The sequence below is a fragment of the Myotis myotis genome, unplaced genomic scaffold, assembly GCF_014108235.1.
Source record: "Myotis myotis isolate mMyoMyo1 unplaced genomic scaffold, mMyoMyo1.p scaffold_m19_p_6, whole genome shotgun sequence".
NCBI classification, from domain to species: Eukaryota; Metazoa; Chordata; class Mammalia; order Chiroptera; family Vespertilionidae; genus Myotis; species Myotis myotis.
In genome coordinates, this window is record NW_023416368.1 from 81,671,886 (window position 1) to 81,926,320 (window position 254,435).

Below are 254,435 nucleotides of genomic sequence, written 5' to 3' on the forward strand. Positions count from 1 at the left end.
GCTGTGGGCAGCTGTCCCAGCTCCCACTCACAGGTTCCTGCCCCCCGACACCCGCTCCCTGCTTTAAAGCCAGTTGGTGCCTCTGGCTCAGTGGGGAACAAATCCAGGTGCCTCATCTCCTGCTCCCATCCTGCTTCCTCCCAAATCCACCCCGAGGCTCCCTAGCTGGCGCTGGCCTGTCACTCTCACCCCGGAGAGCAGGGGAGGAGAAAAGGAAGACACACACACAAATATACATCAAATTTAATTTTAGGGGCATTTCCACCTGCTCAAGGTTGAGGGAGGTGGTGGGACTCACACCTTGGGCTCTGCGAACACCTCCCAGCCCTCCAGTTGGCCCATCTTGACCAGGGCGGCCGCTATGCCCATGTACACGCAGGATGCAGCGCCGATCCCATAGCTGTGAGCTGCGAGGGGGAGAGGGTGGTGTCAGGGACTGTGGGGCTTGCCCATGCCCACCCTGGCAGGCACTCCTCCCTCGAGGGATTAAGTCACTTAACCCTCTGACTTTGAAGGTGTGTGTGAAAACTGAGGCAGAGAGAGAGGCAGGAATACAAGCTGTCTAGATAGGAGAGGGGGAAGGATAGGGGTTGCTGGGCAGATGTCGCACTGGGGACATCTTGAATACCGGTACCAGGCTCCCTGTCTACCCTGTGGTTTGTGAACCAAGGAGCAGATTGCAACCAATGGCCTGAAAGCTGCCGCCAAGGATGGGGTTCTGCTTGCTCTGTGTGGGGCTCACACCCCTTCACAGGCTTGGGGGTGCATGCCAAACCCAGACCTCATCCAAGGTCTCAAAGCAAAGGCAGGCTCAGCCCAGGTGGTTCAGTGCTTGAGAGTCAACCTATGAACCAGGAAGTCATAGTTTGATTCCTGGTCAGGGCACATGTCTGGGTTGTGGGCTCCATCCCCAGTAGGGGGTGTGCAGGAGGCAGCCCACCAATGATTCTCTCTTATCATTGATGTTTCTCTCTCTCCCTCTCCCTTCCTTCTGAAATTAATACAAATATACTTTTAAAAAATGCCCTAACTGGTTTGGCTTAGTGGATAGAGTGTCGGCCTGCGGACGGAAGGGTCTCAGGTTCGATTCCGGTCAAGGGCATGTACCTGGGTTGCAGGCACATCCCCAGTTGGGAGTGTGAAGGAGGCAGCTGATCGATGTTTCTCTCTCATTGATGTTTCTAATTCTCTATCTCTCTCCCTTCCTCTCTGTAAAAAAAATATTTTTTTTTTTATAAAAATAAAGGCAAAGGCAGGATAGTGTGGGCTTCCCCCTCTGTAGTGCCCTCCCTCTCTGCTGGCTGGCACCTTCCACTGACACTCCCAGCCTGCTGGGCCAGGGCAGTTGATCTTCGTGTGGCCTCTGGGGCTGTGGGGGCCGAGGCGGCCAGTGTTGTGGGGCTGCCTAAATCACTGTGCCTGACAGGTGGCGGCCGGTGAGGCTCTCAAGTCTCCTCTTGTTGCTGCCAGGGGCCCTGCCCTGCAGGCTCTCAGTGGCCTGCCACCCACCTGTCAGATGGGGACAGGCTCTGGGGCTCTCTGCTCCAATGCCCAGGAATTTGGAGTCCGGCCATGCGTGGGCCGTGCTCCGTTCAGGGGGCTCCACCATGCCAGGCTGGCCTGCGCCAGACCCCTTCTACCAGCGAGGCCTGCTCTGCTGGATCCCAGGTGACCTCAGGCCACCTCAGCCCCCTCCCTGAGCCTTAGTCCTTACATCTGTAAAGCGGGGATGTAGTACAAGAACCGGCACCACATTCTTTGTGCTTATAGGCTGGTGGCGGAAACAGGCAGTGACCTCAAATTCTCTGACAAAGCGCAACCAAGGAGTGAAAAATGGAGTGAGGGTAGTAGGGGTCTGAGATCATACACAGAGAAGCTGGTGAGAGAGAGAGCTATGCTGACCTCTGGAGGAAGGACATTCAAGGAGAGAATAGCCTGTGCAAAGGCCCTGGGGCAGGACGGTGCCTGGCGTGTTGGAGGAACACGGAGGAGGCTGTATGGCTGCAGCAGAATGAGCAAGGGGCAGAAAGGGAGGAGGGAAGCACTTGGTGAGGTGGGATACAGTAGGTGCTTAAGCAGCAGCAGGCGTTACTATTATTGAACTGGCGGGTGACTAGAGCACTGGGAGCTTTCATGGCGACTGCCCCCTCCTCTACACAGCCAGCCCTGCCTGGTCCCTGGTCAGGGATGGAACACAGAGGGAGGAGGCTCAGTGGAGGGCAGGGTTGGGGAGCTCACTCACTGCGTGCTCCCAGGGTCAGGCCTCCAGCGCAGCCACCAATGAAGTAGTTCAGGGGGTCGTCGGGCTTCTGTCGGACCTGGGCACTGACGCAGGAGGCAATGCCAAATACGGCACCAATGGCAGCTGTGGGGCAGATAGGAAAGGGCGGGCACTGAGTCATGGGCCCGGAGGGGCAGGATTGCCAGGCCAGAGGGTACACTGAGAAGTAAAATGCCCCTTCCGCCCCCCCACACCATTCGCTCACCTGCAGTAAATGTGTACCGTCCTGTCCTGGCCACTCCCTCCAGGAAGGAGTCAGGGGGCTTGAGTGCGATGCTGTAGGCGGAGGTGATCAGGCCTGCAGGATGAGAGGGGTAAGGTGGCTCAGACTTGGGCCTCTGCACTGAGGAGTGGCCCTGGCTGGGGAGCAGGCCCCTCTATCACCTGATAAACCTTCTCTCCCGTGGTCCCCACTGTGCCCCCCAAGGTATCTCAGCTGGGATGGGAATCCAGGTCTGCTGCTGCAAAGCCTGGGCTCTCACCCCGCCTTCAGCCCCCAGGCCTCCCCACTAAGGCCTAATCAAGCCTGCAGAAGGCCTAACCGGGTCCCCGTCACCCTCATGGGCCCACCGCAGGGCACCAGCCCAGTACACAGAGGACAGGACCTTAACAGCCAGGCTACTCCCTAGCCTTGAGTGCAGGCATAGCCGTCACAGCAGCACTCCCAGAGCCTCTGGCACCTGGGTTCCTCTCCCATCAAGGGCTTTATTCTCCTTTGGGACCTGGGGCTCCATGGCCTAATCCTCCTTGGCAGAGGCTTGGCTCCTGGGGCTGCCAATGCCTCCTTTTTGCCACCCAGGCCCCCCTCCCAACTGGCAGCTCCGGTCTGGGCCTGCCCCTCACACTTGGCTGGTTGGGTGGATGCCCATATCCACCCAACTTGGCCTCGCCACTGCCATCAGCTTTTCCATCTCTGCCTTTCCATCTCTGCTGTCGGCCTGACCACCCTGCCCCTGACCTTGGCCTTTGATGCATGAGGGACCCGAGTGGGGGCTGGGTCTGCTGCTGAGTGCCAGGCGGGTGGCAAGGACCAAGGTGAAGCATCCTGAGTGACCACTGATCTGGGCTGGTATGTGGGTTTGGGGTATGGCTGGGGCAGACGAGGGCCCACCTGGCTGGCTGCTTGTCACCAGAACAGCCCATCACGGGTTCCCTATCCTCCAGCTGACCCTGCTCAGGGCAACAACACACCCCTGCTCTCCCTACAGACCCCCAGTGTTGCCTAGTTCAGGTATGTCTTGAGGCAAGCCCATTTCATTCCAGACAAAAGAGAACTGTCACCTGCTGGGTGGCAAGCACAGCCACGGCTGCACCTACCCTCCTCGGGACCCCAGGGGCTCAATACCCTTCTATCTGCTGCTTCATGGGAGGGGAGGGGCGGCAGAGAGGCAGAGTGACTTGCCTGAGGTCATTAAGCAGAAGAGACTGCAAGTGGAATGATTCTGACCCTGGGGCCACGGTCAGTAGGCTTCACCTGCTTCTCAGGACTTACCCATGGGACCTCTAGGCTGAGCAGTACCCCACCCTAGCCTGGGCTGGGCTGCAGCTCACTGGAGCTGCTGTGGTCCCTTTTAAAGACTTATTTGGTGGGGCCTCCCAGTCCTGTCTGGGACCTGTGAGTCTTGGTCTCAGGAGCTGGGCGGGGAACAAGAATCTTAGGCTGCCCTGAAGGGGAACCCCTTACAAGATTCAGTGATGTCCCCAAACCCAGTCATGCAGTGAGCCCTGGGGGGCACCTTATGAACCCCATCCCATATGCCTTGGTCCTGGCCATGATGGACACACAGTGTGCCCCTACCATCCTGCATGCCCTTAGAAGTCCTTGAACTGGGAGCAAGTGACCTGAGAGCCCCCTGATGGTCCCAGGGTCAAGACTGCTCCACCCTAACTGTCCCGAAGCAATCATCCAGCATGGTGGCCTGACACAGACCACCTCTCCAGGAGCTTCCTCAACTCCTCAGATGCTGCGACCCCCAGCACACAAGGATCTCTGACTCACACCTTTCCAATCCTTCAGCCTGCTCTGGGCTTCTTCTCAGTCTCCCAGTGGCCTCCAGACACAGTGCACATTTGTTCATTCATTAATTTACAGTCACTGTGTGCCATCAATCATTCATTCACTCAGTTACTACCACCCACATCCATCCATTCATTCAATTACTCAGGACCCTGGTTCATTTATTCACTCACAAATAGTTACTACCCACAACCATCATTCAAAAATTCATTCACTCACATAGTCGCTATGTGCCCTGATTCATTCATTCATTCATTCATTCATTCATTCATTCACAGTTACTGTCTTCCTTCTTTCCTTCAAAAAGTTATGGCGTGCTACAAGGTGCTGGGCTCTGCTGACCATAGGGCTCCCTCCAGGGGCTCACCAGCCCAGGGAAGCGAAACATGAAACCAGTCCTCTTGTGAGGGCTGAGGGGAGGTAGGGAATGAGGGAGCAGGTAGGTGAGGGAGGATCCAGAAGTCAAGTTGAATGGTGTTGGCCAGTGAGAGCACACACGTACACTCCCACTCACACACACCAGCATTAATGTCTTTCTCGGTATCAAAATCCCCTAAAGCAGCGATTTTCAACCGGTGCGCCGTGGCACACTCGTGTGCTGAAAGAATTTCTAAAATATGCAATACCTGACAACTTAATCAGGGCACTGAGCTCTTTTCCCTTAGATTGTCAAAGAAATAAAATGACAACAGCCAACACAGCAATAGCCATCTGGTGTCAATGAATCAAAATTGCACCTGGGTTTTTTTTTTTTTTTTTTTTTTTTTGTCAGATAGGCAAAAAATATATATTTTCTGTTATGCTGCAGAATTTTAGTAATTAGTTTATGTGTGCCATGAGATGAAAAAGGTTGAAATCACTGCCCTAAAGCATCACTTCTCCCTGAAAGTCCCACCCTCCTGGGCTTTAATTTCCTGACACAATCAGGACCTTCTAGGCATTCACCAGTGTCAGCATCTCCCCGTAAGAATGCAGTGAGCCAATCCCACTGTGCAGCCCTCCAGGCTCCCACAGAGATCCCACCACACGCCCTAAACTGTCCCAATAACTTGCCATTCAAGCAGACTCCATATAACCCACCCCTGGGAGCCACCCTCCGTAAGGACCCAGCGCACACACTCCTTGCCCCAGGCACTCCCAGAAGATCAGCAGACCTGGATATGCAGCCTGGCTTCAAAAGACCCTGGGGCAGTTAATACACCTCTTCAACCTTCAGTTTCCACCTCTGAGAAATGGAGATAATGGTTTCACTAAATATGCAGATAATGATGGGGATTATTAGGTTTATCCTAATGCAAATGCCTCCCAGTGTTCTCAACTTCTGCCTGCCCTGTTTCAGGAGCTGGAGGTACAAAGGTGGCCGAAACCACATCTACTTCTCAGGGAGATTAGAATAAAAGGGGTGAGACTCGGGGGTCTCGCCTGCAGGGGAACGCCAGTGCTGTGGGTCCCCTCACACCCCAAGGCTTTCCTCTTAGTGGCCCCTGACTCACTTCACCTATGATCTCCTCCGCACTCCTAGGACCCCTCTGGCGGCCCCAATAAAACTTCAGATGTCCCTGACCACACAACTGTCCTGAACCCTAAAAAGACCTCATCCCAGTCCAGAACTTTCTCAAATCTTCTGTACCCCACTCGGACATCCCAATAGTAACCCATTACCCCCCCTCCCCCATAATCTCAACACTACCCCGTTAGAAAGTCTCCTGATCCTCCGGCTCCTCTGACCTCGATAATGGCCCTCACTCCACGTCTTCCAACGAGCCTGTGTCACTTCAACAATAACCCCCAAACCCCGGAACCCAGGGATCACTCTGACAATCCCGGTAACCAGCCTGTGACACGTACCACAACCTCCTGGTGCCCTCCAATCTGCTAGACCCCACCCCGCAAACGTCTCTCTCACGCGTTCCCCATGACCGCCCCGGACACCCCGTCGAGGAGGACGTACTACCCCGCGACATTCCCAGCCCGGATGTGACCCCCTGGACAGCTCCCACTGACCCCACGGCCTCCCCGCGCCTCGGAATTAGTTCGACACCCCACAAAGTCTATCTCGTACAGGGTATCCCCAGACACCCTGAGGAAAACCATATGCCACCCCGCGAGACGCACAGTCCCCCAGGCCACCCTCGGACAGCCCCCAGTGACCCTATGACCTCCGTGCACCCTCCGCCCCCGGGCCCGGCCAGTCGGTGCTCACCAACGGCGCCAGTGATACTAGTGCTGGCGTAGGCCTTGCGGTGACACTCGGTGCCGTCAGGGATGTCCCAGTACCGCTGAATAAGACGCGCCATGGCTGCGACCCCGAGCGCCGCACTACACAGCCGGCAGTACCCAGGGCCAAGGGCAGCCGCCGTTCGCTATCGCGAGACTTCCGGGGAGGCGCGCGCAGCACCCCAGGCGGACAGGCCCGCAACAAGCATGAAACTTTATTGAGTGCCGCGGCCACTGACACGGGCTGCGCGCACGCGCCGAGTTCGGGACTGGCGTAAAGAAAGAGCTTGTGCTCCCCCAGCAGATTTCTGGAGGGGAAAGGTGAGGCCAACCAGGATCAGTGAGGTCAGATCTCGCTATTTCTAGCTCAGAAGGCCCTAGGTTAGGAATGGTCTGACTCCCGGAGGTGGGACCTAACATAGGGGCTGGACTATAATAGGTGCTAGGCATATCGCCATGCTCAGATTAGGGCGCGGGCGGAACGGGACTGAGTTTGACAAGAGCCAGAGGTAATTATGGGGCGGGACATAGCGAAAACGTGGCCACTTGCTGCGTCAGAATCTGCCTAGGGGCGTGGTCACGCACTGAGGCCCGTCCCCAAATAGGAATCTGAACCGCGTGCGACTTATTTTGGGGCGTGGCCAGGATCAAGGGCGGGGCTTGGCGGGAAAGTGACCAACCCTAGTACTGAGATCCTAACAGCCGAGGGCAAACTACGGCCCTCGGGCCGGATCCGGCCCGTTTGAAATAAAACTAAAAAAAAAAAAAAAAAAAAAAAAAAAAAAAGACCGTACCCTTTTATGTAATGATGTTTACTTTGAATTTATATTAGTTCACACAAACACTCCATCCATGCTTTTGTTCCGGCCCTCCGGTCCAGTTTAAGAACCCATTGTGGCCCTCGAGTCAAAAAGTTTGCCCACCCCTGGAAGGACATGGCCTGTGCACAGCTTGCAGCTGGTCCAAGACCTGTGCCAGATGAAGTACGCATTACTCTTGGGGACGTGGCAAGGACCAGAGACAGAACCTGTAGGGGACTTGACCAATCCGGAGCTGTACAATTGCCTAAGGGGCGTGGACGTGCCAATCAAGTGTATCTGAAAGAAGAGCAACCGATTCCCGGAACGTGGTCACACTTGCTCGGTCGCGGAATCCGGACCAATCCTGGTGTTACCTCCTGAGCAGAGGAACCAATCCCGTTGCCAGAGCCTGAATGGGGTGTGCCTCCGGAGAACAGGCCCGGGCCAGGGGCGGGGTTCCGAGGTTCCGGAACCAATCAGGGTGTTGGGGCTTGAGGAGGCAGTCGGCTGCGGCCAATCGCCCCGTGGTCCTGCGTGGGCCTTGGGGCGTGGTCCATCCGGGGGCGGGCACGGGTTCCAGGCGGCCCAGGGGCGTGGCCGGGCCTGGACCGCCGCTGGGGCCATGTCCGCGCCGCCGCCCCTACAGATCCGCGAGGCGAACGCGCACCTGGCGGCCGTACACCGGCGCGCCGCGGAGCTGGAGGCGCGGCTGAACGCGGCGGAGCGCACGGTGCGCTCCCAGGCCGAGCGCCTGGCCCACCACGACGAGCAGCTGCGCGCTGCCCTGGACGAACTGGGCCGCGCCAAGGACCGGTGAGGCCCGGGGCCGCCAGGTGAACTTCTAGGAGGTGGGCGGAGGCGGAGTCGAGATGGAAGGGAGCGCTGGCAGGGGAACCGAATTCATTCCCTGGAGGCTGTACTACCGGAGGGGTTGAAAAAACAAATACCAAAACATTTGACTTAGCCATCAGCATGTAAAGAAATGTCACACAAGTGTGTGGAGTTTGTAACTTAAAAGTTTCCCACAAAGTAAAAGCAGCTGGTACTGAATGGTGCGGAGTCCACCGACTTCTTTGAGCAGATTTTGGAAGCCATGGCAGGTTCTTGAACAGAAGAGGATGTGATCTATCAGAAATTTGTGTTTTGTTTTTTGCTAATCCTCACCCGAGGATATTTTCCCATTTATTTTTAGAGAGAATGGAAGGGGGAGAGACAGAGAGGAACATCAATGTGAGAGACGTATCGACTGGTTTCTTCCCACAGGTGCCCCAATGGGGCTCCAGTCTGCAACCAAGATATGTGCCCTTGACCTTGGCTGGAATCGAACCCAGGACCTGTTAGTCCAAGGGCCAATCCTCTATCCACTGAGCCAAATCAGCTATAGCTACCAGAAGGATTTTTTTTTAAATATATTTTTATTGATTTCAGAGAGGAAGGGAGAGGGAGGAATAGAAACATTGATTGGCTGCCTCCTGCACGCCCCCTACTGGGGATCAAGCCCACAACCCGGGCATGTGCCCTTAACCAGAATTGAACCCGGGACCCTTCAGTCTGCAGGCCCATGCTCTATCCACTGAGCCAAACCAGCTAGGACTGTCAGAAGTTTTTGAAGAGTCCCTCTAGCACCTGAGAATTGAAAGGGATGAGACAATGCACAGGGGAGATCCTGGGGCCCAGGTGAGAAACAATTCAGGGCTGGATGGATTAATTCATCTTTACTAAGCCACCTACTATGTGCCAGACACCGTGCTGGGTACTAGGGCACATCTACACAGCTCTGCCCTTAGGCAGACACATCACTAGGTAGTTACAGCATGGGATGATCAGAGGTTGTGATGGAGGTGCACACATGGTTCTGAGGGGATGCAGAGGGAATGCTTCCTAGAGGAGGAGCCAACTAAGCTGAACAACAAATAGGAAAAGATGGAGGGAAAGAGGTAACTGCAGGAAGAGCTAGGACAGCGATGGAGAACCTTTTGAGCTCAGCGTGTCAGCATTTTGAAAAACCCTAACTTAACTCTGGTGCCATGTCACATATAGAAATGTTCTGATATTTGCAACCATAGTAAAACAAAGACTTATATTTTTGATATTTATTTTATATAAATGCCATTTAACAAAGAAAAATCAACCAAAAAAATGAGTTCGCGTGTCACCTCTGACACGCGTGTCATAGGTTCACCATCACTGAGCTAGGAGGAGACATGAGTCTATTCAGGCTGGGTGGCTTAAACAATAGACATTTATCACTGTTCTAGAGGCTGCAAAGTCCAAGATCAAAGTACTGGCAAATTCAGTTCCTGGTGAGGACTTCTTGGTCATCTCGTTGTGTCCTCACAGAGGAGAGGGAGAGAGCTGTCTGGTGTCTCTCCTTATAAGAGCACTAATCCCATCACGAGGATCCTACCCTCATGACCTCATCTAACCTTAGCTTCCAAAGGCCCCCACCTTCAAATATCACACTGGGATGTAGGGATTCAACTTAAGAACTTGGGAAGGGCATAACCTTTCAGTCCTTTCAGTTCTTAAGGGGAGGCCGTGAGGCAGTGGTGAGGAATATGGCCTTTATCCTGATGGTGGGGAGCCTGAGATCAGAAGGGAGAGGAGCATCTGCTTTCTGGTCCTTCAGTGCTGTTACTACTGAGTTCTATCTTCCTGCCAGTGAGATCGCCGCACTGCAGGAGCAGCTGCTGACCTCCGAGGCCACTGTCCACAGCCTGCAGGCGGCCGTGCACCAGAGGGACAAGCTCATCAGGCAGCTGCAGCCCCGGGCCGAGCTGCTGCAGGACATATGCCGCCAGCGACCACCCCTGGTTGGGCTGCTGGCAGCCCTTGCTGAGGCCGAGCGCCTGGGTCCCCTGCCAGCCAGTGACCTTGGTGCGCCCAGTTTGCTCCTTGCCAACAACACTGAGGAGGAAGGGGACAGGGACCACCTCCAGCCAGCAGTGTTTGGGACCACTGTGTGAGCCCCAGAGCACAGATTCCAGAATGGAGACAGAGGGTGCCTGTGGAGACTTTTCCACTGCTGTGGGGGTACTCAAGGGTGGGGGTGTCACCAGTGTCCCGGGGGGAACCCCATGGCAGAGCCATAGTATTTTCCAAGCATCAGACCTGCTAAAAAGTCAAATGGTCAGCCTGCAGGCAAATGAAAATGTTTAGCCCCAATTTTTTTAAAAACAAAACCTTGAATCAGTTATCCTTATTGAAAAATTGGCAACATTTACACACAAAAACCTGGATTTCTGGTTTTAGACTTGCCCATGCCTGCCTGGAACTGAACCCAGAATACCCTCGTTAGCCACAGTGTGAGTTTTTTAATTGGCCCCTTCACCTCTCTTGGGCCAGATGTCCAGGCCCCGAAGCATGAGTTTGAGACCTCTGGTGGAGGCAGATGGCATCAAGTTCCACATTATTAGATTGTTTCTTCTCCTCTTTTCCCTGTCCAGATTTTCTTTCATTCTGAAGCATCCTTCATCCCAGGATAGAGCTTTTTCTTACTCCATCTCAAACCAGAATTATTTTTATTATTTTCCAACTCAAGGACATACCTACTGATGTTCTAGAGAGAGGAGAAGGGAGACAGCAAAATACCAATGTGAGAGAAAAACATCAATCGGTTTTCCCGTACGCACCCTACTGGGGATCGAACCCACAACCTAGGTATGTGCTGAGGGGAATTAAACCCGCAACTTTTTGGTGCATGGGACAACGCTCTAGTCGAGCCACATGGCCCCCAGACTAGAATTAAGAACTTCACGCTTCATGCTGTTTTGTATTATTTTGAAGACAAATCCTAGACATCCCTCCTCCCCCCCAACTCTGTCCTTCCCTCAACCGTTAACTCAGAAGGCAGTGCGTGTGGGGCACGTGCGATGCTGGCAGCCAGGCTGTGCTGTCCTAGAAAACTCAGGCCTCCCTTAACCTTTTCTTGATAACGTGCTGCCTCGAGGCCTTTACACTGGCCGCTCCCTCTGCCTAGAGTGCTCTTCCCCCAGTGTCCCATGACAGGTTCCTTGTCACTTAGGTCTTTGCTCAGATTTCACCTCAGAAAGGCCTTCCCTGACTACCTGAAGTAATTCCTCCCCTCCCCCTGCCATTACTATTGCATTTCTTTTTTCTTTAAAAATATATTTTTATTGATTTCAGAGAGGAAGGAAGAGGGAGAGGAGAGAAACATCAATGATGAGAGAATCACTGATCGGGTGCCTCATGCACACCCCCTATTAGGGATTAAGCCCGAAACCTAGACATGTGCCCTTGACTGGAATCAAACCCGGACCCTTTAGTTCACAGGCCGAGCCTCTATCCTCTGAGCCAAGCCTGCCAGGGCTATTTTTTCTTTATAGAAGCTCTTACCATCAGAGTGTAAGCTGCATGAAGGCAGGGCTTTTGTTCTACACTAATACCCCTGTAGGAACAGGATGGGTCTGTGGGCCCTGAAGGGAGTTGGGAGTCCCCGGCACTTCAGGTAAAACCCCTCGTCTAGCTTCTGTAGTAAGCAGCTGGTTCCTTTTTTATAGTCCCTAGAGAATCTATTTTTTAACTCCTTTTTTCTACACTGCCCTCTTGGCCAGAGCCATTCAGGGAGTTTTGCTTATCAAACCAGGGAACCTTGTGCTCTTCAGCCCAGCCTGCGCCGTTTCCCACCTCCTTACTCAGGAAACTGTCATACTGGGAACTGCTGTGGGGCAGGGCCTATTCCAGTTAGAAAGGTTGGCACCCATCCCGTCCTCAGGATGGTGCCTGCTGTCTGCCTGGCATCTAACACTGACCCCTCGGTATATAACAATATCCCCATTTTCTCCTCTGGATGAATAAGAAAGGGGACTGTTTGTATGAGGGAAGGCAGGCTAGGGCCTGTGTGAGCTCAAGAATAAACAGGTGATTTGTCAGCCTGGTCCTTCCTCATTTTTTCCAGGTGTGGGGGGCTGGAGAGGTGGCCACTGTGTGGTTCCTGGTCTAGGGTGGGGCCCTGCTGGGTGAGGGCTTGTTGCAGTCACAGGAGCTTGTACCACAGGCACTTTTACACACACAACAGTGTCTAATCTTTGTTTGCAGCCACCCCTACCCATTTTTGAAAGTTACTGTTGAAATCTGATTCTCTTACAGATGTCAAACAGAACTATACTAACTGTGATTAGACTCTGCGTTTTCCATAGGGAAAAGACCGATGCAACACTCATTAAAAAACACAATGCAGTATTTCTTTGACTGCCCAAAGAATGCCGGACTGCAGCAAGCCACTGAGCTGTGACATCAGCTGTGGCTTGAATTGCAGCGCTGGGTCAGGAATTCCTGACCACATACCATTGTGCCGAGAGCAAAGCCTGGAGGTCCCCAAAGGGGGACTCATTATTTTTTATTAATCCTACCTTTGAGAATATTTTTTCCATTGAGTTTTTTTTCTTAGGAGAAGGGAGGGAGGGGGAGAGAAATATCGATGTGAGAGACACATCGATTGGTTGCCCCCTGTACATGCCCCAACTGGGGCCAGGATGGAACCTGCAACCCAGGCATGTGCCCTTGACAGGTAATCGAACCCGCGACCCTTCGTTTCGTGGGCTGACTCTAACCACAGAGAAACACCAGCCAGGGCGAGGGCCCACATTTTAAGTCCTTGGGAATCCCAATGTTCTTTTGGATCCTCCTGGTTGGTGTAATGCTCTGTTGGCAACGATGTCCAAAATCTGGATCGAAGGTCTTCTGTGATGGTGGCCTTGGTTCCCCTTGGATTATGTCAGGGGTCAGGACCACTTCTCTATTTGGTACCGCAGCCTCCTGGCTCACCAGCTTGTCACGAGCAAACCCACCAAGTGATGTCTGAGAACTGAAAACCAACCACCAAAAGACCCATAAAACAAAAACACCATGACTGGCCTCTCAATAACTACCAGGAACTTTGTACAACTTAATTCTGCTGTGCCCTGCCTCCGCTAGCACTGGTCTCAGGACCTCCCATTGGACATGGGTTGGGCTGCCACCAGCCCTTTTAAACTCAAACCCCTCAGCAGCTTTGGCTGCTGCCCTGTGAAAAGGGATAGGGGTCAGTAAAGTCCAGAGAGGAGAGGGGCTCTGCCTCAGGTCACATAGGAATTGGGCAAGGGCCGCAATTGGAGAGTGATCCCTGGGACCAAGGGATCACTCCATCCACAACAAGGGGTCCTTGCAGACCTGTGGCCTGCCCCTCATTGTGGTCAGAAAGACACCCACCTCCCACCCTGGTCTGGGCCTGGCTCTATCCCAGGCCTGAGCATTGTAGGGGGTCGGGAGCAGCACAATGGGTAGATGGGGCTGCCAATGACAGCACTGCTCTGTCCCTCCTGGCCCTGCCATTCGGCACAGTCAGGGTTACAGCTGGGGCCCCTCCCAGTCTCCAGAGCCACTGTCCCTTAGCAACAATCCTACCGGGCAGAACGCACTGCCAACACAGGACAAACCAGGCAGGAGCCAGTGAAGTGGCCATCTGAGGACTCCAGGGCAGACAAGGCCAGGTGAGTGAGCAGGGGGCACCCAGCTTGTAGCCTGGCCAGCCGAGCAGGAAACCCACTTAACCTCTATCTCATCCAGCTGCCCAGAGAGCCTGAACCTAACATGGATACAGTGGACGCCACTGTGGAGAGGCTCCGGGAACAGTGCCTGTCCCGAGGGGCCTCTGGCATCCAGGGCCTAGCCAGGTGAGCTGTCCCCTCACCCGTTCCTGACCACTTGGTCCCAGGGATCACTCTCCAATTGCAGCCCTTGCCCCTAGGTTTTTCCGCCGCCTGGACCAGGACAGGAGCCGATCCCTGGATGCGAGGGAGCTTCAGCAGGGCTTGGCTAAGCTGGGGCTGGCGCTGGACATGGCTGAGGCAGAGGGTGTGTGCAGGCGATGGGACCGTGACGGCAGTGGGACGCTGGACCTGGAGGAGTTCCTGAGGGCACTCCGGGTAAGGCTGGGCTGACTGGGGGCAGGCCCCTTCACCCAGCTGTCTGGCGGGGGGAAGGAGTGTGCTGAGCTCTCAGTGGATTGATTACCTGTGTCAGCAAACACCAGACACCCAGGAATTCATCACTAAGAGACTCAGGGATCCCCTGCACTCTGCCTGGAGGGGTTGGAGTCTCTTAGTCATCACTTGCCCTCCTTCAGCCCCCCATGTCCCAGGCCCGGGAGGCGGTCATTGCAGCTGCATTCTCCAAGCTGGACCGCAGTGGGGATGGTGTGGTGACCGTGGATGACCTTCGGGGGGTGTATAGCTGCCACGCCCACCCCAAGGTGCAGAGTGGGGAGTGGACTGAGGAGGAGGTGCTCCGCCGCTTCCTGGACAACTTTGATTCCTCTGAGAAGGACGGGCAGGTAGGTGCCTATGGGGTCTCCCTAGCTCCTCCTGCCCTAGATTTCCATTCCTACTTAGAACCTGTCTGCCCCCAGGTCACCCTGGCTGAATTCCAGGACTATTACAGTGGTGTGAGCGCTTCCATGGACACGGATGAGGAGTTTGTGGCCATGATGACCAGCGCCTGGCGACTGTGAGCAGCATGCACTCAGCTGGCACCACTGTAGCATAGGACTCCACCATGGCACCCCCCTACCCCCGAGTTTCCAGCTGGGTAGCCCCAGGGCTGGGGGCTGAAGGGAAGCAGGATTGAGGCTGCAGAACTGGTTGGACCAGGTCTGAGCCCCCCCCCCCCCCCCCCCCCGCATTAGGCCACTGTAGATGCCCACCCCCACCTGTCACCCTGTTCTGCTCAGTTAATCCTTGACTCTGTTAGAATTCCCATCCTGTCCCTCCTTCATGGTTCCTGGGAAGCCAGGAGGCCCCTGGATGTGATATGGGTGTGGGGAGGGAAGCAAATGGCTCTTCTATGAAGCTAGGCTCTGCACTGAAGTGGCAGGTGTTGGAAGGCGTGGAGTGTGGGGTAGGGGCCCAGGGCAGCAGGCAGGCCAGGCTGCTGGAGGAGCCTTACCTTGGGAGGCAGAGGTCACTCCTGGCCAGGCCCTCGGGCTTCCTGAGGCCCCTGGGGCACACTGGAGGCCAGGGGTTTAGTTAAAAGTTTTAATGTAGTTCCCAAATACATTTCATATGACAATCTTACATAAATGTTCCAAAACACATGGGCATTATCTGGTTTTACTTGTCACTAGTTGGCTAAGGCTTAAAGCAGAGAAATGTAGCCAGATCTGCTGGGGGTGGGAGGAGGGGTGGTAAGGGAAGGGCTTTGGTGTCTTCCCATGGCTCAGGCTGCAAATAGTCAACCCAAGGTGTGGGTGGCACAGCTATGGAGACCAGGCCTTCTTCCTATGAGTGGGCTGGATAATTTCTTCTAAAATCCCCCGGGGCCCTGTGAACAGGGACCTTCTTTGCAAGGGGGGTTGGCGCCCACCTGGGGTCTTGGCCTTCCCTGGGGTGGGCACAGCATCGGCTCCCGTGTGTGCTGTGAGTGTTGGGACAGCAGTCTGTAGTCTGGAACCAGTCCCCTGCCACTCCTCAGAGGCCCTGCTTAGGGACCCCATCTGCCTGTTATGGAGGCCCCTGGCCCTGGATGGTCTTGGGGATGGTGACATCCAGGGCTGGGCAAGGAATGGCCAACAGTAGAAAGCAGGTGTGTGCCTGGGTATCTGATGGTGGGTGACCCACGTGATGGGGACAAGCAAGAGGGGAGGGGTGCTATGCACATCCCCTTCTTTGTCAGCTCCTGTGGGAAGCAGTGGCCTCACTGTCAGGTCCCCACTCTGGAAGGCACCCCATCCAATAGGGCCAGGTCTCCACACCAAGACATCACCCTCTGGGCAACGGGAATGGATGAGAGGGGATCTAAGAAACCAGCCCCCTCATACCCTCCTAGATCCAGTGACCCTTTTCTAGATAAGCTCTCTCTAGGTATGAGGCCTACCCCTCAACACCCCTTCATAGCTTGGAGGAGCCCCAGGTGGGGAACAAGTGGGAGCCTTCAGAGCACCCCAAGCTCCCCAGTAAGGCCCCAGCACACAAGCCATGACCATAGGGAGAACGAGGACACTGGAGCTGTGCCTGCTCAATACGCAGGAACATCTTAATCTAAGAAACCAAAAAAAAAAAAAAAAAAAAAAAAGCGCCTTGGGGGAAAAGAAACCTAAAAACATATACCCCAAATCAGAAGGTGGGGAAGGGGAGATAAAGATAGTAGTTAGCAGAATATCCAGCAGGGCCAGTGTTTACACTTGTGGGAGCAGACCTGGTAGCCTGGGCAGGTGGCAGAAACCCACAGGTATGGCGGCGGCATGAGAGGGGTGAAGAAACCAGGCATCCCAGTCCCAGTGAGAAGCCGTGACAAGTCTTAATGTGCCATTTCAATTCAAAGGAGGGAGGGAAGAAATGTTCTTTTTGTTTTGCTCATCAATATGATGAGGTCTCGTGTCCCAAACCACATTCAGGCAGCTCCCAAGTCTGCTTCTGAACGGGCCTTGCGGATCCGGACTGTGGCCAACCCAGCGGGGAGTGTGGTTCCCGGGGCCCGCACCTCGACGCAGCCGGAGAGGGGCGGGCGGGTGGGTGGACAGACGGACAAAGCAGCAGGCTCCTGGGTGGCCAGCTCCCGGCGCTATGTGCTCCCAGCTGTCTGCCCGTCCCCTTCGTTGTCAGCGCCTGTGGGAAGCAGTGGCCTCGCCATCAGGTCCCCACTCTGGAAGGCACCCCAGCCCCCGGGGTCAGGCTTCCACACCAAGATGTCACCCTCGGGCCAACGGCAATGGATGAGAGGGGATCTAGGAAACCAGCCCCCTTGTGCCCTCCAGGGCAGGGACTGCTGGCTCACCGCCTCCTGTGGCCCCTGACGGAGCTAGGACGTCGTCATCGTCACTGTCATCTTCATTGGATGGGGCCACACCAGGCTCGGGGGCAGGTGTTCTGGTCTCCTGTTCCTGCTCCACGCGGCTGCGCAGGGCCAGGATGCGGTGGTGCAGGGCGGCATATAGCTGGCCCGTGTCCTTGGAGCTGGCCTGGGGGAGGCAGAGGAAGTCCTGATTATGAGGTTTCATGGGGAAAGTGCTCCCTGGCTCAGAGCCCAAAGCTCCCATAGCCCAGGGCCCATCCCTCCAAGTGCTCCCAGAGCCTGTGGTTGGGTCAGCCCTCAAGTGACAGTGGCATTCCTGCGTCTCATTTTGGGGATGGGGCCCACATAGAGGCCTCCCTGCTCTCTAGGGCCATGCTCTCAGAGCAGTGCTGAGTGCTCCCGCAGAGGGGCCCTCTCGATCCGGCCCTGTGGTGACTGCCAGCATGTGCCAAGAAGCTTCCCTCCTGTGGCAGCTCGGGGTTGCTGCCCTGGACTGAGGGAGGCGGGCTGTTTGGGTTTGGGCAGCCCAACCTGTCAGGGGGCCTGCTCACCGAGATCAGGAAGACCTTCACGCCCTGGTCCTCGGTATCCATGGCTGTGATGCGAATGCTCTTCTCACTGGCCTTGTCAATCTGCATCTGAGCCCACAGCTTGGTGTTGAGGATCAGCCGCAGGCTACCCTGGGTCCGCATCACTGCAACCAACAAGGCCACTCAGCCCTGGTTCCCACCCCACCGCCCAACAACCAGCTAGAACAGACACAACCTGGGAGGAAAGCAAACCCCAACAGTGAAATCCCATGACTCTCCCAAGGTCCGGGAAAGTCACCCACTTGTCCACTGAGCAACAGCCACACATGCTGGGGCTGGCCTGGCACCACCACCTGGCTTCCTGGGCCCAGAACCACCAATGCCACTGGCGGGGTCAGAGGCCAGCATGTACCAGGATGGGGGCTTCCTTGGGGAAGGGGGTGATTAGGCAGAAGCAGGAGGAGAACTGTAGGGAGGTGGGGCCAGATAGGGACATTTGTGGGCTGCACACAGGGGACACTCACACTTCTTTATTTTTTAGTGTCAATTAATTGTTTTAATCTCACCAACAATAACCTTTGAAAACAAAAGCACTTTTACATCCTTAATTAGGAAAACTGTGGTCTCCAAGTTTCTGCTTCTTGATTTAACTTTGTCCTCCGCCCCCGCCACACACCCCTCCCTACTCTGCAAGGCTCTTCAGGTTCCGAGGCCACCTCTGCCCAGTGGCACTGTGGGCCTGGGCCCAGCGCTCCCTGAAGTTCACACCAGCAGTGGGCTTCCCGGAGGGGCTTGTGTGCACCAGGTGGCTTGTGGGTCTCGCTCCCGGCCCACCCCCTGGACAATCCTGCCCCAGGCTGGCGCCAAGGGTGCAGAGCTGAAGAGAACTAGGGAGGCGCTTTCTGTTTAACTTTATTGCTAAAATAACAGCAAAGAAGTGACTTCATGAAGAAGCTTAGTGAAATCGTTGACACTCACACTTTATGTGACACATGTCACATAAAAGTCAAGACCTCTTCACTGTCCCCCACTCACAGGCCAAGTCCCTGAGGTTTCCTTAGAAAAAGGACTGAGGCTAACCTGTGCTCAGAGCTTCCAACAGGAAGGAGATAAAGACAGAGTGAAGGAAGCATATGGCAAAGAAAAACTGGGCACAGACCTTTCCTCTCTGGACGTACATGTGACACCCCCAGGTCTACCTGCAGCAGACCCAATGCCATAGTCAGCCTGCCCAATTTGTCAGAGCCCAGCCAGCCAGCCAGCCCAGCTCTCCCCATTAGAACAGGCCTGGTGAGGACTAAAAGGTGTCATCCCATCCAGATGGCCACACAGGACAGGGAGCAGCTTGGGCCAACTTGGGGAGGTCTGTGGGGTCCTGGGCCTCAACTGACCAAATCTCCTTGTGTCCTCTAAGCCTGGCCTCGCAAGCCCAAAGTGCCCATCTTTGAGGCAGTGGAGCAGTTCAGATGGGCTCAGAGGGAAGGTCTGTGACAAGGTAAAAGGCTGTGTGGGGTGAAAGTAAAGGGATCTCAGTGAGGGAGGGGAGGGCGTAATGCAACCATGCTGCCGCCTGAGGCGGTGGGTGATGAGCTGCGGGGCTGCAAACACTGTGCTCTCTCTGTCCACATACATGTGAACATTTTCCTAAGAAAAAATGAAAAAGGAATGGAGGGACGTCCATGGGGGAAAAAGAACGGTGCCCAAACCGAAGGACCCTTTTCATCCCTGTTCCAATCTTGGAGACAATTCTGAAAGGATGCAACGTAAGCTCCTACTGGGTCATGAACAGCTGTTTCTGTAAAGGCTGGAGGGCAATTTTTGTGTGGGAAGACAACAAAAAAAGTGAACATACATATTTCACAACATAGATAAATGAACATGCTGATTCTCTTCAAACATGCATATATGTATGTGTATACACCCCCCCAATCCATTTTTGTAATCAACATACTTCTGGGAATACGAGTCATGTGTAGACAGCCCAGGAACACCATTTATGATACTCAGAAAAATTAGGGACAAACTACATGTCCATCAATAGGGAAATGGTGACATACATTCATTTTTCAACAGAATATATTAGTTTTCCCAAAGTCATGTTTTTAAGGAAAATTTAATGACACAGGAACATGTTCACAAAATAGTGAGTGAAAAGAACAGAACATAAAATTGCCCCATTTCCTTAAGGAAAAACCCACAGAACAGGAGTGGACCAACATGTTATTAGCAGAGATTTCTCTTTATCAAGAGACTGCAGTTGATTTTTTTCTTCTTCCATCCTACCATAAAACAATTGACACTTTCATGATCAGAAAACAAGTTTAAAAATTGCTAAATGCTTTTATCTCACTTTCACTCAGAAAGAGGGAAGTCATGGAAGGGATGGCAGCTGGATCCTCTGGGTCAGGCCTCAGGGTGTGGGTACCTGGGCTCTCCCGTGAGGATCTGCTCCCCTGCTCCTTGGGGCCAAGCTGGGACCTTGCCCTTTACTGCCTTGGGAACTCTGCACCAATCCAGGCCCTCCCACAGCTCACCTAGTCGGGACTGTAATGTCCCATCGTCAGCCGATGCCATGTCGTTGAGTCTCAGCAGTCCCCGGCCTCTCTCCACCCAAGACTGCGAGGTCTTGTCAAAGACAAACAGCTTACACTGGATCTGGAACACAGGGCAGCCCTCTGGGTGAGCAAGGGACCCTAGCTGGGTAGATGCCACTATGGGGGGGGAGGGGGGGGGGAGAGAATACCTGGGAGCCTCCATTTATTTCTCATGTACTACCAGGGTCAACAAGCTACGGGCCCACATCTGACCTATGGCCAGTTTTCTATTCTGCCTTCAAACTAAAGTGGATTTTATACTTTTAGAGGGATATTTAAAAAATTAAGGAAATGAAAATCAAAACCACGAGATATCACTTCATACCCACTAGGATGGCTACAACCAAAAAGACAGATAATAACAGGCACTGGAGAGGATGTGGAGAAACCAGAAGTCTCATACAGTTCCCTAAATATGGCCCTGGGGCAGTGTGGCTCAGTTGGCTGGAACATCATTTCATACACTGAAAGGTCACGGGTTCGATTCCTGGTCAGGGCACATGACTAGGTTGCGGGCTTGATCCCCAGTTGGGGTGTGTGCAGGAGGCAACCTTCTTTCTCACATTGATATTTCTCTCTCCTTCTTCCTTTCCTTCTCTCTAAAAAAAAAAAAAAAATCAATGAAAAATTTCCTTGGATGAGGATTAAAAAAAAAAGGTTGCCCTGGCTAGTGTGGCTCAGTTGGTTGAGAATTGTCCCATGCACTGAGAAGTCGCTGGTTCTATTCCCCATCAGGGCACATGCCCAGGTTGTGGGCTTGATCCCCAGTAGGGGGCATGTTGGAGGCAGCCAATAGATGGTTCTCTCTCATCGATGTTTTTCTCATATTTAAAAACACAGAAAAAAAGTTAAACATGAAGTGACTACATGGCCCAGCAATGCCACTTCTAAATATCCACCCAAGAGGAATGAAATAGGTTTCACACAAGAACTTTCACACAAATGTTCATAGCAGCAGAATTCTATAATAGTTAAAAAGTGGAAACTACCTAAATGTCCTTCAACACAATGGAATATTATTGAGCTATGAAAAGGAGTGAAGCACTGACACACACTATAACAATGGATGGACCTTGAATACATGATGCTCAGTGAGAGCAGCCAGACACAAAAGGCCACAAAGTATGTGATTTCATTTATGTGAAATGCCCAGTATAGGCAACTCCAGAGACAGGAAGTGGATTCGTGATTGCCTGGGGGTGAGGGAGAGGAATGGGGGGTGATGCTAATGGGCACAAAGTTTCTTTTTGGAGGACAAAAAGGTTCTAAATTAGGTAATAGTGACAGTTGCACATCTGTGTCAATATACTAAACACCACCAAACTATGCTTTAAAAGGGTAAATTTCTTTGTGTGTGCACTACATCTCAATAAAGCTGTTATATTAAAAAAGGCTGGCCGAAACCGGTTTGGCTCAGTGGATAGAGCGTTGGCCTGCGGACTGAAGGGTCCCAGGTTCGATTCCGGTCAAGGGCATGTACCTGGGTTGCAGGCACATCCCTAGTAGGAGATGTGCAGGAGGCAGCTGATCGATGTTTCTCTCTCACCGATGTTTCTAACTCTCTATCTCTCTCCCTTCCTCTCTGTAAAAAAATCAATAAAATATATTAAAAAAATAAAATAAAATATATTTAAAAAAAAAAAAAAGGCTATCAACAGGGACCATAAGTGATTCTTTACAGAAAAAGTTTGCAGATCATCATGTCAATATCTCTTAACATGGATAGATTAAAAAAACAAAGTTGAGTGGGAAAGAAGTACCACTAAAACCTGCATTAAAACCCTCTCCATACTATATATGTATAGTTTATAGACACATACATATGTGTGAAAAGCAGATAAACAGGCACAGAGACCTGGACATGTTGCCCCAGACTAGGAAGGAAAATGCTGACAGGGAAAGAGTAGGGTGAAGTTTGGGCTGCATCTGTGATTTTTTTCCCTCTAATAAGACAAGAAAAGGTGCCAGTGTGACAAAATAACCACAGCTATAACTCTGGATAGTAAGAGAAGTTATAACAGTCGTGTAATTCCCTAAACCAGTGGTCGGCAAACTGCGACTCGCGAGCCACATGCGGCTCTTTGGCCCCTTGAGTGTGGTTCTTCCACAAAATACCATGTGCGGGCACGCACGTACATTGCGATTAAAACTTTGTGGCCCATGCGCAGAAGTCGGTATTTTGTGGAAGAGCCACACTCAAGGGGCCAAAGAGCCGCATGTGGCTCGCGAGCCGCAGTTTGCCGACCACTGCCCTAAACTATGAGAATGTTTCAAAACAGAATTCTTTCGTTGTAAAACAAAGCAATATAAGAAGACCCTTAGAGTTGGTTAAACTTTCAACAAAAGCCCCACCAACAAGATCCTAAAGGTGGTACTCAGGCCTCTCTGTCACTTCCAGGTAAAGTCTCTCCCCGATGTGCTTGGAGAATGTGGGTTGACCCCTTGGGGGCTGGACCCTCAAATGCACAAAGAAGCTTCAGGCCATCACATTCCACCTAAGGGCCAAGAGGCCCACCTTACCTGTAACACGTTGCTCTCTGCCTCCTCCCCGGTGATAACTTCCACTTTTTCCAACAAACACTTCCGCGCTGTTGCCTTGGTGTAGGCGGCTGCCGATTCGGCCAGGGACTCTGCAATGTTATTAGCTAAATGACACTGACTACTATTTACTTGGTTGGGGGAGAGTGTACTGCACAGGAGGCAAAGGGTTGGCTTGGTCTCAAGGGTACCAGCTACCCATGGGACATGGAGTGAACCTCAAAATATGCCAAGTAGTTCAGCCTCGGGATCTGTAAGGGAGGCCAGCTGGGAGCTGCTGGCATGGCTATGGGTTTCCCATTTCCCATTCAGTAGGGGGCAGACCTCAAAGAGGGCACGGAAGAAAACTGCCTCTGCTGCTTCAGGGTGTGAAGGGAGAGGGCTACAACCATCTCAACCACCCTACCCCCCAAGTCACCATATAGCACCACGGGCCTGGGCCTAACTGTTTATAGATGAACATGTCCCCTTTTTTGTTCACTGAAAACCAGTGCCCGTGGCTTTCTGGCTCTGTCCCAGTGGCTGGTTCATGAGGTTATTACTGCTATGTTGAGTTGATCCCCACATCCCTCCCTGGCTGGTGCGTGGATGGACAGTGTCCTCTCACTTGGTACCCCCTCCTATGAGGCAGTAGTGTTGCGATGTACCTTTCTCAGGGGTGGCCTCCTGGGATGAAGACTCGGACCCAGACTCGACAGCTGAGTTCTCCCTGTTGGCATCTGAAGTGACCTCATTTAATTTGGGTGGACTCTGCAGGGAAACAAAGGCACATGGGAAAGGCATTTGGGCGATCCTGGTGGGCCGGGTCAACCACTATGGAACAGTAAGTCCCTTGGCCCGGCAGCAGCTCTCAGAACTTCCCTGCTGGGTAGAGGGCTGCTTTCTGCCCACAGCTCCTCCTCTGCAGCTTTGGGGACCCTCCCAGACCTGGCAGACAGACTACATAGCCCTTCCCCATGGGCTATGTCCCAGCCATACTCACCACACCCCCATCCCCAAAACCACACAACAATCTTCAAGCATCATTTGGTGTTAAAACCTAACACAAAAGGGGCATCATGCATGAACTGCCCTTGGAGCCCCCCAATGGGGCCTCTCATGGCACTGCCGGGAGGCGTGTGCCGCCAGCTGACATTACTTTGGGCTGCAGAGTTCACCTCTGTGTGAGGTAGTTCTTTGACCATTTCATTTTAGCAGGAAATGGACAGTACTGATGCTTGAGAAAAAAGCAGAGGGCTTTTTAATGTAATGTATTCTGAGACAAACATGGACAGAATTGGTTGGACCCAAAACAGCTCTGTAGCCACACTGACAATGGACACAGAGCGGCTGTGCCCATTTGATCAGGGGAAAAAAGGGATGAAGAAAGGAAGCATGTAAACAATTCCAGAACCCAACCCTGGCTGTGATGTGTCGGGAGTACATGGGACACAGGGTCCCTCTGAGGCCACCACAACTGCCCCCCCTCCCCCCTTTGTGCCGCAGTCTCATTGGCAGGTGGGAGGACCATCGTTGGCTCCAGAAGTGGCTCTGGGGGGCCCCAGCAGCATGCAGCTAAGGACTGGTCTGATGGCTGTACCTGTAGCCAGACTTCACCAGGAAAGCATGGCCTATGCCTCAGGAAACCTGTCTTAGAATGAGGAAAGACTGGAAATGGAACACTGGCTCCTGGAGAGCAAATAACCCTGCCTCTGACTTTAAGCTGAGTCTTCTTTCTTACTTGCAACTGAAATCATCCTAATTTTCCAAGAGACAACGCGGCAGCCACACTCACATCCCTTTGACCTGGGCTGGGGAGTTCTAAAAACCTTCTGGGCCCCAGGAAGAACAGTCCCCATAGGGGCCACTCACCAATACGCGCTCACTCATGTTCTGGCCAAATACAAATTTGTTGCTGGTGGCATCGGCACTATTGGTCGAGTTCTCTAAACTGAAGAGAAGATGGACTGTGAATTCAGGGGCAGAACCTGATGGGTAATAAGAGGCAGCTGAGCTGCCACCGGCCCACTGGGTTCTGTTCTGGGCACAAGGTCCTGGTGATAGAAGTCACTCTGAGAGCTGGGCTGGACAACCCCACAGAACTCAGGTCCTGCCTCAAAGTTGTCCATCAAAGTCCACTGTCCTGGCCCTTCCACAGCTGTGCCAAGTGGGAAAGAAGGAAGGGACTAGGGAGCAACTGGAATTCTGGAGGATTCTGCTCCCTCCCCTCCATCCTGCCCCCCAGGGAAGGACCAGGCTGGCTCCTGGTCTGGGTTCTGCCTCCTCTCTGGGCCACAGACAAGGTGGATGAATGACCTGAGTGCCTCTGAGGCTGGACACAGGGCCTCACACACATACCTGGAGCTGATATATTGAAGAAAATAGTTGGTCGCGGTTGGTGTTTCTGAACTGAGGTGTCCGGCATTTTCCATGTCAGCTGCTTCAGTGTTTTCATTTATTAACTGGGAAACAGAAACACTATACTCAGAGCACACACATTCTGGACCTCTACAGCTTGGCCTGGCTGCACAATCCCTCTGCCGTGTGGCACAGCTCAACATGCAAATCCTACCAGTGTGCACGCAGGGGTTTGTGTGTGAGCACTGAGTGCTGGCGCTGTAATCAATTCCAGAACTTTTTGCTTTTAACAGTTAAGGTACAAAAACAATTCATAAAATGTTAGTGGACTTTTTCTACCTTGTTTAAAAAAAATAAAATAAAAAATGCACTCAGGTTGGCATCTTGTTAGCATTTTCATCACTTCTGTTCCGAGATCATAGAACACTTATAAATCTGGTGTTTTAAGGGGTTTATTAAGAGCATAAAGCACTGTTGTTTGAGGGCTTCATTGATGCCAGCTGTCCTGTCTGCTCCATCATATATGTGACCTAACGCACTACTCCTGGGTACCCTGAGGGGTGGAAGGATGGACTTGGTCCTGTGAGCGAGGAAGCTTGAGCTCAGTCAGAGGAGCTAGGAGACCATGGACTGGAGTCACCCTCTGTGGAGAAGGTGGGATGTGACCAAGACCTCAGAGACCACATGAGCCCTGGGTCTCTAGGAGACACTGCCCCTGCCCCCATGTCAAGGTAGCATTGCCCTGAACTTGAGGAGCAGACTCAACTAGATGGATGGCCAGATACCGCCCCCAGGGCTGGTAGATTTCAAGGCTGTTCCTTCACTTTCCTCTTCCTGGAGGGAGCAGTCCCCAAGGAACGCATTATTTGGCTAAAGTCATGCGACATCAACACTTATTTTTGTCTCCTGGGGCATCTGTGCTTCTCTTGGACAGTGACATCACAGGAGAACACAGGTGGCATGTTTTCTATGTGGTGACTTTTGTTTCCTTATTTCTGAGTCTCTCATCCTCAGCATCACTGACATTGGGGCTGGATCGTCCTGGGCACTGTGGGGTATTGAGCAGCATCCCCGGCCCCTACCCACTCGATGCCAGGAGTACCTACCCCCTAGTGTGACAACCACAGATGTCCCCAGACATGGCACTGACACTGCCTCTCAGTCCTCTAAAGGAGATTCCTGCCAGGTGAGCTGCTGGAAATGGCACAGAAGAACATTCCGTATCTGTGGCTGCAAAACGTAGTGCTGCTCACTCTAGTCTTTCTGGAGTGCTCGCACAGAGCGTGCAGAGCTGAGGCCCCTGCCACTGCCAGATGCCCCCACCCCAACTCAGTCCCCAGACTGGACCCACCTGCCTGGGGGCAGGACCCACCCGAGGTGGCAGATGGTGTTGCTCCTGTGGGAGAGAGAACAATCTTTCCACCTGCCCTACTTTTGAAAATAAGATGATGGTTCTGTCGGGAGCAATCTGATCCCGTGGGGAACATTCAGCACTACTTGGGGGCATGTGTGGTTGTCACAACTGAGAGGGTATACGCCTGGTATCTAGAGGGTGGGGACCAGGGATGCTACTCAACAACCCACAGTGGTGAGTAGGTCATGCTTCCAATAACTAAGCACAATCTGGTCTGAACGCTGCTAGTGTTGAGATAAAAAACCCTGAAGAAAACAAAAACCTTGCACTGGTTGTCCCTTTGTCCCCTATAGCCAAGAGCCACCGCTGAGTCCCACTGAGGATGGAGGGATGGCAGGCAGCCTGGGTGGCTGAGCAGCAGAGTATGGGAAACATGCACAACAAGCAGCTGCCGGCCGTGCTGAGAGTCACAGGACCACTTCACAACACAGCCTCTGTGTCTGCCCCACCCTTCAGAAACAATTCCTGTTCTCGAACCTGGCGAGAGGCATACAGAGATCAATCCCTGAGTTCAACAGCTCCCCCAGCCCTCTGAGTACATACCTTAACTCTGTCCCTCAAGTTCTGCCCAAATACAAACGCTTGCTGTGCAACTTGCTCTTTTTTCTCACAGCTGTCCTCCTCAGAAGTACTGCTAGACTCATTTTTCTGGGGCTCTTTCTCCTAGTTAAACAGAACAACGACAACTGAAAAGAAGGGACACATTAGCCCTGATGAGCAAGCTGAATCATCTTATAGCAAAACTGCATGTCCATTGACGAGGGTCCCTGGGCTGAGGAACATCTGAGGAGGGGCTACAACCAATCGGAAGAGTGAGGCAGCCAGGAACATGGGGAGGACAGGACAGTGGGTCACTTTTGGTCTCCCTCTGGTGCAGAGATGTGCAGCTGCCTGCCCTGAGACCCAGCTACCAAAGTTCCATGAAGCATATGTTACAAAAACAATTTCTATTTCCAATTCCATGAACTGGGTTGAAGGTGGGGGGACCTCATAGATGTTTCAAAATAGAATTGTAGATGATCATTTTCACCATTTGAGCCTGAACACCTATGGGGGGTGAGGGTGAGGGAGGCAGAGGATAGAGAACCTCTGGCAGCAACTTATCTGCTGAAGTGGCCGAGGGCAAAGGCACACAGACGCAGTCTGGCTTGTGTCTGAGGCAGGGTGCAGTATTGCAATTTGGATTCCAAATCTGTCTCTGTCAACCCCAAGAGCAGGTGCTTCATGAAATGCCCGTTTCCCAGCTGCTCTGCAGCACTACTGGAAAACAGATGCTACTGGCCTATATAATTCCAGAACCATAAAGGATGTCTTTTAAAAACAAACAATTTCTGAGCTGACTCCCCAGGCATTTAAAAGAGCACACGTGTACGAATCCCCAGAGTTGCTGGGGTATGGAAACAGGGAGGGAAGACATTTGTCCCCACAAAATGGTGCAAGGATCTCATTAATGAAAGCCATCCCTCCGGTCCCAGTGGCTCCCCAAGGCTCAAAGGTTAGTGTGCCAACTAGCAGAAACGCTGCCCCAGGACATGTGGAAATGACATGCTGGATTCGGGCAACACAGGACTCCATAGCAGAGCTTTGCTCACAGCATCTTTCTCTCAGAACCATGAAGACACCCCTCCTCTCTCTTGGCATTCGTCAGCACTGATACTGCTGAGCAAACCCAGAAAGCTTGAACACAGAACAAACTGGCATTGCTCAGAGCAGGTAACAGTCTGTGTGCTCGGCAAAGCCTGAGAAGTCTCCTGTGAGGTGTGCTCCCTGCCCTGGCACAGACGGACCTCAGGTGCTGGCGCCTCATCAGGTGGACTTCTCTGTGTGGGGTTGTCAGGCGATGTCAATGTCGATGTTGCTGTTCCTGTGCAGTCTGCTGGGATGCTGAGCCCATTGGTGCCGCTGCTTGGAACTGTGGGGACAAACCAACAGAGTGAGAATCGTGGAGTTAGTGCTAGACCACCTCTAATGCTTTCTTCTGCCACCATTTGGACCAACAGTATATAATTTCTCCTTTTATAAGAAAGGGTCTAGTAGCTCCACTAAAAGCAACAAACTCTTAGATTAAAAGAACAAATATTGGGGGAACAATTATGAGTTTTACAAAACAAGTTTTACAAATGATATCTTCATTCTATGCATTTTTCCTTTAAATAGCTGAGATTACATGACACGCACAACTTCAAATCTAGCTTTGACTGTTGAGTATTACATAAAAAAACTTCCCAAGTAATTAAAAACTCTTCAGAAATGTTACTATTTCCCTCATGTGGGATGTTGCGTGGCTTCTGATGAAGAATTCTCGAATTATAGGGAAAGATCAAGAGGAAGACAAGAGCTCATTCACATGAAGAAAATTAAAGATTAACTGAAAACCACTGCCTATGTGGATGTAATGAAAATATGGTTTAAGAGTCATGTCTCAAGGTTTGCAAGTAAAATGAAAACATGTGAAAGTTACCCTTTGAGTTTCTGAGACTGCAGGGCTGAGTTCTGCCTGCAAACGTGTAGGGACGAATCTGAACCGCTCAGGAAGTGGAGGCAGCATTTACAAGGCCAGGGCGTGCACAAGGCACATTTGCACCAGCAGTCAGGCTTGGCCTCATGTCTTTACTAGGCTCACCAGGAATATAAAGGGCTGCTTTCCCAGCACTTTATTTCTTTGTGTATTTGGCAGATATGACATGGCTGTCCCAGAAGCGACTTCTGTAATAATCTACTCTGCCATGCCAGCCTGTACCAGGGCTGCGTTTCTTACCGGCCTGTGAGAGTGCCTTTGGCTGTGGGGCTTGTAACACTGCCGGGCGAAGCACGCTCCGCTGCTGCTCCTTGGGCTTCTGGCTTGGCAGACCTGGGAACAGAGGTCGGTTTGCCCAGCGCCCTTGGACCTCGTGGGCAGAAATGCAACAGCTCAGGCTCTCAGGCACTTTACAGACAAATTAAATCCAGCAATCCATTTCATGTTCCTCACAGACTAGACTCTGTAGGGAAGCACATCTGTGTTTTGGTTTTTTTTTTTAGAAAATGTTTTTATTGATTTTAGAGAGAGGAGGGAGAGGGAGAGAGAGATATAAACATCAATGATGAGAGAGAATCATTGATTAGCTGCCTTCTGCATGCCCCCTACTGGGGATTGATCCCACAACCCGGGCATGTGCCATGACCAGAATCAAACTGCAACTTCTTGGTTCATGGGTCCATGCTCAACCACTGAGCACAGCGGCCAGGAGGGAAGCACATTAAAAAAACAAACCCAAGACACTTTCTTTACAGCTAAACATACAGAGTTTGGCTATTGCTATTTTTAGATGTGATTAAATGACATTTCCATGTAACTGATCATGTCTGTGAATTAACCCAGTGAGTACTCTAATGCTTCGGGTTCTCAAGTGCTGGGCTCAAGGGTCAAGCACAGACTTGAGGGGAAAGCAGCAAAGCCACAGGCAATCCCCCAGAATTTAGGCTGCTGCTTGGGATCACAGAAAGGCACCCTCTGCACCTGCTTTTTATTTTTTAAAATATATTTTTATTGATTTCAGAGAGGAAAGGAGAGCAAGAGAGGGATAGAAACATCAATGATGAATCATTGATTGCCTGCCTCCTGCACGCCCCCTATTTGGGGATTGAGCCTGTAACTTGGGCCTGTGCCCTTGACCGGAATCAAACCTGGGACCTTTCAGTCCCCAGGCTGACACTCTATCCACTGAGCCAAACCAGTTAGGGCAGCACCTGCTTTTTAAAAATGCCACATTGAGAAAACACCTCTGGCCAAATACAACTAGGGCAAGGACCATGAGAAAACATTTTTGGCCCTGCTTGGGCTCCCTTTGGACCTGACAGGTCTCCAGAGCGCCATCACTTGGCCTTGCTCACGAACAGTGTGCTATTGAATTGAGGCCACTCTGCAAATTAGGGTTAACGATATGGCGTGCTGGGGCTAGAATGCTCTGGAAAGACAGCTGGAACCAACTGAGCTATTACTGGGCACAGAGCCCAAACTCCCATACCAACCCAAGCTTGTTCCCTTGTCACCTCCACTTCAGGGTAGAGAAGCTCCCTGGTCTGACAGGCTCTTTATAGTGTTTTTCCATAGCTCAGGTGTCAGGTACCAGCCCAGAGTGCACTGGTGGGTTGCCTTAGGCAGCTGTGCAGAAGCCTGGAAGGGTATGAGAAAGCCACTCTCCTCTCCTCCTCCAACGTGGGCACCTACCTGCACTGGGTGCCTGGCCATGGATCAGTGTTGGTGGCTTCAACCGGAACCCACTGCTCTTTTCCTCTACAAGCACAAGACAAAAGATAAAAAACAAACAAACAAAAAAAAAACAACAAAAACAAAACAAAACAAAACAAAACAAAAAAAACCAAAAAAGCCTTCCTAGAGTGGGGTGGTGAGGCTGGGAGGGAGCAGGGGCAGGAGAGGGTTGTTGACTGGGCCTCAGTAGCCAGGGGCCTAGAGAACAAGGGGAATGATGTCAAACTGAAACAGAAATGCAGAAGTCCTATCCAACCACCAAGGCTGTACGGCAGCCTGGGTGAGGAGGCAGGGGATTGCAGGAAGTGCGGCTCGGGGCAAAGTACAGCGAATGGAAGACCAGAGGGTGTCAAAGATGCAAGACAGAAGTGAGGGTGACCACTCCACCAAGGAGCCCTTCCATCCAGAAGGTGAGTGCCAGGCTGGACTTTGCCAGGACCTTGGAAGCCATGCTGTACTTGCAGGCCCTGGAGAATGTCACAGGGCCACCGAATAAAGGTTTCCAGAGATGCATTTCTCTTTCCTAGAGCACTTGTCAGGAGAGCTCTTTGTACTACCAACAGATGTGTGGGAAATGAGACATGTTTTCTTTGGCAAGAGATCAAGAGTGGCACATAGTGGACTTGCTCTCTTTCTAGACATGCCTGGAGAGCTTTGTCTCATTGCTTAATGAGAGCACCGGAAGGCCTGGAAGAAGGAAGCAGGGTTTTTTGTCCTGGCCACATGTGAGGAGGCGGGGCCTCCCCCAGGACTTGAGTTCAGGTTGACAAATACAGGGGCTCTTGGGATATTCAAAACCTGGTTTCTGCTTAGCCACACGTCCACAGATCCCTTAATCAATGCATCTTGGTGACTTTGCCCATCTCATACGGGGTTGGGGTGGAAGAGACAGTTTAATGCAATCCTTGGCGGTAAGGATCAGCATAAAAAGCTTTGTGACTCCAACAGGCCAGGTCTGTATCTGGAGAAGCAGAGGGACAGCAGCATTTTAGGCCACCAGAGGCAGCCTTGCTTTTGTGCTAAGGTCCAACATATCGGGAAAAACCCTTGCCAGATTTCAGGGCACAAGATAATCATACAGAAATCAGTGTGTTTCTATACACTGGCAACAAACAACCCAAAATGAAGTCAAGAAAACAATTCCATATTGTTGGAAGAAAGTAAAGACTTAAAAGATACCTCAAAAGGTCACACAAATCCAGAGACAGAAAGTGGATTCATGGTTGCCAGGGGCTGGGAAAGACAGAATGAGGAATGACTGCTAAAGGATATGGGACTTCTTTTGGGGGGTGATTAAAATGTTCTAAAATTACAGTGACAGTTGCACAACTCTATGGATACACTAAAAACCAACCAATTATACACTAAAATGACATCACAAATGCTTTGTCAGACCACTTTCAGGTAGGAAACAAAATCAAATCAGAATTCTGAGTAAAACAGAAGGGCCCTCTTCCTGTTGTCGACATGTTGGTGAGCCAAACTGCTCTCCTTGGGCAAAAATAGGATTACAGAAACTCTCACTGCTAGTTAGTAAAAAGGACTGGAGCCTGCCAGGCTTCTAAAGCCTGTGTTAGTGGGGTGGTGTCTCTCCCATAAGAGAGCTGTGGGTCATAAAAACCACACTCGGGAAATCAGACAAAACAGGATGCAGGGGAAGACATGCTGCCAGATGTTCCTTTTTAGAAGGAAAATACTGAATTACATTTCCAAAGCTTAGGGTTATTCAGAAGACGATTGGCAATATAAAACTAAAAAATTGAGATGAAATTCACAATTTAAAAAATTCTAAAGCTCTTAGAGCTGGCTCTGCAATGCTCATACTGTGGCTACACATTGATGGCGACCACTAAGCCCTGTGCAGAGCCAATGCTAACAGCCACTGACCCGTGGGGCTGACCTATGCCAATCAGTGTGGGCAGTGGGCCCAGAAATTACTGCCAGTGAACATTCACTAACTTTGTATCTGGTGCCAGGCTAACCCTGAAGATGCACAGGAAATCTATGCTGAATGCTGCAGTAAACTGATGGACAGATAGACAAGGTGTACCACACTTCTGAAGGGGCCAAAGCAGGAGGGTGGTGTGCTTACAGGGCAGTCAAACCCTGGAGGCCCTGCTGCAGCCCCATCTTCACTAAAACAAATATGATCTCTTCTCATGGCCTCCTGCAAGATGGTCAGGGTACAATGAAGAGGCATTGCTTGGAGGCCAGAGCGCCACTACACACAGGTGGCTACACTGGTGTCTTCTTAAGGGCACATGCATCCCCTTCTGTGAACTCCCTGGCAGAAGAGGACTTCCCTCTGGGGCAGCCTCTTTCCTCTTCCAAATCATGTCTGAAGCAAGCAGGCTCCTTTGAGGGTACATTGTGCCCTGCCTCAGGAAGATCTTGAGTGACTTCTGAGGAAGTAATGTTCTCCATCCAGGGAGGCCCAGATTTAACAGGAAAATATATCAGAATTCAACCTGATATACACCAGGGGTTGGAAAGAATCCAAGAGAAAGCAGCCTGATGAGGGCTGGGGTGTATAAGGGCAGTGTTGGTGCAGGGGGGGAAGAGTGCTTGATCACATATGGGGGAATGGAGCAATGAGTAAATAAATGTATTAAGGACAGAGGGAGTCAGGTTTCTTAGAAAAGAGAGGTAGATATACAGAGGGGGAGGTTAAGATGAATCCTGTTGGCAATGAATTGGAAGTATCCAGATAGAGATGTAGAAATATATGTAAATGTAAGCATATATATGCATATAGGTATATGTGTATATGTTCCTAGTTGTGTGTGTGTGTGTGTTCCCAGCTCTGGGCACTGAGAGGTCCTGAGAGCAGTGACAGCCCAAATGGTGGTGAACACATGGAGCACCCAGATCTTGGTTTCTTGAGACCATGCTCCATTAAGAACTAGGACTCCTTCGAGAAAAGGGGAAAGATGATGAGTCTTGTTAATGATGATAACCTCTTGTTATGACAGAAAGTAAAGAAAGTGCTTAAAAGAATGACAGGGACCTGGGAAAAGGACACAGGAACCTGGCTTGATGGGGCTCATTGGCCAAATCGGGAACAATTAAAATAACTGATGATCAAAATAAAATCTGAATATTAAAATAAAAACTAATAACAAATTGCAACCCACTGACTAAAACAGGAATTCATAAATCCATATCAACACAAATGACTAAGTAAAGTGGGGAAAAGAAAGCTGCTCCTTATAGTAGAATGCCAACTAATAAATGTTGGGGCAAAAATGGGGCAGAAAATCTCCATGTGGTCATCATCAGAGTAATAATTAATTCAAGCAAGAAAACATTAATGGATGCTAACAAAGGAGGGCAATATGAGAGATTTCCTCATGTCTCTTAAGTATCTCTCCACTGAGGCAAACTGGCTAGATCAACCAAAGGACTTGTATACATGCATATAAGCATAACCAATGGACACAGACACCAGGACGTGAGGGCATGAATGGAATGGGGTGGGGGGGCAATGAGGGGATAAGGACACATATGTAATACCTTAATCAATAAGGAAAAAAAAAAAAGTATCTCTCCAGAAAATAGTAATGACAAAGGAAGAAGAAATAATTTTATAGTGGAGAAACCGGGCAGATTCCACCCTAATCAAGTGATCAAAGTCAACCCGCCTGCACCAGGTAGAGTACACATCGTGTGCCACCACTGGGGTGCACTGGGAGAGCACGGCTGCACTTCTATGGCATTCCAGTCCCAAATACACAACCTGGGTGGAAGCCCCAGGACACACCAGACACCCTCTAATTGAAGGACTTCTCCAAAATAACTGGCTTGTAATCTTCAAGGTCACAAAAGTCAAGGAAAGAATGAGCAACTGTTTCAGATGGAGAGAGACATGCGATTAGAATCTGATGTCTTTGCTCTGAAGAACGCATGGAGCCTTCTATGTAAAGGGATAGAGAAATGCTTTATAAAAATTTTCCATAAGTTTTAGGTCCCCCCTCCCCCAATTAAGCTAAAAAATAAGACAGGCGAGCATATAAGAGGCTCACTTTGCAGAGCTGATGTGCAAATCTAATATGACTGGCATGCTGCATCAGGTACCAGGGACCAGGGCTGTATCAGAGCCTCTGCTAAAGCAGACTAAGCTGTCCCCTTTCGCAGAGCTACCCCACTCTCAATGCTGCTGGATAAAGGTTTTGGGGGCAGAGAGAGGGAGTGAGGCCATCACTCACAGACCTCAGAGGTGATCTTGAGATTCATAATAGAACTCCATGGCATAAAGGGATCAAGATGTGTGTCTTCAGCTATTGATCCCTAGACCAAAATAGACTTGCAAAGACTAACACTACCCCCACACCTCAGAACACAACTTGCTAAACCAGTGCCTCAGGTACGACCAAAGACCTTTAAAAACCAAGTTCCTCTTCAGAAGTGGGAAGGGGGGTCAACTCCAAACAGTGTGTTTTCAGAGTCAGAACAAATTCAACTGTTTGAAATGGTGCCATCAAATCAATCCTCAAAGTTATAAAAACTAGCCTCTTCCCTTGACATCACTCTCATGCCAGAGTATGAGTTATCTTGCAATGCTTTTGAAGTCGGCAATGAATTTATATAAGGCAGGTTTGGTTACAGAATTCGGGTGGTTAAACTTGCTCATTAAATCTTTTATGAGGAGAAACTTTCAGGAATTATTGGAGTTGGTTCTCCTGCAAAAGACCAAAAAAGGCAGGCTCTATGTTCTTCAGAGGGGAGCAAGCTGTTTTCCTTAAAGTTTTAAGGCCGTGATTAAATATATGCATTTATCTGAACACATCTAAGCCATACTAATTAATGTGGGAATTTAATAACCGAAAAGGGGTCTGGGAAATTACATTTCACATTAGTTACCTTTGGGATGGTAGTCAGTGGGAAAGGGGCAGGCTAATTCTTTTTAAAGTCTATTTATTTCTAATCTGCCTTTTTAAAAATTACATAAATGTATTACTTGTGTAAAATTTTGAAAAACAAGTAATACATCTCTTTCTTTTTTTCAAGAAGGATGTAAAAATCCTTGTAAACAGGCTTCCTTACAGAAACAGAAATAAGGGCTTATGAAGCCTCTCTTACACTGGATTCCAAATGTACAAGCTAAAGAGTTGGGAAAAGATTTAGAAACTGAACTCTGCTTTCAAACTGTCCATTGCTGTTAAGGTGCTATTTTACAGTATTAACTGCTTTTCACCCCAGGAAAACCCCCAGTGACTGGCTGTGAAAGGCAAAGGGATGTGAGGGCTCACCTGGTTCTGAGTCAGAATTGCCTGCAGATGGCTCGCAGAAGGTTGATGGCATAAAAACATTGTTTTTTGATACTGTCAGCAAGGAGGTGCAGGCAGGGGGGGAACAAGAGGAAAAACAGAGTGAGTAGGTGGGGCAGACATGAGGGGTTGATCTCCAAGTCCCACTGTGGTGTAAGAGGTGGGGGTCAGCATAATGAATAAGGCCTTTAGATACTCCACACTCTCTACAGCAAGAAGAGGGGAGTCTCCAGCCTAATGGCCTCTGTCTGATGTCTACCAGTTCACTCTGGTCCACTGTGGTTATTTCTCCTGTCCTCATGCCCCTGGCTTTTCCTTGGCACCCTAGGCCCGTGGGGGCAGCCAGGAGGAAATCGGAGCACGCCAGATGTATCAAGTCTTACCTGGGGCTGAGCCTCAGCCCCTGCTCCTTGTCACCAGTCCGGGCTCAAAAGTTGGCTGCACTCCCCACCCCCAGTACCTGTTTTGGATCTCACTGGTACTGCTCATCTTTCCATTTCCTCTGAGGATTGGGAGCTGATTATCTCCCAGTGGTTGGCAAACTTCGGCTTGCGAGCCACATGCGGCTCTTTGGCCCCTTGAGTGTGGCTCTTCCACAAAATACCAACTTCTGTGCATGGGCCACGAAGTTTCAATCGCAATGTACGTGCGCGCCCGCACTTGGTATTTTGTGGAAGAGCCACACTCAAGGGGCCAAAGAGCCGCATGTGGCTCGTGAGCCGCAGTTTGCCGACCACTGTCCTAGACCAATGCACTAGAGCAGCGGTTCTAAACCTGCGGGTCACGACCCCTTTGGGGGTCGAACGACCCTTTCACAGGGGTCGCCTAAATACATCCTGCATATCAGATATTTACATTACGATTAATAATAGTAGCAAAATTACAGTTATGAAGTAGCAACGAAAATCATTTTATGGTTGGGGGTCACCACATGAGAAACTGTATTAAAGGGTCGCGGCATTAGGAAGGTTGAGAACCACTGCACTAGAGAGAGAAAATGTTTGGTAGTCCTTTGCCCCTTCAGCCTAGTGCACAATACAAATCACCTCATCTCTTCTCTGCTACACCTTCCTAATGAGAAAGTGTGGTTCAGCAGTAGACAGTGAACGGAAGGAACACAATCACAGCCAGGAAGTGGATGCTTCCTCATTCCATAGAAACACCTATGCAACAAGTGGGCAGAGGCCCTTAAAAAAGGATGTCCACTGCAAACCATCTGGACAGTTCCTTAATGCCTAGTGGGCAATTGACAGTGCATCCATTCAGGGGAGGGTCTTATGCAGTCATGAAAAAGGACATGGCAACGTAAAAAAAAAAAAAAAAAGCGTTAAGGGAAATAGGTAGGAAATTAAGTGTGTTACAGAGACAACCTTGAGAGGACGCTCACTTTCTGCACCAACTATTCCTATAAAGTCTGCATTACTTTTTTAAGCAGAAACAAACTTTCCAAGAGTGTCTTTTTTCACAGTTGTAAATGTTTTATATGAACTTTGCAAGAATGAACTTCAATTTGGGTAACTAGAGATCCTCTCCCAATACACGTGCATCTCTAAGTCATGGTTACAGAGACCAAGATGGGACAATGCCAGAGTGGACCAAGTCCAGATGAGGTGGGGAGGAGAGGGAGCAGCCCTTTGACAGCACTGACTCTCCAAACTACAGGGGAGTCCCCAGGCTCGAGGAGCCCCTACTAAGTAGCCCCAGTGTCTCTCTCTACCCTTGAACCTACCTCTTTTCTGCACCAGGCTTTGCATATGCTGTAGCTGGTCTTCTGGCTTCTGTGCATGTGCTGAGATCATGCCCAGTCCAGATACCTCTACAGGGGTCCAGTCTGGCCCACCTTTCAAGCCTCCACCAAGCCCTTTCCTCAGGGAGCTCAAGGCAATCCACCACCACAGTGTCTATTGGGACCACTCAGCTCACTATGAACCATGTGTGTGTCCTTCTCAATTGGACCACCAAGGTCTAGGCAGAAGGGTCAGGAGAATCCCCCACTTCCAAGCAGCTTTTGGAAGGTGGACATGTGATTAGTGGTCAGAGGCCCCAATAGGGCTCAGATAGTCCCTTTATTTCAGAGGGATGATTTTTCTTGGTGCATCTTTCTTATCAGTCCACTAGGTCACACCCCTCCATAAGTGTCACTGATCCCAGACTGGGGTACCTGGTGCCACCTCTGACAAGCTCTAACCTTATCATGACAGAGACCAAGTCTCAGATTGATTCTAACTGGGTCTGGGCAGGTGTGTGTGAGATGTTACAGTGGGCTTGTAAACATGAATGCTTTTGTCACTCAATAAAGGTCCGTAGCTGTTACCTGACTGTGAAGGTGGGAACTGGGTTAAAGAGGACGTCCTTTCTCGCTTGACAGGAGGGCAGTAATTTCCATCTTCTCTGTCAGAATCTACAGAAAACAATGAGAAGGAGGAGAAAATCAGGTTCCTTCCATTTTTACAATGAAAGACAGTGAAACGTTTTAGAGGTTTCCTCACCTTCACCACCTTCAGGGCTGGAGCCTCCAGCTGACCTCTGAAACGAGAGCACATGTCAGGGTGGAAGAGAGGGCCAAGCTGCCCTCTCACCTAACAGCTCAGAAGGTCCGTAATGAATGGATCCTGAGAGACAGTACTGAGGACCAACTCCCTTAGCTCAGCCACCAAGTCACAGAGGAACTTTCAATCTCACGCTCAGAACTCCCCCATGAACGTTTTGCAGACCAGGCCACGAGCTAAGGAATCCTCTTAATGACTGACAGCACATTTACAGCACAAGGATCGGCTTCTTTGTTTCTCCACAGGTTACAGCTAACTGGTGTGTCACTCCCAAATTCAAGCATAGTGAAACTTTACCTGGCCAAAACTCATTTTGCCAAGAGCTGAAAAGCGACCTGTTCTCCACTCTGAAGGGCAGCTGGACTGTTTAATTAAAAAAAAAATGGTTGCCTAGCCCTAGCCAGTTTGCCTAAGTGGATAGAGCATCAGCCTGCTGACTGAAGGGTTCTGGGTTCGAGTCTGGTCCAGGGCACGAACTTAGGTTGTAGGCTTGATCCCTGGCCCTAGACAGAGCGTGCTTGGGAGCAACCAATCGATGTCTCTGTCTCTCTCCCCCTCCCTTCTACTCTCTTTAAAAATCAATGAAAAAATAACCTTTGATTTAGATTAACAATAAAAATAAAAACTAAAAACGGTCGCCTAACACCGGATTGCTGTGGTTTCCATTCCTTGCCCTGGCATATTCCACGGTAAGGAACCTTGTTTCAAGGTAGGCCATTGTTTCCAGAGCAACCTAGAACTTTGATGCCTCGGACCAAAGTCTGCTACAACGTGCTCAGAACAGAACAATTCATAGACTACAAACCCACTGAACGATCTCTCTCTCTCTCTCTCTCTCTCTCACACACACACACCCGGAAAGGTGGCTGAAGAATCTTTCCTTAACAACCTTTACTTCTAGAATGTGAACAACTAACAATTAAGAGGCCTGAAATGAGTCCCCTCCCAACCCAGGATAACATATAATCCCTCCTGTATGTCCCTTCTCAGGGACGTATGCTTCTTGAGAACTAAGCAGCAGAAAGCAAATGTGGAAGATTGAACATCACTCCTCCTGGGGTGTTTAAGAAACAGCAGAGGAGCCAGTTTTCTTAGGTTCAGAAAAGCCCCTAAGACTCATGGTTAGCCAGATGATGACCACCTGCCTGGAGGAGCGGAGGGATGAAATGAGGTGGTGCGTGTGAAAGAGCTTTTCACACGGCAGAGCACGTGTGGAGGCAGTAACTGCACTAAACTGTAGGCGAGGGAGGAGCTGGAGGGACCCTCCTAAAGCTGGGGCAGCTAATTCTTGCTGGTGACCTGACACCCTCCCTGCTTTCCTCCTGAAGCTGGAACTTGACTCTGCACTAGTGAGGACCTCCTAAAGCCTGGGCAACACACTTTTCTCATAAAGGGTCAGAAAGTATTTCCAGCTCTGAGGACCACATGCTGTATATTGTTTTTACAATTTTTTAAAAATGTAAACGCCACCTTAGCTTGTGGGTAAGAGTGTGTAGACTGGCCCATCTTGAAGGATGGCGAGAGCTTGGACAGTAAGAAAAGGATCCCAACCTGGACCTTCTCTCCTGTGTGAATCAACGACTAGGGTTTAGAGTAAAAAAAACCAACTTGGGCTTCTTGCTCCAAGTCTGTGTCCTAAGAGCCTCCCTGAAGTATTTGTGAAGGGAGAGGATGACACTGTCCCCAGGTATGTCTCAGGGGATTAGAAGCTCATAGGGGACCATCCATCCAAGTGCTAGGAAACCCTTCTCACAACGGGGCTATTCAATAGTCCTTGGGGCAGCTGTGAACAAACCACTGGGCCCAAATGGGGCATGAGTGGAGCGTTGAGAGTGCTCAACCCCCCCCCCCCCCCCTTCTTCAAGGCTTCTAGATCTAGAGTGTTTCTTCTGGCTATGCCATTACTTAAATGGGAAACCTTGGGCAAATTATCTCATTTGGAAAATAGGGTGCTGGTGCCACAGGGAAGTGGCACGGGGTCAACTGGATAAATAGGTGGCATTTGCTCAGCCCAACGTGCCAGTCTTGCTATAGCTCACACCTGGCAGTGGCTTTGCTCTCCCAGCAAGCTCACTTTCACTGGATGTTACACCCTTGGACAGGGCTTGAAAGCTCAGGGACAGGCATGAACAGGTGAGTTGGGATTTGGAATAATGTCCTGGGGGCAGCCAGGAGTTGAGGGGCCAGGTTTGAAGACCCTTGAATGGGGGTTCCTGAGCCCACAGCACTATGATTCAGCAGTGACCGGGGCTGACCTCTGATAATAAAGAGCTGTGTTACCACCCCGTGGCTCTGTAGGAACTGGGATCTGCCACTTCCTGGATTGACTTTTGGGATCTGGAAATGATCACCCTCTCTGGGCTCTGTAGACACTGACTCCTTATCCACTGATGTCCTCCTTTCCCTCAGGTCTCTAAGTTCCCATGTGAGAACAAACCCCTTGGTCCTTTGGCCTCATTGCTCCGTGTCAGGGTCCCCTGCTAGACTCAAAGTTCCAGGAGGGACTGGCCCTCGGCACCACCAAGCAGGCGCTTCCTCAGCATTTGCTCAGTGAAAGACTGTGTTCCTAAGTTATGCACAGGGCAACAGCCAGCACCAGCCGGTGCTCCTGAAAGTCGTTAGGCCCGAGCTGCCTCAGTTGTTGCAGAGGAGATTCCTCTAGCGTCTCAATCTCAACAGGCCTCCATACATAACTTTCCTGTTGCCCGCTGGCCATCTATGTTAGTTTCCACCTTGTGAATCTTCCAGGGCTCATTCTGCTATGGATTTCTAATTTCATTCCACTGTGTTTGGAGAAGACTGTATGGTTTAAATCCTTTCAGATTTACTGAGACTGGTTTTGTGGCCTAGCAAGGGGTCTACCCTGGAGAAGGTTCCTTGTGACTGAGGGGACAGTGCAATCTGCTGGGTCCATCTGTCTGGATATTCTACTGATAACTGAGAGTGCAGTACTGAGGTTTCCAATTGTTATGACTGAATTGTCAATTTCTTCCTTCAGTTCTGCCAATTTTTGCTGCATGTATTTTGGGGCTCTTTTAATGACACCTAAATTTCTTACCTCTTCCAACGACACAGCAAAGCCTCAGGCATCTGGGTCTCCTTAAGAATTTGAATGTTGCTAGGAGCCCTTCCTCAAACCAGGAGCCTCTGGAGATTTAGCCTCACCTCTCAGGGTCCAGGACTGCTTACCAGGACTCTTGGTTCATCCCATACCACTCCTCCTTGCCGTCATACTCCAACCTATCTCTCTGCTGTTTTCTGAGTATGTCAGCACTGTCCCGCTTCAATGTTCTTTTGCCATGTGCTACTCCCAAGGCCTGGGTGCTTTTCCTGCAGGTCCACTCACTGTGGCCTTTCCTGATCACTTCCAGAATGAACCTATGCTCATGCCTATCTCACTGCCCAGAAAGTGGAGGCAGCTCCCCTTAACCCCACCCTTCAGCCTCTCTTGGGCCTCTACCGTTTTGTGTACCACAATCAGAAATGATCTAATGTGTCTGTCTCTAGCCATGATGAGGCCCTACCCTGTCTGTTATCCTCATAGCTCATATGTGCAACACCCAGGACACAGTACACAAAAAACTCTCAAGTATTTATTGCACAAATGGAGTCCATATCCTCCACTATGGCCCCTTGGGAAACCTGAGAAGAAAAGTTGCCTGGCCAAACAAGATTCAGACACTCCTAGACCCCTGACTCCAGGAAACCCTCAAATTTTTGCCCCAAGTCTTTTGAAGAACCACCCACAGACAGGCAATGGGTCTCTTGGTCCAGAAAAACCTGGAGGCCAAGGCCTGGGAAGGAAAACACAGGAAGAATCCCCAACAAGGAGAACCTTCCAAAAACTGCTGGAACCTCCTGTGGAGTATGAAACACCTGAGAAGCAATGAGGAAACTGACATTGGCAACTCTTCTTAAAAAAAAAAAAAAAAAATTAGTGCAAGGACGCAGGAAGACAGAATGTAAGGTGAAGTCATTTCTGCATGCCTTTGGAAATGCTGACTCTTTTAGAAATCCTTCATAGATGTCCATGTGAAGAGCAACCTGCCCTACACCCTGCTGGAGAAGGGCTGAGCTTGCTGTCTGGCAGGAAAAGGTCTGAGGTGCAGCAACTCCCTCTGCCGCGCTCCCCTTCCCCTCAAGGCCAACGCCAGTTCCACCATTTCCCTTGGATGGTAGTCTGGTGGTCTGGACCTCTTCTGTGTCAGAGCAGCGTGGGGGAAACCCTTCATCCCAATCAAGGGAGTGGCTACTCAGGGGTCAGTAGAAAGCAATGCCTGGGACTCCCAACTCCTTGGACCTCAGAAATCTGCAGCCCAAGTTCAAGGATTACCATTACAGAGACTCATATGAGGAGGATTCTAGAGCAGATTTTCAGGATCTGTGCTTCTTAGGGAGAACAGAAGCAGGGTGTAGAAGCCCCATTTTCTGCTCCGCCTCTCTCCACAGTAGAATCCAGTGGAAGAGTCAGTACCCATTTGGGACATCATGATGAAAATATACCCAACTAACACTGACATAAGGAGGCTGAAGAGAAAGTAGAACAAAGATAACCTTTCAACTGATTTCTCTGGCTTCAGGACGGTGTGAACGAATGAAGCAGGTTCACAAAAATGGAAAAGCCCTCTTAGATGGCGGAGGGGCTGTGAGCTGGTAAACACCAGCCTGCAGAAGAATCAAAGGAGCTGCTCACCGTGTGCTTCTGGGCGGCACCGGCAGCCCTCTCCCCTCAGAAGCCACTGGGTCCTCCAGGGAAGCAGTTCATTCTGGGAGGCGTGTAAGACCCTGTCACCAAGTACAAAATCGGGATAATGTCTAACCCAGGATGGGAACATATGCACGGGAAGCTTCTGATTTTTGTATAAAGGATTAAATTGTAAAAATTATGATTATTAGATTTATTATTACCCTCCTCCAAAAAAAAAAACATGGCTCTCATGAGGCTGCCTGGTGTGGCCTCGAGGGAAAAAAAGGTGCCAGGCCAGGGAAGGGGATGGAGCTGGAGACTGTGTTTCAGAACATGAAAGACATAGGCACACAGGAAGTATGCAGAAATGAAAAGCACTGCCTTCCTGACCTCCCAGAAAAGACCAGAAAGCAAGATGAAGTCAAACAAGTTCTTTCCAGAAAACACTGGATGCCACTTGGCCTGCCTGGGCCTCAGTGACTCCAGCCTGGACTGACCAGTTAGAAAGTCCACCTGGCTGTGGGATGAAAAATCAAATAACAGCAGGGCCTACTGCACTGGTCCAGTAGCTCAGTGAAGCGTCGTCCCATACACCAAAAGGTTGCAGGGTTGCTTCCCAGTTAGGGCACATACCTAGATTGTGGGTCAGATCCCTAGCCAGACCATGTATGGGAGGCAACAGATTGATGTTTCTCTCTCACACACGCATCCTTCTTTCTCTCTCTCTCTCTCTCTCTCAAAAAAAAAAAAAAAAAAAAAAAAAAATCAATAAAAACATATCCTTGGGTGAGGATTTTTTTTTTAAAAAAAGCAAAGCCTGATCATGTCCTTGTCTTCATATCAACTATGGGCCAATTTTGTGACTGAGGCAACCAGCTCAGAAATTCTTACTAAAAAAGCTCACTGAAACAAGAAAAACAGAAGTGGCCTCCGAAGACATGAAGTAGGGTGGGGATGGAACAAAAGTCAAATCCTGTGCAGGAGCTGGAAGATGAGGGAAGCTGTCCAGCCAGGGGGCTCGTTCCAGACACTTTCTAAGCTTCTTGGTGGGTCTCATAAACATAGTTTAAGCTCATCAGTGCCTTGGCTTGGAGCTTCAGTCCAGCAGACTTCAGCCAGGACCGGGGCAAGCACGAAGCTGCTCGCTTCTCCTGGATAAGAGAACTGAATCTGAAATGTGGTTTGGGTTTCTTCAAACTGCCTGCTGAGAGCCAGGAAGTCTGATATATAGACTTTTTTCTGGTACTGAGTCTTCCATGGCTAGAGTGCTGATGAGACTGAAAGATGATCAAGGCCCTTTATAACAATTCAGCGAGCCACTATTTGCCATAAAGAGCTCATGCTTTATAGACCCCCAGGGATTGAGGCACAGAGAAGAGACTGAGCATGATGGATGAGACCTGCTGAGTAACCTGTGGGCGGTTTCCTGAACTCTGGTGTGGTACAGAGCAAGATCCAAATTTGTTCTGATGCCAACGCAATGAGTAACCAAGGGAAAAAATCTCAGCCCGAGAAGCCTGGATCAGGTTTCTCTGCCTTGACTTATGCCTTAATTGACCTAAAAACCAAAGTGAACTTTGCTTGAACATGCCCACTCAGTGGGGAAAGTCAACTGACAGGAGCCATTAGCAACCTGCCATGGTTTCCTCTGCAGACAGCCCCACAGAGCGAGCCCTTGGTGAGCCCTCAGAGCTGTCCCCAACTGATATGATGGTGGTGCTGCTGGGACTTGTGACGGAACGGAGGATTTCTGTAGTCACAAATGCTGAAACAGTGAGTGTGTGTGTGTGTGAGATGCAGGCCTTTACGGTTGTGCTCTCCATTCATAAACCACTCCCCCGAGACCTGGCTCCCTCCAATGATGACTTCACAATCCATCCTGAGGTTACCTACTAGAACACTTGACCTTGTATTGGCCAGCCTGGAGAACAACTGAATTTCTTGGGATAAGAGCAGGGGTCCTCAAACTATGGCCCGAGGGCCACATGCAAATACAAATATTGTATTTGTTCCCGTTTTGTTTTTTTACTTCAAAATAAGATATGTGTAGTGTGCATAGGAATTTGTTCATAGTTTTTTTTTAAACTATAGTCCGGCCCTCCAACGGTCTGAGGGACAGTGAACTGGCCCCCTGTTTAAAAAGTTTGAGGACCCCTGGATTAGAGTCTCCAACCCAATGTCCACAAGGACAGTGAAGCCACGTTCCTCAGAGATCAACATTTGGACTGGCCACAGGTGGAAGGTGAAGACCCACCAGTTTTACCAAGTGGGCACTAGAAGTGAGAGGGGCCTGAAATAGCCCACATGAATCTGGTAGAGTAGCTGCCATGACACAATTTCTGCAATCTAGCCGTCTGCTCTTCGCAGTTGGAAACCCTCAACCATCCCAGTTAGAGATGCCTCTAAGTTGTGTTTTTCAAACTAGGCAGCAGAAGGCTTCAGAGTCTCTCAGGCAGGTCCACTTCAAGGTCATCTGTTCTTAGTGCCTGAGAACAGATGACCTGTTCGCAAAGGCTGCAGATAAAATAACTAACAATACCTGACTCAGGAAGAGGTCCCAGGAGCTGCTCTGCCCCCAACCAAAAAAGTGACCACCTCTTAATTATTGCCCTGCCCAGCTCTCTGTCAGGGCTGTGATGCCAGAACACCCTGGCAGTAAGTGCCTCCTGGCTGGAGTCATTACTGAGCTTCTGAGTACACTTCATTATCCCAAACCCACTTCTAGGCCACGAAGGACTGCCTCCCTGTTGTTCCCCACCCATGATAAAAACTACTCCTTTAGCCACCACACACTGATTCCTCTAAATTGTCAAAATATGACTCCAATCTCACCTTGGCCGAACACGGCTTCTTCTTGCGCCTATGGTTTGGTGCCTGTAACTGAATTTTAATGGTTTCCTTAAGAACACAGGGTACTGGTGACGTGACATAGAAGTTGCTAAATGTCTAGGGTTGTGATGCCCTGGAAGGCTGCCTTGCAGTCTGTATGGCAGAGTGGGGTCCTCTGTTTTCTTGTTAAGAGTCATTTTTCAATGTCACGACATTGGGGGTACCTAGAGGATGGAGTTTACAATCCTGAATATATGATGATGTTTACCTTTCCCAACTTATCAAACTCCAAACACTCAAGACATTTCTTGTTCTTGAGAGTTCATAATCTTCTCCACCTATTATCTTCAAAAGCCTTCTTAATACAAAGATAAAGAGCTCAGGGGTTCCCTCTGGATTCAAAGAAGAGTCTTCTCTTCTTCCTGCTTTGATTGAAGACAAGCAGCTCACAGCCTCACCACAGTCCAGACACAATCAGTCTTGCAAAGCAATTTGTGTTAGACATCTCCTCTTCCTACAGATTAAGGAAGCCAGAGCTCCTTGTGTTTCTAAGACACTGATTTGGAAGGCCCGGATTCAGAGAGAGAAAGAAAAAATGGAAGGAAGGAGAAGGGGTCCAATTTGATTTGGAAAGTTCTACCCACTACTCAATTCCTCTTTTGACCCCTCGTGTCTATTTCAGGAAACAGGACTAGCTTTTTGCTATGGGCATATATTTATCCAACTAGACAAGTCTCCATGTAAAGGGGACCTAATTTTCTCTGATTTTTCAGCAGCAGGAATTAAAGAGAGCTGGAGAGATCTTGGACACCTTTTCAGTTATCAGCTGCTTATATTCTAAAGTCTGGATCTGAGGGACTCAGAGGGAAAAGGGCCGGTTTGGGTTGGGACCCCTGGGCCATGGAATGGAGGTGGACTTACCCCTGCCAGTTCTCGTGGAAAAGGAGGAAGCTGGGCTTCAGGAGCGCTGGCTGAAGCGCTAGCGGGGGCAGGAGACTCTAGAGCATGCTCACCAGTTGACTCAGGGTGACCTGGGCCATGGTGGGGAGCCTCAGCCTCCCCCTGAGGCTCCACTCCCGAATCCGACAAGTCTTTTTGCTCTGCAGAGGACTGGGAGCAAAAAAGACAATTTTCCTTCAATGTAAATAAAGGCTGCAACATGGGGCAGGGGATGGGGGCAGGGATCGGAGGCCTAGAGATGGCTCCACCTTCAGCAATTCCTGCCCAGGAGGATGGGCCAAGAAAGAAGGCACAAAGTAAAATGAATGTGGACTTCCTGCTGTTTGACTTTACAAGGAGCTTTAAGGTGTGCAGGAAGTCTGAACCTTTGTTTTCAAAAGTGCAAGGCTTGGCATGGAGCTACTCTGCTTATGGGCCATGAGTGAAGAAAAACACTCCTAGTGACAAAAATGGGGACAGTGCCTCTATCAGAGGGGAATAGGGATGATTACAGATTAATAACACATCTCCTCAAAGATATGATCAGGGAAGCTGCCCTCAGCACCACTTCCATCTGCTAGGAAAGGTGGGGAAGTAGGCCAGGGACACTACACAATCAAGCATAGGCTTTCAGGGCCAAAAGCTTCTGCATCTCACCCTAGTTCTTCCATCAACTTTCAACTTGTTCTGCTTAAACCGGAGATGAAGGAAGAGCTTTTCTCATTTCAGTGAGTGCAGGTGTGGGGTGACTAAAGGACCTGGCAGAGACACAAAAAGCCAGTTTTGTATTGGGGGGAGGGTGGGAGTTTAGCTGGAAGAGGGAGCCCTTTGGCTTGGGATTTCCCCAGGCTCATTCCAAACACCTTGGGCAGGGGCTTATTTGGAAAACAGCCAGGATAAGAGAAAGCTGGCTCCAGGGGTCTTTGTCCTTGAAAGTACAAGGACATTCTTTGAGCTGGTTCTTGGGCTTCTGGGGATTGCTTTAGTGGGCTGAGAGCTCTGTGGCCAAGACTCTTATCTTGAGAAGTGGGTATTAAGTTGGTGTCCTGCAACAAATAGGCTCCAATTCCCAAACCTCCTGCATGGCATCACCCACAAGAAGCCCTTTCTCTTACTTTGTGAACTAAATGACCACAGGCTACCCTATCCAGCCACCCTGCTGACGCTGCTGTGTTTCTTCTGGGTGTGAAGTATCTGAGATCTCTTTAGATAGGTGTTGGGGCTATTTTTTTAACATGTGAGCCTTTTGGATGAAAGGTGCTATATAAAAAAGATTTAAGAGAACTTTCCAACATTCTTAGGAAAGCAATAGCAACGCAATGTTAACTCATGCACACATCTAAAAAGCCACCAAAAGCAACCCTTCCTATCTAGGGAAGATCCAGACTGAAAGACCTTCCCAAACTGTTCCTCTAACCTTTCTGGGGCACCAAGGTCAGTTTGCCCACTAGTCGGCTGCTGCTTTATGGTTAGAAATTTAACACCCACCAAAAGAAAATTAAACCCAGAGCTTTGTGGGAAACTGCCTATCTCTCTAATTAGAACCAGTTGGGTTTTTTTTCCTTTAAATCCCTGCTTTTAAATGTCAGTGCTTCCTTTCAAATGGGAAGTTGAGGTGAACTTAGTATCAATTAATTCATGACATCTGGGCAAAACAATTTACTGAGGATTATGAGCAGGTTCTAGAATCTAGCTTGTAAAAGTAGAAACCGCCCTGACCGGTTTGGCTCAGTGGATGGAGCGTCCGCCTGCGGACTCAAGGGTCCCGGTCAAGGGCATGTACCTTGGTTGCGTGCACCCCCAGTGGGGGGTGTTCAGGAGGCGGCTGATCAATGTTTCTCTCTCATCGATGTTTCTAACTCTCTATCCCTCTCTCTTCCTCTCTGTAAAAAATCAATAAAATATATTTAAAAAAAAAAAGTAGAAACCAAATGTATACAGTATCTACTGAGCTGATTGTTGATGCTTCTACTTAGTTGCTTTCTTATTTATTCACAATTCGTCTACTCTCATATATATTTTTTAAAAATCTCTGCTTTTAAAACATAAATGTTCAAATGTCCTCATAGCATGGTGGACTCAAGATGACCAAAAAGAAATACAAAAGTTGTTCCAGCATTTTTCTCCTTGGGTCCGAGTGTTTCTGTTGGACAAGAAAGTCTAAAGAACCAAGATAGGACCTGTAGTTTTTTTAACATGTTTATTAAAATCAGACATCAGATCCAGACCCTAGATCATATATCCTAAACTATATGTGGCTGACAAAAATAACAAACAAAATAAAAACATGCACATAGGGTATACTTGTTACACCAACAATAAGCTTCAAAACTAGGTCTAAACATACTATACCGCATTTTCAGCAACCCCGGAGTTCCTGCTTATAAGCATTTTCAGCAATAGCGGACTTTCTGCTCATAAGCATTTCTGTTCCTGCTTTCTGTCTTGTTACCAAATGGGCATCATCTTGCCAGTGCAACCGCAATACCACCCCCCTTCGGATTAACAAATGTTTGGAAGATAAACTAACTGAAAGAAACATTAAAACAAAGTTTTATTGATTTTAGAGAGGGAGAAAGAGGGAGGGAGAGAAACATTGATATGAGAGAGAAATATCAATTGGTTGCCTCAAGTATGCATGGAACCCGCACCCTGGGCATGTGCCCTAACCGAGAATTGAACAAAAGACCTTTCGGTGCATGGTACAGGGGACAACGCTCAACCAACTGAGCCACACTGGCCAGGGCTGAAAGAAACATTTAATTATCACATACAATAAGACAACCTACTGAATGAGATTCAAATTCTCTATACATTAAAAAGAAAAAAAAAAATTGCGTCTATTCAAGGCAGTTAATAAAAGGTTTTGTTTTTGCTTTAAAAACACAAATGCATGTAGCCCTGGCCAGTGTGGCTCAGTTGGTAATCCTGTACACTGAAAGAATGCAGTTAGATTTTAGGTCAGGGCACCTATTTAGACTATAGGTTCAGTCCCAGGTTGGGGTCCCAGGTTGGGGCAAGTATAAGAGGCAACCAATCAATGTTTTTTTTCCCCTCTCTCAAATCAATAAACATATCCTTGGGTGAGGCTTAAAATTTAAAAAACAAACAACTCATTAAGAAAACCACACAAATGCATGTAAACACAAGCATTCTGTGAAGAGCACCACCTTGAGGAAGCCTGGAGACATGGATGGCAGTAAAGACAATGCTTGTGCATTAGGACTGGAGTTCAGACTGTGGAAGGCTTTCTCTAACTGGGACAACAGGAGGATTTGACAACTTGACCTGTTTGCCACCAGCAGGCCACTAATAACAATTTGTAGTTTGCTATGAACACACGGACCATCAATGGAACTGATATAAAATGTTGTGTGGCTTTACTACCAAACAAAAACACCTAGCTGGCAGCTTATTTGTTTTTAAAATTTCAAATCTTTTATCCCAACAATAGCTGGGCCTGTGGTGTGCTCTCCTTTGAATGGGGTTGAGGGACAGGGGCTCTTTGAAACACACCCATTGGATGGTTTAGAGACTGTTTACTGACAAGGAAGTTAGTGGCCTCACAGTGACAATGGGAATACTTGATCTATGTGGATCAAGAAGTGGCTCAAAAAATAGCTATAAGGGACATTTTGGTGACAATTAGGACAAATTATATATTGGAGGAGACTTCTGAATGGTCATTTTCTTATGGGTGACAATGACACTGGGGCCATGGAGAGGAATGACACACTATTCCTAGGCAACACCTGCAGAAGTATTTAGAGGGGAACATCAGATGGGAGCAAATTACAGTTGAGTGCTTTCAGCATTTATGACAAAGATGTTAACAGTGAAGCCAGGTGAAGAATACCTGTGTCTTCGGTACTGTTTTTCCATCTTATCTGATAATTTGAAAATTTCAAAATAAAACGTCGAAGAGAAAGAGGATAAGAGTGTGCTCAGAAAAAAGCAGCCCCAACAGTCTTTTCCCAGTTCTGCTTTTGCAGTATGAGAAGGGACTGGGGCAGAAAGAAAGAATGAAACTGGAAGACTCTCAAACTCTTACTTTGGCAAGAAGTCTTGTGGATGATCCTTGAAGACCTGCCCTTCCGTCTTTCTTGAAATGGGAAGTTAAAGGGAAACAAAGCTACCTGATTACTGTTTACTTTCCACCTTACTCTTGTGCTGTCATAAACAATAGAGAAAGAAAAGATTCTGAGTCCATTTAGCCACTATCTATCTACCTGACAGCTCAGAAAGCACCCCTAAAGGACAGTCACAAAGGCTTTTCCAGCTTCTGCTGTTAAACAGAGAGGCTTCCCACACCCTTTCGATGATCTTGGGACAGAAATGGAGAGCTGAATTCTGAAAAGCTGCAGATCAGTTATTTTTAGAAGCCCATTAGTGTTGGCTCTGAGTCAGTATTGTGATAAGAACTACATTTGTATATTTTAAGTTGATGATGACCATCTTCCTAGCTACTCTTCTGGTTCAGTCATCCATTTACATAATTTACCTTAACTTTATGAAGGCAATACATGTAAGTTATCCTTTGGATTACAAAGCAACAGAACCAGAAGGAAAGGGGAGTGGGAGGAGATAGCAGAGGATAAATGGTGATAAAAGGAGACTTGCCTTGGCGTGGTGAACATATACAATACAATACAATACAATATACAGATGATGTATTATAGAATTGTACAACTGAAACCTATATAATTTTATTAACCAATGTCACCCCATAAATTCAATAAAAAAGTAAAAAAACCTAACTAAACCAAAAAACCAAAGCAGAAACCACCTCAACTGTGAAAACAGTAATAAAACAGGAATTAATTTTAAAAGCATTTTAAATTCAGCCAAACATTTATTGCATTTTAGTTTTTCATCCTGCCAGCTGTCCAAAAGTCCTCAGGTTTAAAGAACTATTAATTCCTAGTGCTCATTTTAAATTCAGGGTCGGCAAATTTTTCTGTAAAGGGCCAGAAACTAAATATTTTTGACTTTGCAGGCCATGGGTCTGGGTCCAAATTACTTCACTCTGTTGTTACAGTGTGAAATCTGCCTCAGTAACTATGAAGGGGATAGGCATGGCTGTGTACCAATAAAACTTTATTTACAAAAATAAGCAGCGGTGCCAGGCCTTAGTTTGCTGACCCCCATTTTAAGCTAAAATGATTCAAATGATGGTCGCAATAAAACTCAAAATGCTAGAAAACCCCGACTTAATGAAAAACCTCAGAAGCGACTACATTTAAAAGAGAAACCAAATACATCCATTTCTAAAAAGCTACAGGAAACACATCAGCCTTTCAGTGACTGACCCTTTTCCAAAGGAGGGATGATTAAAAACACAGGTAACTAAGCTGTATGTATGTGTCAGGGCCCAGGGGAGAGGAGACAGCAGAGGTTGAGGTATCTTGAAAATACCACCTGGAAAGCCAAAACAAAATGGGAAGAACATTTCCTCAGGTTAGGCTATTCTTTCTTCAGCAAAGAATTAACAATGGGGATGTTTAATGTGAGAACAAGCCTAGAAGATAAAATCCTGCCAAAACAGAAGGCTCCAGTGCAAGAGGGTGTGGGTTTAGGGCCCCTCTCCCTCCTGTCCCCTCAGTACATAAGCTTTCTTCCTGGCATAGCACCTAAATGTTTTCCAGGAAACTGGGCTGCACAGAAAGAAAAGTCTGTCCTTCTCAGACCAAAGGACAAAGTCTACAAAGCAGTAGCTGGACTGCTGGGAGTGTCAAATCACCAGACTAGCTGTCCCAACCTCTGAGCCGGCCACCTTGCCGAGGAACTGGGGATCCGCCAGAGCACCCGGCCTGTGGATCCCCAGCCCTGAGCCAATTCTCAAATTCTCTTCTTATCAACAAGATTACAAATGGATTTCAGGACACACTTGGTCTCTGAAATCTTGCCATGGGCATTAAATTATCTGTTGTCCTGGGCCCTGGGTGGGGCGGGATCATCCACGTTTTTGACAACTAGAGGGAGTCCTCACATCAGCTTGGGAAGCATCGCCACAAAACATCAACTAACTTTGGACACAATCCCAACCTTCCATACTGATTTATCAGGTAAGGATATAAAACCTGTGGCTTCAAGACAAACAACATGCAAAGGTAGATATGCAACTGATGTACCAATCAGGCCTTTGACAGGCTGCCAGCTCATCACTATGAATTAGACAAGGTATTTCCAACAACAATGTGACCAAGACATTTAAAATCTAAGAAGAGGAAGCAACCCAAGAAAGATGGGTGGTAAATATACACTCCAAGTCAACTAATAATTATTCTAAATGCATTTATGCCTTGTTGGTTGGGGCCAAAAGATGTCTCTAAAATCTTTAAAGGTCCTGTTTTCCTCTGTAACCACCATTGCTCTCTCTCCTTCTCGCTTCCCTTCCCCCCACTTTCTCTCCCACCTTGTCCCTCCTCCTCTCCCTCCTCTCCGTCCTTCAACCTTTTTTCTCCTACTAATTTTCCTAATGTACAGTATTTCTAAATCAAATCATTAGGAATGAGGAGAAAGTTTTCTACCACCGTTTTTTAAAGCAGGGTCTCTGAACCCTTTCCACACACACCTATCTCAACCATTCGCCATGGTAACCTAAAGCCACTGGACCTTTTTCCTCCAAGCTCAATGTGAAGGCTTAAAGGGCAGAAGTCTCCTTTGCTATGTGACCTGGGGAGAGAGAGCTCTAGGAGAAAACAAATGTGAAGAGAGAACATACCAGCCCCTTACCTTTTGTCCTTTATCCTTCTGAAACACAAAGACGGGCGGAGCAATGGCAGGTTTTTCTGCAAAAAGAAAAATTGGTGTTTTTCCCCCCAACACTATTTCATACAGTAAACAAAGCTATAATTATAAGTTAAAAATAAAAAACAAACCCATATAAAATTAGTAACCCCAAAGGACATCAAATCACCTAGAAAATACTTTCATTACGAGGAGGTGTGGGGTTTCAGTTTGTGACAATTCAACACTTAATGGTAGGATACGTATGCATATTATACACCAATAAAAAGGCTTTAAGACTCACTTAGGCCTGATCAAGGGAGAGCGGTGGGGAGTGTGGGGAGTGTGATGAGCTGCAATACATTGGAGGTGGCAGCTATTCAATGCCACCAACTGTGGTTCTGAAGGAATTCAGCTCAGGTAAGTCAAATCTTTATATGGCATCTCCTGAATTTCAAATGCTGGAGACTAGTTTAGGGTTGGTTATTTTTTTTTAATCTGCAGGTCAGCTGAGGCCAGGGGGCAACCAGTTTGCAATCTCTGTCCACACCGGGGGCCCTCAAACTTTTTAAACAGGAGGCCAGTTCACTGTCACTCAGACCGTTGGAGGGCCGGACTATAATTTAAAAAAAAACTATGAACAAATTCCTATGCATACTGCACATATCTTATTTTGAAGTAAAAAAACAAAACAGGAACAAATACAGTATTTGTATTTGCATGTGGCCCGCGGGCCGTAGTTTGAGGACCCCTGGTCCACACAGCTCATGCTTGTTGGAGAACCCCGGCCCACATTCCACCTGGTTCTCTAAGTGAGCAGCCATTAACAAAAAAAGAATTTATGGACTTGCAAAAGTCTGAGAGTCCATCTTGCATGTCTGCTGAAGGAAAAGACCCTTTGGGATGCCCTGTCAGGGCTATGCCGCCTATTTTCTCAGGCAATACCATGTATCTCCTATCCAGGGGCAGCCCAGGAAGCCTCTGCGGCCAGCTAGGGGATTGTAACCGAGGACCACCTTAACCCATGGGGGAGGCCCCTCATCGTTTTGGACCTGAGCATGTGGCTCTGGGTGTGCTCATGAACCCTGTGGGGTGTGTTTAGGGTCTCCTTCAGCATCCAAGGGCCGAGAGAGGAGGGAGGCCAGGGGAGTCATGAATTTGGGGAGCATCTGCACAGTCCTGCTGTCAGAGCCTCCAGTCATAGGAGACTTAGATTAACCAGGAACCTACATTCACACAGCTTTGCCCCAGCAGGACTGCTAGGTAGGAGGAGGACACGGTTCGCAGTTCATAAGAGTGCTCATATAGGGAGCTGGTAGAGTGTCTGGTCTAGAGTGTTAGGGAAATATCCCTGAGATGAGGTTGCTGTGCTGAAGTCTCAAGGAGAAAAGCCTGGCAGGGAGAGTGGCAGGTGTGAAGGCACGGAGCCCAGGGGCAGATGGTGGCCATGCCAAGGATTTGGGAAGTGGTGCAAAAGGAGTGGGGGAGGCATGGTGGTTGGTTTAGGTTTAAAATGAGAAGTGTGGGGAAGAGGCCATGTGAAGAGACCAGTTAGGAGGTGACAGCGATTACCCACAATAGAAACGAGGTGAAGAGGAAGTTTGAGGAGGAAAAAGGACAAGACCGAGACAAAAACCAAAAGGATCCTGTTCCACTCCCCATCTCTTCAAACTCCCCCTTCTTGGAGAAGCAGGACAGGCTCCAGTCTTCACTTTGAGGCAATGGCCCACTGATGGTGACCATTCCTACTGCCACGCTCATTGAAGCGGCACCATAACCGAGTTAGATTCACAACAGTCCTCACTGTGCACAGCCCACAGTGGACACGGGTGAATGACATGTATGAGACCAAAGTGCTAAAGGGAGGAGAATAAGGGTCACCATCAAGTTTTCCATGCTACCCTAAGCAGTCATCTCCTGGCACAGTGCATAGTTGCTGTCTGACAAACCAGGATGGGTGGATGAATGAATGAATGGACAGGCCTATGCTAGACAATAAATGACAGCAAAGAAATGCTGGAGGGACTCTGGGGATGGCAGCAGCTTATTTACACTTGTCTACTACAGGAAATCCCAGAGACGTTCTGGTGCTGCCCTATAAACCACAAACCCAGCACGAAGGGCTGGAGGTCCAGGCTCCCGCCTCGCTTCTGTCTTCAACTCCTGGCCAGCAACAAGGCACTGAGGTGCACAGGGAGAAGCCAGGGTTTTGGCCAGCCCAGCACCCCAACCCCTCATTTTCTTCAGGGAAGCATTCCTCCCCCACCTCTGTGTTTCAGATGGAGCCTCGTCCTGGCTCCAGGCCTAAGAAGTACTGCAGGCCCTTACCCCAGGGAACACTGTGACCCTTGAATAAGGCCAGGCTGCTGATGGTGAATGAGATTCAAGTCCAGGAATTTTGTTGGAGCTACTGGGGAAGGGGAGCTCTCTCTCTGCTGAGCTGGTGGGAGGTAACCCTGTCATCAAAAGAGACCTTAGACTAGAGCCAATCCAACAGGAAGCAGGGGAGGAAACTGAATCCCATCGCTGGAGGCCCAGGGTCCAGCTAGCCCACAGCTAACCCCACCCCCAAGACTTTTCAGCTAAGTCAACAGAAGCTGATTTTTGTGTAAGGTACTCTGAGCTTGATTTCTGCCCCTTGTCTCCAACAGCCTCCAGCCCGAGAGGTTGCAGACTTCACTAAACTCATGCTATACTTCCTAGGAGAAACCTTGGACTGGCCTCACAGCAGAAATCAACAGCTGATACACTATGTATTTATGGGTTTATGGTCTCTTTCCCCTACTAAGATGCCAACTCTAGGAGACTGGAGACTGCCGGTTCCCCCTCCCTGTCCTGTGGTGTGACAACATTACTTGGCAACCAGAAGGGAGTCAACAAATATCTGATGAAGGGATGAGCAAGGGGAGAGGGCACTACAGAAAACGACAGCCAGGCTAGATGAAGAGAGACTAGATGAAGAGAGAACCATTTGGACAGCAGAGGAAGAACTTTCTGATCTGCAGGCACAAAGGAGGGTAACTGCGGGCAGCCTGGGACAGGACAGGACAGGACCATGTGGCAAGGTCCAGGCATTAGCTGGGAGAGGTCCCATCTGAAGAACAATTCTGTACCACAACTGGCATGTTGCTAAGCTGGGGCAGTGAGAGGTTATGGAGGGGACCATGGGGTCTGAGCTCTGAAATCAGCCACCCAAAGAACAGGATCACCAGCTGAGATTCAAACAGATCCACCCTTGCCACCACCATCTCAGTTCAGACCTTTTTTGTCTCTATTTTTACCTCCTTAAGTCCGGCTTTTGCAGAGCAGCCAGAACCATGGTGTGAAACACATGCTTAAAACTCTGCAGTGCCCTCCCAGACTAGGGTTGGAGCTCCTTCACACAGGCCATCCCCACCTGACATTACTGTGGCACTGTCCCTTGTACACCCCATGCTTCTGTCACACTTCTGGACTTCTGCCTGATTTAGTCCCTCCACCTAGAACACTATTCTCACTTTCTCTTCCCTTAGTCAACACTCATTCATGTATAGATACCATCTCCTTCAGGAAGCCCCTAGTTTGAACTGTGCTCCCAAAGCATGCTCTGGTTTATATCCTGCATTGATCCTACCTAGGCTACTTGTCAAGGAGACTGGGAGACTACTGACACAGCATCCAAAACAGCTCTGCATCCCCAGCCTGCCACCCAATGTACATCATATAAGATCATTCAATAAATGTTCGAACTAAACTCCCTCTGTACTTCTTCATGTGCATAACACTAGCTGCTATGTAATCACAAATACCTATTAAACCCTTATTCCATGCAAGGCATCACGGGAAAAATGGGAACAAGCTGGGGGCAGAAAACTTTAGGGTAAAACACCCAATTTAAAGGGAGGAGTGTGTTTGTATACAAGGCCCGGAGCTTGCAGTGGGTTATTTATCTGCTCACTGGCAGCATCTACCCCAGGAATATAAACTCCACATAAGTGAGGTCTTTGTTGTGTTCACAACAATATCTTAAGAACCACACATGAAATATATGCTCACTAAGCAGTTACAGAGTAAATGAAATGTCCTTCATTGTCCCCATGACTAGGACTGGGGAAGCGGCAAGTGCTTTGACAGCCCACCTGGGGTACCACTGGGACCCCCCACTGAGGGTAGGTTTGGCAGTCATGACAAACACAACCACTGTACTAAAACGTAACAATGAACTTTAGCCAGTCAGCTCTCCACCAAACAAAGCATCAGAGTTACACATATTTCATTTCCACTCAGCTCCAATAAGACCAGAAGTCCATAAATTGCAAATTAGTACTGATAGTACAAAATAACGATATGCACCCCTTCCAAGTAGGATGGTTCTGCACTTATCAGAGTAGTCACAGATGGTTTTTAAAAACTGTCCCCATCACCAAACAGTTTCTGGTTGTCAAGCAATGAGGCTTCTATGATCTGCTTGAACTCCTAGCCCAGACAGCAGAAATTTCTAGAGACCCAGGCCACCACAAAGACCTAAGATATTACAATGTTAATCACATGCAGACGATTCAATTCAGATTCTGCCAATCAGGTGTTTTTGTTCTGTGAGATGCTCCCTGATGAAATTAGTTTGTAAAAAAGCAGCTCAGCCGGAGCATTAGCTTGACACATCAGCACAGGAAGGGTTAAGAAAATAAAGGGTGGCCCTAGCCCCGTGGTTGGCAAACTGCGGCTCGAGAGTCACATGCGAGCCACATGCGGCTCTTTGGCCCCTTGAGTGTGGCTCTTCCACAAAATACCGACTTCTGAGCATGGGCCACGAAGTTTCAATCGCACTGTACATGCGTGGCCACATATGGTATTTTGTGGAAGAGCCACACCCAAGGGGCCAAAGAGCCACATGTGGCTCGTGAGCCGCAGTATGCCGAGCCGCAGTTTGCCGACCACTACCCTAGCCGGTTTGGCTCAGGGAATAGAGCATCAGCCTTCGGACTGAAGGGTCCAGGGCTCTATTCCAGTCAAGGGCACCTATCTCGTATCTTGGTTGTAGGGTCCTCCCAGGCCTGGGCCCTCATGCAGGAGGCAACCAATCGATGTGTTTCTCTCACATTGATATTTCTCTCTATCTTTCCTTCTCTTTTCCACTCTCACTAAAAATCAATGGAGAAATATCTTTGGGTGAGGAAAAGAAAAAAATCCCTAGCTGGTTTGGCTCAGTGGCTAGAGCGTCGGCCTGTGAACTGAAGGGTACCAGGTTAGATTCTGGTCAAGGGTACATGACTTGGTTGTAGGCTCAATCCTCTTGGAAATGAATAAAAATAAAAAATTAATAAAAAAAAGAAAACCAACAATGCCCTGGCTAGTGTGCACAATGGTTAGAGCTTTGGCCCGGGCACAGGTTCGATTCCTGGTCAAGGGCATGCATTTGGGTTGCAGGTTTGATCCCCAGCTAGGCGCCATGTAGGAGGCAACCAATCAATGTGTCTCTCTCACACTGATGTCTCTCTTCCTCCCTCTCTCCCTTCCACTTTCTTTAAAAAAGAAATCAATGGAAAAAATATCCTCGGGTGAGGAGTAACAAAAAAGAGAAAGAAAACAGTAAAGAAATCTGTTTAACCAAATATTGCCCAAAGTTGTTTGACCAGGGAAGCCTCCCTTCCTAGAACACCTTCAGACAAGGCTTGAGAACTGTGTTCCATGGGTGACTATGGCACATGCTAGTGTGTGCAGTGGGATGGGATTCAGAGCCCCCAAGTCACCTCAAACAATAGCCCCACCTCTGGGTGGCAAAGGCTCTACTGTCTGGGATGTGTCTGGTACTTCGGCCTCACAGCAGCTTTCTAAGTGCTACATGACAAGTCCAAGATGGCTACTGCTCAATTCAAATGCCTCCTGCATCCTTTTCCAAGTGACCTTCCTCAGCTGTCCACCAGCTCAAGCCCAACTGTGATCCCAGATAACGATCACAACCCAGTGGAGCAAAGTTCAGGCCTAGGCAAACTGTGTGGAGGGAGCGGGTCTCATTGGCCAGAAGCTGTAAGGAGCGAGCCCCTGATGACATCCTGGCACACAGCACCAGCTTTCCCTCTGTACTCTGTCATCCTCCATCTAACTGTGAAGTTCAGATGCAAAATGGTTCAGCCCAGTTCTGATCTCCAAGGGCAGGGTCTGTGTATTGAATCTAGTCTTTGCAGTCCCTGTGATGGGCACGGATAGTTTAAGTCCAGGCACAGAAAGATGCCAATTTCGGCTCTCAGGGCCCTGCTTCCAGAGGCATTGCTGACATGACTATGACTGTCAGGGTGCTTCGCCCAGTCATTCCAGCCTGGGACCCACTTCCCCAGCTACACCACTTGCTATGTTCACAGATTCAATCATAACATTCATTGGCAACTACAACCTTCAACAATTCCACACACCCAAGTACCCACTTGTGTGCCAGGCATCATACTGGCTTCCAAAGTGTGATGGTGACACAGAGACATGTCCCCTGCCTCCCAGAACATGATGTCAGACTTAGTTGAATGTTATGACACAGGGTGCACAGAAGGGACTTACAGCACAGAGCTTGTGGTGAGCACTCAAGGTGGTGAGCCTGCAAAAAAGGGAGTGAATTGGGGAGAGCTTCTTGGAGAAAGTGCCATTTAAGTGGAAGGACGAACAGCATTTAACCAGGTAACCTGGAGCAGGGAGAAATGAGGCAGCAGAGAGCAAGGAGCACTGGATATACCTGAAGGTTAAGGTGGCACCAGTAGACAGACTTCAGACCCTTAAGGACAGTTGGGAAAGCAGACCACTGAAGCCCAGGGCGATAGAAGTAAAAGGCACACTCTTCCTTCGCTAGATCTGAGGTCTGCACGTTCACATGACACGTTTGAGCATAGTTCCTGGAAGGTAAGCACCAATCACACTCAGGCAGTTCCTTTTTTTTTAAAACACACCTTTATTGTTGAGAATATTACAGGTCTTGCCCTCCCTCCCCCCGCCCCTTTCTACCCAGTTCCTGCCCACCCTAGGCCTTCACTACCCTATTGTCTGTGTCCATAACGTAATGCATATATAGGTTCTTTGGTTAATCTCTTCTGGTTCCCCATCCCTTCCCTCTGAGATTTTTCAGTCTGTTTTGTTCCACATTTCTATGACTCCGGTTCTATTTTATTTATCAGTTTATTTTGTTCATTAGATTCCCTGCTCATTTAATTTTGATTTTTAGATTCAATTGTTGATAGATATGCGTATCTTTTATTTGTTCTTCTTCTTAAAGAAGACCCTTTGACATTTCATCTAATACTGGTTTGGTGGTGGTGAACTCCTTTAGCTTTTCCTTGTCTGGGAAGCTCTTTATCTGACCTTTAATTCTAAATGATAGCTTTTCTGGGTAATCTTGGTTGTAGATCCTTGCATTTAATCACTTTGAATATTTCTTGTCACTGCCTTCTGGCCTGCTAAGTTTCTATTGAAAAATCAGCTGATAGTCTTATGGGAGCTCCCTTGTAACTAACTGCTTTTCTCTTGCTGCTTTTAAGAGTCTCTGCCTTTAACCTTTGGCATTTTTAAAATGATGTATCTTGGTGTGGGCCTCTTTGGGTTCATCTTGCTTGGAACTCTGTGCTTCCTGGACTTGTATGGCTATTTCTTTCACCAGGTAAGGGAAGTTTTTTTTTGTCACTTTTTTTCAAATAGGTTTTTGATTTCCTTCTCAAATGCCCATGATGCAAATGTTGGTTTGCTTAACGTTGTCCCAGAGGCTCCTTATACTATCTTCATATTTTTGTTTTCTTTTTCTGTTCTGATTGGGTGTTTTTTGCTTCCTGATATTCCAAATTCTTGATTTGGTTCTTGGCATCCTCTACTGTTGATCCCTGTAAATTATTCTTTATTTCAGTTATTGTATATTTCATTTCCGACTGACCCTTTTTTCTGTTGATGTTCTCACAAAGTTCTTTAAATTCTCACTACGTTTCTTGAAGTTCTTATTAAGTTTCTTGAGTATCCTTATAACCATTGGTAGTTTCCTTGCTTCCATTTAATTTAGTTATTTTTCTAAACATTTCTCCTGTCCTTTCATTTGTGACATGTTTGTCTCTGCATTCTGGCTGCTTCCCTGTGTTTGTTTCTATGTATTAGGTAGATCTGCTATGACTCTGGGACTTGGTAGAGTCACCTTGTGTAAAGTAGGTGTCCTGGAGAGCCCAGTGGCTCAGCTAGATTTCAGGTGGTTCTGAATGATGGTTGTTCTGTATTTTAGTTGTAAATTTTGATGTGAGGCAGTTCCTTTCTTCAGGAAATGAGCCAAAGGTGGCTTGAAAGATGGTGGGGATCCCTGAGATGCAGACTCCCTCCTCACTCAAGGAGCCTACAGGGAAGTAGGTTTCTGGGCGGGAAGGTTTCCAAGGATGTTGTCCTTCTCCTAAAGCAGAAACTACTGGGGCCCCGGAACCTAGAGAAAGTCCTCAGATGGCTTAGGTGCAAGAGTGGAAAGCACTAAAAGTCCCACCCCAAAAGTCAGGTCCATAATTTTAGTTTACAATGTCTTTGACAGGGAGAGGGCTCATAAACTACCTCCTCTAATAGTGGGTAAGGAGGGTCAACAGGAGGAGAATTTTTTTTTTTATAAATATATTTTGCCCTAACCGGTTTGGCTCAGTGGATAGAGCGTCATCCTGCGGACTCAAGGGTCCCAGGTTCAATTCCAGTCAAGGGCATGTACCTTGGTTGCAGGCACATGTCCAGTAGGGAGTGTGCAGGAGGCAGCTGATTGATGTTTCTCTCTCATCGATGTTTCTAACTCTCCCTTCCTCTCTGTAAAAAAATCAATAAAATACATTAAAAAAATAAAAAAAATATATTTTTATTGATTTGAGAGAGGAAGGGAGAGGGAGAGAGAGATAGAAACATCAATGATGAGAATCACTGATTGGCTGCCTCCTGCACACCCCCTACTGGGGATTGAGCCCGTATCCCAGCCATGTGCCCTTGACCGGAACTGACCCTGGGACCCTTCAGTCCACAGGCTGACGCTATCCACTGAGCCAAACCAGCTAGGGAGGAGGAGAAAAGTTTTAAACAGCCTCACACTGGAGAGAATTAAAATAGTGGGCTTCCTAATACCACCCCTAATAGTAGGCCAGGGACTGGATTCAAGGGTTTTATCTGTGCCTTCATTGCTCAGAGATTGACTGCTGGAAAACCCTTAAGATTAAAGGAGTTATGTGTATATTTCAGAGGCAGCAAGGAAGGTGGATGAAGAGGGGCACTGCCCCAAAGCCAGTCTAAGAAGGAAGAACCCCAAAGGAAAGGGTGGCTGAGGAAAGGAGGCAGAGTCCTTGCTACAAGCAAGGAATGGAGAGCCAGGATTTCACTTGGACCCCAAAGGTGGCTCTGGGTGGAATAGTGTTTTCCAACCTCCAAGGTAACAGAGGTCTTGGGAATCCCATCTTTAGACTTTCCTCAGCCTTTGCCAAGTTATTCAGAGCAAGGACATTCCCAAATGGGGTTTCCTAAAACCCCAGGATGATTTCATACATGTCACAGTTATTTAGCTCCCAGTATTTATGGGCTAGGCAGGGTGCTTTATCTGAAGCAGTATCCTGAATCTTCACAACCACCTTAGGAAGTAGGTCATTCCAATGTCCTTATTTTATAGAACAGGAAATGGAGACTCAGAGGGGCTCAGTGACTCCTTCAAGGTGGGAACGGGTCTCCAACCCAGGTGGACCTGACTCTGAAGCCCACACAGCTGAGCTATACTGCTACCTATGCACAAGTGCAAAAGGGAGAAGTCACGACCCCAGTTTGCTTTCTCCCATCTTTTCTGCTTAGGCGGGCCTTCAAGTGAAGAAATAGACACACTTTTCTTTTGGGAAATAACATTAGGAATAAAGCAGCTGTCAGTTAACATTCTGTATAAACATTTATAGAGGAGTACAAAAGAAACTAGAAGGAGCCTGGCTGGCATGGTTCAGTGGTTGAGTGTCAACCTATGAACCAGGAGGTCATGGTTCCATTCCCAGTCACGGTAAATGCCCGGGTTGTGGGCTCGATCCCCAGTGGGGGCTTGTAGGAGGCAGCTGATCAATGATTCTCTCTCATCACTGATGCTTCTATCTCTCTCTCCCTTTCCTTTCCTTTCCTTTCCTTTCCTTTCCTTTCCTTTCTGAAATCAAATAAAAGAAACTAGAGAGCAAGTGATGAGTTTTGGGGTGGGCCCAATGCTTTCAACAAATAATGTGACAAGTGTGCACTTAGACAACAGCTAATCCACTGAATCTTCAAGGAAAGAATGAATACACATCCCAAGATGCACACTTAGTGGTGAAACAAATTGCATGGTCTTCATTGGTCAAATGTTTAACTATGAAATGCTTTGCATAACACATTCAGATTCCAAGCTGAAAACACACATTCTCTTCACTCCTCCCTTCCACATAAATTTTCCTTCTTCACGCTGTGTTAGCATACACAAATTACCAAAGGCAGACTGTCCTGTGACAAGCTTTGGCACCCCCCAGTGGCTGCCTCCAACCTTTGTCTTTGAGGATCTCTGTTAAACTAAATAGAAGAAAATATGCAGATCTAGGAAAACACACAGAGAAGGGAATCTGGATTATCTTTCCTGTTCTGTTTATTCCCCTCCTAAATGATGGCTTGAACACCTGCCAGGAAACAGCCCCCTTCTGGAAAGCCACTTGGAATTCCTGTCTAAAATGTCAGCAAGGTACTTGTTTAAAATGAGCTTTAATCCTGGGCTGATATGTCTTAATCTTATCTGTGCAAAAAATTTGGAAAGCATCTTGCCAACACAAATAATTATTAATACGTGGCAACTACTTTAATCCTGTGACACCATCACAGCCCTTCAAGTCATTTCTTTTCTCAGGAATTATTATAAACAGTTCTGTGCAGCAACATAAAGGAGAACTCGTCACTTGTGTCCGCTCTGTTCACAAACTAATTCTTTGGTGAAGAATGACACTGATCTCAATCATGTTGTTGCTGGGTGATGCCTCTCTCTAGTGTGCCACATGCTCAGTGACCGCTCAGCCCTGCTACTGGATGGTAGTGGGCCCCTGAATTCTTTTTTGGGTACTCAAATATATTTCTCCTCAGGCCACTCTCAACTGATCTAATGGAGGTCATAGGGGCACAGTTTTAGGGAGATAATGCTGGCTTTTATTTTATGCATCCCCCCTGCCACCCCCGAAATGTTCTTTGGAGCATTACCCTCAACTATTGAAATCAAAAACATTTTTTATTGCTCTCATCTTACTGCCAGACTCCTATATTTCTAACAGTGGTAAGGAGGAACAAGCAACTAATAATTGTTGAATGGCCTTTACTAGACCCAGTGGCAAGTACTTTATACACTCAGTTTCATTGAATGTCATCACAACCCCGTGGCGTATGTATTATCATCTCTGATTTTCAAATCATGAAACAAAACTGAGAAGCCTTGGGCATACAAATGCCTTGCCTGAAGTCTCAAAGCTGGTAAGTGGCAAAGGTGGGATCAGAACCCTAAGCCTGACTCTCCGAGGGAGCTAGATACCTCACATGTCCCGAACCACACCTTGGGCTAAGCAGCAGTCTGCCTTCTTCTACTTATCAGCGCTGTAGCCAAACCCTCTACTTCTGCCCCACCCACCCAGACTAAGATGCTGAGGGAAGACCTTGTTACTTTAGGCACCTCTGTGGCTTGACTTCAAGAAAAACCCCACAAACCTATTAAATAAGTCATACAAAGTCAGGAACTTCACCTAAAACTGCTGATAAATTCAGGGATCCAGCGTTGACAGCACCTCTCTATTCTGTCACTAGATAGGGTGACATCCAGTGCAGCTGAGGTGAAGTAAAAGTGGCTAAAGACTGGAGAAAAGTTCCAGTAAAGACAACAGAAATCCCCTCACAGGAAGGAAATCTAAGGACTAACAGAACTTCTGCTGAGGTTGCAGACCCAAACGGCTAACATTCGGGAATGAGGGCTCTGGTTTTTGTGTGCATTCCAACTGGCCTCAACCATTTGTGGCTGGGCAAGTTAACTCACTTTCTTTGTATACTGTCCTTTGTCCAACAGGGATGGTACCTACACCCCAGGCAGTTTTGGGAAAGATTAAATGAAATGCGTATAAAGTGACTGGAAAGTGGCTGGCACAGAATATGAATTCCACGTTGGCATTATTACCGTCATAATTATACATAGACGACTGCAAATACTTTGATGCCACCCTAAAGCATGGGCTCTCAGGCCCTCAACAATGATACCCTCACGTTTGAAGGAGGGTTTAGTCCAATGATGGCTAACCTATGACAAACGTGTCAGAAGTGACACGCGAACTCATTTTTTTGGTTGATTTTTCTTTGTTAAATGCATTTAAATATATAAAATAAGTATCAAAAATATAAGTCTTTGTTTTACTATGGTTGCAAATATCAAAAAATTTCTATATGTGATACGGCACCAGAGTTAAGTTAGGGTTTTTCAAAATGCTAACACGCCGAGCTCAAAAGGTTCGCCATCACTGGCTTAGTCCCTTCTGAGAGCTGCATGGATGCCAGGCACCTCAACACAAATGCTTAGTAGTTCAAACCCCTCAAGTCCTTCTGAGGCTGAGATCTCATTGATCTGGCCTGATGGAGGGCCAATTAGCCAAGTCTTGTTCCCAGATGCATGATTTATGAGCACCTGTTACATGCCAGGCACCATGCTGAGCATGGTCACAGCTCTCTAATGGCAACAGAAAACAAGTACCCAAAGGTGTGAGAGATAATGAAATAATTCTGGAGACAGGTGCTATAAGAAAGATAAAGCAGGGGGTTGGAAAGAATGACTGGGTAGAAGGGTATAGGGTGAGTGGGTGGGAAAGGACTCTCTGAGGTATCATCCGAATCTCAGACAATAAAGAGGTGAAGGCCAAATATACTGAGCAGAGGGAACCCCAAGTATGAAAGTCCTAAGGACAGAAAGAACCTGGAGGTCAACATGACTGAGAGTTTCCACAGGGAAAGGTGGGAGGTGAGGTTTTGAGGGGGTACTGTGATGAGGAGTCTGGATCTCTCTAGTCTAAAGGGAGGCTGATGGACTCCAAGCAGGAGAGTGACAGAATATGGTGTGTGAGTGTGTGTATCCTATATAATAAAAAAGCCTAATATGCTAAGTGTCCAGTTTTCCGGTCGGTCATTCAACCAATCAACGTGTAATATGCTAATGATATGCTAAGGCTGCTCAACTGCTCACTACGATGTGCACTGACCACCAGGGGGCAGACGCTCCAACCGGTAGACTAGCTTGCTGCTGGGGTCTGGCCGATTGGGACTGAGCGAGAAGGGCCAGACACGCCCTGGAGCCCTCCCACAGTTCCTCCCTGGCTAGCCAAACTCCCACATCCCTCCCCGGCCCCGATTGTATCCCTCGGCCCGACTTGTGTCCTCTCACAATCTGGGCTGAGGGGACCCACCCCCTGACAGTGAACAAATTTCATGCACTGGGCCTCTAGAGTGTGTGTGTGTGTGTGTGTGTGTGTGTATGTATCCTATATAATAAAGAGCTAATATACTCACGCCGTATCGACTGATAAACACACACACGACCTGGCACACAAAATTGCGCAGCCCCGCCCATCCGCCTGCCACCCCACCTTGACACCCTAACCTCTCCACACAGAGCTTGGGAGTCCTGGCTCCACCCTCGGTCCTGCGAGTCACCTTGGGCTGGTCCCGACTCCTCTGGGCGCCTCCCCGCTTCCACCCCATCTCTGGAGCAACGCGGAGGCTCTGCCTCGCATGGTGATGGAGGAGAGCATAGAAGCCTCCCGCCTGCTGCCGAGTTTCGAGCGCTGCTTCCTGGCTGCACGTGCGCTGCGCTCCTTCCCCTGGCAGATGGGCAGTGAGCACGCTGAGTGTGAGTGGTGGGTGGCGAAAGACTGGTGAGGGGGGCGCCATGGGCTCTCACCCCCGCCCACCCTGCCATGGGATGGTTCTGCCTCCTCCGGGCACCTCCCTGCTTCTGCTCCATCTCTGGAGCAACGCGGCGGCTCCGCCCTGTCGTGCACGCAGCCTCCTGATGAACCCTTGTTACAGCGTGAGGGCATCACAACCATTAGCATATTAGCTCTTTATTATATAGAATATATATATACTAGGGGCCCGGTGCACGAAATTCGTGCACTGGGTGTGTGTGTGTGTGTGTGTGTGTGTGTGTGTGTGTGTGTGGCGGGGGGGGGGGGGAGAGTGTTCCTCAGCCCAGCCTGCCCGCTCTCACATACTGGGAGCCCTCAGGCGTTGACCCCCATCACCCTCCGATCGCCTGATCGGCCCCTTGCCCAGGCCTGATGCCTCCGCCAGAGGTGTCAGGCTTGGACAGGGGACCCCCATCTCCCCCCGATCACTGGCTCTGGCCCCCGCCCAGGCCTGAGGCCTCTGGCCCAGGAATCATGCCTGGGAAGGGGACCCCCATCTCCCTCGATCGCTTGCTCCACCCCCCGCCCAAGCCTGACACCTCTGACCCAGGCTTCAGGCCTGGGCAAGGGGACCATCATATCCCCCCAATCCCCGGCTCCGCCCCCCCACCCAGGCCTGATGCCTCGGCCAGAGGAGTTGACCCTCATCACCCTCCGATCACCAATCACCGGATCGGCCCCTTGACCAGGCCTGAGGCCTCCGGCAGAGGTGTCAGGCCTGGGCAGGGGACCCCCAGCTCCCCACGGTTGCAGGCTCTGCCCCTGCCCAGGCCTAACGCCTCTGGCCTAGGCGTCCGGCCCAGGCAGCGGGGACCTGCAGTGGCAGCGGGGGGCGCCGCGATCATGGGCTTCGCTTTAGGCCCAGGCAAGGAACCCCTAGCTCCTGGGACTGCCAGCTTCGACCGTGCCCAGCTCCCATCGCTGGCTCCACCCCTACTTCCTGCTATCACTGGCCAGGGCGGCAAAGGCGCCTGATTCTCCGATCATGGCTGGGGGGCAGGGCAAAGGCGGCCCCAGGGCCACCTTTGCCCTGCCCCCCAGCTCTTAGCTCCCCCCTGGGTTTCAGATCACTGTCAGTGGCAGGGGGCTTCTTCCTGCTTTCCCTTTCACCTCCCTGCATTGTGCCTACATATGCAAATTAGCCGCCATCTTGTTGGCAGTTAATCTGCATATAGCCCTGATTAGCCAATGAAAACGGTATCGCCGTACGCCAATTACCATTTTTCTCTTTTATTAGTGTAGATATGTATAGTATACACACATATATATGTATATGAATGATCTTCACCCGAGGATACGTTTATTGAGTTTAGAGAGAAACACTGATGTGAGAAACACATTGAAACACTAAAAACTGTTTTCTCCTCTCCTACCCTGTTGTTACAGATGCAGTGCAGGCATTGATTCTGGGTCAACAAATTCTGGAGACTCTGTGTGGCACACCTAGGAGAGTTTAGTTTAGCCACGGTATTTTAAATCAATCAGTTGCCTCCATATGCACCCCGACCAGGGATGGAACCCATAACCCAGGTCTGTGCCCTGACTAGGAATTGAACCTGCAACCTTTTGGTGCACGGAATGATGCTTCAACTGAACCTCCTGGCCAGGGGCTGGTTTATATTTTTAAAAGATCCACCCTGGCAGTAGTCCTTACGTGATTCTACCTCTCATGTGTGTAAGAAAAGTTTTGTACGTAAAATGTAGGGGAAGATCATCTTGGGAGGTGAGATCTCAGGGAGGCAGGAGTAGATGCAAAGGGACCAGTGAGGTGCCTCCAGGAGTCATCCAGGTGAGAAATGGCAGTGACAACGGTGGCTCAGGCTAGTCTTGTGGCCTTGGAGACAGGGCAAAGTGGGTGGAGTTGAATATTTTGAAGACAGAGTCTGTTGGTCTCTTAGGTGTGGGGATGCAGATGACTGTAAATGAGGCTATGAAGGCATGTCTTGCTGGCAGCTGTAATAACTCTTGCTCCGCTGACAAGAAGACTCCACAAGCAGGGTGTTCCCAAATCTCCCAAATGGTAATGATGAATAACCCAGACCCTGGAACCTTAGATCCTCTGAGCTCTTGCTCAGTGGAGAAAGCCAAACACTCAAGAACTGTTTTCCCCTCTCCTACCCTGTTGTTACAGATGCAGGGCAGGCATTGATTCTGGGTCAACAAATTCTGGAGACTCTGTGTGGCAAACCTAGGCGAGTTTAGTTTAGCCAAGGTATTTTAAACTTACTGCAGAAACAAGGCCTACCTTCTAAACATGTGCATGAAGTAACTACTATCTCTGCAATTTCAAATTTTCTTTGGGAGAGTGAGAGCGAATATAGTGCCCCACGCGTCAGTTTTTGGGAGAAGAACAAATTCCCATTAAGTTGATGGTACTGATCCACTAGAAAGGATGACCAATCGACTCAATGGCTGGCAGTAGGCATATTGTTACCAGCCAACTCTCCCCGCTTTAGCTCTCATGAAATGAATGGCTTGGACCTGGAGCATCTCTGAAGGTCCTTTCCAGCTCTGACATTCTGTCAGGTCCTCACCTTGGACCTGAAAGGTTCATGGAAAGCACTGTTCCTCCTCATTAACAGGGATATGAAGTCCATGATGCCAAAAGACCACAATGAAAAAGGAAGGTCCGGAGGGTGAGCCTAAACTCTAGTTGGCAAATAATTTATTCCTGGATAGTTTTATTTAATCTTATAACCCAGTAGTTCTCACCAGGGGTGATTTTGTTCCCCCTAGGAACAATAGACAATGTCTGAAGACAGTTTTGGTTATCACAATGGGGAGAAGCTGCTAATGACATCTACTAAATGGAGACCAGGGATATTGATCAACATCCTAGGGTGCATAGGACGGTCCCCCAATCACAAAGATTGATTCAAACCCAAATATCAACTGTTCTGAGGTTGAACCAGATATCCTGGTTCTAAATTAATTATTTGGAAAAAGACTGCTTTAGCTCGCTAACTCACATTATATACCAGAGTAAGTTCCCGGTGTGTCAGACAATACAAACAGGGTGACCCCCAGCTTCTTTAAGTTACCTCCTTTTTTCCTCCGCACTCAGTTTGTGTATTTATTTCAGAGAGGAAGGGAGAGGGAGAGAGATAGAAACATCAATAATGAGAATCATCCTATTGGCTGCCTCCTGCACGGCCCCCATTGGGGATCAAGTCCACCATGTGCCCTGATCTGGAATTGAACCGTGATCTCCTGGTTCATAGGATGACGCTCAAACACTGAGACACACCAGCTGGGCAGTTTGTATATTTAAATGTGTGCAGGATTAGGAATTTAGTAAACCAGATGATTATAGAACATAGTTTCGGGTATGGGGGTGTCAATGGAATTCCCTAAACCAGGGGGTCTCACATGGGGGTGATTCTGTCCTTGAGGGGACATCTGAGACATTTTTCCTTGTCTGGAGATATTTCTCCTTGTAATGACTGGGGTAGGTGGGTACCAATGGCATCATGTGGGTAAAATGTAGGGAGGGATACTGCTAAACATGCTACAATGCACAGGATGGCCCCTACTAACCCTAATGTCAGTAATGATGAGGACACAGCTATAACCCCAAAGGAACTTTTTCTCTATCCAGGCACCCAATCAGAAGAGTAGCAGCCAGTCGTAACTGATAATACCTGCAAAAGCCAGTGAGTCAATGACCTGATGTATGTTCTCTTTCACACAACTATCCTCAGACTTAATTTGCATTGTTCCCACTGCAAAGATGCAGGAACTGAAGTCAAACAACTTGCCCAAGGTACTTGAAAGGTCTTGGGCACTTCCAGGGGCTTCTGGACCGTCTTGGAGAACCATTGCCATATACTGCTCTCTGAATATTAGCATTGGAGGACATTGAATCCCAAATTAATTGCAGACAGTCAGAGCTTTCTGCTGAGATTAAAGAGTACCCTGAGTAGAAAGAACACTGTGTCTAAGAGGGGTACAAAAGGGTTGAAACAAAAAGCCAACCCAGGTTGGGCAGGCACCAGAAAAGGAGGAAGTGGGCCAGGCCCCAAACAACTCAGTGAGGATTGTGGTGTCTGGGACAGTGTATCTCAAGGGCAGCAGCTGCTCCTCAGACCAGGCAAATCATATTATGCAGGTATGCAGGCGGAGCCTGGTTCTTGTTTTTCATAAGAAATCAGAAACTTGGGTTATTTTCCCCCCTAGAAACCTCAGAATTCTTAAGTTTTGGCTCCTAATTAAAACAAAGAAAAACCTAAATGTGCCAAATTAAACATGTCTGCTTACCCTTGAAGCAATCTTGTAACTTCTGTCTGTGGTTTTCAACCCTGGCTTCATGTCATAAGACATCTGTGGAGCCTTTTAAAACTACGATGCCCTGGACCAATGCAGCAATGACAGTACAGCACAGGCATCAGTTTTTATTTTCCTCAAAACCTCCTTAAACAATAAACAAGTGGGATGGACAATCAGGGTTAAGATTCAAGCAAGTACTATGCAACAGCACAGCATGCCAACAACCAAGCAAGCTGTGGACATGCAGGGCTTTATTCTGAGGCCCTGTGCTATATAGTTTGCTACCTAGTAGCAATGTACAATCACTTCACACAGGATTCCATGAGACCACAGGAAGGGTACTGCACACAGGTGGGAAAAAGAAATCCTGTTCAAATAAAATGAAGAAACTTGCTGCCTACACTACCACTAGGTCCTGAGTAGATAATGATGTAATTGCAAACCCATCTGCCTCTTGACTGCTTAAAGTACCATGGAGAGCTACCAAGACTTGGTCAAGTCAATATTAGCCACCTTGGCCATCTGCCTTTCTAATGTACTGGAGATCCTCCAAATGCACCCCACTGTTCCCTGAGTGGCCCTCATCTCCCACTCAACTCCAGCCTACCCTCTGCCTGAACTCACTTACTAGACCCAGAATTCAACTGGCACCTAAAATGCCCCCATCGGCAACCCCAAAGAGTGTCCCTTCTGCAAACTCCATTCTAATCTTACCAAATTCATATTGCCTCCATTCACTCCAACTCCCTTGGACTATAAGCACAAACCACATCCCAACCAGCTCTAATACCCAATGATTTTGCAGCCTTTGAGGTAGCATGACAACTCTTACTAACACCAGGCCCCACATGCTACAGACATGAGGGGCATCCGGGAGTCAAACGTGCATGCTCTGACCTGAGGGCAAATCCCAGAGTTAAAGTTCATCACAACTTAATGAAAAATTTTTAAATGTTTATCACTTAGCCTAGAAATTTAGGGCAGGGGAAAGGGATGGTGAGAATTAAGTGAATTGATGAGTCCAAATGAGTTCTGGCTCATTAATAAAAATTCAGTTGCAACTCATCCTCTCAGGGTTTAGGTTTTAAGTCAACAAGTAAGATAAAAACAACTGAGAAAAGCCAAACCAACCTTGAAAATCTCTAGACTGATAGCTGATCAGGCTAGATCACTGGTTCTCAAATGGAAGTAATTGTGCCATCCCGTCAGGGGACATTGGCCAATGTCTGGAAACATTTTTGGTTATCACAACTGGGGAAGGGTCCTACTGGCATATAGTGGATCAAGGCCTGGGAAGCCAATCGATACCCTACAATGCACAGGGTAGCCCCACAACAAAGAATGATCTGGTTCCGCATGTCCACAGTGCTGAGGCTGAGAACCCAATGCTAGAAGATCAAGCAGTGAAAGGCAAGGCAGAAAACAGGAGGACCAGCTCCCGCTGGCTTCCACCATGGGCTGACCCCAGGGCCATATCATTCAGTGGGGTAGATTCATCTGCACTACTCAGATTCATCTCTCTCATTTTTTTCCCTCTCTCTTAGCTGAGCACTTAAGCTAAATATGTCTACAACATGAGCCCACTGCAGTAAAAATAGCTACCATTTACTGACTGTTTATTACTGTGTGCTGAGAAAGGTGCTAAATAATTTATATGCATTAATTTAACGAATACTACCAGCAACCATGAGATAGTTATGACCATTCCCATTTTACTGGTGAGGAAACTGAGGCTCAAAAGGGTTAAGAATTTGCCTAAAGGCACTCAGAGAATACAAAGGCAGAGTCAAAACATAAAATCCAATATATAGGGCACAGCCTGTGCCTCACCAGCACTTATTCTAGGCAGCGGTTCTCAACCTGTGGGTTGCGAACAATGAAAATACATCCTGCATATCAGATATTTACATTACGATTCATAACAGCAGCAAAATTACAGTTATGAAGTAGCAACGAAAATAATTTTTTGGTTGGGGAGTCACCACAACATGAGGAACTGTATTAAAGGGTCGCAGCATTAGGAAGGTTGAGAACCACTGTGGGTCTCAACTGCTGATGGTTCACTCACCGCCCACCCTGGGACATTTTGCAGTGTCTGAAGACATTTTTGGTTGTCACGACCCCTGAGGCAGGGATTCAGGGGAGAGGGTGTGCTACTGATATCTGTGGGTAGAATCAGGGATGCCACTATGATGCTAAACATTCTACAAGGTATAGGGCAGCCTCTACCACAAAAAATCATCCAACCCAAAATGTCAATGGGGCCAAAGTTGAGAACCCTGCTTTATACCACATCTCAGTTTTCTATCATGCATGTCCACAAGTCAGTAAGAATTCAAATGTATGTAGTAATGTATATGGTCATGCAGGATCTAGAACCCAAGATTTCCTATAACTCAAATACACTCTGCTCCCCTCTCCCTATTCTTCGTTAACTTTACCAAGATCAACATGCTGCTATCAAAGCCTGATGTTAGTCTACAATGCAGAATAACTTCAGAGTTAGGATGATTAGAGTTTGGGATGTATCAATAGCAAAATGCCAGGAAGAAGAGAATATCCCAAAACACAACTGGACAAGTCACAGACTACAGGAATGCCAAGAAAGGGCTCTGGGAGCTGTTGTCAAGCATCCCTGAAGAGATCACTATGGCAACAAGGGCCATAGTGATGGGTAAAGCACTGGAAACATTTCTTTGTAGATAAGCAGTACTCCTATCATGTCCCACTCAAGCCCGTGGTTTCTCAACCCTGGCTGCTTTCTAACTGTATAGATGCCCAGGGCCCGCCCAACACCTCACAGAATCAGAATAGGTGTGGTGTGGGGGACTGAGCATTTCTGGTTTTAAAAAAGCTCCTTAAGTACCTTGACTGGTTTGGCTCAGTGGATAGAGCATCGGCCTGTGGACTGAAGGGTCCCGGGTTCGATTCCAGTCAAGGGCATGTACCTTGGTTGCGGACACATACCCAGTAGGGGGTGTGCAGGAGGCAGCTGATCGATGTTTCTCTCTCATCGATGTTTCTAACTATCCCCCTCCCTTCTTCTCTGTAAAAAATCAATAAAATATATTTTTTTTAAAAACCCCAAAACAAAAACTCCCTAGGCAATCCTGATGCCCAGACCGGGTGTCTAGCCAATGCTTAGACTCACAGAGGTGGCAATGGCCCACAGAAGAGAGACAGAGGGTGTGAGGATGGATCAGCTTAGGATCCCTGTCTAGAAAGACAGAATCCAAGAGAGCATTTGGAGCTTAAATACGAAGAGGAAAAGCACATGGATGGGGGCAGTCCTTAAGGCTTCAAAATGCATAGGCAAGGGAGTCTTAGTTTACAGCGATAAGTTTAACATCCAAGCCAAATCCAGAAATGGAGTCAAGAAACACATAATGACTAATTAAAGGATGGAAGGAATATGTGAGGCATAAAAAGCCCTGAAAGTTGATTTCCTGAGGACATCTATGCCAGAACTAGTGCCAGAGGCAAAGTACTAGGTGAGTGCGGCATTCATTACACAAAAACATTCCATTTCTCTATTTTACACTTATCCATTCAACTATGTAGTAATTTATAATGGACAACTGATGTGTCAGGTATATGCTACAAATGGTATCCCTGGGAAACAGGAATCCATAATTTCCTCTTTATGCTAAAAGATATCTCCCAATGAAGGTCCTCACTGAATTCATTCATTCATTCATCAGACAGACATTTCTTGGATACCTACTCTGCCAGGCACTGTTCTAGATGTTGTGACTCCATCAGTAATAATGACAGACAGAAAGCCTTGCCCTCGTGGAGCTTATATTCCAGTAGAAGAGAGTTGAACAAACAAGTAAACCTAGCATGCCAGATGGTGATTAAGTGCTGTGGGTAAAATTAAGCAGGGTAAAGGGGACAGGGAATGTGGATACAATTTAACACAGGTGGCCAGAGAAAGTCTCAATAAAGTAATCCTTGAGTAAAAATCTGACAGATGAGGGAGTGGGCCATGGGAATATATGGGGAAGAGTGATTCAGGAAGAGGAAGCAGCAGGTCCAAAGGCATAATGGAGGGAGCTAATGGATTATTCAAGGGACACTGAGAAAGCCAGAATCAGGGAGAGAGTGGTGGGAGAGGACAGGGAGGTATCAGGGGGCCACTATGGCTTCTGGGTTAAGCAGTAAGGGTAGAAGGAAAACCCAAGGGGCAACAGTGTTGGTGTTAAGTGGTCATCCTCTAAAATACTTTCAAGGTAGAACAGACAGGATTTACTGTGGCAAGTAAGAGAAAGAGAGGAATCAAGGTGACTTCAAGGTTTGCGGCCTGATTCAAAGAATGGACTTGCCATTTACTACAATGGGGGAAAGACGATGGCATGGACAGGTTTTTGGAGAAAAGACAGGGATTTTGTTTGATATGCCTATTAGACACCCAAATAGAAATGGCGAATATGATACTGGGTAGATGAGTCTTGAGGTCAAGAAACTGAATGAGGCGAAGATGTAAATATATAAAGTAAGTCATATTGATTCCAATTTGTCCAGTCCCTCTACTAACTTTAAATCTTATGAATGCTCTATAGGCTCCTTTATCTTATAAAAGGGATGTGCCATAAAATGACCACGGTAGGGAGTGGTTCTGAAGCCAGACCTCATTGACTCACATCCCTGCTCCTTCCTGGCTGTGTGACCTGCTTCGTACAAAAAAACTACTCTGCTTCTTTACCAGGAGCACAGGGCTACAGTACCTACCTCATAGAGCTTTTGTATTACCGGAGAAAACACAGGGTGATCAAGACACTGAACATTACCTGGCACCATCACAAATGCTCCACCAGGGTGAGCACTTATTATCAATTCATGCATTCATGCAGTTCACTATGGAAACCTCAGGACACGCTCCAATAGCTGGGAGCATGGTATTGGGGATCAGGGCCAGGCAGGGAGATAGGTCGCTTGTAGCTGTGCACCTAGAAGAGGGGGGAGCTAAAAATAGGCCTAGGAAGTGCCGAAGCTACAGCGGTATCAACACCACTGTTGATGTGAGCAGACATCGGCTTATGGAGTGTTTTCTCTAGGGATTCGGCCCTGTAACCTTGTCATAAACCTTCAGGTGGGATGTCAGCGCTCAACAGGGGAGAGGATCACAGAATCTCTCTCTCTGGAACTGCCGCAAAAAAGGGCCAAAGAGGAGCCAGGACTTTCAGGGCCCACATCCTGCGGCCCGGCCTAAAGGCTGGCAGACTAGGTGCGACTCTCAGGTCGCCACGAAGGATCTGGGGAACTGGCGGGAACTGGGGGCCGAGTTCGCGGCGGGAGGTGCAAACAGGCCGGGCGTCCTCCGTCCTCTGAATGGGGAAGGCCCGCGGAGGATGAGAACCCCACGGGATTAGTGGGTGGGCCGGTCAGACAGCGAGGCCCGGGATAGGGGTGGCCGGGTGCCGGAGAATGAGGGGGCGGGGAGGGAGTGTGGCGCGCTGGAACCACCAGGCCCAGAGATCTATTTACAACCGAGGCCAAGGCGATGAGGCCGCGCCTCCCATGCCTATCAGCCCTCGGCCGGGTCCGCGAGGCGGAAGGGCGTCAGGGCCGCGGCCCCAGCGGCCTTCCCGACCCACTAGCTGGAGGACGGCAGAGTCGGGGCTGCCGGGAGTGATGGGCCGAGCCGGTGAGCCCGGCCTGAGGGGACGCGATGGGGGACGGCTACGGGACCCACTGCGCCACTATCTGGAAGCAGACAGGCCCCCCGCACTCCGGGGTGCTCACCCCTCGGGCCTGTGGCTTTTGGACCTTCCCCCGCCCGTTCGCTGGCCGCCAGCTGGACCTCGACGGCGCCTCCCCTACCTTCGTTCGCCAGGTCCGCCATTTTACTTCCTCAAGCCCTCCCACAAGGCTCCGCGCTGGCCGCTGCTCGCCTGCTTTCTGCCAGAAACTCTCGCGCGTGCGCACTTCCCAAGCCGACTCCGAGCGAGGAGGGCAGCTCGCGCCTGCGCGCCGACCTCGGCGCGCAGTCGAGCTCTGTACTGCTGTCACCGGCAGGCCCCGTTTGGAGCACTCGCCTGCGCACTAACCGCCCCCGCCTCCTTTTCCCGCCGATCGAGGGGGCGTGGCCAGGGCAGGGCGCATGCGCAGTGCCCCACACGAGCATCCCGGGCAAGGGGGAAATACACATGTTCAGTAAGGGAGCGCGGCTGGTGCTGGGTCTAGTCGCCTCAGTTTACTGCTTGTTTTCCGGGAATCCCAGTGGTGGGAGAGTGAGCCTTCCAGAGCGCCGCGATGGAAACCTTCTAGGTAAATCCTGGGGAGTCTGCGGACCGTGGCAGGGGGTCTTTCCACACGCACAGGTCAAAAGCCAGAGGGGGTGGCCTGCTAGGGGTTTTTGGCTCCCTGTCACTTCAGGCTTCAGTTTCCCCTTCTAAGGGGCAAGTACATTGGGCAAATGCTTTCTTGGGGACGTGGGGAGTGGTTGGGGCGAGCAAGCAGAAATCAGAGGTTAAAAATAACTGGCCAAAGGTGGGGGTGTCTATGGGGGACACAAGTGTTGGCTGGGGGACCCCGCGCAAGGGACTTGATCTCTAGTCTAGGCCAATAGAATGGGAGCTCCAGGATGGCCATACCTGATGTCATGAATGAAACAGCGCCCTGGCACAGACCAGGCCTGGAGTTTCATCTGTAAATGGGCTGATCAACCCCACAGGCTGATGTAAGAATCTAGAATGGGATTCATTCTAGATTCACCTGCTATGAATTTCTCAGAACACCCTGTGGTTCTACCTCACCAAAGCCTAGCCCAGACCCACCTGTTGTCATCAGCTTGGCTGTCAGCACCCCAGGCCAGACCATCCTCCTCTTTCTCCTGGAAGACTAGACAGTGTCCTCTCTCTTTGCTCTCCTTCCTTTCATTCTTCTGGAGCTCCAGCTTTGTTCTGCACACAGCAACATGCGCAGGAATCTTTTAAAAATATAAGTTGGATCAAGGGCACATCTTTCCTTAATGTTTCCAAAGGGCTTTTGCTGAACTTGGAATCGACTCTAAACCTCTTATTCAGACTTACACAGGTCCCTGGGCTTTTCTCCCAGGCTCCCCCTTACTTACTGCAGTTCAGCCACAGGGGTCTTTCCATCCTTGAAGCACACTAGACTCCTTTCAGCCTCAGGATCTTTGCATTTGTTGATCCCTCTTCTTGGGACTTTGTGTCCTATGGCTTATTTAGGTTTGAATCCCAGTTTCGCTCCTTCTCCAGGGGGATCTAAAGGAGGAGGTCTCTAGCTTGTGAGCTAAGAATGGTGTTACATTTTTAATTGTTGGAAAAAGCCAGAAGAGGAGTAATATCTTAGAACATGTGAAAATTGTATGGAATTTAAATTGGAGTGTCCATAAACAGTTTTATTTGAAAATAGCAATATCCTATATAATAAAAGCCTAATATGCAAATTGTCCTCTTGGGCACGAGTTCGACTGGGAGTTTGATTGCTCTCTATGACATGCGCTGACCACCAGGGGGCGGCATGGAACGAAGGAAGGCCCCAGTTGGTAACCAGCATCTGAGGAAGGGAGGCCCTGGCCAGCAGCCGGAAGGCTCCAATCGGCCCTGATTGAGAGCCAGGCCTAGGGACCCTACCCGTGCACGACTGGCCTCTAGTATTCATTATATGTCATTACATATAATCCCTTCTTGGCCTTTGCCATATCTCTGAACCCTGTGACCTTTAATGAATTCTTTCCCTGCCTTTTTATTGGTTTAAAGTTGTTAAATAGATACTGTATATCATTTAAAATAGAAAACTGCCAGCCATGAATAGGAGGTGATTGTAAAAATAAACAGGGCCCTGGCTGGTGTGGCTCGGTGCTGTCCCATGCATGGAAAGGTCACAGGTTGGATTCCCAGTCAGGGCCAATGCCCTGGTTGTGGGCTTGACCCCCAGTAGGGGGCTTGCAGGAGGCGGCAGATGGATGTTTCCCCCTCTCCCTTCCCCTCTCTCTTAAAAAAAAATCAATAAAAACATTTAAAAAATATCAAAAAAATAAACAGGAAAAATGAGGTTTTAAAATTTTGGGTGGCTACTGTTGCCTGCCAAGGTGCTGAGCCTGCCTTTTCTAAAGAGATTAGCAAAGTATTAGAGGGTGATTAAAGGCATATTATCACTTACCTGAACTTTCTCCTTGACATGATGAGAAGGCGTGACAGATAATTGAAAATGGGATAACTATAATCCATGTGATTTGGTGTCATTTAATGCCATGTCTACATGTCTCCTAAAGTCATTTCATACTCTACATTCATCCCACACTTTGGGAAACTCCCAGAAACACGTCATTACTTGGTAAATATAATCCAGTTGTGGTTTTCCAAGGCACATTGAGAGATGCTAAACCTATCAGCCTGATAGGCCAACTGAATTTCCACTGGTTACACAATTTTCATCACAGTGCCCGTGGCTGCCAACACCATGCCCTGCAGGCTTTCTTTTGATATCTTTATTTGGTCTCCTCTAAGAAATTAACTTAGTCAATATTTATTAAACAAATATTTGCTCGTCACCTACTCTGGTGGTTTTAAAATATGGCCCCAAGTTATTTGACCTTCTTCCCATCAAGAGCGAAGTCTCTGTCCCCTTCCCTTTCATGGGGATGAGCTTGTTGCTGGTCCATCAACAGAGTATAGTAGAAATGACACCAGGGAACTTACAAGGCTAGGTCATGACAGAGTGAGGGGAGGTAACTTCCGCCTGCTTTGCTGGCACACTTGCTTTTAAAAGTCTTCAGCCATCATGTAAGCAGCCCAACTGCCCCGAGGCAGCCATGCTGTAAGGAAGCTGAAACACAGAGACCATAAACCCCCTGAGAGAGAACTGCCGCACCTATGCCTTGCTGTTTCTCACCTTCAGAAACCATGGAAGATAAATTAAATGATGGTTGCTGTTATAAGCCACTGAATTTGGGGGATATTTGTTATGCAGCAATATATATCCGCCAGACCTACTATGCATCAGACACTGCTTTACATGTTGGGGTCCAAGATGAACAAGACAGACCTTGCCTTCCCGGAACTTTGCATTCTTCGGTGGGGAGACTGACAATAGGCAGGTAAGCAAAATCATTTGAGATAGTGACTAGTGCTACAAAGAAAATAAAATAGCATATTGTGACACAGTGACAGAAGGGATACTTTAGATTGGTTGGTCAGGGAAGTAGCCTCTGAGGGGTGACATTTTAGTAGATCTGTAGGAGAAGCACTCTAGACAGAACAGTGAGTGCAAAGGTCTGAGGCAGGAACCAGGTTGGTGAGCTGCAGGAGCAGTGAGGAGAGCTGTGTGGGCCAGGACAGAGTGAGGAAATGCGGTTAGGGAGGGGCGCGAGCGAGAAATTTGGTGTTTTTCCTAATACAAGGCTTGGAAGTGGGAAGTGGAGGGATCCAAATTGTTTACCTTAAACTGCTGATCAGCCTCTCTGCTGCCTGCTTCCTCCTTAGCTTACTAGGAGACAAGTCCGAGGTACCCCTGAGCCCGGCTGAGCTCTGAGAACTGTGAACTTCCTTATCCACAGCCAAGATGGAAAATGGCTTGTATAGCTGGGCTCCAGGTAAAAGCCTTCACAACTGTAATTCAGTTCTTGTTTTCCCATCGTGGGCAGGGAGCCAGCCATGTGAAAAAGTATCTGCCTTGTGCCCAGCCTCACACTGAGGTCAAGACCCAGAGATGAATCAGATACAGTTCCCTCCGTCAGGGAGCTTAGAGTCAGGTGGGGACAGAGGGGAGGCATCGGGTTGCCTCTCCGGCTCAGCACCGTTCCCTGTCTTCCGTCTGTGAGTTTCTCACAGTAGGATGTCCAATGTGGCTGACACTGACACAGAGGGCAACCCCTGACCTAAGCTGGGTGCGGCAGTTAAATATGGTATGGAAATACTTACCTTACTCTATTTTATTTGTAATTAAAACATTTTTTAACTTTTGTCTTAGCGGTGTGGCTCAGCTGGTTGGACGTTGTCCTGTGTACCCAAAGGTTGCCTGTCCGATTCCCAGTTAGGGCACATGCCCGGGATGGGAGCTTGAGATCCTGGTAGGGAGCGTGCAGGAGGCAGCTGATGGATGTTCCGCTCTTCCATGGATGTTTCTCTTTCTCTTTCCCTCTCCCTTCTTTCTCTAAAAGTCAATAAAAATATTATTTAAAAGTTTTCACTTTCAAATTAAACTAAATTCACTTACCAAAAATGCAGAAATAGTACCAAGACATTACACATAGCTTCACCCAGATTCCCGAATATTCACATCTTAGGTAAGTGAAATGACCAAAACCAGGAAGTTAACATTGATGCAGTACTGTTCACTAATGTACAAACCTTAGTCATATTTCATCACTAACATTTATTTTCTGTTCCAGGATCCAGTCCAGTATCCCTCCATAAATGACATCCACTTGGATGTTGTTTCTCCATAGTCCTTCGGTAGGGATCAATTCCTCAGCCTTATTTTTCCTTAACCATGACACTGTTACAAGTACTGCCCTATTTTTTGTAGAATGGCCTTAATTTTTGTTTTTTAATGTTTCCTAGTGATTAAATTCTGCTGATGTATTTTGGGCAGGAATAATGTGGGAGTGATGTGTTCTCAGGGTGTCCTATTAGGAGGCACTTGATGTAGGTTTGTGTCCTCACTGATGATAACTTAGATCAATAGGTCTATGGTATCTGCTAGGTTAATACTTTTCCCCTTGTAATTATTTAATATCTAGCCGGGATATAAATAAATAGGGAATATTTGAGGAAAAGGAGAGGCAGAGGGAGGAAAGAGCTTGTCTTTCTAGGCAGTATTGCAATTTAGTAAACAAAGCCCCCATTCTAGGCAAAATCTGAGCTCACAGTGTCTGTGGACCAAAAGGAAAAGGCTGTGTCTCACAGTGACCACTGGGAGGTGGCAGAAGATTGGGATTAATTAAAAATGGCTCCAGGAGAAAAGCAATTCATTCCTTTTTTATTTTATTTTATCGTATTTTTAAAATATATTTTTATTGATTTCAGAGAGGGAGAGGGCGAGAGAGATTGAAACATTAATAATGAGAATCATTGATCAGCTGCCTCCTGCACGCCCCATACCGAGGATCGAGCCTGCAACCCAGGCCTGTGACCTGACCGGGAATCAAATCTTGACCTCTTGGTTCATAGGTCAATGCTCAACCACAGCCATGCCGGCTGGGCTTTTCCTTATTTTTTTAAAAAAATATTTTAAAAATTGATTTTAGTGAGGGTAAGGGAGAGAGCGAGAGCAAGAAAGAGAAACATTGATTTGTTGTTCCACTTATTTATGCATCCATGGGTTTATTCTTGTGTGTGCCGACTGGGAATGAACCTGCAACCTTGGTGCATGGTATTGGGACAATCTAACCAACTGAACTACCCGGCCTTTCTAAGTAAACTTGTGGGGACTCAAAGGCTCTGCACCTGTTGGGGGTCTGGCATCTCTTGGGAACAAGGTCAGTAGGTGCTGGCTGCACCAGCAGAGGTTGAGCATATTTCAGTTGCACTGCGCCTGGCAGCTCTGAGGATCATGCTGTCATCGGTACGCATGTGCCACCTCAGAAACAGGGGCTCCAGATCCTGGGAGGGCTTCCGAGGTCTGAGAATCCCTACTGATCCTGCCTGCAAAACTCCTAGGGGCGCTGGCGGGGTGGCTCAGTTGGTTGGAGACTCCTCCCATACAGCAAAAGGTTGTGGGTTCGATTCCCAGTCAGGGCACATACCTAGGTTGTCGGTTTGGTCGCCGGTGGGAGCATGTATGGGAGGTAACCGATCCATGTTTTTCTCTCTCCCCCTTCCTTTCTCTCTAAAATCAATAAAACAACAACAACAAACATCCTAGAATGAGGATTTAAAAAACACACCAAAAAACTCATGGGAACTAAGGTGTCTTGCTTTGGAGACTGGTTGCAAACCCCAAAAACTACCTTTGGCCAAATGTAAAGAAAGGGGGAATTTGCTTGAAAGTTAAGAGGATGCTAAGATCAAAGAGGAGAAAACACTGGGCAGTCCCAGCAGGTCTTGGCTGGGAATTGTTTAGCATTATCAGAGGGGCACCTCGTGAGAATGCCCCAAATTCAGTTGTTTTCAGTCTTACAGTCATTCAACTCCCTGGTCAGATTCCAAGCAGCAAGTATTGCATGGGCCCAGCACCACAAGGCATTTATCAATCTCTGCCCTGCCTAGGGTCCCACCTCTATCCAGTTCAAGCCTCCATCAGATGTTGATTGAGTGCCTCTAGGTGCCCAGCTGTTGGGGAGATGCCATTTGAGGTATCTTGATGCCAGTGGGGGCATCCAGTGGGCAGTGGTACATATGAGGGCTAAGGGAGGGGACTTTTCAACCCATTTTGTAGTTATTGGCCTCTCACTTATGGGCCACCATCCTGGAATGAAACCCCAAGTTCCTGCCAGGATCTAGGCAGCCTTCCTTATCTCCCCCCATTTGCCCTTCCCGCCCCATCTGTCACGCTGTGCCGGCCATAGTGGCCTCCTTGCTGCTCTCCACACGACAAGTCTGTTCCAAGGATGTGAGAGAACCCACATAGAAATTGGGTTCTATGGGAGAAAGGTCATCCCCAAAGAAGGTGGGACAGAAGCTGGATAGCAAAACCCCACAATTGTCCATCACAGAGGATTCTAGAAGGGACCCATAACCTCAAAATAGGGTGAGAACTACTCTCTGGCATTGTGCCTTTGGATACATATGAATATTCAATACATTACAGTCCAATACCACACACACACACACACACACACACACGATATACACATTTATACTGAAATTAAGATTTTATAAAGCCATGCTTATTTTTATTATGTTGACACTCCTGATCTTTTCTATCTTAGTCCATTAAAAAGAAAACTGAACTGATCCTAAGTCACAAGCATGATTTTATAACCCACTCGGCCTGCCGCTGGACAGTGGCTCTAGCAGGCCTCGGCCCTCGTCCCCCCTTCCCCTACCACACTCAGTTCAGCCCCTAGAGCCTTCCTTGTAGACTTTAACAAGTACCTAGTTGACCTCCTTGCTTCCAGTTTCTTCATGTTTAATCCATCCTTCCAGAATCAGTCCAGCTTTAAAAATTCTGACGGTGGCCTCCCAAGTTTCGCTTTGTCTATTCCTCATCTTTCCTCCACATTTTCTCTCCTTTCCTCTGACTTCCCATGATCCCCAGGCATAGTATCTTCTCCTAGAGGCCTTCTTCATTCATTAATTCACTCACTCATTCACTAAATGTTTGCTAAGCATACAGTGTGCTAGAATTGGGAAATAGTCTTGAGCAAGGCAGACAAGTTAACACCTGCAGTGGGGTGTGTAGGTGCATCTATGGGTCCCCCTGCACTCCCTTTCCGCCCAACTGTGGCTTATTGAATTCTGATGGGGCCATTAAAGCTATAATGATCACCAGGGACCCAGGCTCCTTCTGTCACATTGCTTTGCCGTCCTTATTAGATAACATCCACCTCAAGATCTAAGCTGGCTGTTGGTGCTCCAGCCATCATGTCTGCATTCCAGCCAGCAGCTTCAATTCCCCCATGTGTACAATCGGGGTAGTACCTGCCTTGGAAGATCGTCAAAAAGAGGAAATCAGACCAAAGTGTCTATTGTGGAGCTCCTGTGATTAGGCAGAAGCTCCCAGAGGCTCTTGGTAGGATGAGGTTCCCTCCATTGTGCAATGCCTGCTTCCCAGAGCCCTTACCCAGTGGGCCCTCCAAGGAACTTGGCAGCCTGTGGGACTTCAGCAGGTTCCCTTGCTCATATCTCTGACTCCTGGGGCAGTAATCACGTAGGCACCACCCATGTTCAATCCACCCCCACTCAGACCTCAAGGGCAGGGCCTGATTCTCCTCCAGGGACCCTGCCACCCAACACCCAGCCTGTTTCTCTGAAGGGGAAGGCGGGGGAGGGGGGGTGGCCTACTGTTTGGTGCAGAGCTATTGTTGCTAAGTAGCTGAAATTGTGAATCACCAGAGAGTAGGGGGGAGTCTGGGTTCCGTGAGACTGGCCGGGAATCAGCACAGTGTCAGGGCCTGAAGAAGAGGGAGTTCACCAGGATCAGCCATGGAATTTGTGGGGCCCAGTGAAAAGGAAAATGTAGGCCCTTTGTTCCAAAATTAAGAATTTCAAGATAGTGACAGAAGAGCATCAAGCCAAGCACAGACCCTGGAGTCCCAGCCCAAGGAAGTGATGGACAATTTTAGTGTCACCTGGAGGCCCCATCATAGAGGATTCTAGAAGGGACCCATGGCCCAGGGCCACTTCCTGGGACAGAGAGGCCTGCTCTGGGGCCTAAGGCCGAGCATCCCTAGGGGCGTGTGGGGTACTGGCCGGGCAGTAAAAAGCGGAGGCTGATCAGGAATGGCATCACTCTTCTCTGCAGGGTTTCTTCAAAGTCCTATGATCCCCAGTGTCACACTCCCCTGGGAAGTGGTGGTCACAATATGGATTCCCAGATCCAGCCCAATCCCAAGAGGCAGGCTTTCTTCAGCTGGGGCCCAGGGATTGGCTAGTTTGGAGCAAGCTCTAGCATTGGTTCTTAGGAGATTCTGGATTTGCCAGCCACCCCCCCCGCCCCCCAAATAAACCTTGAGAACTGGTGGGCTGCTTCAGTGGCTGGAGTATGGATTTATTCTGTAATATTTGAATGAATTTACTCGGTTTACAAATGGCCTCGACCATCCTGTGCTAGGAATTGTTTCTTGCCATCTTTGGCCCTGGACTGGCCTTGCTAAGTGAAGCTTGAAGAACATGCTCCTTCTCCAAGCTGCTGTTCCGAGCAAGCTGGGAGGGAGCATCTACCCTCCAGCACCCTGGGGTGGGAGGGGGCTGGAGTGTGGATTGTGACCCCCAAATGGGTATGCTTAATGTGTTTACTGCAATGAAAAACGCGAACAGGCTCGGAAGACTCGTGTCTTTACTGTCATTTGTAGTCCTCCTCGTGGAATCCTGCAAAGGACACGGCAGAGCCTAAGGCAGAACCCAGCTGACACTGGGAAAGAAGAGGCCATCACAGTGCACGCCCCGTGGCTTCAGGGCCTTCCAGCAGAGGAGATGTATATTTAAGAACATTCTCTCTGTCTGATTTTATCTAAGTCTTGAACGCTAAGCCCAGACAGACATTGTGATCATCATGGACTTGGGGTTTCTACAGTCAGCGAGTCTCTTTCTTGCCATTTCCTCCCCCACCACCACCCCGCACACCTGGCGAGGGCCGAGGTGGGCCCAGCGCTCCTGCTTGACGTGAATGAGATAAAATATTGGGGACCAAATATACTGCAATACACATTATTAAGAAATGTTCTAACAACAATTGGAGCACAGAACTATTGGTATAAAGATATTTCCAAAGAGAGAAACATTTGCATTGCATTAGATGGCGCTTCCTAGACTAGAGGTTTGTCTTTCTTTGCAGTTGCTTTTGGGACAGGACTCTCACACGGAGCAACCAAGTGCGTGTTGCTATTGGGACACAGATTGGGAGTTGAAAGTTCAGGGCTGTCCAAGTCCTTGGGATTTGTTTGTCCCCAGAAAAGGTCTCTACTTCAATCAGCTCAAGGTGGGACCTGCCCAGCATCACCGTTCTCCAGGATCACCAATTCCAAGGCAGGCGTTCTGGAAGATTCTGTGGACCACACTGCAGGCACGGCTATTGGCGCAGCTTTGGCGGGATGGCGGGCTTCTGAATGCACCACTGGAACACTGACTGCCTGGGCCCCCTTGGATCAGACGCGTTGCAGACTCAGCGGTTGGCTTCATGTTGGCTGTAGCCTTGGACAGACCCACAGTCCTTCCTGGTGCTGGTAATCCTTCTGGTGTTAATTCTTAGCACAGCGGGCCTATTTCTGTGACTTGTTCTTTGAGCCACATGGGCCCATGGGCTGCCTGCCATCTAGGGACACGCTGTGTGGACCTTTAGAGTCTAGAAGTGGGGCCCTGGGACCTCCCTGCTTCAGCACAGGACAGGAGGCCGAGGACAGTCTGTCTACGAGAGGCCATGGGGTGCAGTGCGGAGACACGCCTTTCCATCACAGGGGCACCAGAGCAGGGTCTCCGTGGATGAGGTCAGCGTGGGACTGACCAACAGCTATGAGACACCCTTCCTTCCTGGGATCTGCCTGAGTTTAAAAATCACGGTGAAAACGGGACTGAGCTGAATGGAGAAGCCCAACGCAGAGGTGCTGACCTACCCAGCTCGGTCTTTCCAGCTCGGCGGGGTGTGTGGAAGTGGCCTGAAGGTCACAGTCCAGCAGACGGGATAACTAAGACAGTCAGGAGGAAAAGATGATCTGGGTGACCCCCAGGGGAGCCACTCAGGTACTCAGAACCAGGTGTGACCTTCAGCCGTGGTGAACAACAGTTTTCTTGGGAAGGAACAGCATGTCGTTTCAGGGTGCACATGCCCTGGGATCCTTTGAGTCAGAGTCAAGGTCACTTCATGTAAGAGGCACGACTGTTGTGGAGCTCGAGGAGGCCAGGCAGGCCTGGGGAAGGGCCTCAGTGCTACATACCCTACAGGGAGTGGTTCGGGTCGCTGCGCTCCCGTTTTACCAGGGGCTCACCCAAGCTGCGGGCATCCGCATCGGCCTCACTGCTCCGGTCTTCACTGATGTCATCTGTGGGGTCAGTGTTGGGGAGGAAGGGGTGGGAGGGGGGGTGACAGGAGGGAGGGAGAGAGAAGCACATCCTCAGGCGCTCAGGCATGAACAGACCTCAGCTCTGGTCTGGTTAACCTGGTCCTTCCCGGCCTTCTTATCCGTGACTTCTCTTGACCAGTGCTCATTTGCCTGGGTCACATTCCTGGCAGGTTTTCCCTTAGTGCTTGGTCCTCCCACCCCCCTGGGGGCAGGGAATGGGCTGGAGCTGGGGGCCTTTCTGCCCTGCTACCCCTTCAAATCCTCCCTCCCACCTCATTCCTGGCTGTGGCCCTGCTCCTTGGAGCCTGGCTTGGGTGCCCATGAAGTGCCACACTCAAGTAGGAGAGGACAGGGCTACTCGGAGGCATCACTGGGACACCTACTGCTGCCTGGGTGTCACCCTCTGGGTGCCAGCTCCTGAGTCTCTCAACCCACCCGAGAAGCTGCCCTGATTTTCCACCAGGCCACTCGCAGGAGTAAGCCTCATGGGAAAGCCACGGACACACCCACCTTTGTCCAGCAGTGTCAGTGACAGGGAGGCGAGGTCGTTGAACTGAAAGAGAGAAGACCAGCGTCAGGCCTTCTGCAGAGTGGGTCCTCGTGAATGCCAGCAGTTAAAACAGGCTTTTGCTTTGTAAGTGAGGGCTTCTTATATAAGAAGTAGCTACGATGCTATGTGTCCCCTCTGCCACTTTCCGGGTTGTGTCTAAGAGCTACTAGAGAGTTGAGGGGGTGCTGACTGCTCAGGCCAGAAAGGAGACAGGGGCTGTGGCCTCTGAATAGTGACAGTGAAGGAATAGCTGGCATTTATCAAGGGCTTATTATGTTCCAAAAGCTGTATAAGTATAACCTCATTTCTTCCTCAAAATAATCCCACATGACCCAGAAATTCCACTCCTGGGTAGATACCCAAAATAACTGAAAATAGGTGTTCAAACAAAAACTTGTACACACATGTTTACTGCAGCACAATTCACAATAGCCAAAAGGTGGAAAGAGCCCAAATGTCCATCAATAGATGAATGGAAAAACAAAATGCTGAACATCCACATACTGGAATACTCAGCCATAAAAAGAGCAAAGCACTGACACCCCCTACAACGTGGATAAACCTTGAAAACATGATGCTCAGTATGAGAAGCCAGAGACCAAAGGCCACATAGTGTGATTCCATGTGAAATGTCCAGAACAAGCAAATCCAGAGACAGATTCATGGTTGCCAGGTGCTGGGAGGAGGATGGGAATGGGGCTTCTCTTTGGGGTGATAGACTGTTCTGGAATTAGATAGAGGTAATATTGCACAACACTGTGAATGTACTAAATGTCACTGAATTGTTCACTTCAAAATGGTTAAAATAGTAAATTGTATGTTATATGTATTTTACCACAATAAAAAAAAAAGGCCTATGTTTGAGGCCTCATTCAGAGGCAGGGTATCCTGCTCAGAGTGAGAATAAAGAGTTGGCCGAGGAGACAGGATCTGAACCCAGGCCTGCAGGCTCCAGCATGAGAGATCTTTCCTGCCCACTGTCCACTGTGTCATACTCAGCGACTCCCTCACCCCTGGAGGCTTCTCCGGTCCTCACCTCTCCCATCACAGCAATGGGTGTCTCCCCGGTTGCCTTGGCGACGCGGTGCTCCACCAGATAGAACATGTACTCATCATACAGCAGGCGTATCAGGTGGAAGGAGCCGAAGCTGGCAGCACTGCGCAGGGTGAGGTCTCGGATCACCATGGAGCTGGGGGACGGGCAGACAGAGGCTAGGCACCTTTTGGGAGCACAGAGCCCCACCAAGCAGGCGAACCAGGCTTTTCTTCAGCTCTGGGGTCGTCTGGGAACCTCTTAGACCTACAAGGGGCATGCCAGTTGCCAGACCACCCCCATGTCCCAGTGTGACTCAGGTGGGGACAGGCAGATGGGAGGTGAGCAGGAGCAGTGGCTCTAAAAAGAGGCCACTGAGAACATAAAGGTGACAGTCTCTGACATAAGCCTTAGAGACCGCCTTTGGTAAGGAGTCCTTTCAGCGCCATAATGACTCCCCAACAGCAGGCCATCTTTCCCGGCCTCCCCTGTATCCTTCCCTCTTCACTCTGGTTTAGGTACCTAAAAACAAGACAGAATTTCAGGGTGCCTTTGCCTCTGGGGTTGGCAAACTAAAGCCCACTCCAGACCAAACCTAGCTTACCACCCTGTTTTTATACAACCTGAGCGCTAAGAATAGTTTTTACATTTTAAATGGTTGGGGGAAAAGTCAAAAGAATTATTATTTTTTGACCCATGAAAAGTATCTGAAATTCATGTTTCAGTGTTTATAAATAAAGTTTTATTGGTACACAGCCATGCCTATTTATTTACATGTGTATGCCATGTGCCAATAAAACTATTATTCAAAAATACTTAGTATCGGATTCTTTTTAAAGAACAAAAAGTGGCCCCTGATCTCAAGTAACATGGCACCCAACCAGAAACCCAGGTCTATACACACATCTGCCATGTAGTCCCAAACACTCAAATGCCCATTTCAGAGCTCACCTACTCTCAGCTAAGTCTAATCACTATCGTAGCAATACAAGACAGGCAGGGCAAGATGGGAAGGGAGACACAATATAAATACAGACTATTACAGTAATTAAATAAGGGGTTATCACACTGGGGTGCTCTGATGCCTTGAGCCTAGTAAGCAAACCAAAATCTAAGCCATGTCAATGTCTGAGAGTGAAACTTACAAACAAGGAGTCACAACTAGTTCCCAAATAAGGCAGCTGCTCGAATCATGTCACTGCTTTGCTTCCTCATTTTCTCTATAACACCTGGTCCTCATTCCTGTTGGTGGAGGCTCCTGACACTTTGGGTTTCACGCTGACCAATTCGAATTGGTATTTGTTCAAATGTTTGGAAATTTTAATGTCTCAGTTTAACTTTTAATAGGTTGAAAATGTCCATACTTGTATAATCACAATGGGGCTGCAGGGAGTTAGTAAAGACAGCTGATAACGTTAGTTTATTTAATCTTTTTGCTTCTCTGGGCCAGCGTGTAGATGCACTCTGAAGGCAGTGTTGTTTAGCCACAGAAAATGACAGCTGGCTTCAGTTGGTTGTGACTTTGAGATGGCTTAGGGTGATCTGTACAAATCTGTGCGGGTGCCCACCGACTGTGATGCTTTATCTCACAGGCTTATTTGAGGGGCACACTTGGCGTCACACGTTGTCATGATGCGCCGCCTCTTCCCTCATGGCCTGATTTGGACTGAAGGTGAGATGCCTTAGGAAGAGTAACCAACGAAGGAACCCATGTGGTGACTGTGTCCAAACTGGCACTTTAGAAAGTGAAGGTCACTTGAAGAACATTCTTGAATGCAAAGGGCGTGCTTTTAAGTGGACAGGGTGAAAGGGCTCAGGGTTTGTGATACGTTTTCTCTTTAGAAGCTTCTTTGGCTCTGTACGGCCAACTCCCCTTAGGAAATGAAGGGCCATGGACTGCAGGTCCCTGGGAAGGAGGCTCACCCCCTGCTCACCTCTCGCTGCCTCTCCCTCCACTCCCCACCCCAGGAAGCTGTGCTTGGTTTGAGATTGTGCCAGCTCCCTTCTCCGGAAGCTCTTTGTCAGACACAAGGTAACAGGTCTGGACGCTCATGACAACTCAGGCTGTTCAAACACTGTTTGTTAGGGGACCCCATGTCCATACTCTTCAGGTCTCACCTCCCATCTGTGGCCCACCCAGCTCAGTTCCAACCTCCCTTCCCCTGAAACCCCCCACTTCCTCCTGTGCTGGTACTCTGTACCCACTGCCCCCAACCCGGCCTCTGGTGCTATGCTTCAGTTCAAGTAGCTTTTCTGAACCATCTCCAGGTATGTTTCGGGTTCTCCACACGGGCCGATAGCTTCCTGCAGTAGGAACATTAGCGGAACTCCACCAGGAGAAGCTCAACCTGAGCATGGTGATCCCTCATGAAGCTTGTGCCCATCCCTGTACCGTTTTCTCGTGGATGCTATAGAAATAAGTCCCTTAAACCCAATAAAATGAAGTCAGGTAGTATTTCATCCTTATAGCGACAAGTGCCCATGTCACAGAGGCAACGGCCCCCTTCAACTTTAGCTGTGTTCTCGTTTTCACATTTCTAAGTCATAGGCTCATCCTACTGCTCTCGACTGGTCAGATCATGACTTTCCCTGAGACACGCCACCACAGGCACTGTCTCTGTACCGAGACTCAGAGGTGCACCGCCTTCTTCATCCGTCATCTCAATGTTGCTTCACAGTACTTTTTGGCTTAGTGTTCCCTTATGTGACAATGGGGTGTTAAGCTCACAGCTGAGCCAGGCACTATATTAGGCTCACATTTCCTTCTTCACTCACTCAGCCCACCTTTAGGGGCTGGGAAAGGTGCAGTGGAAAAAACAACATCCTGGCTCTTGGGGTGTGTGCTCAATCACAGAGGAGACAGACAACAGATAGGCAAAGAGAGAACAAGGTGACAGGTGACCATGAGAAAAAGCAAGGCATGAGGGACAGAGGAATAGCAGGAGCGTGCTTTTACTTAGGGAGGTCTGGGAAGGCTTCTCTGGTGATGATCTAGCCACATGGCTAAATGGGGCAGAGGAAGGCAGTGTAAGACCCTGAGGTGGCAAGGCTAGAGTAGAAAGTGAGGAGGGAGTTGAGAACAGGGAGTTACTGGGCAGTTGGCTTAGAGACCAGTGAAGTTTTTTTGTTTTGTTGTTTTTTTAATAAGACCCAGATAGTAAATATTTTCAGCTTTGTGGCCACATGGTCACAACTCTGCTAAGGATCCATAAACAGTGAGTATGGCCTAGTGTTAATAACAGTTTATTTGCACAACCAGGTGAAGGATGGTCTGACCTGACAGCTGTAACTCCCTGTTCAGCTGGATCACGCATGGCCTGAAAGCCTTAGAGTGGCTATCATCTTCCTGGGGTTAACTGATCTCCCTCCCTCCCTCCCTCCCTCCCTCCCTCCCTCCCTCATCTATCTTCAAAATATATTTCAATTGATTTCAGAGAGGAAGGGAGAGGGAGAGAGAGAGATAGCAACATCAATGAGAGAGAATCATTGATCAGCTGCCTCCTGCACGGCCCCTACTGGGGATCGAGCCCGCAACCCTGACATGTGCCCTTAACTGGAGCTGACCCTGGGACCCTTCAGTATGTAGGTGAATGCTCTATCCACTGAGCCAAACCAGCCAGGGCAACTGACCCCTTCTTTAAAAATGTTCAATTTTCTATGTATTTATCACTGAGACCAGGACTCCCCTGCAGAACTGCTGGGCTGCTGTTAGCAAGCACAGTCCGTGTCTTCTGGGCAGTGTCCCTTCTGAAGCCCCAGTTCCCCTGCTCCCTTCTACAAAGGTTAGAATTGCATCTTGGAAACGGTTTTCCTTCAGAATTCTGAAGATACTGCTTTCTCTGTACCCAGACTCACAGGAAGAACTAGATCCTGAATTCTAGTTCAGTCAGAAGACACTGTTCTGGTTCTTAGGCCTTCAGTGCGGCCCGTCGCTTTTTCTTGGACGCCTTTTCGGTTGTCTCCAGCCTATTACTCCACAGGGATGCTCTGTGGGGAGGGTGTCATTCATTGTATTGGAAACACGGCGGCTTCTTCAGTTTGGAGGCTGGTGCCCTTCAGTTCTGAGACAGCTACTTGATTATGGTTTTATTATTTTCTTTCCCTCCATTTTTTGTCACTTAAAATACTTAGTGAACCTTCTAGATCAAATCCTTTCATTTTTTTAATGATTTTTCTCACATTTTTTTCTTTCTCCATATTTTTTCCTCTCTCATATTTACTTTCTGTGATAGTTTATGTGTCAACGTGGCTAGGCTCTGGTGCCCCGTTATTCAGTCAAACAGTGTCCAGGTGTTGCTGTGGAGGTATTTTGTGGCTGTGGTTCCCATCTATCACCTCTCGACATTAAGTGAAGATTACCCTTGATAACATGGGCCTCATCTAATCAGTTGAAAGGCCTTCAGAGCAAAATGGAGGCTTCCCCGAATAAGAAACCCCACCCGTGGCCTGCAGTGTTGCCTGCCTGAGTCTCCAGCTGCTGGCCTGCCCCACAGATTTCAGACTTTCAGGTCCTCACAATTGCATGAGCCAATTCCTTGAACTACATCTCTTTATATATCCTATATAATAAAACCCTAATATGCAATCGACTGGACAGCAGAATGACCGGTCACTATGATGCGCACTGACCACCAAGGGGCAGATGCTCAATGCAGGAGCTGCCCCCTGGTGGTCAGTGTGCTCAGCCAGAAGCCGGGCTCACGGCTGGCAAGCTCAGTGGCGGTGGCGCCTCCGCTGCAGGCAGGCGGTAAGGAGAGAGGAGTCCCGGACTGTGAGAGGGTGCAGGCGGGCTGAGGGGCCCCCTCCCTCCCCATCCCTGCATGATTTTCTTGCACTGGGCCTCTAGTTAATATATAATAATTATTTCTATATTCATATACAATTATGATTAACTATAATGTATTTACATATATAATTTAAGCTATATATACTCTTGACACACCTGACCCTTGCCCAGTACCATTCTGCAGGGACACATGGGACCATAGGGGAAGTGACGCCGGTTTCTGTCTCCTGCTTGCACTTAGAAGTGAGTGACTAAAAGCCCAATGGTTGCTCCCCGTCTGGCTCACTGACCTAACTGACCACCTCACACCACCTCCCAAACTCTTGCTCTCACTCATTGATCCACCATCATCTGCTCTCCTGTTCTCCTTGTTCTGGGGATTTATGCCTTTTCACCACTTCCTTTACTGCCACTTTGTGGGGTTTTGCTGGGGAGCAGAAATAAACACATGGGCTCAAGCTGCTATGTTTCTCCAGAAGGCTCGATGACGATTTCTGTCTGTGGAAGCCTGCCACCTACTTTTAGGCCACAGGGTGCCTCTGGGCTTGACTCTGGGAGCCAGCCTGCCAGATGAGGCCTGCAGGTTGGGCCCTGGTTTGGGCTTTTGGCTACTGAAGGCGGGACAACCTCTGGAGACCTCCACCCCTGCCCTTCCAGAGTTCTCGGGGAGTTCAAGGGGCACTTACCTATAAAAGGACCATTTCAGCAGGAACTGCCGGGCGGCCTTGGGGAAGCTGGGGCTGCCCGCATGCTGCTTCAGGACCTGCGTGACCACGTTGTCGAGCCAGCTGGCCCACTGGTCCAGGGAGCTCTGCTGCTGCAGGGTCAGCTTGAAGTCCTGCTCCAGCCGCTGCACCACGCTCTCCTTGCACTGGCACACCCACGAGGCTTGCTCCTGCAGGCGCAAGGGCGGTGGGTCAGAACAGAGTCAGTGACAGCCCCCACTACCAATGCCATGGGTGAGAGCTCAGGGATCCAGACTGCGGCCATCTCCTGAGCACCAGCTCCACGTCTGACCTTAGGCCGAGCATGCACCCATCCTCACCCGTGGCCTTTTCCAACTGCAGTCAAGCACCATTAGTACCCAATCTCATGGGGACGGAGACAATGGAACAGAGAGGGAACCTGTCCCAGCATATAAGGACTTAAATCCAGGTTTCCCAGACCTATATCTCCAATTATACCATGTCTTTGGGTTTTATTTTTGAGTGGTCACTCTTGTGAATGTGTGTGTGTTTAGTGGGTTGACCCAGGGCCTGAACTTGACATAAATAGAGTAGCAGGATCCATTTACTGACAGCCTGAACTTTTCTAGGCCCAAACAAAGAACTATGAATGTGGCAACAGGAAGGTACAATTTTAAAGAAAATGCATCAAGGTGATGGTCACAACTCTGAGAGCCTGAGAGATCCTGAAGTGGAGACCTGCGGTCCTTGGGTGCGCCGACCCTGAATCTAGTTCCTGCAGCAGAAATGTGCGCTGGGTTTGCTATGGCTGCAGATTGAGGGTTTATGCATTTTTCTAAGGGGTGGAAGTCCAGTCCAGAGGGGCTGGGGTCTCGCGCACATTGTCCTCGCCTTGCAGTCTGGTCCTGGAACCCCATCCAGGCTGTGGGGAAAGTCACCTGCACGTTGGCAAAGTCCACGCGGTTGAGGTCGCTGAGCATCTGGTTGATCTGGGAAGTGTTCTGAAGCACGGCCCGGGCCGCCTGTGCCAGGTGATTGAGGGATGTGTATCTCCGCAGGGTCTGGGCGAAGGCGCTGACCACGCTGACCTGTGGCCAAAGACGGCATGAGAGGGTGAGCTGCACGCATGCACTGCACGTAGGGAAAGCCTATTCTCTCTTCTCCTTGGAGGGCATGGGCTCAGGGACAGTCAGGGGCAGGGAAGAGGGATGCACCCTTGTGACAGTCTCAAGAACCTGAAGAGTAAGAATCAGTGGACACAGATGTCACCAACACATCACGTGGCACCTATAGTAGACATTGTGGCATCAGTGGGTTAGAACTCAATTCCATCAGCTCTCTGGAGAGCTTGGTGAGAATGTTGGTTCCTGGGCCAGCTGGGGCAGACTCTGTGGGGGTGGCCTTGGAATCTGTATTTTACTGACTACCTAGATGGTTCTTTTGCTCCCTGAAGTTGCAGTATCACCGGCCTAACAGCAATTCCAGACTACAGGCAGGCAGACCAGATGCCCAAAATCTGGCCTCCTCTGTACATGGCAACGCTTTAAGAAATGTGTGCAAGAACAATTGCAAGAAGTTATTCTCTTTTTCCCTTGTGGGCCAAATCTCCACACTTAAATTCTGATTTGTGGCCAAGACTAATGTCATAAGGTTACAGCAAGGAGATTAAATTCCGTCTTTTCATGAGCATAGAAATATTCAATCTCTTGTGAGCTGACCCAAATGTGCCACATCAAATGGCATCTTCCGTCAAGCCCCTCCCTGCCACTACCTATCCTACATCAGCAGCATCTTCAGGACTTCCTGAAGGGACCACTGATCCTCAGGACACACAGGAGCGACCGGCTCTCCCTGGGGCCCAGCAGTCAAGTTCTCCCAGAGCAGAGGGAGAGAAGCCCCCTCCTCTGAGCTACTCCCGGCCCCCTCCCTTTACAGCACAGCTAGGCCTAAGGGGTCCCCAGGCCCGTGGCCTCTGCTCTGGATACCAGTGTGGTCTGAAGGCCCAGACCCCATTCCCAGGAGTCACCTTCGTCTGGATAACCTGTTGTGGGAAGTCACTCATGGCGTTCGTCAACCAGCCTTCCAAGCTCTTGGCAAAGTTACGGATGGCCTGTGTCAAGGTGCCTGGGAGACGGAAACACGGTATTAACAGTGAGAAAGGCAGAGCCTCGCCCCTCAGGATCAGTCATGAGTAAGAGGCAAATGTAATGAAAGTTACCACCCAAAAGCAACACAGAGGAAAAGAGAAGAAGGGAGCAGCACAGGCATGGGGGATAATTTGGGACACTTGGTGAGGGGAGCCTGGAGTAAGAGTTAGGGCCTGTCCAGACCATTCATCTGGTTCTCATGGCTGGGAGTGCTCCTGGCCTTGAGCGGGTGGGGGCTAGGGATGCTGCTCAACACCCCACAGTGCCCAGGATGACCCCACAGAGAGTGACCTGGCCCCAGTGTCAGCAGTGCTGAAACTGAGACCCTGATACACATGCAAGTAAATATATCCTATCAACTTCTAAATTGACTTTGAGATGGGTTACAGTGAGAAGGAAATAATAAGACTCTAAAAATAAAAAATCCCCCAATGTAAAAGCAAATCTACCCCAAATTCAAACCTTAATATAGACTTACTGCACACTATACTTAACAGCTGTTGGGCAGGCAAGGCGATAGGAAAAATGCAATCATTATGCTGTTTCCCATTTTCTGGCACAAAAGTAGCAGTGCAAGAAAGACCGGGGGTTTCCAAGCACTGACACAAATGTGCATAGGTCACCTGCCAAGTGTAACCTGTGGTGTCTGCTGGAGGCATTAAGAGCGAGGCCTCCCATTTGACCCAGTGATCCAACTTCTAGGAATATATCCCAAGAAACTAGAAACACCAATCAGAAAGGATATACGCACCCCTATGTTCATAGCAGCACAGTTTACTATAGCTAAGATTTGGAAACAACCTAAGTGCCTATCAGCAGATGAGTGGATTAAAAACTGGTACATCTACACAATGGAATACTATGCTGCTGTAAAAAGGAAGGAACTCCTACCATTTGCAACAGCATGGATGGGCCTGAAGAGCATTATGCTAAGCCAAATAAGCCAGTAGGAGAAAGATAAATATCACATGATCTCACTCGTTTATGGAATATAATAAACAACATAAACTGATGAACAAAAACAGATCCAGAGACAGAGAAGCATTGATCAGAATGTCAAACCTCAGAGGGAAGGTAGGGGAGAGTGGGAGTAAGGGGGAAAGATTAACCAAATGACTTATATGCATGCATATAAGCCTAACCAATGGACACAGACACCAGGGGGGTGAGGGCATGAGCAGGGGGGTGAGGGGTGGGGTAAAGAGGGGATATGAACACATATGTAATATTTTAATCAATAAAAAAAAAGAACAAGGCCTCAGCCTTGGCCAGTATGCTAAGTGGTTAGAGCATCGGCCTGCACACCAAAGGGTTGTGGGTTCAATTCCCGGTCAAGGACATGTACCTGGGTGGCAGGTTCACTCCCCACCGCTGGTCAGAGTGCATGCAGGAGGCAACCAGTCTGTCTCTCTCTCACATCTCTTGCTCTCTCTCTCTCTCTCCCTCTTTTCCCTTCCCCACTTCCACTCTCTCTGAAAAAGCAATGGGGAAAATATCCTCTGGTGAGGATTAAAAAAAACAACAACAAAAAACAATGAGGCCTCAGGTACCCACCTTGCTCACCCTTCACTTGGGATGATGCTGGAGCCCACAGGAAAGTCTGGAAGTCAGGGGCTGGCACAACAGTGCCTCCTGGTGGTGGGAGTTACCACCACCACCAGAGGCCTGGCAGGCAGTTCCCAGTCAGTTCCCTGGGAAGGTCCATGCCAGCCCTAATGGGTGTAGCCAGCGAGGCCCATGATTTCATTTTTTTTCCTCCTTTCCTAAATTAAGGATGCTGGAATCTGGAGAAAATTCTATAGAATCCACCTTTCGGTGCTAAAGAACCACAGGTTTGGGAGGAAGCTGAGCTCAGCCTCATATCAACTTGAGGAAATTGGGATAAAACCGGATTCAGACTATCCCTAGGGCTTTCAGCAAATGCAGCAGCCTGGAGGGATATGGATGTCCTGAGACTTGGGCCCCACAGTCTAGAACTCCTTTGGGGACATCAGAGACCCAGAAGCCCACAGCACTGGGCAGTAGCATGAAGCCCTAAGCCAGCCCAGACTAGGTGGGCAGGGACCTGAGAGTGGACAACCCTCACCAGAGCCATAAGGCCCTCCCTCCTTCTCTCCCCGGGTCAATGACAAGGAAAACGTGCAGGCAGGGGTGAGCATCTTTCCAGGGTGACCAAGCTGCTGCTCTCACTGGATTCTGTGTCCCAGTCTGAGCTGGACCTGACAGAGTGGCTGCAGGGGTGCAGGGGAGAAAGGAGAGAGGCAGGGGAGCAAGCTGCTTACTGGGTACTGGCCGCAGCACGTCGGGGATGAGGACCTCCACCAGGGCCTGGTAGAGGATGTGGTCACAGTTCCTCATCCACTTAAGGATGGGGTCACATTTACACAGAGACACCAGCTTGTCCTTCGGGAGGATGGTGGCTTCAGGAATCTCATCACTGTGGGGGAATGGAGGAGACGAGGTAAGCCAAGGCCTGGAGACCACCCCACGCAGGTCATGCTGTCCACCCCCCGCCTATGGCTGAGATAATGACATTTCCCACTGTGGCTACTGCTGACTTCTCTTTGGGATGGCATATGGTCACCAATGAAACACTCACTTGAAACAAGTGAATGGGCAATGCAAATTACAAATCAACTGTCAGAAGTATAAAAACAACATCTAATTATGGGGGGAGTGCCAATTCGTGGAAAGTAGATGCATTTATCTGTGGGTCACAGTGTGGGTGTCATCGCGCCTGTCGGGGGGAACAACCACAATACCTGGCTGGTAGAGAGGCAGGGCCGTCGCTGGAGGAGGCTTTAGCATTCCAGAAGGAAAGCCACAGCTTCTCAATGTAGTGGAACTGGAGGTTCATCACGACATCTAAAGTTGCCTGGAAGTAAAATTGGCCCGTTAGACGCATGAATGTGGGTGTTCAAAAGGGTGTGGGTCCCTCCAGCTGGTTTGGCTCAGTGAATAGAGCATCGGCTTGTGGACTGAAAGGTCCGGGCTTGATTCTGGTCAAAGGCACATGCCCAGGTTGCAGGCTCTATCCCCAGTAGGGGGTGTGCAGGAGGCAGCCAATCAAAGATTACCATTGATGTTTCTCTCTCCCCCTTCCTCTCTGAAATCAATTAAATATATATATATATATATATATATATATATATATATATATATATTTAAAAAAGGGTGTGGATCACATGTCATCAGGACATTCTAAGCAGTCAGTGGTGATTCAGGTTGTGGGGGAGGGGCTCTTTTGAAATCAGAGAGAGATCACAGTGGAGATGGAAAGGGACAAAGGGGCGCTGTCCAGGGGGCAAAGATTCTATCTGCTCCTTGGCTAGAGGGAGCAGGGGCCGCTCTGGGTCCTCTGTGTTGTCAGGGACACCTGGGGATGTCCGAGGATTTGGTAGTCCTGGGGAAGCACACTGGGCTCTGCACCCAGGCCCTGGGGGCACTGAGGTTCCCACTGAATCCCCACAGCCCAGGTGTGGGCTCTTCCTGGGGGCCACCTGGAGGGGGCAGTCACCTCACAGTGCCGCCGATAGGCCAGCTGCAGGGCCTTGACGTCTTGAAGCGTGATGCTCTCCTGCAGCAAGACGCTGCCCAGGTCAGGTGCTGGGAACTCCGGGAAGACGTGGGAGACATCTGGGGGGTGGAGGGAGGACGGAAACGGGGTCATCAGCAGACCTGCAGAAGGTCCATGAGCCAAAGCTGGGCTGGGTGTCCCGTGTGCTAGGGGATGCTATCCAGAAGTGGTGGTGACCACCTGACAACCCTGGGCGGCATCCTGGCTTCCCTGAGCAGTTACACAGCTTTGTACGCTTCAGTTTTCTCAGGTACAGTGTGGGGACAGCATCACCTCCCACCAACATGAAATATGCTGAGACAAGACAAAGCATTGCGCCAGGGCCCAGACACAGTGAGTGTTCTCATCGCCCCAACAGGGGAGCCAGCCAGAGCAGTGCCTCTGGGGACAAGGCTGGCCCTGTGGTGATCCCGGGCATGACAACCTCTAGAAGACCCAACACAGGAGGGCTCTGTTCAGGCTCAAGAAATACATTAAAAATACACCAAGCCACTGATGTCTCAGTGTGTGTATGCTTGACACTGATCCCAGTGACCCTCCCTGGGCATGTCCCGGTGGCAGGCTCTTAGGATGCAATCCCAAGAAAGCAGTGGGGCCACCGGGTGTGGGGGGGCGGGGGACGGTCTCTCCCACAGTTCCCAGGGAAGAGGGCCAGGCAGCCCTTTGTGAGGGCCCCGGGAGGGGAGAAATCCAGTTTTTCAGGGTCTTGAGCATCCAGTTAAGCAAGGAGGAGAACCCAGGAGGACAGCCAAACCCTGCTGCTGCCCTGAGCCTACAGGTTTTACAACAGGACATCTAGCGTGGCCGGTGTGGCTCGGCTAGTGGGAGTATCATCCTGTACACCCAAAGGTCTCGTGTTTGATCCCTGGTCAGGGCGCATATCCAGGTTGCAGATTCGATCCCCGGTCAGCAACTGATCAATGTTTCTCTCTCACATCGATGTTTCTCTCTTCCCACCCCCTCTAAAATCAATAAACAAACAAACAAACATATCCTCATGTGAGGATTAAAAAATAAAATAGGACATCTAGTCTTCTTTCTGACAGGCATTTAATTTTATTTAGTTGTGGTTTTTTTTGTTAATCCTCACCACAGGATATTTTTTTCATTGATTTTTTTTTTAGAGAGAGTAAAAGGGAGGGTGAGGGGAGGGAGAGAGGAAGAGAGAGAGAAAGAGAGAAACATCAATCTGAGATTGGTTGCTTCCCACGCATGCCCCCACTGGGTCCGGGGATCAAACTTGCAATCCAGGTAGAGTCCCTTGACCGGGAATCAAATCCTCGACCCTCTGGCGCACAGGCCGATGTTCTAAGTACTGAGCAACACTGGCCAGGGCTATTTATTTTTTTGATGGTCATTTTATACATTAATTTTGGGGACATATGCTGACTGTTCTAAAATCTCAGGGATGACACAATGAAGTTTATCTAAAACTTTCGATGTAACAAAAAGGTGTCAGGCTCTGCTGGGTAGCTCAGTTGGCTGGAACGTTGTCCAGATATGCCAAGGTTGGGAGTTTGATCCCTAGTCAGGGTACATACAAGAATCAACCAATGAATAAGTGGAACAGCAACAACAAAATCAATGTATCTCTCTCAAATAAAAAGGAATTTATAAAAAAGAAAAGGTGTCACACAAGAAAACTGCTTAATGCACCCCTGTAGATGCTGCTGGTGCTGAAACCCACAAGCACCCAGAAGTGCTGAGGAGAGCCGGAGCTTTCACAGCAGGCCCTGCACCCAGGGGTGGGGGTGTCCCTGCTCACCTATGTATTGCTGGTGGTGCTGGCTCTGGGCGGCCATGGCCTGCTCTGGCGTGCTGTGTAGGCTGCTGTGCGAGCCATTGTCCCCAGGACTGTCCGACTTCTGGACTGGCCGGTACCTGGGTAGAAAACACACATGCCACCATGAGGCCCCAGCAACACTGCCTAGAAGGGGCCTGAGGAGCACAGGGCTGAACAGGGTACAGTTGGTGTGTGTGTGTATAATCTATAATAATAAAAGCATAATATGCTAATCAGACTGGACAGCCAAACGACCTTCTGGACGTCATTCCGGACAAAGCTGCAGCGGCGGGGGCTGAGGCAGAGGCGGTTAGGGGCGATGAGGCAGGCAGGCAAAGTGGTTAGGGGCGATGAGGCAGGCAGGCAAAGTGGTTAAGAGCGATGAGGCAGGCAGGCAGAGTGGTTAGGAGCGATGAGGCAGGCATGCAGAGTGGTTAGGGGTGATCAGGCAGGCAGGCAGAGTGGTTAGGGGCAATCAGGCAGGCAGGCAGAGGCAGTTAGGGGCGATCAGGCAGGCAGGTGAGCAGTTAGGGGCGATCAGGCAGGTGAGTGGTTAGGAGTGATCAGGCAGGCAGGTGAGCGGTTAGGAGCCAGTGGTCCCGGATTGTGAGAGGGATGTCCGACTGCTGGTTTAGGCCCGATCCCACAGGGGGTCCCGGATTGCGGGAGGATGCAGGCTGGGCTGAGGGAGTTTCCACGCCCCCCACCCCACCCCCCACCATGCACGAATTTCATGCACCGGGCCTCTAGTTTTAAAATAATTGTAGTCAAATATACATAACAAAATGTACCACCTTAATAATTTTTAAGTGTATAGCTATGACATTAAGTACATTCACATAGTTGTACAACCATCACCACCATCCCCCTCCAGAACTTTCTATCTTCCCAAACTAAAACTATGTCCCTATTAAACACTAACCCATCCCTGCCCTTCCCCAGCCCCTGGCTCCCACCATCTCCTTTCTGTCTCTATGAATCTGACTCTTCTAGGGACCTTCTATGTCTGGACCTCCTCTAATATCTGTCCTTTTGTGTCTGGCTTCTCTCACTGAGCATCATGTCCTCCAGGTTCATCCCTATTGTCCTGTGTCAGATGTCCTTCCTCTTTACGGCTGAATCCTATTCTATTGCATATATATATGTATATTACATTTTAATGATCCATTCATCTGCTGTTGGAGTCATTGATTTATTGGGGTCATCGACTGGAACTTTATTGGGGTCACCGACTGAAACAAAGGTGCCACTCTGTCAGGGGATGTGGATAGTGGGGAGGCTGTGCGTGTGTGAGGCAGGGAGTATATGTATCTTTTACTCAATTTTGCTGTGACCTAACATCACTTTAAAAAATAATGTCTATTTTTTTTTAAAAAAGAGAGCACTCCGTAAGTGCTGTTAGCTTGAGGTTGCATCCTCGGCCCCAAGTCCTTCTGGCCTCCCTTCATGTCAGTGGAGGTGAATGCCTTGGCTCTCCCAGGACATTGGAGACTGAGGTTAATGAGTCTGTTTTCTCCACTGCAGAATGGGAGTCCCCTCATACGAATGTATTTAATGTTTGAGAAACATCCTCCCTAGAAAAATCCAGGCCCTTCCTCAGGCCAGCCTCAACCCGGTAACTCACCTCGGTTTCTGATGCACAGGCTGCTGTCTCATGGCCATGTACTGGGTGTCCTCCTGCAGCCGGTTCAAGGGCGAGTCCGGCTTTAGACGGATCCCATAGTAATGATACTTTGAGTTGCCCCTAGAAACCAAATACCCAGGGTCAGCTCTCCCTGCAGATGTCCTAAAGGACAGGATGTGCTCTGTTTTGGCACTTGCACTTTGGGCCCTTGGGTTCAGTGTTTTCTGGACCTTATGGGAAATGCTTACAAGCTGTCCCATGGCTAGACAGGTTTAGAAAACTCTGCACACTACCTCCCCTTCTGGGAGGGTCCCCTCTTGTATTTTAGTATGATAAAGGCTCTGAGAAGTCCTGCAGTCAGAAAACCAGTTCTGTGGCTATATTCTGTAAAGATATTCTCTGTCAAGGATCAAAGTGGGAGAGGACAAGAGAAGACTTGCCCATTCTCTTGGCCAGGATGCCGGCTTCTGAGAGGGCATGAACGCTCCCTGCCACCCACTTCTATACAACCTCACTGAAAGCAAGTGCTAGGCCTGTCACTGATCACGGCCACATGATCTCTAGGCCACTCACTTTAAGGAGACTGTGGCCACTTTCTTTTCTAGTGAGAGGGGGGTTCGCATTATTGTCTGGTGAAGTTTATGTATGACACATGAGGTTCCCTGGCAGATATAGGCCAAGGGCAGGCCATGGTAGGTTGGTCCAAGTACAGTGAAAAGCATCAAGAAATAGTAAATCCAACTGTATTAGATAATCCCGAGGCAGCTTTAAAAAAACCCTATTATTATGGAAAATTTCAAACAAAGAGAGAGCTGAAGCGAACCCCTGCGTCCTGTCATCTGAAGAGAACCAAACCACAGCCCGCACCTTGGCCCTGGCCAGGCCAATGCTGCCGCCAATTTGGGGCAGCTCCAAGTCCACCCAGAGGCATGTCAGTCAGGAAGTGTGGGCAGGAGGAGGAAGCCCCATGTTCTCCAAAAGCTTGATTTCTACATAAACAAAGAGGAAGAACGGGTGGGTGTGCGGGCTGTCAGACACCCCCTTCTACCCACCTGGTACCCAGCCGCCGCGTCCTCAGGCCCATAAACACGGAGCGAATCAGTTTCCCAAAGGAGGCGGCATTCACAGGGTCCAGCTTGTGCTCCTGGCAGTGCCGAAGGTAATGGTTATAAAGAGAACTTCGGGGGAGACTGACGCCTTCAGCGGTTTCGTAATTATCTAACAGCCACTGGAGCTGGAGAAAGAGACACAGTCCTGACTGTCAGATTCCCCCTAACACCAAAATGCTAACCACATGCTTTCCCTTCACTTCACATGGTGAGGAAATTCATTGCTACTGTCATGGATTTGGGTTCAAAAGATTCTGGGCACGTTACTTAGTAGCTTCTTTTCACCTGCTTCTTTATTCCTTCAATTTTCATTCTCCTTGACTTAATTGAGAAAAATATACATGGATGGAGACCTCGTACAATTTGTCCTTATAATCATTTAAACATGCACACGCCCCCGACGCTGCTTAAACACCAAATGTCTCCTAAACCCACGGGAACGAAGATCAATTCTGATGACGAGAAAGAGGCAGATTCAAGAAAATTCAGGGGCCTGTGAGCACCATGCCCTGCACCGGCCAGTTGGCCATGGAGATGGACTAACATCTCCTACAGGTCCTGGCCGAGCGGAGCACAGATAGAAGCTGAGTGAGATACCTATGAGGCTCATGTGGAGGACTTTGTGCTCAGGCCGAGGCAGGAAAAAGAATGGAAAGTTGAAGTTGCTGCCCCCAAAGGTCGCTAGTGTTGGACGGGCAGGAGCCGCCCTTGTAGAAAGCGAAGTCCCCACATGGGGCAACACGCCCGCCTGGGAGCCCCAAGCACAATGCCCCCAAAGCTGTAGTTTGATTCTGGCTTCCATTCTGCTATGTGAGTACAAAAGGCCTTAACCACACATGAGCTTTGGGGACAGGCAGGAGCCATGTGCACAGGAACCAGCCTGAGGCAGGATCCTTGTGGGAGGTGGGGGTCTAAGCTCCACCTCTGTCCAGACAACCCCACTGACGACGATGGTGGATGGGGCAGGGGCCACGTGATGACACTGGTCCTGGGCTAGAGGGTGGGCATATTGTGTGGGTGGAGGGCTGGAAGGGGCACTGCACCAGGGGTCCTGAGGGAGGAAGGCTAATACCTGGCCCGCTGTTCAATACCTGGCCCATTACCGAAGGTAATGGTTAGAAAGAGAACTTCGGGGGAGACTAGAGAATGTTCAGGAAATATGATTCCTTTTCCCCATGTTATTTAAATTAAAAGTAGACTTCTCTGTTTGGGTGATTCTGTTGACCTGAGATTAAAAATGCATAGTTATCTTCCTCCAAGTACAAGTGACTACAGGGAGAACTGAAACCATTCTCCAAAAGAACAGTTGGTTACACTTCCTCTCTCGTTTGCACTGAGAAGTTACCATGAAAGGAAACTGATTTGAGGGCAAATGAGTAAAGACATGAAGAAGGAGGGAGGGAGCCATTGGGGAAGAGTCTCGGGCAAAGGAACAGCCCATTCAAAGGCTTGTTGAGGCAGAACTGTGCCTGGTGCTGGAGGAACAGTGAGGAGGTCTGTGTGGCTGGAGCAGAGGAGGAGAGAGGGAGGAGTTGAGAGCAGGGAACGGATGGGGAGGTCCTGCAAGGCCATTTTCATGAACTTGGCTTCTACTTGGAGGGCAATGGGGGCCCTGCAGGCTTCTGAGCAGAGAAGTGCAAGGATCTGACTTAGGTTTTAGTTAGTAGGATCACTATGGCAGCTGCCATGAGAAGGGCGTGGGAGCCGAGGGTTGGCTTAACAATCCACGGGAGAGATGGTGTGTGTGTATGTGTGTGTGGCCATAGTGGTGGAAATGGGAGAAGCAGTCTGATCGTGGATTGTTCTGAAGGTGACGTCAAGGAGCATCAGGTGAGGTGCGGGAGGAGGCGGAAAGCAAGGATGAGCGCTGGAAGTACTTGGTGAGCAGGGACAATGGTGAGAGGAAGAGGGGTTAGGGGGGTGTCAGGGCTCAGCTCTGGACACTAAAATGTGGATTCGGGAGAGGGGTCCAGGCAGATGCCCTGCAAGAAAACCACCTGTCCTGCCGAAACCAGTTTGGCTCAGTGGATAGAGCGTCGGCCTGCGGACTGAAAGGTCCCAGGTTCGATTCCGGTCAAGGGCATGTACCTGGGTTGCGGGCATATCCCCGGTAGGAGATGTGCAGGAGGCAGCTGATCGATGTTTCTCTCTCATCGATGTTTCTAACTCTCTATCTTTCTCCCTTTCTCTCTGTAAAAAATCAATAAAATATATTAAAAACAAAAACAAAAACAAAAAAAACCCCCACCTGTCCTGACAGCAGCAGGGATGGGGTCAGCAAGGCAGGGAGGGTGAGTCAGGAATAGTGAAGGAATAATGGTCCTGTCAAGACCACTGCTAGGCATGTCACAATAATTTGGAACAACTTCTGGACAAGGGACCCATGCCATGAAGCTGCCACTCTAGCCAAGCCCCATCTTAGTCTGAAGGTGACAGCTTGGTCATTATACTGGCCTGTGGTTGGCCATCAACTAAAGGCTAAAGGATCTTTGACAATTTGTGTTGTTGTGTTTTTTTAAAATTAAAAAGTCATGTAGGCCCTAGCCAGTTTGACTCAGTGGAAAGATGGCCCTCGGACTGAAGGGTCTCGGGTTTAATTCCAGTCAAGAGCCTTAAGTACTTGGGTACAGGCTCAATCTTCGGCCCTGGTTGGGGCAAGTGCAGGAGGCAACCAATTGTGTCTCTCTCACATTGATGTTTCTCTCTCTCCCCCTCCTTTCCACTCTCTCTAAAAATCAATGGGGAAAAAAATATAATCTGATGAAGATTAACAACAAAAACATCATATAATCTGAATACAATTAATAAAAGCAGGGTTTGGAAATAAGAGTTCATTTTAGTAGACAGTGGCTGCCTCCCCATAATAGTGACTTGGTGAACATGTTGTGGGGTCCCTGAGTCAGTGAGTGTCGGGGGGGGGGGGCGGGAAGCTTCTCACACAGTGATCTGGGGGACAGTCGGGTGGTAGTTCTGGGAGAAGCCCTGCACCTCCAATGCTCTTGGTGGGGGACCTCGATTGAGGCCAGGCATGTCAGTGGGGGGCCACAGTAACACCAATGGGTGGTGTTTTCATCCCCAGCACCATCTTCATCACCTCCTTCCTCTGTAACAGCTATCCCTTGTTTTCATGCCACCAAATCACAGCCACCCCTATTTTAGAGACCTCTAACTTGAGGCCCCCTTCCTGTGGGATTTCCACATTAAGGATAAAAGGTTCCTTCAACCTACAGACCTCTAGGTCTGAGCCCCCAAGGGCAGCAGGGGAAGCTCTGGGGGGACCCTGACATCGGCTGGATCTGGAACATGCTGCCCATCCCTCCTGGGCTCTAGGCATCACCACCTGCACCCACCCCAAGACAGTGCATGGGAAGAAAACAGTGGTCGTTTCAGAGGTAAACCTCTGCCCTGGCTTCCTGGGCAGACTGGTTTGTGTAGGCAGGTTTTCTCACACCACCGAGCTCCTGCCCTCGCAGTCCAAGCTCTTGTTCCTTCTGCTCCCACAGCCCCGATGCTGGGGGAACACTGTGACAGCCCCCTTCCCCTCTACCCCCAGCCATGCTCATCTGCTCTGGATTGGGCTGGCAAAGGATTGGGGATTGTGGCCCCTGTCGCCCAATACTAACACGATCTTAGGTGTAGGCAGCCATGGTGACAACTGAGCCGTGGCCAGAGGGCAGGCTCTGCCAACGGAGACCATGACAGGTGTCAACAGGACACACTGCCCATCTCTACATCCTCCTCCCGCTCTCACATCTGCAAGGACAGCTCCAGGGGACTCAACTCAGCGTGCAGTCAGCTCTTTAGAAAGATGTCTATTCCCTTTGACTCCAAATTGCCAAGCCCCAGCTCCTGCTAACAGCTCCTGATGGAAGGAGGCTCAACCACAGATCAACAGGGAGAAAACGAACACGGGGAGATTTTCCTGCTCCGAAGTCAACTCAGGAATATAAACTGGCCGGAAGCACCCTGGAAAGCCTGCCTTCCGAAAGAAAAGTGTTAGAAAGCCAGGAGCAGCCCTGCAGCCAGACCAGCAGCGCATGCGTTCCCGAGACATTTTAAAATTCCCATGGACACACGTGCTGCCTGCTGGGGTCTGCGCCCCCATCCTGCCTTTCTCACAGGGCTCTCCCCAGGACTGACCTAGCGCTGGGCCCACAGGCTATGACGTGGCCATGTATTCTTGCTTGACAGCTGAAGCAAGCCTGTCCCCACTGAACAGAGATGGTCCCTGGAGCAGACTGTCATTCTGCACACATTCTAACCAGTGTGCTTGGAGTTTGACAGGGTGGGGGTAGGTATCCTCCCCTCCCAGCACTCACTGAAGAATTTCCCTCCCCAGCTGTGCCCACAGGCGACAACTGTCCAGCAGTGATGGGCAACAGGGTGGCCACGACCCACCTAGCCTGGGGGGGCCCTGGGGAGCAGCCTGCTGGTCTTCTGTGCTTTTCCTGAGACAACTCGGTGAGGCTGCTTTTCCTTCTAGTAACTCGCCTCTGAGGCTGAGGAGTGCAGACCCTCATCACGTGTGCCTGGAGCAGCTGGCCTCACCTGTGCCAACCCATAAACCCTGAAGTTTTGGGGCCTTTCCCTAGCCCACTCTGCCTCAGAACCACTTCCTTTCAGGCAACACTTGGCCAGTACAAAAGTCTTGATGGGGCCACAGGATCGTGAATGACTACAGGGGGCTTTTTTCTTGATGTTTTAATTCTCAAGAGAATTAAAGACATTTGGGGTCAAATCCCAACCTAAGTGCTTGAGAAGCACATTCTGACTTCAGTGGCCTGTCCTACTTTTAAATTTCCAGTTCCACATAAAGCTAAATTGAGAGGATTAGGAGGAGTAGAGGGAAAAGGGAGGAGCGTGAGGAGACCACAGCTTTCCTTCTAAACTGTCCCAGGAAATAGAGACTCTTAATTGTCACCAGTGCCATCTTGCCCCATGAGGCTGCCCAGGGACAAAGACGTTTGCCTCCTCCTGGCACGGGACACACACTCACGGTTTTCCCCAGGAGGCAAATGAAGGAGAAAGAGTTTTTACAAAGCCCAAATTATTAGGAAAGTGTTGCTTTGCATTTTTCTCAAATTACCTCCCTCCCCCCCCCCCCCCCCGGGCCCCAAGAACTGATCATAGGAAACTTAGCTAAGAAACTTTATAGCATTCCCTATCCTGTGTCATACTTTGTTATTGTTACTCATTTTAGTATTAACTTTATTTATAATGCTTGTGATCTGCCAGGCATTGTTGGAAGCATGTCATGTGTATTAAATAATCTAATCCCTGCCCTAACTGGTTTGGCTCAGTGGATAGAGCGTCGGCCTGAGGACTGAAGGGTCCCAGGTTCGATTCCGGTCAAGGGCATGTACCTTGGTTGCGGGCACATCCCCAGTGGGGAGTGTGCAGGAGGCAGCGGGTCGATGTTTCTCTCTCATCGATGTTTCTAACTCTCTATCCCTCTCCCTTCCTCTCTGTAAAAAATCAATAAAATACATTAAAAAAACAATCTAACCCCCATAACATGCCCCTGAAGAAGGAGGTACTCTGGTCATCTACCTCTAGGAATGAAGAACTTGCCTCCATCCCCTTTACATTGTAGGATATTTTTGCTGCATATAGAACTCTAGGCTAGCTTGTCTCTCCCTTTCAACATTTTAAAGGTATCAAGTCATTTCCTTCACTTATTTTTGAAATGCCCATGCAGGTACGTGCACAGTGGGGCAGACCACCAGGCGACACACACTTACATGGCTGTTGAGTAAACCGCTTTTGTGTGATGTGATCCCTTCGCTTTTTTGGAGGTTTTCAATCGCCATTTCAAGCTAAAGAAAATGTGTGCAGAAACAAAACAAACAAAATGGAAAAAAAAAAAAAAGGGAAATCAGATGGTTAGCATCAGCCAAGACTTGTTTTTATTAATATCCAAATAAATGATTCAAGCGCCTACAAAATAAAAATAAGGCTTAATGCAGGCAGGGGAGATGGGTTAAGTCGTGAGTTGAAGCTACAGCCAGGCGTGTTACTTCGTTACATGCAGATGAGCCCAGAAGCCCGAGGAGCGCACGCAGTGGATGAGGTTGTGATGTGAACATGGGCTGCATGTGCACAGGCACACCATGAACATTGAGTCACTGCATACATTCAAATGTGAGCAAAGCCAGAGAATAATCACCTGCTGCTCCCCACACACGTCATCTGTTGCTAGGGAGAATCAGATGACCAACAGAGCCCAAGGACAGTTGGCAGCACTGACTTCCTGGCCAGCCTGTACTGTCACAAATCCAGGGTCTCTCCCCTGGATGCTTTGGGAAAATACCAACAAGGACAAAGACCCAGGCCCTGCCATCAGAGGCATTGGACCCTGGGGTCACTGCACATGTCACAGAGATAAGCTCCTGAATGTTTATGAAGTGTGTGTGAGCTGTGCAAAGAGGGATATGCGGCAATGAGAACGGAGCTATCAGGCAGGCCTTCCTGAGGGAGGGGGACTTTTTAGTTGGGTTCTAAGGATCTCATGGACGTGAGGACTGAAGTGGTGCCACAGGTCTAAGCAAAGGAAGAAACACCCCACTGTGTGTGGCTACCATGTTTGTATGTGCTGAATTTGACCTTGACTTGTACATGGAAATTTAAACTCTGCTGTGGCCCACCACAAAAGGCAGAGAACTGCAAGGAAAAGCAGTGAACCTAAAGCATACCCTGTCTGTCCTCAAATACCAGGAAAGGCAAAGACTTCAGCAATGCTTCTGCAAAAAGGCAGGTTGGACAAGTATTCCAGAAAGTGCAGCAGGGCTGGGTTTAGGAATGAGAGGAATACTGTTTCACTCATCACTTCTTTTTTTTTAATCCTCACCTGAGGATATATTTTCCACTGAATTTAGAGAAAGCCAGAAAAAGAAACATCAATCAGTTGCCTCCCGTACACACCCCAACTAGGGATGGAACCCACAACCTGGGTAAGTGCCACGACCTTTCAATGTACGGGACAACCACTGTTGTTTATGTACACTCTTGCCAATTCTGTTCAACATTGTACCAGAAGTTCCGGCCAGGGAAATTGGAAAACACTAACAATAAAAGGCAGCCAAATGGAAGAGGAAGAAATGAAACTATCTCTATTTGCAGACACCATGATCTTAAATATAAAAAATCTTAAAGGATCCACTAAAGACAATTAGCGCTCATAAATTAATTCATAAAAGTTGCAGTATATAAGAGCAACATACAAAAATCAGTTACATTTCTGAGTAATGAACACTGTGAAGAGGAAATTAAGAAAACAACCCTATTTACAATAGTATCAAAGAGAAAAAATACCTAGGAATAAATTTAACCAAGGAGGTGAAATACTTGTACAATGAAAACTATAAAACACTGTTGAAACTAAAGATAACCACAATAAACAGAAAGATATCTTATGTTCATGGATTGAAAGACTTAATATTGTTAATATGGCAATACTCTCCAAAATGATCTATAGAATCAATGCAATCCCTGTAAAAATTCTCTATTAAACTTCCAACTGCTTTACTGAAATAGCCAAATTGACCCTAAAATTCATATGGCATTGCAAAGGACTCCCAATAGCCGACACAATCTTGAAAAAGAACAAAGATGGAAGGCTCACACTTCCGATTTCAAACTTAACACGAAGTTACAGTAACCGATACAGTGCATTCCTGGGATAAAAATAGACATGGAGATCAATGGAATAGAATTGAGAGTCTAGAAATAATCCCATACATCTATGGTCAATTGATTTTTGACAAGGATGTCAAGACCATTCAATGGTAAAAGAATAAAATTTTCAAAAAATGGCACTGGGATAACTGCACGGCCACATGCAAAAGAATGAAGCTAGACCTTTACATCATATACAAAAGTCAACTCAAAATGGATCAACGAAATAAATGAAAGAGCTAAAACTACAAAACTCCTAGAGGAAAACATCAGGTAATCATGTAAAACAAGGTTATTTTCATGACCTTGGATTTGGCAATGGATTCTTAGATGACATCAAAAGCACAAACATTTAAAAATAATTTTAAAGATAAACTGGAGTTCATCAAAACTAAAAACTTTTGTGCACCGCCAAGCTGGCATGTGGTTGAGCATCGACCTATGAGCCAGGAGGTTATGGATTGATTACCAGTCAGGGCATATGCCTGGGTTGCAGGCTCGATCCCCAGTGTGGGGGGTGTGCAGGAGGCAGCCGATTAATGATTCTCTCTCATCATTGATGTTTCTATCTCTCTCCCTCCCTCTTCCTTCCTCTCTGAAATCAATAAAAATAAATATTTTTTAAAAGTTTTGTGCACCAAATGACACTAATAAGAGAGTGACAGGACAACCCACACTCTCCCATACTAGTAAATCATATATCTGATAAGGGTCTTGTATTTAGAATATTAAAGAACTCTCATAACTCACCAACAAAATAACAATCCAATTAAAAATGGCAAAAGGCTTGAATGGACATGTCTCCAATAAGCACATGAAAAGATCCTCAACGGCATTAATCATTAGGGAAATACAAGACTAAAATCACAATGAGATACCACTTCATATCCACCAATATGGCTAAAAAGAAAACACAAGATAATGAAGTGTTGGGGGAAAACATGTAGAAATTGGAACCCTTATACATTGCAGGTGGAATGTCATATGATGCAGCTGCTGTGGAAAACAGTATGGTAGTGCCTCAAAAAGTTAAACATAAACCCAGTTAACCCATATTACCCAGAAATTCCACTCTTAGGTATGTATTCAAAAGAACTGAAAACAGGTGTTTAAACAAAAACTTGTACACAAATGTTCATAGCAGCATTATTCATAATGGCAAAAAGTGGAAAAACCCAAATATCAATCACAGATTAATAGATAAACACAGTGAGCACCATACATACTATGGAGTATTACTCAGCTATGAAAAGGAGTGAAACAATGACACAGACTACAATGTGGGTGGACTCTGAAAACATCTCACACAAAAGGCCACACACTGTATGACTCATTGATGTGAAATGTCCAGAAGAGGCAAATCCACACAGACAGAGAGCAGACTGGTTCCAAGGGGATGGGAAGTAACTGGTACAGGGTTTCCTTTTGGGGAGGAGAAAATGTTCTGGAACTAGATAGGGTAATGGTTGCACAACATTGTGAATGTACTAAATGTCATTGAATTGTACACTTTTAAATGGTTAAAATGGTGAATGTTATGTTATGTGAATTTTACCTCAATAAAAAGATATAAAAAAATCCATTAGTCTCTCTTGCAATTTGAATGAATCTTTTACTCACATGCATAGTTTTAACATCATGCACTGGTCACTTGGAAAATATTCATTCAATGAGTTGCAGATCTTCCAAATGTTGACACATTTCATTACATAATATTGAAAAATCACATTTGTTAATATCACTACCAACCTCATTGGAAAAGATACCAGTTTTCCAAAATACTCTTTGCTTTTTTTTAATTTAAAAAAGTACTGGCAATAAAATCTGTCAATTGTTTTTGTGGATACACCAGGTTCACACCATTTATTTTTGAGAAAATGTCTGCCACATCTCTGAGTCTGAATGATCACAATGTGTCTGTTATTCTTTCAGGAAAAAATGACATTTCAAAAAAAGTGGCTAGTTCCACTCAACTCATTGCACAGGAGCTTTTCCTTGAGATGGCCATCATACTTTGGCAGACAGCAGAAGAGCTGTTTGTCACACAGAATGTTAAAAAGACATGTAAGCAAGGATCGAGATTTAATACAATTCGTAATTTTTACTACTTCATCAAGGACATTCCTAAGTAAAACTGGTATCTGGTATTTTATCTTTTTCTTTTTTACCGAAAGCATAATGGTAAAAGATCAGTGTCGTCTAGAAGAGGCCTCTGCCTTTATTTGTGCTCATCTGTTTCAAGGGCGTTGATTTTGCACAATCACTGCAAATGATGACACAGCGAAAATGGTAACTAGTATTATTGGCTTAGTATTATTATGAAAAGTTTTGACCTTGTGGACCCCCTTAAGGGGTCCTGGGGACACCCACAGGTTCACTGGTCATATTTAAGGCTGACTGCTAAAAATCATGGTATCATGAGTACAGAGGGAAAGAAAAGAATATAGGTTAAGATTCGCTGTATAAGATCATCTTCAAAAACCCATAGCTATTAAATAGGATTTAGACAAGTCCAGATACAGGAAATTAATTTAATGTACTGTGAGTGTCCCAAGATGTTTACTGTGTTTTAAAATACCACTTAATTATCTGAAGACGATAAAGGTCAGGAAAACACCGTCAAACCCCAGAAGGACAGATGCCAGACACTTTGATGCCCTGGAGTCAGGACTGAAGGCGCAGAGCACACGCATGTCCAGCAGAGGGCGCTATGGCGCCACCTCCTGGCCTTGCATGGGAGACTCCCGCAGCATCCCTGAAAAGGAGCATCTGGCCCTTGAACTTGATCTAACCAAGGGCCTTTAACAGTCCACTCGGTGGCTGGAGAAGTTAGGGTTTAACCTTTATATATGCTTAAAATGAAAACTAATTTTATATTTGACTGGAGTTCATTTTAAAAATTTCATCAGTGCTACATGCACAGGCCATGTGTCCAATAGCACCAAAGAACCACGGAGGCTGCAGTGGTGCCCCATCCCTAACCCTAGCCCTGGCAGCATTTTCTAAAATCATTTCTCTTTTTTTGAACTTCTGGTAATCTCCTTCACATTTTAGAATTATGCATATGCTTATGCATCTGTTTCTTGATTTATCGGGCACTTAATCTTTACTTTTGACTTGGTGCAATGCAGCACGTACTCCTTTTTATTGGTCATTTAATATCAGTTGCTTCTGCTACATGAATTGTTAACAGAAGGCCTGCTTTAAAGACTCATTCAGATGGAGGACAGAAAATGTATACTTGTGATAAAAGATACAGTGTCTCTAAGGACCCAACGTAATAGCAGATAGCAGACTAGTTTTAAAGCTCCCAAGTATATTAAAATTAGCCAATTATTTAAAAATTGTGAAAGAAAAATTTTAAAACCCTTTCCTTTCATGTATAATTCTACCAAGATTTTACCTGATTAAGGGCTAAATTAATGCCTCCTAATGGAGGGTGTTGGTTACTTCTCAAGTTTATTAGCATCTACCCCAATGGCCATCCATAATAACTTTGTTAAAAGGACCTGCCACAGAGGTAGCCTCTACAAAGGGCCAGCAATGATAACTATTGATGAAATACCTGCTAATCCAGGCTGGGTCTTCCCTAATTCAATTTCCAGACCATGCCTCCTGGGAAGGGGCAGGGATGTTCCTTGGAAAGACCAGAGAAAAGTTGGGACAAGGACAGAAACCTGCAGTAGCTAACCCTCCATCCTAAAATACAGCATACTTACATGACCATAAGTGGAGACAATAAACATTTAGATGTTGCATGAGTAACCCCTTTGGATCTTTAAAAAAATTGGGGAGTATTTTAAAAGAAGGAAGCAGCACGATGGGAATTTTGAGGCAGGAACATAAATCCTAGAATTATGCCTGTAGAAAGCGTCCATCCCCAAGGGCCAGGGAGGAATAAGGGGAAACAGTGGGCTCACCCTGGGAGAGAGGGAGGCTGGCTTAGGGAAATGGGACATTTTAAATCTGTTTGTCCATCTTTATTTTGTTAATTAAGCATTTTAAAGTTATGTAGGTAATATTACATGTGCATGCTGTATAAAAATCTGATTAGGCCAGAGGCATATAAGTCTACATACTGGGCCAGGACTGGGTGGGGCCAACAAGGCACCCAGGGCACCAAATTTAAGGAGGTGCTCATGCTCAAGGTCGAGCCTGAGCAGGGTCAGCACTTGGAGGTGAAACCCTCCTTAAATTTGGCATCCTGGGCACTTTGCCCTTTAGGTTGTGTCAGAGGTTCGACCTGAGCTGAAATGACAAAAGCAAATCTCTCAATGTACTTTAAAAAAAAAAGTGCAACAGAAAACTTTATTAAAAACTCACCATTGCCGAAACCGGTTTGGCTCAGTGGATAGAGCGTCGGCCTGCGGACTGAAAGGTCCCAGGTTCGATTCCGGTCAAGGGCATGCACCTGGGTTGCGGGCATATCCCCAGTAGGAGATGTGCAGGAGGCAGCTGATCGATGTTTCTCTCTCATCGATGTTTCTAACTCTCTATCTCTCCCTTCCTCTCTGTAAAAAATCAATAAAATATATTTTAAAAAAAACAACAAAAAAACCTCACCATTTCAGCCCTGGCTAGTGTGCTCAGTGGTTAGAGCATCAGCTGGTGCACTGAAGGGTCCCAGGTTAGATTCATAGTCAAGGGCACATACCTGGATTGCAGGTTTGATCCCTGGCCCTGGTTGGGGAGTGTGCAGGAAGCAACCAATTGATGTGTATCTCTCACATCAATATTTCTCTCTCTCCCCTCTCTCCCTTTTACTCTCTCTAAAAATCAATGGAGAAAATATCCTCAGGTGAAGATTGAAAACAAACAAACAGACAAACAAAAAACTCATCATTTGGGCAAATCACTCTTTTAAGATTTATAATACCAGGAGCATTTGAGATCTTGCTTCCTGGAATGTCCTCTGGTTGGCTCAAATAAACTCATAAAATGTATTTTACTAGTAAAAGATCTATAACACTGATGAAAATTTAGCCCAGCAGGTGTGGCTCAGTGGTTGAGCACTGACCTATGAAACAGGAGGTCACAGTTCAATTCCCAATCAGGGCACAGGCCTGGGTTGTGGGCTTGATCCCCAGTAGGAGGCGTGCAAAAGGCAGCTGATCGATGATTCTCTCTCATCATTGATGGTTCTCTCTCTCCCTCTTCCTTCTTCTCTGATATAAAAAAAAAATTAAAAAGAAAATTTAACCAGAAATAAAGACTCAAGACAATTTGTCACCAAAAGTTTGAAATCACTTATTGAGTGTGTAGGTGATGATTTGCTCTGATCTTCATGCTCCCTTTTCAGGATTAACTTAAAATCCCATAACTCTAACATGAAAGAATTGGCAGATGTGAAAGGATGGATACAGGAGCCATATTTTTTGTTTGTTTGTTTTGTTAATCCTTACCTGAGGATATTTTTTCCATTGATTTTTCAGAGAGAGTGGAAGGAGTGGGAGAGGAAGGAAGAGGGGAGAGGAGGGGAGGGGAGGGGAGGACAGGAGAGAGAGAAACATTGATGTGAGAGACACATCAACTGGTTGCGTCCTGCACTCGCTCTGACTGGGGATCCTGCAACCGAGATACAACCTTCTATCTGTATGAGGATCTCAGGTTAGAGCATTAGCCAGAACCACAATCCTATGGCTCCTGGCCCTGGCTGATGCTCTAACCACTGATCCACACCAGCCAGGGCAGGAGCCATATTTTATTTCTGTTGCAAGCCTCAGGGCCATTTCTGTTCATGGCTCCCAGAAAGTCCCTCAGCTCTCACATGCTGCATCCTTGTGAGATGTTCCCATGCCAAAGCCAAGCCGATAAATTAACACAGAGAAGGCAGAGTCAGGGATCAGATTCTCATTTGAAATTATCACTTCCTAGGGGCTTTCATGGGGATGTGTGTTAAAACACAGTCCATTCATGGATTTCCAATTGATTTAAAAACTTGATTCCTTAAAGGCAACTCAAACAACAAACCATAGGAGCTAGTGCTCCAAGTCTGAGCTGCACATCTGCTTGCAACCAAGAGGGTGTGGATCAGAGAGAATGCTGCTGTTTCTCAGTAAACTTGTTTCCTATAATTCTGGTATATTCTACTACTATAAATTGGTACAGTCTGATAAAACTGAGCCTGCCATATCCATGAAAGTTAACATGGCATGCGAGGAGCACTTTCTGATCACTAGCAGCTCTAATCTTGAGTCCATCTAGCCAGTCCTCTAAGGGAGAAGCGTGTCTGGCCCCCTGTGTCCTCCCAGCCCCTGCTGAGCTGACAGCTGGAAAACTGAGAGGTGAGGTGGAAGCTAGGGCCTCTCGGATTGAGCAGTGGACACTGCCCCACACATCGCAGCTTCTAGAAAGCAAGTGACTTCTCTCTACACCTGTCCTCCAAGCCAGGTTCTGGGGAGCAGTCTACACAGAGGAAGAGAGAGGACAGCAAGCCGCTCTGATGTCGGGGTGATGCCAAAACAGCCTGAAAAGAACAGGGATGAGGCTAAAACATTACCTTCTATTTCAGATTAGCCCACTACCAAAATAGGAAGATTTTTCTAATTGAAAATCAATCAGTGTAATCTATCATATTAACAGTCTAAAGAAAAAAACAACCTCATGCCCTGACCAGTTTGGCTCAGTGGATAGAGCGTTGGCCTGGGGACTGAAGGGTCCCAGGTTCGATTCCGGTCAAGGGCATGTACCTTGGTTACGGGCACATCCCCAGTAGGAGGTATGCAGGAGGCAGCTGATCGATGTTTCTCTCCCATCGATGTTTCTAACTCTCTATCCCTCTCCCTTCCTCTCTGTAAAAAATCAATAAAATATATTTAAAAAAAACAACAAACAAAAAAAATACAACCTCATGATCAATGAAGAAAAAGCATTTGACAGAGCTCAACATCCAAAAACTCTCTGAAAAGTAGGAATAGAAGGTAACTTCCTCAGCCCGAAATAGGGCATTTATGAAAACCTACAATTAACATCATACTTAGCAGTAAAAGATGAAAAGATTTCCCCCCAAGACTGGGAACCAGGAAAGGATGTCCACTCACTGCTCCTATTCAACACAGTAGAGTTCTAGCCAGCAAAAAAAGGCAATAAAAAAAAAATGTTATCCAGATTGAAAAGGAGGAAGGAAAATTGCTCCTATTTGCAGACAACAAAAAACTCTTAGAACTAAAAAGTGAGTTCTACAAGGTTGCAGGACAACAGTAAAAAATCAACCATATTTTCACATACTAACAATGAACAGTTAGAAACTGAATTAAAAAATCAATACCACTGCTCTGTATGTTCTAGGTTGGGGGCTGTCTGCACGTAAGGCAAGAAGATGGTGGCTGCAAAGACAATGAAAGTTGTTGGAGTCGATCAACTCTAGGCTCCAATTTGTTACGCAAAGTGAAAAGTACATGCCGGGGTACAAACAGACCCTGACGATGATCAGGCAAAGTGAAACTGGTCATCCTCATCAACAACTGTGCAGCCTTGAGGAAATCTGAAATAGAGGACTATGTCATGGTGTCCATCACTACAGTGGCAGTAATGCTGAATTGGGCACAGCATGTGGAAATACTAGAGTATGCACACTGGCTATCATTGATTTAGGTGATTCTGGTATCATAAAAAGCATGCCAAAACATATTAGTGAAAAGCAAATCATGCAAGATTTTTCTTTAATAAAACTGGCCAGTGCTTGGTTTAAAAAATAATTTTAAAAAATACAATAAAGACCAATACCACTTACAATAGCTCCAAAAACATGACATACTTAAGTATAAGCCTAATAGAATGTGTATAGGATCTGCACATTAAAAATTACAAAATGCTGATGAAAGAAATAAAAGAAGACCTAAGTAAATGGGAAAGCATACCATGTTCATGGACTGACGACCCAACTCAATTCTCCCCCAAACTGACATACAGGTTTAATGCTGTTTAATCAAAACCTACCAGGAATTTTTTATAGATATAGAAAATTCTAAATTTATATAAATAGCTTACACAATACCAAAGAAAAATAAAGTTGGAGGAATCACTCACTATAAAGCTGTAGTAATTAAGAACAGGCACATAGATCGATGAAACAGAACAGAATGTCAGGAAACAGATCCACACACAACCAATTGATTTTTGACAAAGATGCAAAAGTGATCCAATGGAAGAAGGACAGTCATTTCAGCAAATGATGCTGGAGCCACTGGTGGTTTCATATGCATAAAAATAAACCTCGACCTAAACCTTACATCTTATAGAAAAGTTAACCCAAATGAAGCAGGTCTAACTACAAAATGTAAAACTATAAAACTTTTCAAAGAAAATAGGAGGAAATTTTTATGACCTGGGGATAGGCAAAGAGTTCTCAGGCATGGCATCAAAAGTGTGATCTTTTCAAAAAAGAAAAATTAATAAATAAGACTTTATTTTTAAAAAATTCTTTTTTTCTGCAAATGACACTTGTAACAGAATGAAAAGACACTATAAAAACTGGGAGAGAATATTTGCAAATTGCTTATCTGACAGGGGACTTATAAAGAACACAAAGAATTTTCAAAATTTAAGAATAAGAAAACTAACAATCCAGTTTAAAAAATAGGCAAATGACTGGAACTGACACATCACCAAAAGCATATACAAGGCAAATGAGCATGTGAAAAGCTGCTTACCATCATTAGCAATTAAGAAAATGCAAGTTGCAACCACAATGAGATACCACTACACACCTATCAGAATGGCTAACATGAAAAAATGCCGACAACAAGGAGAGCTGGCGAGGAGTGGAGCAACAGGCGCTCTTACACATCGCTGGGGGATGTGAAATGGTACGGCCACTGGAGGAAACTGTTGGTGATCTCTGATAAAGTTAAATACACACTTACCGTATCAACCAGCAATCCTCTCGTAGCTATTTACTCAAAAGAAAGGAAAACATATGTCCATACAAAAACCTGTCGGTGAGGACTGATAGCTGCATTATTCATAATCGCCCAAAACTGGAAATCTCCCCAACTGCCCTCAACTGGTGAATGGATAGGTAGGAATACTACTCCGTTAAGAAGGAGGAGGAATTACTGGCTCATGCAACAACCTGACTGGATCTCAAAGACGCCACCCTGAGTTAAAGAAGCGGAACTCAGAAGGTCATTACTGAATGATTCTGTTCATACAACAGTCCCGGAAAAACAAACCTCTAGTGATGGAGAAAGGGTCAGTGGGTGCCAGGGGTTGTGGGTGAGGGGAGGTCATGACTGCAAATACCAGGAGGGAGTTTAGGGGAGACCATCAGGATCCTGACTGTGGCAGTTGTTACACAAACGTGCAGTGTGTCAAAACTCAGGGCTGTACACACAGGAAAGTCACACAGCTCTCTATTTATTTACAAAGTAAAAGCAAATATGGAAACTAGAGTTTTGAAAGGTAAGTTTTTAAAGCAGATGTTATTTTGGACAGGAGCATGGCGGGAGCAATTCGGCATAGCTCCTAAGAGAAATTTCCTCTTGTTTATTCAGTCTAGTTTCATATGGGTGGACAGACCTAAGCCTCTCAGAGGCTGATAATAATGATGACATCAGCAGCAGCACATACAGGTATGGAGTTCTTCTTACAAATATGCAGTGTTCGTAATAGCCCATGATGGAAGATTAACGTTTTTGTGGTTTTTTTTAAAACCAGTGGAGGAACTGAGGTTCAAAGAAGCTGAGACTTGCCTTGGGTCACAGGGCCTGGCTGGGGCTGGCAGGGCTCCCTTCCAGGGCTCCAGCTGCCTTCCGCTCACCATCCCTCCTTCGACTGCTAGTCTATCCAGGGTCCTGTTGCCCGAGAGCCTCGTACATACCGTTGCTGGAGACGACCGGGAAGTGTGGGCCAGCGAGTGTCTGGTGCTGTCCATCCCCCCGTGGATGAGATAGGCTCCTGTGCTGGAGATAATGGGGCTCCCCCCGACATCCATGGTGATGCCCACCATGCTGTGGGAGGGGACTGCTGTCGGCGAGGAGCCTGCCACGGTCACCTGGGCGTCGCCCGGGGCCTCGAAGTAAGATGCTGCGCTGCTTGTGGCATACATTGGAGGCTCGGGGTTATAGGCATAGGCCGTCCGCCTGTCAGAAAGAGAGAATGTGCCTCCTCTGAGTCTGGAAGGAATCCTGCAAAACTTCATGTCAAAGTGGAAGCCTGATGAGACTGGACATTTGGGGTAAGTCAGACACCAAACGCCTATGCAGCACAGAGTTCAAAGCAATCGTCTGAAAATATTCAGGATCACATGCGGACTCATCAAAAACTGATCATTTAAAAATTCTAAGTATGAAGGGGTCATATGAGGGAGCTCCTTCATGGAGATGGAACACTTCTGTGTCTTATTATGGTTATGTGAAATTTATACATGAGCCCCAGCTGGTTTGGTTCAGTGGATAGAGCGTCGGCCTGCGGACTAAAGGGTCCCAGATTCGATTCCGGTCAAGGGCACATGCCCGGGGTTGCGGGCTCGATCCCCAGTAGGGGGCGTGTAGGAGGCAGCCAATCAATGATTCTCTCTCATCATTGATGTTTCTATCTCTCTCTCCCTCTCTCTTCCTCTCTGAAATCAATAAAAAATATATATATTTTAAAATTTACACGAGAAAAAATGGCACAGAACTACACACACACACACACACACACACACACACACACAGGAGTCAAAACTGGTGAAATGGAATAAGACCCATGGGCTAGTTAACAGTTCTGTCCCAGTGTTACTTTCCTGCTATTGTCCTACAGTAATACTCAAAAAAGATGTCACCACAGGGGGAGACTGGGTGAAGGGTCTCCCATTTTGCAACTTCCTGTAAGTCTGCGATTCTATCAAAAAAGGTTAAAAAATGAAATTGCATAATAAAAAGAAATTTCTAAGTGATATGAAGAATTTGTCTAATATTACTTTAACATCTGGATTAAATGCTTAGCTAACTATGTATGTCATCCCATAAAGTTTTAAGTTCTACTCCAGTAATGCTGGCCATAGCCAAAGGCAGCTGGTAATGGTTTCTTTTTGGTGATAACTAAAGGCTATGACCTGTCCTGAGGGAAGGCCCCCCTAGGTGGCAGGTGGCCCCAACCTCTGGGAGGTGTGCACTCCCATCCTGACCCCCCAGTGACATCATATATAACTGTAATACAATCGAACCCAAGAACTCGACATTGGTACAATCTACACACCTTGCTCAGATGTCATGGGTTTGACACACGCTCACATGTGTCTGTGTATGTATTAGAACCTTCGGTGTTGTGCTGTAGAAGCTCACACAGCTCCTTAACCACAACCACACTCTCATGCTTGATCCCTGAACTTTCAAAGGGGAGTTGTCGAAATCAAATGAGCAAAAGGACTTATGTCTTGAGTCCAATGAGCTTCCTGAGAAATGTGTTATTTTCTGCCCCAAGAATTACATAGTTCACAAGCAGAAAACCCTGTAAGTCCCTGACAAATAAAAAATCAAGTCATATCAACATCATAAAAAGCCAGAGGTTAACAAAGGCCAGGAGGAGAAAGCAGAGATAGAAATGGCTTCTGGATTGTGAAGACTGAATCTTTAGACTTGGGTTACGGTTTGTTTTTCTTAAGACTACCTTTTCTAGAAGTAAAAACTACAAAAGTGTATGATTTCTGAAATCTCCATAGGACTGTGATGACCTAATACCACAGTAATGGTTCCAACATAGCACCCAAAGGATAAGGGGGAGGGATTTGTGCAAACACATCCCCAAAAGGAAAAAGGTGGGAGAGTCATGAAAGGAAGGTTCCAGACGTGGCCTGAGGTTCTCTGTGAGGACCCTTCCGAGGGCAGGGGAAACCACGTACAAGGCACCATTCGTGTAGACGGCGTCTCCGCCTTCCACGTACTGCACTTGGGATGGGTACACGTGTTGCACAGTCTGGACCTGAAACATCAGATATTTCGTGTTACACACAGTATAGTCTACTTGTTCATGATTTTCCATCATTCAAGCTAAAAATAACTTGGACTGCCTTTTATTAACATTAAGTACTGCATGGCAGTTGGCACGTCTTGAAAGAAATAGGAGAGGCAGTCCTGATCCACTGCTATGCTCGAGGGAAGCCAAGTCCATGGTGCCTGTTCCGTGCGGGAAGGAGCCAAATCAACAGCCAGGAAGGCCCTGGGCCCTGCCAGCCACTGTGTAAAAGGGTTGGTAATGCTGGACAGTGGAAATCAGAGTATGGACAGAACGCCAACCTCTGAGCACTGGGCCTGTCATCCACACCCAAGGACAGGGCAGAGGGCTCAAGCTGGTCACTGTCTACATGTTCCCCCTCATGCCCCCTTAGGGTGGCCCTGGTGCCTCTCCCCAGCAGGAGGGCAGGGGTCCTGGAGCCACACTGGGGAGAGACTGTGAAGGTCTGAGCAGAACTAGAAGAAGCGATGAGCCTCGAGTGAGAGATGTAGACTGAGGGTAACGGGAGGACCACAGAACAGCCCTACCTGGTCCCTGTCAGTGCAGCGCCTCAGCTAATGGCCCACAAGGGATGCTGGCTCTGGTGGTAGAGGCCCAGAGCTCTGCATGGAAGACTTCAGAATCTCACCACAGAGGGAACCTTACCCAATGCCTAATTCAACCTCATTTTGGGGTAACAAAATTAAAGGCTGGGTCCCATCGTGACCTCTCTCTAGGCCTGTGTGTGGAGCTGATTCCCACCTCCGAGGACAACCCAGCACGGATACACTCATACACGCTAACTCCTGGAGGAAGAGCCTATCATGAGGAGTCCAGGGATTAGCATGCTGAGCGGGCTTTGCCTTAGGGGACCGAGTGAAATGCACAAGTCACTCCACAAATCTGAGTTGCCCAGAGAGAAAGTGATGGTGCAGGTCGAGCCCCACAGAGGGAGGAAGCTTCTGGAATCGTGACATTAGCCTCCATTTCCCCTCCCTCGAGGAGCTAAGGTTCCCTTCTGGGCCTGCTCAGAACCTTTGTTTCTCCCTGACCCCATAAGCCTCCCCTGGTTCCTCCTACACACACTGCTCATCTGAACAGGAACCCCTGAAGAAAGAAGCGTGTACTCTGGGGTCTCGGTCATCTCTCTATTTCACTCATGGTCCCTCCCTTTCAGGCAGGACCCTGCACAGATTTTAATTCAGCATCTTTCAGAGCACAAGCCGGCCCTTGGGCCAGATCTGGCTTGCCTGTTTTTTGTAAATAAAGTTTTATTGACACACAGCCATGCCCCTTCTTTTTACATCTATGGCTGCTTCTAGAGACAAGGCAGAGTTGAGTGGCTGTGCAAGACACTACCTGGCCTGCAAAGCCAAAAAAAAGACACTATTTGGCCTTTTCCAGAAAAGGGCTGCGGACCACTGTCCTACATCCCATTGACTGACTGAGCTGATGGTCTGTGCTGTTCTTTGGTGGGTGAGCCCACACTTTCAAGGTTTCTTCCCAGATAATTTAATCTCACAAGAGGCGCTTCCTTGGTCATGGCTCTCGTCTGAGGGTATAACACTTGCCTGCAGAGGGGTTTGCCTCCCCAGGAGGTTCTGTGTTCCTAATAATCCAGAACCTTTGCTATCTGTTTGCATGTCTAGCTCAGAACCCAGTGCTATATCAAGGGGCTGGCTTATGTCTCATGCATTGAATTTCTGAATGAATGAAAGATCACAGTTGTCTTGGTTTGCTGCAAAACTGTTTGAAGTGAAAGATCTTTAAAAAACATAGAACCTTCTGGTAAGGAACTGAAGACATTAAAGAAGGAGCAGCAATGACAGAAAAGAATACATTACAGAGGCCTCCAGATCACATGTGCTGTGGTTACCTGCTGTGGCACCTGCTGGATTCTGGGGAGGGAGATTGGCTGCATCTGGGCCCCTTTGGAAGCCGAGCCTGTTGCCTGGACCAGCACCCTCTAAAAGGGAAGGAGAGAGGGACATTCAGACTTGTCAGAGCTTAGGCCTGAAAACAAACATAGAATACAACCACAGCTACTGCCGCCTGGCCTGCTGTTGCTTTATTGGATTCACAGAACTGAAAATGTGAAGGACCAAATGAACGCCAGAGTCAAAAGAGAAACAGGAGTGTTTTGTTTACATAAAGCTGGGGCTTCAATTCTGTGATTTTCCAAAGTGGACCCTAAATGTCACTGGTCGTGGTCATTCTGCAGTGCTTTGCCTTCTAAACACCACTGTATAAAAAGAGGTCAACAGGGACCAGGCATTCTATGAGCTCACGATCAAAGACAAAAAGAACATAAATGGTGCAAATATCAATGGATGAATGGATACACACAATGTAGTCTCTCCTCACAATGAAATATTACTCAGCCCTGAAAAGGAGGAAAGCTGATAGGTGCTACATGTGGATGAACCTTGAACACATAATGCTCAGAGAAGCCAGACACAAAATCACCTTGTGATTCCATTTATGTGAGATGTCCAGAGCAGGCACATCCACAGATACAGGAAGTAGGTTTATGGTTGTCAGAGGCTGGGGAGGGTGATGAGTGACTGCTATGAGAGACAGGGTTTCTTTTTTGGGAGTGATAAATGTATGAAAAATGCTACTTCTTTGTTTGCTTTAAAATGGTGAATTTTACATGATGTGAATTTCACCTCGATTAAGTAAGTAAGAACATTAAGGATTTGCGTTCATACGCTCTAAAGCTGAGCTGTCCAATACGGTAGCTACTAGCTGTGTGGCCGTGTGGCCATTTCAATTTCATTCTATTTATTTATTTATTTATTTATTTATTTATTTATTTTTTTTTTTTTTAAATATATTTTATTGATTTTCTACAGAGAGGAAGGGAGAGAGATAGAGAGTTAGAAACATCGATGAGAGAGAAACATCGATCAGCTGCCTCCTGCACATCCCCCACTGGGGATATGCCCGCAACCCAGGTACATGCCCTTGACCGGAATCGAACCCGGGACCCTTCAGTCCGCAGGCCGATGCTCTATCCACTGAGCCAAACTGGTCTCGGCAATTTCATTCTATTTAAATAAGCTGTAAATTCAGTTCCGCAGGTACACTAGCCACATCTCCAGTGTTCAGAGCCACGTGGAGCTGGTGGCAGAACAGATCTGTGTCTGTTTAGTGGGAAGTTGTGTTGGGTAGTGTAGGATGGCTGAGAGGGGAAACATGGACAATGCACCATAGGAACTGAGCTGCAAGAATTCCTCTTTCTGACAAGGAAGCCTGGGGTGTTCATTGTTCAGGGAACAAAACACAGCTTGTGGAGAGGGTGCTGGAGGAAAGGGAGTCCCCTGCATAGGCAGTGGGGAGGCTCAGCTTTGAGCAGCAGACAGTGTATGTGGGGACAGAAGGGGAAAAGCAGTGGGGTGTGGATGTTGCCAAGGGGGAGAGGGGGCACCTGGATGTATCTCTAGCAGGGATGGAAGCCCTGGAACCTGGGAAAGACACAGTGGCCATAGCAGGACCCATTTCACCCACTCCCACGCCCCCTCTGGCAACCACCAATCTGTCCTCTATCTATGAGCTTCATGTGTGGGTTTTTGTTGTTGTTTCACATATAAGTGAGATCATATGGTATTTGTCTGACATCTCATTTAGCATAATTCCCTGTAGGTCCCTCCATGTGGTTGCAAATGCACAATTTCATTCTTTTTGTGGCTGAGTAATATTCCATTGTATCTATGTATCACATCTTCTTTACCCAATTGTCTGGATGGACACCTAGCTTGTTTCCATATCTTGGCTATTATAAATAATGCTGCAATGAACAAGGGCACAGATATCTTTTTGAGTTAGTTTTTATTTTGACACAGCCTTAATGTAAAAATTTTCTCCACAAATCCTATATAATAAAAGCCTAATATGCTAAGTGTCAGGCCGTCTGTTCAACCAATCAAAGCGTGATATGCTAATGATATGCTAAGGCTGCTCAACCGCTCGCTATGACGCGCACTGACCACCAGGGGGCAGACACTCTAACTGGTAAGTTAGTTTTCTGCTGGTGTCTGGCCGATTGGGACTGAGCGAGATGGGCCAGACACACCCTGAAGCCCTCCTGTGGTCCCTCCTTGCTGGCCAACCTCCTGCATCCCTCCCGGCCCCAATCGTGCACTGGTGGGGTCCCTTGGCCTGGCCTGCACCCTCTCGCAATCCAGGACCCCTTGGGGGATGTCGGAGAGCCGGTTTCAGCCCGATCCACAGGCTAGGCCAAGGGACTCCACTGGTGCACAAATTTGTGCACCAGGCCTCTAGTTTTATTTTATTTTAATTTTTTTTTTTTTTTTTTTTTTTTTGGGGGAGGCTCTAGTTTTAAATATATCCATTCTAATGCTAGATTCAATTGTGAACCAATACTGAGAATTTTCACTTATCATTTGCCTTACCCATAAAGTCTTTCTGTGTAAAAAGGTCATTCCCAAGGTAGAAGAAAACTTCCCTTAAAAGAGAAGAACAAACTAAGTCAGATTTGGTGGGGGAGACAGAGAAGGTGCAGCTATTTCAACAGCTCTAACCTTGGGCTGAGAAGGCAATTCAGGGGAACACAGATTCCTCCCTGCTGAATCAAGTGCTTTTCAAAACCACAGTGGATGCAACCACACTGGCCACACTGATCTTCCCGGGCTGGTCTGTTACCTGCGGGGAGGCTGGCACTGGCTGGGCCACAGGCGCCTGGGCGGCCGCTGATGAGCACAAAGCCACAGAAGCTGGTGAGTCCGCTGCACCCTCTGAACTCTGCATGCTCAGTTCTGAAGAGAGGCGGAGAGAGGGTGAGCGGGCAGGGCCGCAGTCATGAGGCCCACAGAGGCAACTGCAGATGCAGACAGGACAGGCGAGTGGGAGTTCCCGATAGCCTTCCAGGTTCAGAGCAGGGATCCGGCCAGGCTGGGTAAAGAACGGGGAATAGGTTTCATAATTGTTCCAAAGAAAGGGAGAGGGGTGGGGGCAGGGACTGTTCTTCCAAATATTAAACCAAAAAGTAGCCCTGCAGGAGTTCCTTAGAGGCATGTGGGGACAGTGGTCACTGTTTGTCCCTGTTCCAGGCTGATCAGCGTGAACTATTTTCAGGACTCATGGAACTATTTACTCATGTACCCAGCAAGCCAAAAGCCCCTGGTGGGTGCTTTCTGTTTGGGTAGCTTGGCAAATGATTCTCCTCAGGCAGGGTCTCTCCCCTTGGCCCTGTGACACTGGGGCTGGATCACTGTCTGGGGGGCTCCTGGGCACTGAGGGGTGTTGAGTAGCATCCCTGACCCCCACCTGCTAGATGCCAGAAGCACCCCCTCCTCAGGTGGCGACAATCAAAAATGTCTCCAGACATTATCCAGTGTCCCCTGGGGGCAAAACTGTCTCCCAGTTGAGAACCACTGACCCAGAGAGAAAAAAGGTGATGTACAGTGACAGTTAAGAAACACCGTGCTGGGCTGGGTACAAGTCCTCAGGAATGTCAGCAGTAAGTCAAAATTGCCCTCTGTACCTAGAGATCTTGGCCCACAAGAAAGCATAAGAATGTATTTCTTTGTAGCCAGATGCATATGTCTTGTAATAGATAGATTTAAAATTCTCTACCAAAAGACTCAATATCAGAACAAAGTGGCAAATGATACAAAACCATTCTATAAAATGCAGAAAGTCAAACTGTCTTCAATTTTAAATAAACTACTGGCTGCCTTAAGCATTTGAGAGGCAGTGAAATACACAAACTGCAGAGAGAGGAGGTGGCTCTGCAGTCCCTATCCTGTCCTGGCCCCAGTTCTGAGCACGCCACCCCTAAGAGTGGAGTCTCCTGGCTTCTGCCTCACATGCAGGCCTGATGGCACAGCACACATCCCAGTGCCCAGGATATAGTGCCAGAACTTGCATGTTTCTCTATCACCCCAAGAGTTCCCAGCTGCAGGAATGAATAAAAAATTTTTTTCAAAGCCTTTTTTTTTTTTTTTTAGTGCAGAAAACAACTGGTAACAATAAAGTAATTTGCCGAAGGGAAATAGACACGGATATGTGTGTGTTTGAATCCAAATGTGTTAGTTTAATCTCATCTTTATTGACGGATTATTCCATGACTTTCTCTAGTCCCCTGTCCACAAGCCTTTGGTACCATGAGAGCCACTGGATAGATCTGTGGTCTGTGTCTGTGGCATCTTTGTTTCCTGTGAGCCTGACTCAGTTCTCAACACTAGATGTCCCCAGCACCCCATGGTGACTGGCACCTCCTCCTTAATTTGCCTTTTTCAGAGAAGATTATGGCTTTCCAGTCCTGTGTTTCCAACTCTCTCTGCCTTCCTGACAGAACTGACCTTTGGAATATTCTGTTGGAAATTGCTTAACCAAGGTCTCTTATTTACAGTTTTCCCTAACACTTAAATCAGTCATTTACACTCTATATACCACTTTGTTCCCATTTCAAGTCAAGAAGTGGGTAACTTCAGTGACGCTAGGAGGAGATAAGTGGACTAGAACTCTTTGTGAAAAGAATCTACTAGCAACAAAGTGAGAAAGCTGACTTCACTGAGATCACTTCTGTGTTCCAGAGGCAGAAATAATTTTATTCCCAAGTCTAAGCCTTAGTGAAGCAAGGAGAGGTGTGAGAGCGTTGGGGATGGATAGTGAGTGAGTACATGGCTCAGCTTACTGTGGCCAGAATACACTTTCCAGAAAACAAGTTATTCCGTATCATGGAGTTTTCATGCTAACGTGTTACCTGGTTTAACACACTATTTACTATGCACTGTCTGAGTTGATTGCATTGTTCAGCTTATATTGTTTAGACCAGGATCAGCACACTTTTGCTGTAAAGGACCAGAGACATTTTGGTCATTTAGCCTCTGTGGCAACTACGATACATTGCCATCATGGCACAACAGCAGCCTTTGCTGACATGTAAATAAATGATCTTGGCTGTATTCTAATAAAACTTTATTTCCAAATACAGGCAATGGGCAAAGGTTGCTGGTGCTTGGTCCACATAATCTGAGTTTGATAAAGTGATGTGGTTTTGGAAGATGGGTAGAAAAATCACACTGTCTTGATTTAAAACCTGGAGGTCCACAGGCCCTTGATCTAGTGCAGTGATGGCGAACCTTTTGAGCTCGGCATGTCAGCATTTTGAAAAACCCTAACTTAACTCTGATGCCATGTCACATATAGAAATTTTTTGATATTTGCAACCATAGTAAAACAAAGATTTATATTTTTGATATTTATTTTATATATTTAAATGCCATTTAACAAAGAAAAATCAACCAAAAAAATGAGTTCACGTGTCACCTCTGACACGCATGTCATAGGTTCGCCGTCACTGATCTAGTGCATAGTTCTTGTGGCCATATCTCACCAACAGGGCAGGGCTGGAGGGGGCTGCAGAGGACAACTCAGAGGGTGGAGCTGCTAACATTTAAAGACAAATGGAAGTATCAAACACTGGGCTGAAATGACAACAATGGTGCTCTAAAGCTTATGAAGTCACGCTAATTCACCAAACCGTGGAACCCCAGAAGCCAGGTGCAGCTTTTAAAACTTAAGACAGGAGTTTGGGCACAATGGACAGATAACTTTGGGGAGTTGTAGTGCATTGAATAGTGTCTCCTCAAATTCATGTCCACCTGGAATCTCAGAATATGATTTTACTTAGAAAGTGTCTTTGCAGATATAATCAAGGTAAGGATTGAGATAAGACCATACTGGATTAGGGCGGGCCCTAAATCAAATGACAGAGTTCTTATGAGAGACAGAAAGGACACACAGGGAAAAGGCCACGTGAACACAGAGCAGAGATTGGAGCAATGTAGCTACCAGCCAAGAGACAACCAGGATTGCTGGGAGCCCCCCAAAGCTGGAAGCGGCAGGAAGGATCCTCCCCTACAGGGATCATGACCCTGCCAACACTTTCTAGTCTCTGGAACTACAAAAGGATAAATTTCTGATGTTTCAAGCCACCCAGTCTGTGTTACCTATACACCCCAACTCAAATAGGGGTCCATAAGATGAGGAGCACAAGGAACCAGTAGGGACCAGGGCATACCACAAGATAGTTTTGGTGTAGTGCTTCAGTGTCATGCACAACTCAGGCAGTTGATACATACTGATCAAATGAATGAACACTTTAGTAACTCCCCAGTATAACATCTGATATTGAATTATATAAGACAGATAATAATACATAGATTCATATTTCAAAAGGCAGTACAGGTGGAAAATATAAATAAGTTCATAAAGGCTTCAGAAAATTTAAAATCTACTTTTAGGATGTCTGGGACTATTTTGGGAAATGTAGTGACCTTTGGAGACTGACTGCTCTACTCTCCCTGAACACCTCCCTTGATGCTAGTATCAGACACACAGACTGACACACTGTGTGAGCCAGCTTGGCTGCTCCGATATATTAACATACAGCACGCCAGTCTGCAGAGAGCATGGAATCCTTCCTTACCTACCTGAGATAATGTTGTAGGTTGCACATAAGCTGATCCAGTGTTCTGAAATAAAAAAAAAAAATGGGGTTCATTCATCAAAGGCTCTTAGCGCATCAAAGTTTAGGATTTTTTAAAAAGGTTTTTAAAAGACATGCAAAAGAGCGCTGTAATGGTGGGGCAGATTGGTTGGACTAACCCTCCTACAGATAACAATGATAAAATATGGGCAAAGTATTTTTGAAAAAAGAACTATTTAAAGTCACTGGCTATGCTGCGGGGTGGAAGTGGGCAGGGAGAGGTCAATGGGGAAAAAGGAGACATATGTAATATTTTCAACAATAAAGAATTTAAATTAAAAAATAAAGTCACTGGAAGGTGACCAAAGCAGGCAGACACTGCCGGGAGTTCACCCCTGAAATACCACTGTCACAAGGTCAGATCAGCAACTCTGTGGCTTTTGGCCCTGGGGACCACCCCAATCCACAAATGCTAGGGTAGCAGAAAGCAGCAGCTTGTTGTGTTGAAGTGTCAGAGGAGAAATTCAGAATGTTGGGAGGGAATCCTGGAAGAGAGAGAGGCACAGAGGGGACGAGCCCCCAGATGCAACTACAGAGGCCACCCACATCTTTTCTTTCTTTTTATCCTCACCCCAGGATATGTTTTTATGGATTTGAGAGAGAGAGAGAGAGAGAGAGAGAGAGAGAGAGAGAGAGAGAGAGAGGAATGTTGATGCAAAAGAGAAACATTGATTGGTTGCCTCCCACATGTGCCCCGACCGGGGATTGAACCAGCGAGCGACCTTTCAGTGCATGGGATGACACCCAAACAACTGAGCCACACTGGCCAGAGCACACCCAAATCTTTAAACCACACATGTGTGTGGGAGACACCAGGGACCTTGGAGAAAAAAACAGCAGCTTGAAGATGAAAAAAAACACACAAAACACTAAGAAAAGATTTCAGCTGTTGCCCACTGCAGGGGTGACAGAGTTTGAGCCCAGCCAAGTTACATGCTACCAGGGGAACATGGCAGAATCCAGAGATAATATAACATATTTTTCATGATGTCCATGACCCAATAAAAACTGTTGCTGTGAGAAGAAATAGGATACTGTCATCCATCCTCAAGGAGAAAAAAAAGGAGTCAATTATAAGAAAACCAATCCAAGTGATGCAGATAAAGCAGCTACTAAAAATATGCTCAGGAACTTAAAGGAAATTATAAGTACAATGAATGAACATGTGGGAATTTCAACGAAGGAAGAGAAATTATAAAAAAGAACCCAATAGAAATTCTGGAGCCCTAGCCAGATTGGCTCAGTAGACAGAGCGTCGGCCAGCAGACTAAAGGGTCCTGGGTTCGGTTCCAGTCAAGGGTATATACCTCGGTTGCAGGCTTGATCCCCGGCCCTGGTCGGGGCACATGCAGGAGGCAACCAATCGATGTCTCTCTCACATTTATGTTTCTCTCTGTCTCTACCCCTCCCTTCCACCCTCTCTAAAAACCAATGGAAAAATATCCTCTGGTGAGGATTAACAAAAAAAAAGGAATTCTGGAGCTGAAAAGAAATTTCACTGAAATGGAAATTTCTCTGGATATGTTTAACAGCTGATTATCAGAGATGGCAGAAGGAAGAGTCAGTGAACTTAAAGATAGATCAATAGAATTTACCCAATCAAAAGAACTGAGGGGGAAAAAATAAGAAGTCTAATGTACATGTAATTGGAGTGCCAGAAGAAAAGGAGAGAATGAGAGAGAGAAGAGATATATTTAAAGAGTGACTAAACATCACTTAAATTTGGTGAAAGGCATCAACTTACAATTACAAGAGGCTCAGTGAACCCTAAGAAGAATAAATAAAAAGAAAGCCAATTGAGGTGCTATTAAACTGCTAAAATGAGAGAGAGAGAGAGAGAGAGAGAGAGAGAGAGAGAGAGAGAGAGAGAGAGAGAAACATTGATCGGTGGCCTCCTGCATGCTAGGTATTGCTCTGATCGGGAATCAAAGTCACAACCTTTTGATGTACTGGATGACATTCCAACCAACTGAGCCATTATGCCAGGACAATGCAAGAATGTTTTATTGCTGGTTTGCCATGCTAGTAGCCCTTGAAGAGCAGTAGTTCCAGCGGTCCTTCCAGAAGGTGTGAGGCTGGAGTGACTCCACCTGGTAGAACATGAAGCAGCAGGGGAAGGGAGGTGACAAGGGAACCAATTGGCCACATTCAACATGAAGTTTGAGAATCCCCTGTTCCTACTCAGCAGGGTCAGGCTCCTTGGTGATCAAGGTCACCCTAAAACAGTCTCATAGATATGAATGCATGTCTGTGCTTCTGTTCTGAACGTAAACCTGCAATAAGAACTGGGAGCCATTCAGTCTGTCTCTGTTACATTCATTTGTCCTCTCTCCTGTTTTTCTTCCCAAGGCAGGAACCAAAGCATTCTTTCTCTGATTCCCTTCATCTGTGGCCCCTCTAGACTGGGGTCCAGAGGCCTTAGATGGACCAACACAATGGAGAGGGGCCTCAAACACGACCCAGCCTGGCCAGGTAGGCCCAAAGCTCCTGGTTGCTCAGAAACACACCTGGTGTGTTGTTTATAAGCGGAGTACTTTTCATTTGTCATCTGGTCCAAGATAAGAGCAGACTGGAGAAATAAATGGGAAAGCACAGCCTCATTGCTGTAGCTTCCTCTCCTGGGCGGGCACCAGCGTCTAGAAGGCACATCTGACTTTTTGGAGATGCTGCCAACAACACCCACCAGTGAGGACATGTGCTGAGGTATGTGAGGGGGCATGGCAGACCCATGGTCAGCAGCCCTGGGTTGCGGCCTCCATGAATGAATCTGCCTGGGCACAAAGGAAAGAGACTTCTGTTTACAGGAAAATATTCTGGTTACCTAGTAACCAGTAATGACAGGAAAGGAAATGCAGGAAATGCTGAGGGCAATCTCTGCGCCCGCTCCTGGCCTGACACTGACTCACCAGGACCAGAAGCAATCTCCTTTCATTCGTTCTTTCATATGCCAAGCGGAGGAACCACCTGCCTGACAGATATTTAGAAAACATTGGTCATCTTTGGGTAATTAGAGAAGAGCACACAAGCGTTTTTTAGTTCCCTTCCTTCTGATTGGCTAATTAACTTCCGCTTTGGAGAGCCACACAGCCTTTTACTTTTACTTTGGGGAGAGACACAGGTCTCCTCAGGCCATCAGTTCCTGCTCTCCTGTTGCTTGGTGGCATCTGGATGGCACCTGGGTTCATTTTCCCCCCAAAAGGCAATTAATTTCTTATGACCAAGAAGCAACAAGTCCAGAACACTCTCAGGAGTTCTTTCAAACCTGGGTCTCATGACACTTGTACTGATATTCCCAGTGTTCTTACAGTGACCAGAAAAATCAGGTCCATACCCTCTCTTGCACCCCCTTCAATCTGAGTCCGGGTCTAAGGAGCAAGTACTGAGTGGTTTAGGTTCTGTCTTAACTGTCCCCGATTGCGGGAAGCCCCTGCCAGCCCTCACCGTAGCCCTGCTCCGTCCTAGGCACCAAGAGGAGATTCCCACGTTGGAGGAAGTAAGTTTCCATCTCTCCTTTCCGAAAAGTGGATGCTTTCACAGTCCATGATGGTAGAAACCATGTCCTTTCTCGCACTTGGCCCAGCAGACCCAGCAGACACTAATGCGGGCGTCTCAGGTGGACATTCTCTGCCCTGGGCACTGTGGGGTGCTGAGAGGCATCCCTGGCCTCTGGGAGCACCCCCTGCCCACCCTGACTCTCTAGACCAGTGACGGCGAACCTATGACACGCGTGTCAGAGGTGACACGCGAACACATTTTTTGGTTGATTTTTCTTTGTTAAATGGCATTTAAATATATAAAATAAATCTCAAAAATGTAAGTCTTTGTTTTACTATGGTTGCAAATATAAAAATATTTCTATATGTGACACGGTACCAGAGTTAAGTTAGGGTTTTTCAAAATGCTGACACACCGAGCTCAAAAGGTTCGCCATCACTGCTCTAGACACTGCCAATGTCGCCTGGAGGGCAGGATTGCGCCGAATGAACATGCGACATTTAAACAAACATGCGACGTCTGAGAAATGAGCTGGATAAATGTCACTTGAGTGAAATGAACTTGTTGACAGGTTAAGAATAACAAAGAGGGGACTATAGTGACCTGGACATGAAATTGTTACAATCTGTCAGACAATGAGTGTGTGATTAGAGAGGGGAAAACAAGGGACCTTTTAGAGGCTCCCCACCATTTCCAAGAGAATCCAATTCCAACTCCCAGCAAGGGCAATCCAGTAGTCCTTTGCCTAAACTTTTGGGGCATCCTGTCATTCCTCTGTCAAGTCTTAACTTTTTTCTTTTGCAGTGGACTGTGAGGGATCAGAGCTGGCCCTGAGTTTCTCTGGAATAAAGTATCTTCAGAGTTCAAATTCCTTTTTCTTTTGGTAAGAACTGGGCATCTGTTCCTGTTTTCTTTTTTTTTTTTTTCTTTTTTTTTTTAAATATATTTTATTGATTTTTCACAGAGAGGAAGGGAGAGAGATAGAAAGTTAGAAACATCGATGAGAGAGAAACATCGATCAGCTGCCTCCTGCACATCTCCCACTGGGGATGTGCCCGCAACCTAGGTACATGCCCTTGACCGGAATCGAACCTGGGACCTTTCAGTCCGCAGGCCGACGCTCTATCCACTGAGCCAAACCGGTTTCGGCTCCTGTTTTCTTCTTAGCAGCCAAACTTTCCCTCTTTTTCCAGCAGAGGACCAGGCCCAAGCTCTGGAAACTGGGCTTGGGGCAGGAGGCAGCCGGGCCCCTGTCGGCTCCTGAAGTCACAGGCTGTCATCCTCGGTCACATGCCTTTCCTCCTGTCCTAATGGGAACGCACTCTTATTTCCCTCTTTATAGCACATTCAACTACTAATGTAAACTGTCCAAGCTCAGGTCTGGTTACCTCATCTTAAATGGGATCTGATTTTAGTTGCAAGTGACAATGCCATGTACTCAGGGGAAAATGGGAATTAAAAAACCTTCACTGACATTTTCACCCAGCAAATGTTTTAGGCAGGCTTCTGATACCAGCTCTAATTAGTAAAAACTTAAAACACCACAAGGCTTGGTGTCCAGGACATGAAAATTCTCCCCAGGTTGGGGGCAGGTGCCCCAAAGTTCATCACATCAAAAGAAATGGGAACTGGGGGCTGTGTGGGAGACCAACTGTCAGCCGCTTTGTGCTGAGAAAGTGGGCAAAGAAAGTGTTGTACACTCACACATATACACACAAACACATACACACATGCTCATGGATGCACACACAAACGTGTGCACACAACACAATGTATATATATATATATTAATGCACACATATGTACACACAAACACATATAGAAACCATACATATACACAAACACATGTACATGTACACACGTACAGCACAAGCTAATACGAGAAAAATGTCCCAAACCACTTAGACAACCTGTTGCCACGTTCTTACTAGGGACATTTTTCTATTAAATTGAATGTTGACTAGTCCCAATAGGGAAAAAATCAGTGATTCTTACTGTAAAAAGGGTGACACACCTATGTTTATATATTTGCATGTGTCTATGGGAGAAAAATCTCATAGAGTACAGGTTTTGCTCCACAGATAACGTCCTCAAATTGTAACCCCCTATCACCCACTTTCTGACACAGCCTATTCTCCCTACCTCTCAGCCTGCACCCCACTACGCAATACCCCATGCCCTTTGCCCCTTCCCCTCAGCCCACGTCCCTCCATCGACCCAGATCCTGACCCCAACATTTCTACTCCTCTCTTCCTCCCATCATTCATTGCCTATGGTGGCTTTCCTGTCGAGACAGACTGGCAGAGCCTATTACTCTCTGGCCCTTCCCAAAGTTCTGATCCGGGTGTGAGCATGTGTCCCAGAGCCTTTGCCTCCACAGAGGATCTGCTGACCAGCCTGCCCTCTGCCTTCTGCTCAGGTCCCATTCTTGTAGCTCGCAGCACGTACCATCATGCCATCTTAGAGTCACGTCCATCGCCACCATGATCCCATGCCTTAGTCCCTTTGCTGGCTCAGGGTCTGGGGCGTCTGTGTTGTTTTGGCATCTTTGCCTCCCTCTCATGTTCTTCCATCTATGTTCTCACGACAGCTCCACAGTTCTCCCCAACCAAGGTCTTAGTAGCCAGTTTCCAGGCTCATCTGAACTTGACCTTTCTGTAATGTTTGATATTGCTCTTTGGGTTTCTGTGCTCTTGTTTCTGGTCTCTTCTTCCCTCTAAGGCAGTGGTTCTCAACCTTCCTAATGCCTCGACCCTTTAATACAGTTCCTCATGTTGTGGTGACCTCCAATTTCATTGTTACAAATTGAACATAATTAAAGCATAGTGATTAATCACAAAAACAATATGTAATTATATATGTGTTTTCCAATGGTCTTAAGCGACCCCTGTGAAAGGGTTGTTCGACCCCCAAAGGGGTTGCGACCCACCAGTTGAGAACCGCTGCTCTAAGGGTCCCTTCTCAGCCCCCTGCCCTGCCCCTTCTTTGTCCCACGTGGTCCTCCCCTCCCCCAACTCCGTCACCCTCACCACAACTTTTAACACCACCCACTTGCCCAACTCCAGGTTCTATTTCCAGTTGCCTCCCAGACCTGGGAGCCCCTAAGGTGCCACAACAAATCCAAAAGGGAACTTCTTTCTCCTAAACTTGCCACTTCTGCATTTACTCAGCCACTGGGCTGTAAGTCACTGGGCATCTCCTTCAGCCTCAAGGACACATCTATCTGGTGACCCTGACCTGCTGTCTCTGTGGGGTAGCACCCCTCAGGGAAGTAGTACAGTCCCCTACCTCCTCATCGCACACACGGAAGTCTGGATGTGCCTCCAAAGTGGATGCATATTCCAAATCAAGGGCTACTACCAAGATGGGGGTCCGAGACGTTCTCAGGTCCAGGGTCTGTAGTTCTTGAGGAGGTTGAGTTCCATGTGCTGGAGGGTTCAGGCGTGCCCGTCACATCACGGGACACACTCTACTCTGGGCGAGCCAGACCTTCTGACCCAAAGACTGCTGATGTCCAGCCAGCCTGAGAGCCCTGCTCTGTGGAGTACTTCAAAAGAAGGGACACCTGGTTCTCTTCCCAACCTGCCACTGGATCTTAGTTCCATTAGGGAAGAGACTTAACAGCCTAAATAAGAAACTCAACATGCTGAGGTGAGTGTCCAGCTGGGAGGGGAGGAGGGGCAGCATGGACTTCGGACTCAGGCACAAACAAGTTCAAATCTCAGCTCCGTCACTTGCTGTGGCCTCAGTTTCTTCATCTGCCAAATGGGTGGGGAGGATGAAGTGGAATGATATACTGGACCTGCTGCCTCAAGTCTGAATCCCAGCCATAAATAAATACAGTTGACCCCCGAACAACATGGTTTGAGAACTGTGTGGATCTTCTCATACGTGAATTTATTTTTCCAATAAATATATTGGGACATTTTTTTGGAGGTTTGTGACAATTTGAATTTGCCTTGGCAGATGACCTGTATGATTTTCTTTAAAAAAAAATTTCTTTATTAATTTCAGAGAGGAAGGGAGAGGGCAAGAGAGATGGAAACATCAATGATGAGAATCACTGATTGGCTGCCTTCTGCATGCCCCACACTGGGCATGTGCCCTGACTAGGACTCGTACTGTGACCTCCTGGTTCATAGGTCGATGCTCAACCACTGAGCCACACTGCCTGGGCTACATGATTTTCTTTTTTTTAATATATTTTATTGATTTTTTACAGAAAGGAAGAGAGAGGGATAGAGAGTTAGAAACATCCATGAGAGAGAAACATCCATCAGCTGCCTCCTGTACACCCCCCACTGGGGATGTGCCCGCAACCAAGGTACATGCCCTTAACCGGAATCTAACCCGGGGCCCTTCAGTCCGCAGGCCGACGCCCTATGCACTGAGCCAAACTGGTCAGGTCCATGATTTTCTTAATAACATTTTTATTTTCTCTAGCTCACTTTATTGTAAGGATACAGTATCTATACTAAGAATAGACAAATATTTAAATTGACTGTACCTCTGCAACACCCCACAGCCAACCAGGAGGGAATATGCAAATTAGCAGGACAAAAATGGCAGTGGCCACTGAGCCAGCTGGAGCAGGCGGGAGGCTTGGGTCACCCCCGGCGACGGAGGAAGCCAAGCTTCCTGCCCACCTGGGCTGCTGGCCAAAGGAGGGGCCTGTGGGCAGGGGCGACGAAGCAAGCCGGAGCAAGCAGGAGGCTTGGGTTGCCCAGGCGGCCACTGCAAACGGCCATTAGCCCCTCACCCAGGCTGGCCACACCACCATCAGGGTGAGGGTCCCTGCTGGGGGCGTGGCCAGCCTGAAAATGGCCCTCAGCCCCTTACCCGGGCTGGCCACGCCCCCATGGGGTGAGGGTCCCTGCTGGGGGGCATGGCCAGCCTACAAACAGCCATCAGCCCCTCACCCAGGCTGGCCAGGCCCCCCAGCAGGAACCCTCACCCCATGGGGGCCTGGCTGGCCTGCACACTGCCCCAGCCCCTTGCCCAGGCCAGCACCATCCCCAGTGAGGACCCCCACCCCAATGGGGGCATGGCCAGCCTACAAACCACCACAGGCCCCTCGCCCAGGCTGTCCTGCTCCCCAAGGGAACCCCCACCCTGATCCAGAACAACCTTCAGGGCAAACCAGCCACCCCCCACCTGTGCACCAGGCCTCTGTCTATACTAATAAAGGGTAATATGCTAATTAGACTGGGAGACCTTCCAGGAGACTTTCCGGACGCTCTTCTGGACAAAGCCATGGTGGCAGGGCAGAGGTAGAGGCAGTTAGGGGCCAAGAGGGGAGGGCAGTTGTGGGTGATCAGGCCAGGATGAAACAGCAGTTGAGGGTGAGCAGGCCGGCGGGGGGGGGGGGGGGCAGTTGGGGGCGAGCAGGCTGGCAGGCAGAGCGGTAGGGACAATCAGGCAGGCAGGCAAGTGGTTAGGAGCCAGCAGTCCCAGAGGATCCCAGATTGGAGAGGGTACAGCCTGGGCTGAGGGACACCCGCCGCCCCCCCCCCCCCACCGGCATGAATTTTGTGCACCAGGCCACTAGTATAATACATAAAAAGCAATTTTCAACCAATGTCCTGCAAGAATTTCTAAAACATGCAATACCTGACTACTTAGGGCACTGACCTCTTTTCCCTTATATTGTCAAATAAAATAAATGACACTAGCCAACACAATAATAGCTGTCTGGTGTGAATGAATCAAAATTATACCTTTTTAAAAAAAAATCCTCACCCGAGGAGTAAGGATATTTTTTCCATTAATTTTTTTAAAAGATTGGAAAGGGTAGGAGGAAGGGAGAGGGAAAGGAGAGAGAGAGAGAAAAAGAGGAGAGAGAAAAACATTAATGTGAGAGAGACACATCAATTGGTTGCCTCCTGCATGCACCTGGACCAGGGCAGGGATCAAACCTGCAACCCATGTGCCCTTGACAGGGAAATGAATGAGACCCTCTGTGCGCAGGCTAGCACTCTAACCACTGACCATCCCGGTCAGGGCTATACCTATTTTGTTTTTGTCAAAACTTATACCTATTTTTAGTTCAGCAAATATATATATATATTGGTGTGCCACAAAATTTTAGTTATTAGTTTATGTGTGCCATGAAATAAAAAGGTGAAAAGTCACTGACATGCGAAATATGTGTTACTCCACAGTTTATGTTATCGGTAAAAGCTCAGAGTCCATAGTAGGCTATTAGTAGTTAAGTTTTAGGGAAATCAGTTTTATGTGGATTTTCGACTGTGGGGGGATGATTTGCACCCCTAACCCTATGTTGTTCAAGGGTCATCTGTCTGACCAAGTAAAAAGGACGGGCCAAGGACCCCAAGGACAATCACAGTGACGGTGGTGGCAGCAATCACCTCAGCACTGACTGTGTGCCAGACTCTGGGCTAAGTGCATTACACATGTGTTCCTGCTAAGTTCTGAGGAAGCTATTCCATTATCACCCTCGTTTTATCACCCTCATTTTAGAAACAACAAACAGACTGGGGCTCAGAGAGGTCTAGCAATGAGCTGAAGGCCATACATACAGCATGAAGGGCAGAGCTGGATTTGACCAGGACTTACCCTTTAACAGAAGGAGGCACAAGCTTGTAAAGACCCCTGAGTCTCCTGCTGTCTGTACTAGGCAGAGCCCTGTTTCCTTCCCAGATAAACTGCTCCTCAACCCTCTGGCAAAGAGAATGCAAAACAATAACAGGAGCTCGGTGTTTTGCTTGAAGGAGAGCTCCATATGTCACTGGAGCTCTGAACGGACTGGCAGGACTCACTGAATGAGTTACACGAAACTGGTTTCTGACTGAGGCCTGTGGGACCCGAGTGTGGGCCACGGCACTGTGCTGCTTCTATCTACAAGTCAAAGTCCTTGCAGAATTGAGGCCAGTGTGGTCCAGACCCAGAGTGACAAGGTGGGTGGCAGTCATTCTGGCATGGAGGACCACTAAAGGCTAGACAGGTGTCCCCGCCAGTACCACAGCCACATGGGTGCCTGCCGGGATGGAACTGATGTGACCCAATGGAGCAGGGCCACGGCCAGGCTGGGGAGCCCTCTGTCCCTCAAAGTCTACCCGCTTGTTACAGCTTAGAAGGGCTGCTCAGTTGACATGGGGTGGGGGGGGTGGGGACAGGGAAACCCACCAGTGGCTTCAAAGTGGGCCAAAGCATGGCAGTGAGTAGTGACTAAAGCCCTCCCTCAAATTACCTCACTGCCCCAGTGCAGGTTTCCTGACCTCAGCACTGTGGACATTGGGCAGGGTCATTCTCAGTTGTAGGGCCATCCTGGGCACTTTGGGGCACTTGATGCCAGGACGCCCATCACCCAGCTGTGATAAGCACAGATGTCTTGAGACATCACCCAATATCCCTGGGGGCAAAGTCAGCCGTGGCTGAGAGGCTCTGCCTTTTCTGGGACTGCTCGTACATTCTAACCTGTATTTTAACACAATTCTCAGGAGAACTGAATCACAGACAAGTTTGAGAAGCCTGGTTCTAAACCAGCATTTCTCAGCATGGACAATACAGACTTTGGGGCCAGATCATTCTTTGTGGGGCTATCCTGGGCACTGTAGTATGAGCAGCAGCATCCCTGGCCCCCAACTACTCGATGCCAAGAGCACCTTCTCTCCCTCAGTCATAACAACAAAAGTCTCCACACATCACCCAACAGTGTCCCCTGGGGGGTAGGATCACGCCCACTGAGAACTCCTGGTCCAAGGCCATGACCTAATTACACATGGAATTTCCAATTAGCCAAACCATTATTCTTGCTTGGCGCTCTTGGTTCAGCTTCCTATCACACAGTTGTTCACACATTTGGCTTTGGGACCAATCAGGCCTCCTTGAGAAAAGCAAGTCTAGGTCTTAGTCGCCCTGTGACCATCTCCTAACCCCTCTCCCCACTCCTGGCTCCCCTAGCATGTTCCCCATAATGATCCTCCAGAAATATTTTGAAGTGAACGGGGACATGAGGTAGCTGCTGCCCAGGGCTGCCCACCAACACTGTCCACACGGACTGAACACTGGCCTCTACCTTCAGCCTATGATGTGTCCCCGGCTCCAGGTTCTGGGTGCAATCTCATTGGTATCCTGCTTTTGGATTATATCTCATCCTCTTTAGCACCCTTTCTTTCCCTCTCACTTGCACCCAGGTTTCTATTTTTTTTCTACCTTCTGCACACTCTCCAGTAGGTGGGGAATGTGTGAGGCCATTGAAAATGTGGACAGTCCGGAGGCTGTCTTAACTCGTCCCCTCCTATCCCACCTCCCAAGTCTTCAGAGCAGCCCAGACAGCCCAAAGGTGGAGGAGGAGCAAGGCAGGACAAGGGACAGGCCAGGAGCTTCTTCCTTGATAGTATCTCCTGGGTTCTGAGCCTGATAACCACCTGGAATAGGGGTCTCTGTCCTGATCCCCACCACCATCCATAGGGACAATCAATGACCATGGCAATGGGCAGTACCCTCCATGACTGATTCAGGCAAAGAGGAGGCCGACTTCCTTCATCCCACCAACATCGTACACGGACCTTTCCAATTTACCCCCTACCTCCCCTTCTGTCATCACTTTTCTTAAATGTAAAAAGCAGGAAAATGGCCCTGCTAAGAATCAAGAACTTCTTGAAATCAGAGTCCTGGAGGGGCCTTTAGAAATCGCCCAGCCCAGCTCTTTCGCCCAACGGATGGAGGGTTCACCCAAAGATGGTTAAGTGGTTGGCCACGCTACAAAGCCTGTTGTGGGGTAAAGTATTTCCATGGGAAATTTAAAAAAAAAAAAAATTCACTTAAAAGAACATTTAAAAATGAGGCAATAATTCCACAAAAATGACTTGCCCACACTGGGACTGGGTGTGAAATAGTTTTATGGAACGCAGGGTAGCATTTCTTTTGGAAGGATTTTACAACTATCCTCTCCAACAGGCTGCTCGAAGGATCATGGATTCGAAAGAACCCTCTGGGGAGTCAGAATTCATGTTGATTCCAGAGTAATGATTAAGATCTATTACTTAGATCTTAATTTCTGCATCTAACAGGGCTGGTGGCTTAAGAGCTTGCTTTTTTTGCTGTTGTTTTTTTGTTTGTTTGTTTTGTTTTTTACAAGCTTGCTTTTACCTGTTCTAGAACACAAATGACACCCCGTTATAAATTTCGGTTGCAAAAGACAGTTGGGAAACTTGTTCAGATACTTTAAATCGTTCCAAGACGTTAGCTGGAATGCTGGCACGGAGTGCAATGAACATTTTCTCGAAGCTACAGGGTGAACTGCCCTTAAAAAAAAAAAAAAAAAAAAGGGAACATCCATATTACTAAAGCAAGTCTCACCGAAGGGCTGATTTACTGACCACAGGCTGCCGTGTTCTGATACGGGCGTCACTTTTGCGGCTGTTGATGCATTTGACAGATTGCACTAGAGGCGAATAAGGCAGGCAAGTCCCCACCAAAAACCTGCACTGCCTAACATTCCTCAATTTATAGCCCTAGTTGGTGGGTAGGGGAGGGGGCGGTGCTGAGAGGAGGGAAAGAAATGTGTCACCGGCTTTGAATGAAGGCTTTGAATGAAGTTCAGGGGCAGTGTTTACCTAAGCAACCAGCCCTGGTAAACAAACGCTATCTCTGGCTGGCCAGGAGGAGGTGGAGGAGTGACACTGTTTTGATCAAACCCAGTGCCCACTAACAGGGTAAGAGTTTTCCAGTCCCCTATTAGTGGGAACACACCTGCTTCCCCTAATATAATATACATGTTCCCCTGAGGGTCAGCAACTTCTTCAGAGGAATATTGACGAACCAGAAGGTTCTGAGTTCAGTTTCCATCATCAGCCAGCCTTACACCTGAATGTCTTTATGTGTGAGCCATCAGGGTTCAACTCCTGCCTTTTCTAATATTCTTGGCAGCAGGAATGAAAACATCGTGCTGAAAAGCGCTCCAGAAGTTGCTGCTCACATGGGACCTACAGTAGTAGGTTGGTCGGGTAATTATTTTATAAACACGAGGAAGTAGATTAAAAAAAAATTCCACTGAAGACTGAAATGTCCCCATCTGAGAGCAGTCTAGGACAGAGTCAAATGGCTAAAAGTTTTCCCCCAACATCTCCTCTTGGTTTATGTACAGGGTAAGATGTCAACATGACAACGTGCTTTCTTCTAAGTAGGGCCCAGGTGGACTCAGCTCTCCCTGTCATGGCAGATCAAATACAAACATAATTTCATCAGAGAAAAATATATGCAGATGTTCAATTAAAGCCCAGGAGTCTGCAGTCCTGGCGCTGCTTGGGCAGCTTGCCGGCCCTCATTGTTTGCTGAGTAACAACGGTTGCCAGGGACAACGCAGTCCACTCCCGTCTCCAAGAGCCTGTTGCTGGGCAACCAGGAGAATACTTCCCAAACCAAACAATGTCATCCCAGGAGCAATCCTCTCTATCTCACATTAACCAGATCTAAAAAAAAACCCTCCCAAATATGTAATCTATTATTTTCAGAAGCCCTAAGAGAAAGGCAAATAATCTCTATAGCAACCGGGGAGAAAACAGTTTACCATATTTGTTCTGAAATAATAAAACCCGAGAAGGACCAACTTTGCCTGCATAAGCATCACAGGAGGGACTTCTTCAGTCTTTCCTAGTGCCAGAGGAGAAAGTGCCTTTTTCTCCAAGAAGAAAGAATTTAACATCAAGCAAACAGCGTAGGATAGTTCATAGCCGCACATAAGCCGTGATTAGACAAACTAAACCTGAGGATTAAACTATTTGAAAAAAAAGTAAGAGAAATAGCTCCTAATTTAAAAAGATGTTTGCAAACGTCATGTACATACAAAATAGGTGCAAACTGAATCTTTGACTCAGCATTAGAAAGGCCTCCTGGGGCTTTGCCGGAAGGAACTTACAGCATCTGGAGTCCCTTAGCCTGCTCTTCCTGCCCCACTCAGCGGAAGGACTCTTAGAGGAGGAAACCAGGCCACATGAGAGGCCCCCAGATGTCAGGAGGCACAGGGACACACAGCCCCAGAAAGAGGTGGCAGGGAGGTCCTAGCATTGGCCCACAGGAAACACACACACACACTAAACTGAAAGCACACAGCCTTGGCTCTGTCCAGAGCAATGCAGGCTGAGCCTGGGTTCTCTGTGCCGTTGGAACTGGCACAGGGAGCAGGCAGCACCCCATCTTACAAGGGGAGCATAGAGTTCTAAGCAGTTGGTCTTATTCTGGGGTTTGGGAGCGATAGAATGAGAAACATGGCTACAGCTGCAAGGGGTCCACATCTTAGATGATAAAAGCATATGACAAAACATGGCCTTTGAGATAGATACAATTGGTGCACAAAGACTTTTTTTTCTTAAGATAGCCTCCTAGAAGTGATCTTAAATAAACAGGAGGGAATCAGCATGTCTCCCTGAGGAGAAGAGAGTGGATGCCATGCTGTTAGAATCTAAACCTGGGCTCCAGGGACATGAGAAATCTGAAGCTAGACCAGGGCCACTAACCAATGGTGAAGCAGTGACATGGAAGGTGACATGTCTCTAGGCCTGGAGGTGAGACCACCAGCAGCCAAAACCATGGAAGTCACTGCTTGGACACAGCCATAAGGACACTGATGATTCTGCCTGGATTCCCCATCTGAAGGGAGGCTCTGACATGCAGCTGTGAAGACCCCAAACTCCATCTCTGAAAGGATTGACACAGGGGTCTTACTTGCATTATTCATTGATCTCAATTTAAAAAAAAATATTGACTGTTTAGCATGAGCCAGGCATTGGCCAGTAATCAAAACAGACACAACTCCTTCCCTCATGGATCTTATATTCTAGTGGATAATGAGCGGGTGGGGTGGGGTGGAATGGTGGTAGTTACAGACAGTTAACAAAATAAATAAGAAAAATACATAGCATGTCAGGTGGTAATAGGTACCAAAGGAAAAAATGGAGCAGGGATATGGAGTGCTGGGGTGGGGTTGGGTTGCAATTTTTAAAGGGCTGTATTACATAGTCCTCCCTGAGAAGATTCATTAAAGAGATGAAGAAAGTGAGGGGCAGAGCTTAGAGAGAGTGTTCCAGCGGAGGGAACAACACTGCAGTGGAGGGAACAGCCAGTGTAAAGGCCCTGAGGTGGGACCATGCCTGGCTAGTGACTAAAGCTGAGTAAACCAGGAGACAAGAAGACAAAACCCATGCAGACTATACTATCATCTGAGATGTGGCTTCTGCTCATAGTGAAATCAAAGTGATCACAGGGTTTGAGCCCAGGAATGACCAGCTTTGACTTGCATTTTAACCAGGTCCCTCTGGCTGCCAATTGAGAACAGGAAAAGGGTGAAAGCAGAGAGAGCAGGTAGAAGATTAATGTGATAACCTGGATGAGAGACATGGCCTGTCCTGGGAGACAGCAGTGGCGGGCTAGATTCTGGATAAATACTGGAGGTTGAGTCAGAGGACTTGCTGATGGGTTGGAGGTGGAGTGTGAGAGAAAGGAGTCAAGAGTGGCTCAAAGGTTTTGGCAACGAAAACATGAGAGCAGGAAAACTGCAGAAATAGCCTGAGGAGCAACTAGGAGTTGAGTTTTATTGTATATTTTTTATTGATTTGAGAGAGAGAGGGACATTGATGTGAGAGAGAAAAATTGATTGGCCCCTCGCACATGCCCCAACCAGGGACTGAACCTGCAACCTGGGCATGTGCCTTGACCTGGAATTGAACCTGCCACCGTCTGGTGTACAGGAGGATGCTCCAACCAACCGAGCCATGCCAACTAGAGCAGGAGCTGAGTTTTAAAGGTGAGGTGTAGGAGACTCTTAGACACCCAATTTGGGATGCTGAAAAAGCAGGCAGATATATAAATGAAGGCCTGAGGGACAAGAGGTAAGTTAGACCCATCAGAATACAGAGAATGTGGGCTGGAGCCATCAGTGTAGAGATGACATAGGCTGGAGCCATCAGTGTAGAGAGGATATAGGCTGGAGCCATCAGTGTAGAGAAAATATAGGCTGGAGCCATCAGTGTATAGATTAGGGGTGGGCAAACTTTTTGACTCAAGGGCCACAATGGGTTCTTAAACTGGACCGGAGGGCCGGAAAAAAAGCATGGATGGAGTGTTTGTGTGAACTAATATAAATTCAAAGTAAACATCATTACATAAAAGGGTACGGTCTTTTTTTTTTTTTTTTTTTTTTTTAGTTTTATTCATTTCAAACGGGCCGGATCTGGCCCACGGGCCGTAGTTTGCCCACGGCTGGTATAGATGATATAGGCTGGAGCCATCAGTGTATAGATGACACAGGCTGGAGCCATCAGTGTAGAGATGACATAGGCTGGAGCCACAAGTGTAGAGAGGATGTGGGCTGGGGTCAGCAGTGTAGAGATGACGTGGGCTGGAGCCAGCATTGTTTAGATGATGTGGGCTGGAGCCATCAGTATATAGAGGATGTGGGCTGGAGTCATCAATGTATAGATGACCTATTTAAAGCCATAAGACTGGCCCCTTCTACTATAGGAGGACACAGTGAGAAGTCTATAACCCAGAAGAGGGGCTGGCACCCTGATCTTGAGCTTCCAGCCTCCAGAACTGTGCACAATAAATTTCTGTTGTTTATAAGCCACCCCATCCATGGTATTATGCACATATGGAAGGCAACTGATGGGTAGTTTCTCTCACATCAATGTTTCTCTCTCTCTCTCTCTCTCTCTCTCTCTCTCTCTCTCTCTCTCTCTCTCTCTCTCTCCCCCCTCCCCCCCCTCTCTCTCCCTAACCCTCTCTCTAGTATTAGTGAGCATATCCTCCTCAGGTAAAGATTTTATAAAAAAAGCTCCAGAGCCACATAGAAAAATAAAAGTGTATTTCTTGCTAAGTCATGTTTGAACTATGCAAGATTACCAAGAAATTTAACATAAGATAAATGGGGGAGGCCAGGGGTCTTGCAATGAGAGTTTCAGAAACAGAGTTCTCCTGCTCTGGTCAATGAATAGACTTGGGCCAGCTCGAGAAGTGTCCACCTGTCTAGGGAAGGAAGGAAACTTCTATTGCTTTTAGTGCTCACCAGTCTCTGGGGGGGGGGGGGGGAGAATGATGATATATCTCAAGTGGCCCCAGGACTGAAAATCTAGTCAAAGATCCTTCAGCAAGACCCGGGAGCTCTGAGGACATGAAAATGCATCAATGAAAGGCAAAAATGAGAAATATTTATCCCATCCGTCATCTCCCTTCTCCTCATCTCAACCCTCCATCCAATCCTCTGAAAACAAAGGACATTTTATTCTGTCCCTGTGAAAGTTTCAACCCCAAAGCAAAACTTCATGGTACTTTGACAAAATGAAACAAAATAAATTTTACTATTGTTGTTGAACTTGTTATTCTAATTAAGCTCAAAGAATGAAATCTTGGAGATATTTTAGTTTTAAATCCAATTAATCCTAATTAATGCTAAGAAGATACATTGAAATTAATTCCATTTTAGAAAGACATTCTAATCAAAAGCTTGGGGGGAAGTGTAATTATTAAATTTAAGAGGGCATCATAAAATCTTGAAAATATTTTCCCTATTCCATCAATATTAAGATAAGTCTTCATTTTTATCAGTAAACACTTGCCACTGGCATGGGGTTGGGGAAGACCCCAGAGTGTGAAATGGGCAAGCAGCTCGCAATGTCCAGACAAATGCCTTGCTTCGTCTGGTTCTGTTTTCGGTGTCTCCATTCCCAGTTCTGCATTAAGTCAGCCCCCAAAGCAGAGCAAAAGATCATTTAGGAGAAAAAGAAATAAAGTGATGTCTCTCTGCTTGAAAGGTGAAAAGAGAAACAGATGAGTGCTGTGAGACATAACTCAAGGAACGGTGAACGGGCCTTTCCATCCTCCCCTCTCGCTCTTTGCTCTCACTCAGAATGTACCCTAGGTCAAGCAGCCTTCTTTCAAACCCTCCTGTGTGCCAATAGTGGTTCCAGTTCTCCTTGCTTCTGGAAGCCTGGCAGCTGACATAACTTGGCTGTCCAGGTGATCATTTCCACCGTTATCATTTTTAAATTAAGTGTATTAGGGTGACACTGGTTAATAGGATCATATAGGTTTCAGGTGTGGATTTCTATATTACAAGATCTGTATATTGTACTGTGTGCCCACCATCCAAAGTCAAATCATCTTCTGTCACCATATATTAGGCCTCTTTCACTCATACTCCCACCCCCTTCTCTCTGGCATCCACCACACTGCTGTTGTGTTCACGAATTTGTTTTATATCCCACATGAGTGAATTTATATGGTTCTTAGCGTTTTCTGCCTGACTTATTTCACTTGGCATAATATTCTCAAGGTCCATTCATGTTGCAAGTGGCAGTATTTGGTCTTTTCTAATGGCTGAGTAGTATTCCATTGTGTATATGCACATCTTCTTTATCCAATCTTCTACCACTGTTACATTTGAACAGCATTTATTACTACATTAACATGTCTTTTTAAGATAAATATTTGAGATTTCCACCCACATGAAATTTGAAATAATCTGAATTAAGGGGAAAAGGTTGAGTTATAAAAGCCCCACTAAAGTTTACTACACTGGAATAATGAAGATGCAACTGCATTTCTAGGTAAATCAAATCCTCTTTTTTATGCAAATTTCAAGCTTAAGATTAGATTAAATGTGGATAATGATCTCAATAATTTGGGCTAAACGTTACTCATTGGGGAGCTATAGCATCTATCTGCCCAGGCTATTGCTCGGCCCATGCTGTATTAAGATAACATCTGTGACAATGCAGGACACCAGCAGGATGCTGCCAGAATCTTCTCTCTATAGCAAATACGAAGTGTGTGGTTTGTCCTTACATACACATGAATGACGGAGACAACCATAGGCCATTGCTGTATAGGCCTGCCCTGGAACAGCAGGGGCTCTGGACAGCGCCTGGCTAAAGGCCAATTCTCAGGAAGACAGAAGATGAGTAAGGGGCAGCCCCGCCCAAAGTGGCTGGTTTTGGCCAGCACACATGGACTTCCATTTCTTTATCCATAAATGGAGAAAATAAATTCTGTCTGCCTCTATGGGCAATTGTGTTAAATAAAATGAAGTCTACCAAACATGGGGTTTAATTGCCAGCCCAGCACATATTAGGTACTCAATAAATGCTAATTAGTCATTGTTGTAATCTACTCCGGTATATAGGACCAAGACCAGTTGCTGCTTTTTGTCTATTTAAATATCTGAAGCTCTAAAAGCAGTTATTTGCTATTTGGGGTTTCAAAAAACAAATAAGTATGACAAGTTCTTCGGGGAGCACCTCATGCTATGTGCTCTATTCCGGGGCATATTTGGGCCCAACACTTAATACTTATTTCTCTCCCATCATCATGCCGAATATAGCAGCTCTTCCTCCAAACTAACACTGCTGCATTGCTTTCAGAAAGATTACATCTTATCAGCTCCCTTTCCTTCTCAGAAATGCTGCCCTTCCCTAAGACTTCAGAGCATGTGCAGTACACTGTCCATAGCTGAACGTCTCATAAATTGCCTGACAAAGGGTGACGGAGGCAGACAGTGTTTAGTGCCGTCCTTTCCAGTGAGAGAGCGAGCTGGTGAGATTGTTCAGTTCCCCACAAGGAGATCCTCTTTGCTTTCTGTCTTTTGCTCCAAGTTTCTGGGGTTTGCATCATTAGACCACTGGCTTTGCCAATGCCTTCTCCAGCACTAATTCAAAGATGGTGAGGGCTCCTGGAGTGTCCTCCCTGAGCATGTGCAAGGGAGGCAAACGCAGAGCCATGCAGCACCAGCTTCTGGGCGAGAGGTGGAGAATTCTTGCCTGAAAGAGGAAATCCTCAAGACTGAGGGTCTGAGAATGAAGACCTAAATGGAAGCAGTGTCTCCCTTCTCCCTCAGAATTTATCTTATAGAAATACACATGTCCAGGAAGGGACATGGTCCCATGAATACTGTATACCAATGTTCATGACAGCATGGTTCACAATAGCCCCAAAGTGCAAACAATCCAAATGTCCATCAGCTGATTAAACAAGATGTGGTCCCTTCACACACTGGAGTAGTACTCGGCCATGAAAAGGAGCGAAGCTCTAACACTCACTACAACATGGATGGACCTTGAAAACATGACATTCAGTGAGAAAAGCCAGACAAAATTAGGCCAGTCTGTGATCCCATTTATGTGAAATGTCCAGAACAGGCAAATCCACAGAGACAGAAACCAGATCAGTGGCCGCCAGGAGCTGAACAAGGGAGATAGGGAGTGAATGTTAGTGGAGATGGGATTTCTTTTTGGGGTGGTGTGATGTTCTGGAATTAGGAAGTGATGGCTGCACAACTCTGTGGATATACTAAAAACTGCTGAACTGTATACTTTAAATGGGTCAATGTCATGGTACCTGAAATATGTCTCAAAAAAAACTTGTAAAAAATTTAATGTATGTGGACAACATGTCTCTGGTAGCATTATTTAAAGTCACCAAAAAGCAGAATCAATTTAAATGTTTACCAATAGAAAAATTATTAAATAAATAATGGTACATCCTTGCTGTATACTTTAATACCATTAGAAAGTATGAGGTATATGCCCTAGCCAGTTTGGCTCAGTGGATACAGCACTGCCCTGCGGACGGAAGGGTCCCAGGTTTGATTCTAGTCAAGGGCATGTACCTTGGTTGCAGGCTTGATTCCTGGCCCTGTCAGGGCGCATGCGGGAGGCAACCAGTTGATGTAGACACATCGATGTTTCTCTCTGTCTCTCCCTTTTCCTACACCCTTTTTGAAAGTCAATGGAAAAATATCCTCCATTGAGGATTAACAACAACAACAACAAAAGAATGAGGTACATTCTCCAAGATATGAAGTGCCTGACACACAGCAGGCTCTCAAATATTTATAGAATCCATGCATGTGTGAAAACATACACCCCAAAAGATGAACATGAATGTACGTAAACTTAAACTAGAAATAAACAAGAAGGAAACACAGTGAATTTACTGAGTGCCAGGCACTATTCTAGGCTATGAACATTCAAAGGTGAGTAAGTCAGATGAAAGCCCTGCTGTGGGGAAGCTGACATGCTTGTGCAGAGGAGTCAGATAAAAGACCAGACACCATATATACAAGGTGACTGCAGAGAGATTGGGGCTGGGACAAAAGAAGACAGCAGAGGAACAGGACTGAGACAGTGGTGGGGAGGGGCTCCCAGCCTCTCAATATGCTGGCTGGACCTGACCTGAGCAGAAGCCAAATTGGGTAGATGTGAGAGAGAACATTCCAGGCACAGGGAATAGGAGGTACAAAGGCCCTGAGGCAGGGGAGCAGGCTGTCCAGAGGTCAGCAGAGGCCCTGAGGGCATGGCCACAAGTCTGGGTTTTATTCCAATTCCTGAAAGAAGCCCAGGGTGAAGGCACAATATGATCTGACTTATGTTTTTAAAACAGCAAACATTTTAGACTATTAGGAGAAAAAAATGAAAACAGGAAAACCAGGGAGGAAGTTCCCTTGGCATTTACTATGTTATGATTTTAATAATAATACTTCTTAACTTCTTAGTTGAGTTTCTTAAGACTTATATATGGCAGCTGGGCAGAAAATATATCATTTTATGAAAGAAGCCCAGTCAAGTCAGCCCAGTAAATGAAGGGCTAAATAATTAAGTATTTAATTAATAAAAAAGTTAATGATGACTTCTACAATTTTGATGCAGGTAATTACATACTTAGTCAATCATCATAGCCCAAGAGCATCATCGTGCTTTTTAATTCAGTGTGAATTGTCCCTATTGACTTATAAAGGCCATTATCTAAAAATTAAATAATTTATGAGTGTATACTCATTTTTTTTAAAGGCACATAAAAAAGTAGACAGAGGAAATGGATCTGTAATTTGGTTATAGTTATTTGCTCTTAGGGATTAATATAGTAAATTGATTTCAATCAGGGGTTGGCAAACTTTTTCCTTAAAGGGCCAGGGTATTTTTCACTCCATGGGCCATAGGGTTATCTGTCACTATTTCTAAAAAGTCACCATGGACAGTAAGTAAGGAATGAGTGTGGCTGCCTTCATGCCCTTCAGAACACTACTAGAGCCTGGGGTAATGGGGGGAAAAATCAGCAATACTGACTTTAGCTTTATTTAAAATTTTGGTATTTTGCTCACCATGGATATCTCGGCATTTTGATTTTAAAAAATACTGCATTTAAAATATTATTTATCTTGATGACTGAGTTTTTTGGCACCACCTACCCCTTAAATTCTGTGTCCAAGATGAATGCCAACTTGTTTCACCCTAGTCCAGTAATGGTGAACCTTTTGAGCTCGGCGTGTCAGCATTTTGAAAAACCCTAACTTAACTCTGGTGCCGTGTCACATATAGAAATTTTTTGATATTTGCAACTATTGTAAAACAAAGACTTGTATTTTTGATATTTATTTTATATATTGAAATGCCATTTAACAAAGAAAAATCAACCAAAAAAATGAGTTCACGTGTCACCTCTGACACACGTGTGTCATAGGTTCGCCATCACTGCCCTAGTCCCAGCCCTGGAGCTGTCCAATAAAACTTTATGGACACTGAAATTTTATTTTCATATAATTTTTATTCATCATAAAATATTCTTTTGATTTTTTTCCAACCATTTGAAAATGTGCAAGACTTACACAAAAACAGGCATCATGCCAGATTTGGCCCCAGGGTTAGTTTGCTGACTCTGTGTTAGATGGCCATTTATTTTTATTTTTTATTTTTTTTAAATATATTTTATTGATTTCTTACAGAGAGGAAGGGAGAGGGATAGAGAGTTAGAAACATTGATGAGAGAGAAACATCAATCAGCTGCCTCCTGCACACTCCCTATTGGGTATGCGCCTGCAACCAAGGTACATGCCCTTGACCGGAATCGAACCTGGGACCCTTGAGTCCCCAGGCCGACGCTCTATCCATTGAGCCAAACCAGTTAGGGCTAGATGGCCATTTAGAAAGCATTTCTTAGTGATCTTTACATTCACAGAAAAACACCTGCTATCCAATATTTTTTGTTGATTATCCAGTGGACAATCAAAGGACTCTGAACAAATCAGTCCTATTATCTCCTTTCTGAAATCCCTGCCAAGGTTGTTTCTCATTTTTTGTTCACCCCCAGGTCCCCAAATGCACCAGCACACATGTTAGAACATGACTATGTACAAGATAGATTTTTAGGGTCTTCACTAGCTCTATGATCCTATGATTCAGCAGGAGAGTTGGGACTTAGGAGATGGAAACTAAGGAAAACACACCTCTTTAATGTAACACTGGGAAATACAACCTGAGTGAAATATTAGTTATTTTTAATAGTGGTAAAATATATATAACAAAAATTTATCACTTTGACCATTTTTTAAGTGTACAGTTCACCTGCACTAAGTACAGTTGCATTGTTAGACAACCATCACTCCCATCCATCTCCAGAACTTTTTTCATCTTGCAAAAGTAAAACTCTGTACCCACTCAATAGTACTTGTCACTCATTCTACTTTTTAAAAAATATATATATTTTATTGATTTTTTACAAAGAGGAAGGGAGAGGGATAGAGAGTCAGAAACATTGATGAGAAACATCGATTAGCTGCCTCCTGCACACCCCCTCCTGGGGATGTGTCCACAACCAAGGTACATGCCCTTGACCGGAATCGAACCCGGGACCCTTCAGTCCCCAGGCTGATGCTCCATCCACTGAGCCAAACCAATCAGGGCTCACTCATTCTACTTTGTCTCTGAATTTGACTCCTCTAAGAACCTCCTGTGAGGGAGTCATACAATATTCATCCTTTTATGACTGGATTATTTCACTAACAAGGTTCATCCATGTTGTAGCAGTTGTCAGAATTTCCTTCCTTTTCAAGGTTGAATAATATTCCATTGTGTGAATGGACCACATTGTGTAAATGGTGTTTATCCATCATCCATCGATGAACACTTGGGTTGCTTCCACCTTGGCTATTGTGAATAACGCTGCTCTGATCATGGGTGTGCAAAGATCTGTTCAAATCTCTAGGTATCTAGAAGTGGGACTGCAGGATGATATAGTAGTTCTATATCTATTTTGGGGAACCTCCATACTGGTTTCCACAGAAGCTGCACCATTTTACTTGCCCACCAGCCATGCACAAGGGTTCTAATTTCCTCACATTGTCACCAACACGTTATTTTCTTTTCTGCTTTTTAAAATAATAGTCATCTAGTTATGCAAAACTGGCATCTCATTGTGATTTTTTTATTTTAATGATTAGTGATGTTGAGCATCTTTTCATGTACTTATTGGCTATATGTATCTTCTTTGGAGAAGTATCTAGTCAAATATTTGCCTATTTCTTAAGTTGTTTTTTTGATGTTGAGTTGTAGTTCTCTATATAGTCTGGATATTAATCCTGAATTAAATATATGATTTGCAAACATTGTTTCCCATTCCATGGGTTGCCTTTTTACTCTGTTGATAGTGTCTTGTGATGGATGAAAGTTTTTAATTTTCATGAAATCAAATTTAACTATTTTTTCCTTTTGTTGTCTCTGCCTTTGGTGTCATATCTAAGGAATCACTTGCTGAATCATCCAGTGTCATGAAGAACCCCCCTCCATGTTTTCTGCTATGAATTTTATAGTTTTAGCTCTTACATTGAGGTCTTTGATGCATTTTGAGTTAGTCTTTTTATATGGTATAAGACAAGGGTCCAACTTCATTCTTCTGTATGTGGATATGCAATTTTCCAACGTCATTTGTTGAAAAGACTGTCCTTTCCCCCATTGAATGGCCTTGGTACCCTTGGAGTAAAATATTATAAACAAGTAAATAAGTAACAACACACAAATATCTACTCTTGCCAGAGAGAGCATCTGAAAAGTGAATTTGTAAAAGAAGCTGACATGCATTAGATCAGTGGTTCTCAACCTTCCTAATGGCGCGACCCTTTAATACAGTTCCTCACGTTGTGGTGACCCCCAATTTCATTGTTACAAACTGAACATAATTAAAGCATAGTGATTAATCACAAAAACAATATGTAATTATATATGTGTTTTCTGATGGTCTTAGGCGACCCCTGTAAAAGGGTCATTCGACCCCCAAAGGGGTCGCGACCCACAGGTTGAGAACCACTGCATTAGATGAATTCTACTTTTCCCTGATGGTAGTAGACATCTGCACATAACTCTTATTCCTATTCTCATTGATGACTTCCTTACTATTATTTTCAAATGGAATTTGTGTGTAGTTACCCACACTACTCTACAATGATACAAACATTATGCGAGGACCCCCGCCATTTTTCTTTACAACAAAGTGTTAGATTTTCACCTAATTTTTGTCCTTCTACTTTTAAACACCTAGAGAATACTCAGAAGATGGTTTAAACTCTGCAGTTTGCCCATTCAAATGACTACAGCAGGATCCTATAACTGGGTCCTGTGGGGAGCCGCTATAGGGTTAAGCCTCAGACTGACCTGTTGGCAAAGTCACAAACAAGTCCCAGCTTAGAGGGCACAGTTCTCTTAGCATATTTAGGCTTGGCCTTATGATGCTCCCTAGATCTTATCTGGGAAGCTAATGGGCTGAGGGAAGTGCAGCAAGAACAAGAACAAAAACAAGTGAAACTCACAAGAACAGTGTAACTATGGTCGAAACAAGTGAAACTCACAAGAACAGTGTAACTATGGTGGAAACAAGTGAAACTCACAAGAACAGTGTAACTATGGTGGAAACAAGTGAAACTCACAAGAACAGTGTAACTATGGTCGAAACAAGTGAAACTCACAAGAACAGTGTAACTATGGTCGAAACAAGTGAAACTCACAAGAACAGTGTAACTATGGTCGAAACAAGTGAAACTCACAAGAACAGTGTAACTATGGTCGAAACAAGTGAAACTCACAAGAACAGTGTAACTATGGTCGAAACAAGTGAAACTCACAAGAACAGTGTAACTATGGTCGAAACAAGTGAAACTCACAAGAACAGTGTAACTATGGTCGAAACAAGTGAAACTCACAAGAACAGTGTAACTATGGTCGAAACAAGTGAAACTCACAAGAACAGTGTAACTATGGAAACCACTACCTTGTTTACCTCTGACTATAAAATAAAGGCTCAGCTTGCCTCAGGATCTTTCTCTGTGGCCTCAGGCAGGCACAGGAAGACCCACGGAGACTAAAGAGAGCTAAACGCCGTCTCTGTGTAAAACATTCTTCGCCGACACCGTCCATACCTTTGGGAACCCCTGGACCCCGGCATAGTCCATGAATTCATGAGGGTATACTTCAGGGAGTCCATGAACCTGAACTTGAACATGAAATATAAGTGGGTTGGTATGCACATGTCTATACCTGTTCTTCTGAGGAAAAAATTCCCAACTTTCAGCAAATTCTGAAAGCGGCCCTGAAGAAAGATTACGAACTACTGGTGTTTTTTCTTGGGGAGGGGGTTGGGGGGGAGGAGTTGGAGGGTGGGGAGTCTGCTTTTAACTTAAGTTCATGAATTCAAGAATTCCAGTTTTTAATGGACGGGAGAGGGAGAGAGAAAATAAATCGATGTGAGAAACATCAATCAGTTGCCTCTAGTGTGCACCCTCACTGGGAATCGAACCTGCAATCTGGGTATGTGCCTTGACCGGGAATCAAACCAACAACCTTTCAATGATTTCCAAGTCAACCAACTGAGCAATACCAGCCAGGGCAAGGACACCAGTTTTAGATGAGGCTCATTGTACCATCCAGGCAGGTCAGTAGTCTTTAGAAGTAAGTGACACAATTTACTTACTTCCTGGAGGAAGGGCAAAATGGTGACAGTGGGTCCCCAATCACATATGGAAGAGATGTGGTCAGGTGAGACAGTCACAGGAGACATGCCTGTCTCTAGGAAGCCACAGTCTGAAGGCAGCTAGACTTCTTTCCCATACTCTATATTTAGGAATTCAAACAGTTCAGGAAGGGATCATGCTGATAGTTAGCTGCATCTTCAATGACCACCTAGACACCACCTAACACACAGGACACCAAAGCCCAGGAAATGCCACAGATTGGAGGAAACTTGAAACAGAATCATCTGCCAGTGGGGAATAAAGAAGAGAAAGGAGAAGTCATGATCTTTTCTAGGGTCTATCCCAAAGGAACCAAGGATACAAACCAAACTTGCCATCTTTGGTAGTCAACATTGACTACTCCCATGGCAAGAGGGTTAAGATGAATCATTCTTACATTCTTATCCCAGAGAAGCCCAACACCAGTTCTGCTCCTCCTGGAGATCTAGCTATGTCTCAATTCTGAAAAATCCAGCTATAAAAATGATTTCGAAGTCATGCAGAATACATTTCAAGTGTCATGTTAGCTGTATATGGAAAAAACTGAAATGTGGAACTAGTTCGCCGTTTTGATCTCTAAACACTGATTTTTTTCTCCTTATGGATAAGCCATTACACATTTTTCTTATGTGTCACTATTATAGTGTGCTCCCATACAAAGCCAGCTGGTTACAGGTGTCAGTTTTTCCCACACAGGAGCCTGTTTCCTTGCACCATCATCTATAGCAGTCATTCGTTTCAGAAATCCCTGCTTGGTGCCATGACGTGCACACCAAATTGCAGAGCTGGTCCGACCTGCCCAGAGGGAGCAGCTGTCCTTGAGTGACAGCCACTGGGAGCCAAGTATCGGTGATCCAGGGACCAAAACAAAAAGAAACCAATGCTTCCTGACTGCAGAGCACCTTCCCACCAGAGTGTTGGTCTAAGCCTAACCTCAGCTCCAGGTCCTGAAGAGAAAGGCCAGGTGTTGTGGAATTAAAATTTGTAAAAGGGCACAGTTTTATAGACATAAAAAGGCAAAGGGGATTGAGCCTGCAAGAAGGATGTGGCGAGATGAAGACCCTTAATTACAGCAAACAGGAGAAGATAATAAGATAAATACTATTCCTCTCACCCATTAAGGAAGCAAAAATAATGTTAAGCACTACTGAATATTCTAAGGAGTTTCATAAACTTCTAAATCAGCCTTATGATGATGTGCAAGGGGCTAGTCACATATAACCAGTGCTGTGTGTTAGCCTAGAGTGCAGGAAACTGTTCGATAAAGGCCCCAACAGCAATTAAAAAAAAATAGTATTGGTTGATGTTTTGTTTTCCATTTCAGGGTAAGTCCTTTTCTTTTTTAAAACCACCTTTCATATTTATTTATTTATATGTTTATTGACTTGAGAGAGGAAGGGAAAGGGAGAGAGAGATAGAAGCATCAATGATGAGAATCATTGATCGGTTGCCTCCTGCACGCCCCCTAGTGGGGATTAAGTCTGCAACCCAGGCATGTGCCCTTGACAGGAATCAAACCTGGGACCCTTCAGTTCCCAGGCCAATGCTCTATCCACTGAGCCAAACTGGCTAGGCCCCAACAGCAATTATTGTAAGCTTTATGAGTCAGATGATCTCTGTTGAGACTACTCAACTCCTCTGTCATAGGGTACCAAGCCACCATAGACAATATGTACATGAATGAACGTTGACAGGTGCCAACAGAACTTTATTGATAGACTCCGAATTTCATGTAATTTCATGTGTTCCATTTAAAAATCATGTAAAAATGTAAAAAGCCAGTCTTAACTCTTAGCTGTACAAAATCAAGCGGTTGGTTTGACTTAGCCCATGGACTGCTGACCCTGTACTAGACTCAGACAGCTAGACTCATATGTCTCTAAAACAGCCTAAAATAATTCAGGATAAATAAATGGATATCAAAGAGCCCATATAATCACAGCCGGCCCTCTGTATCCACCAGTTTTGCATTTCCAGATTCAACCAACTTTGGATAAAAAATATTCCAAAAAGAAAAAAAAAAAATCCCAGAAAGTTCCAAAAAGCAAAACCTGAAAATGCAGGATTTCACGAAGTATCTGTAAATAGGGGTGTCCACGGGCCAGAGTTAGGAGCCATGGTACAAGGGAGAGAAGACAGCCCTCATATCTTGTCAGTTCTCACCCTCCCTTCCCTCCGCCACTGCGCTCGGATGTATGTGTCTTGCCCCTTTATGATTTAGGGGTTTTCGGGCATTTCATAGAGAAAGAGAAACTTGTGGATGCAAAAATATTGTAAAAGATGTCACCTTTGGATAGACATTTCTCCAAAGAAGATGTACAAACACTAATAAGCATATGAAGAGATGCTCAACATTATTAGTCGTTTGGAAAATGAAATAAAAAACCACAACAAGATATTACTTCACACCTAGTAGGTTGGCTATAATAAAAACAAGGGAGAATAACAAGTGTTGGTGAGGATGTGGAGAAACTGGAACCCTCCTACATGGCTAGTGGGAAAGAAAAATGGGCAGCTGCTGTGGAAAACATTTGGCAGTTCCTCAAGAAGTTAAACATGGAGTTACCATATGACCTGGCAATTCCACTTCTAGGTATTTACTACCCAAGAAAAACAAAAACCTATGCTCATATAACAACTTGTCCACAAATGTTCATAGCAGCATTATTCACAACAGCCAAAAAGAAACAACTCAAATGTCCATCACAAATAAATGGATAAACAAGTGTGGTCCATCCACACTGGAATATTTTTCAGCCAAAAAAGGGAAGGAAGCACTGACACTCATTACAACACATTATGCTCCGTGGAAGAAGCCAGTCACAAAAGGAGCCACATATTATATGATAGCATTTATAGGAAATATCCAGAACAGGCAAATCCAAGAAAGTGGATGAATGGTTGTTAGGGATGGGGATTGGGAGTGACTACTATTGGGCACAGGGTTTGTTTAGGGGTGATGGAAATGTTCTAGAATAAGATAATGATGATGGTTGCATAGTATTTTGAATATCATAAAAACCACTGAATTATACTTTAAAATTGTGAATTTTTGCCCAGCCAGTGTGGCTCAGTGGTTGAGCATCGACCCATGAACCAAGATGTCACTGGTTCCATTACCGATCAGGACACATGCCCAGATGGCGGGTTCAATCCCCTGTAGGGGGCATATAGGAGACAGCTGATTGATGATTCTCATCATTGATGTTTCTACCTATCTATCTATCCCTTTCCCTTCTTCTCGCCCTAAAAATCAATAAGAACATTAAAAAAAGAAGTGTGCATAGCATTAAAAAATTGTGAATTCCATGTAATGTGAATTTTATTTCAATTAAAAAAAAGACTCAGCAAGTGTTGACAAATGCCAGACAAGAATAAAAATAGATGATATATAACCTAAAATGGTCCCTATATTCTTTACCTAAGAAGAACTGAAATATGATGTTGATTTGAAATGATGAGAAAGTTAGGCCTGAGAACTTGGTCAAAATTTTTTAAGTTTTCAGAAATAAACTTTGTTTACAAACAAAACACCCCCAACACACTATCCTAGTGAGACTTTCTATTTGAAAACCTCCAGTGACAGTGGTGGTGGTGGTATGTAAAAAAATGTCAAAACATTTGGTTAGATGTCTCCTGTAAAGAGAACCAATAGGGGGGGAGCAATGAATGAAGAATGAACAGCTAGGGTAGGCACTTCACCCTCAGGAATTTGAAACCAGAATATGTCTCAGTTCAGGAATCAAAGAATTAGAGACTTTCTGGCCAAAAGCCCTAAGAGAACATCATCATTGGAGAATAAAGGAGCAGATAGTTTCTAGAAGATTCTATATTCATGAAAACTAAAAAAGAAAAACCAGGTTAGGTTAGTGTCTCAGAAGTCTCAAAGGATGTTAAAAAGAAAAATATCCTTATTTAAATTTTTCCATTAAATTTAAAGTGGAAGAAAAGCTCGCATTAAGGATGGATGACTTCATCTACAATTAGGGCATCAGAATTCTGGTTTTCAATTGTTTGCAGACAGAAACGGTCTTCACTATAATAAGAAGTCACCTACACAAAAAAGAAAGTTCAACAGCAGCAGCAGACACTACAACAGGAGCTTGAGTCCCTTTGCTGGCATATGGAGGACAGTGACCCAATTCGGCAGATTATGGATGGAGAGTGGCCCAGAGGTTGCATGCCGGACTGCTAGGTCAGGTTTCTGCTGGGAAGGCAGCAGAATGAATGATTTGCTGGAGTATCAAAGTAGCAAAGAGCTGAAAGCCATATATCAATGGGGAATTCAAAGGGGAGAAGAAATGCTGTTGCTATGTGAGAATCGGCTCAGAGTCAAGGCAACAAGCATGAACTTGTATGGGCACAAACCAGATCCCAGGCAGGGCCTCCCCCAGAGGTACACACAGGCATGGGCACAACTCTGGTGACAGACTGGGGCTGAGTCTGGCACACGAAGGCTGTGAAATGGAAGGGCGGAATTGACTAGAAAGTAGGGACTGGTCTAGGGAGAGGTTCTGATCGCAGGCAGAAGTACACATTCATCGTGCACTTTCCTAAGGGGAGGATGCACGTTTTCACCAGGTTGTCAAAAGGTCTGTCACCCACTATTTTATGAATGGGACTGGGAGTTAAGGGTAACGGACAGGCATATTGTGACAGCCCCATGGTGTGGGTAGGAACTGGAGGAGGTGATGCCAGCTAGTCATGCTGGAGATGGTGTAGGTGCAGGCAAGGACACGAATGGACAGTGGCCTTCACTACAGAAATGGAGTGTGAATGTGATGAGAGAAAGCTAATGCAGGGAAAGGAAGTCCCCTGGACCCAGCAATTTCCTCCGGGAACTTGCTGACACCTCATACATACATGTGCACAGAGATGTTTGGACAAGGTTGTTTACTGCAGCGTCACTGGTAAAGTGAAAAAGGATGAGCTCAATGCCCCTCAATAAGAGGCTAATTCAATACCTTAGCCACAGCTGTGCAGTGGAATCTCATGCAGTTATTTGGAGAGAATGAGATGGACATATGAATAGTAATAAGGAAAGATATGGACTAAATACTAGACGGAAAGCGCAAGTTGCAGGACAATGGGCAGAATATGATCCCTTTTTTGCAAAAGAAAAATAGAAAATTATGAAAAGGAGTGAAGCACTGACACTTGCTACAATATGGACAGACCTTGAAAACATCTCAGTGAGAGAAGCCAAAATGTGTGATTCCATTTAACAGGCACGTCCCCAGAGACAGGCAGTGGGTTAGTGGCTGTCAGGGGATGGGGAGGGGGATGAGGGTGAATGCTAAGGGGATGGAGCTTCTTTTGGGGTGATGAAAATATTCTGGAACTAGATAGTGGGGATGCTTGTATAACTTTGTGAACATACTAAAAACCACAAAAGGCTGCCATTACTTGCTGAAGGTCATGCCCTCTGAAGAGCACTCTGGCTCAAGTGTTTTATTCACTCATGTATTAAATATGAAGTCCTATGGAAAGTCCCAGCTGTCCCTGTCCCCCAGAAGTATACAACTGAGACAGGAAATAAGACACATAAATCACAACATGTCCAAGTAGCCTTGGATGCTAAATCTACAGGCTGTGCCACTTCAGGAGTCACTGCCGCTTCTGGCAGATTAGTTCTGTGGTCCCTAACTAGGAGATGATTCTGTCATCGAGGGGACACTTGGCCATGCTTGGAGACACGGTTAAGCTACAACTTGGGAGTAGGTGGGTGCTCTGGCAGATGGAGGCCTGGGATGCCGCTCAACACCTACAGTGCTCAAGATGGCCTCCCACCCTCCACCAGGAATGGTCCAGCCCCAAAGAGCTGTCAACAGTGCTGAGGAGGAAAAGCTCCGCCCTAGTCTGACATTTTCCCATTCAGCTCAGCAATTAAAATCTCAAGTCTCCATGGTGAGAGAGCATTGGAAAAGGGTCTTCAGAGAAGAGTAAGATTGTCATCAGTAGCAATGACATTCCAGAGAGAGGGAGACAGAAGTGTAAGACCTGTTTAAGGGATTGCAAGCCCATTTGGAGAAATAGTGAAAGACGAGGCAATGAAAATGGAAATAGGGCTGAATGGAGACAAGCCTTGAACCAAGCTAAGTAGGATATGGTTATGACAAAGGGGAAGGGCCAGTCCATCAGTTTGGCTAACAAAAGTAGAGAGAAATTGCCTATCCTTCCCTCCTGACGTAGCCCAGGAAAACTGAGGCAGGAGGAGATAAAGAGGTAACCCAGGTCTGAAGGGTACGAAGTGATGTGGTGAACTGAAGGCTGAGGAAATAGTGCTCCTAGGACAGGAGAAGAGGGCTGGGCCCCTTGTAGCAAGTAGGACAAAGGACTCCAGTCACCACTGGAGCTATGAGAGAGACAGAAGTTAGGCTATACAGACCCCACAAAGGGGAGAGGAGAAGCTTCCAACCAGAAGTCTAGTGGGGGCACCACCTTGTTGCTCTATCGCCACTTCTAACTCCACCATCTTAAAATAGCCACTAACTGCTGAACCTTTCCCTTGCACTGGACTCCCAGCGATTAGAGCCCAGCTGACAAATACATACTCAGTTGTGACCTAAGGTCAGCAATTAACTGAGTCACACAGGGCTTCCAGAAATACTTTCTATTTACTCTCAGTTGTCATTTTAAGAGTTGGCTGTACAACCATACCATGATTTACACAATTAGCAAGCTCCTAAAATAATATATCCACAGTTTATGCTTTAACTTCGGATCTGAATGTCAGTGGCCAATGGTTGCTAACAATTATAAAATTCTCTAGCATCTTCTCCCCTCTTAACTTGCCACATGATGTTATATTAAAACACTTAAAGTATTTAACTAACTATAAGATGCTTGAGATTTAGGGCTCACAAATATTTGCTGAATGGACGGAGGACCAAGAGAGCTCGAGCTCTCACATAAAGAAGTCCCTCATAAGTGAATTCTTCTAGAAAATGAAGACTTCTTTGAAAAGCAGAACATATCCCTTAAGCTATTTTCTGTGGGTCTGGAATTTCAAATTTATTTTTTCTCAAAGCAGGCTGCATCTGCCTGTACACATTCTGAGGAGAACAGCAGAGGTGGCAAAGCGCTGTGTTTTCTTTGGGTTCTCCCTGGCCAGGGTGGAGCTGGAACCTATTTGTGGGCTGGTAATTTTTTTGGAAACTGCTTCCAAGGCCTTACCCCACGGATCACCTTTTGGACAGAAACATATCCTAGAAACATGGCACTGTTTCTAAAAGATAAACAATTCCTATTTTTAAAATGTAAGCATAATTAAGTGCTATTATGACTTTAGGAATGGACTTCTATATCATTAGGATGATTTCAACACATTTCCAGGGAAATAGGCGCTCATGAGTCAAGCCGTCTGCCTTCTGTGGGGACTGGTCCCAGTCTAAGCATTCTGGTCTCCATCAGTCCTCACGCTTCCTGGTGTTCAGTCCTTGAGTTACTCTCCCTTTGCCTGCAGAGTCCATATCCAATTACTCCTTCCATCTAAGAATCTCTTCAATACCTCTTCTGCCCAGCATTATACACAATGGCCAAAGGGTGAGAACAACCCAAGTGTCCATGGACAGACGGATGAGTGGATAAACACAATGTGGTCCACCAGACAATGGAATATTATTTAACCTTGAAAAAGAAGGAAATTCTGACATGCTACAAGGATGAAACTTCAGAGCATTATACTTGGTGAATTAGCCAGACACAAAAGGACAAATACTGTAGGGTTCCACTCATATGAGGTCCCTAGAGAAGTCAAATCCATAGAAACAACGTAGATGATGGGCGCCAGGGGCTGGGGGAGGGGAACAGGGAATTGGCGTTAAAACGGGACAGAGTTTCGGTTTCAGTTTGGGAAGAGGAGGAAGCTCTGGAGCAGGATGATGGCGATGGCTGCACAACAATGTGCATGTACTGATGCCACTGAATTACACACTTAAAATGGTTAAAATAGTAAATTTTAATGTTTCAAAATTTCATGTCTTGCCACAGTTTAAAAAACTCACTTTCCTCTGATTAATTGGTTTCCTGCTCCTTGAAGGCTGTGCTCTGGCCCTCTATGCTCCCTCTCCACCCTCTCCCTGGGTGATCTCATCTGTTTTCATGACTGAAATGACCAATTGTACACTGACAGCTCCTAGATCCTGACCTCCAGCCTGGACTGTCCCCCTCAGCTCCAGACCCTGAAATCCAGCTGTGCATACTGGAAAAGGGCCCCACTTAAGTGTCCCACAGACATCTCAAGCTGGGCAAGCCCATGACTGAACTCCTGAATGCCCCCACCCCCACCCAAAAGCAGCTTCTCCTGTGGTCCCTCACTCATTGAAGCAACATGTTCCACCTGATCCCCAAAGTCAGACACATCTGGGAATTGCTCTGGGGTCCTCCTGTCTCCTGTCCCACAGAAAGTCACCAGGTCCCAGAAAACCCCACAATTCTGTCTTCCCCAGTACCCCCGCAGCTGGAGCTGTCAGGCAGGCCCTGTCGCCCTTCGCTTGGACTATGGCAACATTAATCTCTTCCATTGCCAACCTCCAGACTCCAAGATTTCTGATGCATCTACAGAAATCATGCCTAATCATAAAGCTACTTCCACACACACCTCTCAGCCCAGCACCAGAGAGATAAATTCCATTTGTGTAGCTGGGGGTCGCAAATGTTTCCTGCAAAGGCCCAAACAGTAAATAGGCTTTGCGATCCACATTCTATCTCTGTCACAAATATTCAATGCTGCCATTGCCATTCCAAAACTGCCAGAGATGGTAGGTAAATCAATGGGTGTGGCTGTGTGCCAATAATACTTTACTTACAAAAACAGGCTGCAGTTGGCTGACACTTGCTGTCCTCCTAATCATCCTTGTATCCTGCATTCAACTTGCTGAAAACAGCCATGCCACTACTCTAGTTACTGATAGCCTGCAGGACATCAGTACCCAGAATCAGCTTAAATCCATCTCCTGGACACCTCTCTTGGCCCCTCCCCTGTGCACTCACTCACTGTGCCATACAGAGACACCAATTCCTAGTCAGGGCACATATCCAGCACAGTCCCTTTTTGGAGCTGGTTTCCTTTCCTAGTTGGTATTTGATCTTCATAACTTCATAGGATAGTACTTGGCTGAGAGAACAATGAATGAATGAATGAATGAATGAATGAATGAATGACAAATGTCAGAGACTCAGAAAGCAGGTCTTCCAACAAAGGACTAGACACCACAGATCTGACAATTACAGGCAGAGGAGAAATTTACCAACAATATAATTCATACTTAGAATAGCATCCACTCTTCCCCATGGCTTCTGGGACCCTCTCCTCCTTTTGCTCCCTAGGCATCAGACACACAGCTGCCTTTCTCTGCCTTGACCAGGCCCAGCTCATTCCTCTTGCCCCAGGACCTTTACACTTGCTGCCGCGCCGCCCCCCCCTCCCCCCGCCCCTCCTCCTGGAAAGCTCTTCCCTCTGAAGTCCACAGGGTCACTCCTGGTCACCATTTCAGTCTCAGCTCAACTGTCACCTCCTGAAGAGTTTCCCTGGACACCAGTAGTCCAGTTCTTAAACTTACTTACTTTACACACACACACACACACACATACACTCAAAATAACTGCAAATATCTTAGTAGAAATAGGCTTACATATCTGGACTTCATTCCATGGTAAATGACAATCGCTTTGTTGGGCCATTACATGTAAGTTCTACATATTTTTAATGGCTTTATATATATTTTTAAAACATGGACTATTGCAGCTGTAATTTGATTCACAGTATCTGAAATCCACTTGCTGTATGTATCACCTACAGCAGTGATGGCGAACCTTTTGAGCTCAGCATGACAGCATTTTGAAAAACCCTAACTTAACTCTGGTGCCGTGTCACATATAGAAATTTTTTTATATTTGCAACCATAGTAAAACAAAGACTTATATTTGTGATATTTATTTTATATATTTAAATGCCATTTAACAAAGGAAAATCAACCAAAAAAATGAGTTTGCATGTCACCTCTGACACGCGTGTCATAGGTTCGCCATCACTGACCTACAGGTTTGGGAAGTTAACTATATTTTTCAGAAAGTCATAGCAGTCACAAACTGAAAAATAAGGAGTTACCAGAGCATAAAACATACAAAACCTATGTATCATAAAACAGGAATGCATTTCAGGAAAAAAGAAGTGAGCTGCAGCAAGGAGCAAGGCCAAGGCCGTCTGCCCCTGAGGGCTTAACTCAAGTCCTGGCAAGAAGACCAGGTCTCACCTTCAAGTGGCTGATTCCAGACTTCTACCAGTGGCATTAAAGAGCCAGTGATAACAGAGAAGGGAAACCAGTGTTTAAATGTACTCATCTCTATGTTCTGCCTATAGGGCTGGTCACTCCACAAAACCCACTCCAAGCGTGTGATGTTTGGGATGTAATTTCAGAAGGATCTAAACCACAACCAAGATGTGGGACTGTGAGTGACTAGTTGGTGTTTCATGATTGCAGAGAACTTACGTTTGCAGAGTGACATATTTAAACCAATGAATTTCCACACTAATGGAAGGGCATTTCCCAACCTAAAACAGGCAGCGTAAGGCTTGCCCACTCAATGAAGCAAGACATGTTCACTCATTGTCTACTCAGCATTTGGTACAGGCAGGAAACCAAAATAAAAAATAATCTCAGGCCACTTCTATTTATCCCAATAATAATAATAATAATAATAATAATAATAATAACTCTTTGTTGAGTACCTATTATGTGCCAGGCCCTGTACTAAGAAGTTTATAGATATTTCTAATAAAGCAACCATAAAGCTACTATTATCTATTTCACAGATGCCAAATCTTACCTGGAGTCAGAGAGCTAATAAACGAAGGTGCCACACTTTAACCCTTCTGCCAGGCCCCAAAGCCCATCTCTGCAATATGTTCTACATCCAACCTGCAGTTTTTCCTTTTCTCTTCCCTCTGCCCTGTTCATCTGGTCTGAGCTGCACTGAGTCTCATAGATGGCTGTATGTATCAGATAAGGAACAACCCTTAACTTCTACATATGCTTTCCCATACCTGTGCAGGAAACCATTTATTCATTTAACAAGTATTTATCGAGGGCTGACTTAGTGCCAGAATTATTCTCAGCCCCAGGAGCACAGAAGTTCATAAAACACAGAGCTTCTTTCCCTAATGGAGCTGACATTCCACGAGGAGATAATAATAATAAAATCAATATGCCTAATATAGAGCGTGTTAGACAGACAGTGATAATGCTAAGGAGGCCAAGAAAGCAGGGAAGGAGGCTAAGAGTACATCACATTCAAGTGGGAAGGTGACATGCTTCAAAAGACAAGACAATGAGGGAGCAGCTTCTCCCAACCCCCCATTATCTGGGCCAATAACTTTCTGGGCAGAGGGTTTGAGGAACTTCTGGGAGGCCGGTAAGAAGTGGAGTGAGCACAGGGGATCATGGTTGGAGATCAGGCCAAAGAGATATTGAGGTGCCCTGGCTGGTGTGGCTCAGTTGGTTGGAGAATCGTCCCACACACCAAAAGGTTGTGAGTTTGATTCCTAGTCAGGGCACATACCTAGCTTGTGGGTTCAATCCCTAGTAGGGGTGCCTATAAGAGGCAACTGATGGATATTTCTCTGTCTCTTTGCCTCTCTCCAACCCCCCCCCCCCAAAAAAAATCAATAAACATATCTCTGGATGAGGATTTTTAAAAAAGATATATTGGGGTGGGCAGCAGGGTGGGGGTGAGGCCTGGATGGAGGGAGAACTTTGGCTTTTGCTCTAAGTAAAATGGGAACTGAGGAATACACAACAAGACACAATGTGACCCCTCCCTCTTCCAGGTTAAGAGGCTAAAATCATCTGGGCAACAGGTGATGGTGGCTTGGAACAGGGGTGGGCAGTGGAAGTGGCCAGTCATAGTTAGATTCTAGGTCCCCATGAAGGTGGAGTGGGCAATTTTGCTGATGACTCGAGGTTTTGGCCTTAGCAGCTGAGAGCAGCCAGTAGATACTTATGGAGGCCACAGCCTGGGAGGAGCAGAACTGGGGGGACTATCTTGAGCTCTGTTTGGCCACCTCATGTTTGAATTGCCTGTCAGAATCATCTGGATGTGTCTACAGGCAGCTGTCCAGACCTTTCTGCTAGGAAGCTCTTAGAAGCCTATCTCCGCATTCGTCATCTTAGTCTGAGCTTCCCCGGCACGAATTCCCCCAGACTCACCCACTCCTTATCTCACATCCTACTACTTGATTCTGTGTCTTCCTCTACTCAAGTTCTCCCACTTTTATTTTTCCTTTAAGAATTAGTTTGCTGACCTTGGGGTTTACAAAAAGCATATAGGTAGTTATCAGTTTTCTCTCTAATTCCCAATGCATATTCCATTCATTCATTGGACAAAATAAGTACACACTCAGTGTCAGGCATATGTCTAAGAAAACATGGCGTTGTGGTGGAGCTAATTGTCATTTACATTCTAGAAAACGCCCTTAAAAAAATGATTTCAGAGGAAGAAAAAGAGAAAGAGAAGGGTGAGGGGAGAACATTGCCGTGAAATACTTCCTTATACGTGCCCAGACCAAAGACTGAATCCGAAACCAGGAATCAAACCCACCACCTTTTGGTGCATGGGATGATGCTCCAACCGACTGAGCCACACTGGCCAGGGCAAAAGACCCTTTTTTATATTCAAGTCCACATTCCCTTATAATAATGCCAAAATCCAAAAAGCTCTGAAAACAGGAAATTTCTGCTCATTTGGCACGGACTCACTTGGCAACAAATCTGACCTGAACTGACAAGAAGTTATTGATGGTTCTTACCTCCTCTATTTAGTGGGAATCTGCATACAGTTCCATGTAGATATGTGAGTGTATGTGCTGGATGTGTCGTGGGTGGGGCTTCTGATACTAGGTCAGAACTTATACTAGTGTTAGTTCATGAGGGTTCCCACAAGCAAGACAGTTTCTCTGAGAACTTACTTTTTAAATAGTTTCACATTTTACAAACAAGTAGATGTGTATAAGGGGAGCATATTATTTAAGTTATTGGTCAACCTGCGGTTAATTAAAAAGACCCAAATATATTATAAGATATGACTCCTTTAGTCCCTGCAATTTTATGACAAAACAGCCACACATGACTATAAAAACCCCACAATAACATCCAAACTTTTGGCTCAATTATGATTAAAATTAAATTAATTAAATATTGATCAATATTAATTTTATAACTCCAATCTGAAACTATAATTTTGATCTAAGGAATAAAAAGAGCCAGATAAACAATTTCAAAGCATCTCCATTTCTGGTGCATGGCTCATGCCAGCAGTGCTCCTGTGATAAATGTAGTTAATAGATGAATATTAAGGTAATATGTGCCCTTCACCCAGAAAGCAAATAACATCTGAATTTCAAAGGACTTGTTCTGATAATTGGGGGTAATTAATAACTCTGCCCCGTCCTCCTGATTCCCCTTTTGAGCGTTTGACGGTTTATCTGGAAGAAGACATAAACGTACCTAAAGGGCTAAATAATTCAGTTTAGCTTTTACTGCGGGACAAAGCATTTCTGAACTCACTCCTGACCCAAACTGGTCGGAATATCACAGGATCACAGAACTGATTATCGTTTCCGTCATATTTTATGGGAAGTCTTTTTAATAAAAACTACCAAGTCCCCTCCCATACTTCATCAAGCCTGTGGGAGAAGAAGCGCTTGCTGGTCATTATGAAAATTAACTCCCTTTTCTGGGGAGGGCTTTCCACACACTCATTTCTCTGCTCAGAGCAGGTGAGTAGCCATTTCCAAGGTTATTTTAGAGTCAGTTCAAATCTTTAAACTTGAGTGGGTAACACCCCCCCCCTACTCCCCAGGACAGAGGGTAAGGGTCTTTATATGAGCAAATAAAGAATATTTCAGGGCATGAAGCAAAAAGATGAAAACATATTGACAATATGTGCAGTCATAAAAAAACTGTTGTTAATGTTTTATGTCATTATTATTATCGTTATTTTGTTGGGGAAGTCAGAACTGAGAGCCTTGCATAGGTTTGATATTTTGGATTTGCAAAGATAAAGCTGATTGGGGCGGGGGGGCGGACTCATGAGAGTCCGCACTGACTATTGCACAAAACAAGGAAATAATTAGAGGAAGGCATCACACGGAGACGCAGGCATGAGGTCTACGGGGGAGCGCAGCCCGGGACTCCTGCGTGGCATCCTGCCCTTGTCCCTCATTCCTGCGGGGGCAACCCGGAGGTTAAAATTAAAACGATGACCCACCCCCGTCGCCGCCCTAATGGCAGGGTCAGCTCGGCCCGGGGGACCCTTGAAATAGCCACTAGGAAACCCAACTCTCCGAGCGCAGCAGAGAGAAAAAACCCACAGGACGGAGCCGGAGGGAGCGCCGCGGCTCCCCGGGTGCGAAAAGGAAAGGAATGAAGAGCTGGGGAGGGGTGTATGTTCGGGGTGGGACTGGGGTTCTCACACGCACGCACACTCGCGCGCACACACACACACACTCGCACAACCGCAGGAGAAAATGCCACCGAGGAGTCTGGGCCACAAGATGGGCTCTTTAACAAAATAGTAAGATAACGATAATACCTTTCGGTGAAACTTTTCTCGCTTCGCGATCAGTCCAAATAGGGGAGGTGCGAGGTGCGAAGGAATGTGGAGTTCAGCGGGAAGGGGCTGTCGAAGGAGCTAAAAAGCTCCAGGATTTGGGGGGTGGGGGGGGGGGGCAGTGAAAAACGGGTTCCCAGGAAGCCAGATTCTCTGGAGTTTGCTGTGAAAAAGTGAGGTGGAGGAGGGGTTCTCAAGACAAGCGCACCGACTTTTGGTTAAAAAGTGAGAAGGCGGTTCCAGGGGCTCCCCTCAAATTCAGGATGTGTGGGGAGTCGGCACGGGAAGAGGGTCCCCGAGCCCCCAAAGTCCAGGAATGTGGGGTTAAGGTGAAGGGTCTCCGAGGCCGTTCTAATTACAAGTCTGAGGTTAAAGAGCGAAGGGTCCCCGGGAACCCCAACTTTAGAGGTTTAGGGAGTAAAAGGAAGGAAAAGAGGCCCGCGGGCGCTTCTAATGCAGGAAGTCTAATGGAAGTTTGAGAGAGGTTGTTGGGGCGCCCCCAATCCCGAGATTTTGAAGGTAAGATTGAAAGGAGTCCCCGGGCGCGCTACCCCGGAAGTTTTATAAAAGTGAGGCGACGGATCCCCACCTCCTCCCGAGTTTGGTTAAAAGGAGGGTGGGGGTCTCAGGGAGCCCCTAAACTCAGCCGTCCCTGCGGGACTGGGGGTGCGAAGGCGGGTCCCGCGGGCGCGCTGTCCCGGACGTTTAGATGAACGGTGGCGGGGTGCGAGGCTCGCCCCCATCCCCTGTCCAGGACCCCCACCGCCCCCAGCACTCCCCGTCCCGGCCAGCCCGGGCGGTCGCATCGGTCACCTGGAGTTCGGGCCGGGAGTTCGGGCAGCGGCTCCCGCGGCGGCTGCTGCGTGTTGGTCCCCGTTGGTAAGTAACAGTCTCCACGGCTACAGTCTCTATGGCGGCGGCGGTGGCGGCGGCGGCTCCTCCTCGAGCTCCCGCCGACCGCCTCGCGCCGCCCGCCCGCCGAGACTGGGCGGGGCGTTGTTACCGGCAACGGTTACCAGGCTCCACGCCCCACCCCTTCAACGGCCCGCCCATGCCCGCCTCCAACGGGCGCGGGAGGGCAGGGCGAAAGGCCTGGCGGCTTCCCATTGGTTAAACGCTGTGCCTGTCAGAAAGGGCGTTCCCGGCGAGGAGGAGGACGAGGCCCGACCTATCGCCGCACTGGAGGGCGGGGCTTGGTGGGAGGCGCGCGGGCTCGCCGGGTTGAAGAGCGGGTGGCGCGCGGGGACCCGGGCTAGCGGCGCGGCGCCCGGAAGGCCGAGTTTCCGGAACCCGCGGGCCTCCGTGCATTTCCCAGACGAGTACGGGGTAACCAGGCCCTGTCCGGGATCGGCGTCAGCCCCCTCTGTCCTGCGGGCGCCCGCTGCCTGTTTTCCGTAGCCCACAAACGATAAACTTTTAAATATTTTTAATTTAAATGGTTAAAAAAAAATCAAAAGGAGAATCTTGTGGCATGTGAAAAAACATGAAACTTTTTATTTGACTGAATCCAGTATTTTCAAAGTTTGGCAAACTGGCCTGTGCACCAAATTCTGTCTGCCTGTGTTTGTAAATAAAATGTTATTGAAACACAGACTCTCACTTTCCTTTAAGGGAGAAAGAACTTTCACACCGCAGGGTCGTGGCGAGCTGAGCAGCTGCACAAAGACCAAGTGGCGTAAGCAGAGCCAAGAATATTTACTGTCTGGTCCATCACAGAAAATGTGTGCCAACTCTCCTCCCTCCCCAAGCCCCAAATGGTAGCTTCAACTATGAGTAGGACATTTGTGCCAAGATAAGAGTGATGAGGAAAAAGGGAAGGAAATTTCAGGAATTCAAACTCCCTGGGGAGGAAACTCCCGTTGAACAAGCAGAAAGCTGGTCCGTAGGTGTGGCGGGAGCAGAGTGGACGGGGAGGCCAGGAGTGGGTGCAGGGTGGTGAGTCAGAGAATAGAGCGGGTCATTCCATTTGAGGTCATAGGCCATGGGAAAGGGTCTTTGCCAGGTTGCAAATGTCAAGGTAAGAAACATTCAAACCTGTAGAGCATTTTTGTGAGTTTATTTGAGCCAAACTATCGACAATGTCCAGGAAGCAAAATTTCAACGGGTTGAGAAAATGCTCAACCCAGGGAATGGCAGTTTTGCATTTTATTTTATACGTTACAATCAAAAGAGAAGACGTAAGTGGGTTACATGAAATCCATTGGTGATAGATTAGGGATTAGGAGAAGGCGGGGAGGGGGGCCTCTGGGATTGGATAAAAAGTAAAATGATAGTGGGTACAGGATACATAAGTGGGTATAGGATAGTTAACCGTCAACAATGAACTCAATAACAGTAACAATGAGAGGATTTGTGATCTCCACCCTGCTGCTTTGGATATGTCTTGTGGGGTCTGAAAAAAGGAAAATTACCCTAACATTCCAAAAGTACGTTAATGTAGATGCAAAAAGACAATAGACAGACTTCATTAAGGTAAAGATTGACTTTTGTCAGGGAAGATTCTAGTCTAGGACATGACTACCTATCATAAACTGCTTTTAGTTAAAAAGTTTTCATTTCAGCCCAGGCAGTGTGGCTCAGTGGTTGAGCATAGACCTATGAACCAACAGATCACTGGTTCAATTCCGAGTCCGGGCACATGGGTTGCAGGCTCAAGCCCCAGTAAACAAAGCCAGAGGCTAGCAGAAGAAATGAAGCAGTAAAGATTAGGGCAGGAATAAAAGATATAGAGAATAGAAAATTAATAGAGATAATTAATAGAATCAAATGTTAGTTTGAAATATCAACAAAGTTGATAAACCTATAACTAGACTCACAGGTCAAGATAAGAGAGAAAACTCAAATTACTAAAATCATGGATGAAAGGGGGGACATCATAGCCAACTAGAAAAGATGATAAAACAGTACCATGAAGAGTTGTATGCCAGCAGGTTAGACATCCTATATAAAATGGGCACATTCCTAGAAAGACGCAAGTTACCAAAACTGACTTCAGAAGAAAAAGAAAATTGGAAAGAACCTATAATGAGTAAAGAAACTTCATCAATAATGATAATAATAATCATAATAATAATAATCTTCCCACAAAGAAAAACCCAGGACCACATAGCTTCACTGGTGACATCTACCAAATGTTTAAAGAAGAATTAACACTAATTTTTCATAAACTATTTAGAAAAATAGAAAAGGAGGAAATATTCTATGGGTCTATTCTAACATTATATGAAGAAAGAATTATCCTGATAACAAAACCAGACAAAGATATCACAAGAAAACTACAGATCAATATTCCTTATGAACAAAAATGCAAAAGTCCTGAACAAAATAGTAGCAAACTAAATCCAGCAATCCTATATAATAAAAAGCTAATATGCTAATTAGACCAGATGGTGGAACGACCTTCCGGAACAACCTTCCAGAATGACCAGTGGGCAGGGGACGGGGCTACGAGGGCCTACACTTGCACGAATTTCGTGCATCGGGCCTCTACTGTATAATTGCTGGGGTCCAGCCCGGGGGACCAGGGGTTCCCAAAGGGAGGAAGAATGTTTTACAGGGAGATGGCGTTCAGAACTCCCTAGCTCTCTGTAGTCTCCATGGATCGTCCTGTGCCTGGCTGAGGCCACAGGGAAAGATCCCAAGGCAAGCTGAGCCTTTATTTTATAGTCAGAGGTAAACAAGGTCGTGGTTTCCATAGTTACACTGTTCTTGTGAGTTTTACTTATTTTGACCATAGTTATACTGTTCTTGTGAGTTTCACTTGTTTTTGTTCTTGTTCTTGCTGCACTTCCCTCAGCCCATTAGCTTCCCAGATAAGATCTAGGAGTTTCATAAGGTCAAGCCTAATTATGCTTCAGAGGACTGTGCCCTCTAAGCCAGGACTTGTTTGTGACTTTGCCAACAGGTCAGTCTGAGGCTTAATCCTATATCAGCTCCCCACATATAATAAGAATTATAAACCCTGATAAGTGGAATTTATCCCAAGAATGCAAGTTTGGTTGGTTCAATATTTTAAAAATGACTATTTTAGTAGAATGGAGGACAAAAGATGCAGAAAATGCATTTGACAAAATCCAATACCGTTTCGTGATTAAAAAAAGCACACCAATCGACAAACTTGGAACAGAGGAGAACTTCCTCAACCTGAGTAAGGTCATGTACAAAAATGCCACTGAGGATGATACTTAACGGTAAAAAGCCGAGTGCTGTCCCCCTAAGCTCAGGAACAAGACAAAGATGTCTGCTGTCACCATTTCTATTCAACATTGTACTATGTTCTAGTCAAGGTAAGTAGGCAAGAAAAAGAAATAAGAAGCACCAGATTAGTAAGGAAGCAGGGAAATGATCTCTATTTGCAGATGACATGATCTTGTATATGGGAAATCCTAAGGAACCCATTAAAAAGCTGTTAGAGCTCTAGCTGGTTTGGCTCAGTGGATAGGGAGTCGGACTGTGGACTAAAGGGTTCCAGGTTCGATTCTGGTCAAGGGCACATGGCGGGGTGGCGGGCTTGATCCCCAGTTGGGGGTGTGCAGGAGGCAGCCAATCAATGATTCTCTCTCATCATTGATGTTTCTCTCTCCCTCTCCCTTCCTCTCTGAAATCAATTTAAAAACTTAAAAAAAAAAAGCTATCTTCTATATATATATATAAAAAGAGGTAATATGCTAATTGGTCCTAACGGTGTCACAGTCACGACCACTAGGAGGAGGCTGCCTGTGCGTGCACAGTAGGGCATTGCTCCCAGAGATGGGGTGGAAGCGGGGAGGTGCCCGAAGGAGGCCCATGCCAGGGAGGGCAGGGATGAGAGCCCGTAGCGCCCCCCCCTCACCAGTCCTTTGCCACCCACTGCTCTCACTCAGAGCGCCCGCTGCTCACCTGCCTGGAGAAGGAGCACAGCACAGCAGGCAGGAGGTTTCCACGCTCTCCTCTGGCGCCATGACGGGGTGGAGCTGTCACGTTGCTCCAGAGACGAGGCGGAAGTGGGGAGGCGCCTGGAGAAGGCAGAACCAGCCCAAGGCAACTCGAGGGACTGAGAGCAGGGCTTGAAGTAGCCAGAGAAGGCCAGAGGGGCCAGGGGGCTGGGCCAGGTGCCCTGGAGCTCTGCGTGGAGAGGTTCGGGTGTCAAGGCAGGGCAGCGGGTGGGTGGGCGAGCTGTGCAATTTCTCGTGCTGGGCTCCTAGTTAGAAATAAACGAGGAATTCAGCAAGGTTTCAGAGTATAAGCAAATATATACAAAACTCAATTGTTTTTCTATACACAAGCAAGGAACAATCTCAAAATGTAATTAAGAAAATTATTCCATAATTACACCCAAAGTAATAAAAGACTTAGGAACAATTTTAATAAAAGAATCCAAGACATAGACATATACAAGGAAAACTTAAAAAAATTCATTGAAAGAAATTAAAGACCCAAATAAAGAGAAAGATATTCCATGTTCATGGATCAGAAAATTTAATGTTATTAAGATGGTAATAGTCCCCAAACTGATCTACAGACTCAATGTAACTATCAAAACCTAGCTTTTTCTAATAAATCGACAAAGTAATCCTAAACTTCATGTGGAAATGCAAGGAACCCAAAATAGCCCAAACAATCTTTAATCTTGAAAAACATTGCCAAATTTTAAAACTTACTGCAAAGCTACAGTGTGGTTTGCGGGTTAAGCTAGACATACAGATAAATGGAATAACAGTGAGAATTCAGAAATAAACCTGCACATTTATAATTAATTAATTTTTGACAAGGGTATCAAGACCATTTAATGGGGAAAGATCAGTCTCTTCAACAAATGGTGCTGGGACAATTGGATCTTCACAAAAGGATAAAGTTGGACCCCTACCTCACACCATACACAAAATTAACTTAAAATAGATCATAAACCTAATGTAAGTACTAAAACTATAAAACTCTTAGAAGAAAATATAGGAGAAAAATCTTCATGGCCTTGGTTTAGCAATGGTTTCTTAAATATGATACCAAAATCACAAGTGAAAAAAGAAAAAATAAATTGGACTTCACCAAAATTTAAAACTTTTGTGCTTCAAAGGACACCATCAAGAAAGTGGAAACAGCCCCAAAATAGGAGAAATATTTGAAAATCACATATCTGATAAAGGACTTGTATCTAGAATATATAAAGAACACCTACAGCTCAACAATAAAAAGGCAAATAACCCAATTTAAAAGTGGGCAAATATTTCTCCAAAGAAGATATGCAAATAGACAGTATGCACACGAGAAGACCCTCTAAATCACTGGTCACCAGGGAAATAAAACCAGAAATCAAAATCACAATGAGATACTGATTCACACACACTAAAATGATCATGATAATAAGATAGATAATAAGTACTGGTGAGGATGTGGACAAATCAGAACCCCCATAAACTGCTGGTGGGAAGGTAAAATGGGCCAGCCAATTTGAAAAATGGCAGTTCCTCAAAATGTTAAACACAGAATTGTTATGTAACTTAAGTATACATACCCAACAGAAATGCAAACATATGTCCACACAAAACTTGAACACATATTTTCATAATGGCATTTTCCCAAAGTAGAAACAATCCAAATATTCATCAAAGAATGAGTGAATAAATAACATATGATAAATCCACAATGGGATATCATTGAGCAATACAAAGGAATAAAGCCCTGATACATGCTACCATATGGATGAACCTTCAAAACTATGCTAAGTGGAAGATCTCAGTTATGAAAAGGTCGCATATGGCATGATACCACTTATACGAAATGTCCAGAATAGGCAAATCCACAGAAATAGAAAGTAGATGAATGGTTGTCAGGGGCTCAGGGAGGGGGTTGGGGTGTAACTGCTAAAGTGTATGGGGTTTCTTTCTAGGGCAGTGGTCGGCAAACTCATTAGTCAACAGAGCCAAATATCAACAGTACAACAATTGAAATTTCTTTTGAGAGCCAAATTTTTTAAACTTAAACTATATAGGCAGGTACATTGTTATTAACTTAATTAGGGTACTCCTAAGGCTTAGGAAGAGCCACACTCAAGGGGCCGAAGAGCCGCATGTGGCTTTCGAGCCACAGTTTGCTGACCACGGTTCTAGGGTGATGAAATGTTATAAAATGATTGTGGCAATAGTTGCACAACTTTGAGCATATTCTAAAAAACACCAAATTATATGCTTTAAAAGGGTGAATTTCATGGTATGTGAATTATATCTCAGTAAAGTTGTTGTATTTAAATAAGTCTGCTACCATATTAGTTAAGTTCTTTTTTTTTTAATTGTGCAACTCACTGACAAAGTTTTTGGGTTTTGTCACTGTAATCCAATTTTACCACAAGCCCTGTGGTTTCCACTGTGTAATTTTGCCCAGGGCAGTGATTTTTAGGAACATATACATATCACAGTATAGCACAGTGGTCGGCAAACTCATTAGTCAACAGAGCCAATTATCAACAGTACAACGATGAAAATCTCTTTTGAGAGCCAGATTTTTTAAACTTAAACTATATAGGTAGTTTGCTTCTTCTTTGTAGCCATGTCAAACAGGGCACCTAAAAAAATGTTTCATTTTATAATAATTAAGCCACCAACACAAAATAATTACAATTCTTTTTTTTTTTTTAATATATTTTTATTGAGTTTTTACAGAGAGGAAAGGAGAGAGAGATAGAGAGTTAGAAACATCGATGAGAGAGAAACATCGACCAGCTGCCTCCTGCACACTCCCCACTGGGGATGTGCCCGCAACCCAGGTACATGCCCTTGACCGGAATCGAACCCGGGACCTTTCAGTCCGCAGGCCGACGCTCTATCCACTGAGCCAAACCGGTTTCGGCAACAATTCTTAAATTGATGACAAAAATACCTGTAGGATTTGCAGCTGGTTGGAAAAATACAGGTAAGTTTATGCTTCGAGTAGGTACTTTTGTCACCCGCACGCGGTTTGCGGATGCGACTAGCACTAACCACTGCACATGAGACTGCTGACTGACTGGCTCACTCACCTCGTGCATGAATCGCGCACGCCTCCCCTGCTGCATATCTCCCGGCCAGCCTGCGCGCCTCTCCCGTCTCCTGATGGACCGACTCCCCCCACTTCTTCTAACGCCACTTCTTCAAAATAGACTCGCCCAGGCCGAAAACTGACTTCTGCGCATGGGCCACGAAGTTTCAATCGCACTGTACGTGCGCGCCCGCACGTGGTATTTTGTGGAAGAGCCACACTCAAGGGGCCAAAGAGCCGCATGTGGCTCCCGAGCCTCGGTTTGCCGACCACTGGTATAGCAGAACTGACTGTAGGTAGTAAGTTATTTTGGTTCCATGTTAGTAAGCAGTAGGTTTAGGCTGGTCAAGTGACAGTTGTCCTTGATAGAGAAACAGGATAAGGTGGGAACCCTGCCTGATCACTTTTTGAAAAAAGAAAAAAAAAAGGTTTTTATTGATTTTTAAAGAGAGAGGAAGGGAGAGGGATAGAGAGATAGAAACGTCAACGAGAAAGAAATACCACCATTGGCTGCTTCCTGCACAGCCCCTACTGGAGATTGAGCCTGTATCCCGGGCATGTGCCCTGACCTGGAATCAAACCGGCGACCCCTTGGTTCCTGGGATGACGATCAACTGTAGAGCCATACCAGCCATGTTTTTGTTTTTGTTTTCTTAAATCTGATCACTTTTTAAGAAAACCCAATTACTCTTAGCCATTTAGTTAAAGGGGAATCTCTTCAGAAATTTAGTCGCAGCCTGTAACACCACAGTTCTTTCCTCCAACGGCCTGCTTTGCACTGATGCCTAGCCCTGCTGCCAAGGCCTCTTCTCCAGTCCCTGGAGGAAGGACAGGGCCAAAGCCTTTGGTCAGCCCATGGTCCTTGTACAAAATTATTAAGAATTTCAACCCTGGCTGGTAGCTCAGTTGTTTAGATCATCACCCCAGTTCACCAGGGTCACGGGTTTGGTCCCCGGTCAGAGCACATACCCAGGTTGTGGGTTCAATCCCAGGTGTGGGTGGGTGGGGAGGCAGCCAATCCGATCGATTGATGTTTCGCTCTGTCTTCTCTCTTTGCTTCTATTTCTGTCTCTCTCTTTCTCCCTCTCTCTAAAATCAATTTTTTTTTTTAATAAAAAGAAAGGCTTTCATTAGGGAAATGTAGATGAAAAGAATACAATTCTGTGTGAATATGAAAGCCTCTGACTATAACCCAGGAAAGGTATGGAAAAGTTGCTTTGAGATTCATCCTTACCTTTTTTTTTTTTTTTTTTTTTTCAATTCCTCAATTTCCCACTGGACCAGTGGTTATATATTATGTTAGGAAAGAGGACACAGATATGAATTTCCTACAGGAAATTTCAGCTCTGCTCTATCCCTCTTAGCTCCCCAGTATCAGGTCTATTCTGGCTCAAGAAATCAAAGAAGTGCCTGGCCCCTGCTGACGCCGAACGGAGAAAGGGAGGAGAGAGATGAACCTCTGCTCCGAATGGACTGGAACGAAAGGCTGACGTTTCCCCCTAGTGGACTCTGCTTCCAGTCCATCCCAGAGAGAAAGCGTTGTCTGCTTAAAGAAGCCGCTCAAGGCACACAGCGGTCTTTGGAGGGCACAATTCAGAGGAAAAATGGCAGAGTAAAAGCCTGCCATTCTGAGGAAGCCACAGAACCAGGAAAGTTGGGCAGAGTGGAGAGAAGGGGGTGCACGGAAGGCAGGAGCTTGCTTGCTTTGTCCTCTTATCTGAAGCTTGAGGGCAGTGACATCAGCGGGGAATCATTTAGAGGGTGTGGGCAACTTGTCCCAGTTTCCTTGGGACTTTCCCACTTTTAAAACTGAAACTACTGGCTCCTCAAAAAGTTAAACAGAGTTACTTATGACTCAACAATTCTACTAGGTACATACCCACAGACATTGGTGGCATTCATCCACACAAAAACTTGTCCATGGATGTTCATAGCAGCATCTATAATAATAAAAGCATAATATGCTAATTAGACCAGACGTCCTTTCGGACAATCTTCCGGATGAAGCCGGGGCTGTGGGGGGAGCCCGGGTTCCAGGTGCCTGCAGGCGGCTGGAGGGAAGCCTGGATCCCAGGTGCCAGAGGGAAGCCGGTGCCGGCAGCCAGGGGAAGGAAGGCCTACTCTTGCACGAATTTTCATGCATTGGGCCTCTAGTGTGCTAATGATATGCTAAGGCCACTCAACTGCTCACTATGATCTGCACTGACCAGCAGCGGACAGACACTCCAACTAGTAGGTAAGCTTGCTGCTGGGGTCCGGCTGATCAGGACTGAGCAAGATGGGCCAGACATGCCCTGGATCCCTCCCACGGTCCCTCCCAGGCTGGCCAACCTCCCGCGTCTCTCCCCAGCCCCGATCATGCATGGGTGGGGTCCCTTGGCCTGGCCTGCACCCTCTCGCAATCCGGGATCCCTCGGGGGATGTTGAAGAGCTGGTTTTGGCCCAGCAGTGGAACAACCAGTTGCTATGATGCGCACTGACCACCAGGGGGCAGATGGTCAATGCAGGAGCTGCCCCCTGATGGTCAGTGCACTCCTACAGGGGGAGTGCTGCTCAGCCAGAAGCTGGGCTCACAGCTGGAGAGCGCAGCAATGGTAGCAAGAGCCTCTCCTGCCTCCACTGCAGCTCTAAGGATGTCTGACTGTCAGCTTAGGCCCGCAGTCAGTTGGACATCCCCTGAGGGCTCCCGGGTGCGAGAGGGCTCAGACCCGGCTGAGGAACGCCCCCACCCCCCAATGAGTACACAAATTTTGTGCACTGGGCCTCTAGTTATTTAATAACAGCCCCAAAGTGGAAACGATGGAAATGTTCATCAGAGGATGAATGGATACACAAAATGTGGTCTATTTACACACTGGAATATCACCGAGCCATGAAAAGGAGTGAGGCACTGACACTCACTGCAGTGTGGGTGGATCTTGAACACATGATGCTCAGTGAGAGAAGCCAGACACAAGAGGATCCCGTTTCTGTGACATGTCCAGAGCAGGCACATCCACAGGGACAGGAAGTGGATCCATGCTTGCCAGGGGCTGGCGGAGGAGGGATTGAGGGAGTGCTTAATGAGTACAGGGGTATGGGGTTTCCTTTTGGATTAGTGAAATGTTCTGGAATTAAATAGTGGGGGTGGTTGCACAGCAATTTAAATGTACTAAAACCACGGAATTGAACTCTTTAATATGATGAAGTTCATGTTATATGAATTGTATCTGAATAGTAATTTTTAAAAATGTCTGGCTGACAGCTGTGAGGGTGGGCCTGTGGGGGTGGAGAGATTGTGTAAAAAAAAAAAAAGAGAGAGAGATAAAGCTCATGGACACGGACAACAGTGTGGTGATGGCTGGGGGGAGGGGAGAAATAGAAGGGTGTAAGGAAGATAAATGGTGATGGACAGAGACTTGACTGGGGGTGGTGACCACATAATACAGTGTACAGATGACGTGTTAAAGAATTGTGCACCCAAAACCTGTATAATTTTGTTAACCAGTGTCATCCCAATCCTATATAATAAAAGGGTAATATGCAAATCAACTGAATGGTGGAACAACCGGTTACTATGACACACACTGACCATCAGGGGACAGATGCTCAACACAGGAGCTGCCCCCTGGTGGTCAGTGCGCTCCCACAGGGGGAGTGCCGCTCAGCCAGAAGCTGGGCCGACGGCTGGCTAGTGCAGCGGCGATGGCGGAAGCCTCTCCCACCTCCGTGGCAGTGCTAAGGATATCAAACTGCTGGCTTAGGCCTGCTTCCTGCAGACAGTAAGCCTAAGCTGTCAGTCAAACATCCCTCTGAGGGCTCCCGGACTGTGAAAAGGCACAGGCCCAGCTGAGGGACCCCTTTCCCCCCCCCAGCCCCCACCCTGAGAGTGCACGAATGTCATGCACCGGGCCTCTAGTAAATTCAATAAAATAGGAAACAATAAATTCGACTAGTGGCTCATATTTTTTTTTTAAGTTTTTTTTTTTTTTTAAACCTGAAAGTTCCATGTTCCAGGCAGGGATCATCTTAGACTTGAGCAAACCAGATGTTTGGTCACTCCAGCTGTTGCAACTTGTAGGTTTGGTTGCAGACAGATAGATATTGAGTCCCTGCTACCCTCTGCTTACCAACAGTCTTACTGACTACAGTCAGATGCTCCATGAAGAAGGGGCTATGAGATGAAATAATGGCAGTGTCCAACAGCTTATTAAAGGCCCTGAGAAGTCCTGCAATCACGCAGTTATGAACACAGCTTTTGGAACCTTCAGATTCTCTTTGAATTTTGGATCTGCTGTGTGCTAGCATGCTCTTGGGCAAGTCATATAACCTTGTAAATTGTAGTTTCTTCTTCTGTAAAAAAGGTGTCCAGTGAGTTCTGAACAGTGTGGCTCAGTTGGTTGAGCCGCCTCCCTTACACGGAAAGGTCTCAGGTTCAATTCCCCATCAGGCACATACCCAGGTTGCAGGTCCAGGGTCTGTGGGGAGACAACCAATCAATCCAATCAATGTCTCTCTCTCTCTCTCTCTCTCTCTCTCTCTCTCTCTCTCTCTCTCTCCCTCTCCCCCCCCCCTTCTCCTTCTTCCTTCCTCTCTCTAAAATCAATAAAAAAACATATCTTCAGGTGAGGATTTAGAAAAAAAAGGTTTCCAGGAAAAGCCTATCTCACGGGTTGAGGATTAATTGAAATGAATTCTGTACTGTGTCTGAGACGCCTGCAAGTGCCCAAGAGATGTTACTATTATTAGTAAATGAACCTGGTTAATTTTGTTGAACTCAGCATTTCCCAAACCTATTTAACCACATGCCACGTGCCCTATAACCGCCCTATTAACACCTATTAACCGCCCTCACCTAAGGAACAGCAGTTTACTATTAAGGATTATCCTGGTGTATTCCCAAAGACTGGCTATAAAATGAGTTTCTTTGCCTCAGTCATTTCCATGATAAAGCCACAGTTCTGTTCCCAGGGAGGGCGTGTGAGGTGTGGAGTGATCACCGGAGACCCCTACAGTGAGCTCCACAGAGCACTAGGCCTCCACAGTTCGAAACCTTGGTATGGAATGATTCCAAAGATAGGTCTCTTCCACTTCCAACAGCCCATGACTAGGAACACAATTTAAAATGGGGCACTGAGATGAAATGAATGGCAAAACCTGGGGACATCCTAAACTGCCACCAATAAAAGACTGAGTAAATAAAGGGGCATTCAGGTAAACAATGGAATATTATGCAGCAGTGGAAAAGAAAGAGATGGCTATGTAGGCAGATGTAGACAATGGCTATGATGTATGTATCAGACAATGAAAAGTTAAGTGCAGAACACTGTTTATAGTATTTTCCTATTTATATATTTTTATATATATTTTATATATTTTTTACAGAGAGGAAGGGAGAGGGACAGAGAGTTAGAAACATGGATGAGAGAGAAACATCAATCAGCTGCCTCCTGCACACTCCCCACTGTGGATGTGTCCGAAACCAAGGTACATGCCCTTGACTGGAATCGAACCTGGGACCCTTCAGTCTGCAGGCCGACGCTCTATCCACTGAGCCAAACCAGCTAGTGCTCCTATTTGTATTTTTAAAGTATTTGTTTCAAAAGGAAACGAGCTTACAAATATACTACCCTTTTTAAGCAAATGTATAAACATTTTTTGAGTGCTTACTATGTGCCAGGTCATTTTCCCATCATTTTTTCAGTATTAACTCATTTGATTTTCATAACTCTTGCATTGAGTTCCATTTTACATATGAGGGAGCAGGGTGTATTACTTATCTATTGCCCTATAAAAATTGCTCCCAAATTTAGCAGCTTAAGCAACAAACTTTCATTATCTCATAGTTTCTGTGGGTCAGGAATCCAGGTGCAGCTTAGCTGGTTGATTCTAACTCAAGGTCTCTCCTGGGGTGTGGGCAAGCTGTCAGGTGGGGCTGCAGTCTCATTTGAAGGCTCAACTGGGAAAAGAGTGTCTCTCTCTCCTTCCTTCCTTTTCTCTTTTTAAAATTGTGGTAAGAACATTTAACATGAGATGTACACTCTTAACAAAATTTTAAGTACAATATGTACAGTGTTGTTAACTGGAGGCACAATGTTGTATGGCAGAATTGCTGTCCAGCAGCTCCAGAAAATTTGTAGCCACTGGACAACAACTCTCCATGGGGGAGGATTCACTTCTAAGCGCACTCGCATGGTTGTTGGCAAGTCTCACTTCCTTATGGACTACTGGCCGGAAACTTTCATTCGTCACAACACAGGCTTTTCAACAAGCTGCTTGGGTGTCCTTATGACGTGGCAACAGGGACCTAGCAGCTGCCTTTCCCTATGCACTCAAGACAGAAGCCACCATCTTTCTTTTGTTGTTAATCCTCACCCGAGGATATTTTTCCATTGATTTTTAGGGAGAGTGTAAGAGAGAGGGAAAGAGAGAGAGAAACATCGATGTAAGAGAAACACATTGATTGGTTGCCTCCTGCATGCACCCTGGGGCCAGAGAGGAGCCTGCAACCAAGGTATGTGCCCTTGACCGGACCTCTTGGCCTATAGGCCAACGCTCTATCCACTGAGCCAAACCAGCTAAGGTGCCACCATCTTTTGATAACCTAATCTCAGTCAAACATTGCATCCATTCAGACAGTAAATTTAGCCCCCACTCAAGGGGCGATGATTACTGAAGGGTGGAGATAGGAGGAAGTGGGGATCATTGGGGGCCATCTTTTTGGGGGCATCTTAGAGGCTGACTATGCCTTGGGGCCACAGAAGGGTCCCATCACTTGCCAAAGCGCACAGAGCTCGATAACAAATTGCAGAGCTGGGGCTTGAAGCCAGGCGGTCTGGCTCTGACACCAGGTGCCTGACTGCCCAGTACTCCCTCTCCTCCCTGCTCTTTTGCAGCTTGTACATGCAGAGACTATTCCTGGGAAGATGATACATAGAAACTACCTGGTAAGAGTAACTGTAACAGTAGGAGGAAGGCTAGGCTTTTCCCACTGTTGAGGCTGTCTGTCTGTCCTTTTCTGTTGTTGTTGTTGTTGTTTTGTTTTTAATCCTCACCCAAGGACATGCTTATTGATTTTAGAGCAAGAGGAAGGGGGAGGGAGGAGGGGAGGGAAGGATGGAAGGAGGGAGAGAGAGAGAGAGATCTGCCAAATGTGCCCCAACCCAGAATCAAACCTGAAACCTTTGAGTGCACCAGATGGTGCTCCAACTGAAATAGGAATTTGAGGGGGATATAGGCAGGTTTAGGGAATTTTTAGAATTGGGGGTCCATGGAAAAAAAACACAGGGCTGCAGACTGGGAGAAGTTACATTTCCATAACACAAGGGAGAGGCAACAGTTACATTTATGTAAGAGTAAGACAAGGGAACTGGGAATAGCTAAAGGGTCTATATTTACAAAATAAAGAAGGAGGAAGATTCCCTAATCGGTTTGGCTCAGTGGATAGAGTGTTGGCCTGCAGACTGAAAGGTTCCAGGTTCGATTCCGGTCAAGGGCATGTACCTTGGTTGCGGGCACATCCCCAGTAGGAGGTGTGCAGGAAGCAGCTGATCGATATTTCTAACTCCCTACCCCTCTCTCTTCCTCTCTGTAAAAAAAATCAATAAAATAAAAAATAAAGGAGGAGAAGAAAGCCCAGAAGGAATAGAGCAACAATGAGGGAGGAGGGCATCACATGCCCCAAGTGATGCTGACCTTTGAGCTCAGGAGTTACTATAGCAACCAATTCAAAAGGGAATATTGACCAATCAGAAGGGATTATCAGGACACAGAAACTGTAGCTGTTATAAACCGTCGGCGGGACTCTCCCCCCTCCCCACACAGACGTCTGTGCTGTGAGATTCTCCCCCCTTCCCCACGTGGGAGTCTGTACTTGTTCTTCAATAAATCTCCACCTTTCCTGTACCATCTTCAGTCCGTGGATTCATTCTTCGACTCCGAGGGACAAAGAATCCGGGGAACCGTCCTGCCCAGGGGAACACCGGGTGCTCCAGTCCAAAAATCACGTATCACAGCCCACTGCGTCACAGCAGCCAGGGGGGTCTGTATGTCTCTGTGTGCATTTGCAAAGTGCAAACATTGTTTGTCTCATGTCGGGTGGAGCGTGGGGGGGTCAACAAGCCCCAAAGGTCTGATAAAGGGAAAAGATACCTGGCGCTAAAATATAAAAGCAAAAATCAAACAAGAACATTTAAACCATGTATTTATGAGAACAGAATTAGCCAGTAAAACCGCAGGGCCACCAACAAGGAGCTTTGAGTACAAGGATGGCACCAAAACATCCGCCTGGGAGCTCTCCAGATCCCCTTGGGAGCACTCACCCTCGGTGGCTGTGAAAACTTTTTTTTTTTCCCTCCCAGACGGGCTTCTTCCTAATTGACTCTTTTTATTCAACTAATGACTGTTAATTAACCAGCGCGATCAGGACTTTCCAGGCCATTTATGCATTAGTGGGTGGTTTTAAGAGCCACTTACTTGGCAGAGACCTGCGTGTGAGCATCTGATCCTTTCAAGGGCAGCATAAAAGGACAGTGTCCCCAGGGACTGGCTTCTGAATGGAGGATTTTGTATGGAAAGCACCTGTGAGCCGCAGAGACCTTTCTATTCTGACGGCTCTCTCGCCATCTGCAGCCACATTTCTTCACGACCCTGAATTATTTCCATAGCAAACCGCCATAACTCCCGGCAGCCTCCGAAAGGGCAGGCTGAATACACGTCCAACGCATTTTTTCCTTAATTTCATTTTTTTTTTTTTCAGTCAAGTGTATTAACCATTTCTAGGCAACCAGGGCGCAGGGGAATAGAATGGCCATTCCCGAGTTCCAGATTGGCTGCCAGTGAAAGGAAGAAGGAAAGGAAAGAGGAAAAGGAGAAGAAGGAGACGCGGGGAGAGATGAAAGCAAGGAAGGAGGAGAGAGGTTTAAAAATAAAAAACACTCAGGGAGATAAACAATTCAGTGGCAAAAAAGCTTTCAAGAATTTTTATTGCAATAATAATAATAAATATTTTTTGCCCATTTTACAAAACGAAGCTAAGAATGTTTGATTCTTTACTTAATTCCAACCGCTCTATTTGTAAGGGTAACACTGCCGACCAGACAGGATTCCATGCATGAAAATAGTGACTTTTAAGGAATTATAGGAGGATCTGCCTAACACTCTGGCACAAGAGTCTCACGGGGGGAGCAGCACTCCGAAGCTTGCTCACATCTCCCTAGAGGACCCTGGTTAGCCATGTTCTCTGGGGGTCTCTCCGTGTGAATTCTGCCGCTTTCATTTTTACTTGGAGGAAATTGCAAATAAGAAGAATACATAGTCTCGTAAACAAAGCGAATGGGTTTGTGGAAGAAGGTGAATGTGTGGATCTGGCGTTCCTCTGAATTTCCATGCGGACAGCCTCGTCTTTTTCCCCAGACCGCCACTGTTTCAGAACATTCACTTTCCCCCAAGGGCAGCCCACCCTGGATAGGTGGAGCGAAGAGGCACAAGTTCCTTCCCTGGCCACCAGGGGGCGAAGGGCTCCGTTTTAAGGGCCTTAGCATGTGCACTGCGCTTTAAACACGGGTGGACCGAAGTCCCTGTTGTTAAAGTTATGGTGAACTCTGGTTGTATCCCGCACTTTCAGTTTATGCAGGGGCGAATAGAGGGGACAGAAGCTGGTCTTTCCATTCATACCAGGATGTATGTATGTATGTATGTATTTATTTATTTCTTTTTTTTTCTTTTCTTTTCTTTTCTTTCTTCTTTTTTTTTTTAGAAAGAGAGGGAGAAAGAAACATCAATGTGAGAGGGAAACATCAATAGGTTGCCTGCTGCCGAAACCGGTTTGGCTCAGTGGATAGAGCGTCGGCCTGTGGACTGAAAGGTCCCGGGTTCGATTCCGGTCAAGGGCATGTACCTGGGTCGTGGGCACTTCCCCAGTGGGGGGTGTGCAGGAGGCGGCTGATCGATGTTTCTCTCTCATCGATGTTTCTAACTCTCTATCTCTCTCTCTTCCTCTCTGTAAAAAATCAATAAAATATATTTAAAAAAAAAATAGGTTGCCTACTGTACAGGCCCCGATCTGGGATTGAACCTGAAATCTAGGTATGTGCCTTGCCCAGGAATCGAACCATTTGGTGTTTGGGACAACACTCCAACCAACCAAGCCACCCAGCCAAGGCAGGGTGTATTTATTTTATTGAGGACAGGCAATAAAGATTTTAATAAATGTAAAGATACAGATTAAAATGTGCAATTCTGAGTCTTCAAAAATTCTAAATTGTAAAAATACTTCTATTTCTTATCCCTGAGTGCTTCTCAATCGTTCTTGCTGCAAGGTGCGCATATAAGGTCATATTTAGGTATTTGTATAAAATTTCCTCATGAAACCTCTTTCAGCCTTTTAATAAAAAAACCTGAACTTTCTTTCATGAATATAATTTTTAAAAATATTATTTTTTTATTGATTTCAGAAAGGAAGGGAGAAGGAAAGAGAGAAACATCAATGATGAGAGAATCATTCATTGGCTGCCTCTTGCACACCCCCCACCGGGGATGGAGCCCAAAACCCAGGCATGTGGTCCCAACTGGGAATTGAACTGTGACCTCCTGGTTCATAGGTCAACCCTTAACCATGGAACCACACTGGCCAGGGATGAATATAACTTTTAAAATTAACTTTTATGCTTATAATCATTATATACAATTACTGATTGAGAAATTTGCTAATGGTTTCGTGAAATTCTTTTTAATGTTATGAAATGTTTCTAAACTTTTTAATGATATATATTTTTTTAACTGAGCTATAACAGCAAAGTGAACAGTTTTTAAGTTTTTACATATGTGTAACTCTTTACATGTGTGTGGACCTTTGTCACCAGCACCTAGGCCAAAATACAGAACATTCCCATCTCCACAAAGGGCTCCCTCATATCATTTTCCAGTTATCTTCCCCACCCATTTATTCCAACTTCTATCACCGTATGTATTTGGCTTATTCTTGAACTTCCTATTGATGAAATTGTACAGAATGTACTCTTTGTGTCTGGCTTCTTCTGTACAATATTACACCTGTGAGATTTATCCCTATTGTTTAGTGGATCAAATTATTCCTTTTAAAAAAATTGTTGAGTTGCATTCTATTGTATGAACATACCACTATTTACCTATTCATTTTCCTATTGATGGACATTTGGTTGATTTCAAATTTCCTCAATTTCCCCCCTATGATCTCTTAACTTTTTATTGGCTTTTTACCCCTCGAGGGTACCCCACTTCTGCTGCCTTAATGCCTTGGATTTCTGGTGTCGTTGACCTCAGACCCCACTTTGCCATCAGTGGTGGTCTTTTTTTTTTCTTCTTTTAATTTGTATTTATTGATTTTAGAAAGAGAGAGGGAGAGAGAGAAACATAATTTGTCGTTCCACTTATTTATGCATTCATTGGTTGCTTCTTTTTTTTTTTTTTTTAAATATATTTTATTGATTTTTTACAGAGAGGGAGAGAGACAGAGAGCTAGAAACATCGACGAGAGAGAAACATCGATCAGCCGCCTCCTGCACACCCCCCACCAAGGATGTGCCCGCAACCCAGGTACATGCCCTTGACCGGAATCAAACCCGGTACCTCTCAGTCCGCAGGCCGACGCTCTATCCACTGAGCCAAACCGATTTCGGCATTGGTTGCTTCTTGTATGTGCCTTGACCGGCAACCTTGACATATTAGGTTGATGCTCTAATAAACTGAGCTACCCGGCCAGGGAGGTGGTGTTTCTTTCGGATGGATTGCACGGTGTTGCTGTTGTCCAGGGTGTCACCAAGATCAGCGTCCTCCCCTTCTCCCAGAGGCTGTGGTAGGTGGCGACGCAGCCTCCAGCCTGACCTTGGCGTTCAGCAGGGCCTTGTACTCTGGGCTTGGTGCTGCCCCTCTGCACCTCATAGTGCATCTCCAGTTCCCTCAGGCTGTCCTCCTAACTGGCCTTCAGATTTCTCACTGAGTCCAGGTGGATCTCCAAGGACTGGACCGCATGTCTCAGCTTTGTGAGTGTCATCTCAGCAGCTCCTGTGTCAGCGGTCGGTGAGGTGGCCACTGTGGTGCTGTCCTCAGTCTGCTGGACCAGTACTTGTCCAGCTCCTCTCGGTTCTCCCGAGCCAGCTCGTCACACTGGCCCCGATGTGCGCATGATCTTGCCGAGGTCCCGAGATTTGGGAGCATCCAACTCCCCGGTCAACCCAGAGTCGGCAATCTGGTTTCGTAGACCATTTACTTCCTCCTCGTGGTTCTTCTTCAGGGAGAGCAACTCCTCCTTGAGAGCCTCAATCTCTGTCTCCAGAGGCAGCCGGGTGATATTGGTGTCATCAGTGACCACTGATGGCGCTCTCCAAACACGGGCACGTGGCCAGCTCTGTCTCCTACTTGACTCTGAAGTCGTCAGCAGCAAGACGGGCATTGCCAATCTGCATAGCGATGCGGGCATTGCCCACAGCACGTGCAAAGATCTGAGCCCTCAGGTCCTCGATGGTCTTGAAATAATGCCCCGGTCTCTGGCCCGAGCTCCCTTCTTCTTCAGGAGTTCTGGATTTTGCTCTCCAGTCCCCCATCCTCAGCCTCCAGCCTTCTCACCTTGTCCAGTAGGAGGCCAGGCAGTCATTCGGGCATTGCACAGTCTCCTTCCTGCTCTGGATGCCCCCTGTGCCTCCCAGACCCCTGGCCATCCCGCAGCCAGGTCCTCGGACGCCCACTGCCCCGCACGCTGGTAAAGTAGGACACAGAGAGGCCCCGGAGCCCAAGCCCCCAAAGCTGGCTGTGCTGCTGGCCTGCAGGTTCAGTGGCTGGGCGACTGCATGGAGCCCGGCATCTGCTAGTTTTACGTAGAAGCTGGACCAGGTGCTGAAGCTCATGTTGTTCTGAAAGGAAGTCGAGGCTAAGACTCCGGTTCAAGTAGCAGTCCAATTTCCTCAAATTCTCGATAGGCGCAATTGACAAGAAATTTTGGGTGCACACAAACAGGTGACAAGAAATTAAGAACAGCCCTGATCGGTTTGGCTCAGTGGATAGAGCGTCGGCCTGGGGACTGAAGGGTCTCGGGTTCGATTCTGGTCAAGGGCATGTACCTTGGTTGCGGGCACATCCGCAGTGGGGTGTGTAGGAGGCAGCTAATCAGTGTTTCTCTCTCATCGATGTTTCTGACTCTCTGTCCCTCTCCCTTCCTTTCTGCAAAAAATCAATAAAATATATAAAAAAAGAAATAAAAAAAGAAATTAAGAACAAACCATCTTTGCAAATCACTCAAAAATTACAACAAGCAAAATTATACTTTGCAGGAGATAGGAAATGTAACACCACCTTTGGCAAGTCATTCATGATGACCGGTGAGATTATATTGGAAGACCCCTGTTTTCCCTCTTTGTTCACTGACAAATCTAAGCTTGAAAATTTCTCCTAATGATGTGCATGGATTTTGAATCCAGTTGAATATTTTTCTGGCAGGAATTTCAAATAATGACGATGCCCTTGTTTTCAGGACGTGCTTGTGTTTTTAGAGTCGTCACCCCGCTGCTGACTTGGTCCCTACTACAGAGGTACCCCGGCTGCAAATTGCTACCCATGAAGACGGGGACTTGGGGCCTTTCCCTGGAGCTGTCTCCACCCAAAGCCTTCTTCTGTCTCCCTGTGTATTGTCTCTCCTTATTATAAGGACACCACTGAATGTAGGGCCCACCTATTCCAGCATAGTCTTAACATATCTAATTACATCTGTTTTATTTTTTTGCCAATAAAACTTTATTTATAAAGACAGGCAGGGGGCCAGATTTGGCCTAGAGGCTGTAGTTTGCCAATTCTTGTCCTATAGGTTGGAGTATATAACCAATAACCTAATGGTGGGCCTATGGCAGATGTAATGGAAAAAAAAGTATTAAAGTGCATAGGAAATTGTCAGAGAGCAAGGCCACAACAGGGAGTCAAAAGATAAAAACTAAAACAGGTTAATACCAGAAGGAATAGTTAAGTGTTGAAGATGGTTGGCTACTGGGGGTAGGCTATTAGTGGGCTTTGAGGAGGCAGAGGTGTTATAAACTTTTAAGACCGTTTTGATCCTCAAACAATGACAACAAAGATGTATATGTATTACCTTAATAAAAAAAGAAGTAAAAACTTAAAAAAACAAAACAGCCAACTAAGGTCAGGGCACTCAATCTTTACTGCCTATATCGTCCCAGATTCTGTGGTATAGCCTCTCTGGGCCTGTGGAGTTCCCACCAGGGGGCGCTGTGAGAAAAGTTACAGTTTTTCTCTGTAAATAGAAAATAACATAAGAATCACCCTGGCTACAGTAGGACTTGCCAATCTACCACCCCAGGGGCCGGATCCGGCCCTTTACCTGAATTTGTTTCTTGTTTTTCTATTTTATTTTTGTTGCGGTATAGTTGATATTTAGTTTCAGGTATACAACATAATGATTTAATGTTTGCATATATTGCAAAAATGTTCACCACAATAAATCTAGTAATCATCTGTCACCAAACATAAATACAGAATTTTTTTACTTGAGATGAGAACTTTTTTAATTAAAAATTTTTAAATTTAAGTATATACTTGTTATATGAATTTCAGTTATACACTACAGTGATTTAATAGTTTAGTGTAATCACTCCACTAATTCTAGTGATCACATGTCATCGTGTAAACTTATCACAATATTATTGACTATATTCCCCTTCTCCTTTACATCCTTCCCCCACCCCCTCCCTTCTGGTAACCTCCCCTTTGGTCTCTGCTTCTATGAGTCTATTTTTTTTTTATTTTTTTTTAGATTTCACATATAAGTGAAACCATATGATATTTGTTTTTCTCTGCCTGACTTTTTCCACTTAGCATAATACCTCTAGAGCAGTGTTTCTCAACCTTGGCTGCACATTAGAATCACCTGGGAATCTTTTTAAAATCCTGATTTCCGGGCCTGTTTCTTTGTTACTAATGTTGTGGCCCCACCCCACAACAAAGAAACAGAATTTCCAGAGGATGAGGCCCAGAAATCAGGATTTTCAAAAGATTCCCAGGTGATTCTCCTGTGCAGCCAAGGTTGAGAACCACTGCTCTAGATCCACCTCTTGTTGCAAATGGAAGATTTCATTCTTTTTTATTGCTGTGTGATATTTCATTGTATGTCGGTAGGTGTGTATATCACATCTTCTTTACCCACTCGTCTATCAGTGGACAGCTGGCTACTTCTATACCTCGGCTATGGTAAGCACCGCGGTAATAAACATAAGGGTGCATGTATCTTTCCCAACTAGTGTTTTCATTTTCTCTGGATGAATACCCAGAGGTGCTGGGTCATATGGTATATTATCCACTTTCATTTTGAGGAGTCTCCCTACTTTTTTTCCCCACAGGAACTGCAGCAGTTTGCAGTCCCACCAACAGTGCACAAGGGTTCCCTCTCCCCCACATCCTTGCCAGCACATGTTATTTGTTGACTTTTTGATAGCAGCCATTCTGCCGGGTGTGAGGTAGTATCTCACTGTGGTTTTGATTTGCATTTCCCTGATGATTAGTGACGGTGAGCATCTTTTCATGTCTGTTGGCCATCTGAATGCCTTCTTTGGATAAATGTCTTTCATGTCCTCTTGACTATTTTTTTATTGGATTTAAAAAAAAATTCAGTTGTATGGGTTTCTTATATATGTTGGATACCAATCCCTTAGCAGATATATCATTTGCAAATGTATTCTCCAGTTCAGTGGGTTGTCTTTTGTTTTGTTGAAGGCTTCCTTTGCTGTGTAGAAGCCTTTGCTAGTTTGATGAAGTCCCAAGTGTTTATTTTTGCTTTTGTTTCCCTTGCCCGAGGCGATGTACCCAAAAAGATATTCCTCAGACTGATGTCAAAGTCTACTTCCCAGGTTGTCTTCAGGAATTTTATGGTTTCAGGCCTTACATTTAAGCCTCTGATGCATTTTGAGTTTATTTTTGTATACGGTGTGAGAGAGTGGTCCAGGTTTCCTAATGCCACTTCACAATATTGAGTCTTCAAACCCATGAACAAGGTACATGGCTCTGTTTATTTTGGTCTTTACTTTTACTTAGCAATGTTTTATATTTTTCAGTCTTTCACATGTTTGTCAGATTCATCCCTAAGTAGTTTATATTTTTTTGATACTATATTAATGGTCTTATTATCTTTGTAAGATTTTTTTATCCTTACCTGAGGATATGTTTTTTATTAATTTTAGAGAGGGAGGATTGGAGAGAGAAACATTGGTCAGTTGCCTCCCGTATGCATCCTGACTGGGGATCGAACACACAACCCAGGTATGTGCCCTGACTGGGAATTGAACCTGAAACCTTTTGTTGTATGGGCAATGTTCCAACCAACTGGTTGAGCCACTCAACCAGGGTTTTAATGGTAGTAGTTTTTAATTTTATAATTTCAATTTTGTTGTTAACATACAGATATGATTGATTTTTTTGTGTTGACCTCGTATCATGTGGGGGGAGCCTTTAAGATGCCTTGCAGCTTTTGCCTTCGGCCTTCGGAACTTGCCCTGATACCATCATCTGGATACACAAAGATCTGGACTGAAAGACACGGAAAGGAAAGAGCCCAACTGGAAAATAACAAATGGCTGTATGTTAAGCCACTAACATTTTCGGATGGTTTGTTATACAGCAATAGCTAACTGATACAAGAGTTTAGGCGGAGTCACAGTAAAAAAATAGAGTTTAGAAATTCTCATAGAGACAAAATTACAAACAGAAACAGCCAATAAGAAGTCAGGATACAAGTCGGGCATTTAGCTAGAATCAAAGAAGCAAGGCGGGTTCAATGAGGCAGGCAGGCAGAAGACTAAGCCCCAGTTACCTGTAAGGGAATTCACTGCACTGAAGCCAACGGGGCCTTGGCCTGGGTGCAGTCAGAGCACTCTGGCTAGTTTTAATTCAGAGCAGCTTGAGCCTTCTTGGACTTAAAAGGCCAGGGAGTGTTCATCAGAGCTATTTCCTCTTTGTCAGAGGTTCTGGTCCCCTGGGGATCATCTCAGTGTAAGGATAACCTTAGGGCCGCATGTAGAGATGGATGTCTCCCAGGGGTTCGGGATTCTTATCTGAATATAGGCTTCCCCACTCAGGACCTTCGGGGCTTCTGCCTCCGTTTTCTTCTACCAGGACAGTCTGCTGCAGCTCTCAAGTGGGTCTTTGTCAGTTGTTACTTTTTCTACACATAGGAGTCGCGGACTCTTCTTGCCCTGGGCTGGACACGGGGACTTCACCATCCGGGACTGCAGCCCTGAAGGGTCCAGAGGCCTGGCATTGCGGCTGCTCTCCCGCAGGCAGGGAGGTTCTCCTCTCAGGCCACGGCGCTAGGGGTCCCGCGGGCGCCGCCACCTCTCTCCCTTCCAGGCCCTGCTGCTTGGGTGTCTCGGCTCTTCCGTCCCCCACCCGCCCCTGCCACTCAAGGCCCACTATCACTTGTGATGAGAACGTTTAAGATCTATTCTCTACATAGTATTGTTAATTAGAGCCACCATGATATACATTACATCCCCAGGACTAATTATTTTATAACTGGGAGTTTGTAAGTTTGTACCTTTTGACTCTCTTCACTCATTTTGCCCACTCCTCACCCCCGTCCCCAAACCCCACCTCTGGAAGCAACCTATCTGTTGTCTGTGTCTATGAGTTCATGTGTGTTTTTTTAAATTGTTTTTAGATTCCACAAATAAGTGAGCTCATATAATATTTGTTTTTCTCTGTGTGACTTATTTCACTTAGCATAATACCCTCCAGGTCCATCCATGCTGTCTCAAATGGTAGGATTTCATTCTTTTTTATAGCCAAGTAATATTCCATTGCATGTATGTACTACTTCTTTTTTTATCCGTTCATCTACACTAATAAAAGAGAAACATGTAAATTGGTGTCACTTCGCTACGCCCACCAGCCAATCAGGATGAGTATGCAAATTAACCCAACAAAGATGGTCGTTAATTTGCATATGCAGGCGTGGAGCGAAGACTGGAGACGACTGAAGACTGAAGAGGGTTGGCTTCTCTGCTGCAGCCAGAGCAGAGACGCCAAGCCTCGCTGCTGCGGCCGGACCAAAGGCCTGGGTCCCAGGTGCCGGAGGAAAGCCGGTGCCGGCAGCCAGGGGAAGGAAGGCCTATTGTGCGAATCTTCGTGTAATGTGCCTCTAGTCTATTAATAAACACCTAGGCTGCTTCCATATCTTGGCTACTATAAGTAATACTGCATCAAACATAGGGGTGCATAGATCTGCTTGGATTTCCCTGGATAAATACCCAGAAGTGGAATTGCTGGGTCATAAGGTAGTTGCACTTCTAATTTCTTAAGGAACCTCCACACTGTTTCCTCCAGTGGCTGCACCAATGTACATTCCCATCAGCAGTGCAGGAGGGTCTTTTTCCTCCACACCCTCGCCAGCACAGCTGGTTTGCTGATTTGTTGATGATAGCAGTTCTGAGGGGTGTGAGGAGATACCTCGTTATGGTTTTGATTTGCATTTCCCTGGTGGTCAGTGATGGTGAGCACATTTTCATGTGTCTGTTGGCCATTTGGATGTCTTCCTTGGAAAAATGTCTATTCAGGTCCTCTGCCCAGTTTTAATTGGGTTGTTTCTTGTGAATTTTTAAAAACAATGTACATGTATTACTTTCATAATATTATTAGAAATTAGTATAAATATGAAAAAGTAATGGGTTAGTTAGCCCTATAGAAGACTGAATTGACACCATACAGGGGAAGGGGGAGAAAGGATATATGTTTTCAATTTTTGACGAATAGTCAAGTTATTCTTCAATGAAGCTGTACTAACTCACTACTACCAACAATATGTGAGCAGCATGAGTGGGTTTTAAGACTTGTAGCTTGAGAAATTTGGGGCTAATCACTTAAATAACATACGCCCATCATAAACTGTTCGTTTCTAAAGTCAGCCCAGCAATGGCATTTAAAATTGTAAGGTAGCATTTGGCTGCATCTAAAAGAAAATCTAACCACAGCAGGTTGTAAAGTACGGGCTTATTTTTCTCGCCAGACAGAGGAGGCAGACTGAAGGCACGTAAGGCAGGGCAGCGTGGTAGGAGGTGGTGAGGTCGGGGCTAACATTGCCCACCCCTTACCTCTCAGCTCAAGCAGCCTCTCCAGACCTCCCTGCCTGCGTCAGATCCCTCATCAAACTCTCTCGACCTACCTGTGTCTCTTTGCACAATTCTCGGTTTCTCTGTTGTCTCCCTAAACATTCTTAATCTGGTTTTGCTCATTTTTGTGTCCTCAGCATCTAGCACAATGCCTGCCCAACATAAGGGCTGTGGCTCCGCGTAGACTTCATCAACACATGCAGGAAGGCAATGCATGACTGACTGAACGATGAGTGAATGAATGAATGAATGAATGATCAAGCTAAACAAAAACCGCAATTCTCCTGCCCAGGAAGCAGCTTTCTCCAGGGGTGGGGGTGGTATGGGGAGGCAGGGACAGGCAGTGATGTCACAAAAGGTGGCTGGGACAGAAGGTTCTGGGAGGGCTGGCAGGGAGGGAAACTGCCCACCTTCCCGCCTCTCGTCACCACCACCTCCTGGCTGGACCCAGACGGTGACGAGGGCTGGGAAGGCGCAGCGCGTGCAAGGTTTCCAGGGGGAGCGACCTGTTTGTCACTTTTGTGGAAGAAGAAAACACTTGAGTGTCCAGATGGCTCAGCAACCAGTGCCTTGCCGTGACGGCCTGACCCTCACCGCGTGAAGAATGGCAGGTGCCAGTGGTGTGGGAGACGGGCACGTGGGCGTCCGTTGGGAGTCAGCGTCTGACTGTCGTTCAGGAGCGTATTTCACTAGGATGTGGTCTCACCACAGTCACACGTTTGGGCTTTGAGCCAAAGATACTGACCCTCAGCATCTTAAAAAAATTTTTTTTTTATTTTAGAGAGAGGAAGGGAGAGAGAGAAGGAGAGAGAGAGAGGGAGAGAGAGAGAGAAAGAGAGAGAGAGAGAGAGAGAGAGAGAGAGAGAGAGAGAGAGAGAGAGAGAGAAGAGAGAGAGACAATGATTGGTTGTCTCCAGTGTGCATTCCAACTGAGGATTGAACCTGCAATCCAGGTATGTGCTTTGACGAGAAGTCAAACCCGGTGCAACCTTTTTGGTGCGCGGGATGATGCTCCAATCAACTGAGCCACTGGCCAGGGCGTGATGAAGACTTTTTAACAACTCGTGCAGAATTAGTATATGAACACAGCTCACGTCTATAAAGAAAATGGGGAGTTCTTTGCTAATAAATTATTTTCTTTTTACGTTTTATCTTTAGTAATACCTGAAAACCCAGCCAATTAGCTACAGAAGATTTTTAAATGGCCCATTTAAGACGTATAGTATACTTTTCCCACATGCAGTAGAGTCCAAGACAGGTCTATGAGGTTTGACAAATCCATAGAGTCGTGTAACCACCGACACAGTCAGATATGGTACATTTCTATCACCCCCAAACTCCCTCATGTTTCCCCTTTGTAGTCAACCCTCTTCCGGCCACAGCCCCTGGCAACCTCGGGCTGTTCTCTGTCACTTTAGTTTTGCCTTTTCCAAAAAGTGACATAAATGAAATCATAAAGCGTGTGAATCTGTCTTCTCCCCCTCAGTGTGATGCCTTGGAGACCCACTCCAATGGCCGTATCAATAGCTCATGCCTCTGTGTTGCTGCGTCCATTGCAGGGAGGCGGAGGGGAGCTGGTTTCCCTCAGGAGACTTCAAAATGTTTTCTTACAAGATCACATAGAGACCTGACCCCTATATTCCAGCCTTTAGGAGACCTCTGGAAACTCACAGATGGAATGCCCTCTGGACTGCACAGCTGCTCTCTGATCCCACACCCGTGCCACTCTCCTCTCCTCCCAGGCCCAGAGCAGTCATGACCGACGACCCCCGGGTCCAGGCAGACGCGGCCGCTGGGTGGGAGTTGGGCTGGGCCCTGCAGGGCCTTTGCTCATCCTACTAAGTTCCCGGCTCTGTCCTTGCAGCTCCGTGAAGAATGGTCTCTGCGGACCTGAAAGTGCTGACACCCCAACCATTTAAGAAGAGAAGGCGCAGGACCTTGAAGTAGACATGACGAAAACAAAAGGCATGTGTGGGAGGAGAAAGGGGCACTGACCTGGCCAGCTTTTCCTAAAGAGCCTGATCGGGGAGAGTCAGGACACGGCCACCTGTCTGCGCCCGGACCCCGGGGGGTAAGGTGGGGGTGGGGTGGGGTTCTCTGCCACTAATGAGGAGTACAGGCTTGTGATTTCAGAGCCTTGCTTGTTTTGCTTGTGTCACGGCAGCATTGACAAGCACCTCCCTATTAGGAGGTGAGTCCGTGTGGGAGGAAGCATATATATGTATTTATATATATATGGCACAGATGTAATTATATGTAATAATAAAAGCATAATATGCTAATTAGACTGGACGGCCAAACAGGGGAACGACCGTCCAGACAACTGTCTGGATGACCTTCCGGACGAACTTCTGGATGAAGCCGGGGCTGCGAGGGCCAAGGCAGCTGCCACAGCTGTGAGGGCTGTCCCCCTTGCACGCATTTCATGTATCAGGCCTCTAGCTATATATAATACAGATGTAATAATATACATAGTGCAGATATAATTGTGTATATACATATAGTGCAGATGTAATGTATATGGGTGCAGATGTAATATATAGTAGAGATTTAGAGTATATATTGCAGATGTAATATTATATATAGTACAGCTGTAATACAAAAATGGCAAACGTAGGTTTACAGTTGTTCGTATGCTTATGGTTATTATAATAGCTTTATTCAAAAGAATGTCACAGTGGCACAGTGCACTTAGGTACAATCTCGTTAAGTGTTCAAATTGCTGGCCTTCATTATTTACACATTCTTGCAGTCTACTTGCTTAACTCAAGCACACTTTGGCACAGAGTTCTTGACTGCCATCAATAAACACACTTTTGCCCACCGCTGTATATGTAGTGAAGATGTAATATTATATATAATGCAGATATAATATATATAGTGCAGATGTAGTAATATAGAGTGCAAATGTAATATATCTTGCACAGAAGTAATGCATGTAGTGTGGATGTAATATTATATATATATACTAGAGGCCCAGTGCACAAAATTCGTGCACGGGGGAGGGGGTTACCCTCAGCCTGACCTGCACCCTCTCACAATCCAGGGCTGCTGGCTCCTAACTGCTCGCCTGCCTGCCTGATTGCTCCTAACCACTCTGCCTGCCTGCCTGATTGCTCCTAACCTCTCTGCCTGCTTGCCTGATCGCCCCTAACCACTCACCTGCCTGCCTGATCACCCCTAACTGCTCACCTGCCTGCCTGATCACCCCTAACCACTCTGCCTGCCTGCCTGATCACCCCTAACCACTCGCCTGCCTGCCTGATTGTCTCTAACTGCCTCTGCCTAGGCCCCTGCAGCCACAGCAAGCCAGAAGGATGTCCAGAATGACGTCCGGAAGGTCGTTCGGCTGTCTGGTCTAATTAGCACATTGTGCTTTTGTTGTAATAGATAGTGCAGCTGTAGTAATAATGATTTGTTATCATGTTGTAACCATTTTACTGCCTGAGCCACTCAGGGGGCACCATGGGATGATAAAGCACCTTCCTGCTTTCACTCACAGCTGCCCTCTCCATGTGGATAACGTTTTGGCGAGACGATAACTTTCACAGTCGTTCGCAAAACGAATCATCTTCAGAATCTCATTGTGGTCCCTGTATTATCCCGGGGACTGCCATAGCAAAGCACCCAGATGGCATGGCTGAAACCACAGGGACATACTGCCCCCCCCCGCCCCCCCGTGCTAGAGGCCAGAAGTCCAAAACCAAATCCTGGAGGCCGTGACCAAGAATCTCCTCCATGCTGCCCGAGGCTGCCCGAGGCTGCCTGTGCTCCTTGGCCTGCACCCTCGTCACTGCAGTCTCTGCCTCTGTCTTCATGTGGCTTTCTACTCTGGGCATGTCTATGTCCGCTCCTCTTCTTAGAAGGACACCGGCCATTGGGTTTAGGGCCCTCCCTCAGCCCAGGATGGTCTCATCTTGAGATCCTCAACTGATTTCACCTGCAAAGACCCTATTTCCAAACAAGGTCACATTCTGAAATTCTGGACATGAACTTGGAGGGAACACTTTCCAGCCCACTACAGTCATTAAAATATCCCCACCCTATCCAGGGGACACCCCCTACATTTTGGTCCAATTTTAAGCTTCTCCCCGCCCCCAGGTTTCATTCTGGCCACGGGAACGGCGGGGGCAAGGGAGGCTGATGAGCTGACTTCCATTTCCCAGGTGACAGTCTCCTCACTGCCCCCCGCACTCCCCCTGCCCCGGCTCCCCTGGGTGATTTCGTTGTAAGCTGGTGGGACTCCCACTGCTGCTTCTCCTTGAGGGAGGGGTGCTGGCGGGGGCTCTATGAACTAGCCTTCCTTTGATGTTGGTGGTTATGGGTTGAGTTGTGTTCCCCTGCTATGGTCTGAATGTTTGTTTTCCCCCATGAATACGTTGAAACCTATGCCCCCACAATGTGATGGTATTAGGAGTGTGTGTGGGGGGCCTTTGAGAGGTGTTTAGGTCATGAGGCTGGAGCCCTTCTGAGTGGGATTAGTGCTCTAATAACAGAGGCCCCAGGAGCTCCCTTGCCCCTTCCACCCTGCGAGGACGCCACGGGGAGACAACACCTCTGAACCAGAGGCCGGGACTCTGGGTCTGCTGGCGATTTGACCTTGGACTTCTCAGCCTCCAGCACTGTGAGAAAGACCTACCTGCTGTTCCTAAATGATCCAGCTTATGGTATTTGTTATAGCAGCCCAAATAGACTAAGACATCCCCCCAAATTCAGCTACCCAGGACTCCAGAATGTGGCGTAATTTGTAAATAAGGTCATTGCAGATAGGAGGGGTCTTCATCCAATATGGCTGGTGTCCTTATAAAAGGGGAATCTGGGCACAGGCTCACACACAGGGAGAACACCATGTGAAGATAAAGGCAGAAACCAGGTGATGCTTCCATAAGCCAAGGAACTCCAAAGATTGCCAGCAAGTCACCCGAGGGTCGGCCTCGGGAGAAACCACCTGGCCGACACCTGGATCTGAGACTTTTCGTCGCCAGAACTGCCAGAGAGTAAATGTCTGTGGTTTCAGCCACCCAGTCTACAGCACAGACATACCTCATTTTACACTGCATTTTTTTACAAATCAAAGGTTTGCTTTGAGCAAACCTATCAGCACCATTTTCCAAACAAACTTAGATGAGGGTTAGCATTGTTTTGGGGGGGGGGAATAAAGTATTTTTAATAATTTTAAAAATCTTCCATGGAGGATATTTTTCCCATTGAATTTTTTAGAGCGAGTGAAGAGGGTGAGGGGGGGCATGGAGAAACATTGATGTGAGAGAGACACATCTATTGGTTGTCTCCTGCCTGTGCCCCAGCTGGCCGGGGAATGGAGCCTACAGCCGAGCCACATGCCCTGGATTGGGAACTGAACCTGCGACCCGGCGGTCTGAGGGCTGACACACTAACCAGTGAGCCAAGCTGGCCAGGGCAGGAATAACGCATTTTTAAATTAAGGTATGTGCATTGTATTTTTTTTTTAGAAACAAAGCCACCTAGTCCTGGACTGTGGACCATTCGTCCAGATGGAGAAGTCATTCTGAGGATGTCAAAACATGGGCCAGGCCATGAGGCCCCCGTAACCATCCCGGAATATTTTCGGGAGTCAGTCAGCCGATTTGGGACTTATTCAGCCCTTGCATCAAAGAGCTGTGGAAAATGGCAAGTACTGACTTACAACCACTACTTCGAGGCTTGTCGGAAGGCTGCGAAAGCCTTGCTCAAGGTGAATGAGTTCCTTCCTTCCTCCCTCCCTCCCTTCCTTCCTTCCTCCCTCCCTCCCTCCCTCCCTCCCTCCCTCCCTCCCTTCCTTCCTTCCTTCCTTCCTTCCTTCCTTCCTTCCTTCCTTCCTTCCTTCCTTCCTTCCATATTACTTATTCAATCACTCATTGAGAATAGGAAATACATATACATACATATGGCATAAAATGCACAAGGCACCACAAGATATGAAGGGTAACTGGTGAAAATTTTCCCTCCAATTCTTTTTCCTTTAAATATATTTTTATTGATTTCAGAGATGAAGGGAGAGAGATAGAAACATCAATGATGAGAAAAAATCAGTGATCAGCTGCCTCCACACCACATACTGGAGGGCTTGGAACTCGCACAGTGTGCCCTGGCCAGGAATCGAACCGCGACTTCCTGGTTCATAGTCAATGCTCAACCACTGAGCCACACTGGCCAGGCCTTCCAGTTCTTGACCCCTTCCATATGCAGGCAGCCGCCATTACCACATTCTTTTCAACAACTGCAATTATGTTTGACTTAACCATCCTCCTACCGGTGGGCATTTAAGTTGTTTCCAGCCGTTTGCTACCACATATGGTGCCACAGTGAACTTCTTTTGTACAATGAAATCTTATTCAGAGATGCCTCTGTATGCCCACTCAAATGTATGAAAGAATCTGCTTGTCTATATTCTTGCCAACATCATATCAAAAACGTTCATCTTGGCCAGTTTAATACGCATGTGAGACAGAACTCTAAGACAACCCTGAGATTCCAGCCTCTGGTATATTCATGCTTTTAGTCTCATATTCTTGAGCATGGGCAGGACTTGTGACAATGAAGGATTTTCCCTCCTGTGGTGGCAAAGGTGAAGATATTTAGCAGGTGTCATTAAGGTCTCTAATCAGTTGACTTTGAGTTCATCAAAGGGACAAATGCTCAGGGTGGGCCTGACCTAATCAGGTGATGCACTAAAGGAGAGATTCTCCTGCCGGCCTTGAGGAAGCAAACTGCCATGTAGTGGATGGGCCATGGGGCAGTGGGTGGCAGACAGCCTGTAGGAGTTGAGGTCTACCCCCAACTGAGAGTTACCAAGAAAACAGGGCCTCATTCATTCAACCACAGGAAATAAATTCTGCAATCTATGAGTGCAGGAGAAGATGTCATGCTTCAGAGGAGGCCACAGCCCCACTGAGGCCTTCACTGCAGCACTGGGAGATCCTAAGCAGAGGACCCAGTTAGACTTCCCCCAGCCTCCTGACCTGTGGGAACTGAGATAATAAATGTGTGCTGTGTTTGTGGTAATGTGTAATGCAGCAGTAGACAATCCTATATAATAAAAGCCTAATATGCAAATTGACTGAATGGTGGAACAACCAGTCGCTGTGATGCACACTGACCACCAGGGAGCAGACACTCAATGCAAGAGCTGCCCCCTAGTGGTCAGTGCGCTCCCACAGTGGGAGCACCACTCAGCTGACCGACGGGTGCCACACACCGGGCTCACGAGCCTCTCCCGCAGACACTCCCCCTGTGGCCCCTCCCCATCCAGACTGGGACCAGGATCAGAACCAGGATCGGGACCAGAGACTGCAGCAGAGCGGCAGTGAGCCTACTTGAGCAGCGGTGGCAGGCACAGCGGGTCTGGGATGGGCTGGAGTGGCCCGGCACCCAGTCTGGGCTCGGGCTCCTCCCCGGCCATCTGCTGCGGCCCGATCACTGCAGGCCACGCCGAGGGACCCCGCTGGTGCACGAATCCATGCACCAGGCCTCTAGTGAATATATAAAACCAGCAAACAGAAAAGGAGACAATGAATACTTTCGGTATCTCCCGTTGTAGAAGGGTATCTGCTAGTGGTTTTGATATACAGGAAATTGGGTCACATTTTGACCTACATCCCAATTCTTCTCTCCCCTCCCTGATGCTCCTGTGTCTTCATTGAAAGACTGTGATATGTCACAATTAAGAACCATGTGCTTGGGCCGGCTTTTGTCTTGGCTGCCCGCCCAGGGCCATAGTGCTGTGGTTAGTTTCCCTCTCCCAAAAGTCGATCCTTGTTAGCTATGCTCTTAGTTGTGGAGCTCAAGGACCCTCTACTCTCCTACCCTCAGGACCCAATCGGAAATATGTCCGTTTATGTGCACATGAGTAGAGGCAGCTTCCAGGAGGACAGCCTTTTGTCACCAAGAGAAACACCAAATGCCTGTTTCCCGAAGAGCAGGGTAACCGCCAGCCTGGCCTCGTAGGACTAAAGGGCCAACAAAGTTGGAGTTGCCCCAAATCAAAGGGGTGACTTCAAGTCCAGGTTCCCAGCTCATCCTCTGCCACATCCTGACCAAGGCTCCATCTTTAAAAGTGCAACTTATCACCACTCTAGGATATCACTCTCTGAGTACTTTTGTTATTAAAAATGAAAATAAATTCACACCCATTAGAGTGTCTATTACTTTTAAAAAGAACAGAAAAATGGCAGGTGGTGTGAGGATGTGGAGAAATTGGAACTGTCATGCATTGCTGGTGGGAATGTAGAATGGAGCAGCCACGGTGGAAAACAGTATGGCAATTCATAACAAAAGTAAACACTGAAATGACCCAGCAATTCCACTTTTGGGTATGTACTCAAAAGAATTCAAAGCAGCCAAAACCGGTTTGGCTCAGTGGATAGAGCGTCGGCCTGCGGACTGAAGGGTCCCAGGTTTGATTCCGGTCAAGGGCATGTACCTGGGTTGCGGGCACATCCCCAGTAGGAGATGTGCAGGAGGCAGCTGATCGATGTTTCTAACTCTCTATCTCTCTCCCTTCCTCTCTGTAAAAAATCAATAAAATATATTAAAAAAAAGAAAGAAAAGAATTCAAAGCAAAGACTCAAACACATATGTGCACACTCACACAGCAGCCATTCACAATGGCCAAAAAGGGAAAGCAACCCAAGAGTCTGTCAACAGATGATGGAGAAACACAATGTGGTCCATCACACGATGGAATATTATTCAGCCTTAAAAGGGAAGGAATATATATATATATCCATATCTAAATAGATATCCATATCAATATAGAAATCTATATTGATTTCAGAGAGGAAGGGAGAGGGAGAGATAGAAACATCCACGACGAGAGAGAATCATTGATTGGCTGCCTCCTGCACAATCCCTACTGGGGATCGAGCTCACAACCCTGGCATGTGCCCTGGACCGGAACCGAACCCAGGACCCTTCAGGCCGCAGGCCATCGCTCTAGCCATTGAGCCGAACCGGCTAGGGCAGGAAGGAAGTTCTGACACCTGCTACAACATGGATGAACCTTGAGGCCATTCTGCTCAGTGACATAAGCCAGATACAGAAGGACAAACCCTGTGTGATCCCACTCATAGGAGGTCCCTAGAGGAGTCAGATCCACAGAGACAGGAAGTAGATGGTGGGAGCCAGGGCCTGGGGGAGGGGCATGGGGAGTTAGTGTGTAATGGGCACAGAGTTCTAGTTTGGGAAGATGAAAAAATTCTGGAGAGAGGGATGGTGGGGGTGGTCATACAACACGAGTGTCCTTAATGCTCCCTAGCTGTACACTTAAAATCGGCCCAAATGGTATATTCGTGCTGTAAATAGTTCACCACAACAAAAGTAAAACCCATGAAATAAACCAAAGGGGTTTTAACCCGAGGGAGGCCAAGCAGGTGCCCAATCGTCACAAAAGCCTCGCGCCCAGATTTTAGCCTCAACGCGGACTTATCCCCCTGCAGTGAGCACATCCCACCAGAAGCAAAACCTTCCATGTTTCCGTTTCCTGTCTCTGTTTGTTTTACCTCCCCAGCTGGGCTTGGAGCGGTTCCATGGAGTCGGCATCCTGGGGTTTAACTCCGCTGAGTGGGTTATTGCTTCCGTCGGTACCATCCTAGCAGGGTAAGACCATGCGTTGTTCATTGTTAATGTCGATGAGCCTACTCAGGGCCTCCCCGAGGTGTGAACAGGGAGTTCAGCCTCAGCCCCACGTGGGCAGGCGAGACAGACACACAAACCAATTACCTGACAAATGATTAGTATCTCGAATATAGAAGGTACTTCTAGAACTCAGTAGTAAAAAGACAAAAAGATTTTAAGTGAACAAAAGACTTGAACAAGAGATGTTACAAAGCGAAGTAGGTGATAAGTAGTTTAAAGATGTTTGATGTCATCAGCCACCAGGGAGATGCCAATGAGACCCAGGACAGGGTGGTTAAAAGCAAGAACATCCTGGCCACGAACCGAAGTGTCTCGGGTTCGATTCCCCAGTCAAGGTCACGTACCTGGGTTGCAGATCTGATCCCCAGGCCGGTCAGGGCGCATGCTGGAGGCAACCGATGGATATATTTCTCTCTCACATCTCTCTCTCTCTCTCTCTCTCTCTCTCTCTCTCTCTCTATCTGTCTCTCTCCCTCTCCCTCCCTCCCTTCCACTCTCTCTGAAAAGCAATGGGAAAAATATCCTTTGGTGAGAATTAAAACAAAACAAAAACAAGAACAAAAGGCTGCCCGTGGAGGGAACGGTGCCTGAGGGCGGGGGACGGTCCAGATCCCATCTCTGGCATTTGTTATGTGCCATGGCACTTTGAACAGTGACGTCACTGCCCTGACTCAGTTTGCTCAACTGTAAAATGGGCTGTTGTGGGGGTTCCATGAGCCTACATCATAACGACAACACAGGAGTTGCTGCTTTCATCATCCTTATCTCTTGTTGTTTTTGTCCTTGTTGAGCTGTGGAGGGAGGGAAGCTTTGCCAAAGCTGCAAACTCAGAACTTGCCTGCAGGCCCTCCCCCTAGCCCCCCGCCACCCAGGACATCCCCCCACCCCCACCCCGGGCTCACACGCACATGACAGGCATGTGTGTTTTCTTTCCCCAGGGGCCTCTGTGTTGGTATTTATGCCACCAACTCTGCAGATGCTTGTCAATACGTCATTGCTCAAGCCAAAGTGAATGTCCTGATGGTTGAAAATGACCTACAGCTGCAGAAAATCCTTTCGGTAAACCTCTACCCAGCCCTGCCTGCCAGGTGTCTTTGTGCTTCCAGGTAGATGCTAATGATCAGGTGGGGTGGTAAGGTTTGCTGCACACACAGTTTCACTTAAAAAAAATTTTTTTTTATTGGTTTCAGAAGGGAAGGGAGAGGGAGAGAGAGAGAGAGAGAGAGAGAGAGAGAGAGAGAGAGAGAGAGAGAGAGAGAGAAACATCCACAAAGAGAGAGAATCACTGATTGGCTGCCTCCTGCACATCCCCTACCAGGATCGAGCCCACAACCTGGGCACGTGCCCTGACCGGGAATCAAACCGTGACCTCCTGGTTCATAGGTCGGTGCTCAACCGCTGAGCCACACAGGCCGGACAGTCCTCCACCACTTTAGCATAACTGGCAACGCTGCTTTTGCAGGTGGGGTGAGGATGAGGGTGGATTGGGGGAGTTAATTTCCAATTTGCAGTAACTTAATTTCCTACTCAGCCTCCATTTAAGAAAACACATGCATGCCTGATTTCATGTGCAGTCCACTGCTGCTCTTCTTTTCGAAGTGTGATCATGCTGAGCCTTGCCATGTTCATTCCTTAGAACTGCCTGCATTTCTGCACGCTTTTGTCTTCCTCTCCTCTTTCTTTCCTGAATCCTACCACCTCCTGTTTCTCTTCTCCCCGTATGTTTGCTCTGTGTTCTTCCTTCCCAGCTGCATTTGCTTCCTTGCGCTTTAAATTTTACACTGGGCTGGGTGGTAATTTTCCTTTGTTTGTGGCGACTTGGTGAAATTTGGCTCCTCTTTTAGTTTCTCTTTTTCTCCTTGCAGTATCTTTGTATGAAGATAGGCACTGACGGTGGAAACTTCCTATTCCTATTCGAATGAACTGCCATTTCCTGAGCCAGCTTCTGGCAGGAAGACCCTAAGGGGAGGGGAGTTAGGGGAAGGGTGAGCCTATGTGACCAGATTAATGGTTCAGCCAAGGGGCCACTGGGACTGTGTTTTAATATTTCATCACTTGTGAGTTGCACATTTCCCCATTTTTAACATGCGTGGCGCTGAGATGTGTCTTGCCATCGATGGCATCCTCTTGGATTATCATTGGCCATGTGTTTTGTTTTCCCACATTTTAATATCTCTGAAACCAGGGCACATTTCCTGACTCAGTGAAATCCTAGCCAGACTCAGGGAACTAGAACATGTGCCAGCAGGCCTCCTTCGAGCCGAATTCCTAACCTGGTTCAGAAGGACAGACCTCTGCCTCCAGCCTTGAGTCTTGTGGTGTTTTTTTAAAAAATATTTATGTTTTTATTAATTTCAGAGAGGAAGGGAGAGGGAGAGTTAGAAACATCAATGATGAGAGAGAATCATCGATTGGCTGCCTCCTGGACGCCCCCTTGTGGGGGTCAAGTCCCCAACCTGGGCATGTGCCCTTGACTGGAATTGAACCCGGGACCCTTCAGTCCACAGGCCGACGTTCTATCCACTGAGCCAAACCAGCTGGGGTCAGCCTTGAGCTTTGTTGAAACTGCTTTCTTGCATGACACTTCTGTGGTGCCTGGTCCTCATGTCATGCCCGGCTTACTAATAGCAGAATGTGCTGGGGGCTGGGTCATGGGTGAAGGGTGATGGGGCGGGGGGGGGGGGGGGGGGGGGCGGTGCTTTCTATTCTTGCCATGAATACTGGCTTATAATTTGGGTTTTTCCTGTTAGAACAGCGGTTCTCAACCTGTGGGTTGCGACCCCTTTGGCGGTTGAACGACCCTTCCACAGGGGTCACCTAAGACCATCCTGCGTATCAGATATTTACATTACGATGCATAACAGTAGCAACATGACAGTTACGAAGTAGCAACGAAAATAATGTTATGGTTGGGTCACAACATGAGGAACTGTATTTAAAGGGCCAGAAGGTTGAGAACCACTGTGTTAGAAAATGCCGCGTTCCCCATCTGCCCCCCTGCACCAATTTCACTGCTATGGCTTCCTGTCCTACTGCCGGTATATTTGACCTCCCACACGTCAAGCCACACCGAGTTACTTCTCTCTCATAGTTTGACGAAAGTGCTGCTGGTGGGGCTGTGGTTCTGGTTGCTCTGTATGGAAGGTTCGAAGCCAACTCCTGACTCGCTTCCTCCCAAACTGCTCCTCAGCTGCCCTGGCGATTCTAATTCTGGGCAATACTCGTGGCTTACCCTCCTCCCGCTCTCCAGTGCCGCCTGCCTCCTTTAGATACACCCCAAACTCCTCGCCACTGCCTCCACGGGGGCCTACCTGGCCCTCCCCATCCTCTCCTGCCTCCTCCCATATCCTTGTCCCTCCCATCCGCAGGCCAGCCTGCCCCAACTCTTTCTTCCTCAAACCTCGCAGACTGCTGCCTGCTCCAGGCGTTTTGGCGGTCTGTTCCCTATCTTTCTGGAAGTCTTGTCTGGCTGGTCTAAGCACTCCCGTCACCTTTTCTCTCCAATCCGTACCAGCGCAGCGGCTCTCGTTCTGATGACATAACGAATGCTGGGAGCGACTCGCCCTGGATTGCTCTGCCTGAGCAGGCATCCCCCAGGCTGGTCACCGACCCTTACAGCGCTGGTAGAGCTACAGGGTTCTGCACCTGTGCAGGGCCCAGCTCCCTCTACGGAGGACTTTTGTGGCCTGACTCCAACAAGAATGTTCACTGACGCCGAAACCGGTTTGGCTCAGTGGATAGAGCGTCGGCCTGCGGACTGAAAGGTCCCAGGTTCGATTCCGGTCAAGGGCATGCACCTGGGTTGCGGGCACATCCCCAGTGGGGAGATGTGCAGGAGGCAGCTGATCGATGTTTCTCTCTCATCGATGTTTCTAACTTTCTATCTCTCTCCCTTCCTCTCTGTGAAAAATCAATAAAATATATTAAAAAAAAAAAAGAATGTTCACTGAATCCTGGCTGCGAAGTGCCCGCGGGCAGAGCACAGCGTTCGGCCTGAGGCTGCCTGGGGGAGGCCGCTGTCTTCATGCAGCTTTGACGGCTGGAAGCTACTGACACCGGCCACAAAGAACCCACAACCAGGCCTAACATCAGTCAAGACAAGGAGGATGCTCCACAGAAAACAAAAGGGGGGCGAGAGAGAGGCTGGGGTTGCCGCGGGAGGGAGCTTAGGACACCCATCGGCTTCTGCTTTTCCCAGGGCTGGGTTGCCGCAAGGCCCGCGTGCACTTTCTTTCAGATTCCAGCCAACAAGCTGGGGACCCTAAAAGCGATCGTCCAGTACAAGATGCCAGTGAAGGAGAGCAATAAAAGCAACCTGTACTCTGTGAGTGTGGGGGGGCCCAGCGCACAGGGAGGGGCCCCCAGGGGACGGCCGAGGAAGTGGGGGGTGAGCAGGAGAGAGGGCCAGGCTCCAGAGGGAAATGGGCGGGCCCTTGGGGGGCTTTTAAAAAAATATATATATATACTTTTATTGATTTAAGAGAGGGAGGGAGAGGGAGAGAGAAACATCAATGATGAGAGAGAATCACTGATCAGCTGCCTCCTGGACACCCCACACTGGGGATCGAGCCCACAATCTGGGCATGTGCCCCAACTGGAATAGAACCATGACCTCCTGGTTCATAGGTCGATGCTCAACCGCTGAGCCACGCTGGCCAGACTGAGGGCCTTTTTAAATTTAATTTTATTTCATTTTTGGCATGAAGGGTATTAAAAAGATAATTTGATGACTCATGGAACTACAACTCGGGGTGTGGATTTCAGGCATGGCTAGAACCAGGGGCTTGAATGTGGACCAAGCTCCAATTTGCCCGCTTGGTTTCTTGACTCCATGGTCCTAAGACGGTCCAGCAGCTCCCGGGCTACATTTTGACTCATTCTTGTCCCGAGAGCACTTCCAGCAAAGCCCCGACTTTCACTGTGGTTGGACCATTCGAGGTCACATGCCCAGACCTGATCCAATCACTGGGGCCCACACAGCCGGAACCCTCTGCCTTAAACCAATCAGCGTTGACCTCTGGAACTGGGGGTGGAGTCGGCCCCACGAGCTGGTCACTGAGAAATGTGGGATGAGAGTGGAATCGGGGAAGGCAGAGCTCCAATGATACTGAACTCCACTGTCGAGCATTTGACATATATTGACTCATGTATATGCCCAGAACAACCCGAGAAGTTGGGTTCCGGTATCATCCCCGTCTTACAAATGCGGAGACTGAGGCACAGGGCGCTTACGGGGCCTGCCCCGGAGTGCAGGAACCGCAGCAAACAGCTGCGCATCGCAGGGCTTAGAGCAGCGGCCCGGCTCTCCACCAGCAGCCCCTCCGCGGTAGCGACAGCTGTTATAAGGGGAACCGGGACTGACGCTTCTACCTACACTTTCCTCCGGCCAGAAATCATGCTTTAGGACAGCGGTTCTCAACCTGGGGGTCGCGACCCCTTTGGGGGTCGAACGACCCTTTCACAGGGGTCGCCTAAGACCATCGGAAAACACATATATAATTCCATATTGTGTTTGTGATGAATCACTATGCTTTCATTATGTTCCATTTGTAACAATGAAAATACATCCTGCAAATCAGATATTTACATTATGATTCATAACAGTAGCAACATTACAGTTATGAAGGAGCCACGAAAACAATTTTATGGCTGGGGGTCACCACAACATGAGGAACTGTATTCAAGGGTCGCGGCATTCGGAAGGTTGAGAACCGCTGCTTTAGGAGAAGCTGACGGGACAAGGTCTGCCCGGGGAAGGGAAAGGCCTCCCGAGGCCCCACCCTCTGCCTGTCTTCTCTCCCCACAGTGGGACGATTTCATGGAACTTGGCAATACCGTCCCCGACCCGCAGCTGGACCACATCATTGCGAGCCAGAAGGTCAACCAGTGCGCCGTGCTCATCTACACCTCCGGGACCATGGGCAACCCCAAGGGCGTGATGCTGAGCCACGACAACGTAAGTGCCCGCCCGCCGCGTGGCCGGCTTGGTAGCAGCCAGAATCCCTTCACTCCGGGTGGTGGCCTTCAGGATGTTTTGTCCTTGGCCCGCGGGGCTGCGTGTAGGGGCCTGACACACAGCCCTTGACCTGTGGCGTGTAGAGAGTCATGCGGACACTTAGGAGGGGGCAGCACCGCGCGGGGGTTGAGGTCAAGGACTTTGGAGCAGACCTAGGTCCAAGCCCGACCCTGGGATCTCAGGCAAGACCTGTAGCATCTCCCAGCCTCGCTTCCTCATCTGTAAAATGGGTGTGATATACTATCCCCGCCTCGTGGGTTGTTCTGAAGATGATATGAGTTAATATTTGCAAAGAGCTTAGAACCGTGTTTGATAAATACTTGAAAGAGCAGTGAATGTGTCCTGTCTTTCTGAGTAAAGCAGAATTGAGGGCATTTTTAAAAATTGATTTTTATTTTGAGAGAGAAGGAGGGATGGGGGAGGGAGAGAGAGAGAGAGAGCGAGAGAGAGAGAGAGATTATCTCCCATAACACCCTATTGGGGATCAAACCTGAAGCCTGGGCATGTGCCCTGACCAGGAATTGAACCTGTGACCTTTGGTGCATGGAACGGAATGATGCTCAACCAACTGAACCACACCGGCCGGGGCAGAAATTGAGGCTTTGGTTACTCAAGAAAGGCTGTGTGTTTTGGGGAACACTTATGTATGTCTGGATGGAGTCCAAGACTGATAATTTAGATGGCTGGTATGAAACGAAGAGGAATACATGCTAAGGGCTGCAATTTACACAAAACCCTGGAAAATGCGAACTTATCCTTAGGGATTAAAAGCGGATCGGCGGTTGCCTGAGGGGGCCAGAGGAAGGCATCACAAAGAAACAAGTGGAAAGTCAGGGGGCGATGAAGACGTTCATATCTTGATGATGGTGATGGCTCCACAGGTGTGGACATGTGTCAATTTGTGTCAGATGTACACTTTAAATGTGTGCATTGTATGTCACTTATACCTCAATAAAACTACTAGAAAAAAAGAACGTTGCACGATCACTGCCTGCCAGGCACTGTTCCAAGAGCTTTAGTAAATCCTCGCAGCAATTCTACTGATTCTATCAGGTGGAAGCTATTTTAACAGGGGAGAAACTGAAGCCCAGAGAGGTTAAGTTACTTGGCTCAGGTCACACAGCATGCAACACGGTGCAGCTAGGATTTGGCTCCACAGTCTGCATTTTTAACTACACTGTAGACCTATGTGGCTAGCGTGCGAAGATGTCCAAAGATGCAATGTAAGCATGTAAAAGGCATTTGCACAAAGTACACAGAACACAAGTGATTTTTTTTTTTTTTTTGGTTAAAAACTAAAAAGGCAGCAAACAATATGCTCTCCTGTGTACATTTTAAAAGCAGAAAAATGTCTGGCAGGACATGCACCCAACTGGCCATGGTGGTTCCCTCTTTGAGTCAGAAAGATTGCAAGTTTTAATTGGTTGATTGATTCATTTGTTAATCATCCCTGGAGGATATTTTTTCCATTGATTTTTTTTTTTTTTTTTTTTTTTGGAGAGAGAGTGAAAGGGAGGAGGGAGGGAGAGAGAGATGAACAACCATGTGAGACAGACACATTGATTGGTTGCTTCCCACATGCGCCCTTACCGGGGCCTGGGATTGAACCTGCAACCCAGGTACAAGCTCTTGACTGGGAATTGGACCCACAACTCTTCGGTGTGCAGGCCAACACTCTAACCACTGAGCTCACTGGCCGGGGCAGATTGCTAGCTTTTAAAAAATACGTATTTTTAGATTTTTATTGACTTCAGAACCATCAATGTTGAGAGAGAATCATTGATCGGCTGCCTCTTGCATGCGCCACACTGGGGATAGAGCCCACAACCCCAGCATGTGCTCCCACCGGGAATCGAACCATGACCTGTTTCATAGGCTGACGCTCAACCCCTGAGCCACGCTGGCCGGGCAGATTGCTTCATTTTTAAATGAAGCTTTTCTACCTTATGAGAGCTTTTTCCTCCAACCTAGCTTAATAGTTACCAGCACACTGGCCTTTGCTGTTCCTTCTGCACATCAGAAAGCGACATGACTTGCTCCTTTACCTTCTTCTGGTCCTGCTCAAACATCACCTCCTCGGGGAAGCCCTCCCTGATTTCCATGTTTAAAATAGCAAACAACAAACCATCCCATTGATCCCTCATCTTCCTCTGGCTGCTGTTTTTCTTCTACTGTCGTATTATCTAGTCACTTGTTTATCGTGAACATCAGCTCCCGGGGGCAGAGGTTGTCTGTGTCTCTAGTTTCTGGCACATAGGAGGACTCATCCATTTTTGTGGAATGAACGAATGAATGGCATCTGATTAAACTCCCACCTGAACCTGGCTCCTTGTGACTTTCTATCTGGTGAAATGTTTTCCTAGCATCGGGGTGACAAGTATAAACCCTGGCGCGAGGCTGCCTGGGGTTGAATCCTGGCTCTCCCACCGGCTAGCTGTGTGACCTGTTCTTTAACTCCTCTTGAGTTTAGTTTTCCCATCTGTAAAACACAGGTAAGAATGGTTTCTACTCTTAGAGTTGCCATGAAGATAAAATTATTCCATAATCTCTGCCAGTTAGCTATTGGCCATTCTAGAACTTAGCGACGTAAAAAATGTAGCGACCAAAAGTGTGTTACATCTGGGAATGGAACTTGGCAGGGCCCAGCAGGCTGTTTCTTGTGCCCCAAGTAGTGTCAGCTGGGGCCACTCCGCTGTATTCAGAAAAGCAGGAAAGTCCAGGAAGGAATTCACTCACCCGTCTCTTGCGGCTTGGGCAACCTCACGGCACGGTGGCTCCAGGTGGTTGAACTGCTTACCGTGGTGACGGGCTCTCCTCGGAGCAAATATTCCCTCGGCTTATCCCAAGGCAGAAGCTGCAGTCTATGGCGGCTCAGCACCAGAAGTTACAGTGTCGTTCTGCTCCATTCTGTGGGCCAGCCAGTCAGCGGACCAGTCCTGGGGAAGGAGAGGAAAACAGACTTCAGCTTTGAAGGGGAGGGTGGCAGGGAGTTTGCCGCTGCCTTTAACTTACCACATAAATAAGGTGCTTAGAACAATGCCTGGTACACAGCGAGCCATGTCAGTCCTAGCCATTGTTATCTTCAAGATCATCACCAGAATGGCTAGCATAAAAATATCAGCAAACTAGTGTTGGCGAGGATGTGAAGAAAAGGGAACCCTTGTGCACTGGTGTGGGATTGTATATTGGTGCAGTCACTATGGAATATAGTATGGATGTTCCTCAAAAAATAAAAATAGAACTACCAGCCCTGGCCAGCTGTTTCAGTAGGTTGGAGCATCGCCCCATATACCAAAAAACGTTGCGGGTTTGATTCCCAGTCAGGGCATGTACCTAGGTTGCAGGTTTGATCCCTGTTAGGGCTTGTATGGGAGGCAGCCGATCGATGTTTCTCTCTCACATGGATATTTCTCTCTCTCTCCTTCCTCTCTCTCTAAAAAAATCAATAAACCCATCCTCAGGTGAGGTTTTAAAAAAATAGAACTGTAATCTGACCCAGCAATCCCACTTCTGGGTATTTATCCAAAGAATCCAAAACACTTAATTTAAAAAGACAGATGCACCCCTATGTTTTTGCAGCATTATTTACAACTAGAGGCCCCTTGCACAAAAATTTGTGCACTCGGGGGGAGGGGGAGTCCTTCAGCCCGGCCTGTGCCCTTTCGTAGTCTGGGACCCCTTGGGGGATGACCACCTGCTGGCTTAGGCCCGCTTCCCGGGGGATTGGGCCTAAGATGGCAATCAGACATCCCTCTGGCAGCCCAGCAGCCCTCAGGGCATGTCCACTTGCCAGCGGGGAGCAGGCCTAAACTGCAGTCGGACATCCTTAGTGCTGCTGAGGAGGCAGGAGAGGCTCCCACCACCACCGCTGTACTGGCAGCCATCAGCCTGGCTTGTGGCTGAGCAGATCTCCTCCCATGTGAGAGCGCCCTGACCACCAGAGGGCAGTTCCTGCACTGAGTGTCTGCCCCCTGGTGGTCAGTGTGTGTCATAGTGACCAGTCATTCCCAGTCCTTCTGCTGTTAGGGTCAGTTTGCATATTACCCTGTTACTATATAGGATAGAGGCCTGGTGCACCGGTGGGGGCCGGCTGGTTTGCCCTGAAGGGTGTCCCGGATCAGGGTGGGGGTCCCGCTTGGGTGCCTGGCCAGCCTGGGTGAGGGGATGATGGCTGTTTGCAGCTGGTCACACACCCTTCAGGGTGGGGGTCCCCACTGGGGTGCCTGGCCAGTCTGGGTGAGGGGTTGAGGGCTGTTTTCAGGCTGGCGGTGACTGAAGCTCCCAACCTCTCCTTTTTTTCTTTTTTCTTTTTTTTTTTATTCTGGGATTTACTTACCTTCTATGGCTGTCACTAGAGCTGAGAGCCGGCTTTAGCTCTGAGGCTCGGCTCCAGCTCTGAGACCTCGGCTGCTGAAAGCAAGTATCTGGGCTTTGTTTAGCTTCTATAATTGAAACACTGTTGCAACTCCAGCTCTGAGGCCCGGCTGGCTGAAAGCAGGTTTCTGGGGATTGTTTAGTTTCTATAATTGGAATATAGTTGCTTAGAGTGCAGCTCAGAGCTGGGCAGCGGCAGGGCAGGCAGGGAATCTTGGCTTCCTCCATCACTGGAGCAAGCAAGCCTCCTGTTCACTTCAGCTGCCTGGCTGCCGACCACCATCTTGGTTGGCAGTTAATTTGCATATCGCCCTGATTAGCCAATGGGAAGCATGTTGGAGGTACGGTTAATTACCATTGTCTATTATTAGATAGGATAGCTAGGATATGGAAGCAACCTCAGAGTCCATCAATAGAAAATTGGATCAGAAGATGTGGTATACTTATTTATTTATGTAATGGAATATTACTCAGCCATAAAAAAAGAATGAAATCTTGCCATTTGTGAAAACATAGATGAACCTAGAGGGTATTATGCTTAGTGAAGTCAGACAAAGACAAATACCATATAATTTCACTTTTCTGTGGAATCTAAAAAACAAAATAAGTGAACAAACAAAACAGAAACAAACCCATAGATACAGAGAACAAGCTGATGGTTGCCAAAGGAGAGGGGTGGGGGTGGTAGTGTAGGGATGGCAATAAAGAAAAAAACTGTAAATAAAATAAAACCATGCCTAGAGAATTAGACATTGAAGACTCCAGTTTGGGTGGTGTGAGACAGCCTCTCTTCGTCGACAGCATTTAGTGGGAAACTTGACAGGTGAGAAGGCGTCAGTCATGGGGAAAGCTGGGGGAACAGCAGTCCAGGCAGAGGGAACTGCCAGTGCAAAGGCCCTGAGGCTGGGCTCTGCCTGATGAGTTGGAGGATCAGTGCAGAGGCCATGTGGCAGGATTAATGAAGTAAACTGCTCACCAGTGTTTTATGACATCCGTGAGGAATACAGATTGCAAAATGATAGGTACGCTAAAACTTTGCATCAAGGTATGCATTGGAGAAAGAAAAACATGAATATGCTAACGGTTAGGTGATTATGGGAGGGGATTATGGGTGGTCTCTTTGTCAGACAGTGTTGGCTCCAGAATTTTATACTGGACAGGAGACAACTCTGTGCTCTTCCTCTCTAAAATCAACTTTATTTTATTTATTTATTTATTTATTTATTTATCCTATCTAATAAAAGAGAAACATGGTAATTAGCCGTACATCCACTACCCTTCCCAGTGGCTAATCGGGGCGATATGCAAATTAACTGCCAGCCAAGATGGCGGCCGGCAGCCAGGCAGCTTGAAGCTAACATGAGGCTTGCTTGCTTCAGTGACGGAGGACTCCAACGTTCCCTGCCTGCCTTGCTGGCCTCTGAGCTTGCAGTTTGAAACATTGTTACAAATATAGAAGCTAAACAAAACCCCAGAAACCTGCTTTCAGCCAGCCGGGATCTCAGAGCTGGAGTTGATACAGTGTTTCGATTATAGAACCCAAACAAACCTGATACCTGCTTTCAGCAGCAGAGGCCTCAGAGCTGGAGTCAGAGCCAAAGCTGGCCCAGAATAAAAGAAAAAAAAGAAAAAAAGGAGCAGTTGGGAGCTTCAGTCACCCGCCAGCCTGAAAACAGCCCTCAGCCCCTCACCCAGGCTGGCCAGGCACCCCAGTGGGGACCCCAACCCTGATCCAGGACACCCTTCAGGGCAAACCAGCCAGCCCCACCCATGCACCAGGCCTCTATCCTATATAGTAAAAGGGTAATATGCCTCCCAGCACCAGGATCAGCGGAGCCGAGAGGCCTCCCAGCACCGGGATCAGCGTGACAGGGGGCAGCGCCCAAACCCCCTGATCGCCCTGCGGCTCTGTGTGTGACAGGGGGTGGGGCCACAACCTCCCCATCCGCCCTGCTCTGTTCGTGATAGGGGAAGGCGTCTCAACCCCGTGATCAGCCCTGCTCTGTGCCTGATACGGGGGAACTCCCCAATCCCCTGATCGCCCTGCAGCTCTGTGTGTGACAGGGTGCGGCGCCCCAACCCCCTGATCAGCCCTGCTCTGTGTGTGACAGGGTGTGGCACCCCAACGCGCCCCCCCCCCCCCACGGGCCCTGTTCTGTGTGTGACAGGGTAGAGCCATAACCTCCCCATTGGCCCTGCCCTGAGTGTGACAGTGGCAGTGCCCCAACCCCCTGATCGGCCCTGCTCTGTGTGTGACAGAGTGCGGTGCCCCAACCCCCCCCCACCCCCCCACGGGCCCTGCTCTGTGGGTGATGGGGTAGAGCCATAACCTCCCCATCGGCCCTGCCCTGAGTGTGACAGTGGCGGTGCCCCAACCCCCTGATTGGCCCTGCTCTGTCTGTGACAGGGGGCGGTGCCCCAACTCCCCTATTGGCCCTACTCTGTGAGTGACAGGGGGGAGCTCCTAACCCCCTGATGGGCCCTGCTCTGTGCATGACAGGGGGCAGCGCCCCACCCCTTGATTGATCCTGCTCTGTGAGTGACAGGAGGCAGCGCCCCAACCCCCTGATTGGCCCTGCTCTGTGCGTGACAGGGTATGGAGCCCCAACCCCCCTGATGGGCCCTGCTCTGTGCGTGACAGGGGGCAGCACCCCAACCCCTTGATTGGCCCTGCTCTGTGCGTGACAGGGGGTGGTGCCCCAACCCCCCAATCGGCCCTGCTCTGAGCCCGACCAGGGGCTGCACCTAGGGATTGGGCCTGCCCTCTGCCACCCGGGAGCAGGCCTAAGCCAGCGGGTCGTTATCTCCCAAGGGGTCCCAGGCTGCGAGAGGGCACAGGCCAGGCTGAAGGACCCCCCTCTCCCCCGAGTGCACAAAGTTTTGTGCACCAGGCCTCTAGTTTATTTATAAAAGAACTGCATTGAAGTGGCCCTTCAGCCAGGACAAGGCCGCCTGGATTGTAAGCCCCACTTGTGTTCCAGATCACGTGGTTGGCCGGGACGGTGGCAAAGGACTTAAAGTTGACTTGCGCCTCAGAGAAGCAGGAGGTGGTAGTTAGTTACCTTCCCCTCAGCCACATTGCGGCTCTGATGATGGATATCTGGCTGCCCATGAAGGTCGGGGGTTGCACCTACTTTGCTCAACCAGACGCTCTCAAGGTAAGGCGGAGGGCAGCTGGGGCGAGTGGATGGTTCCATTAAGCCCCAGTTCCTGGGGTTCCTTCTCTGTCCTCATCTTATGCTTCATCTAGCAGCATGGGAAACAGTTGGTCATATTCTTGTTGTTTTATCTTAACCCCATTCGGGGCACCCATGTGTGGCTGTGTGCTTTTGCTTTTGTTTATGTCAGCATTCCCAGCTCCCCAAAGCTCCGAAAACCAAACTCATCTCAAGACCCTTAAGTTACATCTGCAAAGTCCTGTTTGCTGTGAAAGAGAACCTATTCACAGGCTCAGGGGTTAGGAGGGAATGTCTTCGGGGTGCCGCGCTTCTCCCTTCCACACTGTATCAAACAGGCTGCCTTAGGCCTTTGTAATTCCTCCCGAAAGGTTTATTCTTCTTTGGTTTGTGTGGCTGCTGACTCCTTGTCATTTCGTTCTCTGCTTACAGTTCTCCCTGGCCCCTCTCACATCCCCCAAGCTCAGTGTCGGAGTTGTAGTAGCCACTCGATAAATACTTTGGTTTTTTGGCTGAATGCAGAATGCATATACATACGCTCACCTCCAGGACCCGAGACGTTCCCATCCTCCCACATTCGCATCAACTCCGCAATATCGTCAGAAACTTTAACATGATCAACCTGATGGGCGAGAAAGGTTCTCTCACGGTTTCAGGAACCGCCAGACTTTCCCAAAGTGGCTGTTCCGTTTTGTGTTCCCGCCGGAAGTGCATGAGCGAGTTCCGGTTTCTGCCCCTTTTCACTAACACGTCCTCAGCATCATCACCACCGTCACTGCGTCCTGGTGGATGTGAAGTGGTGGCTCATCACATCAATTGTCATTTCCTTCGTGACTCGTGGTGGTGAACGAGTTTTCATGTGCTTATTGGCTATTGATATGTCTTCTCTGGAAAAATGTCTGCTCAAATCTCTTGCCCATTTAAAAATATGGTTCCAGGTCCTGGCTGGTGTGGCTTAACTGATGGGGCATCGTCCCACGCACTGAAAGTTTGATTCACAGTCAGGGCACCTGCCCAGGTTTGGGGCTCAATCCCTTTAGCGGGCGGTGTGGGGCGGGGGGTGCAGGAGGCAGCTGACCCATGTTCTACTCTCACATAGATGTTTTTCTCTCTCTCCCTCCCCCTTCCTCTCTTCACTAAAAAAATATTTTTTTAAATGTGGCTGCATGTCTTCTCATGGTTGAGTGTAAAGGGTTCTTTAGACACTCTGGATATAAATTAATCTTAAATATATGTTCGAACATATTTTCTCGCAGGTCCGTGACTTGTCTTTTTGTCTTGACTCTGAAGTCCAATTTCTTTTGTAAAAAAATATGTTTTTATTGATTTTTACAGAGAGAGGAAGGGAGAGGGAGAGAAAGATAGAAGCATTGATGAGAGAGAATCATCAATCGGCTGCCTTCTGCATGCCCCCTACTTGGGATCGAACCAGTGACCTCTTGGTTCCTGTGTTGATGCTCAACCCCTGAGCCACAGCAGCCGGGCCAATTTATTTTTATTTTATTTTTCTGCTTTCGGTGTCCTATATAATAAATCTCTACCCATGCCAAGGCCACAGAGATCTCCTTCTGTGTGTTCTAGAAGCTTTTAGTTTTGGCTCTTACATTCAGGTCAGTGACTGTTTTGGGTTTACTTTTCTGTTTGGTGAGAAGTAAGGCTCTAAGCAAAGCTTTTAATTTGGGGGGGGGGGTATGAATATCCTTTACACCATTCAATTGCCTTTGCACTTTGATTGAATGTCAATTGATCACAAATATAAAGATTCATCTCTGGGTTTTCCATGCTGTTCCATTGATCTATATGTCAATTCTTACATTAAAACCACACTGACTTGGTTTTATGGCTTGATGATAGGATGACTACCTTGTCCCCACAGGTTTTTAACTGAAAAACCCACATTCCAGGAACCCCTTTAGTTCTGGGCAAACCAGGATAGTTGACCACCCCATTTTAGAATAAATTTCAAAATCAGGTAGTAATCCTTCCAATTTTGTTCTTTTCCAAAATTGGGTTGGCTATTCAGATCCTCCACACTTCCATAGCAGTTTTAAGCTCAGCTTGTCAATTTGTATGAATGAGCCTGTCTGGGTTTTGAAAGGGATTGCATTGAATCTATACATCAGTCTGGGGAGAAAGTTGCATCCTTTTATATGGTTGCATAATATCCCACTGCACGCTTGGGCAACAGATTTTTACCAGCCTGCTACTCTCTACCCTAGAGAGAGAAAATCTGATTGGCTGCTGACCAGCCAGTGGGTGGGCTCGCTTGAGTCAGGAGCTCACCCTGGTCTAATCAGACAAAAGAAGGTTCTCCTGCCCTAGCTGGTTTTGCTCAGTGGACGGTTCGTCGGCCTGCGGACTGAAGGGTCCCAGGTTCGATTCCAGCCAAGGGCACATGCCTGGGTTATGGGCTCAATCCCCAGTGTGTGGTGTGCAGGAGGCAGCCAATCAATGATTCTCTCTCATCATTGATGTTTCTCTCTCTCTCTCTCTCTCTCTCTCTCTCTCTCTCTCTCTCTCTCTCTCTCTCTCTCTCTCTCTCTCTCCCTTTACCTTCCTCTCTGAAATCAACTTTTAAAAAAATTTTAAAAAGGAGGTTCTCCTGGGCTGACTTGAGTGGCTGGGCAGGGATGGACATCTGGGGTCCCTGGAAGGTTCAGGGGCAGCTAACCCAGCTCTGTCCCATGCAGGGCACCTTGGTCAACACCCTGCAGGAGGTGAAGCCTACCGCCTTCCTGGGGGTGCCCCGAATTTGGGAGAAGATACAGGCGAAGATAAAGGAAAGTTGTGCCAAATCCTCAAGCTTGAAGAATAAGGTGTTTGTGTGGGCAAGAACTGTTGGCTTAAAGATCAATACGAAAAGGATGCAGGGGTAGGTGGAGGGCCCAGAGGGTTGGGTGGGGAGGGTGGTGCGTGAGGGGCTCAGCTGGAACCCAGAAGCCCATTTTAGACCCACAGCTATAGAGCGCTCCTTGGCACCGTTCACAGGATACATGACACTCCCATGAGCTACCACGTGGCGAAGGCACTCGTGTTCAACAGAATCAGGAACAGCCTGGGCTTTGATCACTGCCACCTTTTTATCAGTGGGGCCGCGCCCCTCAGCCCAGAGACCGCTGAGTTCTTTCTAAGCCTGGACATACCCATAGGCGAGATGTATGGCATGAGCGAGAGCTCGGGCCCTCACACTGTATCCGCCGTCGATAACATCAGGATGCTAAGGTACTGAGCCCCTGGGTAGACACCCCCGCCCCCTCCCAGGCCTCCAGCCACATGGGGTCAGGGGAAGGAAGCTGGGAGGGTGGGTGGGCCTCTGGACTGAGATGAACTCTGTTTGGGCATCTCCAGAATGATCCTTGCTCTCCCGCGCCCAAGCTCCAAGTCTTCATGACCGTGGGAAGCCCCGGTTTGTCGGAGGTTCACCGACAAGGGGAAGGGCTCTCAGAGCCTCCCATGGTCTCCCCCTGATTGCTGCTGGTGAGTGCTGCCTCCAGCGACCACCCAGGCTCGCCCAACACATCCACGGGCCCTCTCTGGCTTTCCCCGCAGCTGAGCTCACCCCAGGCTGCGGGACTGACCCCAGTAATACCGAGACAGTAAGAATACCAAAGGCGCCCCAGCTGGGTTGGCTCAGTGGACGGTTCGTCGGCCTGCGGACTGAAGGGTCCCGGGTTTGATTCCGGTCGAGGGCACATGCCCAGGCTGTGGGCTTGATCCCCAGTAGGGGGCGTGCAGGAGGCAGCCAGTCAATGCTCTCTCTCATCATTGATGTTTCTCTCTCTCTCTCCCTTTACCTTCTTCTCTGAAATCAATAAAAATAAAAATAAATAAAAAAGGCAAGGCCCACTCCGAGTCTGAGGGCCACGCTCCTTCACACGACCCTCCAGCCATCTCTCTCCCTTCCCGGCTGCCATGTTGCAAGCCTGGCTTGTCTCTTGTGGTTGGCCAGGTTGCAGCTGCCTTTGAACTTGGCAAAAATGAAGTTCAATCTTCCCAATCTGGCAACCTCACTTCTTGCCTTTCCCTTGTAGGGGAGATTGTCACCTTGCTATCGCCCCCGCTCCCCTCCATCATCCCATCTAAAGTCTGTTTTCTGCGGAGCCCCAGTGCCCACTGGCGTTCTTCCCAAACCAATGGCTGGTCCTTCCCTAAAGAGGAGTGACATTATCCCAATCCCAGAGGAAAGGCACAAACTCCAGCCTCTGTCTTTATTTTTTTTTTCCAGTGAGAAATACACACACACACACACAAGAATCAGAAGGTGTGAAATGATAGCGTGAAAAGCTCCCTCCCTCCACTCCAACCCCCCCTCCCTCACTGGGGGAGTGTGCTGGGGCTGCTGTAACAAAGTTCCACACCCTTAAACAACAGAAATTAATTTCCTCACAATCTGGAGACGAGAAGTCCAAGATCAGGGTGTCTGCAGGGCTGGTTGTCTCTCTAACCTGTGAGGGAGAATCTGTCCCGTGCCCTCTCCCAGCTCTGTTGTCACTGGCAACCTGTAGCATCCCTTGGCTTGTATAAGCAACCCCCTCATCTCGGCCTTCATTTCCCTGTGGCATCTCCCCATGTGTGTCTTTGTCCAAATTTCCACTTTTTTTTTTTTTTATAAAGGACACCAGTCGTACTGGATTTGGGGCCATGCTACTCCAGCATGGCCTCTTCTTAATTTAACCAATGACATCTGCAAGGATCCTGTTTCCAAATCGGTTCACATTCTGAGGTACTGGGAGTTCGCATGTGAAATATGAATAAGGGACACAACTCAACCCATAACACTCTCCCAGAGGCAAAATGACCACATCACATTCCTTTAAATTACCCTGGCATAAGAGTGCATTGACATCTATGTTTTTATCCCAAATGGGAGCATTTCCCATGTAAAAACAGACAAGAATCGCATCCTTTCTGCCTTGAGTTCGGGAACCAAAATAATTCAGATAACACGATAGCCTTCACTCTCCGGATTCGGTGCACAAACTTCCACTCAGCCTTGCCTCACGCCATCCCAGCTCAGGAACCGAACAGATCTGGTTGGTAAGGCATCATTGGACAGGATGTTCTCTGTCCGTGCAAATAGCTGCCTCTTTTTTAATGCATAGTATCCCACCAGGCGGATGTAACCACAACTTATTTAACTGGCCCCCTTTTTGGCGAATATTTGGGGCTTTCTCTCTCTCCATTATTTGTCACCATAAACAATGGTAAAGTGGATGTTTAGTGTATACACCATATATTTTGCTAAACCAATTGGAAGAAAATGGTATTTCATCGTAATTTTCCTTTCATTGTAAATGAAGTTGAAAAAAATTCTTTCATACATTCAAAAGCCATTTGTATTTCCTTTTCCCTGAACTATCTGTTCATATCATCTGCCCCCTTTAAAAACTGGATCATCGGTCCCTTTAATGTTGGCTTGTTGGCACTCTTTATATATTAGGAAAGTCAGCCCTTTGGTTTTGACGAGTTGCCAATATTTGACCCTTCAGTTTATCATTAGTATTTAGTTTTATGTTTTTTTTTTTCTTTTAAATATTTTTATTGATTTCAGAGAGGAAGGGAGAAGGAGAGAAACATCAATGATGAGAGAGAATCATTGACTGGCTGCCTCCTGCACGCCCCCTACTGGGGATTAAGCCCACAACCTGCGCATGTGCCCTTGACTGGAATCAAACCGGGGACCCTCCAGTCCACAGGCCGACACTCTATCCACTGAGCCAAACTGGCTAGGGCAGTATTTAGTTTTACTTAAGGTGTTTTTGCTGTGCGGAACTTTAAAAAATCTTCGCGTGGTTGAATTGATCGATCTTTTCTTTGTGGCTTCTGTGGTTTTCCATGTTCAAAGGCCTTCCTCGGGGGAGGCCTAAGGGGGCTCTCCGAAAATGTTGATCTTCCTGGGTGTGTCTTGTTTCTCTTGCTCACGGAGGGAATCCCTACAATCAGCTCTAAAACCATTGGCCCTTCTGCCGGGGAAGGAGATCCGGCAAAGCAGCATTACCTTCTTTCCTGCGTTCTGAAACCACCCTCCCCGCGTTCTCTCTAGGAAAAGAAGTCTTATAAGATTCCAGATTTCAGATAGAGCTTTTCTGTCACATGGAAGTAACTAACTTCTGAAGAGATTCTGGTTGGTTGTCCTGGTCATTGGGTGCAGGTCTATATACCTGTTTGCTAAGACACACACACACACACACACACACACACACACACACACACAGGGGGCGGGAGTGTTGCTGCTATTCTTAAGCCAGGAGCTCTTTGTTCTCCTCCCATTTCTGTGGAGGTTAAACCCTGCACTCTGCTGTGTGTCCCAGGTCACCAAGGGTTTGGGAACTGGATTCACTGGATCGAACACTCCCTCTCTCATTCAGCAAACACCTCCGTATGCTCCCCAGGCCCCGGAGTGGGTGAAGGAAGCAGAACTGAGGCAGCTGAGCAGAATGTGAGGAGCCTGGGCTACAGACCCAGGCTGACCTGTGCGAGTGACTTTGTCTCTCAGCCTCAGTTTCTCCCCCTTCGATTCCCCAGCAGCTGCGGCAAGATCGCAAGTGGCTGTAAAAACATGCTGCTCCAACCGACCAGTGACGGCATTGGGGAGATCTGCATGTGGGGCCGGCACGTCTTCATGGGCTACCTGGAGAAACAGGAGGAGACCATGGAGATCATCGACGAGGAAGGCTGGCTACACAGCGGGGACTTGGGCCTCATGGACAGCCAGGGTTTCCTCTACATCACTGGCCGCATCAAAGGTACGGGGCCGGGCTCTGCAGGGCTCTCCCGCAAACAGGCCCCTCTGGGCATTTAAGGGGCTGGCAGACCAGCGCGAACACAGGCCTCCGTTCCCTGTCCGGCATGGGGCGGGGGCGGGGGCGGGAGCGGGGCGGGGGCGGGGTGGCGGGCATCGCATGGATATACAGGGCCATCCTGTTCTGCACATCCCCGTTCTGTCCTCGAGAACAGCACTTGGCCCTCTGCAGGATGGACCTGGGAAAGACGCCCACCCCCATCCCTGAAACCTGCTTCCTGCCCTGTAATTTGAGATGAATAATAACCTACAGGGTTGTAACGATGGAATAAGGATTCAATGACATGACATAGAACAGGGATGGGCCAGCTTTTCCTATAAAGGGCCCGATCATAAATATCTTTGGACTTGCAGAAATATGGTCTCTGTCGCAGCTACACAACTCGGCAGAAGGGTAGCATAGAAGCAGCCACAGACAATATGTAGACGAATGGATGTGACTGTGTGTCATATAATTTTCATGTGTCACAAATATTATCCTTTGGATTTCCTCCCAACAATTTAAAAATGTAAAACCCATTTTTGGCTCGTGGTCATACAAAAACAGGCAGAAGGCTGAATTTGGCTTGCAGGCTGTAATTTACCAACCTCTGGTGTAGACAGAGCATTTGGCCCTGAGCCTGACATAGGGAATGACTATCCAGTAAGTGGGATTCTTAACCAGGCTTGAATGAAAAAGGGAGACAGGTTTGAATGAAAAAGTCCCCTTGCTTCAGGCATGGCTGGATCCAGGTGCCAAAACAATGGCAAAAGGAATCTCTTTATCCTTCTCTTACTGCGCTATTTTCTGTGTTGGGGCCATTTTTTTTTCTTTATTGATTTCAGAGAGGAAGGGAGAAGAAGAGAGAGATAGAAACATCAATGATAAGAGAAAATCATTGATCAGCTGCCTCCTGCACGCCTCCTACTGGGGATCGAGCCCACAACCCGGGCGTGTGCCCTCGGCCAGAATCGAACTGGGGCCCTTCAGTCCGCAGGCCAGTGCTCCACCCATTGAGCCAAACCAGCTAGGGCCGTTGGGGCCATTCTTGAAGAGGCTTTTCCCCGTTTGGTGTCAGGATGGCTGCCAACAGGCTAGGCTTATCCTACCCCCCGAGGGATAAGAGTGTGTTATTACTCATAGTTTCAGCACGAATCACTGTAGAGCATGGATTGTACTGATTGGTCAGACCTGGTCACATGCTCACCCTGTAGTTCACCTGCCAAACCACACAAAGATGGAGAGTAGTTCCTTAAGGAAACATCCCTAAGGGTGCGTTTATCCGGAGGAGCCACTGGGCAGACACCACCCCGATGTCCATTAAGTGATCATAATTTGACGACTGCCATAACCACATCAGAAATGCGATGACGGCGAGGCCCTGAGATGAGATGGAGAGAGTTTGGGTGGGTGGAACCGAGAGTGGCCAGCTCCTGGGATGAAAGGACAATGAAGCTCTTGGAGAATTCTAGAGGCCTGGGGGAGAAAGAGACACCGCACTTTTCAGACAGACAAGGGGTGTGGCACAGTGTCTCCGGGTGAGACTGGACGTAGGTTCTTTTGAGGCTGCCAAGTGGTGGACAGATCAGGGGACAGAGAGACGGGCTGTGACGGGGAGCATTTCACTATCTTCCAAGCAAGACAGAGGGCCTGGAGCAGGGGATGGGAGGCTGCAAAATAGGCCGTGAATTAATAAGACCCTGTCCACGTGGAAGGCACAGGTTTCAGACACTTCATAGGAATTGGAAGAAATAGGGGAGAAGGGGGCAGGGGAACGTGGGGTCAGTGGCTTAGACAAGGGCATGGTGGGAGTCCGGGCCAAGGGCAGGGTGCCTCTGCTGCTTCTGGGGTTTTCTAGGTGAATGGTTGTCCGTGCCAACACCGCTCCCCTCAGAGCCTCAAGAGGGCAGGGGGTTCCCGTCACCATGGTCGAACCCACAGACGGAGCCCTCTGTTCCAGAAATGCTCATCACCGCCGGCGGCGAGAACGTAGCCCCTGTTCCCATCGAGAACAGGGTTAAAGAGAGGATCCCCATCGTCAGTAACGCCCTGTTAGTGGGAGACAAGGCCAAGTTCCTAAGCATCCTGCTGACGCTGAAGGTAACTGGGCGTCCTGCGGGCTCTCGGCCCCAGGGTCCAGAGGGCGCGCTCCTGCCAGGTCCCGACCTTCTTCTTGGTCCCGAGGGCTGGCTGGGGCGTGCGTGGGGGTGTTGGGCGTGGTGACAGGGGTGTTCTGGGGGCAGTGTGAGACAGATGAGACGACTGGAGAGCCGCTGGACAAACTGAACTGGGAGGCCATCAAGTTCTGCCAGGACCTGGGCAGCCAGGCGTCCACCGTGTCTGAGATCGTGGAGCTACAAGACCCCCTGGTCTACAGCGCCATCCAGAAAGGCATAGACGATGTGAACCAGGAGGCCACCTCCAATGCGCAGAGGATCCAGAAGTGGGTCATCTTGGAGAAAGACTTCTCCTTCTACGGTGGAGAGCTGGGTGAGCGGCCTGGAGAGCTGTGGCCTTGGCTCCTGGAGGCTGGTCCCCGGCTAGTCCAGGGCCATGTGGGCTCTGAGACCTGCCCTATTCTGGGGGCCAGAGGGTCTGTGGGACCAGCTGGAGACACATAAAGGGGTGCTGGCTCTATCTGGCTGGTGCCCAGCTCCCCGCTTCTCCCCAGGGCAGCCACACTCCTCCCTCTGGGAATAAAAGCCCAACTCCTCACTACGGCTCCATGTGAGCTCTCTCCTGGCCTTTCCTTGTCACCGACTCCTTCCCGGGGATATGGCAGGGGTGGCGCATCCAGGAAGTGGCCACCCGCTAGCCCCGGCCACGCAGCCCTGTTGCCTGGTCCTGTGCGGGGCATGTGGACTTTTGTGTTCTCTCCACAACTGAACTGGTTTCTCCTTCCTCACTAGGTCCAACAGCAAAGATGAAGAGAAGTTCCATAACCCAGAAATATAGAAAGCAAATCGAAAACTTATACCACTGACTTGACTGGCAGAGCTGCTCCCGGCCGTCCCGATGGTGAGACTGGCTCCCCTGGGCTGTGCCTCAACTGAGTCCAACAGCGGCGGTCTCCCCGGTGAGAGGGGCAGGGTCTGTGAGCAGAACTGCATTGGCCACGCGGACAAGTGCACGGACCCTTCAGTTGCTGTGGGTTCTGGGTAGTGTCCGGCCCCAACTCATGCTCTCTCCTAGGGTCATGGCAGGGCACGTAAGCGCCTTCATGCCTGGCCACCAACATCGTTACTTGTTCTCCTGGCCTTTGTCTCAAAGATGAAGCAGAGCCATCTTCCCAGCCAGGACTAGAGGTTTTCGTTAAACACTCAAATGTTTCATTGTGGCCGATCTGGAGGCCTTTTGTCAGAACCTTTGGTGGTGGGGGGGGGGGGGGAGTTCTACATGTCAGAAACCCAAGGAATGACGTGTGTTGGCCCATCGCAGATGGTAAGGGATGGAGGCTTGGACTGCTTCTGCCCACTCCTTTTCCTCTCCTTTCCCCCAAGTCCTGTCCAGGGGAGCCCCCATGACACCATGACATACGGTGCAGGCAGAGAGGAGCGCGCATGGGCAGCTGCCGTAAGGGCTTCATGGTCAAATCATTCTCTTCTGATGCCCCCGGCCGACACACCTGCACCCGCCTACTCGGGCTGCTGTAACAGGGCACCGGACTAGGGATCTTAAACAAGAATGTTCTTTTCTCACAGTTGGAAGCCTGAGACCCAGGCAGGGCTGGTTCCTCCACAGGCCTCTCCTCTGCTTGTAGAGGCCGTGCTCTCCCTGTGTGTCTGCGTGTTCCGATGGCCCCCTTTTGACAGGGACACCGGTCACATGGACTAGGCTCACCCTAACGACCTCATCTTGGCCTGATTACCTCTGTCTGCAAAGACCTCTCTCTCCCAGCAGTCACATCCTGAGGTGCAGGGGGTAAGGGCTTCTGCACATGGATTTAGGGGAGGGGGCATGATGCAGCCCGTGCCACCATCACCCATTTCCTTTTCCTCATCAGTCGCTGGTTTCACTCTGCACCTTCACTTGTCAGTCTTGGGGAGGAGCCCAGCAGTTAAATACGTTCATCGTTCTTCATCTTTTGAAAGCTGCCCAGTCTCATTTTGCAATTGGCAAGACCCATCGACACGGGGACACGGACCCCCTATACCTGTGCTGTCCAGCAGGGCAGACACGGGCCGCAGTGTGGGGCTGTGGTCCAGATCGAGGGGTGCTGTGGTCCAGATCGAGGGGTGCTGTGAGTGTAACGTTCTCTAACGGAGAATGTATTCTGTCCCACTCATATTTTACAATATATATGACATGTTGGGATGATAATATTTTGGATATATTGGGTTACATAACAGACACCATTGAAATCAATTTCTTCAGTTCCTTTCTTTGTGGCTACTAGAAAAATGTTAAGGATATATAGGTGGTTCACATGATATTTTCCTTGGACAGCACAGCTCTCAAGTTCATTGGAGAGGGATTCACGTTTTTCTAATTTATGAACGGATCCATTCATTCTGGAATATTTTCATCTTATGGTGACTGTGGGGCCTCACGGAATGAACGCCTTTTCCAAGGACCCCCAGGTGCTACCTTGGCTGTCTCCTCTCTCCAGCTCCGACAGGCAGAGCCCATCCTGACACATGATTTACTGCTCTGGGCAGGGACTTTCTCTCCTGTTTTTAAGAAGCCAGATTCTGTCGGTGTCAGTCTCTTATTGAAGACGTGCCCCATCGGGACCTGCCATGCTTCCACGTGGCAGGGTCGTCGTAGCTATTTGAATTCCGACGAACCTCCCAGACGTGATCCCCTGCCAAGGGAAGCTTCTGGGAGGTCTGTGAAGAGCTGCCTGTTTTAGAAGAAAGATCTGACCTTGTGGGTTTCAAATCGGTGTGTTTTTCTCCCCAGAGGACGGACAGAGACATCAGAAAGAAACACATTCACAAGTTTGAAGATCTGGGCTCCCAACCACCTCGCCTTCTAGGAAGCAACTAGGAAACCCTCCAAATCAGTTCCAATAATAAAGCACATCAGCATCTCATGTCTGGACACAGCTTGTCCTTTGTTGAGAAGCTCAGTTCTGCGTTCCAGTTCTGGCTAGCTGTGTGTTAGCTCGACGTTCTGAGTCTTGGGGGTGTTTTTCGCTGTAAAAATAGAGCCCCACCTCTCAGGGTCGCTGTGAAGGTCACTGGGATGACAGAGTGCGGGTCTGATGCCTGGAAGCTCAGGCACGTTAACCGTGATCATCAGAGCACCCAGGTGGCCGTGGTGAACAGCTATCATTTCCTTTTACATTTAGGTAGAGATCAATTTTATTATCAGCTGTGATTTTTTAAAGATTGATTTTTAGAGAGAGAGAAAGAGAGGGAGAGAGGGATTTGTTGTTCTGCTTATTTATACATTCATTGGTTGATTCTCGTATGTGCCCTGACCAGGGATTGAACCCACAACCTTAGCATAGTGGGCCGACCCTCTAACCAACTGAGCTACCCAGCCAGGGCCAACAGATTCTTGATGAATTCTATTTTTTTTTTATTTTATTTTTTGGTTGTTGCTATTAATCCTCACCTGAGGATATTTTGTCCATTGAGTTTTAGAATGGAAGGGAGGGAGGGAGGGAGGAAGAGAGAGAGAGAGAGAGAGAGAGAGAGAGAGAGAGAGAGAGAGATACCATGTGCTAGAGACACGTCGATAGGTTGCCTCCCTCATGCACCCCAACTGGAGCCAGGAAATTGAACCTGCAACCCAGGTGCATGCCCTTGACTGGGAATTGAACCTGTGACCTTTCAGTGCATGGGCCATTGCTCTCCAGGGATCCTCAAACTACGGCCTGCGGGCCACGTGCAAATACAAATATTGTATTTGTTCCCGCTTTGTTTTTTTACTTCAAAATAAGATATGGGCAGTGTGCATAGGAATTTGTTCATAGTTTTTTTTTAAACTATAGTCCAGCCCTCCAAAGGTCTGAGGGACAGTGAACTGGACCCCTGTTTAAAAAGTTTGAGGACCCCTGCCACCACTGAGTACACCAGCCATGGCTGAATCTTATCTTTTGGGATGAGTTGTGCTGTTGTCATAAGGTCCAAAATAACAGCAACTGAAGATAGAAGTTTATTCCTCTCTCATCCAGCACTCCATGCACAGGAGACCAGTGCTGACGTGGCATATCCAGGTCTTGGTCCCTGAAAATATGCCAGTGGTGGGAGCAGGCAGGGGACATCTCCCAGGCAGGGGACAGCCCATCAGGACAGGAGAAAGGACCCTTCCGTGTCCCTTCAGGTTCTAGATACCCAGACGCAACCCAGAGCCCCTTTTTCTTTTTAAAATATAAAATCATAAATAGATGAGAAATATATTAAGCCATTCTCCTTGAAAAAGAAATTTAATGCAATGTAAGTACGGCTTAAGTCATATTTGATGGCCCTCCTCATCTATTTGAGAGGTTTTCATAAAAAAAAAAAAATGCTTTTATTGATCTCAGAGAGGAAAGGAGAGGGAGAGGGAGAGAGAGAGAAACATCAACGATGAGAGAGAATCATCGGTGGGCTGCCTCCTGCACGGCGCCCACTGGGAATTGAGCCACAACCCGAGCATGTGCCCTGACCGGGAATCGAACCTCGACCTCCTGGTCGATGCATAACCACAGAGCCACACGGGGCGGGCCAGGTTTTCATTTTTTAATATGTAAGTTCAGTCAATCCTCTCTATTTGCCAATTCCACATTTGCAAGCTGGCCAATCACTAAAATGTATTTGTAACCCCAAAATCAACACTCCAGGCGGTTTTGTGGCCATTTGTGGGCCACAAAAGCAGAGAAAAATTTGAATTGCTCGACATTCCCAGCTGAGTTAAATAAGTAAGGCTCTGCCTTCTTCCTTCAGCTCATATTGTACATACATGGCTTTGGTGGGGGTCAACCTAGTGCCCCCCCCCTTTTTTTGCATTTTTGTTGGTGATTTTGCTGTTGAATGTGGCTCCTGAGTGCTAGAAGTCTGTAGGGCACCTTTATGGAAAAATATATGTATTAGATAAGCTTCATTCAGGCATGAATTATAGTGCTGTTGGCCATGAATTCAATGTTAATGAATCAACAGTGTGTACTAAATATGATGTCCTTGAGCAGAAACACACATAATACAAGGCTATGTATTGATCAGTTGATAAAAATGTGATCAGAGGCTGCCAGGAACCTAATCCTGTATTTCTTGTTAATTCAGTGCTTAATGCAACTTTATAGAACAACCTTGACTGTGCATAAATATGTGTGCATGGTAGGGAGGAATTATTTTATCTATGCTAATTAGACCGGATATCTTCCGGACATCCTTCTGGCCTGATAGTGGCAAGGCCTGAGGCAGAGGTGGTTAGGGGTGATCAGGCCAGCACAGGAGCAGTTAGGGGGTGAACAGGCCAGCAGGGGAGCAGTTAGGGGGCAATCAGGCTGGCAGGGGAGGGCAGTTAGGGGGTGATCAGGCCAGCAGGGGAGGGATTAGGAGGTGACCAGGCCGGCAGGGGACCAGTTAGGGGGTGATCAGGTCGGCAAGCAGAGGCAGTTAGGGGTGATGAGTCAGGCAGGCAGGCAGGCGAGTGGTTAGTAGCCAGTGGTCCCGGATTGTGAGAGGATGCAGGCCGGGCTGAGGGACCGCCTCCCATGCATGAATTTTGTGCACCAGGCCTCTAGAGTGTGAGAGTGTGTGAGTGTGTGAGTGTGTGTGTGTGTGTGTATGTGTGTGTATGTGTGTGTATGTGTGTGTATGTGTGTATGTGTGTGTGTATGTGTGTGTATGTGTGTGTGTGTGTATGTGTGTGTGTGTGTGTGTGTGTGTGTGTATGTGTGTGAGTGTGTGTGTGTGTGTGTGTGTGTGTATCAAAGAGACATCTTCCCTTCCAGGCTGGGGGAGTTAGCACAAGGGTTGAGGGTGTAAGGTGAGAATTGGATGGGCAGCTTCAGGGAGACCGGGGGGCAGGCTTGGAGGCCAAGGTTATGGAGCAGTGAGGGCAACGTGAGGCGGCAGGCGGAGCGGCACCGTGTGGCGGAGACGGGACACACTGAGCCAGTAAGTAAATATACTGAAGAAAGTAGAAGCTGCGTTTCTCACTGCCAGAGGAGAGGTTTTGGAGAATTAGATTTGAATTGGAGGTTCTAGTACAAATTCATAGTTTATAATACAGAAATACAGATATGTGCTACATATAGATATGCCTGTACATTTGTGTCTACACAGCCCCAAGCGTGAGTCTAAATATGCATGCATTTCTCAACTGTTTCTGCTCTGAGGGCCTAGAAGCAGTGACACCCGGCGGCAGGGAACACACCGAACTCCCAGGTGCGGTTTCTAAACCTCACCTGCCACGAAAAGAACCAGGCTTTTTAGAAGAAATATCTAACTCCTGGGCTGGGGCAGGGAAAGTATGAGGCAAGCCTGGACTATCTTGTGCCAGAAAGTAAGGTGGTGTCCCAAATTTTGGATAGCCGTCAAAAGGCCGAAGAGCCAGTTTAAAAAGCTAGGCCAAATTTGGGGCAATTTGAGCATCAAGATAAATAATGATAGTAATAGACTATAACCCACTGAATAATTCATTGAATAATGGGACTTATTGAAAATATGAACCAAAGTTAATTAAAAGATGGGGGAGGGGGAAATCTCCTCCTCATTGGAGAACGTCAACAAACGCAGAAGGAATGATGGAATTAGGCAATCTCCTAATGGAGGCGGCTGATTCAAATGGGAGTCATCAGTGGGTACGAAGGTCAGAGGTTGGCGGTTGATGAGAGAGGATGTAGGTGCAACCTCAGAACACCTCCCCACAGAATTCCGATCAATTATGAAGGGGGAGGGGCGGTAAACTTAAGGTGGAGGAACCTGAGAGACACCCACTTGACCAGGTGATGCGGTGTAACGTCCCCGGGGTGGGCCAGGTCAGCAAGTCCTCCTGACATGCTGCACTAAAGAGGAACAGCATGGCTTCCGTCGAGCTCCTACTGAGAAAGCTGTATGAGTTCGGGGGGGTTGTGGTCACACGAGGAATGACGTGACCACAAGCAGCAGTAGCACAGTTTTATTCAAGTCGCACTTTGGTATGTTTGCATGGGGGGAGGGGTCCCTCACAACATGAGACTTTTCAGAAGCAATGGCACTGGGGCCACCAGCAGAAAAGGAGGAGGACAAGGGGACCCCTCAGGGTAAAGGGGATGGGAGGGGGCTTATGTGTCCAGGTGACATTGCTCCACTGCCAGGCTCTCAGAGGCCTCCGGGCCTGGTGGCCTGGACCTGTTACAGCTCTGGGGTTTATCTGTCTATGGCACATGCTGGGTGCCGTTTCTTTCTTTTTTTTCTTTTTTTTAATATCTGTTTATTGGTTTCAGAGAGGAAGGGAGAGGGAGAGAGAGATAGAAACATCAATGATGAGAGAGAATCATTGATTGGCTGCCTCCTGCACACCCCACACTGGGGATTAAGCCCACAACCCAGGCACGTGCCCTGACCAGGAATCGAACTGTGATCTCCTGGTTATAGGCCGAGTCAACCACTGAGCCACACCGGCCGGCTGGGCGCAGTCTCTTGTGGCATCAAAGCAGGCGGGCTCTGAATGGCTAAAAATCTGCTTATTTAGGCTCCATTCCAAACAATTGGAGGGGGAAGAATTTGCGTTTGTTACCATCTCCATGTTCCATGGTGTATGATGTTGCAATAACACTTTTCTGGCTTAATTTTTTCATTTATAGTTGATCCTCAATATTGCTTTATACAGGTTTCAGGTGTTCGGCATAGCGGTTAGACGTTTGTATAATTTAAGAAGTGATTCCCCTGATATGTCTAATACTCGCCTGGCACCATTCATAGTTGTTATAATATTATGACTATATCCCCTATGCTGTACTTCACATCCCCAGGATTATGTTATAACTTCCAAGTGGTAGTTCCTAATCCCTTCAACGTTTTTACTCCGACCGCCACCCCCCCTTTTATCTGGCAACCACCAGTTTGTTATCTGAACCAACGAATCTGTTTGTTTTGTTTGTTTATTTATATTGTCCTTTACATCCCACATATAAGTGAAGTCATACTGTATTTGCCTTTCTGAATAACGTATTTCATTTAGTATCATGCCCTCTAGGTCCACCCACTGTGACCTACTCTGACTGTCCCTCACTCCACCAGATCCTTGCCTTCAGTAAGAAATGGAGATGGCAGACTTTCGACTTAACAACTTACTATAAAGCTACATAATCGAGTCAGTGTGGAATTGGTGGAGGGGTTGACGTAGATCAATAAAACACAATGGAGAATCCAGAAATGAAAGCTCACAATGATGATCAACTGCTTTTTCATAAAGGTGCCAAGGTAGTACAATGGGAAAAAGAGAGTCTTTTGAACAAATTATGCTGGAATAGTATGCAAGGATAAGTAAATAAATAACGTAAGGGAACTTACGATGGCGGTGAAATGGCCTCACTTGTTAGACTGGTGGAGTCAGACCCGACTTCGGTACAGTTCTGGCTAAGAAAGAATTCAGATTCAAGACTCAAACTATAAGAGTTTATTTAGAAAGTCACAGAGGTAGAAAAAGTGAGCGGTAGAAGAAATGGGCTCAGGAAATAAGTCATAGAGGCAAAGAAGGGCCCTGGAGCTTAGGAGAAAAAGAGAGGCAAGGAAATGCGCCAGCAGGGAGGGGAGAGGATGGGAAAGGCAGGAGAGAGAGAGAGAGAGAGAGAGAGAACCACAGATGGGCCCTCGGTCCTAAGAGCCTTTAAGGCAGGGATTTTAGGCGAGAATCTCAGTAGAACATGCATCAGCTCTCCAGGCATGCCCTCTCAGGGAGGCTGTCTCCACTGATTGGTCAGCACCGGCCAGGGCGTCACCAGCCGTGGCAGCTGGCCCTGGGGCAGCCCTGGGATCCCCGCCTGGTTTTGCTGCAGGTCTGCGCTTGGAGCTGAGGCACAGCTGAGGCCCAGATGCATTTGATGTGGGTCAGAACCTCATGGTCCTGGGGCAGTGGTTCTCAACCTGTGGGTTGCGACCCCTTGGGGGTCCAACGACCCTTTCCCAAGGGTCACCTAAGACCATCCTGCATATCAGATATTTACATGATGATTCATAACAGTAGCAACATTACAGTTACGAAGTAGCAACGAAAATAATTTTATGGTTGGGTCACAACATGAGGAGCTGTATTTAAAGGGCCAGAAGGTTGAGAACCACTGTCCTGGGGCTTGAAGCTTAAGCGCTATTCTCCAGCCCCCCGGTTAGTCTCCCCTCTAAGGGGGTCTAACCTGCATGACCAGCAACATGTCAGGGGAGGAAAGGCCAGGAGGGTCTGGACTGTCTGACCAGCGACACGCTAGGGGAGGAAGGCCACCAGGGCGCGAGGTCCTTGTTTTCCAGGCTTGCCCTTTGCTAGGCGCCTGGGGCGCTCTGCCCAGTGACCCTCTGCGCCTGGCCCACCGCCCCTGCTCGCGCCTGCCTAACTGCCTAGCACACTCAGACCTTTACCTCACATCAGACACAAAAATGAACTTACAACGTATCGAAGATCTAGATGTAAAAGCTACCACTGTCTCTGTACCCTTGGATTAGGTAAAGATTTCCTAGTTCTTAGACAGGATAAAGCACAAATCATCTATGAAAAAAACAACAACGTTGGACTTCATCAACATTTAAAACTCTCCCCTTCAAAAGATACTGTCAAGTAAATGCCAACTTTGGAAATGAAAAGACAAAGGTATTTAAGAAGCATGTATCTGCTAAAGACCTTGTGGCTGAAGTAAAGAACTCTTACAAACCAACAATAAAAAGAAAAATGACTCCATTTTAAAACAGGCAAAGGATTTGAATGAACATTTCTCAAAAGCTATGCAAATGGCTTAATAAGCACATGAAAAGATGTTCAATGCCATTGGCTACCAGGGAAATGCAAATCACAACTGCAACGAGGTACCACTGCACACCCACTAGGGTGGAGAAAATTTAAAAATTGGAGAAACTGGAACCCTCATCCATCGCTGATGCGAATAGAAAATGGCACAACCACGTTGGAAAGCAGTGCAGACATGTCTTAAAAAGTCAAACACAGAGTTACTCTATGACCTAGCAATTCAACTCCTAGGCAAATGCAAACCTATGTCTACACAAAAACTTGTACATGAATGTTCATAGCAGCCATAGTCATAGTCACCAAATGCTGGGGAAAGTCCTGATGTCCGTGGTGTGACTGATAAGCAAAACATGGTGCATCCAAATAATAGCATGTTACTCATTCAATTGTACAAACGAATGAACCACTGAAACGCACAGATGAACTTATCCCAAGTTCAGACACAAAAGACCACACGTTGTGCTGTTCCAGTGAAGGCAAAACGATGGCGACAAATCGGATCAGTGGTTGCCGGGGGCTGGGAGTAGGAGGAGAATTGACCTCACACAGGCACCCGGGAATTTTCGGGATGATGGAAAGTGTCCTAAAATTAGATTGTGGTGATGGTTTCACAACTGTGTGAATTTATTAAAACTCGTCGTCCTGTGCTCTCACAGTGGGTGAATTTCATGGTTTGTCTGTTGTAGCTCAGAAAAATCCCGGGGGAAAACCACTGGCAGGGCTAGAAGAGCACGCTGCAGGAACAGCCCTCGTTCACGGGTTGAGAAGGCTCTGTCATCTCCATAGCAGCTGACGGGGGGGTCACGCCCCCCACACTGTGGTCAGGAAACTGCCGATGCCCACGAAGCTGCTGAGTCAGGAAACTGCTGGCCGGAGCCGGGAGCTGACGCCACCGTCGTTGCTGGCTCCATAACCACGCCGTTCTGCCGGGACCACCCTGGCTCTTCCCCTCACACGACTCATTTCCCAATCAGTCGTGATCAGTGGAACATGAGTCATATCCAGGAACTTCCCCCGTGGGATTCTGGGGAATAGTTTTTAGCTTTCTAGCCTCTGCTTGTTAGAATGGGGTTGGGATCCTCGCCCTCCAAGCCGTAGTGCACCTGCCGCTGAGCCCAGGCATTTATTCATTCTGCTTCACTGAACTATGTACAATACAGAGTCTTCTGTGTCTGGCTTCTTTCGCATAGGGCAGTGGTTCTCAACCTTCTGGCCCTTTAAATACAGTTCCTCATGTTGTGACCCAACCATAAAATTATTTTCGTTGCTACTTCATAACTGTGATGTGGCTACTGTTATGAATCGTCATGTAAATATCTGATATGCAGGATGGTCTTAGGCGACCCCTGTGAAAGGGTCGTTCGACCGCCAAAGGGGTCGTGACCCACGGGTTGAGAATTGCTGGCTTAGGGTTAAGTTCATCCGCATACATCAATAGTTCATTCATTTTTACAGTTGAGTAGTATTCCATTATTATTTGGATATAACACATACATCCACATGCGTATCTTCTTCGGAGAAATGTCTACTCAAATTCTTTGCGAATGTTTGCACTATTTGTCTTTTTATTGTTGAGGTATAAAAGTTCTTTATGTATTCTGGTTACAAGGTCCTTCATAGTGTTTTAATTACTTTAGCTTTATAATATGTTTTTATCTTGCATTTTTTTCTATGTAAACTTTAAAATTAACTTCTCCAAATTCCAGAAAATCTCCTGTTGGGATTTTTGTTGAAATTGCATCTTCATTGCTTAATCTTGTGAAAAATAACTTTTACAATATTGAGACTGACCATTCATTAAGATGATGCCTTTTTCAATTTATTCATGTCTTTTCTTTAGCAAACGTAATAGTTTGGTCCATAACTATCCTTTATAATTTTTGGTGAATTTAATTTGTGTTTCCATTGTGGATGTGATTTTCCCCTTTTTCTAGGTGGTTAGTGTTGATATATGGGAACACTGTTGATTTTTGTATGTTAATATCATCAGATACTTCACAGTCAAGCTAATTCTCAAAATGTACAGGCTTTTTACATAGATCAGCATATCTTTGGCAAATATATTTTTCACTTCCTTTTCAATATTTATTTATCATCAAAGAAAGACAAATCGCTGATTAGATTGTCGAAAATGTGCAAACTCTGTAGAGAAATGTATGTATTTTCTCAGTGATTCTCACCCTGGGCTCATTATTCTCGCTCTCTTTTTAATGTTTTTATTGCTTTTTAGAGAGAGAGGAAAGAAGAGAGAGACAGAAACATCGATGAGAGAGAATCACTGATTGGCTGCCGCCTGCACACCTAGCACTGGGGACTGAGCTGCAACCCTGAGCGTGTGCCCAGACCAGGAATCGAACTGTGACCTTCTGGTTCATACACTCAGCCGCTGAGCCATGCCACGGGGCCTCATTATCCTCTTAATCGCTGTTCCTTGAGAAATGACAAGAAACTACTAAGTTCTGAAAGGCTTTTAAAAACATTTTTAATTGTGGTAAACACAAAATTTACCACTTTACGTTAATTTACCTTTTAAACCATTTTTAAATATCTAGTTTTGTGGCATTAAGTACATTACATTGTTGTGCATTTTGAAAAACTGAAGCCCTGTACACATTCAACAACTCCTCAAACCAGCCCTCCCGGCACCGTCAGCCTACTTTCTGTCCGTAGGAACCTGACCACTTGAATGCCCCGTACGAGTGGGATCATAAGAAGGTTTCTCTGTTTTGAAACGGGCTTACTTCATCAAGCATGATGTCTTCAAGGCTCATCCACATGGTAGCGCGTGTCAGACGTCCCTTTTGAAGGCCGGACAACAGTCCATTGTACGGATATGTGATAGTTGCGGAGCCCATTGTCCATCCGCGTTCATCGGATGCCTTCTTTGGCTGGTGTGGGTCATGCTGCTGTGGGCGTGGACGTGCAAACATCCCCTCTGTGCCCGCTTGAAGTTCTCTTTGGGGATGTATCAGAAGTGGCATTGCTGGGTCATATGGTCATTTTATGTTTAATTTTTTTTTTAATATATTTTATTGATTTTTTACAGAGAGGAAGGGAGAGGGATAGAGAGTTAGAAACATCAATGAGAGAGAAACATCGATCAGCCGCCTCCTGCACATCTCCTACTGGGGATGTGCCCGCAACCAAGGTACATGCCCCTGACCGGAATCGAACCTGGGACCCCTGATTCCGCAGGCCAACGCTCTATCCACTGAGCCAAACCGGTTAGGGCATGTTTAATTTTTTGAGGAATCAGAGAGGCTTTTAAATGATTTCTTACTTTATTCATCTCAGCACCATCCCACTCGCCCCTCACTTTCTCTGCCCCCATCAGCACCACACCTCTGCCTCCGTGTCTCCCCCTTGGCCCTCCCTCTCAGGGACCTGGGGTCTCACCTGCCCGCTGGCCACCACTCCTGGACCACAAAGCCTGACAGCGCCTGCGGCAGAAGGACTCCTCCCACAGCGAGTGCCCCTCGCCGTGCATGGCCTGGACGTGGGCACAGCCATCAAGCACACCAACCACATCGCACCCGGCTCTAGCACAGGAATGGCTGGCGTCACATGGAGTTCTGTGAGGAGCAGCGGCGGCTCACTGCCCTTTGCAGCTCTGGCAGCCCCATGACTGCCTACCCGCATCACTCCCGACGTGGCTGCGGCCCTGACTGCTGGGGCCCTAGGTAGGTGGGGGCCGGTGGTGGGCAGCTCTGTTCGGTTGTGGGCTGAGGCCAGGGTGGGATGGGCCCAGGGCAGCCGTAGGGGGTTGGCGGGATGCCCCACCAGGCTGTGTGGCACAGGCTCCCTGATGAACACACTGTGGGAGGCGAAGCCCCCCCACATTCTATGGCATCCTGAGGATCTGGGAGAGATTGTCGGACAACTTAAAGACCACCCAGCCCTGAGTGGCTGCGTGGCTGAGCATCAACCTATGAACCAGGAGGTCACGGTTCGATTCCCAGTCAGGGCACATGCCCTGGTTGTGGGCTGGATCCCCAGTAGGGGGCGTGCAGAAGGCAGCCAATCGATGATTCTCTCTCATCATCGATGTTTCTCTTTCCTTTCCTCTTTGAAATATATATATATATATATATATATATATATATATATATATATATATATATATATATATATTTGTTTGTGCGTTTTTTTAAAAGACCACCCAGCTTGCCTCCACCCTGTTCTGATTGTCAATCAACATGTGGGTCGTGGGGTTAGGGCTGAGGACCAATAAGAGGTGGGTGCCTGGGTGAGGCCAGGTCAGAGGGCTGCCTGCAGGGAGCCTGCCAGGGCCAGGGGGGGCATCCCCAGGGCCCGCTCTGTTCCCCTGTGTCTGCTTTTCAAGGCAGAGCTAGCCCCTCACTGTGCTTCAGCCTGGCCAAGAAGCTGGCTTTCAACCAAGCCGGGACATTCCTGGCCTGCACTGCTGCCGACAGCTCTTCAACACGGGCAGGGGCTCCCCAGGGCCACCCTGGCTTCCTTCCTCAGCCTCCACAGGCCCGTCCTTGAGCTGCACGGCTGCCTGAGAGCACAGGCATCCATACCCTCTCCCGCCAGCAGGACTTCAGGCTGCTGAGGCGGGTCCTGGCGGAGGGACGGCCAGGCCAACCTGAGTGCCTGCTGTCATCCCGCCCTGCTCCCCACCTCGGCATGTGCATCCAAAGGGAAATGAGTGAAGCCAGGGAATCCATCTGTGGGGTGGCCTGGAGCTCTTCCGGTTTGTTTGTAGTTTGCCAGCCATTATTTTTACTAATCGCCAGCTATTTTTGACACCCTGAGATCTCGGGCGAGAACTCTTTCATTGGTGTGTAAAAACGAACCCCCACATTTAGCAAGTTAGGACAAAAAACATCTCACCGTCTGTGCAGATGGGGAATTTGGGAGCAGCTTCATCGCTCGGGGTCCTGGCTCGGGTTTCTCACGAGGTTGAAGTGAAGCTGTCAGCTGGAGCTGTCTCATCCGAAGGCTCGACTGGAGCCGGAGACGCTGCTTCCCAGGTGGCTCCCACATGAGTGCCGGGGAGGCCCCAGTTCCTCGCTGCTGCAGCAGGAGGCTCTGGTTCTTTGCTACATGACCTGTCCACAGGGCTGCTTGAGGGTCCTCCCAACATGGCAGCGGCTTCCCTCCAATGAGAAAAACAAGAGAGCGCAAGGGGCAAGCCACACTCTCCTTTGGGACTAGGGTTGCCAGATTCAGCAAATAAAAATATGAGCCTCCCAGTGAAGTTTGAACTTCAGAAAGAAGACCTTGTTCTTAGTGTGAGAATAAACAAATCATCTTTTCTGACAAAGAACAGTTTAGACAGCCGCCATTTTGGACTTGGCAGCCGCCATGTGGGCCCCATGACTTGCAGCTCCCCTGGGGGGCTGCCATCTTCAAACGGCAAAGGCCAGCCTCTCCCTTTGAATTAGCCAATCAGGAAAGACCGTGAGCCTGAGCTCCAATCAAGAGTGAGGGGCAGGTCACGTGTGTCAGGGATTGTGAAGCCGAGCAGCCAGGCCATGTGTGCACCCTTCTATGTAGAACAGCGGTTCTCAACCTGTGGGTCGCGACCCCTTTGGAGGTCAAACGACCCTTTCACAGGGGTCACCTAAGACCATCGGAAAACACATATATAATTACATATTGTTTTTGTGATTAATCGCTATGCTCTATGTTCAATTTGTAACAATGAAATTGGGGGTCACCACAACATGAGGAACTGTATTAAAGGGTCGCGGCATTGGGAAGGTTGAGAACCACTGATGTAGAAGCAAAGATGTTTGCCTTGCTGCCGGGCTCCGAGTGTGTGTGTGTGTGTGTTTTTTGTTGTTTTTTTAAAAAGCTCACAATTTTTTTTTTAAATATATTTTATTGATTTTTTACAGAGAGAAAGGGAGAGAGATAGTTAGCAACATCGATGAGAGAGAAACATCGATCAGCTGCCTCCTGCACATCTCCTACTGGGGATGTGCCTGCAACCCAGGTACATGCCCTTGACCAGAATCGAACCTGGGACCTTTCATTCCGCAGACCGACGCTCTATCCACTGAGCCAAACCGGTTTTGGCTCCGAGTGTGTTTTGTGTTCTACCAGGACCCCTGCGTTGGGGGGCCCAGCTCATTTCTTACATGAGTATAACTATATCCCTTGCAGTATTTGGGACATACTTACACTAAAAAATATTTTTTTTGGTTTGTAACCCAATTTTAACCAGGCGTCCTGCACTGGACCTGACAATCCTATCATGCTCTGACCTGAAGTGGCACTTTGTCATTGCCACCACTCCTGACAGGTCATGGGGTCAACCCTTTTAGGGTGGGAGAGGGCTCCACAAGGATGTGGATTCTGGGAGGGCAAGGGCATCTTTGGGGGTCATCTTGGAAGCTGGCTTCCTCATCCACTGATTCAGTTCAGGGCTCCCAAGTGCATTCCCTGTAGGATTCAGCCTGTGCTGGGGGAACGGATGAGTTGGGGGACCTGGAACAGGTCATGGTCCTTCCGATGCGCTGGCTTTCTCCCTGAGCCTCAATCCTCCGAATGCCAAGGGCTCTCCTCTCAAAGTGTGACCACGGGCAAAGAGAAAGCCTGACACTAGTTAACGTGACCTGGCAGGTTTTATTCACTGTTGCAGCAGGGAGAGGTCCGGAGTGAGCTGAACTTTACTTCCCATTGGGCAGAGGTGACTGGGCACTGCCCAGGGAGGATGAGGGAGTGGGAAGAGTGGGTGGGATTTGAGCAGTTGAGAAAGTGGAAATTCACAAAAACCGGAAGGGGGGTGGCTTGTCAAGGTAACCAGGCCCTCTGGGTTCATTAACTAGCGCTCATCTGGTGTTTGTGACCGTGGTGTCGGTTAGAGCAAGGAGCCCTGTCGTGACCTGGGAGGAGGGAAGCTCAGCACCCACAGCCGCCCTCTCAGGCCCTGAGGAGGCAGTTCTGGGGTGGGGGTAGGGGTAGGGTTGAGCTTTGCATCTCAAAGGGCAGAGGAAGTGCTTATCACTGCAAACTGTAAAGCAGCTGCTCTAGGAGGGGTCTGGGGCCCATCGGGCCAGCCCAGGTTTTGTTTGGTTGGAACAAATACTAAACTCTCCTGGCAGCACTGAGCTTTCTCAGGCAGGAACTTAAGGGGTGGGATCAGCCTGGAAATGTGGCCTTGTGCTGATGTTGGCTCAGGCCTCGTGTGTGTGTGTGTGTGTGTGTGTGTGTGTGTGTGTGTGTGTACACATGCGCGCGCAGGCTGGGGATAAAGTAGTTTGTGCTGACAGCCTGCAGTTCTTCTAGCCCAGTGAAGCCCCAGTGAAGGCAGCTCAGAGGAGCCTGAGCAGCGTTTGGTCAAGGAGCGTCTGTCACCACCCTTAGAGCCATGTTAGCTTTGGGGAGATTGCACCTTTCAGCAGAGACAGGACAAGGAGCCAATCACAAAGCACTTCCTCACCTTGGGGTCTCCTTAACCCCCCACCCCCACCCCCATGCAGCCGGGCAGAGGGAAAGGGGCAGGCAGGCTGCAGGAAGCAGTGACCTGGCCAGTGTGCCTGGCGGGTGCTGACACTCAGTCTCCATCCTGAGACCAGCGATGCTCTGTAGGGAGCCCGTTCTACGTGGGATGCGTGCTGAGTGGTCACCGCCCGCTGGCAGGTCCCGGGTGCTGGGGTTACAGCCGAGAACCCAGGTCAGACATCCCTCCTGCGTGGGGCCTAGGGGCTAAGCAGCCAAACAGCGCTCTCTGCTCCCAGATCGGTCCACACAAGACCACACAGCTCCAGGCCAGTGGGGTTAGCAAGTGGGAAACCATCCACATAAGAAGCCACTCAGTGTCCCATCCATCCCTTAGGCCAGGGGTGAGCAAACTTTTTGACTCGAGGGCCACAATGGGTTCTTAAACTGGACCGGAGGGCCGGAACAAAAGCATGGATGGAGTGTTTGTGTGAACTAATATAAATTCAAAGTAAACATCATTACATAAAAGGGTACGGTCTTTTTTTTTTTTTCGTTTTATTCATTTCAAATGGGCCGGATCCGGGCCGTAGTTTGCCCACGGCTGCCTTAGGCCATTTGTTCATTCCTTCAGGGCGCATCTGAGTGGGAATGTGGAGCTTGTGCTGTGCTAGGGGCTGGGCAGCAAGACCAGCCTGGTCCCTGCCCTCAGAAGTAGTTCTTAGCGTGGGCTGGACACAAAATACCAGACTGGGGGGGCGTAAGCCACAGAAGTGTGTGTCTCACAGTTCTGGGGGCTGGAGGTCTGGGATCAAGGTGCCTGCCGCCTGTCCAGTTCCCCATGGGGCCCTCTTCCTGATGGGGAGCAGCCACGCGTCCTCCCTGTGTCGTCCCACTCTCTGTGTCTCCTTAAAGGGCACCTAGCCCATTGTAAGGACCCCATCCTCAGAATTTCATCTAAACCGAATCACCTCCAAATGCCATCTCACTGGGGATTAGGGCTTCACATGGGAGTTTGGCGAGACACAATTCAGTCCATGCAGGGGGTGTATCCTGGGTGTTGGCGGGACCAGCTCTGAGGCCCTATCCGGAGTCTCCACCCTCGGGGAGGGGGGGAAGCCAGGTGCAGATTGCTGTCCAGGTACCTTGCTAGGAAGCTCCCGTTCCATGGAGATAAGCAGAGTGGTAGACCCCTCGTTCTCACCTGTGTTGAATTAACTGTTCTCACTACTCTGCCCAGTCGCCTTCAACCACCAGTTCTGCCCCAAAGGTGTCAAGTGTATCCATGGCTTGCCTTGTCCCCATGTGCTCATCTGTGATCTCCGGGTGGCCAGGGGCTGGGTGTGGTGCATCCATGTACCCCGAGAGCCTGGCTCTGAGTTGGGGTTGGCCAGGCTCCCTGTCCCTGGGAGTCCATGACCTGTTTCCTTTCCTGTCTGCCCCCTTCTTTGGATCGGAGGGACTCTAGGAGCCAATAGACTAAGAAGGCCTAGGATCTGCAGTTGTGTGGATGGGAGAAGAGGGCTCTGCATCTGGCCGGGCCCCTCCTTGCCCACTGCCCCCAGCTGTGGGTATCTCTCCCTGGCACCCACACTTGGAGCTGGAACATCTTCGTGGGCACCCAGGAGAAGGCTGATCTCCAGGGCTGGATGCACACGGAGGCCGGCTTCCTGAACACTGACAAACTCCTCGCTGTCTGGGCAATGTCAGGGCTGAGGACAGGGCCGGAGCGCCTCTGCCTCTGGCCGACCTGGCAGGGCTGCGTGGACAGTGGTCCCGGTTGTGCTCACCACGAGGAAGAGGCAGGGCTGACGTCCAGCTTGGAGGAGGGGGTGCCTTTGTCTGCTGTGGCTCATTTCTGGTATCTCTGGGCTGCGAGGGGCTTCGGGAGCCCCTGCAAAGGGTGCTGCCCTGGGACAGTACCCTCTGCGCCGCGCCTCAAGAGCCAGGGTGACGAAGATTTCCAGGCACAATCCGAACCCCGCTGAGCAGCGGGTGAAGAAGTAACCCGTGTTCACCACGTCGTGCGGGTGGGCCAGGATGCCGTCCCCGTGTGCCCTGCTCATGCGGAAGGCACCTCAGGGCTGTCTGTGAGCCTCATGGCAATCTGAGATGGGGGCTGTTGTCCCGGGGAAATGGAGGCTGGGAGAAGAGAGGCAACT

The 254,435-nt window shown here is 47.6% G+C and overlaps 6 protein-coding genes, 1 long non-coding RNA gene and 1 pseudogene across 42 annotated transcripts; 4 read left to right on the top strand and 4 right to left on the bottom strand.

Moving 5' to 3' along the window:
- Window positions 1-227: 227 nt before the first annotated feature.
- NDUFA11 (NADH:ubiquinone oxidoreductase subunit A11) lies at window positions 228-6,676 on the bottom strand. Its single transcript, XM_036314834.1, has 4 exons — window positions 6,502-6,676; window positions 2,487-2,579; window positions 2,243-2,365; window positions 228-407 (listed from the first exon to the last, which is right to left on the bottom strand). Exons 1-4 carry the CDS (start codon window positions 6,593-6,595, stop codon window positions 295-297), a joined length of 423 nt encoding a protein of 140 aa, XP_036170727.1. The 5' UTR covers window positions 6,596-6,676; the 3' UTR covers window positions 228-294.
- A 1,031-nt stretch (window positions 6,677-7,707) lies between these two features.
- On the top strand, window positions 7,708-11,481 carry VMAC (vimentin type intermediate filament associated coiled-coil protein). Its single transcript, XM_036314832.1, has 2 exons — window positions 7,708-8,128; window positions 9,978-11,481. The coding sequence occupies exons 1-2, from the start codon at window positions 7,938-7,940 to the stop codon at window positions 10,279-10,281; spliced, it is 495 nt and encodes a 164-aa protein (XP_036170725.1). The 5' UTR covers window positions 7,708-7,937; the 3' UTR covers window positions 10,282-11,481.
- A 1,627-nt stretch (window positions 11,482-13,108) lies between these two features.
- On the top strand, window positions 13,109-15,320 carry CAPS (calcyphosine). 3 transcript variants are annotated; one of them, XM_036312088.1, is made up of 5 exons: window positions 13,109-13,806; window positions 13,883-13,989; window positions 14,064-14,241; window positions 14,442-14,648; window positions 14,724-15,320. In XM_036312088.1, the coding sequence occupies exons 2-5, from the start codon at window positions 13,907-13,909 to the stop codon at window positions 14,823-14,825; spliced, it is 570 nt and encodes a 189-aa protein (XP_036167981.1). In that variant the 5' UTR covers window positions 13,109-13,806; window positions 13,883-13,906; the 3' UTR covers window positions 14,826-15,320. The 3 variants fall into 3 exon arrangements, with proteins under 3 accessions (XP_036167981.1, XP_036167980.1, XP_036167982.1); XM_036312087.1 differs by having other exon boundaries at window positions 14,442-15,320; XM_036312089.1 differs by lacking the exon at window positions 13,109-13,806 and having other exon boundaries at window positions 13,817-13,989.
- A 14-nt stretch (window positions 15,321-15,334) lies between these two features.
- On the bottom strand, window positions 15,335-77,983 carry RANBP3 (RAN binding protein 3). 18 transcript variants are annotated; one of them, XM_036312068.1, is made up of 19 exons: window positions 77,706-77,981; window positions 53,776-53,831; window positions 47,023-47,211; window positions 46,105-46,152; window positions 38,526-38,562; window positions 38,351-38,437; window positions 36,019-36,090; window positions 30,728-30,793; window positions 29,276-29,368; window positions 28,305-28,429; window positions 27,061-27,180; window positions 25,104-25,207; window positions 24,618-24,696; window positions 23,414-23,516; window positions 22,749-22,858; window positions 20,169-20,289; window positions 17,656-17,798; window positions 17,087-17,270; window positions 15,335-16,917 (listed from the first exon to the last, which is right to left on the bottom strand). In XM_036312068.1, exons 1-19 carry the CDS (start codon window positions 77,803-77,805, stop codon window positions 16,874-16,876), a joined length of 1,881 nt encoding a protein of 626 aa, XP_036167961.1. In that variant the 5' UTR covers window positions 77,806-77,981; the 3' UTR covers window positions 15,335-16,873. The 18 variants fall into 18 exon arrangements, with proteins under 18 accessions (XP_036167961.1, XP_036167965.1, XP_036167960.1 ...); XM_036312072.1 differs by lacking the exon at window positions 36,019-36,090 and having other exon boundaries at window positions 77,706-77,982; XM_036312067.1 differs by having other exon boundaries at window positions 15,335-17,270; window positions 77,706-77,982.
- Window positions 77,984-79,932: 1,949 nt separating this feature from the next.
- On the top strand, window positions 79,933-82,957 carry LOC118657646. The gene is made up of 3 exons (XR_004968065.1): window positions 79,933-81,027; window positions 81,413-81,522; window positions 81,900-82,957. It is a non-coding gene; the product is annotated as an uncharacterized LOC118657646 (long non-coding RNA).
- A 3,895-nt stretch (window positions 82,958-86,852) lies between these two features.
- RFX2 (regulatory factor X2) lies at window positions 86,853-176,863 on the bottom strand. Of its 17 annotated transcripts, none has more exons than XM_036312463.1 (20): window positions 176,700-176,863; window positions 133,938-133,979; window positions 130,141-130,253; window positions 129,891-129,943; window positions 127,352-127,441; window positions 125,384-125,463; window positions 123,380-123,641; window positions 111,627-111,701; window positions 105,829-106,010; window positions 104,777-104,896; window positions 103,135-103,250; window positions 101,310-101,428; window positions 100,555-100,667; window positions 100,075-100,229; window positions 97,672-97,769; window positions 96,584-96,733; window positions 95,646-95,854; window positions 90,177-90,330; window positions 89,101-89,143; window positions 86,853-88,569 (listed from the first exon to the last, which is right to left on the bottom strand). In XM_036312463.1, exons 2-20 carry the CDS (start codon window positions 133,961-133,963, stop codon window positions 88,466-88,468), a joined length of 2,262 nt encoding a protein of 753 aa, XP_036168356.1. In that variant the 5' UTR covers window positions 133,964-133,979; window positions 176,700-176,863; the 3' UTR covers window positions 86,853-88,465. The 17 variants fall into 17 exon arrangements, with proteins under 17 accessions (XP_036168356.1, XP_036168355.1, XP_036168364.1 ...); XM_036312462.1 differs by having other exon boundaries at window positions 90,177-90,360; XM_036312471.1 differs by having other exon boundaries at window positions 90,177-90,360; window positions 130,141-130,389.
- An 18,693-nt stretch (window positions 176,864-195,556) lies between these two features.
- LOC118658531 lies at window positions 195,557-196,735 on the bottom strand (annotated as a pseudogene).
- Window positions 196,736-204,939: 8,204 nt separating this feature from the next.
- ACSBG2 (acyl-CoA synthetase bubblegum family member 2) lies at window positions 204,940-235,975 on the top strand. The gene is made up of 13 exons (XM_036315210.1): window positions 204,940-204,955; window positions 208,462-208,703; window positions 212,517-212,605; window positions 213,583-213,703; window positions 216,882-216,968; window positions 218,451-218,600; window positions 226,016-226,192; window positions 228,901-229,082; window positions 229,199-229,432; window positions 232,739-232,956; window positions 234,953-235,092; window positions 235,236-235,482; window positions 235,902-235,975. The coding sequence occupies exons 1-13, from the start codon at window positions 204,940-204,942 to the stop codon at window positions 235,973-235,975; spliced, it is 1,977 nt and encodes a 658-aa protein (XP_036171103.1).
- Window positions 235,976-254,435: the final 18,460 nt, after the last annotated feature.

What these genes read in the sequence shown, in the direction of transcription:
- NDUFA11 (XM_036314834.1), bottom strand. Translation starts at nt 6,595, where the DNA reads ATGGCGCGTCTTATTCAGCGGTACTGGGACATCCCTGACGGCACCGAG. An exon ending in ACGGTACACATTTACTGCAG is followed by an intron (nt 2,366 to 2,486) that starts GTGAGCGAATGG and finishes TCTGCCCCACAG; the next exon opens with CTGCCATTGGTGCCGTATTT. An exon ending in CCTGACCCTGGGAGCACGCA is followed by an intron (nt 408 to 2,242) that starts GTGAGTGAGCTC and finishes TCCCCCTCGCAG; the next exon opens with CTCACAGCTATGGGATCGGC.
- VMAC (XM_036314832.1), top strand. Translation starts at nt 7,938, where the DNA reads ATGTCCGCGCCGCCGCCCCTACAGATCCGCGAGGCGAACGCGCACCTG. An exon ending in CTGGGCCGCGCCAAGGACCG is followed by an intron (nt 8,129 to 9,977) that starts GTGAGGCCCGGG and finishes TCTTCCTGCCAG; the next exon opens with TGAGATCGCCGCACTGCAGG.
- CAPS (XM_036312087.1), top strand. Translation starts at nt 13,907, where the DNA reads ATGGATACAGTGGACGCCACTGTGGAGAGGCTCCGGGAACAGTGCCTG. An exon ending in GGCATCCAGGGCCTAGCCAG is followed by an intron (nt 13,990 to 14,063) that starts GTGAGCTGTCCC and finishes CCTTGCCCCTAG; the next exon opens with GTTTTTCCGCCGCCTGGACC. An exon ending in AGTTCCTGAGGGCACTCCGG is followed by an intron (nt 14,242 to 14,441) that starts GTAAGGCTGGGC and finishes GCCCTCCTTCAG; the next exon opens with CCCCCCATGTCCCAGGCCCG.
- RANBP3 (XM_036312067.1), bottom strand. Translation starts at nt 77,805, where the DNA reads ATGGCGGACCTGGCGAACGAAGGTAGGGGAGGCGCCGTCGAGGTCCAG. An exon ending in AGAAGCCGTGTTCGGCCAAG is followed by an intron (nt 38,563 to 46,104) that starts GTGAGATTGGAG and finishes CTCTCGTTTCAG; the next exon opens with AGGTCAGCTGGAGGCTCCAG. An exon ending in TGGCCAGGCACCCAGTGCAG is followed by an intron (nt 29,369 to 30,727) that starts GTAGGTGCCCAC and finishes CTCTGTTCCCAG; the next exon opens with GTCTGCCAAGCCAGAAGCCC.
- RFX2 (XM_036312462.1), bottom strand. Translation starts at nt 133,963, where the DNA reads ATGTGCAACCTACAACATTATCTCAG. An exon ending in GCGGTTTACTCAACAGCCAT is followed by an intron (nt 106,011 to 111,626) that starts GTAAGTGTGTGT and finishes CTCTTTCTCCAG; the next exon opens with CTCCAGTGGCTGTTAGATAA. An exon ending in TGGACTTTGCCAACGTGCAG is followed by an intron (nt 95,855 to 96,583) that starts GTGACTTTCCCC and finishes TTGCGCCTGCAG; the next exon opens with GAGCAAGCCTCGTGGGTGTG.
- ACSBG2 (XM_036315210.1), top strand. An exon ending in TGATGCTGAGCCACGACAAC is followed by an intron (nt 218,601 to 226,015) that starts GTAAGTGCCCGC and finishes CTTGTGTTCCAG; the next exon opens with ATCACGTGGTTGGCCGGGAC. An exon ending in CTCAACCAGACGCTCTCAAG is followed by an intron (nt 226,193 to 228,900) that starts GTAAGGCGGAGG and finishes TGTCCCATGCAG; the next exon opens with GGCACCTTGGTCAACACCCT.